Source organism: Schistosoma haematobium, chromosome 5 (assembly GCF_000699445.3).
Source record: "Schistosoma haematobium chromosome 5, whole genome shotgun sequence".
Taxonomy (NCBI): Eukaryota; Metazoa; Platyhelminthes; class Trematoda; order Strigeidida; family Schistosomatidae; genus Schistosoma; species Schistosoma haematobium.
This window is the reverse complement of record NC_067200.1, coordinates 11637751-11926108: the sequence shown is the minus strand read 5'-3', so window position 1 is coordinate 11926108 and position 288358 is coordinate 11637751. Positions and strand designations below refer to the sequence as shown.

The 288358-nt window shown below is 34.9% G+C and overlaps 5 protein-coding genes across 7 annotated transcripts; 2 read left to right on the top strand and 3 right to left on the bottom strand.

Annotated features, from left to right (window-relative positions):
• Positions 1 to 6699: 6699 nt before the first annotated feature.
• Positions 6700 to 9906, bottom strand: SLC9A3_1 (Sodium/hydrogen exchanger 3; the record flags this gene model as incomplete). Its single annotated transcript, XM_012943880.2, has 1 exon — positions 6700 to 9906. The coding sequence occupies one exon, from the start codon at positions 9904 to 9906 to the stop codon at positions 7465 to 7467; it is 2442 nt and encodes an 813-aa protein (XP_012799334.1). The 3' UTR covers positions 6700 to 7464.
• An 82847-nt stretch (positions 9907 to 92753) lies between these two features.
• On the top strand, positions 92754 to 134628 carry ADAMTS3_1 (A disintegrin and metalloproteinase with thrombospondin motifs 3). Of its 2 annotated transcripts, XM_051217490.1 has the most exons (16): positions 92754 to 93108; positions 98237 to 98346; positions 101065 to 101148; positions 107407 to 107542; positions 110380 to 110485; positions 112210 to 112353; positions 114595 to 114736; positions 115920 to 116033; positions 118890 to 119032; positions 120469 to 120538; positions 122333 to 122444; positions 125365 to 125492; positions 129219 to 129330; positions 132105 to 132197; positions 133391 to 133578; positions 134295 to 134628. In XM_051217490.1, exons 1-16 carry the CDS (start codon positions 92874 to 92876, stop codon positions 134376 to 134378), a joined length of 2001 nt encoding a protein of 666 aa, XP_051064902.1. In that variant the 5' UTR covers positions 92754 to 92873; the 3' UTR covers positions 134379 to 134628. The 2 variants fall into 2 exon arrangements, with proteins under 2 accessions (XP_051064902.1, XP_051064901.1); XM_051217491.1 differs by lacking the exons at positions 92754 to 93108; positions 98237 to 98346; positions 101065 to 101148; ... (3 more) ...; positions 114595 to 114736; positions 115920 to 116033 and adding an exon at positions 117461 to 118455 and having other exon boundaries at positions 118890 to 119265.
• Positions 134629 to 138645: 4017 nt separating this feature from the next.
• On the bottom strand, positions 138646 to 211484 carry MS3_00009155 (uncharacterized protein). 2 transcript variants are annotated; one of them, XM_051217488.1, is made up of 30 exons: positions 210817 to 211484; positions 203876 to 203949; positions 200019 to 200250; positions 193477 to 193704; positions 191554 to 192297; positions 187634 to 187906; positions 185420 to 185643; positions 184638 to 184755; positions 182841 to 183002; positions 181210 to 181425; positions 178784 to 178903; positions 178055 to 178111; positions 176726 to 176887; positions 174542 to 175081; positions 173653 to 173765; positions 171013 to 171181; positions 169353 to 169626; positions 168961 to 169169; positions 167788 to 167820; positions 165193 to 165645; positions 160229 to 160371; positions 156989 to 157502; positions 154214 to 154714; positions 150062 to 150255; positions 149071 to 149191; positions 146266 to 146465; positions 144170 to 144313; positions 142716 to 142817; positions 139851 to 139985; positions 138646 to 138970 (listed from the first exon to the last, which is right to left on the bottom strand). In XM_051217488.1, exons 1-30 carry the CDS (start codon positions 211187 to 211189, stop codon positions 138878 to 138880), a joined length of 6921 nt encoding a protein of 2306 aa, XP_051064900.1. In that variant the 5' UTR covers positions 211190 to 211484; the 3' UTR covers positions 138646 to 138877. The 2 variants fall into 2 exon arrangements, with proteins under 2 accessions (XP_051064900.1, XP_051064899.1); XM_051217489.1 differs by lacking the exons at positions 138646 to 138970; positions 139851 to 139985; positions 142716 to 142817; ... (24 more) ...; positions 200019 to 200250; positions 203876 to 203949 and adding an exon at positions 207231 to 209203.
• A 19938-nt stretch (positions 211485 to 231422) lies between these two features.
• On the top strand, positions 231423 to 242881 carry GAS8 (Dynein regulatory complex subunit 4). The gene is made up of 9 exons (XM_035730020.2): positions 231423 to 231460; positions 231501 to 231812; positions 231853 to 232074; positions 232112 to 232357; positions 233298 to 233465; positions 235105 to 235191; positions 236742 to 236951; positions 241283 to 241348; positions 242505 to 242881. The coding sequence occupies exons 1-9, from the start codon at positions 231458 to 231460 to the stop codon at positions 242652 to 242654; spliced, it is 1464 nt and encodes a 487-aa protein (XP_035589286.2). The 5' UTR covers positions 231423 to 231457; the 3' UTR covers positions 242655 to 242881.
• Positions 242882 to 251668: 8787 nt separating this feature from the next.
• MS3_00009153 (uncharacterized protein) lies at positions 251669 to 288138 on the bottom strand. The gene is made up of 8 exons (XM_051217487.1): positions 286676 to 288138; positions 278697 to 279179; positions 275330 to 275514; positions 273497 to 273670; positions 258928 to 259129; positions 257829 to 257966; positions 254688 to 256855; positions 251669 to 252755 (listed from the first exon to the last, which is right to left on the bottom strand). Exons 1-7 carry the CDS (start codon positions 287568 to 287570, stop codon positions 254808 to 254810), a joined length of 4125 nt encoding a protein of 1374 aa, XP_051064898.1. The 5' UTR covers positions 287571 to 288138; the 3' UTR covers positions 251669 to 252755; positions 254688 to 254807.
• Positions 288139 to 288358: the final 220 nt, after the last annotated feature.

Genomic DNA, 288358 nt, shown 5'->3' with positions numbered 1-288358 from the left:
GACCGTTTCGTGCTAATATGAGACTCTTCAGCACTGCTCATCCACGATCCTGAATATGGGGCTTGAACCCATACGCGGGCGCCTAACCTCATTTTGACAAACTTATTTATTCAGTTTAAACCACATAATATCACCTATAATAATGATAACGGTAATAAATTTTTACAACAGACAATAAGTAAATGCCATTTATCAACTTAAATTATAGTGAAAATGAACATATATCAACATATTTATTTATTAAGTACATTAAACACAACAACACTATCTCAACTATTTTCATTTTGGTACATAAAAACCCAATTTGATATACTCATTTCTTTACTTATAAATATTTATGTTGCAAGATCGTATAGAAGATTATTTCAATATGTGGTTGAATTAATTTCGTGCTCCAATAAAAACTATGAGTCATTGATGGGGATATGTCACCTTAGTACAAAGTCCGTCAGCAGTGCGTACCTAGGACTACATCATGGATTGAAACCATGAGTTTTAGATTCTACAGTGATTAATTATCTTCCAATGTTTCATATTTTTTTATTCGAACACTTAGTGATATCAGAATGGGTTTTGTGAAGATTTTAGAAATTTCACTGGTTGAAATCATGAGTCAGTTGAAGCTAGACCACCATGGAAAACCTGAAAGCACTGGACGGTTGTTTCGCCTCAATATGGGACTTCTCAACAGTGCGCATCCTCGATCCCGCCCCCCGCGAGATTCGAACCCAGTACCTATCAGTCTCGCGCCAGGCACTTAACCAACTAGACCACTGAGCCGGCGTCCGATGGTGTTAATGTCTAACTTCAACCAGTGCTTCCAGGTTTTCCATGGTAGTCTAACTTGAGGATATAACAAAGTTACACGTAATAAATCAAGATAAGTGAACAATCGTTAGTACTTTTTATAATGCATAATAGACAGTGATGCATACACATATTGAAACCTTCACTAACCTTCTGAAAATGACAGTTGATGTTACGATTTTGTAAAAAGCATTCTATTTAGCCTTAAACACACAGGCTCATAGTATCTATGAGACTAGACAATATTGAACTTTTAATAAATTTGATTGTCTCATTTACCAAATCATATAAACCATCTTATTTGTGTCGTAATGATTAGACATTTTTCTTTCATTGATATTTCAATTGATCATAAATAAACAACTTGACCATAATGTCTTATTATTAAGTGTCTACAATATGATTTAGGGTTACCTCAGTATAAACAGACTTGTAAAGAATTTTAATTATTCTCTATGACATTTTATTCTTTCTAGTTTCATTGTTTCATTGTCCTATTCTTTTCAACTTATTCAGTTTCTGGTCACTTGTTTATTTTCTAATCTTACGTAATATATAAACGTTATATTGATTAACAATTTATATATTATTGCATAACTGTGATTTATAATTTGTTGTTTGCCAGAATGAAATGTAAACATGATATTGATTTGTTACTTATTAGGGATGAATATCATACTTATTTAGTTAAGTTTATTGATGATTGAATTCAATCAATCAAGTTGGAATATGATCAATAGTCCAAGTGACTGAACTTTGAGTGCACTATACTGTGCAAAACCTAAACGGAATATCAATACTCTTTTTTTGGATTGGAGGAATATCTTACGGACAAGTGTCAAGTAACACAAAACATTAAGGCGAATTTCTGCTGCTGACTACCTCCAATAATGTATTTTTTTCATAAATAGAATCAAATGTTTGAATAATTTATAATCAGTTATGAGTGTAAGGTGGATAAAAGGTGATGACGTTGACAAAGGTATGGGATTCTTATTCTAAGAAACACTGAGCAGTTTCTTTCATGGTATTCATCTGATTAGCTTCTACTTCCTCAGGGTTCATCTAAGCTTAACTGAACGTGTTACTAAAGTGTTTATGAGTTGTTTAGGATAATTATCTATTGGAAAACCTGGTTTTCAAGAGTTTTGCGAATGATTTCAATAACAATGAAAATTATCTTTGAAGCACTAAATATTTTGTAAGATTAAAAACTATCAAATCCATTTACTGAAACTTCTTATTAATTGTTGACATTTTCTTAATAAACAATACTTCATCGTCAATTCTTCGTAGATCGTTTGGTTAGTGGTTTAAGCACTTTACATACAATCAACAGGTAACACGTTTAATCCGGACTCACATACTTTAAATTGGGCGGTTGAATTGTAGCAATACCCTCAATACATATAGAGATCATAAACTTGTACATTGATTGGTTACCGACTAGTAACCAATGTTCGTGTAGTCTGTTAGTACTGATCAAATTCTTTCTATCAGCCTACAATGTAACTACTGTTCAAAGTGACACGAAATCACGTAACATACATATTCTGTTGTCAGGTGGTTGGAGGTAGCCGGAAAGAAACTTGAATCTCAGTCCTATCCTATTTAAAACTCATCATCAAGAAACCTAGGTCCAGTGTCTTCTGATAAATACTTTTAACTACATAATCCCAAATTGAAAAATTAGTCCTACAAATTTATCTATACTTAAATATAAAATGACTTTGAAACAATTTTAATAGAATTTTATTTTAGGAGTTGAATTCAAAAGTCAACGTAAGCTAGACCATCACTGAAAACCAAGAGGCAGTGGATGGCCGTTTCGTCCTATTATGGAACGAAGTCTAGAGATTAAGCGTTCGCGCGTGATACTAAAGTCCATGGGTTCGAGTCCCACATGTAGGATCATGTATGCGCACTGCTGAATAATCTCATATTAGGACGAAACGGTTGTCCGGTGCTTCCAGGTTTTCAATGGTAATCTAGCTTAGATTGACTCATGAATTCAACCATTAAAATTTCTACCATCTCCACAAGCCATCATTCTGATCAGAATTTTATTCGGTATATCTATTCGCAAATTTAATACAATAATTACTTTTCCTATCTGAATTAATCTTGACGGTTTCCTTCTGAATAAAAACTGCTGAAGTAGTAAACTAGAGTTTTGTAGATCAATAATTATAGGTGTTACGTTACTTATAAACTAAGTTCCAAACTTTTAATGTGATAATCAACCAAAAATCAGAACAACACAAAAATTACTGTTTACTACTTGAGTCGAACTATATCACTATCAGTTTTGAATTTGTTTTAAATTTCAAGACAAGTTTATCATAGATGAAATCTTCATAATAGACAACTATCGAAAACCGGGAAGCAATATAAAATCACTTCATCCTAGAATCGGATTTATCAGGATATGGTATTTCTCAAGAGTATTCAGATTTCATAGTTTATATCATTTATCGATAGTCAAAAGGTCAGTAATCTAGAGGTTCATTTTTCGCTGCCAGATCATGATGAATCATTGGTGGATATTATTGACGAGTCCTTCATTTGAATGAGACAACTATTGAGTACATTGTGGTTTTTGAGTAGTTGATCAACTCAAATCAATCTATGATGTACACTATGAAAATTTAATAGTTTTTATACAAACTCTCCATCCTAACACATTAAATCACGAAATAATATATCGAAGATTCAATAAATCCGTTGAAAAAATGTTTAAGCTGACCAAACTAAGATATTCAATATGGCCGAATCATGAAAACTCACTTCACGAAATAAGATTCCATATATCATCAAAGGTTTCCGAAAACTTCGATGAAGTAGAATTTAAGAATGAGGTAATCCGAATCAACATTTAAACATAAATAAGTTATACCTCATTGTATTCAGAAGGCGACCTGCTTGAATATCTGGGCTACCTGTTCTTAACATCTAGATATTTCAACAAGGTACCTGTTTTTTGTTTGTTTTAACACATCATTATATCTATTAATCGCATAACGTATTTAGGCGCGTTTATCAAACGTTTACATCCTTTCTCTGTACAAGTTACAAAAAGGTACAGTCAGAGATATCGTGATGGATGGCAATATGCATTGAAAAGAATGATCATTAATTCGAATATTGATTCCTGAACTGTTAAATTCTGACTTGAGGCCACTCAATATTTATCATCAGGATTGATAAAAAAAAATAAGAAACACAAACTTGTTGAAATACTTTGTATTGAGAATTTGGCGAGACTATAATTTATGAACGAGCCAATCAGATTTAAGATAGCAGATCTTGGAATTGGACGCGAAATTCATTCACTCATATGGTTAAATACCATTTTGGCATTATAGCTTATGTCAGTTCGTGATGAAAACTTTAATTCTAATTCTTTACCCTAACATTCAACTGTAAATCCTAATTCCTTACATTAGTCTATAACTCTCAGTTAACTCGAATATGAAGGCGGACATTCCAAGGTCATTTTAGAGTTGCTTAAAAGTCATTAATAAATTATATTCTCACCAAGAATTCTATATTATACCAAAAATATAATATTAAATGAACCCATTGATGATAATAAGTGCTTTTGTGGAATCCTTTGGATATTTAAAATTATCAGAAGAGGTTAGTGAAGATTTTAGAAATTTCAGTAGTTGAAATCATTAGTCAATTGAAGCTAGACCACCATGGACAACTTGGAAGCACTGGACGGGCGTTTCGCCTCAATATGGGACCCATCAACAGTGCGCATCCCCGATCCCGCCCCCCGCGAGATTCGAACCCAGTACCTATCAGTCTCGCGTCAGGCACTTAACCAACTAGACCACTGAGTCAGCATCCAATGGTGTTAATGTCTAACTTCAACCAATCCACCAAGTTGCGCTACCGTATACCATTGTCTTCAGCGAGCTGATATCTCACAACAGACCTGGTTGAACTCCACTGGTAACGGCTTTTCCATGGTGGTCTAGCTTCAATTGACTCATGATTTCAATCTGTGATATTTAAAATTGTTAGGGACAATTGATTTTATCTGTCATTATAGTATAAAAATGATAATCTTAAAATGTATTAGGTGTTCCCGCTTTTATATTTGAATATTACATAACACTTAAGTTAGTCAGTTCTTCTTTTAAATTGACTTTGTTGATAGTAATCTCTTAAAGAATTCATTACATCACTGATTTACTGAATTAATAATTGGCGGCTTGCTTAAATATCTGGGCTGTCTATTCCTGTCATCTAGATATTTCAAAAAGTTATCTGTTTGTTTGTTTGTTTGTTATAACACATCATTATGTTTATTAGTTGCACAACTTATAAAGATACGTTTATGAAAATCTTACAACCTTCCACTGTACAAGTTATAAAAAAAGTACAACCAGCTACTCTATGGTGGCTATCAATATGAATTAAAAAGAGTGTACATTACTTAGATATCGATGCCTGAACGGCTAATATCTAACGGGTGATCACTAAATATTTATCGTCAGAATCGATCAAGAAATAAGAAACAGATACTTGTTGAAATACTTTGTGCTGGGGGATCTATATTGTACCAAATATATAATATTAACAGTATTATAAATAATAGTAATAGGTGAGCAGATGAAGTATGCATATTTCTTTCATATCAATATAACTGACAATAATGATTCTCCTATAATTTCATTTCTTTAATAAAGGCTTTTCTCAAAGTATGTATACATTTTCTATCAACCAATTGGTAGATCTAGGAAGTAACTATTAACCTGTATAAATTTATACTTAGATTATTCATATTATGTAATAATAATAAAATTTAAAATAATAATACCGCGAAGATTAAAATTAATTATCCTATTATTAGTTTATCAAATTACTATTATTATAATACATGATCCAGAGGATTTTAACTCGAAATATATAAACTATTCGAGTCCCATAGTGAATATCAACTCTCTGAGATGCAGGTACATCCAGCTGACCAGTCGCAAATAGGACGAAACGCGCGTCAAACTGGATTCCACTGCTAGCCACTATCCATCATTGCTTACAAATAGCTTGTGAATTAAGGTAATATCGAGGCATACGCACAGTATGCACATATGCTAATAACAGACTGATCAATTGCAGTCTTAAACCTCAATGGGAAGATACATGCCAAACAATACCAAGTGAATCCAAACAGTACCAAGTGTATTTCCTGTTCAGATTCTGTAAGATATTTTATGTATTATACCAATTTACTTTGTACTCATTGTATACTTGTTAATTATTCAAATAATCATCACTCAATTAACTGATTTACAGCATAGGCTTATATAAAAGATGGATGGTGGCTAGCAGTGGAGTCTAGGACGCACGTTTCGTCCTATTTGGGACTCGTCAGCTTAAAAAGTTAGTGACTTATGGTTATATCGAGGTAATCTACACAGGATGCACATAAGCCAATATGAGACTGATCAATTGCAGTCTTAAATAATAATGAGAAGATACAAGTTAAACAATACCAAATGAATTTATAAATTTATATCATTAAAACTTTTCAAATTTTACTATAATTTCAATAGTTGAATTCATGAATGGATCTAAGCTAGATCACTATTAAAATACCTGTAAGTATTGGACGTTTGATTCGTTTTTATATATGACTCCTCAGCAGTATATAATCACTACTACACACATGAGATTAAAACACTTAAACCCTTGAACCAGTTCCCAACAATATTCATGTCTAGCTTCAATCTGTCCATGATTTTATACAATCCGTTATTCATCTAATCATTGATTACCCTTAACACATTACAACTGAAATCTTTATCTATATTAAATGTTGCTAACGATTATTATATAAGAATAGAATGATTAAGGAAAAAAATAAGTACAATATTGAACTTTTAAGAATATTAATTATATATTATTTACATAGATAATATAAATTTTATAATAAAAAAATTTAATCGATATTCAATGTTTCAATAACATATTCTACTCACTAAATCAATATTCAATCAACAAATCACAGAATGATCAATTGATTAAAAGTGTAAATTTAAATAGTTTCTACGTAGAAACAATAAAATTAAAACAAAAAACAAAAAAAAGAAACTAACTGGAAAAAAAGAAGGTTTTCGAAAAAAAACGAGTAGTGTTCTCTTTTTTTAATTTTTTTCCTTTTTTTTTGAAAAGAGAAAAAAGTTACTTTGCTTTGTATTTTTAAAAAAAGTGTAAATTATTCAATTTATATACATAAATAAATAGAAACTAACCCAGTACAATAATATAGACTGTATATATGTATACATTTATATATATATTAGTAGGTTTGTCCTTTTTATGTTATAATGTTATATCTGATAAGTTTATCTGCATAGTAACTAATGATAATTAAGAATTTCGAATGTTTCCGTAACAACAACAACAACCACAAAAATAAAAATAATTTATTTAATCATTTGATTCATTTAAAGTAATAAATTAGTAAAAAATCAATAAGTTCACACATTACTATTGTGTTCCTTTTTGATATTCATAGAATATAATCAAATGGAAGCACTGAATAATTGATTAATTTAAGAAATTGATATCAATATGAGTAATTGTTTATTTGTTTTTATATTATTTAATAGAAAAAAAATCATAATTTTTTTTATTTTTAATTTATAAACGATGAATAGTCTCATTTAGATGATCATTATCATCAATAATGAATTTAACTGATTTCGCCATATTAATATCTTCTTCGTCTTTCTCTGCCTCTTTCTCCTTTACCTGATCATTATCTTCATGTTTTGATTTCATCTTTAATTCATTATTATCATAAATTTGTTTATTTTGTTCTGCTTTAATAAATGCTTTCAATTTATCAATATCATCATCTTGTCCTTCATTGTAGTTCTCTTCAATTTCTTCATCTTCTTCAGTTAAATAAGCTTTATTATGTGTTCCATTGAAATTAATTTTATCTTGATTATTATTATTATTCATATCGGAATCAATAGTTGATCGTTTTAAATGTTTTAAAGCAAGACTACGCGATCTCATGACATCTAATAATGCTTCATCAAAATCTAATTGTCTTTTCTCTTTTGGTGCTATACTTGGTCTACGTGAATAACGTAATGCTTGTTTAACATCTGGTGTTATATTTATATCATTTGTTAATGTAGATAAACGTCTACGTGTTACATTATTATTAGTAGTATTAGTAGTAGTAGTAGTAGGATTACCATTCGATTCAATATCTTTTATTGATTGTTTACTTAATTCTAATTTATTAATATTTGATAAATTTAACATGGATAAATTACCATTCATTAAACTAGGTATTGATAAAGTGGATAAATGTGATGTAATAAAACGAGTTTTTAATGTTTCTGGTAAATCTTTTAATATTAATTCTGTTTTACTAGGACGCATAGTAGCATGATGCATTTTTAATGCAATTTTTTCATAAATTTTTAACATTTTTTGATTATATATATCTGTATCACGTTGTAATAATTTACGTAAATATTGTTCATTAAAACGTTGTATTAAATCACGTATAGCATTACGTCCAATTGTACCAATAAGGCATTCAATACCAGCTAATGTTTCATCAATAATACTATCATTTAATGAATCAAATAAACTTAACATTTGTTTATTTTCCATACGTATACGTAATAGTTTTACTAATGGTTTCATTGTAATACCCATAAAACCAACAGTAAATAAGATAATAAATAATGTGGTTGTAATAATCAATTCTCTATTATATAAACCATTAGGACCAAGTTTATTTGGTAAAATTAATACAGATAATGAGAATGCAACAGCACCACGTAAACCACCATAAATTAATACAATTTGTTGAGTAAATGTAATTTGTGTATTCGATAATGATGTATAATTTACAATAGCAGTAATTAAAAATACAACTATAGAACGAGCTATTAAACACCATATTAAACCCCATAATATATAACCTGTATGCCATACTAATTTAATAGATACAACTTCAATGCCTAAGAATAAAAATATAACAGATTCACTCATTTCTGATACAACTTTAGTTAAATTTCTAACCATTGTAATAGAATGTTTATCTAAATTATGAAATGCATATGCAGCTTGTATTAAACCACAAGCAATCATTGAGATAATCCCAGACCAACCAACACAATCAGCCATAATATATGAAAAATATGCTAATAATAATAAACTAAAAGCATTTAAACGACTTTTAATCCGTGTTATTAAACAGGTTATAATACCAAATAATAAACCAATTAATAAACCACCAAAACTAACAGTAAAAAATGATGCAATCCCAATCCCAATCTCTTTACCAGTGACAATCTCTTTACCAGTAAATGCATCCATAATATCATATAATACCACAGTAACAGCATCATTTAATAAAGATTCACCAAATACAATATAATATAAACCTAATTCAACACCAATATCTTGAAAAATAGCTAAAACAGCCACAGGATCTACAGCAACAATTAATGAACTAAATAATAAAAAAGCTTTAATATCCATATCTAATTGTGGTTGACCAAAACCATTCATTTTATATATCCCGTACATAACAAAACCAATAATTAAAAAATTTAATATAGTACCTATGACAGCAAAGATTAATACAACTCCTAAATATTCACTAAATGTTCTATTATATAAACTATAAGCTGATTCTAATACAATTGGTGGTAATAAATAAGTAAAAAATAATACAGGGGTTAATTTCCATACAGTTTTATTATTAATCCCTTGATCAATACCATAACGTACAATTGCACCAAATATAATACCAATTATAATTAATACAAATGATTCTGGTATATAAATAGATATATATGGGATACGATGATAGGCCATTTTAATTAATATCATAATTAATAAAAATACCATAACAGCAATATGAATTTCAAATTCATGAAATTCCCATTTGACAACAACAATTTCACTTTCAATCTGTTCATTATTATGGTTACCTGGAATCGTATGAGTTTTATTTACATTTATAGATTGAATATGTTCTTGATTACCATTTGTTGTATATAATAGAATACAAATAAATAAACTAAGGGATAAATTAGAATAGATCATAATCATAGATCCCAATAAGAAATAGTTTTCTTTTTCTTCTATTCAATATAATTGATGACACATGAAAATGTTATTGTGATGTAATAATGATAATTGTAATAGAGATGTATTGAATGTAATTGGAATCTATTAAAATATACAATTAGTTAGTTACAAATGTTCTATTCACAATATATAAATGGTTCACAATAATCACATTGAGTTACATATACATATATATATGGTTGATTTTCTCTCGTTTTTTTTTTGTGTTTCTTTCATTCATTTCGTTTCGGTTGATTCTTTCTCTTATTTTTTTTCTTCTTTTTTTTCAAGTTCTTTATTGAAATTCTTTTTGACATAAACTAATTATTCTGTCTGTATGCATTCAGTAATATATTTCATAGGAATAAATTTTCTTTTATTTGAATATCTATTTTTTTGTATTTTTTCAAAAAAAAAAAGAAAGAAAAACAAAACAAATAAAAACTGATTTTAAACTGTGTTATTGTTGTTTGTTTATAAAATTGACCAATCAAATAATGAGAAGTTGTATGATGAAATGTATATACATACATGTACATTTTCTATGTGTATACCTATCATTGATAAAGTTTATATAATATTTCAATAGTTGAGATCAGGAGCCGATTAAAGCTATACAACCATGGACAACCTGTGAATACTGAATGGCTGTTTCGTTGTAGTACGGGACTTCTCAAAAGTGTGCCATCCACGATCTCGTCTCACAATATTCGAACCCAGGACCTACCAGCCTCGCGCACCAGCTTGAGCCGGCATCCAATGGTGTTAATGTCTAACTTCAACCAATCCACAAAATTCCTTCTGATAATAATTATCTGTTCACTAGTGACTGACTTCAAGAGACACTCTTAGAGTCCTAATGAGAAGCCATGACCAGTAGAGTTCAACCAGGTCTGTTGTGAGATAGTAACTCAGTGAAGACAATGGTGTACGGTGGATCAATTTCGTGCATTAGTTGAAGTTAGACATTTACACTGTTGGATGCCGACTCAGTGGTCTAATAGATTGAGCTTTCGCGTGCGAGACTGATAGGTCCCGGCTTCGAATATGCAGGGGCCGGATCGTGGGTGCGCACTGCTGAGGAGTCTCATAATAATACGAAACGGCCGTCCAGTGCTTCCAAGTTGTCCATGGTAGTCTAGCTTCAATTGACTCATGATTTCAACTATTAAAATTAATAAAATCTCCACAAAACCCCTACTTCTGTAATATTATCAAAATAAGGGTTTGTAGAAATTGTAATAATTTAATGGTTATGAATGTGTATCACTGAAGAGTCTTATAATAGGATGAGACGGTGATCCAGTGCTATCAGGTATATATATATATATATATATATATATATATATATATATATAGTGAGAAAGATAGATAGAGAAGGGGGAGAAATCGTTACATAAATAAATTTGACTATAATTTATGAACGACATTTAAGCGACGCTAGACTGATCTTGAGAGTGTCCACCTGATAACTAAAAGCAAATGAGGATTACAAATTAATGTGAGGAATTGAGGTTAAGCATTATATTTAGGGTTTTCATCACGAACTGACATCAGCTATCATGTGAAGACTTGATTTAGCCAAATGGATGAGTGAATTTCGCGTCAAAATCCGAGACTTGTTATCTTATACCTGATTGGTTCGTCCATAAATTATAGTTTTGCTAAAAAATCTTTTACTTTCTATAATGAACTGACTTCCATTGAAGAACATCACTGAAACCTTAAATTAAATAAGTTAAAATTGTTGTATTTAATAATTAACTAATAACTCTTATCAATGTTTCATTTATTTCCATAAACTGATATAAGGTGTTTTTGGAGATTAGTGAATTCTATAGAAAGCTATTGAAAATCAAGAAGTATTGAAAAGTTGTTTCGTTCTTCTATAGTACTGTTCAATAGTATTGTAGTGAACGAGAACACAAGTGGGGACAATCGAATATATTTGAATATAAAATTACAGAATGTGTTAGAAAAATCTGAGAACCATACAGTAAATACTGCATTTCCAAAATGTTCATTAATTGTCTCAGACTTCATTGTTCCTGCATTTACATATTAATTACTTTCTGTATCCCGTTATTTCCTCTTCGATCATCTTGACCTTCTGCCGACAGACATTCTATTCCTGACTAGCGTTATATACTAATTATGTCGACATAAGTAGCACACAACACAGTATGTATACACGACTTCGTTTGGATGGATGCCACTCAGTGGCTTAAAACTTAAGCAGTCACCGTTAATCCTGAGGATAATATATCCAATCCACGGTAGGGTATTAATTCAAGTCATTTAGAAACATTATAGCAGGACGAAATAGGCGACTGATGTTCACTGGTTTTCGGGATATGTTTAATTAAGGTCAACCAGTAGTGTAGACCATATTATAAATTGAATGAAGGTGTAAATATGAAATATTTATATCATGGATATGATCAGTTACACGATGATGATTGAGCACTTATGTAAAGTATCAAACTTAGATAAATTACTGATTTTTTTATTAAATAAACTCAAATTTATTTAGTCCTAAAAACTGTTAATCTACATTTTTTTTAACATGTACTCAAGGTAAAATTGTGGTGTATGTGCTACTGATGTCGACGGATATAAGTAGTATTTATCATCAATCGAAAGTGATATGTCTGGTGGCAGAAGGTTAAAAATATCGAAGAGAAGAGAACGAGAACAGAGAATGATTGATGTAGAAACGAAAGAACAATGAAGTCTGAGACGGTCGATTGATATTTTGCAAATGAAGTATTTTTCATATGGTTCTCAGATTTCACTAAGTGATTTTGTGATTTTGTGTTCAGATACATTCATTTGTCCCTACTTGTGTTCTCGTTCACTACAGTATGAGCGTGAATTTTTTTTCCAAAAAAGTAATAGTAAATATCTACTCAAACTAAAAACAAATGAATTCAATTACCTGTTCAAACTATTCTACCCAAATTGACATTTTTTAGAAATTTCCTCGCTTAATATTTGTTTAAAATAAATAATTATGTATGATAACTGTGTGTAGTTATACTTATTAAACTTATAAAGAAGAAAACTATCCATAGTTGTTGAAGAAACTTAAGGCGATTATTACAGCATTCATAAGTCAAATAGAGTGGATAATAATAAGCGATGTGATTAGAGTAGGACTGTCTGTATGCGTTTAAGGGAAAATATATGAGAAGCAACTATTGATGAAATCCAGGAAGCACATTCATTTGTCACTCGTTATGTCCAAAATCTGGTACTGATACATGGTACGCTACGCTCTAACCCTTCCCGCAACCGACTAATTGAGCGTGAACACAGGATTGAGAGAGAAAGTGTTTTGGAATACCGGATGAAATCCACAATTACTCATTCACTTATATACTATTCTATCCTTAGGGTATTGACCTATTGACTCCAATGTAATGCACTTGAACTTTGGGTCACTTCTAATTGTTATCGATTGATATTTTGTTACTTCTAATTGGCCGCACGTATCACATCCCTTCCTATTTATGATTCGTCAGTTGAATGCACTTGTATCCCAGTGTTGATTTTCACATTAGGACTTGAACTTAATACCTTGTGCTTTAAACTTCAAAACGTCATCTATTGAGCTACTGAGTTTAGACAACCATTTACTGATGCAAGTAATGTGAGATTTCGATTCAAATCATTAAAGTAACATAATCATCCAAATTATTACAAGCTGCAAAAGGTTTACGTATAAATATGACTACTACATAATTAATGTTTAAAAACGCTTTTCTACATTAGTTACAAGTTATATTCTTTTAAAAAAGAATTTTTACTGAAGCTAGACCACCACGGAAAACCTGGAAGTACTGGATGGCCTTTGCATCCTAATATGGGACTCCACAGTAGTACGCATCTACGATCCCGCCTTACGCGATTCGAACCCAGGATCGATCAATGTTGCACACTAACGCTTTACCTCTAGAACACTGAGCCGTCCGGCATCCAACAGTGTTAATGTCTAGCTTCAACTAATCCAAATATATTTGAGCTTTAATTCCACATATATATTTCTTTAATTTTACTATGCTGTAAAACCGACGACTTTACAGACTAATAGTTCAGAATCTTTACAAAAACTGTAAAACGTGATTTAAATTTTTTAATGTGATGCTTGTTAATTAAGTGCCGGATACATATTAAGTTTCAAATTAATATTAAATGACATATCTAACATTGTCTTCAGTAGGTTACTATCTCACAACAGACCCGGTTGAACTCCACTGTTCACTACTTCTCACTAGATCTCCAGGAAATACCTCTTGAAGTTAGTCACCAGTAAGCATATGTTGATTAGTGACAGAGAGGGCTGTACACTGCTGAGGAGACCCATAATAGGACTGAATGGTCGTCTAATGCTTCCAGGTTTTCCATGTTGGTCTAGCTTCAAATGGCTCATGATCTCAACTATTGAATTTACTATAATATCCACAAAACCCCTTATTACACCAAATATGGAATATTTAGAAATAATTTCGAAACAGTAGGTATCATTATCAAGGTTTGTCATGATAAGTTCGAATAAATTGAGCATTGAGTAGATTGTTATAAATGAGTGATATATTTTTTAATATCTCAATGAGTAGAAAAGTTAGATTTTCTGACGTTTCGTGACTTAGTGTAGGCCACTTCTTCAGAGAAAAAATAATCAACACTGTCCTGAACAATTCTTTCCAGTTTTTCCAGTTGCTATTCGTTCTTTTGATGTCCACTTTCAAACCCTAATGCAATGCGTTCTTTGGTTTTTCTATTTTCCCTTTCCCTTTGGGATTTCGAGTAAGCACTTGCTCCTGGACTCAGTCTGATGATTTCCACAATCCATGTTCAATCCACCTTCAGTATATTTTCCTGATTTCCTCTTCAGCTGGAAGTTGGTTTGTTCACTTTCATAGTGGTTCATTGCTGATGGTATCCGATCAATGAACGTTGAGTATTCTGAGTAGAAGATTGTTTATAAATATTTTTACTTTTTTAATGATGGTTGTTTTACTTTTCCAAGTTTCAGCTCCATACAATAGGACTGTCCTGACATTTGTATTGAAGATTCCGACTTTCATGATGGCTTGCAGACAGTTTTTTTGAATTGTAGAAATGCTGCTTTCGATTTCCTTAACCTTTCCTTAACATCAACTATAAAATAAGTACATTTACGATGGTTAAAGTTATGGTTTATCGAATTTTTGAATATTCAATGTTACGTTTATTGTTACATATACTTAGACGGAAGAAATGAAAGACTTTTAGGAAAAGAAATTCACTGAACAAATTCCAAAGTCTGATATTTGAAGAAAAAAGGAAATAACTTCAACTGAAGAGCTAAACATATCTAAAAAGGAAATATCAATTTAGTATGATGACGTACCAAAAAATACTTGTTTTTTCCTTCATGTTTTAACAGGACCAAACTATTCAATAGTTTTGTAGTGATAAAAACAATACAGTTGTCTCATAAAATTCAGTTTTATAATTCAAGAATTGCATACTTATAATAAGTAATAATGTAGTGTGTGCAACTGATGTCAACAGATATAAGTAGTATGTCACATCAATCGAAAGTGAAATGCCTGGTGGCAGAAGGTTAAGAAAATCAAAGAGAAGAGAACGAGAACAGAGAATGATTGGTATGGAAATGAAAGAATAATTAAGTGTGAGACAATTGATTGACATTTGGCAAATGAATTATTAACTGTATGGTTCTCAGATTTGACTATGACATTCTGTAAGGATGTTTTGTTAGTATAATTGAAGTATATGTCTCTCTGAACTCGAGAATCCTTCATATTAATATATAACGTGTTAAGTTTTAAAACCATAATAGGTTCAAACCTCTGTAATAATAGACTCAAAACAAATTTGTAATCGCTTACATAGAATAGATTGATTGTGACAAGTATTGGAATTTAGAACGTGTGTTTCACCTTGTCCGGGACTCGTCAGCCTGATATACCTTCATCTCAATGTTTGTCCCTAAGTTAAGAAATCTATAAATTTGTTCAACAAAGACTGATCTGAAATTCACACATTCATATTAACGAAATAGTTTAGAGCTATTATTAATAATAATATGATAATACTATGAATAAATGTCCATTATTTCCCGTTTATCAATAGGATATTTGTTTATCTGTCGTTTGATATAACCTATTCATCTTTACAGGCTTTCATCATGTTAGCTTCATTAGGGAAAACTAGTGAGTAGTTTTTACTTAATTATCTTATTTACTAGTAAGTTCCACCGAATAAATCTTGTATCACTAGATCAGATGACCCATTTTCCGTTGTATATTATAGTATCATTTATAAGCCCAAGATGTTAACCACTTCCTGTAACACTATTACAAGTCACTAGTTCGATGTAAATTGTGTTTAGGACTTTGTTTCAAAACAACCATCATTAACTATTATCGGCAGTAAATGTTTTAATCACAGTTCAAGGTGCATTTCCGACTTCCTAGTGGAAATTTGCAAGTAATGCTATTCATATCTTTGGTCAGGTACTTATTCACTAATACTATTGAACAATATTATTTTACATCACAAATCGATTAAAGCAAGAAATGACCTCCTAATGGTTTATAGTTAATGTTTTCATTGTAAAACCCAAAATTTCTTTATTCCAACTCTTATAAGTTTATGAATGAAGCAGAACTTCCATTGTAGGATGAAACATTTCTCCAATAACATTTGCTTTTTAAATCTGTATCAATTATATTTGATAATTAGTTGATGAATGATGCTACAACTTACGTATTCATCTCTCTTTCTCTTTCACTAATAAACTAAAACAAACTTTTAAGGTTCAATATCTTAATATTTTCTAATGTTTTCTTCTTTTTACACAAGTCGCGGATGAAATCGATTTAATTGACCGTTTGACCCTTTACTGTAGGTAGGTAAAAGTAAAATGGGTCAAATTTCAAAACTAAAAACTGAACAGTTTTGAATAAAAAATCAAACGTCCTTTTTAAGCTGTAAAATTAAAGAAATATATATGTGGAATTAAAGCTCAAATATATTTGGATTAGTTGAAGCTAGACATTAACACTGTTGGATGCCGGACGACTCAGTGTTCTAGAGGTAAAGCGTTAGTGTGCAACATTGATCGATCCTGGGTTCGAATCTCGCAAGTCGGGATCGTAGATGCGTACTACTGTGGAGTCCCATATTAGGATGCAAAGGCCATCCAGTACTTCCAGGTTTTCCGTGGTTGTCTAGCTTCAATTGACTCATGAATTCAACTACTAAATATTTATACATATTTCTTTATTTGAAAAAGACTACCGATCACATATAAACTTTAAAAATAAAATACATCTATTACTGTAAATAAGTAGCAAATGAAAGAATTAAGATATTGTTCGACATCTCTTCCCATCGATTAAATTCTTTTTGAATGAAAGATAAGAAGTAGCTTTTTGTTTGAATGATTAATGAAGTTTATTTCTATTTGAAAATGATACTTTTTTCTCACTGGACACATTGAACAACTAATTCATCTTCATTTGATACTAAAACTTTTGATCTGAATAGGATTCAACTAATGGATAAGATGATTTGATTAAGATAATCCATACAGGATGGAACATATACCAACAAAGATTGATCAAAATTCAGTCAAAAATATCAACATTGGATTAGTTTACATTCTTTTTAATAACAATATAAATAATATAGCCTTTTCACAAGTGGGTGACTACGTGAATTCACTAGCTCAATGGATAATATATTGGATTCTCAAGGTAAAACTTACTAGGTTTTAGTTCTTGTATAAATATTAACATAGATATGGCTGAAGAATCCTAAATAGGATGAAATGCGAGTCATGCATTCTACTGCTAGCCACAATTCATCCATTCTACTTATGGAATTCTAGGTCTAATAAAGAGCTTACGACATTATTGAACTACTCGACTTAAACTTTTCTTATTCCTCTGAATAGATAAATGACTGTTTTGTAGTTCGAAAATTACATTTAATAGCAGTCAGAGTTGTGTGCAAGAAATAATGACGCAAATTTATAGCCTAACTAGATAGCTCAAGTAATAAAGAATATTTCAGTAAGTAGAAGGTTTCGATTCCGTTTAAAATGACAATAAACGCTTTTTACTTTAACCAACCATTTCAAAATACAACACTACTAACTACACTTCTGAATCCAACATGGGATTTATCAGTTCCTACATGATTACATGTGTATCTTGTTAGTGAGTATTAACAACAACGAAACCCAGATTAAGATGCCGGTAACTACCTCAAATCACCAGACACCAAAGCATATTGTATGCAGTGTCGAATCCCAATGGTCACATTGTGACGTAATCGATGTAATTCAATCAGCATTGAAAAGTACTACACAAACATGATAGTGTTCACGACTTCGATATCAATCATCTGTACACCATAAGATATTACTTGACTAAATTCAATCAGCTTATATCACAAGCTCAGATAAGCGCAAATGGTAAACAGTCTAGCATGTCTATAGCTAAGCATATACTTGAAACAAGTTCAAACATATTGAACTTATCTGAGAGACATTTTTGGATTTAGAAGGACTCTGATCATTATAAAATGTAAGAATCTTTTAAGTATTTAAAAAAGTTATTCTCATATTAAACCCTCCCTGATAATTTTTAATCTAGTTCCATGTCAACTGTGGTGTAATTACTACTTATTCTCACCATAATAATATAACCTCTCCGTTATATCCGAGCGAAGATTAAATCACGAGTAACTTCTGAGATCTATTAATGGACTAATATTATCTATATATTCTTATGGTATAACTATTCAGTAGTCAGATTATGTGTATTTATATTCATCTTATTATAAGCTTCATTTTGAACTATAATTTATTATTATACGACTTACTGTCCCTAAATTATGCTCAGTTTATTAACTACTGCCTCCCACGTTCACAGCCACTTTTCTGGCTTTATTGTGTATGAATGTTATTTCCTATTTTATGATGCGATGCGGTCTGTTTGATTGATATATAGACCCAGTATGTCTGAAGTAAATGATTCGATTCAATTCGATTCCCATATTGGAAGCTGGTATTTGGTGTTCTGGACTCCAGTGGACGGGCTAGGCGGACATAGGACTAATAAGGACGCTAGGCTGCCCATACCGGTCGAACGTCATTGATTTGGCGCAGTGCGAAGATTGTATAAGTCGTATTTTGATTGGTGGATAAATCATGTGATAAAAGCCGGACACAACACTCTCTTTCATAGATTTGATTACTATTTCCCATTAAGTTAGTTTATTCTAAAAATTGATCTTTCCTAGGCTTTCATATAATATATCTCTTTAAAAGTACACATGTGTGACCAGATTGCTAGAAACGTGGCATACAAATATATCTTATATTTTACCAGATCACTTTCGCCTTCTCATCACGTTTTCGGTACTGAATTAAATAAATAAAATTTAGCTTAAGTTTTCATAAGATGGATCATTGAATTTTGACTTGTTTGTTCAAAGATTAATGGTAGTGATCATGTAGTCTAAATGTTCAACTTCAAGCATACACAATAAAGTTATAGATATATTCTGCTGAAAAGGTCCAGGCTGGAGCAAAAACGAATTCTAATCCTTGATGAAAAAACATTCATAAACTGAATGGAGCACTATAAACTACTGAATTAAAAGTCAAGTTATATTGCCTGGGATTGACTATCGAAAAAGGTCATATTCTGAAATGTTGAAAGATAAGGAAGTATGAAGTAGTTTGTTCAGTAGAGAACCGCATCAGTATAGTAGGTTTTTGGAGATTGTTGAAACAGTAGGTGAGATAACTGAGCAACTAGATCTTTAATGCTTCTTGATTTTTAATGATTGTTTAATTAAGCTTGATCCTTGATGCAAATTTTAAAAAAAACATCGTTTGGCATTGTAATGACATTTATTTTAAGTCTGTAAAAGAGTTTAAGCCTAATAGGTTGTTGTAAGTGTTATGACTTTATGTCCAGATTGTTATCACGTGATTTATCCGCCAATCGAAATACGACTTATTCGCTCCTATATTGTACTAAACCAATGAAGTCCGAGCGGTATGATCAACCTAGCGTCTTTATTAATCCAATGTTCGCCCAGCCTGTCCACTTGAGTCCAGAACACCAAATACCAGCTTCCACTATGCGAAACATTAATACACAATAAAGCTAAAAAGTGACTGTGAACGTGGGAGACAGTAATTAATAAGCTGCGTATAACTTGAGAACAGTAAATCGTACAATAATAATTCACAGATCAAAACGAAGCTTATAATAAGAGGAATATGGATATACACAATCTAATTACTGAATAGTTATACCATAAGGATTTATAGATAATATTAGTCCATTAATAGGTCTCAGAAGTTTCTCGTGATTTAATCTTCGCTAAGATATAACAGTAAGGAATTGCCCATGATGTGCATCACTTAAAAAAAGGTCACTATCTATTGTAACTTAATTAATTGACCTTCTATGATATTCAAGGAATAGATAAACATGATATTGATTGCTATTCAATGAAGTATCATTTTAATTCTGATATAATGGACGGCTTAAAATATGTTTCCCATGCTTTGATTTACTATGATAATACGTTAATACAACAATGCTCCGAGACATGTCTTATCAGGTAAACTATTCACGAGCCGGAATAGAGGACCAAAGTAAAGATTTAACAATATTTTATTTCCTATTAAATATGACGTCTGAAAAAATTGTAGGGTCAGTAAAATGTCACTGAGTCATAGCCAAATCATTCGACATTTGGGTCATCGATCCGTGTCAAAGTAAAGGATAGCAAACGTGCATCAGTTAATCGTATGTCATGGTCTGGCCCATGCGGTGGTGTTCTCGTTCACTATACTTCTTAATTGAAAATTGTTATTTCTAAGCTATTCTTGATTTTCCTTTATATAATTATATTTCATCTATAATTCAATTTCTTCCTCAAATGACAAAACAAAACAAAATGATTCTCATGAAAACGTATACAATTATGTATAAATTAAATAAGGTTGACTAATTAAAAATGAAAGAGATGAAGAGGATGATGAACTAAATCGTATTAATTAAAACAAGAACAAAATACTTATAGAAGATTCAATTATCAATTTTTCTTTTATTAAATTAATGATAATACTGAACTGTGTTTTTTTTGGATAATTTAATAGTTGAATTCATGAGTTAATTAAATCTAGGCTACCATTGAAAACTTGGAAGTATTGGACGGCCGTTTTGTCCTAGTCTGATACTCCTCAGTAGTACGCATCCACGATCTTGCCCGTGGAATTCGGAACCAGGACATATCAGCGTCGCGCGCAAACGCTCAATCACTAGACCACTGTCTAATTTCAATCAATCAATGACTGTACATGATTCTGGCATGAGTTTATCTCTACACAACAGAACATTGAATTAACTTAGATTACTAATTATTTTATTAATTAAATCATATCTTAAGGAGATAGATATTAAGTAATGATACTTATGTTGATTATTGGTTGAAGATACTTTATTATAATGTTTAATGTATATTAATAGATGACTTAGAAAGGATTTTTAAAAGACTCACCACTAATAGTTAATGGTAAAAATAATTAATGATTAAAACATTTGGTTTTTGGCTAAAAATGGTATCTAAGATATGGGTTTATATCCTATTTATCACTCGATAGTTGAATGTATTCATAAACCAACTCTACGAAAAAGATACGCCTGTTTGACGAGTTTTGAAATGAGTGAAACACGAGTCTTGGAATATACTTCTATCCACATACCAAATATACTAAACCACAAAATTTGTTTTCTGTCTGGAAGCAGACAGTAGGCCGACCACCAGCATTCTTCGTCCAACACTGTCCTGATCAAAACTTTCCAATTCCTTCCAGTTGCTATTCATTCTATTCATATCTGCTTCCAATTGGTCTTCCTCTTTTATGTTTCACTTCAATATTCCCGGTAGGCACTTGCCTCATGACGTAGTTTGATGATCTTTACAATGTATATGTCCTATCCACTTCCAATTTCTTTTCTTAATTTCGTCTTCAACTGGAACCTGGTTTGTTCTCTCCCACAATAAGCTTTGGCTGATGGTATCCGGCCAACGGACATTCAGTATCTTACGTAGACAATTGTTTATAAATATCCGTACTCTCTTGATGATGGTTGTTTTACTTTTCCAAGTTTCAGCTCCGTACAGTAGAACTGTCTTGATGTTCGTATCGAAAATTCTGATTATGATAATGGTTGACAGTTGTTTTGATTTCCGTATGTTCTTCAACTGTAGGAATGCTGCTCTTACTTTTCCAATCCTCTCCTTTACGTCTGCATCAGTTCCTCCACGTTCATCGACGATGCTACCCAGATACCATTTTTGAATCCAATAAAAATGCTATCAGAAGCATAGGATTTTATATTCAGTAAAAAAATAAGATAATTAGTGCATCCGATTAATTAAAATATGTTTAATTGTACACTGAAATCATTTATCAAGCTTTGCGATGTGTGGGAGAGAATGATAATGATTGATTGTCTGCTTAGTCACACATACAGATAGTCTGACAGGTGTCAGATGAGTTACATATGCCCCTATCCTTACTATTACTTGTTATTGAATGTTCATTATTGTTGGATTGTGTCGGGTTTTGGTGTGGAAATATATTTATGTTTTGGTCAGGCTAATAATGTGTTCTCGATCTGAGTTGTTTTGAAGTCCTGTAGAATAGACAATGGGAGGAAGTCTAGTGTAGATATTCGTCTAAGGTAAATTAACGTTCCATACGTGTAAACGTGGAACACCAACCGTTATAGCACTTGGTAAAAACAAAGAGTTATTGATGATAAGTACATTAAAAATCTGGGATATTTCCCGTTTTATTTCATTTTCAAATACTCGGAACTATTCACTTAACTATTAACTCATAGTTTAATAGATTATATAAACAATAATGATAAATGATTGTAAACGATGAATTAAAATCCATGTATAAGATACTATGTATATCCCGATAAGAATAATGAATGGGAACTTTTAGGATCCATTTACGGACCAAAACTATGCGTATATTTTTATCCTATAGTTGTTAAGTAACTAAGCTATTTATATTTATGTTCATCTTATTGTGACCTTTATTTTGACCTATAAACTATTATTATACGACTCACCATTCTTGAGTTATGGCCTGTCTATTAATTACTACCTCCCTCATTCACAGCCACATTTGGCTAGTTCTCGTGCAAATGTTGTTTCCTATTTTATGGTACGATGTGGTCTGTCTGGTTGGTATATGAACCCAGTATGCTTGAAATAAATGATTCACATTGTAGAGGCTCAGACTGGTATTCTGTACTTAACTGGATGGGCTAGGACCAACTAGGACTCTTGACTGCCCGCATGTGTTTTGCGCGTCATTGGTCCGATCGACAATTCACTACTCTCTGATTGGCGGTATCGTTACGTTATACGTTTACATGGCACACAGGTCACAAGTTATAACAGTATATCAGTGGCTGATATTAAAGTGACTGTGTTTTCCACCAGTATGATCATAAATATTGAAGAAATAGTGATGGGTTTAATTGTTATTGAGATTTGTGTTCAACTGGTTTTTTCCAGTAAAATAATTATTCAATGGGTTGTGAACAATTCCTGTGTAAGATTTGATTAGTTTGTAGGATCGGTTACTATGTTAAGGTCACATATTCTATCTTCTGGGCAGGCCAATTTATCCATTCTTCTTGAGTCACGTGTTGACCTTGTTAATTATTTGCATGGAGACCTTGATTGTTTCTATATGAGTGTATGTTTATGAACACTTCTTATTCTCTTCATCACATGACTGTAACTTATTTTTATCCGACTATGAATATTGATTAACGCTTAATTAAATCGCGTTGGCCTTCTCCACTGCGCGTCCTTTTGTTTCGTCTTGCTCTCTCTTCTTCGCTTCTTTCGCTATGTCTCTCTGATTATCTGTTCCGATCGACGATTGTACAAAGTATACGTACTTATGCTTATTTAATTCCGTTATTCACTAATGCGAGTTAAGTCGATAATTTTAGACGAGAAGAGACGATTATCTACAGTCTTTCGCATTCAAAACTATTTTTGGTTTGATCTCGTATAACTGATATTTCCTAGTTGATATGATGCAGTCTGATTTGCTTGTACATAAACTGCGTATATTGGAAATACATGATTCATACAGTGGAAGCTAGGACTTGTGTTCTGAGCGCGAAAGGTCAGGGCTAGACTAGAAAAATCAATAGGGACTCAGAGTTGACTCTAGGTTACTCGTACTGGATAACGTGTCATTGGTTTGACATAGTGCCAAGGTCGTATAAGTTGGTGTTCTTATCGGCGATTTAGTCGCGTGATATTTGACAGGGCTTAGGACAAAACATCAACAATGCTGTGAAAACCAAACAATACATTCAGCTCAATCATCATGAAACCTTGCATATTTGCGTCGGGGCTTATTTATTTATTATTCTATGATATAAGTAATATTTGTTATCATAGTAGATATGATAATATCAATCTTCAAACACATAAAATGATCATCATCCTCTTTATCAGTGACTGATCGCTCTGTTTATACTTATTAGAAAATGCAAATTATTAGTCAGGTCAACTTCATCTATTTTATACAGTAGATGAAAAGAATTTTCTAAGCAAGGCGAAGTCCTGAGCGATTGAGATGTACAATCCATCGTTGCCAGTTAGTTGTTGTTGGTCATGGATGTACATTGTTGACAGATGCCATACTAGGACGAAACAGCCGTCCAAAGCTTCTAGGTTTTCAGTGGTGGTTTAACATTGGTCGGCTCATGATTTCACTGAAATTTAACAATCTCTACAATCCCAAACTGAAAATCAATTTAATTATTATTGAAAGTGGTTATAAATTAATAGGTATATTCATTTGATGCGAAAGTTGAACTGTCTGATCACTATCTTGAATAGAAAATTTGGTCTAAGTTTCAATATTTTACAAAATGATGTGAATTCAGGAAATCATATCAAGTGATGAATGTGCATTGTGGCAAATCACAATTTAGTAGACACAATTTAAACCACCTAGATACCATTATGTCATAATAAGTGCCAACTGAATAATAGTAATCATCGGTAACCTTAGGTTCATAAACATAATTCAGAGACTTAGATACTATAATTTTAGAACTGAATTAAATGGAAATTTATATATTAATAAACACAACCATAAGGCTACGTCATTATGTAGTTGAGTAGTATTCATCACAAGGTAATTATTGTTAAGACCGTTACAAAATCATTTGAATAAACTATTCAAAGTAATAATTTTGTTTTGGTTAAAATCGTGAATCAATCAATGTTAGACTACCATTGAAAACCTAGAAACACTAGACGACGGCTGCGTCCAGGTATAGGAATGGTGAGCAGCGCACACCCACGATCCCGAACGCCAGATTCAAGCCCAGGATTTGCCTTCTCGCTCACTAATTAATAACCTCTAAATAACTGAGCCAATATTCAAGGGGGTTAATGTCTAACTTCAACCTACCGACGATCGTCCAGTGCTTGCATGTTTTCAATAATGGTCCGATATTGATTGATTCATGATCTAAGTAAAAATAAACAATCTCTACACATCTGTAAACTACCGTAAAAATACAATGGATTGCATACATTGTTGTAGTGTACTTTTCTACAAATTAAAGTCTTGTTTCCACCTATCTCATAGGAAATTATGAATGCTCGACAATTGCATTTTGATGAGGCGGAAAGCGAAATAGCCTTTAATAATTATTATAAATACTTCCTTCTTCGGAAAAGATTGGGACTATTTCTGGAAACTGTACGACCAATTCTAAGGTATAAAAGCTTGAATTGACGTTTCTCACCAAAATAAGATAACAAATCACGACTGACAAAATGTTCACTGGAACAATAAACTTGATGTATTATTGAGCGCCTCCATCGAGGTACACATTACGAGAAATAACACGATCAGAAATAAACCGACCACGAAAATAAATAATGACAAAAAATGATTCAGAGAAGGAAACAAAGGCAAATAACTCCCAAAATAATTAACAAAGCCATCGCAATTACGTAAAATATATGTTAAAAATAAAAAAGAACAACAACGAACACGCGGATAATATTCTTCAAAACCAACGTTATTAACCCTAAGGTGTACATGCAAATAAGTCAACAATCGGATTGCGTAATACAGCTTACCCACTCTCCGTGAAAAAACAACCAAATCACACAAACCTCAATACAGTTCATTTCTCTATTCTATTTGAAGTTGAAACAGTAGGTAATCAAGATTCTGCTAAAAATAATCAATCACAATTCAATTATTCACCTTCACTATTGTTGTGCAATTTTAAATTAGGACTAAGTAGTTGTCCAATGTCTGTTTGATAGGCTGAGTGATGCAAATATATTGTGCCTGTGCTCAGCTCATATGATGTTATCTGAAAATCAACAGTGACTGTGAAATTAACAACAGTGAACACTTCTGACAGAAGTTGTTCATATAGCTAATCAAGGTCTCCGACAGCATGTCGTTACCTGAATCAGAGGGAAAAATCATATAAATAGTTAAGACTCGTATGCATCATTATCCGGTTTAGTAATTGATCTTTTGCATAGTGTTTGTTCGACATAACTCCTCCACCTGGAACCCTTCTAGGGTTTCTGTCGATCCCAAGTTCGGATAAAGAAGGATGGTTGGGTATGCAGTTAGCAACTCCATACGCCATGTAGAAGAGAACCTTGCTAAAAACAAACACTCATCAAAATAATTATTAAAACTGTTTCAACTTCTCCATCTTCAGTCTTCAGTCTACAGTCTCCAGTTGCAAGGTTGAGATATCGATCAATCTATATTAATCCTTACTACTTGTAGAAAGTTACAGGTGGCAACGAGATAGTAGGTGCTGGTAGATGAGTGCGCTAGTTCAGTTGTATGTGTGTTGTATGAAATCAGGTATTTGATGGAATGGTCAAGAGAATTTTCTTCTATCACATTCTCTGCCTACTGAATTAGAGATATTTCAATAGTGCATGAAGTGCATGTCGTAGTGATGAAGACGAACTGGTGAATCATGCTCGTATGCCTCAATATTGTTTGTTTAGATATGTTTGTGCATATATTCAGATTGGATTTGTGGCTGTCAGTGGTATGATGGATGTAAGAAGGGGGTTTGTGTATGTTTGTGTAGTAGATTGCAAATGGTGATATTGTGGTATGGTGTTGTGTATTTTGGTGGTTTGTGATGTGGTTGAGCATTGTTGGGTTATGGTTAGTGATTCTTCTGGTAACAGAAGGTTCATTAACAATATGATGATAGGCATATCGTGTTGCTTGCACGACAGGTGAGGCCAAGTGGACTAGCCTGAGCCATCTGAAACCCCATGTTGTGTTTGTTATATTAAAATAGGAAATGAAACGAAAGGAAGGAAAGTCGTTAATTCTATTTGCTCATTCTGTCCTTTCTGTTATTCCTGTTCTTTCTGTTTCTTCTCAAATACACTACTCACGATTGTACTTCGCATGGCATGGCATGGCATGCATATTAGTCCGTGTATTCTGGTCGGCTAAACTCATAATCTTATCCGTCCTTTCACCTCATCATCAAGCATAATAGACCAAACACACAACCTACTCACCTCACTTACTTCACTAAATTATCTTACTATTAACAATAAACTACATGCATGTCAACTAATCTGCTACGAAATGACACAGCAATTAGTAACAGGCATCCGTTCCCTTCTATAATCTACCATTCCATACTGTTCCATTCGGTCCCACAAACAAACAACAGTCATAACATAATCCATCATTATTGATCTTACAATAGAGAATAAGCTGCTTGTCATATTCGTCTTCTGATTGACGTGGCTTGTGGCTCAATCAGTATCCACCATATCCTGACAATTATTTATGGTCACTGAAACATTGGTCAACAGGAGATCGTTGTGTGATTGTTTAAAATGAAGGTGACTAGTCCCCTAGGGAGTACAGGCCAATAAGTCAACAATCGGATTGCGTAATACAGCTTACCCACTCTCCGTGAAAAAACAACCAAATCACACAAACCTCAATACAGTTCATTTCTCTATTCTATTTGAAGTTGAAACAGTAGGTAATCAAGATTCTGCTAAAAATAATCAATCACAATTCAATTATTCACCTTCACTATTGTTGTGCAATTTTAAATTAGGACTAAGTAGTTGTCCAATGTCTGTTTGATAGGCTGAGTGATGCAAATATATTGTGCCTGTGCTCAGCTCATATGATGTTATCTGAAAATCAACAGTGACTGTGAAATTAACAACAGTGAACACTTCTGACAGAAGTTGTTCATATAGCTAATCAAGGTCTCCGACAGCATGTCGTTACCTGAATCAGAGGGAAAAATCATATAAATAGTTAAGACTCGTATGCATCATTATCCGGTTTAGTAATTGATCTTTTGCATAGTGTTTGTTCGACATAACTCCTCCACCTGGAACCCTTCTAGGGTTTCTGTCGATCCCAAGTTCGGATAAAGAAGGATGGTTGGGTATGCAGTTAGCAACTCCATACGCCATGTAGAAGAGAACCTTGCTAAAAACAAACACTCATCAAAATAATTATTAAAACTGTTTCAACTTCTCCATCTTCAGTCTTCAGTCTACAGTCTCCAGTTGCAAGGTTGAGATATCGATCAATCTATATTAATCCTTACTACTTGTAGAAAGTTACAGGTGGCAACGAGATAGTAGGTGCTGGTAGATGAGTGCGCTAGTTCAGTTGTATGTGTGTTGTATGAAATCAGGTATTTGATGGAATGGTCAAGAGAATTTTCTTCTATCACATTCTCTGCCTACTGAATTAGAGATATTTCAATAGTGCATGAAGTGCATGTCGTAGTGATGAAGACGAACTGGTGAATCATGCTCGTATGCCTCAATATTGTTTGTTTAGATATGTTTGTGCATATATTCAGATTGGATTTGTGGCTGTCAGTGGTATGATGGATGTAAGAAGGGGGTTTGTGTATGTTTGTGTAGTAGATTGCAAATGGTGATATTGTGGTATGGTGTTGTGTATTTTGGTGGTTTGTGATGTGGTTGAGCATTGTTGGGTTATGGTTAGTGATTCTTCTGGTAACAGAAGGTTCATTAACAATATGATGATAGGCATATCGTGTTGCTTGCACGACAGGTGAGGCCAAGTGGACTAGCCTGAGCCATCTGAAACCCCATGTTGTGTTTGTTATATTAAAATAGGAAATGAAACGAAAGGAAGGAAAGTCGTTAATTCTATTTGCTCATTCTGTCCTTTCTGTTATTCCTGTTCTTTCTGTTTCTTCTCAAATACACTACTCACGATTGTACTTCGCATGGCATGGCATGCATATTAGTCCGTGTATTCTGGTCGGCTAAACTCATAATCTTATCCGTCCTTTCACCTCATCATCAAGCATAATAGACCAAACACACAACCTACTCACCTCACTTACTTCACTAAATTATCTTACTATTAACAATAAACTACATGCATGTCAACTAATCTGCTACGAAATGACACAGCAATTAGTAACAGGCATCCGTTCCCTTCTATAATCTACCATTCCATACTGTTCCATTCGGTCCCACAAACAAACAACAGTCATAACATAATCCATCATTATTGATCTTACAATAGAGAATAAGCTGCTTGTCATATTCGTCTTCTGATTGACGTGGCTTGTGGCTCAATCAGTATCCACCATATCCTGACAATTATTTATGGTCACTGAAACATTGGTCAACAGGAGATCGTTGTGTGATTGTTTAAAATGAAGGTGACTAGTCCCCTAGGGAGTACAGGCCAATAAGTCAACAATCGGATTGCGTAATACAGCTTACCCACTCTCCGTGAAAAAACAACCAAATCACACAAACCTCAATACAGTTCATTTCTCTATTCTATTTGAAGTTGAAACAGTAGGTAATCAAGATTCTGCTAAAAATAATCAATCACAATTCAATTATTCACCTTCACTATTGTTGTGCAATTTTAAATTAGGACTAAGTAGTTGTCCAATGTCTGTTTGATAGGCTGAGTGATGCAAATATATTGTGCCTGTGCTCAGCTCATATGATGTTATCTGAAAATCAACAGTGACTGTGAAATTAACAACAGTGAACACTTCTGACAGAAGTTGTTCATATAGCTAATCAAGGTCTCCGACAGCATGTCGTTACCTGAATCAGAGGGAAAAATCATATAAATAGTTAAGACTCGTATGCATCATTATCCGGTTTAGTAATTGATCTTTTGCATAGTGTTTGTTCGACATAACTCCTCCACCTGGAACCCTTCTAGGGTTTCTGTCGATCCCAAGTTCGGATAAAGAAGGATGGTTGGGTATGCAGTTAGCAACTCCATACGCCATGTAGAAGAGAACCTTGCTAAAAACAAACACTCATCAAAATAATTATTAAAACTGTTTCAACTTCTCCATCTTCAGTCTTCAGTCTACAGTCTCCAGTTGCAAGGTTGAGATATCGATCAATCTATATTAATCCTTACTACTTGTAGAAAGTTACAGGTGGCAACGAGATAGTAGGTGCTGGTAGATGAGTGCGCTAGTTCAGTTGTATGTGTGTTGTATGAAATCAGGTATTTGATGGAATGGTCAAGAGAATTTTCTTCTATCACATTCTCTGCCTACTGAATTAGAGATATTTCAATAGTGCATGAAGTGCATGTCGTAGTGATGAAGACGAACTGGTGAATCATGCTCGTATGCCTCAATATTGTTTGTTTAGATATGTTTGTGCATATATTCAGATTGGATTTGTGGCTGTCAGTGGTATGATGGATGTAAGAAGGGGGTTTGTGTATGTTTGTGTAGTAGATTGCAAATGGTGATATTGTGGTATGGTGTTGTGTATTTTGGTGGTTTGTGATGTGGTTGAGCATTGTTGGGTTATGGTTAGTGATTCTTCTGGTAACAGAAGGTTCATTAACAATATGATGATAGGCATATCGTGTTGCTTGCACGACAGGTGAGGCCAAGTGGACTAGCCTGAGCCATCTGAAACCCCATGTTGTGTTTGTTATATTAAAATAGGAAATGAAACGAAAGGAAGGAAAGTCGTTAATTCTATTTGCTCATTCTGTCCTTTCTGTTATTCCTGTTCTTTCTGTTTCTTCTCAAATACACTACTCACGATTGTACTTCGCATGGCATGGCATGGCATGCATATTAGTCCGTGTATTCTGGTCGGCTAAACTCATAATCTTATCCGTCCTTTCACCTCATCATCAAGCATAATAGACCAAACACACAACCTACTCACCTCACTTACTTCACTAAATTATCTTACTATTAACAATAAACTACATGCATGTCAACTAATCTGCTACGAAATGACACAGCAATTAGTAACAGGCATCCGTTCCCTTCTATAATCTACCATTCCATACTGTTCCATTCGGTCCCACAAACAAACAACAGTCATAACATAATCCATCATTATTGATCTTACAATAGAGAATAAGCTGCTTGTCATATTCGTCTTCTGATTGACGTGGCTTGTGGCTCAATCAGTATCCACCATATCCTGACAATTATTTATGGTCACTGAAACATTGGTCAACAGGAGATCGTTGTGTGATTGTTTAAAATGAAGGTGACTAGTCCCCTAGGGAGTACAGGCCAATAAGTCAACAATCGGATTGCGTAATACAGCTTACCCACTCTCCGTGAAAAAACAACCAAATCACACAAACCTCAATACAGTTCATTTCTCTATTCTATTTGAAGTTGAAACAGTAGGTAATCAAGATTCTGCTAAAAATAATCAATCACAATTCAATTATTCACCTTCACTATTGTTGTGCAATTTTAAATTAGGACTAAGTAGTTGTCCAATGTCTGTTTGATAGGCTGAGTGATGCAAATATATTGTGCCTGTGCTCAGCTCATATGATGTTATCTGAAAATCAACAGTGACTGTGAAATTAACAACAGTGAACACTTCTGACAGAAGTTGTTCATATAGCTAATCAAGGTCTCCGACAGCATGTCGTTACCTGAATCAGAGGGAAAAATCATATAAATAGTTAAGACTCGTATGCATCATTATCCGGTTTAGTAATTGATCTTTTGCATAGTGTTTGTTCGACATAACTCCTCCACCTGGAACCCTTCTAGGGTTTCTGTCGATCCCAAGTTCGGATAAAGAAGGATGGTTGGGTATGCAGTTAGCAACTCCATACGCCATGTAGAAGAGAACCTTGCTAAAAACAAACACTCATCAAAATAATTATTAAAACTGTTTCAACTTCTCCATCTTCAGTCTTCAGTCTACAGTCTCCAGTTGCAAGGTTGAGATATCGATCAATCTATATTAATCCTTACTACTTGTAGAAAGTTACAGGTGGCAACGAGATAGTAGGTGCTGGTAGATGAGTGCGCTAGTTCAGTTGTATGTGTGTTGTATGAAATCAGGTATTTGATGGAATGGTCAAGAGAATTTTCTTCTATCACATTCTCTGCCTACTGAATTAGAGATATTTCAATAGTGCATGAAGTGCATGTCGTAGTGATGAAGACGAACTGGTGAATCATGCTCGTATGCCTCAATATTGTTTGTTTAGATATGTTTGTGCATATATTCAGATTGGATTTGTGGCTGTCAGTGGTATGATGGATGTAAGAAGGGGGTTTGTGTATGTTTGTGTAGTAGATTGCAAATGGTGATATTGTGGTATGGTGTTGTGTATTTTGGTGGTTTGTGATGTGGTTGAGCATTGTTGGGTTATGGTTAGTGATTCTTCTGGTAACAGAAGGTTCATTAACAATATGATGATAGGCATATCGTGTTGCTTGCACGACAGGTGAGGCCAAGTGGACTAGCCTGAGCCATCTGAAACCCCATGTTGTGTTTGTTATATTAAAATAGGAAATGAAACGAAAGGAAGGAAAGTCGTTAATTCTATTTGCTCATTCTGTCCTTTCTGTTATTCCTGTTCTTTCTGTTTCTTCTCAAATACACTACTCACGATTGTACTTCGCATGGCATGGCATGCATATTAGTCCGTGTATTCTGGTCGGCTAAACTCATAATCTTATCCGTCCTTTCACCTCATCATCAAGCATAATAGACCAAACACACAACCTACTCACCTCACTTACTTCACTAAATTATCTTACTATTAACAATAAACTACATGCATGTCAACTAATCTGCTACGAAATGACACAGCAATTAGTAACAGGCATCCGTTCCCTTCTATAATCTACCATTCCATACTGTTCCATTCGGTCCCACAAACAAACAACAGTCATAACATAATCCATCATTATTGATCTTACAATAGAGAATAAGCTGCTTGTCATATTCGTCTTCTGATTGACGTGGCTTGTGGCTCAATCAGTATCCACCATATCCTGACAATTATTTATGGTCACTGAAACATTGGTCAACAGGAGATCGTTGTGTGATTGTTTAAAATGAAGGTGACTAGTCCCCTAGGGAGTACAGGCCAATAAGTCAACAATCGGATTGCGTAATACAGCTTACCCACTCTCCGTGAAAAAACAACCAAATCACACAAACCTCAATACAGTTCATTTCTCTATTCTATTTGAAGTTGAAACAGTAGGTAATCAAGATTCTGCTAAAAATAATCAATCACAATTCAATTATTCACCTTCACTATTGTTGTGCAATTTTAAATTAGGACTAAGTAGTTGTCCAATGTCTGTTTGATAGGCTGAGTGATGCAAATATATTGTGCCTGTGCTCAGCTCATATGATGTTATCTGAAAATCAACAGTGACTGTGAAATTAACAACAGTGAACACTTCTGACAGAAGTTGTTCATATAGCTAATCAAGGTCTCCGACAGCATGTCGTTACCTGAATCAGAGGGAAAAATCATATAAATAGTTAAGACTCGTATGCATCATTATCCGGTTTAGTAATTGATCTTTTGCATAGTGTTTGTTCGACATAACTCCTCCACCTGGAACCCTTCTAGGGTTTCTGTCGATCCCAAGTTCGGATAAAGAAGGATGGTTGGGTATGCAGTTAGCAACTCCATACGCCATGTAGAAGAGAACCTTGCTAAAAACAAACACTCATCAAAATAATTATTAAAACTGTTTCAACTTCTCCATCTTCAGTCTTCAGTCTACAGTCTCCAGTTGCAAGGTTGAGATATCGATCAATCTATATTAATCCTTACTACTTGTAGAAAGTTACAGGTGGCAACGAGATAGTAGGTGCTGGTAGATGAGTGCGCTAGTTCAGTTGTATGTGTGTTGTATGAAATCAGGTATTTGATGGAATGGTCAAGAGAATTTTCTTCTATCACATTCTCTGCCTACTGAATTAGAGATATTTCAATAGTGCATGAAGTGCATGTCGTAGTGATGAAGACGAACTGGTGAATCATGCTCGTATGCCTCAATATTGTTTGTTTAGATATGTTTGTGCATATATTCAGATTGGATTTGTGGCTGTCAGTGGTATGATGGATGTAAGAAGGGGGTTTGTGTATGTTTGTGTAGTAGATTGCAAATGGTGATATTGTGGTATGGTGTTGTGTATTTTGGTGGTTTGTGATGTGGTTGAGCATTGTTGGGTTATGGTTAGTGATTCTTCTGGTAACAGAAGGTTCATTAACAATATGATGATAGGCATATCGTGTTGCTTGCACGACAGGTGAGGCCAAGTGGACTAGCCTGAGCCATCTGAAACCCCATGTTGTGTTTGTTATATTAAAATAGGAAATGAAACGAAAGGAAGGAAAGTCGTTAATTCTATTTGCTCATTCTGTCCTTTCTGTTATTCCTGTTCTTTCTGTTTCTTCTCAAATACACTACTCACGATTGTACTTCGCATGGCATGGCATGGCATGCATATTAGTCCGTGTATTCTGGTCGGCTAAACTCATAATCTTATCCGTCCTTTCACCTCATCATCAAGCATAATAGACCAAACACACAACCTACTCACCTCACTTACTTCACTAAATTATCTTACTATTAACAATAAACTACATGCATGTCAACTAATCTGCTACGAAATGACACAGCAATTAGTAACAGGCATCCGTTCCCTTCTATAATCTACCATTCCATACTGTTCCATTCGGTCCCACAAACAAACAACAGTCATAACATAATCCATCATTATTGATCTTACAATAGAGAATAAGCTGCTTGTCATATTCGTCTTCTGATTGACGTGGCTTGTGGCTCAATCAGTATCCACCATATCCTGACAATTATTTATGGTCACTGAAACATTGGTCAACAGGAGATCGTTGTGTGATTGTTTAAAATGAAGGTGACTAGTCCCCTAGGGAGTACAGGCCAATAAGTCAACAATCGGATTGCGTAATACAGCTTACCCACTCTCCGTGAAAAAACAACCAAATCACACAAACCTCAATACAGTTCATTTCTCTATTCTATTTGAAGTTGAAACAGTAGGTAATCAAGATTCTGCTAAAAATAATCAATCACAATTCAATTATTCACCTTCACTATTGTTGTGCAATTTTAAATTAGGACTAAGTAGTTGTCCAATGTCTGTTTGATAGGCTGAGTGATGCAAATATATTGTGCCTGTGCTCAGCTCATATGATGTTATCTGAAAATCAACAGTGACTGTGAAATTAACAACAGTGAACACTTCTGACAGAAGTTGTTCATATAGCTAATCAAGGTCTCCGACAGCATGTCGTTACCTGAATCAGAGGGAAAAATCATATAAATAGTTAAGACTCGTATGCATCATTATCCGGTTTAGTAATTGATCTTTTGCATAGTGTTTGTTCGACATAACTCCTCCACCTGGAACCCTTCTAGGGTTTCTGTCGATCCCAAGTTCGGATAAAGAAGGATGGTTGGGTATGCAGTTAGCAACTCCATACGCCATGTAGAAGAGAACCTTGCTAAAAACAAACACTCATCAAAATAATTATTAAAACTGTTTCAACTTCTCCATCTTCAGTCTTCAGTCTACAGTCTCCAGTTGCAAGGTTGAGATATCGATCAATCTATATTAATCCTTACTACTTGTAGAAAGTTACAGGTGGCAACGAGATAGTAGGTGCTGGTAGATGAGTGCGCTAGTTCAGTTGTATGTGTGTTGTATGAAATCAGGTATTTGATGGAATGGTCAAGAGAATTTTCTTCTATCACATTCTCTGCCTACTGAATTAGAGATATTTCAATAGTGCATGAAGTGCATGTCGTAGTGATGAAGACGAACTGGTGAATCATGCTCGTATGCCTCAATATTGTTTGTTTAGATATGTTTGTGCATATATTCAGATTGGATTTGTGGCTGTCAGTGGTATGATGGATGTAAGAAGGGGGTTTGTGTATGTTTGTGTAGTAGATTGCAAATGGTGATATTGTGGTATGGTGTTGTGTATTTTGGTGGTTTGTGATGTGGTTGAGCATTGTTGGGTTATGGTTAGTGATTCTTCTGGTAACAGAAGGTTCATTAACAATATGATGATAGGCATATCGTGTTGCTTGCACGACAGGTGAGGCCAAGTGGACTAGCCTGAGCCATCTGAAACCCCATGTTGTGTTTGTTATATTAAAATAGGAAATGAAACGAAAGGAAGGAAAGTCGTTAATTCTATTTGCTCATTCTGTCCTTTCTGTTATTCCTGTTCTTTCTGTTTCTTCTCAAATACACTACTCACGATTGTACTTCGCATGGCATGGCATGCATATTAGTCCGTGTATTCTGGTCGGCTAAACTCATAATCTTATCCGTCCTTTCACCTCATCATCAAGCATAATAGACCAAACACACAACCTACTCACCTCACTTACTTCACTAAATTATCTTACTATTAACAATAAACTACATGCATGTCAACTAATCTGCTACGAAATGACACAGCAATTAGTAACAGGCATCCGTTCCCTTCTATAATCTACCATTCCATACTGTTCCATTCGGTCCCACAAACAAACAACAGTCATAACATAATCCATCATTATTGATCTTACAATAGAGAATAAGCTGCTTGTCATATTCGTCTTCTGATTGACGTGGCTTGTGGCTCAATCAGTATCCACCATATCCTGACAATTATTTATGGTCACTGAAACATTGGTCAACAGGAGATCGTTGTGTGATTGTTTAAAATGAAGGTGACTAGTCCCCTAGGGAGTACAGGCCAATAAGTCAACAATCGGATTGCGTAATACAGCTTACCCACTCTCCGTGAAAAAACAACCAAATCACACAAACCTCAATACAGTTCATTTCTCTATTCTATTTGAAGTTGAAACAGTAGGTAATCAAGATTCTGCTAAAAATAATCAATCACAATTCAATTATTCACCTTCACTATTGTTGTGCAATTTTAAATTAGGACTAAGTAGTTGTCCAATGTCTGTTTGATAGGCTGAGTGATGCAAATATATTGTGCCTGTGCTCAGCTCATATGATGTTATCTGAAAATCAACAGTGACTGTGAAATTAACAACAGTGAACACTTCTGACAGAAGTTGTTCATATAGCTAATCAAGGTCTCCGACAGCATGTCGTTACCTGAATCAGAGGGAAAAATCATATAAATAGTTAAGACTCGTATGCATCATTATCCGGTTTAGTAATTGATCTTTTGCATAGTGTTTGTTCGACATAACTCCTCCACCTGGAACCCTTCTAGGGTTTCTGTCGATCCCAAGTTCGGATAAAGAAGGATGGTTGGGTATGCAGTTAGCAACTCCATACGCCATGTAGAAGAGAACCTTGCTAAAAACAAACACTCATCAAAATAATTATTAAAACTGTTTCAACTTCTCCATCTTCAGTCTTCAGTCTACAGTCTCCAGTTGCAAGGTTGAGATATCGATCAATCTATATTAATCCTTACTACTTGTAGAAAGTTACAGGTGGCAACGAGATAGTAGGTGCTGGTAGATGAGTGCGCTAGTTCAGTTGTATGTGTGTTGTATGAAATCAGGTATTTGATGGAATGGTCAAGAGAATTTTCTTCTATCACATTCTCTGCCTACTGAATTAGAGATATTTCAATAGTGCATGAAGTGCATGTCGTAGTGATGAAGACGAACTGGTGAATCATGCTCGTATGCCTCAATATTGTTTGTTTAGATATGTTTGTGCATATATTCAGATTGGATTTGTGGCTGTCAGTGGTATGATGGATGTAAGAAGGGGGTTTGTGTATGTTTGTGTAGTAGATTGCAAATGGTGATATTGTGGTATGGTGTTGTGTATTTTGGTGGTTTGTGATGTGGTTGAGCATTGTTGGGTTATGGTTAGTGATTCTTCTGGTAACAGAAGGTTCATTAACAATATGATGATAGGCATATCGTGTTGCTTGCACGACAGGTGAGGCCAAGTGGACTAGCCTGAGCCATCTGAAACCCCATGTTGTGTTTGTTATATTAAAATAGGAAATGAAACGAAAGGAAGGAAAGTCGTTAATTCTATTTGCTCATTCTGTCCTTTCTGTTATTCCTGTTCTTTCTGTTTCTTCTCAAATACACTACTCACGATTGTACTTCGCATGGCATGGCATGCATATTAGTCCGTGTATTCTGGTCGGCTAAACTCATAATCTTATCCGTCCTTTCACCTCATCATCAAGCATAATAGACCAAACACACAACCTACTCACCTCACTTACTTCACTAAATTATCTTACTATTAACAATAAACTACATGCATGTCAACTAATCTGCTACGAAATGACACAGCAATTAGTAACAGGCATCCGTTCCCTTCTATAATCTACCATTCCATACTGTTCCATTCGGTCCCACAAACAAACAACAGTCATAACATAATCCATCATTATTGATCTTACAATAGAGAATAAGCTGCTTGTCATATTCGTCTTCTGATTGACGTGGCTTGTGGCTCAATCAGTATCCACCATATCCTGACAATTATTTATGGTCACTGAAACATTGGTCAACAGGAGATCGTTGTGTGATTGTTTAAAATGAAGGTGACTAGTCCCCTAGGGAGTACAGGCCAATAAGTCAACAATCGGATTGCGTAATACAGCTTACCCACTCTCCGTGAAAAAACAACCAAATCACACAAACCTCAATACAGTTCATTTCTCTATTCTATTTGAAGTTGAAACAGTAGGTAATCAAGATTCTGCTAAAAATAATCAATCACAATTCAATTATTCACCTTCACTATTGTTGTGCAATTTTAAATTAGGACTAAGTAGTTGTCCAATGTCTGTTTGATAGGCTGAGTGATGCAAATATATTGTGCCTGTGCTCAGCTCATATGATGTTATCTGAAAATCAACAGTGACTGTGAAATTAACAACAGTGAACACTTCTGACAGAAGTTGTTCATATAGCTAATCAAGGTCTCCGACAGCATGTCGTTACCTGAATCAGAGGGAAAAATCATATAAATAGTTAAGACTCGTATGCATCATTATCCGGTTTAGTAATTGATCTTTTGCATAGTGTTTGTTCGACATAACTCCTCCACCTGGAACCCTTCTAGGGTTTCTGTCGATCCCAAGTTCGGATAAAGAAGGATGGTTGGGTATGCAGTTAGCAACTCCATACGCCATGTAGAAGAGAACCTTGCTAAAAACAAACACTCATCAAAATAATTATTAAAACTGTTTCAACTTCTCCATCTTCAGTCTTCAGTCTACAGTCTCCAGTTGCAAGGTTGAGATATCGATCAATCTATATTAATCCTTACTACTTGTAGAAAGTTACAGGTGGCAACGAGATAGTAGGTGCTGGTAGATGAGTGCGCTAGTTCAGTTGTATGTGTGTTGTATGAAATCAGGTATTTGATGGAATGGTCAAGAGAATTTTCTTCTATCACATTCTCTGCCTACTGAATTAGAGATATTTCAATAGTGCATGAAGTGCATGTCGTAGTGATGAAGACGAACTGGTGAATCATGCTCGTATGCCTCAATATTGTTTGTTTAGATATGTTTGTGCATATATTCAGATTGGATTTGTGGCTGTCAGTGGTATGATGGATGTAAGAAGGGGGTTTGTGTATGTTTGTGTAGTAGATTGCAAATGGTGATATTGTGGTATGGTGTTGTGTATTTTGGTGGTTTGTGATGTGGTTGAGCATTGTTGGGTTATGGTTAGTGATTCTTCTGGTAACAGAAGGTTCATTAACAATATGATGATAGGCATATCGTGTTGCTTGCACGACAGGTGAGGCCAAGTGGACTAGCCTGAGCCATCTGAAACCCCATGTTGTGTTTGTTATATTAAAATAGGAAATGAAACGAAAGGAAGGAAAGTCGTTAATTCTATTTGCTCATTCTGTCCTTTCTGTTATTCCTGTTCTTTCTGTTTCTTCTCAAATACACTACTCACGATTGTACTTCGCATGGCATGGCATGCATATTAGTCCGTGTATTCTGGTCGGCTAAACTCATAATCTTATCCGTCCTTTCACCTCATCATCAAGCATAATAGACCAAACACACAACCTACTCACCTCACTTACTTCACTAAATTATCTTACTATTAACAATAAACTACATGCATGTCAACTAATCTGCTACGAAATGACACAGCAATTAGTAACAGGCATCCGTTCCCTTCTATAATCTACCATTCCATACTGTTCCATTCGGTCCCACAAACAAACAACAGTCATAACATAATCCATCATTATTGATCTTACAATAGAGAATAAGCTGCTTGTCATATTCGTCTTCTGATTGACGTGGCTTGTGGCTCAATCAGTATCCACCATATCCTGACAATTATTTATGGTCACTGAAACATTGGTCAACAGGAGATCGTTGTGTGATTGTTTAAAATGAAGGTGACTAGTCCCCTAGGGAGTACAGGCCAATAAGTCAACAATCGGATTGCGTAATACAGCTTACCCACTCTCCGTGAAAAAACAACCAAATCACACAAACCTCAATACAGTTCATTTCTCTATTCTATTTGAAGTTGAAACAGTAGGTAATCAAGATTCTGCTAAAAATAATCAATCACAATTCAATTATTCACCTTCACTATTGTTGTGCAATTTTAAATTAGGACTAAGTAGTTGTCCAATGTCTGTTTGATAGGCTGAGTGATGCAAATATATTGTGCCTGTGCTCAGCTCATATGATGTTATCTGAAAATCAACAGTGACTGTGAAATTAACAACAGTGAACACTTCTGACAGAAGTTGTTCATATAGCTAATCAAGGTCTCCGACAGCATGTCGTTACCTGAATCAGAGGGAAAAATCATATAAATAGTTAAGACTCGTATGCATCATTATCCGGTTTAGTAATTGATCTTTTGCATAGTGTTTGTTCGACATAACTCCTCCACCTGGAACCCTTCTAGGGTTTCTGTCGATCCCAAGTTCGGATAAAGAAGGATGGTTGGGTATGCAGTTAGCAACTCCATACGCCATGTAGAAGAGAACCTTGCTAAAAACAAACACTCATCAAAATAATTATTAAAACTGTTTCAACTTCTCCATCTTCAGTCTTCAGTCTACAGTCTCCAGTTGCAAGGTTGAGATATCGATCAATCTATATTAATCCTTACTACTTGTAGAAAGTTACAGGTGGCAACGAGATAGTAGGTGCTGGTAGATGAGTGCGCTAGTTCAGTTGTATGTGTGTTGTATGAAATCAGGTATTTGATGGAATGGTCAAGAGAATTTTCTTCTATCACATTCTCTGCCTACTGAATTAGAGATATTTCAGTAGTGCATGAAGTGCATGTCGTAGTGATGAAGACGAACTGGTGAATCATGCTCGTATGCCTCAATATTGTTTGTTTAGATATGTTTGTGCATATATTCAGATTGGATTTGTGGCTGTCAGTGGTATGATGGATGTAAGAAGGGGGTTTGTGTATGTTTGTGTAGTAGATTGCAAATGGTGATATTGTGGTATGGTGTTGTGTATTTTGGTGGTTTGTGATGTGGTTGAGCATTGTTGGGTTATGGTTAGTGATTCTTCTGGTAACAGAAGGTTCATTAACAATATGATGATAGGCATATCGTGTTGCTTGCACGACAGGTGAGGCCAAGTGGACTAGCCTGAGCCATCTGAAACCCCATGTTGTGTTTGTTATATTAAAATAGGAAATGAAACGAAAGGAAGGAAAGTCGTTAATTCTATTTGCTCATTCTGTCCTTTCTGTTATTCCTGTTCTTTCTGTTTCTTCTCAAATACACTACTCACGATTGTACTTCGCATGGCATGGCATGCATATTAGTCCGTGTATTCTGGTCGGCTAAACTCATAATCTTATCCGTCCTTTCACCTCATCATCAAGCATAATAGACCAAACACACAACCTACTCACCTCACTTACTTCACTAAATTATCTTACTATTAACAATAAACTACATGCATGTCAACTAATCTGCTACGAAATGACACAGCAATTAGTAACAGGCATCCGTTCCCTTCTATAATCTACCATTCCATACTGTTCCATTCGGTCCCACAAACAAACAACAGTCATAACATAATCCATCATTATTGATCTTACAATAGAGAATAAGCTGCTTGTCATATTCGTCTTCTGATTGACGTGGCTTGTGGCTCAATCAGTATCCACCATATCCTGACAATTATTTATGGTCACTGAAACATTGGTCAACAGGAGATCGTTGTGTGATTGTTTAAAATGAAGGTGACTAGTCCCCTAGGGAGTACAGGCCAATAAGTCAACAATCGGATTGCGTAATACAGCTTACCCACTCTCCGTGAAAAAACAACCAAATCACACAAACCTCAATACAGTTCATTTCTCTATTCTATTTGAAGTTGAAACAGTAGGTAATCAAGATTCTGCTAAAAATAATCAATCACAATTCAATTATTCACCTTCACTATTGTTGTGCAATTTTAAATTAGGACTAAGTAGTTGTCCAATGTCTGTTTGATAGGCTGAGTGATGCAAATATATTGTGCCTGTGCTCAGCTCATATGATGTTATCTGAAAATCAACAGTGACTGTGAAATTAACAACAGTGAACACTTCTGACAGAAGTTGTTCATATAGCTAATCAAGGTCTCCGACAGCATGTCGTTACCTGAATCAGAGGGAAAAATCATATAAATAGTTAAGACTCGTATGCATCATTATCCGGTTTAGTAATTGATCTTTTGCATAGTGTTTGTTCGACATAACTCCTCCACCTGGAACCCTTCTAGGGTTTCTGTCGATCCCAAGTTCGGATAAAGAAGGATGGTTGGGTATGCAGTTAGCAACTCCATACGCCATGTAGAAGAGAACCTTGCTAAAAACAAACACTCATCAAAATAATTATTAAAACTGTTTCAACTTCTCCATCTTCAGTCTTCAGTCTACAGTCTCCAGTTGCAAGGTTGGGATATCGATCAATCTATATTAATCCTTACTACTTGTAGAAAGTTACAGGTGGCAACGAGATAGTAGGTGCTGGTAGATGAGTGCGCTAGTTCAGTTGTATGTGTGTTGTATGAAATCAGGTATTTGATGGAATGGTCAAGAGAATTTTCTTCTATCACATTCTCTGCCTACTGAATTAGAGATATTTCAATAGTGCATGAAGTGCATGTCGTAGTGATGAAGACGAACTGGTGAATCATGCTCGTATGCCTCAATATTGTTTGTTTAGATATGTTTGTGCATATATTCAGATTGGATTTGTGGCTGTCAGTGGTATGATGGATGTAAGAAGGGGGTTTGTGTATGTTTGTGTAGTAGATTGCAAATGGTGATATTGTGGTATGGTGTTGTGTATTTTGGTGGTTTGTGATGTGGTTGAGCATTGTTGGGTTATGGTTAGTGATTCTTCTGGTAACAGAAGGTTCATTAACAATATGATGATAGGCATATCGTGTTGCTTGCACGACAGGTGAGGCCAAGTGGACTAGCCTGAGCCATCTGAAACCCCATGTTGTGTTTGTTATATTAAAATAGGAAATGAAACGAAAGGAAGGAAAGTCGTTAATTCTATTTGCTCATTCTGTCCTTTCTGTTATTCCTGTTCTTTCTGTTTCTTCTCAAATACACTACTCACGATTGTACTTCGCATGGCATGGCATGGCATGCATATTAGTCCGTGTATTCTGGTCGGCTAAACTCATAATCTTATCCGTCCTTTCACCTCATCATCAAGCATAATAGACCAAACACACAACCTACTCACCTCACTTACTTCACTAAATTATCTTACTATTAACAATAAACTACATGCATGTCAACTAATCTGCTACGAAATGACACAGCAATTAGTAACAGGCATCCGTTCCCTTCTATAATCTACCATTCCATACTGTTCCATTCGGTCCCACAAACAAACAACAGTCATAACATAATCCATCATTATTGATCTTACAATAGAGAATAAGCTGCTTGTCATATTCGTCTTCTGATTGACGTGGCTTGTGGCTCAATCAGTATCCACCATATCCTGACAATTATTTATGGTCACTGAAACATTGGTCAACAGGAGATCGTTGTGTGATTGTTTAAAATGAAGGTGACTAGTCCCCTAGGGAGTACAGGCCAATAAGTCAACAATCCGATTGCGTAATACAGCTTACCCACTCTCCGTGAAAAAACAACCAAATCACACAAACCTCAATACAGTTCATTTCTCTATTCTATTTGAAGTTGAAACAGTAGGTAATCAAGATTCTGCTAAAAATAATCAATCACAATTCAATTATTCACCTTCACTATTGTTGTGCAATTTTAAATTAGGACTAAGTAGTTGTCCAATGTCTGTTTGATAGGCTGAGTGATGCAAATATATTGTGCCTGTGCTCAGCTCATATGATGTTATCTGAAAATCAACAGTGACTGTGAAATTAACAACAGTGAACACTTCTGACAGAAGTTGTTCATATAGCTAATCAAGGTCTCCGACAGCATGTCGTTACCTGAATCAGAGGGAAAAATCATATAAATAGTTAAGACTCGTATGCATCATTATCCGGTTTAGTAATTGATCTTTTGCATAGTGTTTGTTCGACATAACTCCTCCACCTGGAACCCTTCTAGGGTTTCTGTCGATCCCAAGTTCGGATAAAGAAGGATGGTTGGGTATGCAGTTAGCAACTCCATACGCCATGTAGAAGAGAACCTTGCTAAAAACAAACACTCATCAAAATAATTATTAAAACTGTTTCAACTTCTCCATCTTCAGTCTTCAGTCTACAGTCTCCAGTTGCAAGGTTGAGATATCGATCAATCTATATTAATCCTTACTACTTGTAGAAAGTTACAGGTGGCAACGAGATAGTAGGTGCTGGTAGATGAGTGCGCTAGTTCAGTTGTATGTGTGTTGTATGAAATCAGGTATTTGATGGAATGGTCAAGAGAATTTTCTTCTATCACATTCTCTGCCTACTGAATTAGAGATATTTCAGTAGTGCATGAAGTGCATGTCGTAGTGATGAAGACGAACTGGTGAATCATGCTCGTATGCCTCAATATTGTTTGTTTAGATATGTTTGTGCATATATTCAGATTGGATTTGTGGCTGTCAGTGGTATGATGGATGTAAGAAGGGGGTTTGTGTATGTTTGTGTAGTAGATTGCAAATGGTGATATTGTGGTATGGTGTTGTGTATTTTGGTGGTTTGTGATGTGGTTGAGCATTGTTGGGTTATGGTTAGTGATTCTTCTGGTAACAGAAGGTTCATTAACAATATGATGATAGGCATATCGTGTTGCTTGCACGACAGGTGAGGCCAAGTGGACTAGCCTGAGCCATCTGAAACCCCATGTTGTGTTTGTTATATTAAAATAGGAAATGAAACGAAAGGAAGGAAAGTCGTTAATTCTATTTGCTCATTCTGTCCTTTCTGTTATTCCTGTTCTTTCTGTTTCTTCTCAAATACACTACTCACGATTGTACTTCGCATGGCATGGCATGCATATTAGTCCGTGTATTCTGGTCGGCTAAACTCATAATCTTATCCGTCCTTTCACCTCATCATCAAGCATAATAGACCAAACACACAACCTACTCACCTCACTTACTTCACTAAATTATCTTACTATTAACAATAAACTACATGCATGTCAACTAATCTGCTACGAAATGACACAGCAATTAGTAACAGGCATCCGTTCCCTTCTATAATCTACCATTCCATACTGTTCCATTCGGTCCCACAAACAAACAACAGTCATAACATAATCCATCATTATTGATCTTACAATAGAGAATAAGCTGCTTGTCATATTCGTCTTCTGATTGACGTGGCTTGTGGCTCAATCAGTATCCACCATATCCTGACAATTATTTATGGTCACTGAAACATTGGTCAACAGGAGATCGTTGTGTGATTGTTTAAAATGAAGGTGACTAGTCCCCTAGGGAGTACAGGCCAATAAGTCAACAATCGGATTGCGTAATACAGCTTACCCACTCTCCGTGAAAAAACAACCAAATCACACAAACCTCAATACAGTTCATTTCTCTATTCTATTTGAAGTTGAAACAGTAGGTAATCAAGATTCTGCTAAAAATAATCAATCACAATTCAATTATTCACCTTCACTATTGTTGTGCAATTTTAAATTAGGACTAAGTAGTTGTCCAATGTCTGTTTGATAGGCTGAGTGATGCAAATATATTGTGCCTGTGCTCAGCTCATATGATGTTATCTGAAAATCAACAGTGACTGTGAAATTAACAACAGTGAACACTTCTGACAGAAGTTGTTCATATAGCTAATCAAGGTCTCCGACAGCATGTCGTTACCTGAATCAGAGGGAAAAATCATATAAATAGTTAAGACTCGTATGCATCATTATCCGGTTTAGTAATTGATCTTTTGCATAGTGTTTGTTCGACATAACTCCTCCACCTGGAACCCTTCTAGGGTTTCTGTCGATCCCAAGTTCGGATAAAGAAGGATGGTTGGGTATGCAGTTAGCAACTCCATACGCCATGTAGAAGAGAACCTTGCTAAAAACAAACACTCATCAAAATAATTATTAAAACTGTTTCAACTTCTCCATCTTCAGTCTTCAGTCTACAGTCTCCAGTTGCAAGGTTGAGATATCGATCAATCTATATTAATCCTTACTACTTGTAGAAAGTTACAGGTGGCAACGAGATAGTAGGTGCTGGTAGATGAGTGCGCTAGTTCAGTTGTATGTGTGTTGTATGAAATCAGGTATTTGATGGAATGGTCAAGAGAATTTTCTTCTATCACATTCTCTGCCTACTGAATTAGAGATATTTCAGTAGTGCATGAAGTGCATGTCGTAGTGATGAAGACGAACTGGTGAATCATGCTCGTATGCCTCAATATTGTTTGTTTAGATATGTTTGTGCATATATTCAGATTGGATTTGTGGCTGTCAGTGGTATGATGGATGTAAGAAGGGGGTTTGTGTATGTTTGTGTAGTAGATTGCAAATGGTGATATTGTGGTATGGTGTTGTGTATTTTGGTGGTTTGTGATGTGGTTGAGCATTGTTGGGTTATGGTTAGTGATTCTTCTGGTAACAGAAGGTTCATTAACAATATGATGATAGGCATATCGTGTTGCTTGCACGACAGGTGAGGCCAAGTGGACTAGCCTGAGCCATCTGAAACCCCATGTTGTGTTTGTTATATTAAAATAGGAAATGAAACGAAAGGAAGGAAAGTCGTTAATTCTATTTGCTCATTCTGTCCTTTCTGTTATTCCTGTTCTTTCTGTTTCTTCTCAAATACACTACTCACGATTGTACTTCGCATGGCATGGCATGGCATGCATATTAGTCCGTGTATTCTGGTCGGCTAAACTCATAATCTTATCCGTCCTTTCACCTCATCATCAAGCATAATAGACCAAACACACAACCTACTCACCTCACTTACTTCACTAAATTATCTTACTATTAACAATAAACTACATGCATGTCAACTAATCTGCTACGAAATGACACAGCAATTAGTAACAGGCATCCGTTCCCTTCTATAATCTACCATTCCATACTGTTCCATTCGGTCCCACAAACAAACAACAGTCATAACATAATCCATCATTATTGATCTTACAATAGAGAATAAGCTGCTTGTCATATTCGTCTTCTGATTGACGTGGCTTGTGGCTCAATCAGTATCCACCATATCCTGACAATTATTTATGGTCACTGAAACATTGGTCAACAGGAGATCGTTGTGTGATTGTTTAAAATGAAGGTGACTAGTCCCCTAGGGAGTACAGGCCAATAAGTCAACAATCGGATTGCGTAATACAGCTTACCCACTCTCCGTGAAAAAACAACCAAATCACACAAACCTCAATACAGTTCATTTCTCTATTCTATTTGAAGTTGAAACAGTAGGTAATCAAGATTCTGCTAAAAATAATCAATCACAATTCAATTATTCACCTTCACTATTGTTGTGCAATTTTAAATTAGGACTAAGTAGTTGTCCAATGTCTGTTTGATAGGCTGAGTGATGCAAATATATTGTGCCTGTGCTCAGCTCATATGATGTTATCTGAAAATCAACAGTGACTGTGAAATTAACAACAGTGAACACTTCTGACAGAAGTTGTTCATATAGCTAATCAAGGTCTCCGACAGCATGTCGTTACCTGAATCAGAGGGAAAAATCATATAAATAGTTAAGACTCGTATGCATCATTATCCGGTTTAGTAATTGATCTTTTGCATAGTGTTTGTTCGACATAACTCCTCCACCTGGAACCCTTCTAGGGTTTCTGTCGATCCCAAGTTCGGATAAAGAAGGATGGTTGGGTATGCAGTTAGCAACTCCATACGCCATGTAGAAGAGAACCTTGCTAAAAACAAACACTCATCAAAATAATTATTAAAACTGTTTCAACTTCTCCATCTTCAGTCTTCAGTCTACAGTCTCCAGTTGCAAGGTTGAGATATCGATCAATCTATATTAATCCTTACTACTTGTAGAAAGTTACAGGTGGCAACGAGATAGTAGGTGCTGGTAGATGAGTGCGCTAGTTCAGTTGTATGTGTGTTGTATGAAATCAGGTATTTGATGGAATGGTCAAGAGAATTTTCTTCTATCACATTCTCTGCCTACTGAATTAGAGATATTTCAATAGTGCATGAAGTGCATGTCGTAGTGATGAAGACGAACTGGTGAATCATGCTCGTATGCCTCAATATTGTTTGTTTAGATATGTTTGTGCATATATTCAGATTGGATTTGTGGCTGTCAGTGGTATGATGGATGTAAGAAGGGGGTTTGTGTATGTTTGTGTAGTAGATTGCAAATGGTGATATTGTGGTATGGTGTTGTGTATTTTGGTGGTTTGTGATGTGGTTGAGCATTGTTGGGTTATGGTTAGTGATTCTTCTGGTAACAGAAGGTTCATTAACAATATGATGATAGGCATATCGTGTTGCTTGCACGACAGGTGAGGCCAAGTGGACTAGCCTGAGCCATCTGAAACCCCATGTTGTGTTTGTTATATTAAAATAGGAAATGAAACGAAAGGAAGGAAAGTCGTTAATTCTATTTGCTCATTCTGTCCTTTCTGTTATTCCTGTTCTTTCTGTTTCTTCTCAAATACACTACTCACGATTGTACTTCGCATGGCATGGCATGGCATGCATATTAGTCCGTGTATTCTGGTCGGCTAAACTCATAATCTTATCCGTCCTTTCACCTCATCATCAAGCATAATAGACCAAACACACAACCTACTCACCTCACTTACTTCACTAAATTATCTTACTATTAACAATAAACTACATGCATGTCAACTAATCTGCTACGAAATGACACAGCAATTAGTAACAGGCATCCGTTCCCTTCTATAATCTACCATTCCATACTGTTCCATTCGGTCCCACAAACAAACAACAGTCATAACATAATCCATCATTATTGATCTTACAATAGAGAATAAGCTGCTTGTCATATTCGTCTTCTGATTGACGTGGCTTGTGGCTCAATCAGTATCCACCATATCCTGACAATTATTTATGGTCACTGAAACATTGGTCAACAGGAGATCGTTGTGTGATTGTTTAAAATGAAGGTGACTAGTCCCCTAGGGAGTACAGGCCAATAAGTCAACAATCGGATTGCGTAATACAGCTTACCCACTCTCCGTGAAAAAACAACCAAATCACACAAACCTCAATACAGTTCATTTCTCTATTCTATTTGAAGTTGAAACAGTAGGTAATCAAGATTCTGCTAAAAATAATCAATCACAATTCAATTATTCACCTTCACTATTGTTGTGCAATTTTAAATTAGGACTAAGTAGTTGTCCAATGTCTGTTTGATAGGCTGAGTGATGCAAATATATTGTGCCTGTGCTCAGCTCATATGATGTTATCTGAAAATCAACAGTGACTGTGAAATTAACAACAGTGAACACTTCTGACAGAAGTTGTTCATATAGCTAATCAAGGTCTCCGACAGCATGTCGTTACCTGAATCAGAGGGAAAAATCATATAAATAGTTAAGACTCGTATGCATCATTATCCGGTTTAGTAATTGATCTTTTGCATAGTGTTTGTTCGACATAACTCCTCCACCTGGAACCCTTCTAGGGTTTCTGTCGATCCCAAGTTCGGATAAAGAAGGATGGTTGGGTATGCAGTTAGCAACTCCATACGCCATGTAGAAGAGAACCTTGCTAAAAACAAACACTCATCAAAATAATTATTAAAACTGTTTCAACTTCTCCATCTTCAGTCTTCAGTCTACAGTCTCCAGTTGCAAGGTTGGGATATCGATCAATCTATATTAATCCTTACTATTTGTAGAAAGTTACAGGTGGCAACGAGATAGTAGGTGCTGGTAGATGAGTGCGCTAGTTCAGTTGTATGTGTGTTGTATGAAATCAGGTATTTGATGGAATGGTCAAGAGAATTTTCTTCTATCACATTCTCTGCCTACTGAATTAGAGATATTTCAATAGTGCATGAAGTGCATGTCGTAGTGATGAAGACGAACTGGTGAATCATGCTCGTATGCCTCAATATTGTTTGTTTAGATATGTTTGTGCATATATTCAGATTGGATTTGTGGCTGTCAGTGGTATGATGGATGTAAGAAGGGGGTTTGTGTATGTTTGTGTAGTAGATTGCAAATGGTGATATTGTGGTATGGTGTTGTGTATTTTGGTGGTTTGTGATGTGGTTGAGCATTGTTGGGTTATGGTTAGTGATTCTTCTGGTAACAGAAGGTTCATTAACAATATGATGATAGGCATATCGTGTTGCTTGCACGACAGGTGAGGCCAAGTGGACTAGCCTGAGCCATCTGAAACCCCATGTTGTGTTTGTTATATTAAAATAGGAAATGAAACGAAAGGAAGGAAAGTCGTTAATTCTATTTGCTCATTCTGTCCTTTCTGTTATTCCTGTTCTTTCTGTTTCTTCTCAAATACACTACTCACGATTGTACTTCGCATGGCATGGCATGGCATGCATATTAGTCCGTGTATTCTGGTCGGCTAAACTCATAATCTTATCCGTCCTTTCACCTCATCATCAAGCATAATAGACCAAACACACAACCTACTCACCTCACTTACTTCACTAAATTATCTTACTATTAACAATAAACTACATGCATGTCAACTAATCTGCTACGAAATGACACAGCAATTAGTAACAGGCATCCGTTCCCTTCTATAATCTACCATTCCATACTGTTCCATTCGGTCCCACAAACAAACAACAGTCATAACATAATCCATCATTATTGATCTTACAATAGAGAATAAGCTGCTTGTCATATTCGTCTTCTGATTGACGTGGCTTGTGGCTCAATCAGTATCCACCATATCCTGACAATTATTTATGGTCACTGAAACATTGGTCAACAGGAGATCGTTGTGTGATTGTTTAAAATGAAGGTGACTAGTCCCCTAGGGAGTACAGGCCAATAAGTCAACAATCGGATTGCGTAATACAGCTTACCCACTCTCCGTGAAAAAACAACCAAATCACACAAACCTCAATACAGTTCATTTCTCTATTCTATTTGAAGTTGAAACAGTAGGTAATCAAGATTCTGCTAAAAATAATCAATCACAATTCAATTATTCACCTTCACTATTGTTGTGCAATTTTAAATTAGGACTAAGTAGTTGTCCAATGTCTGTTTGATAGGCTGAGTGATGCAAATATATTGTGCCTGTGCTCAGCTCATATGATGTTATCTGAAAATCAACAGTGACTGTGAAATTAACAACAGTGAACACTTCTGACAGAAGTTGTTCATATAGCTAATCAAGGTCTCCGACAGCATGTCGTTACCTGAATCAGAGGGAAAAATCATATAAATAGTTAAGACTCGTATGCATCATTATCCGGTTTAGTAATTGATCTTTTGCATAGTGTTTGTTCGACATAACTCCTCCACCTGGAACCCTTCTAGGGTTTCTGTCGATCCCAAGTTCGGATAAAGAAGGATGGTTGGGTATGCAGTTAGCAACTCCATACGCCATGTAGAAGAGAACCTTGCTAAAAACAAACACTCATCAAAATAATTATTAAAACTGTTTCAACTTCTCCATCTTCAGTCTTCAGTCTACAGTCTCCAGTTGCAAGGTTGGGATATCGATCAATCTATATTAATCCTTACTATTTGTAGAAAGTTACAGGTGGCAACGAGATAGTAGGTGCTGGTAGATGAGTGCGCTAGTTCAGTTGTATGTGTGTTGTATGAAATCAGGTATTTGATGGAATGGTCAAGAGAATTTTCTTCTATCACATTCTCTGCCTACTGAATTAGAGATATTTCAGTAGTGCATGAAGTGCATGTCGTAGTGATGAAGACGAACTGGTGAATCATGCTCGTATGCCTCAATATTGTTTGTTTAGATATGTTTGTGCATATATTCAGATTGGATTTGTGGCTGTCAGTGGTATGATGGATGTAAGAAGGGGGTTTGTGTATGTTTGTGTAGTAGATTGCAAATGGTGATATTGTGGTATGGTGTTGTGTATTTTGGTGGTTTGTGATGTGGTTGAGCATTGTTGGGTTATGGTTAGTGATTCTTCTGGTAACAGAAGGTTCATTAACAATATGATGATAGGCATATCGTGTTGCTTGCACGACAGGTGAGGCCAAGTGGACTAGCCTGAGCCATCTGAAACCCCATGTTGTGTTTGTTATATTAAAATAGGAAATGAAACGAAAGGAAGGAAAGTCGTTAATTCTATTTGCTCATTCTGTCCTTTCTGTTATTCCTGTTCTTTCTGTTTCTTCTCAAATACACTACTCACGATTGTACTTCGCATGGCATGGCATGGCATGCATATTAGTCCGTGTATTCTGGTCGGCTAAACTCATAATCTTATCCGTCCTTTCACCTCATCATCAAGCATAATAGACCAAACACACAACCTACTCACCTCACTTACTTCACTAAATTATCTTACTATTAACAATAAACTACATGCATGTCAACTAATCTGCTACGAAATGACACAGCAATTAGTAACAGGCATCCGTTCCCTTCTATAATCTACCATTCCATACTGTTCCATTCGGTCCCACAAACAAACAACAGTCATAACATAATCCATCATTATTGATCTTACAATAGAGAATAAGCTGCTTGTCATATTCGTCTTCTGATTGACGTGGCTTGTGGCTCAATCAGTATCCACCATATCCTGACAATTATTTATGGTCACTGAAACATTGGTCAACAGGAGATCGTTGTGTGATTGTTTAAAATGAAGGTGACTAGTCCCCTAGGGAGTACAGGCCAATAAGTCAACAATCGGATTGCGTAATACAGCTTACCCACTCTCCGTGAAAAAACAACCAAATCACACAAACCTCAATACAGTTCATTTCTCTATTCTATTTGAAGTTGAAACAGTAGGTAATCAAGATTCTGCTAAAAATAATCAATCACAATTCAATTATTCACCTTCACTATTGTTGTGCAATTTTAAATTAGGACTAAGTAGTTGTCCAATGTCTGTTTGATAGGCTGAGTGATGCAAATATATTGTGCCTGTGCTCAGCTCATATGATGTTATCTGAAAATCAACAGTGACTGTGAAATTAACAACAGTGAACACTTCTGACAGAAGTTGTTCATATAGCTAATCAAGGTCTCCGACAGCATGTCGTTACCTGAATCAGAGGGAAAAATCATATAAATAGTTAAGACTCGTATGCATCATTATCCGGTTTAGTAATTGATCTTTTGCATAGTGTTTGTTCGACATAACTCCTCCACCTGGAACCCTTCTAGGGTTTCTGTCGATCCCAAGTTCGGATAAAGAAGGATGGTTGGGTATGCAGTTAGCAACTCCATACGCCATGTAGAAGAGAACCTTGCTAAAAACAAACACTCATCAAAATAATTATTAAAACTGTTTCAACTTCTCCATCTTCAGTCTTCAGTCTACAGTCTCCAGTTGCAAGGTTGGGATATCGATCAATCTATATTAATCCTTACTATTTGTAGAAAGTTACAGGTGGCAACGAGATAGTAGGTGCTGGTAGATGAGTGCGCTAGTTCAGTTGTATGTGTGTTGTATGAAATCAGGTATTTGATGGAATGGTCAAGAGAATTTTCTTCTATCACATTCTCTGCCTACTGAATTAGAGATATTTCAATAGTGCATGAAGTGCATGTCGTAGTGATGAAGACGAACTGGTGAATCATGCTCGTATGCCTCAATATTGTTTGTTTAGATATGTTTGTGCATATATTCAGATTGGATTTGTGGCTGTCAGTGGTATGATGGATGTAAGAAGGGGGTTTGTGTATGTTTGTGTAGTAGATTGCAAATGGTGATATTGTGGTATGGTGTTGTGTATTTTGGTGGTTTGTGATGTGGTTGAGCATTGTTGGGTTATGGTTAGTGATTCTTCTGGTAACAGAAGGTTCATTAACAATATGATGATAGGCATATCGTGTTGCTTGCACGACAGGTGAGGCCAAGTGGACTAGCCTGAGCCATCTGAAACCCCATGTTGTGTTTGTTATATTAAAATAGGAAATGAAACGAAAGGAAGGAAAGTCGTTAATTCTATTTGCTCATTCTGTCCTTTCTGTTATTCCTGTTCTTTCTGTTTCTTCTCAAATACACTACTCACGATTGTACTTCGCATGGCATGGCATGGCATGCATATTAGTCCGTGTATTCTGGTCGGCTAAACTCATAATCTTATCCGTCCTTTCACCTCATCATCAAGCATAATAGACCAAACACACAACCTACTCACCTCACTTACTTCACTAAATTATCTTACTATTAACAATAAACTACATGCATGTCAACTAATCTGCTACGAAATGACACAGCAATTAGTAACAGGCATCCGTTCCCTTCTATAATCTACCATTCCATACTGTTCCATTCGGTCCCACAAACAAACAACAGTCATAACATAATCCATCATTATTGATCTTACAATAGAGAATAAGCTGCTTGTCATATTCGTCTTCTGATTGACGTGGCTTGTGGCTCAATCAGTATCCACCATATCCTGACAATTATTTATGGTCACTGAAACATTGGTCAACAGGAGATCGTTGTGTGATTGTTTAAAATGAAGGTGACTAGTCCCCTAGGGAGTACAGGCCAATAAGTCAACAATCGGATTGCGTAATACAGCTTACCCACTCTCCGTGAAAAAACAACCAAATCACACAAACCTCAATACAGTTCATTTCTCTATTCTATTTGAAGTTGAAACAGTAGGTAATCAAGATTCTGCTAAAAATAATCAATCACAATTCAATTATTCACCTTCACTATTGTTGTGCAATTTTAAATTAGGACTAAGTAGTTGTCCAATGTCTGTTTGATAGGCTGAGTGATGCAAATATATTGTGCCTGTGCTCAGCTCATATGATGTTATCTGAAAATCAACAGTGACTGTGAAATTAACAACAGTGAACACTTCTGACAGAAGTTGTTCATATAGCTAATCAAGGTCTCCGACAGCATGTCGTTACCTGAATCAGAGGGAAAAATCATATAAATAGTTAAGACTCGTATGCATCATTATCCGGTTTAGTAATTGATCTTTTGCATAGTGTTTGTTCGACATAACTCCTCCACCTGGAACCCTTCTAGGGTTTCTGTCGATCCCAAGTTCGGATAAAGAAGGATGGTTGGGTATGCAGTTAGCAACTCCATACGCCATGTAGAAGAGAACCTTGCTAAAAACAAACACTCATCAAAATAATTATTAAAACTGTTTCAACTTCTCCATCTTCAGTCTTCAGTCTACAGTCTCCAGTTGCAAGGTTGGGATATCGATCAATCTATATTAATCCTTACTATTTGTAGAAAGTTACAGGTGGCAACGAGATAGTAGGTGCTGGTAGATGAGTGCGCTAGTTCAGTTGTATGTGTGTTGTATGAAATCAGGTATTTGATGGAATGGTCAAGAGAATTTTCTTCTATCACATTCTCTGCCTACTGAATTAGAGATATTTCAATAGTGCATGAAGTGCATGTCGTAGTGATGAAGACGAACTGGTGAATCATGCTCGTATGCCTCAATATTGTTTGTTTAGATATGTTTGTGCATATATTCAGATTGGATTTGTGGCTGTCAGTGGTATGATGGATGTAAGAAGGGGGTTTGTGTATGTTTGTGTAGTAGATTGCAAATGGTGATATTGTGGTATGGTGTTGTGTATTTTGGTGGTTTGTGATGTGGTTGAGCATTGTTGGGTTATGGTTAGTGATTCTTCTGGTAACAGAAGGTTCATTAACAATATGATGATAGGCATATCGTGTTGCTTGCACGACAGGTGAGGCCAAGTGGACTAGCCTGAGCCATCTGAAACCCCATGTTGTGTTTGTTATATTAAAATAGGAAATGAAACGAAAGGAAGGAAAGTCGTTAATTCTATTTGCTCATTCTGTCCTTTCTGTTATTCCTGTTCTTTCTGTTTCTTCTCAAATACACTACTCACGATTGTACTTCGCATGGCATGGCATGGCATGCATATTAGTCCGTGTATTCTGGTCGGCTAAACTCATAATCTTATCCGTCCTTTCACCTCATCATCAAGCATAATAGACCAAACACACAACCTACTCACCTCACTTACTTCACTAAATTATCTTACTATTAACAATAAACTACATGCATGTCAACTAATCTGCTACGAAATGACACAGCAATTAGTAACAGGCATCCGTTCCCTTCTATAATCTACCATTCCATACTGTTCCATTCGGTCCCACAAACAAACAACAGTCATAACATAATCCATCATTATTGATCTTACAATAGAGAATAAGCTGCTTGTCATATTCGTCTTCTGATTGACGTGGCTTGTGGCTCAATCAGTATCCACCATATCCTGACAATTATTTATGGTCACTGAAACATTGGTCAACAGGAGATCGTTGTGTGATTGTTTAAAATGAAGGTGACTAGTCCCCTAGGGAGTACAGGCCAATAAGTCAACAATCGGATTGCGTAATACAGCTTACCCACTCTCCGTGAAAAAACAACCAAATCACACAAACCTCAATACAGTTCATTTCTCTATTCTATTTGAAGTTGAAACAGTAGGTAATCAAGATTCTGCTAAAAATAATCAATCACAATTCAATTATTCACCTTCACTATTGTTGTGCAATTTTAAATTAGGACTAAGTAGTTGTCCAATGTCTGTTTGATAGGCTGAGTGATGCAAATATATTGTGCCTGTGCTCAGCTCATATGATGTTATCTGAAAATCAACAGTGACTGTGAAATTAACAACAGTGAACACTTCTGACAGAAGTTGTTCATATAGCTAATCAAGGTCTCCGACAGCATGTCGTTACCTGAATCAGAGGGAAAAATCATATAAATAGTTAAGACTCGTATGCATCATTATCCGGTTTAGTAATTGATCTTTTGCATAGTGTTTGTTCGACATAACTCCTCCACCTGGAACCCTTCTAGGGTTTCTGTCGATCCCAAGTTCGGATAAAGAAGGATGGTTGGGTATGCAGTTAGCAACTCCATACGCCATGTAGAAGAGAACCTTGCTAAAAACAAACACTCATCAAAATAATTATTAAAACTGTTTCAACTTCTCCATCTTCAGTCTTCAGTCTACAGTCTCCAGTTGCAAGGTTGGGATATCGATCAATCTATATTAATCCTTACTATTTGTAGAAAGTTACAGGTGGCAACGAGATAGTAGGTGCTGGTAGATGAGTGCGCTAGTTCAGTTGTATGTGTGTTGTATGAAATCAGGTATTTGATGGAATGGTCAAGAGAATTTTCTTCTATCACATTCTCTGCCTACTGAATTAGAGATATTTCAATAGTGCATGAAGTGCATGTCGTAGTGATGAAGACGAACTGGTGAATCATGCTCGTATGCCTCAATATTGTTTGTTTAGATATGTTTGTGCATATATTCAGATTGGATTTGTGGCTGTCAGTGGTATGATGGATGTAAGAAGGGGGTTTGTGTATGTTTGTGTAGTAGATTGCAAATGGTGATATTGTGGTATGGTGTTGTGTATTTTGGTGGTTTGTGATGTGGTTGAGCATTGTTGGGTTATGGTTAGTGATTCTTCTGGTAACAGAAGGTTCATTAACAATATGATGATAGGCATATCGTGTTGCTTGCACGACAGGTGAGGCCAAGTGGACTAGCCTGAGCCATCTGAAACCCCATGTTGTGTTTGTTATATTAAAATAGGAAATGAAACGAAAGGAAGGAAAGTCGTTAATTCTATTTGCTCATTCTGTCCTTTCTGTTATTCCTGTTCTTTCTGTTTCTTCTCAAATACACTACTCACGATTGTACTTCGCATGGCATGGCATGGCATGCATATTAGTCCGTGTATTCTGGTCGGCTAAACTCATAATCTTATCCGTCCTTTCACCTCATCATCAAGCATAATAGACCAAACACACAACCTACTCACCTCACTTACTTCACTAAATTATCTTACTATTAACAATAAACTACATGCATGTCAACTAATCTGCTACGAAATGACACAGCAATTAGTAACAGGCATCCGTTCCCTTCTATAATCTACCATTCCATACTGTTCCATTCGGTCCCACAAACAAACAACAGTCATAACATAATCCATCATTATTGATCTTACAATAGAGAATAAGCTGCTTGTCATATTCGTCTTCTGATTGACGTGGCTTGTGGCTCAATCAGTATCCACCATATCCTGACAATTATTTATGGTCACTGAAACATTGGTCAACAGGAGATCGTTGTGTGATTGTTTAAAATGAAGGTGACTAGTCCCCTAGGGAGTACAGGCCAATAAGTCAACAATCGGATTGCGTAATACAGCTTACCCACTCTCCGTGAAAAAACAACCAAATCACACAAACCTCAATACAGTTCATTTCTCTATTCTATTTGAAGTTGAAACAGTAGGTAATCAAGATTCTGCTAAAAATAATCAATCACAATTCAATTATTCACCTTCACTATTGTTGTGCAATTTTAAATTAGGACTAAGTAGTTGTCCAATGTCTGTTTGATAGGCTGAGTGATGCAAATATATTGTGCCTGTGCTCAGCTCATATGATGTTATCTGAAAATCAACAGTGACTGTGAAATTAACAACAGTGAACACTTCTGACAGAAGTTGTTCATATAGCTAATCAAGGTCTCCGACAGCATGTCGTTACCTGAATCAGAGGGAAAAATCATATAAATAGTTAAGACTCGTATGCATCATTATCCGGTTTAGTAATTGATCTTTTGCATAGTGTTTGTTCGACATAACTCCTCCACCTGGAACCCTTCTAGGGTTTCTGTCGATCCCAAGTTCGGATAAAGAAGGATGGTTGGGTATGCAGTTAGCAACTCCATACGCCATGTAGAAGAGAACCTTGCTAAAAACAAACACTCATCAAAATAATTATTAAAACTGTTTCAACTTCTCCATCTTCAGTCTTCAGTCTACAGTCTCCAGTTGCAAGGTTGGGATATCGATCAATCTATATTAATCCTTACTATTTGTAGAAAGTTACAGGTGGCAACGAGATAGTAGGTGCTGGTAGATGAGTGCGCTAGTTCAGTTGTATGTGTGTTGTATGAAATCAGGTATTTGATGGAATGGTCAAGAGAATTTTCTTCTATCACATTCTCTGCCTACTGAATTAGAGATATTTCAATAGTGCATGAAGTGCATGTCGTAGTGATGAAGACGAACTGGTGAATCATGCTCGTATGCCTCAATATTGTTTGTTTAGATATGTTTGTGCATATATTCAGATTGGATTTGTGGCTGTCAGTGGTATGATGGATGTAAGAAGGGGGTTTGTGTATGTTTGTGTAGTAGATTGCAAATGGTGATATTGTGGTATGGTGTTGTGTATTTTGGTGGTTTGTGATGTGGTTGAGCATTGTTGGGTTATGGTTAGTGATTCTTCTGGTAACAGAAGGTTCATTAACAATATGATGATAGGCATATCGTGTTGCTTGCACGACAGGTGAGGCCAAGTGGACTAGCCTGAGCCATCTGAAACCCCATGTTGTGTTTGTTATATTAAAATAGGAAATGAAACGAAAGGAAGGAAAGTCGTTAATTCTATTTGCTCATTCTGTCCTTTCTGTTATTCCTGTTCTTTCTGTTTCTTCTCAAATACACTACTCACGATTGTACTTCGCATGGCATGGCATGGCATGCATATTAGTCCGTGTATTCTGGTCGGCTAAACTCATAATCTTATCCGTCCTTTCACCTCATCATCAAGCATAATAGACCAAACACACAACCTACTCACCTCACTTACTTCACTAAATTATCTTACTATTAACAATAAACTACATGCATGTCAACTAATCTGCTACGAAATGACACAGCAATTAGTAACAGGCATCCGTTCCCTTCTATAATCTACCATTCCATACTGTTCCATTCGGTCCCACAAACAAACAACAGTCATAACATAATCCATCATTATTGATCTTACAATAGAGAATAAGCTGCTTGTCATATTCGTCTTCTGATTGACGTGGCTTGTGGCTCAATCAGTATCCACCATATCCTGACAATTATTTATGGTCACTGAAACATTGGTCAACAGGAGATCGTTGTGTGATTGTTTAAAATGAAGGTGACTAGTCCCCTAGGGAGTACAGGCCAATAAGTCAACAATCGGATTGCGTAATACAGCTTACCCACTCTCCGTGAAAAAACAACCAAATCACACAAACCTCAATACAGTTCATTTCTCTATTCTATTTGAAGTTGAAACAGTAGGTAATCAAGATTCTGCTAAAAATAATCAATCACAATTCAATTATTCACCTTCACTATTGTTGTGCAATTTTAAATTAGGACTAAGTAGTTGTCCAATGTCTGTTTGATAGGCTGAGTGATGCAAATATATTGTGCCTGTGCTCAGCTCATATGATGTTATCTGAAAATCAACAGTGACTGTGAAATTAACAACAGTGAACACTTCTGACAGAAGTTGTTCATATAGCTAATCAAGGTCTCCGACAGCATGTCGTTACCTGAATCAGAGGGAAAAATCATATAAATAGTTAAGACTCGTATGCATCATTATCCGGTTTAGTAATTGATCTTTTGCATAGTGTTTGTTCGACATAACTCCTCCACCTGGAACCCTTCTAGGGTTTCTGTCGATCCCAAGTTCGGATAAAGAAGGATGGTTGGGTATGCAGTTAGCAACTCCATACGCCATGTAGAAGAGAACCTTGCTAAAAACAAACACTCATCAAAATAATTATTAAAACTGTTTCAACTTCTCCATCTTCAGTCTTCAGTCTACAGTCTCCAGTTGCAAGGTTGGGATATCGATCAATCTATATTAATCCTTACTATTTGTAGAAAGTTACAGGTGGCAACGAGATAGTAGGTGCTGGTAGATGAGTGCGCTAGTTCAGTTGTATGTGTGTTGTATGAAATCAGGTATTTGATGGAATGGTCAAGAGAATTTTCTTCTATCACATTCTCTGCCTACTGAATTAGAGATATTTCAGTAGTGCATGAAGTGCATGTCGTAGTGATGAAGACGAACTGGTGAATCATGCTCGTATGCCTCAATATTGTTTGTTTAGATATGTTTGTGCATATATTCAGATTGGATTTGTGGCTGTCAGTGGTATGATGGATGTAAGAAGGGGGTTTGTGTATGTTTGTGTAGTAGATTGCAAATGGTGATATTGTGGTATGGTGTTGTGTATTTTGGTGGTTTGTGATGTGGTTGAGCATTGTTGGGTTATGGTTAGTGATTCTTCTGGTAACAGAAGGTTCATTAACAATATGATGATAGGCATATCGTGTTGCTTGCACGACAGGTGAGGCCAAGTGGACTAGCCTGAGCCATCTGAAACCCCATGTTGTGTTTGTTATATTAAAATAGGAAATGAAACGAAAGGAAGGAAAGTCGTTAATTCTATTTGCTCATTCTGTCCTTTCTGTTATTCCTGTTCTTTCTGTTTCTTCTCAAATACACTACTCACGATTGTACTTCGCATGGCATGGCATGGCATGCATATTAGTCCGTGTATTCTGGTCGGCTAAACTCATAATCTTATCCGTCCTTTCACCTCATCATCAAGCATAATAGACCAAACACACAACCTACTCACCTCACTTACTTCACTAAATTATCTTACTATTAACAATAAACTACATGCATGTCAACTAATCTGCTACGAAATGACACAGCAATTAGTAACAGGCATCCGTTCCCTTCTATAATCTACCATTCCATACTGTTCCATTCGGTCCCACAAACAAACAACAGTCATAACATAATCCATCATTATTGATCTTACAATAGAGAATAAGCTGCTTGTCATATTCGTCTTCTGATTGACGTGGCTTGTGGCTCAATCAGTATCCACCATATCCTGACAATTATTTATGGTCACTGAAACATTGGTCAACAGGAGATCGTTGTGTGATTGTTTAAAATGAAGGTGACTAGTCCCCTAGGGAGTACAGGCCAATAAGTCAACAATCGGATTGCGTAATACAGCTTACCCACTCTCCGTGAAAAAACAACCAAATCACACAAACCTCAATACAGTTCATTTCTCTATTCTATTTGAAGTTGAAACAGTAGGTAATCAAGATTCTGCTAAAAATAATCAATCACAATTCAATTATTCACCTTCACTATTGTTGTGCAATTTTAAATTAGGACTAAGTAGTTGTCCAATGTCTGTTTGATAGGCTGAGTGATGCAAATATATTGTGCCTGTGCTCAGCTCATATGATGTTATCTGAAAATCAACAGTGACTGTGAAATTAACAACAGTGAACACTTCTGACAGAAGTTGTTCATATAGCTAATCAAGGTCTCCGACAGCATGTCGTTACCTGAATCAGAGGGAAAAATCATATAAATAGTTAAGACTCGTATGCATCATTATCCGGTTTAGTAATTGATCTTTTGCATAGTGTTTGTTCGACATAACTCCTCCACCTGGAACCCTTCTAGGGTTTCTGTCGATCCCAAGTTCGGATAAAGAAGGATGGTTGGGTATGCAGTTAGCAACTCCATACGCCATGTAGAAGAGAACCTTGCTAAAAACAAACACTCATCAAAATAATTATTAAAACTGTTTCAACTTCTCCATCTTCAGTCTTCAGTCTACAGTCTCCAGTTGCAAGGTTGGGATATCGATCAATCTATATTAATCCTTACTATTTGTAGAAAGTTACAGGTGGCAACGAGATAGTAGGTGCTGGTAGATGAGTGCGCTAGTTCAGTTGTATGTGTGTTGTATGAAATCAGGTATTTGATGGAATGGTCAAGAGAATTTTCTTCTATCACATTCTCTGCCTACTGAATTAGAGATATTTCAGTAGTGCATGAAGTGCATGTCGTAGTGATGAAGACGAACTGGTGAATCATGCTCGTATGCCTCAATATTGTTTGTTTAGATATGTTTGTGCATATATTCAGATTGGATTTGTGGCTGTCAGTGGTATGATGGATGTAAGAAGGGGGTTTGTGTATGTTTGTGTAGTAGATTGCAAATGGTGATATTGTGGTATGGTGTTGTGTATTTTGGTGGTTTGTGATGTGGTTGAGCATTGTTGGGTTATGGTTAGTGATTCTTCTGGTAACAGAAGGTTCATTAACAATATGATGATAGGCATATCGTGTTGCTTGCACGACAGGTGAGGCCAAGTGGACTAGCCTGAGCCATCTGAAACCCCATGTTGTGTTTGTTATATTAAAATAGGAAATGAAACGAAAGGAAGGAAAGTCGTTAATTCTATTTGCTCATTCTGTCCTTTCTGTTATTCCTGTTCTTTCTGTTTCTTCTCAAATACACTACTCACGATTGTACTTCGCATGGCATGGCATGGCATGCATATTAGTCCGTGTATTCTGGTCGGCTAAACTCATAATCTTATCCGTCCTTTCACCTCATCATCAAGCATAATAGACCAAACACACAACCTACTCACCTCACTTACTTCACTAAATTATCTTACTATTAACAATAAACTACATGCATGTCAACTAATCTGCTACGAAATGACACAGCAATTAGTAACAGGCATCCGTTCCCTTCTATAATCTACCATTCCATACTGTTCCATTCGGTCCCACAAACAAACAACAGTCATAACATAATCCATCATTATTGATCTTACAATAGAGAATAAGCTGCTTGTCATATTCGTCTTCTGATTGACGTGGCTTGTGGCTCAATCAGTATCCACCATATCCTGACAATTATTTATGGTCACTGAAACATTGGTCAACAGGAGATCGTTGTGTGATTGTTTAAAATGAAGGTGACTAGTCCCCTAGGGAGTACAGGCCAATAAGTCAACAATCGGATTGCGTAATACAGCTTACCCACTCTCCGTGAAAAAACAACCAAATCACACAAACCTCAATACAGTTCATTTCTCTATTCTATTTGAAGTTGAAACAGTAGGTAATCAAGATTCTGCTAAAAATAATCAATCACAATTCAATTATTCACCTTCACTATTGTTGTGCAATTTTAAATTAGGACTAAGTAGTTGTCCAATGTCTGTTTGATAGGCTGAGTGATGCAAATATATTGTGCCTGTGCTCAGCTCATATGATGTTATCTGAAAATCAACAGTGACTGTGAAATTAACAACAGTGAACACTTCTGACAGAAGTTGTTCATATAGCTAATCAAGGTCTCCGACAGCATGTCGTTACCTGAATCAGAGGGAAAAATCATATAAATAGTTAAGACTCGTATGCATCATTATCCGGTTTAGTAATTGATCTTTTGCATAGTGTTTGTTCGACATAACTCCTCCACCTGGAACCCTTCTAGGGTTTCTGTCGATCCCAAGTTCGGATAAAGAAGGATGGTTGGGTATGCAGTTAGCAACTCCATACGCCATGTAGAAGAGAACCTTGCTAAAAACAAACACTCATCAAAATAATTATTAAAACTGTTTCAACTTCTCCATCTTCAGTCTTCAGTCTACAGTCTCCAGTTGCAAGGTTGGGATATCGATCAATCTATATTAATCCTTACTATTTGTAGAAAGTTACAGGTGGCAACGAGATAGTAGGTGCTGGTAGATGAGTGCGCTAGTTCAGTTGTATGTGTGTTGTATGAAATCAGGTATTTGATGGAATGGTCAAGAGAATTTTCTTCTATCACATTCTCTGCCTACTGAATTAGAGATATTTCAATAGTGCATGAAGTGCATGTCGTAGTGATGAAGACGAACTGGTGAATCATGCTCGTATGCCTCAATATTGTTTGTTTAGATATGTTTGTGCATATATTCAGATTGGATTTGTGGCTGTCAGTGGTATGATGGATGTAAGAAGGGGGTTTGTGTATGTTTGTGTAGTAGATTGCAAATGGTGATATTGTGGTATGGTGTTGTGTATTTTGGTGGTTTGTGATGTGGTTGAGCATTGTTGGGTTATGGTTAGTGATTCTTCTGGTAACAGAAGGTTCATTAACAATATGATGATAGGCATATCGTGTTGCTTGCACGACAGGTGAGGCCAAGTGGACTAGCCTGAGCCATCTGAAACCCCATGTTGTGTTTGTTATATTAAAATAGGAAATGAAACGAAAGGAAGGAAAGTCGTTAATTCTATTTGCTCATTCTGTCCTTTCTGTTATTCCTGTTCTTTCTGTTTCTTCTCAAATACACTACTCACGATTGTACTTCGCATGGCATGGCATGGCATGCATATTAGTCCGTGTATTCTGGTCGGCTAAACTCATAATCTTATCCGTCCTTTCACCTCATCATCAAGCATAATAGACCAAACACACAACCTACTCACCTCACTTACTTCACTAAATTATCTTACTATTAACAATAAACTACATGCATGTCAACTAATCTGCTACGAAATGACACAGCAATTAGTAACAGGCATCCGTTCCCTTCTATAATCTACCATTCCATACTGTTCCATTCGGTCCCACAAACAAACAACAGTCATAACATAATCCATCATTATTGATCTTACAATAGAGAATAAGCTGCTTGTCATATTCGTCTTCTGATTGACGTGGCTTGTGGCTCAATCAGTATCCACCATATCCTGACAATTATTTATGGTCACTGAAACATTGGTCAACAGGAGATCGTTGTGTGATTGTTTAAAATGAAGGTGACTAGTCCCCTAGGGAGTACAGGCCAATAAGTCAACAATCGGATTGCGTAATACAGCTTACCCACTCTCCGTGAAAAAACAACCAAATCACACAAACCTCAATACAGTTCATTTCTCTATTCTATTTGAAGTTGAAACAGTAGGTAATCAAGATTCTGCTAAAAATAATCAATCACAATTCAATTATTCACCTTCACTATTGTTGTGCAATTTTAAATTAGGACTAAGTAGTTGTCCAATGTCTGTTTGATAGGCTGAGTGATGCAAATATATTGTGCCTGTGCTCAGCTCATATGATGTTATCTGAAAATCAACAGTGACTGTGAAATTAACAACAGTGAACACTTCTGACAGAAGTTGTTCATATAGCTAATCAAGGTCTCCGACAGCATGTCGTTACCTGAATCAGAGGGAAAAATCATATAAATAGTTAAGACTCGTATGCATCATTATCCGGTTTAGTAATTGATCTTTTGCATAGTGTTTGTTCGACATAACTCCTCCACCTGGAACCCTTCTAGGGTTTCTGTCGATCCCAAGTTCGGATAAAGAAGGATGGTTGGGTATGCAGTTAGCAACTCCATACGCCATGTAGAAGAGAACCTTGCTAAAAACAAACACTCATCAAAATAATTATTAAAACTGTTTCAACTTCTCCATCTTCAGTCTTCAGTCTACAGTCTCCAGTTGCAAGGTTGGGATATCGATCAATCTATATTAATCCTTACTATTTGTAGAAAGTTACAGGTGGCAACGAGATAGTAGGTGCTGGTAGATGAGTGCGCTAGTTCAGTTGTATGTGTGTTGTATGAAATCAGGTATTTGATGGAATGGTCAAGAGAATTTTCTTCTATCACATTCTCTGCCTACTGAATTAGAGATATTTCAATAGTGCATGAAGTGCATGTCGTAGTGATGAAGACGAACTGGTGAATCATGCTCGTATGCCTCAATATTGTTTGTTTAGATATGTTTGTGCATATATTCAGATTGGATTTGTGGCTGTCAGTGGTATGATGGATGTAAGAAGGGGGTTTGTGTATGTTTGTGTAGTAGATTGCAAATGGTGATATTGTGGTATGGTGTTGTGTATTTTGGTGGTTTGTGATGTGGTTGAGCATTGTTGGGTTATGGTTAGTGATTCTTCTGGTAACAGAAGGTTCATTAACAATATGATGATAGGCATATCGTGTTGCTTGCACGACAGGTGAGGCCAAGTGGACTAGCCTGAGCCATCTGAAACCCCATGTTGTGTTTGTTATATTAAAATAGGAAATGAAACGAAAGGAAGGAAAGTCGTTAATTCTATTTGCTCATTCTGTCCTTTCTGTTATTCCTGTTCTTTCTGTTTCTTCTCAAATACACTACTCACGATTGTACTTCGCATGGCATGGCATGGCATGCATATTAGTCCGTGTATTCTGGTCGGCTAAACTCATAATCTTATCCGTCCTTTCACCTCATCATCAAGCATAATAGACCAAACACACAACCTACTCACCTCACTTACTTCACTAAATTATCTTACTATTAACAATAAACTACATGCATGTCAACTAATCTGCTACGAAATGACACAGCAATTAGTAACAGGCATCCGTTCCCTTCTATAATCTACCATTCCATACTGTTCCATTCGGTCCCACAAACAAACAACAGTCATAACATAATCCATCATTATTGATCTTACAATAGAGAATAAGCTGCTTGTCATATTCGTCTTCTGATTGACGTGGCTTGTGGCTCAATCAGTATCCACCATATCCTGACAATTATTTATGGTCACTGAAACATTGGTCAACAGGAGATCGTTGTGTGATTGTTTAAAATGAAGGTGACTAGTCCCCTAGGGAGTACAGGCCAATAAGTCAACAATCGGATTGCGTAATACAGCTTACCCACTCTCCGTGAAAAAACAACCAAATCACACAAACCTCAATACAGTTCATTTCTCTATTCTATTTGAAGTTGAAACAGTAGGTAATCAAGATTCTGCTAAAAATAATCAATCACAATTCAATTATTCACCTTCACTATTGTTGTGCAATTTTAAATTAGGACTAAGTAGTTGTCCAATGTCTGTTTGATAGGCTGAGTGATGCAAATATATTGTGCCTGTGCTCAGCTCATATGATGTTATCTGAAAATCAACAGTGACTGTGAAATTAACAACAGTGAACACTTCTGACAGAAGTTGTTCATATAGCTAATCAAGGTCTCCGACAGCATGTCGTTACCTGAATCAGAGGGAAAAATCATATAAATAGTTAAGACTCGTATGCATCATTATCCGGTTTAGTAATTGATCTTTTGCATAGTGTTTGTTCGACATAACTCCTCCACCTGGAACCCTTCTAGGGTTTCTGTCGATCCCAAGTTCGGATAAAGAAGGATGGTTGGGTATGCAGTTAGCAACTCCATACGCCATGTAGAAGAGAACCTTGCTAAAAACAAACACTCATCAAAATAATTATTAAAACTGTTTCAACTTCTCCATCTTCAGTCTTCAGTCTACAGTCTCCAGTTGCAAGGTTGGGATATCGATCAATCTATATTAATCCTTACTATTTGTAGAAAGTTACAGGTGGCAACGAGATAGTAGGTGCTGGTAGATGAGTGCGCTAGTTCAGTTGTATGTGTGTTGTATGAAATCAGGTATTTGATGGAATGGTCAAGAGAATTTTCTTCTATCACATTCTCTGCCTACTGAATTAGAGATATTTCAGTAGTGCATGAAGTGCATGTCGTAGTGATGAAGACGAACTGGTGAATCATGCTCGTATGCCTCAATATTGTTTGTTTAGATATGTTTGTGCATATATTCAGATTGGATTTGTGGCTGTCAGTGGTATGATGGATGTAAGAAGGGGGTTTGTGTATGTTTGTGTAGTAGATTGCAAATGGTGATATTGTGGTATGGTGTTGTGTATTTTGGTGGTTTGTGATGTGGTTGAGCATTGTTGGGTTATGGTTAGTGATTCTTCTGGTAACAGAAGGTTCATTAACAATATGATGATAGGCATATCGTGTTGCTTGCACGACAGGTGAGGCCAAGTGGACTAGCCTGAGCCATCTGAAACCCCATGTTGTGTTTGTTATATTAAAATAGGAAATGAAACGAAAGGAAGGAAAGTCGTTAATTCTATTTGCTCATTCTGTCCTTTCTGTTATTCCTGTTCTTTCTGTTTCTTCTCAAATACACTACTCACGATTGTACTTCGCATGGCATGGCATGGCATGCATATTAGTCCGTGTATTCTGGTCGGCTAAACTCATAATCTTATCCGTCCTTTCACCTCATCATCAAGCATAATAGACCAAACACACAACCTACTCACCTCACTTACTTCACTAAATTATCTTACTATTAACAATAAACTACATGCATGTCAACTAATCTGCTACGAAATGACACAGCAATTAGTAACAGGCATCCGTTCCCTTCTATAATCTACCATTCCATACTGTTCCATTCGGTCCCACAAACAAACAACAGTCATAACATAATCCATCATTATTGATCTTACAATAGAGAATAAGCTGCTTGTCATATTCGTCTTCTGATTGACGTGGCTTGTGGCTCAATCAGTATCCACCATATCCTGACAATTATTTATGGTCACTGAAACATTGGTCAACAGGAGATCGTTGTGTGATTGTTTAAAATGAAGGTGACTAGTCCCCTAGGGAGTACAGGCCAATAAGTCAACAATCGGATTGCGTAATACAGCTTACCCACTCTCCGTGAAAAAACAACCAAATCACACAAACCTCAATACAGTTCATTTCTCTATTCTATTTGAAGTTGAAACAGTAGGTAATCAAGATTCTGCTAAAAATAATCAATCACAATTCAATTATTCACCTTCACTATTGTTGTGCAATTTTAAATTAGGACTAAGTAGTTGTCCAATGTCTGTTTGATAGGCTGAGTGATGCAAATATATTGTGCCTGTGCTCAGCTCATATGATGTTATCTGAAAATCAACAGTGACTGTGAAATTAACAACAGTGAACACTTCTGACAGAAGTTGTTCATATAGCTAATCAAGGTCTCCGACAGCATGTCGTTACCTGAATCAGAGGGAAAAATCATATAAATAGTTAAGACTCGTATGCATCATTATCCGGTTTAGTAATTGATCTTTTGCATAGTGTTTGTTCGACATAACTCCTCCACCTGGAACCCTTCTAGGGTTTCTGTCGATCCCAAGTTCGGATAAAGAAGGATGGTTGGGTATGCAGTTAGCAACTCCATACGCCATGTAGAAGAGAACCTTGCTAAAAACAAACACTCATCAAAATAATTATTAAAACTGTTTCAACTTCTCCATCTTCAGTCTTCAGTCTACAGTCTCCAGTTGCAAGGTTGGGATATCGATCAATCTATATTAATCCTTACTATTTGTAGAAAGTTACAGGTGGCAACGAGATAGTAGGTGCTGGTAGATGAGTGCGCTAGTTCAGTTGTATGTGTGTTGTATGAAATCAGGTATTTGATGGAATGGTCAAGAGAATTTTCTTCTATCACATTCTCTGCCTACTGAATTAGAGATATTTCAATAGTGCATGAAGTGCATGTCGTAGTGATGAAGACGAACTGGTGAATCATGCTCGTATGCCTCAATATTGTTTGTTTAGATATGTTTGTGCATATATTCAGATTGGATTTGTGGCTGTCAGTGGTATGATGGATGTAAGAAGGGGGTTTGTGTATGTTTGTGTAGTAGATTGCAAATGGTGATATTGTGGTATGGTGTTGTGTATTTTGGTGGTTTGTGATGTGGTTGAGCATTGTTGGGTTATGGTTAGTGATTCTTCTGGTAACAGAAGGTTCATTAACAATATGATGATAGGCATATCGTGTTGCTTGCACGACAGGTGAGGCCAAGTGGACTAGCCTGAGCCATCTGAAACCCCATGTTGTGTTTGTTATATTAAAATAGGAAATGAAACGAAAGGAAGGAAAGTCGTTAATTCTATTTGCTCATTCTGTCCTTTCTGTTATTCCTGTTCTTTCTGTTTCTTCTCAAATACACTACTCACGATTGTACTTCGCATGGCATGGCATGGCATGCATATTAGTCCGTGTATTCTGGTCGGCTAAACTCATAATCTTATCCGTCCTTTCACCTCATCATCAAGCATAATAGACCAAACACACAACCTACTCACCTCACTTACTTCACTAAATTATCTTACTATTAACAATAAACTACATGCATGTCAACTAATCTGCTACGAAATGACACAGCAATTAGTAACAGGCATCCGTTCCCTTCTATAATCTACCATTCCATACTGTTCCATTCGGTCCCACAAACAAACAACAGTCATAACATAATCCATCATTATTGATCTTACAATAGAGAATAAGCTGCTTGTCATATTCGTCTTCTGATTGACGTGGCTTGTGGCTCAATCAGTATCCACCATATCCTGACAATTATTTATGGTCACTGAAACATTGGTCAACAGGAGATCGTTGTGTGATTGTTTAAAATGAAGGTGACTAGTCCCCTAGGGAGTACAGGCCAATAAGTCAACAATCGGATTGCGTAATACAGCTTACCCACTCTCCGTGAAAAAACAACCAAATCACACAAACCTCAATACAGTTCATTTCTCTATTCTATTTGAAGTTGAAACAGTAGGTAATCAAGATTCTGCTAAAAATAATCAATCACAATTCAATTATTCACCTTCACTATTGTTGTGCAATTTTAAATTAGGACTAAGTAGTTGTCCAATGTCTGTTTGATAGGCTGAGTGATGCAAATATATTGTGCCTGTGCTCAGCTCATATGATGTTATCTGAAAATCAACAGTGACTGTGAAATTAACAACAGTGAACACTTCTGACAGAAGTTGTTCATATAGCTAATCAAGGTCTCCGACAGCATGTCGTTACCTGAATCAGAGGGAAAAATCATATAAATAGTTAAGACTCGTATGCATCATTATCCGGTTTAGTAATTGATCTTTTGCATAGTGTTTGTTCGACATAACTCCTCCACCTGGAACCCTTCTAGGGTTTCTGTCGATCCCAAGTTCGGATAAAGAAGGATGGTTGGGTATGCAGTTAGCAACTCCATACGCCATGTAGAAGAGAACCTTGCTAAAAACAAACACTCATCAAAATAATTATTAAAACTGTTTCAACTTCTCCATCTTCAGTCTTCAGTCTACAGTCTCCAGTTGCAAGGTTGGGATATCGATCAATCTATATTAATCCTTACTATTTGTAGAAAGTTACAGGTGGCAACGAGATAGTAGGTGCTGGTAGATGAGTGCGCTAGTTCAGTTGTATGTGTGTTGTATGAAATCAGGTATTTGATGGAATGGTCAAGAGAATTTTCTTCTATCACATTCTCTGCCTACTGAATTAGAGATATTTCAGTAGTGCATGAAGTGCATGTCGTAGTGATGAAGACGAACTGGTGAATCATGCTCGTATGCCTCAATATTGTTTGTTTAGATATGTTTGTGCATATATTCAGATTGGATTTGTGGCTGTCAGTGGTATGATGGATGTAAGAAGGGGGTTTGTGTATGTTTGTGTAGTAGATTGCAAATGGTGATATTGTGGTATGGTGTTGTGTATTTTGGTGGTTTGTGATGTGGTTGAGCATTGTTGGGTTATGGTTAGTGATTCTTCTGGTAACAGAAGGTTCATTAACAATATGATGATAGGCATATCGTGTTGCTTGCACGACAGGTGAGGCCAAGTGGACTAGCCTGAGCCATCTGAAACCCCATGTTGTGTTTGTTATATTAAAATAGGAAATGAAACGAAAGGAAGGAAAGTCGTTAATTCTATTTGCTCATTCTGTCCTTTCTGTTATTCCTGTTCTTTCTGTTTCTTCTCAAATACACTACTCACGATTGTACTTCGCATGGCATGGCATGGCATGCATATTAGTCCGTGTATTCTGGTCGGCTAAACTCATAATCTTATCCGTCCTTTCACCTCATCATCAAGCATAATAGACCAAACACACAACCTACTCACCTCACTTACTTCACTAAATTATCTTACTATTAACAATAAACTACATGCATGTCAACTAATCTGCTACGAAATGACACAGCAATTAGTAACAGGCATCCGTTCCCTTCTATAATCTACCATTCCATACTGTTCCATTCGGTCCCACAAACAAACAACAGTCATAACATAATCCATCATTATTGATCTTACAATAGAGAATAAGCTGCTTGTCATATTCGTCTTCTGATTGACGTGGCTTGTGGCTCAATCAGTATCCACCATATCCTGACAATTATTTATGGTCACTGAAACATTGGTCAACAGGAGATCGTTGTGTGATTGTTTAAAATGAAGGTGACTAGTCCCCTAGGGAGTACAGGCCAATAAGTCAACAATCGGATTGCGTAATACAGCTTACCCACTCTCCGTGAAAAAACAACCAAATCACACAAACCTCAATACAGTTCATTTCTCTATTCTATTTGAAGTTGAAACAGTAGGTAATCAAGATTCTGCTAAAAATAATCAATCACAATTCAATTATTCACCTTCACTATTGTTGTGCAATTTTAAATTAGGACTAAGTAGTTGTCCAATGTCTGTTTGATAGGCTGAGTGATGCAAATATATTGTGCCTGTGCTCAGCTCATATGATGTTATCTGAAAATCAACAGTGACTGTGAAATTAACAACAGTGAACACTTCTGACAGAAGTTGTTCATATAGCTAATCAAGGTCTCCGACAGCATGTCGTTACCTGAATCAGAGGGAAAAATCATATAAATAGTTAAGACTCGTATGCATCATTATCCGGTTTAGTAATTGATCTTTTGCATAGTGTTTGTTCGACATAACTCCTCCACCTGGAACCCTTCTAGGGTTTCTGTCGATCCCAAGTTCGGATAAAGAAGGATGGTTGGGTATGCAGTTAGCAACTCCATACGCCATGTAGAAGAGAACCTTGCTAAAAACAAACACTCATCAAAATAATTATTAAAACTGTTTCAACTTCTCCATCTTCAGTCTTCAGTCTACAGTCTCCAGTTGCAAGGTTGGGATATCGATCAATCTATATTAATCCTTACTATTTGTAGAAAGTTACAGGTGGCAACGAGATAGTAGGTGCTGGTAGATGAGTGCGCTAGTTCAGTTGTATGTGTGTTGTATGAAATCAGGTATTTGATGGAATGGTCAAGAGAATTTTCTTCTATCACATTCTCTGCCTACTGAATTAGAGATATTTCAGTAGTGCATGAAGTGCATGTCGTAGTGATGAAGACGAACTGGTGAATCATGCTCGTATGCCTCAATATTGTTTGTTTAGATATGTTTGTGCATATATTCAGATTGGATTTGTGGCTGTCAGTGGTATGATGGATGTAAGAAGGGGGTTTGTGTATGTTTGTGTAGTAGATTGCAAATGGTGATATTGTGGTATGGTGTTGTGTATTTTGGTGGTTTGTGATGTGGTTGAGCATTGTTGGGTTATGGTTAGTGATTCTTCTGGTAACAGAAGGTTCATTAACAATATGATGATAGGCATATCGTGTTGCTTGCACGACAGGTGAGGCCAAGTGGACTAGCCTGAGCCATCTGAAACCCCATGTTGTGTTTGTTATATTAAAATAGGAAATGAAACGAAAGGAAGGAAAGTCGTTAATTCTATTTGCTCATTCTGTCCTTTCTGTTATTCCTGTTCTTTCTGTTTCTTCTCAAATACACTACTCACGATTGTACTTCGCATGGCATGGCATGGCATGCATATTAGTCCGTGTATTCTGGTCGGCTAAACTCATAATCTTATCCGTCCTTTCACCTCATCATCAAGCATAATAGACCAAACACACAACCTACTCACCTCACTTACTTCACTAAATTATCTTACTATTAACAATAAACTACATGCATGTCAACTAATCTGCTACGAAATGACACAGCAATTAGTAACAGGCATCCGTTCCCTTCTATAATCTACCATTCCATACTGTTCCATTCGGTCCCACAAACAAACAACAGTCATAACATAATCCATCATTATTGATCTTACAATAGAGAATAAGCTGCTTGTCATATTCGTCTTCTGATTGACGTGGCTTGTGGCTCAATCAGTATCCACCATATCCTGACAATTATTTATGGTCACTGAAACATTGGTCAACAGGAGATCGTTGTGTGATTGTTTAAAATGAAGGTGACTAGTCCCCTAGGGAGTACAGGCCAATAAGTCAACAATCGGATTGCGTAATACAGCTTACCCACTCTCCGTGAAAAAACAACCAAATCACACAAACCTCAATACAGTTCATTTCTCTATTCTATTTGAAGTTGAAACAGTAGGTAATCAAGATTCTGCTAAAAATAATCAATCACAATTCAATTATTCACCTTCACTATTGTTGTGCAATTTTAAATTAGGACTAAGTAGTTGTCCAATGTCTGTTTGATAGGCTGAGTGATGCAAATATATTGTGCCTGTGCTCAGCTCATATGATGTTATCTGAAAATCAACAGTGACTGTGAAATTAACAACAGTGAACACTTCTGACAGAAGTTGTTCATATAGCTAATCAAGGTCTCCGACAGCATGTCGTTACCTGAATCAGAGGGAAAAATCATATAAATAGTTAAGACTCGTATGCATCATTATCCGGTTTAGTAATTGATCTTTTGCATAGTGTTTGTTCGACATAACTCCTCCACCTGGAACCCTTCTAGGGTTTCTGTCGATCCCAAGTTCGGATAAAGAAGGATGGTTGGGTATGCAGTTAGCAACTCCATACGCCATGTAGAAGAGAACCTTGCTAAAAACAAACACTCATCAAAATAATTATTAAAACTGTTTCAACTTCTCCATCTTCAGTCTTCAGTCTACAGTCTCCAGTTGCAAGGTTGGGATATCGATCAATCTATATTAATCCTTACTATTTGTAGAAAGTTACAGGTGGCAACGAGATAGTAGGTGCTGGTAGATGAGTGCGCTAGTTCAGTTGTATGTGTGTTGTATGAAATCAGGTATTTGATGGAATGGTCAAGAGAATTTTCTTCTATCACATTCTCTGCCTACTGAATTAGAGATATTTCAGTAGTGCATGAAGTGCATGTCGTAGTGATGAAGACGAACTGGTGAATCATGCTCGTATGCCTCAATATTGTTTGTTTAGATATGTTTGTGCATATATTCAGATTGGATTTGTGGCTGTCAGTGGTATGATGGATGTAAGAAGGGGGTTTGTGTATGTTTGTGTAGTAGATTGCAAATGGTGATATTGTGGTATGGTGTTGTGTATTTTGGTGGTTTGTGATGTGGTTGAGCATTGTTGGGTTATGGTTAGTGATTCTTCTGGTAACAGAAGGTTCATTAACAATATGATGATAGGCATATCGTGTTGCTTGCACGACAGGTGAGGCCAAGTGGACTAGCCTGAGCCATCTGAAACCCCATGTTGTGTTTGTTATATTAAAATAGGAAATGAAACGAAAGGAAGGAAAGTCGTTAATTCTATTTGCTCATTCTGTCCTTTCTGTTATTCCTGTTCTTTCTGTTTCTTCTCAAATACACTACTCACGATTGTACTTCGCATGGCATGGCATGGCATGCATATTAGTCCGTGTATTCTGGTCGGCTAAACTCATAATCTTATCCGTCCTTTCACCTCATCATCAAGCATAATAGACCAAACACACAACCTACTCACCTCACTTACTTCACTAAATTATCTTACTATTAACAATAAACTACATGCATGTCAACTAATCTGCTACGAAATGACACAGCAATTAGTAACAGGCATCCGTTCCCTTCTATAATCTACCATTCCATACTGTTCCATTCGGTCCCACAAACAAACAACAGTCATAACATAATCCATCATTATTGATCTTACAATAGAGAATAAGCTGCTTGTCATATTCGTCTTCTGATTGACGTGGCTTGTGGCTCAATCAGTATCCACCATATCCTGACAATTATTTATGGTCACTGAAACATTGGTCAACAGGAGATCGTTGTGTGATTGTTTAAAATGAAGGTGACTAGTCCCCTAGGGAGTACAGGCCAATAAGTCAACAATCGGATTGCGTAATACAGCTTACCCACTCTCCGTGAAAAAACAACCAAATCACACAAACCTCAATACAGTTCATTTCTCTATTCTATTTGAAGTTGAAACAGTAGGTAATCAAGATTCTGCTAAAAATAATCAATCACAATTCAATTATTCACCTTCACTATTGTTGTGCAATTTTAAATTAGGACTAAGTAGTTGTCCAATGTCTGTTTGATAGGCTGAGTGATGCAAATATATTGTGCCTGTGCTCAGCTCATATGATGTTATCTGAAAATCAACAGTGACTGTGAAATTAACAACAGTGAACACTTCTGACAGAAGTTGTTCATATAGCTAATCAAGGTCTCCGACAGCATGTCGTTACCTGAATCAGAGGGAAAAATCATATAAATAGTTAAGACTCGTATGCATCATTATCCGGTTTAGTAATTGATCTTTTGCATAGTGTTTGTTCGACATAACTCCTCCACCTGGAACCCTTCTAGGGTTTCTGTCGATCCCAAGTTCGGATAAAGAAGGATGGTTGGGTATGCAGTTAGCAACTCCATACGCCATGTAGAAGAGAACCTTGCTAAAAACAAACACTCATCAAAATAATTATTAAAACTGTTTCAACTTCTCCATCTTCAGTCTTCAGTCTACAGTCTCCAGTTGCAAGGTTGGGATATCGATCAATCTATATTAATCCTTACTATTTGTAGAAAGTTACAGGTGGCAACGAGATAGTAGGTGCTGGTAGATGAGTGCGCTAGTTCAGTTGTATGTGTGTTGTATGAAATCAGGTATTTGATGGAATGGTCAAGAGAATTTTCTTCTATCACATTCTCTGCCTACTGAATTAGAGATATTTCAATAGTGCATGAAGTGCATGTCGTAGTGATGAAGACGAACTGGTGAATCATGCTCGTATGCCTCAATATTGTTTGTTTAGATATGTTTGTGCATATATTCAGATTGGATTTGTGGCTGTCAGTGGTATGATGGATGTAAGAAGGGGGTTTGTGTATGTTTGTGTAGTAGATTGCAAATGGTGATATTGTGGTATGGTGTTGTGTATTTTGGTGGTTTGTGATGTGGTTGAGCATTGTTGGGTTATGGTTAGTGATTCTTCTGGTAACAGAAGGTTCATTAACAATATGATGATAGGCATATCGTGTTGCTTGCACGACAGGTGAGGCCAAGTGGACTAGCCTGAGCCATCTGAAACCCCATGTTGTGTTTGTTATATTAAAATAGGAAATGAAACGAAAGGAAGGAAAGTCGTTAATTCTATTTGCTCATTCTGTCCTTTCTGTTATTCCTGTTCTTTCTGTTTCTTCTCAAATACACTACTCACGATTGTACTTCGCATGGCATGGCATGGCATGCATATTAGTCCGTGTATTCTGGTCGGCTAAACTCATAATCTTATCCGTCCTTTCACCTCATCATCAAGCATAATAGACCAAACACACAACCTACTCACCTCACTTACTTCACTAAATTATCTTACTATTAACAATAAACTACATGCATGTCAACTAATCTGCTACGAAATGACACAGCAATTAGTAACAGGCATCCGTTCCCTTCTATAATCTACCATTCCATACTGTTCCATTCGGTCCCACAAACAAACAACAGTCATAACATAATCCATCATTATTGATCTTACAATAGAGAATAAGCTGCTTGTCATATTCGTCTTCTGATTGACGTGGCTTGTGGCTCAATCAGTATCCACCATATCCTGACAATTATTTATGGTCACTGAAACATTGGTCAACAGGAGATCGTTGTGTGATTGTTTAAAATGAAGGTGACTAGTCCCCTAGGGAGTACAGGCCAATAAGTCAACAATCGGATTGCGTAATACAGCTTACCCACTCTCCGTGAAAAACAACCAAATCACACAAACCTCAATACAGTTCATTTCTCTATTCTATTTGAAGTTGAAACAGTAGGTAATCAAGATTCTGCTAAAAATAATCAATCACAATTCAATTATTCACCTTCACTATTGTTGTGCAATTTTAAATTAGGACTAAGTAGTTGTCCAATGTCTGTTTGATAGGCTGAGTGATGCAAATATATTGTGCCTGTGCTCAGCTCATATGATGTTATCTGAAAATCAACAGTGACTGTGAAATTAACAACAGTGAACACTTCTGACAGAAGTTGTTCATATAGCTAATCAAGGTCTCCGACAGCATGTCGTTACCTGAATCAGAGGGAAAAATCATATAAATAGTTAAGACTCGTATGCATCATTATCCGGTTTAGTAATTGATCTTTTGCATAGTGTTTGTTCGACATAACTCCTCCACCTGGAACCCTTCTAGGGTTTCTGTCGATCCCAAGTTCGGATAAAGAAGGATGGTTGGGTATGCAGTTAGCAACTCCATACGCCATGTAGAAGAGAACCTTGCTAAAAACAAACACTCATCAAAATAATTATTAAAACTGTTTCAACTTCTCCATCTTCAGTCTTCAGTCTACAGTCTCCAGTTGCAAGGTTGGGATATCGATCAATCTATATTAATCCTTACTATTTGTAGAAAGTTACAGGTGGCAACGAGATAGTAGGTGCTGGTAGATGAGTGCGCTAGTTCAGTTGTATGTGTGTTGTATGAAATCAGGTATTTGATGGAATGGTCAAGAGAATTTTCTTCTATCACATTCTCTGCCTACTGAATTAGAGATATTTCAATAGTGCATGAAGTGCATGTCGTAGTGATGAAGACGAACTGGTGAATCATGCTCGTATGCCTCAATATTGTTTGTTTAGATATGTTTGTGCATATATTCAGATTGGATTTGTGGCTGTCAGTGGTATGATGGATGTAAGAAGGGGGTTTGTGTATGTTTGTGTAGTAGATTGCAAATGGTGATATTGTGGTATGGTGTTGTGTATTTTGGTGGTTTGTGATGTGGTTGAGCATTGTTGGGTTATGGTTAGTGATTCTTCTGGTAACAGAAGGTTCATTAACAATATGATGATAGGCATATCGTGTTGCTTGCACGACAGGTGAGGCCAAGTGGACTAGCCTGAGCCATCTGAAACCCCATGTTGTGTTTGTTATATTAAAATAGGAAATGAAACGAAAGGAAGGAAAGTCGTTAATTCTATTTGCTCATTCTGTCCTTTCTGTTATTCCTGTTCTTTCTGTTTCTTCTCAAATACACTACTCACGATTGTACTTCGCATGGCATGGCATGGCATGCATATTAGTCCGTGTATTCTGGTCGGCTAAACTCATAATCTTATCCGTCCTTTCACCTCATCATCAAGCATAATAGACCAAACACACAACCTACTCACCTCACTTACTTCACTAAATTATCTTACTATTAACAATAAACTACATGCATGTCAACTAATCTGCTACGAAATGACACAGCAATTAGTAACAGGCATCCGTTCCCTTCTATAATCTACCATTCCATACTGTTCCATTCGGTCCCACAAACAAACAACAGTCATAACATAATCCATCATTATTGATCTTACAATAGAGAATAAGCTGCTTGTCATATTCGTCTTCTGATTGACGTGGCTTGTGGCTCAATCAGTATCCACCATATCCTGACAATTATTTATGGTCACTGAAACATTGGTCAACAGGAGATCGTTGTGTGATTGTTTAAAATGAAGGTGACTAGTCCCCTAGGGAGTACAGGCCAATAAGTCAACAATCGGATTGCGTAATACAGCTTACCCACTCTCCGTGAAAAAACAACCAAATCACACAAACCTCAATACAGTTCATTTCTCTATTCTATTTGAAGTTGAAACAGTAGGTAATCAAGATTCTGCTAAAAATAATCAATCACAATTCAATTATTCACCTTCACTATTGTTGTGCAATTTTAAATTAGGACTAAGTAGTTGTCCAATGTCTGTTTGATAGGCTGAGTGATGCAAATATATTGTGCCTGTGCTCAGCTCATATGATGTTATCTGAAAATCAACAGTGACTGTGAAATTAACAACAGTGAACACTTCTGACAGAAGTTGTTCATATAGCTAATCAAGGTCTCCGACAGCATGTCGTTACCTGAATCAGAGGGAAAAATCATATAAATAGTTAAGACTCGTATGCATCATTATCCGGTTTAGTAATTGATCTTTTGCATAGTGTTTGTTCGACATAACTCCTCCACCTGGAACCCTTCTAGGGTTTCTGTCGATCCCAAGTTCGGATAAAGAAGGATGGTTGGGTATGCAGTTAGCAACTCCATACGCCATGTAGAAGAGAACCTTGCTAAAAACAAACACTCATCAAAATAATTATTAAAACTGTTTCAACTTCTCCATCTTCAGTCTTCAGTCTACAGTCTCCAGTTGCAAGGTTGGGATATCGATCAATCTATATTAATCCTTACTATTTGTAGAAAGTTACAGGTGGCAACGAGATAGTAGGTGCTGGTAGATGAGTGCGCTAGTTCAGTTGTATGTGTGTTGTATGAAATCAGGTATTTGATGGAATGGTCAAGAGAATTTTCTTCTATCACATTCTCTGCCTACTGAATTAGAGATATTTCAATAGTGCATGAAGTGCATGTCGTAGTGATGAAGACGAACTGGTGAATCATGCTCGTATGCCTCAATATTGTTTGTTTAGATATGTTTGTGCATATATTCAGATTGGATTTGTGGCTGTCAGTGGTATGATGGATGTAAGAAGGGGGTTTGTGTATGTTTGTGTAGTAGATTGCAAATGGTGATATTGTGGTATGGTGTTGTGTATTTTGGTGGTTTGTGATGTGGTTGAGCATTGTTGGGTTATGGTTAGTGATTCTTCTGGTAACAGAAGGTTCATTAACAATATGATGATAGGCATATCGTGTTGCTTGCACGACAGGTGAGGCCAAGTGGACTAGCCTGAGCCATCTGAAACCCCATGTTGTGTTTGTTATATTAAAATAGGAAATGAAACGAAAGGAAGGAAAGTCGTTAATTCTATTTGCTCATTCTGTCCTTTCTGTTATTCCTGTTCTTTCTGTTTCTTCTCAAATACACTACTCACGATTGTACTTCGCATGGCATGGCATGGCATGCATATTAGTCCGTGTATTCTGGTCGGCTAAACTCATAATCTTATCCGTCCTTTCACCTCATCATCAAGCATAATAGACCAAACACACAACCTACTCACCTCACTTACTTCACTAAATTATCTTACTATTAACAATAAACTACATGCATGTCAACTAATCTGCTACGAAATGACACAGCAATTAGTAACAGGCATCCGTTCCCTTCTATAATCTACCATTCCATACTGTTCCATTCGGTCCCACAAACAAACAACAGTCATAACATAATCCATCATTATTGATCTTACAATAGAGAATAAGCTGCTTGTCATATTCGTCTTCTGATTGACGTGGCTTGTGGCTCAATCAGTATCCACCATATCCTGACAATTATTTATGGTCACTGAAACATTGGTCAACAGGAGATCGTTGTGTGATTGTTTAAAATGAAGGTGACTAGTCCCCTAGGGAGTACAGGCCAATAAGTCAACAATCGGATTGCGTAATACAGCTTACCCACTCTCCGTGAAAAAACAACCAAATCACACAAACCTCAATACAGTTCATTTCTCTATTCTATTTGAAGTTGAAACAGTAGGTAATCAAGATTCTGCTAAAAATAATCAATCACAATTCAATTATTCACCTTCACTATTGTTGTGCAATTTTAAATTAGGACTAAGTAGTTGTCCAATGTCTGTTTGATAGGCTGAGTGATGCAAATATATTGTGCCTGTGCTCAGCTCATATGATGTTATCTGAAAATCAACAGTGACTGTGAAATTAACAACAGTGAACACTTCTGACAGAAGTTGTTCATATAGCTAATCAAGGTCTCCGACAGCATGTCGTTACCTGAATCAGAGGGAAAAATCATATAAATAGTTAAGACTCGTATGCATCATTATCCGGTTTAGTAATTGATCTTTTGCATAGTGTTTGTTCGACATAACTCCTCCACCTGGAACCCTTCTAGGGTTTCTGTCGATCCCAAGTTCGGATAAAGAAGGATGGTTGGGTATGCAGTTAGCAACTCCATACGCCATGTAGAAGAGAACCTTGCTAAAAACAAACACTCATCAAAATAATTATTAAAACTGTTTCAACTTCTCCATCTTCAGTCTTCAGTCTACAGTCTCCAGTTGCAAGGTTGGGATATCGATCAATCTATATTAATCCTTACTATTTGTAGAAAGTTACAGGTGGCAACGAGATAGTAGGTGCTGGTAGATGAGTGCGCTAGTTCAGTTGTATGTGTGTTGTATGAAATCAGGTATTTGATGGAATGGTCAAGAGAATTTTCTTCTATCACATTCTCTGCCTACTGAATTAGAGATATTTCAATAGTGCATGAAGTGCATGTCGTAGTGATGAAGACGAACTGGTGAATCATGCTCGTATGCCTCAATATTGTTTGTTTAGATATGTTTGTGCATATATTCAGATTGGATTTGTGGCTGTCAGTGGTATGATGGATGTAAGAAGGGGGTTTGTGTATGTTTGTGTAGTAGATTGCAAATGGTGATATTGTGGTATGGTGTTGTGTATTTTGGTGGTTTGTGATGTGGTTGAGCATTGTTGGGTTATGGTTAGTGATTCTTCTGGTAACAGAAGGTTCATTAACAATATGATGATAGGCATATCGTGTTGCTTGCACGACAGGTGAGGCCAAGTGGACTAGCCTGAGCCATCTGAAACCCCATGTTGTGTTTGTTATATTAAAATAGGAAATGAAACGAAAGGAAGGAAAGTCGTTAATTCTATTTGCTCATTCTGTCCTTTCTGTTATTCCTGTTCTTTCTGTTTCTTCTCAAATACACTACTCACGATTGTACTTCGCATGGCATGGCATGGCATGCATATTAGTCCGTGTATTCTGGTCGGCTAAACTCATAATCTTATCCGTCCTTTCACCTCATCATCAAGCATAATAGACCAAACACACAACCTACTCACCTCACTTACTTCACTAAATTATCTTACTATTAACAATAAACTACATGCATGTCAACTAATCTGCTACGAAATGACACAGCAATTAGTAACAGGCATCCGTTCCCTTCTATAATCTACCATTCCATACTGTTCCATTCGGTCCCACAAACAAACAACAGTCATAACATAATCCATCATTATTGATCTTACAATAGAGAATAAGCTGCTTGTCATATTCGTCTTCTGATTGACGTGGCTTGTGGCTCAATCAGTATCCACCATATCCTGACAATTATTTATGGTCACTGAAACATTGGTCAACAGGAGATCGTTGTGTGATTGTTTAAAATGAAGGTGACTAGTCCCCTAGGGAGTACAGGCCAATAAGTCAACAATCGGATTGCGTAATACAGCTTACCCACTCTCCGTGAAAAAACAACCAAATCACACAAACCTCAATACAGTTCATTTCTCTATTCTATTTGAAGTTGAAACAGTAGGTAATCAAGATTCTGCTAAAAATAATCAATCACAATTCAATTATTCACCTTCACTATTGTTGTGCAATTTTAAATTAGGACTAAGTAGTTGTCCAATGTCTGTTTGATAGGCTGAGTGATGCAAATATATTGTGCCTGTGCTCAGCTCATATGATGTTATCTGAAAATCAACAGTGACTGTGAAATTAACAACAGTGAACACTTCTGACAGAAGTTGTTCATATAGCTAATCAAGGTCTCCGACAGCATGTCGTTACCTGAATCAGAGGGAAAAATCATATAAATAGTTAAGACTCGTATGCATCATTATCCGGTTTAGTAATTGATCTTTTGCATAGTGTTTGTTCGACATAACTCCTCCACCTGGAACCCTTCTAGGGTTTCTGTCGATCCCAAGTTCGGATAAAGAAGGATGGTTGGGTATGCAGTTAGCAACTCCATACGCCATGTAGAAGAGAACCTTGCTAAAAACAAACACTCATCAAAATAATTATTAAAACTGTTTCAACTTCTCCATCTTCAGTCTTCAGTCTACAGTCTCCAGTTGCAAGGTTGGGATATCGATCAATCTATATTAATCCTTACTATTTGTAGAAAGTTACAGGTGGCAACGAGATAGTAGGTGCTGGTAGATGAGTGCGCTAGTTCAGTTGTATGTGTGTTGTATGAAATCAGGTATTTGATGGAATGGTCAAGAGAATTTTCTTCTATCACATTCTCTGCCTACTGAATTAGAGATATTTCAATAGTGCATGAAGTGCATGTCGTAGTGATGAAGACGAACTGGTGAATCATGCTCGTATGCCTCAATATTGTTTGTTTAGATATGTTTGTGCATATATTCAGATTGGATTTGTGGCTGTCAGTGGTATGATGGATGTAAGAAGGGGGTTTGTGTATGTTTGTGTAGTAGATTGCAAATGGTGATATTGTGGTATGGTGTTGTGTATTTTGGTGGTTTGTGATGTGGTTGAGCATTGTTGGGTTATGGTTAGTGATTCTTCTGGTAACAGAAGGTTCATTAACAATATGATGATAGGCATATCGTGTTGCTTGCACGACAGGTGAGGCCAAGTGGACTAGCCTGAGCCATCTGAAACCCCATGTTGTGTTTGTTATATTAAAATAGGAAATGAAACGAAAGGAAGGAAAGTCGTTAATTCTATTTGCTCATTCTGTCCTTTCTGTTATTCCTGTTCTTTCTGTTTCTTCTCAAATACACTACTCACGATTGTACTTCGCATGGCATGGCATGGCATGCATATTAGTCCGTGTATTCTGGTCGGCTAAACTCATAATCTTATCCGTCCTTTCACCTCATCATCAAGCATAATAGACCAAACACACAACCTACTCACCTCACTTACTTCACTAAATTATCTTACTATTAACAATAAACTACATGCATGTCAACTAATCTGCTACGAAATGACACAGCAATTAGTAACAGGCATCCGTTCCCTTCTATAATCTACCATTCCATACTGTTCCATTCGGTCCCACAAACAAACAACAGTCATAACATAATCCATCATTATTGATCTTACAATAGAGAATAAGCTGCTTGTCATATTCGTCTTCTGATTGACGTGGCTTGTGGCTCAATCAGTATCCACCATATCCTGACAATTATTTATGGTCACTGAAACATTGGTCAACAGGAGATCGTTGTGTGATTGTTTAAAATGAAGGTGACTAGTCCCCTAGGGAGTACAGGCCAATAAGTCAACAATCGGATTGCGTAATACAGCTTACCCACTCTCCGTGAAAAAACAACCAAATCACACAAACCTCAATACAGTTCATTTCTCTATTCTATTTGAAGTTGAAACAGTAGGTAATCAAGATTCTGCTAAAAATAATCAATCACAATTCAATTATTCACCTTCACTATTGTTGTGCAATTTTAAATTAGGACTAAGTAGTTGTCCAATGTCTGTTTGATAGGCTGAGTGATGCAAATATATTGTGCCTGTGCTCAGCTCATATGATGTTATCTGAAAATCAACAGTGACTGTGAAATTAACAACAGTGAACACTTCTGACAGAAGTTGTTCATATAGCTAATCAAGGTCTCCGACAGCATGTCGTTACCTGAATCAGAGGGAAAAATCATATAAATAGTTAAGACTCGTATGCATCATTATCCGGTTTAGTAATTGATCTTTTGCATAGTGTTTGTTCGACATAACTCCTCCACCTGGAACCCTTCTAGGGTTTCTGTCGATCCCAAGTTCGGATAAAGAAGGATGGTTGGGTATGCAGTTAGCAACTCCATACGCCATGTAGAAGAGAACCTTGCTAAAAACAAACACTCATCAAAATAATTATTAAAACTGTTTCAACTTCTCCATCTTCAGTCTTCAGTCTACAGTCTCCAGTTGCAAGGTTGGGATATCGATCAATCTATATTAATCCTTACTATTTGTAGAAAGTTACAGGTGGCAACGAGATAGTAGGTGCTGGTAGATGAGTGCGCTAGTTCAGTTGTATGTGTGTTGTATGAAATCAGGTATTTGATGGAATGGTCAAGAGAATTTTCTTCTATCACATTCTCTGCCTACTGAATTAGAGATATTTCAATAGTGCATGAAGTGCATGTCGTAGTGATGAAGACGAACTGGTGAATCATGCTCGTATGCCTCAATATTGTTTGTTTAGATATGTTTGTGCATATATTCAGATTGGATTTGTGGCTGTCAGTGGTATGATGGATGTAAGAAGGGGGTTTGTGTATGTTTGTGTAGTAGATTGCAAATGGTGATATTGTGGTATGGTGTTGTGTATTTTGGTGGTTTGTGATGTGGTTGAGCATTGTTGGGTTATGGTTAGTGATTCTTCTGGTAACAGAAGGTTCATTAACAATATGATGATAGGCATATCGTGTTGCTTGCACGACAGGTGAGGCCAAGTGGACTAGCCTGAGCCATCTGAAACCCCATGTTGTGTTTGTTATATTAAAATAGGAAATGAAACGAAAGGAAGGAAAGTCGTTAATTCTATTTGCTCATTCTGTCCTTTCTGTTATTCCTGTTCTTTCTGTTTCTTCTCAAATACACTACTCACGATTGTACTTCGCATGGCATGGCATGGCATGCATATTAGTCCGTGTATTCTGGTCGGCTAAACTCATAATCTTATCCGTCCTTTCACCTCATCATCAAGCATAATAGACCAAACACACAACCTACTCACCTCACTTACTTCACTAAATTATCTTACTATTAACAATAAACTACATGCATGTCAACTAATCTGCTACGAAATGACACAGCAATTAGTAACAGGCATCCGTTCCCTTCTATAATCTACCATTCCATACTGTTCCATTCGGTCCCACAAACAAACAACAGTCATAACATAATCCATCATTATTGATCTTACAATAGAGAATAAGCTGCTTGTCATATTCGTCTTCTGATTGACGTGGCTTGTGGCTCAATCAGTATCCACCATATCCTGACAATTATTTATGGTCACTGAAACATTGGTCAACAGGAGATCGTTGTGTGATTGTTTAAAATGAAGGTGACTAGTCCCCTAGGGAGTACAGGCCAATAAGTCAACAATCGGATTGCGTAATACAGCTTACCCACTCTCCGTGAAAAAACAACCAAATCACACAAACCTCAATACAGTTCATTTCTCTATTCTATTTGAAGTTGAAACAGTAGGTAATCAAGATTCTGCTAAAAATAATCAATCACAATTCAATTATTCACCTTCACTATTGTTGTGCAATTTTAAATTAGGACTAAGTAGTTGTCCAATGTCTGTTTGATAGGCTGAGTGATGCAAATATATTGTGCCTGTGCTCAGCTCATATGATGTTATCTGAAAATCAACAGTGACTGTGAAATTAACAACAGTGAACACTTCTGACAGAAGTTGTTCATATAGCTAATCAAGGTCTCCGACAGCATGTCGTTACCTGAATCAGAGGGAAAAATCATATAAATAGTTAAGACTCGTATGCATCATTATCCGGTTTAGTAATTGATCTTTTGCATAGTGTTTGTTCGACATAACTCCTCCACCTGGAACCCTTCTAGGGTTTCTGTCGATCCCAAGTTCGGATAAAGAAGGATGGTTGGGTATGCAGTTAGCAACTCCATACGCCATGTAGAAGAGAACCTTGCTAAAAACAAACACTCATCAAAATAATTATTAAAACTGTTTCAACTTCTCCATCTTCAGTCTTCAGTCTACAGTCTCCAGTTGCAAGGTTGGGATATCGATCAATCTATATTAATCCTTACTATTTGTAGAAAGTTACAGGTGGCAACGAGATAGTAGGTGCTGGTAGATGAGTGCGCTAGTTCAGTTGTATGTGTGTTGTATGAAATCAGGTATTTGATGGAATGGTCAAGAGAATTTTCTTCTATCACATTCTCTGCCTACTGAATTAGAGATATTTCAATAGTGCATGAAGTGCATGTCGTAGTGATGAAGACGAACTGGTGAATCATGCTCGTATGCCTCAATATTGTTTGTTTAGATATGTTTGTGCATATATTCAGATTGGATTTGTGGCTGTCAGTGGTATGATGGATGTAAGAAGGGGGTTTGTGTATGTTTGTGTAGTAGATTGCAAATGGTGATATTGTGGTATGGTGTTGTGTATTTTGGTGGTTTGTGATGTGGTTGAGCATTGTTGGGTTATGGTTAGTGATTCTTCTGGTAACAGAAGGTTCATTAACAATATGATGATAGGCATATCGTGTTGCTTGCACGACAGGTGAGGCCAAGTGGACTAGCCTGAGCCATCTGAAACCCCATGTTGTGTTTGTTATATTAAAATAGGAAATGAAACGAAAGGAAGGAAAGTCGTTAATTCTATTTGCTCATTCTGTCCTTTCTGTTATTCCTGTTCTTTCTGTTTCTTCTCAAATACACTACTCACGATTGTACTTCGCATGGCATGGCATGGCATGCATATTAGTCCGTGTATTCTGGTCGGCTAAACTCATAATCTTATCCGTCCTTTCACCTCATCATCAAGCATAATAGACCAAACACACAACCTACTCACCTCACTTACTTCACTAAATTATCTTACTATTAACAATAAACTACATGCATGTCAACTAATCTGCTACGAAATGACACAGCAATTAGTAACAGGCATCCGTTCCCTTCTATAATCTACCATTCCATACTGTTCCATTCGGTCCCACAAACAAACAACAGTCATAACATAATCCATCATTATTGATCTTACAATAGAGAATAAGCTGCTTGTCATATTCGTCTTCTGATTGACGTGGCTTGTGGCTCAATCAGTATCCACCATATCCTGACAATTATTTATGGTCACTGAAACATTGGTCAACAGGAGATCGTTGTGTGATTGTTTAAAATGAAGGTGACTAGTCCCCTAGGGAGTACAGGCCAATAAGTCAACAATCGGATTGCGTAATACAGCTTACCCACTCTCCGTGAAAAAACAACCAAATCACACAAACCTCAATACAGTTCATTTCTCTATTCTATTTGAAGTTGAAACAGTAGGTAATCAAGATTCTGCTAAAAATAATCAATCACAATTCAATTATTCACCTTCACTATTGTTGTGCAATTTTAAATTAGGACTAAGTAGTTGTCCAATGTCTGTTTGATAGGCTGAGTGATGCAAATATATTGTGCCTGTGCTCAGCTCATATGATGTTATCTGAAAATCAACAGTGACTGTGAAATTAACAACAGTGAACACTTCTGACAGAAGTTGTTCATATAGCTAATCAAGGTCTCCGACAGCATGTCGTTACCTGAATCAGAGGGAAAAATCATATAAATAGTTAAGACTCGTATGCATCATTATCCGGTTTAGTAATTGATCTTTTGCATAGTGTTTGTTCGACATAACTCCTCCACCTGGAACCCTTCTAGGGTTTCTGTCGATCCCAAGTTCGGATAAAGAAGGATGGTTGGGTATGCAGTTAGCAACTCCATACGCCATGTAGAAGAGAACCTTGCTAAAAACAAACACTCATCAAAATAATTATTAAAACTGTTTCAACTTCTCCATCTTCAGTCTTCAGTCTACAGTCTCCAGTTGCAAGGTTGGGATATCGATCAATCTATATTAATCCTTACTATTTGTAGAAAGTTACAGGTGGCAACGAGATAGTAGGTGCTGGTAGATGAGTGCGCTAGTTCAGTTGTATGTGTGTTGTATGAAATCAGGTATTTGATGGAATGGTCAAGAGAATTTTCTTCTATCACATTCTCTGCCTACTGAATTAGAGATATTTCAATAGTGCATGAAGTGCATGTCGTAGTGATGAAGACGAACTGGTGAATCATGCTCGTATGCCTCAATATTGTTTGTTTAGATATGTTTGTGCATATATTCAGATTGGATTTGTGGCTGTCAGTGGTATGATGGATGTAAGAAGGGGGTTTGTGTATGTTTGTGTAGTAGATTGCAAATGGTGATATTGTGGTATGGTGTTGTGTATTTTGGTGGTTTGTGATGTGGTTGAGCATTGTTGGGTTATGGTTAGTGATTCTTCTGGTAACAGAAGGTTCATTAACAATATGATGATAGGCATATCGTGTTGCTTGCACGACAGGTGAGGCCAAGTGGACTAGCCTGAGCCATCTGAAACCCCATGTTGTGTTTGTTATATTAAAATAGGAAATGAAACGAAAGGAAGGAAAGTCGTTAATTCTATTTGCTCATTCTGTCCTTTCTGTTATTCCTGTTCTTTCTGTTTCTTCTCAAATACACTACTCACGATTGTACTTCGCATGGCATGGCATGGCATGCATATTAGTCCGTGTATTCTGGTCGGCTAAACTCATAATCTTATCCGTCCTTTCACCTCATCATCAAGCATAATAGACCAAACACACAACCTACTCACCTCACTTACTTCACTAAATTATCTTACTATTAACAATAAACTACATGCATGTCAACTAATCTGCTACGAAATGACACAGCAATTAGTAACAGGCATCCGTTCCCTTCTATAATCTACCATTCCATACTGTTCCATTCGGTCCCACAAACAAACAACAGTCATAACATAATCCATCATTATTGATCTTACAATAGAGAATAAGCTGCTTGTCATATTCGTCTTCTGATTGACGTGGCTTGTTGTTTAATCATTATTCATGAAAGCTTGTCATTTTTATTTTTGTCACGGTTACAATCAAACGATATATGTGGTTTTCGAAATGTTTATTTCCTGATCATTTTCTATGTATAACGACTTGGCCTCTCATTCGTCATTATCGCTTATTTCAAGTTGCTTTAACTTTCTTTTTTTTGTTTCACTTTTCTGATTTTCGTCATCATTGTTTTTCAACATGTTTTTCTTCTATTTATTTTGGTTGCTTTCTCTTTGCTCATTCCTCTTACTTTATACTGCCTTTCAACTGTCACTATCCCTTGAAATAATACAAATTGTGAACTGGCATTTAAATATTTCTTCCTTATTTCAATACACGAATAATTTAATCAAGTTTAATATAACCGATGAAACTATACTATTCACTTTCATGTCTGAATAAATCTAATAATTAGAGAATATCGAGATAAATAAAACTGATTATGAGAATATCGGTCAAATTGACTATGACAATTATGTTGATTACTGTAAACATAACATTTTACAGACATGTTCTATATCAGCACAATATTTATTGTATATATATATATGGACATTTAAACGAATGAAATACCCTTTCGGGTTAAACTAATAAAAAATATCACTAAATGGTCCATTCTATTGATCGACACTTTGACTTTAATGATACATAAATATATAATTCGTGTGAAGTTTTATCAATAATCAATAATTGTCTATATCTTTCATTTTGATCACTTAACAACTAATGAGATAATGATGGGACTATTCATGAATTTATTGATTACATTAAATAGCATTATTCCTATTCATATAATATCATGGAGATTAACAATATATCAAAAATTAATAATAATTCTATTGTTCATAACAATTTTATGCATGAATAATACAAATGAATTACATTTATCTACAAATAATACACTTGGAAGTTGGTCAAATTATAAGAAACCAATATTACAGAAAGTTAATTCTCAAATGAATAATTACGGTAAGATTATAATAAACTATCCATTATCATACAAATCGTAATAATAATAATAATAACGTCACACTTATTGAACACGTTGATGGTTGTCTGAACTCAATAGTTGATTAGATAATGTGTTGGATATCTGAAATGAAAGATACTCGATTCAAATCTTAGTATGAGCAACGACACCGAGATGAAAGTACATCCTATTGATAAGTTTTAAATAAGACAAAACGCGTTCTCTCGACGTTACATTCAGTCAGTCAGTCAATCATTTACAACATGGGACTATGTGCATAAATGCATCGGTCCAAGTTGCCACACCTCGCTGGAACAACAATATCAATGCCAAATTCATGGGAGTAGTTAATTCAATGGTAGTAATATATTAAAAAAAATGCATATAACGATACGATACAGCGAAAAAGCTTTACATCAGATGGGTTTTCTGGATATTACAGTAATTTCAATGGTTAAGATCATGAGTCAGTTGGAGCTAGACCACCATGGAAAACCTGGAAGCACTGGACGACCGTTTCGTCCTATTGTGGTTAGGTGCTCACACGCGAAACCAGTACGTCCTGGGTTCGAATCTCGCAGGGAGCGAGGTCGTGACTGTGCACCGCTGAGGAGTCCCACAGTAGGATGAGACGGCCGTCCAGTGCTTCCAGGTTTTCCATGGTGGTCTAGCTCCAACTGACTCATGTTCTTAACCATTGAAAAAGATTTAGCTTGCAGAAAGATAGGTATAAAGCAGTTTTAATTTCACGGTTTAAAAGAAGACAAAGAGTGTATACACCAATGTCATTGTGGTCGATCCTGAGCCACGTCACCCACAGTCTCCAACCATTGGTTACGATAGTTGCGCGGACCCCAACCAATTAGTCAGCATCTACCGAAATGGCTAAGATCTGAAGTTAGTGACTTCAAGGACCGATGCCACGTTTTGGTTTGGCCGCTACTAGCTTTCTTCCATCCATCACCAACACTAGTCAGCTTTGCGCGTCGTGGTAATCGGTGGTTGGGTATGAGTAATACGTGACCCAACCTCTTCAACTGATTTACCATCATTCCCTATTACCCTGAGTTAAACCTCACTATTGCTTACCCGGTGATCCCAGCAATCAAATACTAGTAGCTTACGAGTGTCTTCTACTCTTAATGGCCATATTTCGCGGCCGTAAACTAAAACAGAACGAACTATCGCGCAGTATACTCGTCCTTCAATTGATAGACGAGTATCTCGCCTTCTCCATAGGTGATGTAAGTTGGTAAAAGCCGAATGAGCCTTTTGAATTTGTGACGAAATTTCGTAAAACACCAACCCATTAGGGTTGATCAGACTTCCAAGATAAGTGAAGTTGTTGACGCTTTCGACCAATTTGCTCCCTTTCCATAGCTCATGTGTTGGCATAGGCCAGTCCTGAAGCAATAATTTGCATTTAAAGGAGGAAAAGAGCATCCCAAACATTTTGAGTGCTGCCAAAAGACTCTGCATTTTATCAGCATCTTCGCCAAACAGGAATATGTCATCTGTGTATTCTGAGTCAAAAGGTGGACCTCATAGTAGGAGATCAATTTCCGAGAATTCAAACTACAAGAACCTTGTTTCCTGAAATAGGTCTACGATGAAATTAAACGAAAATGGAGATAGTGAACGTCTTTGCGGGATATCACTTGAGGTTGCACAATCAGTTTCCATCGACTGACAGTGTTCGAGTAAAGAGCCCTCACAAGGTTTATGTATTTCTGAGGCACACCTTTCAATGACAGACACTACCACAGAACCTCTCGATCAACAGAGTCAAATGCTACTTTTAAGTCAAGAATGACCACCACTGTCGGACGCCGATAAGCATGCCTGTTTTCTAGGACGAATGCTGAATATACAAACATGACCAGATCTGAAGCCAGCCTGATTTTCTCGTGTTTGCAGTTCACGAGTCTTAGTTAGTCGTCCGATAATTATTGAGGCTATATTTTAGATGCTATATTAGTCAAACTAATCGCTCTATGGTTATCAGAGGATGATTTTGACACCTTCTTATATATTGGGACAATCAGTGATTGCGACCAGTCAGATGAAAATACGTCCAGTTCTCAGATTTTAGCTAGAATATTAGTCAGCCTAATCTCTAAAACTGGACCATTATCCTTAAAGATCTCTGGAGCCAATCCATCTGGACCAGTTGCTCTTCCCTATTTCAGAATAGCTATGGATTTTCTAACATCAATTAGGGTCGGGGAGCCACTTCAATGTTCCATTCAGGTTGTTTGGGATTAGTGGGTGGGGTAGCCATGTTAGACGATTTCTCTCCTTACGATTAAAATTAGTATTTGTTAGAAATAAACGATTTTCCGGGCAAAGTTGTAGCAGACGATCACAATTATCTGTTCGTTGAACCGAAATACCAAAACACCCGTCTAAATGTCTTTCTGTTTGGTTTAAGCTACCTAACTGGGTATTAAAGTCATCTGCTGCGAGTATTATGTCTGAGTGTTTAGCTTTTTGAAGAAGCTCAGAAAACTTTCCGTAAAATTCATCTTTCACTTCATCCGGGCTAAAGTCAAAGGGAGCGTAGGCAGAAATAATGGAAAGGCAACGACAAGTGTCCCTATGCTCTCGAGTTCTTACGAAGCCATTTAGCCGTACAGCACATAGGTGACTGTTAACAGGGATCCATTTTAAAAGTGTTTGTTAGGTCCTCATGCTTAGTTCTATGCCTACACCCACCAGTCCACGAGAATTTGCCGCCAATTCACTAGATAAACGGAGAGTATATCTCGTTGGCTCCCCGTTTTGGTTAGGTAAGGCCAAGTGAATGGCCACACTAGAACCCTGTATGCATGTTTCGGTGACACAGCATACATCATTGGTACGAGATTCTAGGATTATAGCTAAGGAGGCCTACTAGCTGGTTTGGCATAAGCTACTTACGTTGGAAGCTCCAATGTATAGATTGAAGCGAGGGTTCAGTATACTTGGGACAATATTTCGCTCAATAGAATCGGTGGACATGTTGACACTTGATGAGGAGGTTTAGAGTTGATAGTTGAGGTAATCGAAATAATAGGAATTGAAGAAGTGAATTGGTTATAGATACAGTGGTCTTAAGAGTTGTTAGAGTAACGAAATAAGTCACAATTATTTATATTAACTGCAGAGTTCGTAAGTTAATTCGATGCACATAATTCTCAACTTTTTTTCAAATATATTGAGTAAAATTATATGATTCAAGTACCCTTTGATACGATAAAGTTGCATGAAATGTCTAATATTGAGTAATTAAATCTCATACCTGATATTATTCCATAATAAAGCCGATTAACAACTATGAAGAAATGTATTCATCCTTATAGATTATGATTTACATTTGGTAGCTTTGAACTTTAAACTGTTATCACTGGGTTGTTGACTTAAATAACCGAACTAGTGGTGATTGGTTTACTGTCTTTTAAACCATAACCGGATAAGCTTTTTCTGGAAATAAAGTCATTAGCCAACGATAAGGTTATAGTAAAGAGACGAGTTTAAATCAACTTTGACCTATTGCGGCTACTTGTTAATCAGTCAGAAAACAGCTTTCGTACATGAATAGTTTGTAAAGAATAATAGCTAAGTTAATAACGCAATGGGGTTTGAAGCGAACAGTACTAGGTTTGAGTTCGGGAGTGAACATCAACTCTGGAATGCAGGCACATCCAGCTGACGAGTCCCAAATAGAACGAAACGCACGTCCTGGATTCCACTGGTAAGTACTATCCATCTCTACGAATACTCTTTGTATAAGTTCAGAACATATTAGAGCGAACAACCGTGTCCAGTGACTTCATCATCATTTTCTAAAGTTGTAAGTCTATGACTAGTGTATTGGGTTACTAAGGTCAAAATAAGTCATGTATATGTAATCTAGACATTGTGATGAGTAAAACATGATGAACTTATCCATCGACTTCGGCATAAAGGCTTTAAAATTGTATCATTTATAAATAAGAAAGATCATCTACAAAGGGTCAGAATGATTCGTTGTAAGGTGTCAAATAATACGAACCATGTGAATAAAATGAAAATTTTAGAAATTTTGTTAGTTCACGGGGATAATAATAATCATGTTAGCAGTAATAATAATTATTATTATGGTGATAATAATGATAATAATAAAGTTGCGTGATTATAATATGTAATACGCGATGCGTTGCTAAGATAAGTGTGATAAGACGTTTATGCAGATTGTAAAAGATGAGTGTGTAAAGTAAGAATGGGAGAGAGCGGATATAAGCATAAATGAAACTGGCGAGGGTTAGTGGTTTACAACGTCCACTCCAGGTATATGGTGGTTCAACTGTGGACCAAGGTAAACACAGAGGATGAACATACCTCTTTTGGAGGTATCATCACCATGGTTTGATTTGATAATTTCGAATAAATTGAGCATTGGATAGGTTGTTATAAATAAATAATATATTTGTAATATCCCAGTGAGTAGGAAAATTAGATTTCCTGACGTTTCGTGACTTAGTGTAAGTCACTTCTTCAGAGAATAAATAACCAAATTAAAATTAATCAAAGTTTAAATAGTACAACGGAAGAATAAGAATAATGTATATATGTATATATATACCTCTTTTGGATACATAAGCTTAGTCTTCAGAAGTCGATCCCTACGACTTCAGCTACACAGTTGTAATCTTTCGCTTTTCGGTAGATAGCTTGGAACATGACATAAAACAGAGAAAACTTAATCGATTTTAGTATAACGTTCACTGCACACTAATTGAAAAGGAATGGGTTGTGAATAAATTTCATAACTTTATTTCCCAACCGCGCTGGTAAATATTTACAAGCGGTCAAAAATAAAACCTTCTGAGTATTGTATATGTAACTGACTTCACAGAAACAGTTAAAGTGATTTACACCCATGGAGGAACCCGTCATCAACAGTCCATCCTTGATTTATTGTATAAGTACTCATTTAGTTGAGAGGATAGTATCGAGTTGGCAGCGTTAAATTTCCTTCCAATAGGTCTTTATAATTGATTTATTTTACAAACAATTTCCACCTACTTATGAAGTTATTAGAAGAAATTTAAAAACAATCTTCATCAGATATTCATTTCAATCAAATGTGGTTGCCATGTTTTTTAGGTGAACAAAATTATTGGATTGAAACATTGGTATTTGCTGATCATACAGTAATGAATCGTTTCTCGAATAAAACAATAGCAGAAAATTATGTGAAAACATTAATGAGAATGGTTCGTTATGATGTATTTAATTTGTAGCTTAATTTTATAGTTTCTAAGTCGTTAGCTTAAATCATTTTAATCATTGTGTTATAACTTTTGAAATATTCCGATTCAAAGAGAGGGTAGTAGGAAACTGGTTCAATACAAACTTTGATCCAACTTGATTATGTAGATTGACAATGAACAAATAACGACACTTCAACAATTATAATACCATATCAGGAAGAAGGGTGAAAAGGAGACTATGAGGACACATCACCCTACCATACATACAAGGAATATCAAAGACCGCAACGAGACTTCTGAAAACCTTCGGGATAGTTGTGGCACACAAACCGACAAAATCACTACAATCAATCCTATGCAAACCAAAGGATGAAATAACAAAGGAAAACAAATCAAACATCATCTGCAAAATAAATTGTGCCAACTGAGAAAAACACTACATCGGACAAAGCGAACGCCCCCTCCACCTTCGCCTACACGAACATCAATTAGCAGTCAAACGCCATGATATCTCCTCACCTATATCAATACACGTGGATAACTGCGGACACTCATTCGATTGGAAAAATGTAGAAATCTTAGACAGAGGGAACTCCAAAAACACCAGAGAATTTTTAGAAGCTTGGCACTCAGGTCAATCAGCAATCAACAAACATATTGAAATCAATCCAATTTATCAACCAATCAGGAAAATCATGCATAAATATAGGAACAAAAATCAAACCAATGGGAGACACAACCAAAACAAAGAAGTAAACAATGACAAATTTAAGGTCAACAAGAACCAATCAACATCGAGGTGCACAGAACAAGCTGTGAAACACATATGGAGAAATTCGAACACTTCACTTCTACCTGAAGTTTGTGCTGATGATGTCGTTCAGAAGAACGATGAAAGCTCCGTGACCAAACCATCCAGCTCAGAGAACAAAACTCCACCAAAATCACCCACCTGAGCTACAAATCTTCTCCACCATCTCAACACTTAAATCGATTAAATAAGCATATAAACACTTGATGTATATTATCACATTTCAATGGTCAGTGAAGTGTGAAATGTCATAATAATACTTGTTATTTCGGCAACACTAACAGGCCATAATATGTCTGATGATGTTTAACCCTAATAAATTGTAAAAATATATGTATAATTAGGATGTCAATGATCTAATTATCTTTCCTTGTTCATATGCTCGAATAATGTGCATTCTCCGTGTACCGATAATAATTGAATATCTAGTCTTAACGTCCCCTAGATAGTATGAAAACTCTTCATTTCAACAAGTTTCAATCTAATGGGTGGTACTTTTTAAATATACGCGGTAGTCATCATCCATTATAACTGTTTGACTTCAGAGATTATTGCTTCACACAAAGATGTTAAGATTATCAATCATATTAAAACAGAGGGATTATTGATGACTTGAATTAGCAAACAACAGATCTATTCAACGTGTTATAAAATATATAAGTTTCCGTGTATTTCTATATCTGTTGAGTGACTGGAGGTAGTCGATATATAACTCACGATATAGGTTTTATGCTGGCTGTCACTTTCAAACATAATGTAACTGTAATATTAAGGGAAATGATACTCTCGGTAGAATATGAGCCAATATCACTCAGCTTCAGAGTCCGGAGCGTCAACACTATGCCATTTGAACAGCGGTTGACCTCTTGTGTGACTGAGATTCTTGCAGTCGATTGATCTTCGGTCTCGCGTGTGAACACCCAACCTTTAGACCACTGGAACAACATCCGACGGTGTTAACGTCTCACTCCAACCAATCCACCAAATTGCGCGGCCATGTTCCATTGTCTTCGGTAGGTAACTGCCACACATTCGATATAGTTTAACTCCACTGGCCTAAGCTGCTGAGGAGTCCCATACTAGGACGAAACAGCCGTCCAGTGCTTTCAAGTTTCCACTGGTCAATTCATGAGTTTAATTAAAAATTTCACAATCTCCACAACCCCATACTGATAAGTGGAATTCCTTTCACCTTTAAAACAATAAAATGATGGATAAGCATTTACGAAGTGCACGAACACGAATAAAATCATACACAGTTTGTATAATTGTTTCTCCTAATTTATAAGTCCCTCATTAATGAGTAAGAGACACTTATATATTCATCTCAGGTAAGTATATGTAGATGTAACAAACTGTAATTTAATACGTTATTTTGTAAGATTGCTTAACTTGAATTGAATTTGTTGAAAATGGAATTTTCTTCACTAGATTATTATACCACTGTATATAACATATGGAAACTAGAAGACAGTAGATTAAAAACATTATATGGTATAATATCTAGGTTAAAGTGATCCTCCACGTTTCCAATGTTCAATTAAAATGTTAAATACAACACTATGGCTAATTCCTGTTCATTTAGTGAATCACTCATATACGAGATTTTATGACAAGACTTAATTTTTACCATACTTTCGGTTTTCATCTGCCTTGTCGAGATTCACTACCCTGACGTGCTCACAACAGTCAGCTGCAGATAACGCTAAATGTTTAAACTAAATTCTTCAATAACAGTCACACTTCAGTATGCAGTATTTATACGCGAAATGGGTAGGAAAGATTCCCACAAGTTCTGAATACTGCACGTATCTTGAGTATTGAAAACATGGCGGATAACTTCAGCCATCGATAACTGAACAATTAACAAGTGACCTACTTTACTTTTGTGTTTTGTTCTATTTTTTTAGACTGATGAATTATTTCATCATCCATCTTTAGGTGTGAATATGAGTCTAGTTGTACAAGATATAATATGGGTTAGTGAAGCTGAAGTAAGTTGATCGTTCTTCTTTTAGTAAATAAAGATTTATTAATACTGAACGAATGAATAAATTGAAGAGAAAAAACTGAAGGCAAATCATTAGAGAAAAGCTTTTTCTATAATAAACTTTTCTGAAACTATACCACTGTATTTATAGTTGACTAACAGAAATATTAGTCTACTGAAAAATGCTGTAAACTGGGTCTGACTAAATCAGCTGATACACTAGTATTCAAATTCCAGCAACTCATTTCGAACTAGATATTCATAATATAGCAACGTACACAAACACGACCATAGAGTCGAAAGACGGGTAAAATGGAAGTTGACAACAAAAACTATTTCATTTTGTATGTGACACAACCGCATTTCTCTCTACACTTGCTAGACAATCACGGATTATCTTAACGAAACGGCCGTCCAGTGCTTCCAGGTTTTCAATGGTGGTCTAGCTTCAACTGACTCATGATTTCAATCTGTGAAAATTTCTAAAAATCTCCACAAACCCCTTCTGATAATTGATACAAAGACAAATACAAAGGAAGTATGAAAAAATATAGATATCATAATAATATATAAAAAAATTAAGGAAAAATTGGAAGACGGTAATAACAACTGGTGATTGATAACAAAAAACTAGACGGAAATGCGAAAGGTTATGTGATAATAAATACACTAACAAATAATATATTTAAATGAAAACCATAGGGATAAGAAATAGGAGTAGATAAATGCACATAGATGATAATAAATGCGATGTAGGAAGTGTTGCTGATTTTAGTGAGAAGTGTTGATTTAGAACCTCTAGCATAATAATAATAGTAATAATAATAATAATAATAATAATAATAATAATAATAATAGATGTAAAGCACAACCTCATCAACAACATGAACGGAAATACAGATGGGTTCCGGTCAGTTAAGTGTTCTGATGAAAGTGTGGAAGTGGTGGCAACGACATGACTGGTGCTCGTAGATGAGTGCGCTAGTTCAGTTGTATGTGTGTTGTATGAAATCAGGTATTTGATGGAATGGTCAAGAGAATTTTCTTCTATCACATTCTCTGCCTACTGAATTAGAGATATTTCAATAGTGCATGAAGTGCATGTCGTAGTGATGAAGACGAACTGGTGAATCATGCTCGTATGCCTCAATATTGTTTGTTTAGATATGTTTGTGCATATATTCAGATTGGATTTGTGGCTGTCAGTGGTATGATGGATGTAAGAAGGGGGTTTGTGTATGTTTGTGTAGTAGATTGCAAATGGTGATATTGTGGTATGGTGTTGTGTATTTTGGTGGTTTGTGATGTGGTTGAGCATTGTTGGGTTATGGTTAGTGATTCTTCTGGTAACAGAAGGTTCATTAACAATATGATGATAGGCATATCGTGTTGCTTGCACGACAGGTGAGGCCAAGTGGACTAGCCTGAGCCATCTGAAACCCCATGTTGTGTTTGTTATATTAAAATAGGAAATGAAACGAAAGGAAGGAAAGTCGTTAATTCTATTTGCTCATTCTGTCCTTTCTGTTATTCCTGTTCTTTCTGTTTCTTCTCAAATACACTACTCACGATTGTACTTCGCATGGCATGGCATGGCATGCATATTAGTCCGTGTATTCTGGTCGGCTAAACTCATAATCTTATCCGTCCTTTCACCTCATCATCAAGCATAATAGACCAAACACACAACCTAATCACCTCACTTACTTTACTAAATCATCTTACTATTAGCAACAAACTACATAAATGTCTATTAGAATTAGCTTATATTTACCACCTATAGATCAATGTAACCAGTGAGTTTAGGTCATCCCACAATATTATCTCAACTAATATCAAGTTAAATTGTTTCCAAGTCTTTAAAGATTGTAACAGATGACTTTGTTACAGTTAATGAATCGTTTACATAAAACAAGGTAAGAGGACAAAAAATTATACTCTGGGGTCCCCACTTCCTATAGATAAAGTGCCGTATACCCATACCCACTGTCTCCTATCACTAAGAAATTCACCTTCCCAGTTCCTGGTTTCGTTATAGATTATAAAACTACCCAGTTTCAATTTAAGTCCCAGATAATAGACCTTGTCAAAGGCCTTACTCAGATGTTTGAAAATATCATCTACCGGAATCATCATGTCTTTCTCTCTAGTTCAACCACCACTTCCAATAAGAAAATTTGTCAAATATGAAACGCCTTTCCTAAAACCATGCTGCTCCCTGATTAGAGGATTGCTCTCTTTCACACAGTTTAGAATAGCCATCCGAATAATCTTTTCCATTAGTTTGACGACTATACTAGTCAGCAGTTACTATGTCTCTACTCACCGACGTTACTGATAACTGCATCCCTGAAGTCTCTTGACAGCTTAGACTGCCTAAAAGACACATCACACATGATTACCAGATATTCAGCAATCATATTCTCCAGAGCTTTCAAAATCCTAGAATGAATATCGTCAGAATCACTAGATTCATATGCCTTAAGATGTTGGAGTAATCGTAAGACAGTTCCTTTCTCAATAACCACAGAATTCATCAACAAGCTACCATTAGTAAAATCAATCTTTGGTTTTTTCACCATCGTCGGCAGGGAACACTTAACTGATAAAGCTTCAGCTATTTTAACATCATTTCTTGCTAATATCAATGAACCTTCTCTGATCAAACGAAGCGGGATCCCATCACTTCTCTGAGATCGCCTCTTCGTATACGATAACAGCCTTTTCAAACTACTCTCACAATCCCTAAGCAAATTTATTTCAAATGGAAATCTAGCCCTACTTATCAACGCTTTACATGCGTTCTTAGTCTTACAATAAGTGTATATTTACTGCTCAGAATCTGCAGCGATAGACATATTTCAATGCGTTTTCCTACGACTAAACAGTTCTTTGACCTCTTTAGTTATTCGTTGTAGACAGTTATTAGGCCTATGTGGTACTGAGCAAATTTTGGGGATGCTCGATCCCCAGAAATCACTTGATGAATGTCTTATTCCTGTAATTTTTTTGGAAAATTTGTATTTCATGTTTTTGGACCAAAAGTGCTCATTTTTAATTTCAGACTGTACTTCCCACTTGAAAGGACCCTAAATATCATTGGTTGGTTGCCTCTTTTAGTATGCTATTTTGTGACGTTTCCCAAGGACACTTTTATGTTGTATATATACGCTTGACTTTTGTGCTTGTTGTTGTTCGTGTTTCCGGTTGCTTACAGAATATACCTTTCCCTCATCTGAACCAGATCTCTCTCTAGTTAGCGAGGTTGGGACGCATCACTAAACAATTCAGAAGATTCAAGGAAGACGTGAGAACAAAGAGAGGAGCTGACATAACTTCAGATCACCACCTGATGGTTGCCAAGAAGAAACTGAAGTTAAAGAAGCAATGGACAACTGGACAAATAGCATTAAAAGATTCAACACAGCCTACCCTCCAGATGCTGACAGATTCAACGAATTCAAGACAGCTGGCAGTCAACAACAAGTTTGAAGCCTTACAAGATCTACTCGAAGAAGAAGAAACCACTATGGAGAGCACCTGGAAGAGAATCAATGAAGCACTAACTTCAACGTGTCAGGAGATTTTGTACCGCAATGAGCATCATCACAAGGAATGGATCTCCATCGAAACCCTGAACAAGTATCAAGAAAGCAAGACAAAAAGACGGAAATTAACAACAGCCTAACAAGAATAGAGAAAGTCAAGGCACATACTGAATGCACAAGAAGTAAACAAGCAAGTGAAGAAGAACATTAGAACCAACAAGCAGAAATACGTGAAAGATCTAGCAGAGACAGCGGAAAAAGCCTCAACAGAAGGAAATATGAAACAATTATGTGACATAACGAAGAAAGTGATAGGGAAATATAGTAAACCAGAGCGACCAGTCAAAAACAAAGAAAGTAAGCCAATCACTGAGATTGAAGAACGTTGGGATATGTGGGTAAAACATATTGAAGAACTATTGAATGAACAAGCCACACTGAACCCACTGGACATCGAAGCAGCACACATAGACCATCATCTAGATGTTGCCGCTTAAAGATTAGAAGAAATTAGCATCACTATTAGACAAATCAAGAATGAGAAAGCAGAAGGATCTGAAAACGCAATAGCTGAAGCACTGAAGTCAGACATAACAGTAACTGGAAAGATCCTGAATGTTCTGTTTAAAGGATTTGGGAGGAGGGACAAGTTTTGACAGACTGGAGAGAAAGATACTTCATCAATATACTGAAGAAAGATCTGAGCAAATATGAGAACTACAGAGGGATCACACTACTTTCGGTACCAGGAAAGGTTGTCAACTGAGTGTTGTCGAACCGATTGGAAGATTCAAAAGACGTCCAACTTCGAAAGCAAAAGGTCGGATTCCACAAGGACCGGTTGTGCACAGATAAAATCTTGACACTACAGATTAATACTGAACAATTAACTGAACGGAACTCGTTACTATACAACAATATCCTTGAATTAGTGCTAGTGTATACGTGGAGAAGACTCTAAAGTCTTCTTGTGTAAGATCTACAAATATACTAATGTTTTTCTTATTGTATGAAATTCATTGTACAGCCTTGATGCAGCTAGACAATTTGAATGTCTTAAATGACCTAGCTCTTCTATCCTAGTCACACCAACAAATACAGGTGAAGACATTCAGTGTGGCAGCAGCCTCCACAGCACTAGGCCTCAATATATACAGTCAAAAAAGAAAGATCCTGATAATAAACGCTGAGAGCACCAATAAAATCACGCTTGATGAAGAAGCTCTGAAAGAAGTGGAAACTTTTACATATCTGAGATGTATCATTGATGAACGAGAGGGATTTGACGCAGGTCGGAAGGAGCGTCTTGGAGAAGAATGGACAGCATCCCTACAGCTGAAAAACATATGTGACTCGAAACGACTGTCAACCAACATCAAAGTCAGAATCCTCAATACAAATGTCAAAACAGTTCTGTTGTGTGGAACGGAGATTTGGAGAACTACTACAACCATCATCAGAGAGGTACAAGTGAGGGAAATTTGTAAACCACGTTGGAGGTGTATAAGATAAAGTCTGAGGACATCATCAAACTACATCACAAGGTAAATCCTAACTTGAAATCCTCAAGTCGAAAAAAGAAGAGAAAGACTAAATAACACAGTATTGGGAACTGGTGGCAGACATCGAAAGCATTCGCAGCACTTGGAAACAACTATAAAGAGGAGTCCAGTAGAGGTGTGGTTGGATAATCCTGCTACACTAGGGGTAACAAGCGCAAGTACGTAGATAAGTAAGTGTTCGATATATTGAAGGAAGCGAAATAAACCACAAAACACATTTTTTCTCTTTTCTATAGTTATCTCCATAACATTGGATTAACTTCAAATTCTTTCGCTGAGATTTTACAAATACATCCTTTCTCTTTAATGTTTCACATTAACTCGGCGCCCAAATATTGTGAAACTATTAGTTCAAATTTAGACGAAAGTTCCTATTTAACATTAGTTCAGTTTGAAAACTATCTCTGGAGAAATGAAGCTGAGTTCTCATGAAACATCAAGTGTATTTTATGCTTTACATGTAAGGTGTATGGTTCAATACGAATGAGTAAAATCTTATGAGTAGAATATTTATTATTCAGTTCTTATTTGAATGGAAAGAAGCATTTGCTAAACAAAGAAAAAATATTCATAATTATAACTGTATCTTGCTGATTAATAGTTTGCACATAAAAGAAGGTTAAACAGATTCCAATGTGATTATTGAATTCTTTATTGGAAAATATAACACATTGAAATCAGTTGAAAAACCACTTTAGACTGAAAATTTCGTATTCTTCCAATTTAAACATCAATGGACATCCCCATCTTAACTTGTAACAGTTAAGATTCTTCAAGTCACTAAACTAATTCATTAGTAAAGTGAAGATTATAAGTTCAATCTTATAGAAGATCCAAGTGGATGTCGTTTGATTTGGTGTTTTATTGATTCACAAGCTAAGATAAATTAATAATTGAAATCATGAGTCAATTGAATCTAGGCCGCCATGGAAAACCTGGAAGTACTGAACGGCCGTGAGCTGATATCTCACAACAGACCTGGTTGAACTCCACTAGTAACGGCTTCTCACTAGAACGGCAGGAAATGCCTCTTGAAGTCAGTCATTAGTTAGCAGACGATTATTATCAGAATAAATTAAGAAGTTGAAAAAATTTATAAATTTCTTATGAGTTTTAAAATTTGGTTACATTGTATTCTGTCCAAAATTTTAGTCAAATGAACTTCTATGGGGTGCATCGCTAATTCGTTCTGTTCACAGATTTTGCAATTGGGCTTTAACTCATCATTATGTTCGTTATAACTATGATCATGCTTTGTTTTTATCAGGAAATATTGTACAAGCAGCTGGTATGTAAAGTAAACTCGTCATATTTTTGATTATGTGTATGAAAATTTAATTGTAAATTGATTATTAGATGATGATGATGATGAGATGCATATTATATTAAATGTTAACATTGATTTGTTTCGATGGCGTTTCGTTTTCTGAGCTGGATGGTTTAATCGTGGAGCTTTCATTGTTCTCTCGAACAACATCGTCAGAATAAAGAGATAAAAGTTGGATATTTGTATTTCTCCACGTATGACTAGTGGTTTGTCTTGTCGATCTTGATCTTCATTGGTTATTGTTGACCTTTAATATGTCATTGTCTGCAAACCTTTTTAAAACTCCCTCTCCCTTTAACTTGATTCTTGCTCCACAATAGTGGAGATACATTGGATTGGAAAAATGTTGAAATCTTGGATGCAGGAAATATTAGAATCTTGGTACTCAGTTCAATCAGCAAATAGCAAATACATAGAAACCAATACAACCTATTAACCAATCAGAAAAATCATGAGCAAATACAGGACCAAGAATCAGATTCGAACATATGCTCTAATATGTTAAAATTATATTTTACATAATCTCAGAGATTGAGATATAAATAGTTCTAACGTTTCGTCCAACTAACTTATCTGGACATCTTCAGGGTGACAATCAAAATCAAGACGGTGTTAATGTCTAGAACTACACTGTGTTAAACCAATCACATTTGAATGTTGATTTTCGTGAAATAGGATAAAATGAGTCAGTTAACTACAAATCATGTGAAAAATTCAACTACATGGAAATAATTAACTGAAACAACAAACTGTATGTGTGTGAGTGTGTAGGTATGTATGTACGTATGTGTGAGAATTATTATTGATGTTCTGTGTTGATATGTGATATATGAAGGAATAAATAAATAAAAGTTCAAGTTCAAGGTTGAAACAATTTGTTAATGAATCATCGATGTACATGTCAAACAAATACACTGTTGGATGCCGGCTCAGTGGTCTAGTTGGTTAAGCGGCCTGGCGCGAAACTGATAGGTCCTGAATACCTAGTTGTATTGCTAAAATCTCATTGAAGTCAGTCAAAAATAACGATGAATCTGAAATAAACAGGTTGAAGAAAGAGAGGGTTCAAATTACTTGTCATAACTAAATTTGCCAGGTAGTCGCCAGTTGAATACCATCTTTTCGGTTTAGGCTGTTCTTGTTCGCCCATATATACAGCGCTTCTACTGTCAATCTTTCTTTATAGGTGTTAAAACCTTTCTGAAGTATTTTGGTCCCTTCAAAATTAATCTTGTGTCCTGTTTCTAATGCATGTAACGCTATTGCAGACTTTTCTCAAATTTCTTCAAATCAACCGAGGATTTGGGAACATTTTTCAAACATTGTTTGTGTTCCTTCAATCTTACATGCAATTGTCTGGATGTTTCTCCAACATAGGCTGCATTACAATCATCACAGTTGATCTCATACACAATGTTCTGTTGTTCTTCCCTTGGTAACCTGTCCTTAACTTTTACTAATGCCGATCTTAAGTTGTTACTCGTCCTAAAATACTCTTATATCATGTTTGTTTAGAATCCGCTTGATTTCTTCCAATGTTTCACTACGGTATGGGATGACTACTGTGTACTTCCACACTTTTCGTATACATTCTAGTCTAGTTTCTCTCTCATTTTTAACAATCTTCTTTAAAAACTCTTTTGGGTAGTTATTATCCCTAAAAGTAGAAAATACTTTATTCAATTCAGTTCGTTGGTCTTCCTTATCTATAACAAGCTTGGTACTTCTGTTCATTAGATTTTTTACTACATTAATTTTCGTGCTCTGTGAATGGGCTGAATTAAAATCCGAGTATCTCTCAGAATGTGTTGAGTTTCTGTAAACATTTATTTTTAACTTCTTATTATTGTGTCGACGTTCAACCAAACAATCGAGAAATTCTAATTTGTGGTCAACTGATTCTAATTCCTTCGTTAACTTAATGTTTTCGGAAATGCTGTTTACATTTTTAAATAATTCTTCTAAACCATCCCGTTTATTGATAATAAAAATATCGTCTACATACCGTAACCATATCTTGGATGGACATACACGTCTTGCGATTGCACTAGTTTCTAGGGAATGCATAAATGCATGAGTTCTTATGCAAGATAATTAAGACAATTGATTCATTTTACTTACATCAATCGACATTAGTATTAGATAATATCATAACAAGTTCATGGAAACTAATTATTAGTCTATAAAATTGATATGTAAATAAACAGAGAAATACTTTAGGTACACTGATGTATAATCGCTGGAAAAATCACAGGATTGTGATAAATATTGAATTTTCACTGATCAACTCATGATTTCAATCAGTGAAATTTCTAAAATCTTCACAAAACCCCTTTTGAAAATATTGAATTACCTAACAGTTAAACTGTGATATATGCTGTTGAAGTTGACAGATATAAGTAGTATGTAGCACCAATCGAAAGTGGAATGCCTGACGGCAGAGGGTTGAGGAAATCGAAGAGAAAAGAGTAATTGGTATGGAAACGAATGAACAATCAAGTCTGAGACAATTGATAGATATTCTGCAAATGAAGTATTACTGTATGATTCTCAGATTTTACCAAGATATTCTGTAATGTCGTAATAGAATACATTTGCTTGTCCCCATTTGTATTTTCGTTCATCACAAAAGTACTATTTCGTAGATAGAATTTATTTCTAAATAGGGATCTGTTGAGGTACAAATCAGTCCAGTTGTTAAACCTAAACAGGATATTGTATAATATTTCACTATTAGATCATATATCATCAATTAATTATAAATTGTATTATTTGTTGATACTATTATTTTCAATTAGGCATATCTCCACTAAGTCAAATGTGTCGTATGCAGTATTCCTGTACATTAGCAGAGGATAGTGGATTTTTTTCAGCTTATCCGATTGCACATGAAATTATGCACAGGTAATTTGAAGTGGAAAAAAATACAATGCAATTATGAAACATTTATCTTCATAAATTTAGTTTTAAAATTACTTCATTCCTATTACTGAAAGTCTTGAGTTCGATCCCCGATAGGGAGAATATGGATGTTCACTGATGATCAGTTCCGTGCTAATATGAAACTGATTTCTAGTACTTCCAGGTTTTTCAATGGCTGTCTAACTTAAGTCAATCTGTGCTCTGAATGAAACTAAATAATATCCGAAACCTTCATGTTGATATAATTGTTTTATTGAATCTTGACTAAAGTGTAAATCAGAATCTCTAATGCACGTTTAAGAAAAACGTTATGTACAGTTCAAGAGGTTCAGTGAATGTTAGTGTTGCTAGTCATGCGTTATATGGCTGAAAGTTATTCTATAGGAAACCCAAGAACAAGGTTTCGTGTTGGCCGACACTTATCACTAAAGTGTACTTGTAATCTTGAGAAAGATAATGCCCCTGAAGAGATTTAGACCAATGCCGCCCAAATTCGCAGTCTGAGGCTATTTGAACCACAATTGACCTCAAGTAGAACTGAGACTGTTGAGAAGTGATCACTACTATGTTTGTCTAGTGAATTAACCATTGATTGAATTTCTTTGATCAAGTTGGAATGTTGCCATTAGTCCAAGCAACTGCCGGAGGTCGCTCGCCGTTCGAATGGCCTAGTGACAACGTCTCAGACTTTGAAGCTGTGTGATGTGGATTCTAGTCCCATAGAAAGCATTATTTTTCCTGAGATTACGGATATACCTCAATGATCAGTACCAGCTAGTATAAAACCTATGTCCAGAGTTTCCTGTCAACAACTTACAACCGTTCAGTATTTCAATTAGTTTACTAAATGTCATGCCGCTTAGAGTAGTCACCACGTTGAAAATTGATGCACAAAATGAAATCATTACTTGGAAACTAGACAGTCAAGTTATATTTACAGCTAGGCGATAGACCAGTTGTATTTTGTTTTGAACATCACTATTAACTCAATATGATCTTAATACAGTCTATCTTCATTTGATCAATTTTGGGTGAATATTATAATTACTTTATTATTTTTAATCTCACTTATAATTCATTAGTTTATTTTATCTTCCATGGCTGTTCGAATCCGATCAAGTATTGAAGATCATGATGTACCTTCGTCTACTATTGCTTTTAGTGAACTGTGACTAGACAGCATTTTATGCAAAATGCTAAAATAAGATATATTTGGACAAAATAATTCCTACAAGTATCTTCTAACCAGCCATGTAAATATTCCAGAAGTTTTGTAATGAATCGACTCTCCAAAATTGTTAACATTATGAATTTTCGAGTCTTCTGATAAGTACATGGGAATAGGAGAGAACACTGCTTGGATTAACGATTAGTTTGGAAAATAGAACTAAAAAATCCGTCTAATGATGTAATTTTCCATTTAAGGCAAAACACTGGGTTTTATTTATTTTAATGGTTGAGGTCATCAAACAATATAAGCTGGACCACCATGGAAAACCTGGAAGGACTAGACGGCTGTTTCGTCTTTTTGTGGGACTCCTCAGCAGTTCACATCCACGATCCCACCATGATCTCAATCATTAAAAAAATTACTATCATATCGACAAAACCCCTTCTGATTGCATTTTATCTTAAAAATTAAGAAAATAAATTGTTGAACACTCAACTTACACAAGATATTTGTTTGTTTGAAATCACTTTTTTAGTCTTGGTGTTGAACATGATGGTGAAGGAAATAGTTGTGATCGTTCAGGATCCACAGGAAATATAATGGCTCCATTAATTTTATCCGCAGGCCATAACCATCATTGGAGTGATTGTACACGATTAGTACTTCAAAATGGTCTTGAGTAAGCTATTTTTAGTAATATAACACATTTTCTATTGAAATATTGTCGAGTTTCATTAATCAGAGAAATTTAATACAAAGAAGGATAAATTTTCTTTTTGATAGTGAGCAGCATGTATCGGCGTTCACTTATAATAGGGAGATAATACGATTAGAACATTCTAGGGAAGATTTTTCTGATTAGGGAAATGAACACACCATAAAGATATGTATGTTGTAGATCACCAACGTAGATGATCTATGTCGAAATGATTGGAGGCCTACTCGAGTTAGACGTGAATGGTGTGACAAACTAGCTAATATCGAAGTCACACCTAATGGTCAGTACCTTACGTGGACTACCCCATTGACGTATCAAGGTACCATAGATGCTTTGAAGACTGTACAACGCAGAGGACGTTATTACAGAAATATATTAGTTAAAGTAGATACAAGCGAAAGTGAGACCACTACCACATGGGGCCAGTCCATGGCATACGACTAACTGATGCGCGTTGGTTGTCGCTGACCTTGATGAGGATCGATGATCTACTCGATATTCAATGACCCAACTGCCGGATGACTTGGCTAGGGCTTAGTGACATTTTGCTGGCCCTACAATGTAAAGGATCAGAATTAGGCAATAACTACATTTCACCAACCCAAATAGACAAAATAATAAGGAAAAGCCGATGGGTAGTTCTCTTCACTGAAAAATGTCACTTATATCTTATATTTAATTGAATAAAATAACAGAGATAACGAAAAAGTAGAAAATAATTTTTTTAGATAGACGAACAATTCAGAGTATGCCACATAAATTTGTCATGCATGATGTAAAATGATTTGGCCTATTTGTTTTCTTCAGTTTAGCATAACGATAAAATATAGAGCCATCTGATATACGATATATTTCAGTATATTAGTCTGAACACATGAGATTAATAAACTCTAACATGGAATACTTATTAAATGATGGTAATACAATTACATTTTTTACTAAACAATTACATATGAAGATTACATTCGTATAATTGTTTCCTTTATTGGGGAGTTACAAAGTATTCATTGGAAAAGTTCATAGAGACCTAGAAAACGCTTGGCAACACCTTATTCATCAATCAGTGCTGAGTAAAATCTTCTCAGAAACATCTAGAAAATGTAGAAGCCCAAAATCCTGTGTAACTCTATAAATAACCGTGTTTTTTTTCTATACATAAACTAATCTTGAAGTAAATCATTCTTTTCGTAGATCGTTCCTTTTCTCTTGTGGATTTAACCTGAGGTTATTAGAAGCGGTTAAGAAATCGAAATGAGCGTTCATTTAGAAGACTTATTAAACTTAAGCTGTTTGAATTTAATTTTTACTTGAATAATGACATCATATGAAGCACTACATCCTATTAAAATTGTGAATTTACTTATACAGAGAAAATGGATGGTGGTTGATTAACTTCACGATTTTCATGAGACCCGATAGTTCCAAGTTCAGCCCTCAGCATAAACTGTGTGTATTATATTTGATTTATTCCTCATTTTCATGTGTTTAGCAAACAACACAGATCCATGCATATAACGAAACTTATCCAGTATTATTAAAATTGTTTGTCTGGTATTCCATATGCATAAATGTTCCTTCAAGTTGTATAACTATAGAATTATAAATAATCAAATCAAAGTATTCAGTGTCAAATTAATGTACAAGTGTAATAATATGACGACTTGACTTTCTACTTTTTCACTTTTCAGTAGACTTATATTACTTGTCAATACATTATACGAAATGGCTTCATTGATGAAATGTTCCGAAAAGTAATTTTCGGAGTTCTAGCTAGGAGCTATGACTAATCACGTTTAGATGCGTCAGGCGTCAGGCAATTACCCACCAGTTATATTAGATGGTGGTTACGTAATGCCACAAACGGATTAGAGACAGAAATATACACAATTAGATACTGACATATTAGTTTAAAAAATTATGCACTTGTCATAAGACTCAAAGTGGAGTCAATGGACGCGCACTGTTGAGAAGTCCCATACTATGATGAAATAGCTTTATACAGCTTCCTGGTTATCACTGACTATCTAAGGTCAGTTTTTAATCTAAACTGTGAAACTGAATAATATCCATTAACAACTTACTCACTAATAAAGTTATATAAGTTTAGTTTCCGGTTACTAACACCTATGAATATGACTTTCTCACATTGTGGGATTTCAGTTGATCATATATATTGTTCATTTCTTTCCTCTTCACTTTAAGAACACAGAAATTTACTTGTCTTCAAGATTTTCCAATATTTAAACAGGAATATATGAATTTTGATTTGCCTGGCTGGCAATGGTCACTTGATCAACAATGTTTTGTTATATCTGGATCCAATATAAGTCAACATTGTCCTGGAGTAAGTTTCGTTGGAAGTGTCAAATGTAATAGTCGTATAAGTGTAAATATTTCGATGATATGCACAACAGGTTGATGATTACCTCAGGGTTATATATTTCTTTTTAAACCTACATATTGTGTTCTACTGTCCTATTCACTTACAATAAACACTTCTTACGGTATGCAGAACCCACTGTATAAATAAAGACTGAAACGAATATGAAAGAAAAAACATCTGACAGTAGGTGAATTTGGAACTGGAGTCGTCTTCCATAACTTCTACGCTGCAATTAATAAGGTTTTACTCCAACGACCAATTATTTGTTTGGTATTATACTAACACAGTACTGTTTGTCGTGTTTCTTATCAAAAAGAATACACTGGTTGAACTGACTTTTCAAAATTCACGGGTATTAATGAAATTGCTAAATTTAAGCATAAAGCTGAGAAATATCAACTCCAAGATATACACGATAACACGTTGCACGTTTAAAAACATTCAAAATTACTTTTCTACCAAGCCCTATATATCCATATGGATAAATGATACTCGCACTGAAATTCAATACACGATCCTAAATCTCATTGATTCGTCCATAAGTTGTAGTGTTGCCATGATACCATTTGTATTGGTTGTTTGAATCTTCTCGTTGATGTTTAGAACCGCAATAGGACAAAATATGCATCCTGGATTCTATTATTAGCCCCCATTCATCTCTGCTTAAAATGCTTGTGACTTTATGGCAGTATCAACGCAATCTTCACAGAATGCCCATTTACGAAAAAGAGACTGATGAATCACAGTCCTAAATATTAATGGGAAGATTCAAACAACCGATACAAATGAATTATGTAAATCTCATCATATTTTCAAAAGCAGTACAAAACTCAAATAATAAAAACAACCCCTTGAATATATAATATAATTGACAAATTAATATAATTGTGAGCTGAGCTGAATCTATGAACACTCTGAGGCAATATGTTGTATAGGGGTCGAGCTGACTATTGTCACATAGAAGATATAATTGAGCACCATTTAATTACATAGATTTTATGTCTTTCACATCTTCTTGGTTCAGAAATTCCGGGAAATTGTCTACAAACAACAACCATCTAATTATTTAAACTGGATGGTGATTTTCTATTTAAATATTATAACCTCACTTTCTAATACTTTTATAATTATACCAATTAAATAGGTAGGAGAATACGCCTGTCAAGAGTTATGGTGTTCAATGAGTGGTTCGAAAGATCATTGTGATAAAATGTTAAATCATGGACTATTAGATGGTACTCCATGTGGTGAGAAAAAAGTAAGAAAACTAATTTTTACACAGCAAATCAATTTGATTCTGACTGATTTCAAAGATTATATTTTGTTTTTTTATTACTTAAATGATAGTGAATAAATCTTTTAAAATTGTACCTACTTCTAGCTATCTCTTCTGGTCAACTACCCAAACGTATATCATTGTTACTTCAGTACTTCTAAAATAACTGCACAAAAGATTGTAATAAAAGTATACTTTAGGTACGAACTAATCAGAATCGAGAATGTGACTTTTCGGATTTTGAGCGAAATTCAAATATCATGAATAACAAGAAGTAAAAATACCTCTGTACATTGTTCAAAACGTTTAAAATAATAGTGAAATGCTTTTCGCTAACATAGAGTAAAAACAATAGTGGTAAATGTTTTGATTGAGATCATGAACCGATTGGTGTTAGACCACCATTGAAAACCTGGGAGCACTGGACGGCTGTTTCGTCCTATTGTGGGACTCCTCAGCAGTGCGCATCCACAATCCCGCTCGCCAAATTCGAACCCAGGGCCTTCAGTCTCGAGCGCGAACGCTTAACCTACTGGATCACTGAGCCGGCATTCAATGGTCTTAATGTCTAACCTCAACCAATCCACGAAGTTGCGCAACCATCTTCCATTGTACTGAGGTAGACACCTGTTTCTGCCCGACATGGATTAGCTCCACTGGTCACGGCTTCTCACCAGAACTTCGAATACTTAATTCTGTATCTTTAGATTTCATACAACAAGCGAATCAATACTATTCCTAAATCTAAATCCTAGACCCCCTATTCTGAAACAAACTGTAACCTAGTGGTAGTACATTTTCTGAATGAATTAATCAAGTATCCTCAGGCGTATTTGTGAGCGAAATTTATTCACCCAAATGGACACAGAACATTTTAGCACTATAGATGACGTTACAAAATGTATATTTGTAACTAAATTATTAAGTTTCATATTTCGTCTCATCATAAAATTCATATGAATATGGTGATGGCAAAGTGTACGGCTGATCTTTACACACTGATGATTGGAAACGCTGATTCATATTGATAAAAACTTAATGAGACGAATATAAGTATTTAAAGACAGGCGATTGGTTAACCTGGATATTAAAATGTTTCCTTATGCATCTACAAATACACGTTCCGTTGGCTGTATAGGCGACACTATAATTTATGGACGAACCAATCAGATATAAGATAATACGTCTCGGATGTTGGCTCGAAATTCACTCATCCATTTGGCTAGAGTTTTGGCATTATAGTTTATGTCAGTTCGTGATGAAAATCCGAAATCTAATCTTTAACCCTAACCACCAACTGTAAATGACAATTCTAACTACTTAATAACCTTCATTTAGTTCTAATCAGTAGGTGTCCAACCTCAAGGTCACTTCAGCGTCGCTCAAAGGTCGTCCATAAATTACAGTTTCACCGCTGTTGTATAAATTATTTAATTAGCTATAAATTGTGCATTAATTAACCTGATAATTTGCGATTAATGAAGTATAAACCATTTTGACTCGATGTTCAAAACTACGCTTTTACGTTTGAATTTCCTTTTACGATGTAGTGCATAGTTAGCCATATTACTTTGGTAGAAATTAACTGATTGAAACTCTTTTCAGTTATACTAGTCTTTCATCTTCTGATTTTGCGTCTTAAAAATTGAACTGGTTCCCAATCCTAAGGTATAAGCAGTAAGGAATTAGACAAAGGTGCGATAGCATTGATACAACAAAGAATTTGTTGAACTACTGAAATTCTTGAAGTACTCATAGTGTACGAAAAATAAAATGCTTAAAGCCTTCACATCGGTATGAATTGTTTAGGAAGTCTTTAAATTTTACTTAGTGTATTAAGTGTGTTTATTGTTACTAGAATTGGCATAGAACTCATCATTCAAAAGCGATGGTATTTTCCGAAATGTTTTGGCTAAAGTTGACAGGCTGTGAATTTGTACCACACACCCGACACTTTGTGTGGACGAATAAAGTGTATTGGATAAGTTCAAGTTGAAGAATCGTTAGAAGTTATTTTATACACTTGATTCATCTACAAAACGGACAGAAAGTGTTGAACCCGTTGCAAGATTATGGCCGGATAACTTCCATAAGTATTTGTGATCATACCTTACAATCATGCTTTGACGTGTCTGTCTTTCATACATTGATTTAGGTGAGAAAATCGACTCCACAAATTAATATTTCGATGAATGACCTTGAGCAAAACTTTTAGTAAGACAGACATGTGTGTGGAACTTATTAGTCTAAAATTCAATCGATAAAATCCAAATCACATGTTTTGGTTCTTTATCATTACAAGTTAGAATTCTGACCACGTGATTACATCAGGATGGTAACGGGGTTGATTTTTAGTCCACTCATATGATAAACTTGTTGGGAAGGCACAAGCATATAAAACTCGGTAATTTAATTTCAATTTATTTGTTACGGTGGTTGCAAATCGTAAACATGGGTTAAGATATTTATTGATTAGTGTTAATAGCTCCCCGCTCCAATGATACACAGATTTCACAACTAACCAAATAAGTAAATGATTGTTTGAGTCTTCACATTGATGTTTAGGACTGCAATTGATCAGTCTCTTATTGGCATCTGTGCATACTGTGCGTATTGCCTCGATATAGTCTTAATTCACAAGCATTATATGTAAAGATGGATAGTGACTAGCAGTGGATGTATACTAAGTATACTAACCTTCAATCATACCGAAGTTTGATTTTATTTTATTGTTTGGATCTGACGTGAAGTTTTGAATTGATTCCATGTGATAAAGCGTAAAAGCTTTGTACAAGCAATATTAGAGTAATTAGCTTTAATATCATTTTCTCCCTTTAGGAATGTTTTCATGGTGAATGTATCGACTTGAAACCTCAGAAAATAGAAACCAATCAAAGATCACACCAATATACATCCTGGTCCGCTTGTTCACGAACGAATGGGATTGGTACACGTTATCGTACACGAAAATGCTCTAATAGGTTAGTGACATTGAATAACTTCCTATATAGACAAATGTATACTTTGAAGAAAGTATAGTATGGAAGTTTTTCCCAACAAATACGTATTATCAGTATGGGGTTGTGGAGATTACTAAGTTTTTGATTGAGATCATGAATCTATTGATGTTAGACCACCATTGAAAACTTGGGAGCTCTGGACGACCGTTTCATCCTATTATGGGACCTTTCAACAGTGCAAATACGTATTATATGTATGTTTTTTTGTTTGAACCTTCTCTGTGATGTTTACGACTGTAATACATTAGTCTTTTACATATTACTGTTAATACTTTGAAAATCTTCGGTTTTCGCTGTTATGCAGTTGATAATAAATAATATGATTTGACGCACTAAATAATTAGACTCTAACGACTCGACACTCGATAGATCACTACGCCATACTCACGAGACACACACGGTTTCACAATATCTGAAAACTGATTAAGAAACAGATTAGATGAACAACGGTTTACTAATACAAACACAAAGATTGAGCACACCGTAAAAACCAGAGTACACATCTCGAAAATATTCCCTTTTATTTCCACAGCCATGTATGTCTATTTTCGCTCATTGACGAATCACGAGTCACTCGAAGAACTAATTATATAGGGTAAACGGCAAAGGGCATTCTAAACTGTGAATAACGGTAACATAATATCACAAACTGTCTTCAGTTGAAAAAAATCAAAGCGATTGATTCTGATCCAGTGACTTTAGATGGTACTTTAATTTTCATGAAATCTAAATATCTGAGTTTTGTGGTGGAAACTTGTTCTTGAAGCAACTGTCAAGTGTGTTGTTGTTCTCAGTTGATTAGGTTAGAATTATTTTCTTTTGTTACATACTGAATAATCCGTTTTTAAGAAGTATAATACTTAATCAACATACTCAACATCGTATTTAAATGATAAATCAAATCTACCAGATAGTATCAGTCTAATTGCGACTATGGGCGTCAAGTATTTGTTGGGACATATATATTGATTCGATGAATTGATCATTTCTCTCTATACTCTCCTTATCTGGCGAAAAGTTTTGAATCTTCACATATTTGCTTAATACATTGGCTTACTGAAATTTGTTTAAATATGTCAATGTTTGTTTTCAATCTGCGTGTGTAATCGTAAAAGTTTCGGGAAGTATTTTTAACTGAAGTTGCCCATAATGTTTTCAATGTGCAATAATTGTGTTATGCCTAGCATGTTTAGCTATTATTTCAGTCCATTTTGGTGGGTGAATACAGATTCTATCCAGTAATCTTCATTAGATAAACGCTGAAAGTGCAGGATACAACACACTTATTGACCATTGAAAAAGCTATGAACAATCTTACTTGTTTAGTTCTTTTGAGAAGAAAAGAATTCACTTTAACATGTGATTTTTGTTATGCTTAATCTATTGAACTATGGAAGAAATCAAAACAAATGTGAATTCAATGATAACGAGAGTATGATTGAATATGAACTGTGCGGTAAAAACACAGTAAGTTGTTATCTTTACTTTGATATCAATATGAATAAAAAACATATAATTCTTATCACATTTTTAATCCAAAGTGAGATCATCGATTATCGATATCAAACACTTAGGACAGTAACGGATAGACAGAGAGTCAGTGAAGATAATCAATTTAATTGAAGCAATTTTATAGAGATTAATTCAATTCGTAGATTTCATTCATCGTAGGTCCATCTCAATGAAGATATCACTGGAAATCAGGAAGCATTGGATAGATGTTTCATTCTGGCATGAAAATCCTCAACCGTGTGCATCCACTTGTTCATCAGGAGTCAAACATTAGACCTTCAGGTCTCTTAGTGAGCATACTTATTTACAAACTTGACCCTGTCACTCCTGGTGAGGCATAAGCCACCAATCAGGATTCTTCAACCTACTCTATCGTGTCTTTTCCAAATGTTTCCAAGTGTTATTCGTTCTTTTGATGTCTGCATCCAATTCCTGACAGAGTGTATTCTTTGGTCTGTTTCTCTTCACGGCTAATATGAATAACATTATGACAACTGTGGTTTAAATTTATTCTTACATTTGCCCCCACATTGGTGAATAGTTTTTCACGACTTATTCTTTATCCACTCCTCAAACCTATCTCATGCTCAATTGGGAGTAACAGCCGTAATTAAGAGTAAGAGCGAACCTCTCGTCCATTAATGTAAATAATTTTAAAAATAATATAGTCGGTTATTATTGTTTTAAGATTGATAATGAAAACCAATAATTTGTTCAGTGATTATCTTTTTAATAAAATTATGCCCTGGTTATCACTCAATCAGTAATTTAGATCCAAGTTCGATCATCGTTACAACCAGAAATGATTTGTTTCTCAGTATGTTATGTCTTTATTTAATTGAGTGAGAAAAACTGTACACTTGAACTTATCGGGCACACATTTCCATGACACTTAAACTGATCACTATCACTTTTTTTAATATTTATGGCTATTTCCTCAAAATCTACCATGAAAGATAAAAAAAAACCCAACTTACAGTCGTTTAACTGTCACTTGACAAACGTTTTAAAATTAGGACCACTTGGTCTTCCGCCTTTTTAGTAAAGATCATTTCTAATGGTCATCGTCTTCTAATGATTTATTCATTAGTATGGACCTCAGAAAAAACTTTCTATGGTCATAATTAACGTAAACGGTAACCCTATTTAAATAAACTGATTTCTACGTTATATAGAATACACACAAATTATAATTAATGGAACATTGTATAGAATATCACATTCCTATTCTCTATTCAGTTTTACTGATTACAATGGCTTGGATTAACTGTTCACTGAATTTCAAGTTATTTCATTGGCAACATTTAATTATTGTTACTTACTTACGCCTGTTACTCCCAATGGAGCATAGGCCGCTGACCAGCATTCTCCAACCCACTCTGTCCTGGGCCTTCTTTTCTAGTTCCATCCAATTCTTGTTCATTTTTCTCATGTCTATTTCCATTTCTCGGCGTAATGTGTTCTTTGGTCTTCTTCTTTTCCTTTGGCCTTGAGGATTCCATGTGAGAGCTTGTCTTGTGACGCAGTTGGGTGCTTTCCTCAATGTGTGTCCTATCCACTTCCAGCGCTTCTTACTAATTTCTTCCTCCGCTGGGATCTGGTTTGTTCTCTCCCACAGTACGTTGTTGCTAATAGTGTCCGGCCAATGGATCTGAAGTATTTTGCTTAGACAATTGTTAATAAACACCTGTATTTTCTGGATGATGGCTTTTAATCATTGTTGCTATGTATATAATTACTTTTTTTTAGAACGAAGATCATTTAAAATCTATAGATTATCGAGAAGAACAATGTTCACGATTTGATCAATTTAAGTTAAGAGGAATATATCATAAGTGGTTACCTTATATTTATTCTCAAAGTAAGTCATTTCAATTGCTGAAAAATTCCCATTATATTAAAAACATAATTGTATGAACGAAGAATATTCTTTTCAATGAATTTCTCATCAGGTTCTACAATTATAAATCCAGATTAATAATCCATAAAATTGGTCATATTTAAGGCAAAATAGATCATTTGGAAATTGTAATATGTGAATCAGGAATTGTTTGTTATATAAATAAAATCGTTAATGTTGGGGCTGACTAATATGAAGTGTTAAGATTTAGATGGTAGTTGGAGGTAATCAACTACCACCTAAATCTCAATACATAGTGCCCGCAGTGTCGAGTCACCTAGACTGGTGGCCACATTGCAACATAATCGATAGCATTCGATCTGCACTAATAAGGACTAGACAAGCATGACATTGATCACCACCCAGTGATCAATCAATTGTGATGAAGTGTTAACTTGAATCAGTTTATAAGCGAAATGAAATTGTGAGATAAATTATCAGAATAAATATGGTCAACATGGGTAAGAGAGAGAGAAAGAGAGAGAATATTTTGATTACAAATCGGAAATTGCGTAATATGTAAAATAATTAGGTCAAATATAGTAGATTCAGGGGTGGATATTGAATAAATTCCTCAAGAAGGGGTTATCAAGTGTGAAGACAATAATAATAATAATAATAATAATAATAATAATAATAATAATAATAATAATAAGTTTGGGATATAAAATGAACATTAATCAGATTACGTCACCACATTATAAGATTAATTATTAGCTAGCTGGCCAGGGTAAAAGGGGTGGCTGAACATACTTCTTTTTGGATACAAAGCTCTGGCTTTTTGATCCGAATAGCAATTGCTTCAGCCGTCTGTAGGATTCGCAGTCTGACGGAATTAGGTAGACTGCTGTTGACACGATAGACTATTGCAAAACATTGCTCCATGTTGGCTGTATGTCCTGTTTGGACTAAATGGTCTAAGATGGAGTTGTTAACAGTTTTGACAACACCTTTGCTTAACCACACGGGTAGGTGCTCACGAGCCCGAATGTACAAATTCCTAGAACATCTGCCAATATAACTTGCTCCACAGGAGCAGTTGAATTGATAGATACAGAAGGAGGTGGCTAGTCTAGGTAATTTATCTTTCAACCTCGGAGTGATTATTGGTCGTGTGGAGAATACTAGTTGTAGTTTAGCTGCATTAAAAGCCCTTTGAATTGATCTACTTAACTTAAGTCTTAACATTTCACTTGGCGCGTCGCCTCTGAATTGTAAGCGTATATATAGAGGCTTTTTATTTACCGTTGGGCATTTCTACAATAATGTTGTATGAAATAATATGACATTCTACATGTTGTTTGAAATTTCACTTCACTGAATAATTGAAGTTAGACAATTAGAGAACACTTGACAAATGTATTCTCTCAGTATAGAACTCTTCAGAAGAGCACATCAAAGACCTCACTAGGAATTGAATAAACTACTTCAGGTATGACCTTTAAAGATAGGGTCAGTTTTCAATCTCGACTTTTTAAATACCAAAAAGATTAATTATTTAAAAGCATACATTATAATGAGTTAATACACAAGATTCAAATTTACACCTGACAATCTTTTCAGGTACTCCGTGATGTCAAACAAGGTCCTATAATGTTCTCCCATCTACACTTTCAAACGCTTTCTCATAGTCACGGAAGTTGATGAATAGTGTAGAATTTCATTCAATTGATTGTTCAGTCGTAATTCGTAGTGTTGTTGTTTGGTTGGTACACAACTTATTCTTACAGAATCCAACCTGTTGATCTTGAAGTTGGATGTTTACCGGATCTTCCAATCGGTTCAACAACACTCGGTTAAAAGCCTTTCTTGGTACTCATAGTAGTGTGATGCCTCTACAGCTGAGTTCTCACACTTCCTCTGATCTTCTCCGAATCCATCAGGACTTGTTCCTCTTCTCAAATCCTTCTGAACAGAACGTGCAGGATCTTTCCATTTACTGTTATGTCTGACTTCGGTGCTTCAGTTGGTGTGTTGTCAGGTCTTGGTGTTTTACCACTCTTCATTTGTCTGATGGTCATTCTGATTTATTCGACTATTGTTGGAGTGATGGCTATAGGAAGTTCTGAGTGTGCTGCTTTGATGTACAGTAGGTTTAATGTAGCTGGTCTATTCAATAGTTCTTAAAAGTGCTCTACACACACATTCCTATGTTCTTGAATTTCAGTATTTGGTTATACTTCCTTGTTCTTGACTGGTCGCTCCAGTTTACTATATTTTCCTGCTCATTTGTTCGTTGTATCACATAATTGTTTCACATTTCTTTCTGTTGCTGTTTTTCCCACTGTCCTTGCTAGGTTTTCCACATATTATCCGCTCGTCCGTTCTAATTCTCTTGTTTGTATGCATTCAGTTAGTAAATATTAGTATGGGATATAATCGAATATGATTTGATCGTGTAACAACTGATCATGAATCGTTTCTATTGCATTTCAGTATCTAGGCACACACACACATACACACATGTGCACACACGGGCATGTATAAGCTACTCTAATTACAACACAGATAAATGAACAATGAATATTCTTTCCAATAGATTCTCTTCAGGTTCTACAATTACATATCCAAATCAATATTCCGAAAAGTGACCAGTTTTAAGACAAAGTATACCATTTAAAGTTATAGACTGTAAATTTACCCATATAATTGTAGAATCTGAAGAGAATTTATTGGAAAGAATATTCTATGTTCATATTCTAATTAAATTTACCACGATTAATTCACTATAGGTAAACTAGTGCATTGGAAGGTGATCAATTTTTTGAACTCACCACAAAACCAGTAATAATTCATCGTAATTTTTATTTTGTATTCAAAAACATAGATCGTTTTGTTTGTTTGTTGTTATTTCTTTGTATTCTCTTTTCACATTTCCAAGGACCATGTAGTTTAAGTTGTTATTCATTACAAAATGGTCAAATTCTTGATGCATCAATGTCAGTTAGAGATTCAACACCATGTACATATGATAATCCTGATGCACGTTGTATACAATCAGTTTGTATTGTAAGTGATGATAATTCGTTACTATCTTTCAAATTTAGAATATATTGCAAACTTATTACATTGATAAATGAAATTTGAAAGCAGTTTTTGTCGTGACTTTAAAGGCCGGCTCGTTATCATGTGATTTATTCGCTAATTGAAATACGACTTATTCAATCTTAGTACTGAGCTAAACCAATAACGTTCTACCGGTACGAGCAGCCTAGCGTTCTTTATTGGTCCTTTGCTCGCCTAGCCCGTCTAGTTGGATCCAGAACACCAATACCAGCTTCCACTATGCGAATCATTTATTGTTTCGAACATACTTGGTTTATACACCAGACAAACAGATCACATCACACCACAAAATAGGAAATAACATTTATACAAGATCATGCCAAAAAGTGTCTGTGAACGTGGAAGACGATTATCAATAAACTGAATAATAACAATTTAAGAACCGTAAATCGTACAATAATAATCTATAGATCAAAATTAAGCTTATAAGAAGATTAATATAGATATACAAAATCTAATTACTGAATAATTATACCATAAGAATATATAGATAGTCAGTCAGTCAGTAACAACGTAGAACTTCGTACGTACGTACGTACATCAGTTCGAGTTGCCACACCACATTAGCACGGAGATGCAGTGGTCGATTGAAACCCCGTAGTGCTAGATGTAGTAAAATTATAAGCTGCAATCAGAAAAATTAGGGTTTGAAGATGTTATTCAAGGAGTATAATCCAATGAAATAAACTTGGAAAGAGAAAAAGAAAGGGACATGAAGAATTCAGAAGATTAGAATTTGGGAGAACACAAAGAGTGGATGCACCTGCGCCATTGTAAACGATTTTGAGTCATGTCATTAAGGGTCTCTAACCATCGGTTGCTATCACCTCGCGGTCCCCAACCAGGTAGTCTACACCTACCAATATGACTCAGTCTACTTTTCAGTGACTTCATGGATTTGTGCCATGTTTTGGTCTGGCCGCCCCTAGCTTTCATCCAATCTACTCCTATACAACAAAACATCGCACATCGAGGCAGTCGATGGTTGGGCATACGTAACACGTGTCCCAGCCATCAATTGATTTGCCATCCTTACCTAGTACCCGTTTCCTAACAACTGTGTTACTTATTCGATGGTACCAGGATATACGAGCAATGTTTCGAAGACACCTATGATTGAATACTAGTAACCTATGGATATCCTCTACTCTTACCGGCCATGTTTCACTACCATAAAGTAGGACGGAACGAACTGCTGCTCAGTAAACACGTCCTTTGGTTGATAGACGGATATCTCGCCTACTCCATAAATGATGGAAGTTGGTAAAAGCTAGTCGAGCCTTCTGTATCTGTGCTGAGATTTCGTCACACACCAGACCACAAGGGCTGATGAGACTTCCAAGATAAGTGAAGCGGTCGACACACTCAACTACTTCACTCCCTATCATTAGTTCATGTGTCGACGCAACCCAATCCTGAAGCAACATTTTGCATTTCGAGGGGGAGAATCGCATCCCAAACATGCTTGCATTGTCGCTTAGAGTGGTCAGAAGACTGCATTTTGTCAGCGTCTTCACCAAATAAAACTATGTCATCAGCATATTCTAAGTCAACAAGTGAACCTCACGGTAGAATTTCAACCCCTGGAAATCTAGACGAGGAAAGTGTTATCTCTAAAAGTACGTCGACGACAAAGTTGAACAAGAATGGAGAGAGTGGACAGCCCTGACGAACACCACTTGAGGTAATCAATTCTGATAATATTAGTTCGTTAATAGTTCTCAGAAGTTACTCGTAATTTAGTCTTAACTAGAATATGACAGTTTTGTCTGTTGTAAATTTCTAACATGATTGATATAAGAACTTATTTATGTAACTAGAACATTTTATCTTTGACATTATGATAAAGTTGTAATTTCTCGTTATTGATATTAATGACTAAACTCAGGATACTTGGGCCGATATGCACCATTGGTTTAGATTTAGTGTTTTCCAGCTCCCCAAGGTGGATCCTGAATATCCACCAGCCCCGTTAAAGCGCCGGATATTCGCTTTTCGTCCTCTCAATATAGTAAACAACGGTAATGCCGCGAGAAGGCAGTGAGTAGGACTTTTCTGGTTGTGGCTGTATACGTGTGACCGTATGAGAGCATTTCGAGAGAGAGTGTATATACACTCTCCTCACCCTCGGCCTTATCAAGGCATTTGGGGACGACAACATCGTCAGAATGAACTTCAGAAAAAAGTTGGATATTTGAATTTCTCTACATATGACTAATGGATTGCTCCGTTAACCTTGTTCTTGATTGGTTATTTTTGACCTTTAATATGTTATTGTCTGCAACCTTTTTTGATCTGGTCTGATTCTTGCTCCCATATTTATTCATGATTTTTCTGATTGGGTAATAAATTGGATCGATATCAATTTGTTCACTCTTTGTTACTTGGACTGAGTACCAAGATTCCAAAAATTCTCTGGTATTCTTAATATTCGCTGTATCCAATATTCAACACTTTTTCAGTCAAATATATATCCACAGTTGTCCGCATGGATTAATATAAGTAAAAATACACAGAGACATTTGACAGTTAAGTGAGCGATTATGAAAATGAAGATGAAGAAAGTATCCACTTTGTCTGATATAATGCTTATAGCAATTGTAGTAAAAACAACTAATCAAATTCTTGATCAATGAAACGAGCTACTAGACGCTTGTGGAAAAATTCTTAAGGATCACTTTTGTTTGGAGGTTGTGTTAAAGACATTGTTCAGATGGATGATGAAAGTTTTATTATTAAACCGCTAATTCTAAAGAGCGGAACTTCATCAAAACCTTCAAGATTAATTTAATGTACTTTTAATCGATGTATAGATAACTTCAAATAATATTTCCAATTATATATATATCGGCTAATATTATCTCCAACGTTTTTATTGTCCAATAATTATATTACACCCATCTGTCTCTGTCATGTTTACATTTATTCAGTTAGGAAATGTTAAATATTGGAGTGTAATTTTTACCAAAGATTTCATTTGAAGTATCTTTAGTTGTTCACGCCATTCATCTATAAATATTTCAGTATATTGTAGCACAGTCTAAAATGTATAATAGAAAATACAAATAATAATATAGTTTAAAGTTTGAAATGGAATTCATGATGAAGATATGTTACAGTGTGTACTAGGCACTCATTAAATGAACGGAACAGTGACCTTCAGGATCAGATGAAGTACATTTATTGATCATTGAAAATAGTACGAATAACCGAAATCCTACTTCTTTTTCTGTGATAACAAGGTTTTCCATCAACTTCTTTAGTATATATGATATTCTATTTTTGAATAAAGTTTTTGAAATAAATATATAAACATTCTAAGAACATTTATTAAGTCTAGACGTAGCATTTACATGGAATGAATAAAATTCCCATATCAGTGATACAAATCAATTGGTACTGAACTTAAAGTTGAAGTACTTTTCCTCGAAAATTTCAGCAATACAAGACCGAAGATCCTGGGTTTGATCCCCGATAGCCTGGTCGTGAATATGCATTATCGATAATTCTCCTACTAGGGTGTAATAGCCATCCAGTGGTTCTCGGTTTTCGATGATCGTCTAGCTAAGATGGATTCATGATTTAAACTCTAAAATGTAGTGTTTCGTAACTGAACAGTTATTTAAATTTCAGGGTAACCTTATGGGTTTTTTAATATTTTTTGTATAGAATTTCGATTGCCTTGGTCAGGTGAATGGCACAGCTAGAAGAGATCAATGTGGAGTTTGTCAGGGGAATAATTCAACTTGTAGTTTTATACAACATAGAATTCAACGAGTTCGTAAGTATTTTTTTATGTGTTACGGACGATTGATATTCTTCTAATACAAAGAGGAACTAATGTGAACTCTATGAATCAAGTGATAGATACATGACGTTTTAACAGTTATCCCAATGTCATGGAATCTAGGGAAAATATAGGAGTTTAGAAAACTCTTTGTATTTAAAAAGGTTAGAGAAATCCGAACTAAGAAGGTGCAGCTTCATGTATATGGTTACTAATATACATTGACCTTGAGATACAACAAAATTAACAGACTAAAAGTGATAACAACCAATCAGATAAGAGCGAAATTACCATGGAAGTATAAATTTAAAAAGTGCTATCATGGCACACCTTACTGATTAGAACTATTATTTATTAATATGGAAACTAGATAATCTGAGCTCTCCTTATCAGAAACATTGTGTACATTGTTTTTCTAAATATGATCATCATTTTCAATGAAAACAGGGGAACTGAAATTGATTGATTTCAGTACACATATTGAACATTGAGAACTTTCACATAGCACGTATTGAAAACTTCCGATAATGATGGAATTTTAGTGAAAATATTTGATCAGATGCATCATCTTACCAATCCGTTAAATTTAAAACGTTTCTTTTATTTGGGTGACACTTTTAACGTTGCATCGTGAGAAAAATTCAAAGGGTGATAAATTAAAAGTCTTGTCAGTGTTAACGTTTCCCACCAATTTCAACTAATATCCCAGTATTGTGACATCGGTTTATCTAATGTTCATTTTATTCTCGTTTAACTGATAAAAGCTTATCTCTAAGGTGTACAAGCAGTGGTAATGAAATTCCCGTGAGGTATATCAGGTACATAATATATGTAGTGTCAGTTATTATTTTAAGCCCATAATATATCTTATTCTAGTTTTCGGACAAACCAATCTATTCATTCTACTTGAGTCATACTTTGACCTTGTTAATTATTCGCTTATCACAGTCTTGACTGTTTTTATGTGAGCGTATATGTGTGTACACTTCATATCCATGTCTCATCACGTGTCTGTAGTTTATTTTGTCTGCCTATAAATATTGCGTAACGCCTGGCTAGAAATGGAGTTGGCTTACCAGCCATCTCCACTACGCGTCATTTCGCTTTGTTCTATCGCATTCACTTTACGTACAAAATATGTGTATTCAAGGTCCATTCTCGTTAATTGACTTATCTAAATTCCGTTATTGACTAACGTGATTTAAGTCGATAATTGTATACGAGGGTAGGTGATAACGAACATTCGTACGATCTAAATAGAGTCAGATTCACGAGCCACTAAAGATATCTATACTTTGGATCTATCTTACACTTTTGACGCTGCTGAAAATAAACATATTTTCTTGTTCAGTTATCTAAGGCTCGTGGGATTGAAGCGTAAGACAGGAGAGCAGTTGTTTAAATTTATTCCGAGTATTGATTAGCTCGTCTAGACCATATATCTAGTAACAATGTATTTTGGCAAACCAATGACATGACAAATATGAGATAACAGCCAGGAGTAACACTACATCACTATCGGTCCAGAATACAATTTCTGACATTTACTCGTCTGACCGCCAGGATAGAGAACAACCCAGAAAGCAGATAACTTCTAATTATGCAGTTCAAATTTATGGACTATTCATAAAATAATATAGAACGAAATCCTGAACATAACTGCGACATAAGTGGAAGAAAGCCGATTGATAGGTCTGTAATGAATCAACGATAATTTTGGAAGTGTAGAACATATCAGTGATTTCTGTGTTTAAAAAGATCCTACAAGTAGGAGAGTACAATATTTAATAATTATACGGCAAAAATATAAACAATAAATTCAGATAGGGCTTTTCCGAATGTTCAACTTTGTCGAATATTTATCTCCCTAGTAAGATGTACATAAAATGTATTGAGAAATATTGACTACTCTATTTTTCTGTTGGAGGGCATGTAGTTAGTCTGTTTGATAGTAAAAAACGTTCCCCGGATGATGAAAACTCTTCAAAATCTTTGAGACCATGTACAATCCCGACTGATAACAAGACTGGCAGATAGCAAATGATTGAGGTAATTAATTAATTGACAATGACTTAGTAAAAATAAGCTGTATAGCAACAGATTGTATCAAAGAGGAAGTTTACCATACGAGGAAAATATTTTCTTTAGAAAATACAGTAGACCAGTTACTTAATAGTCATACAATTCAAAATACAATTTATTATTCTATGTAGGTAGTCCTACAAGTTCAGTTTCCGTCGTCTCCAATATATATAAACTCGTATTTAATAATTTCATTACCCTAACCGTTTCGATTAGATAGACTTTTACGCGTAAATTAATTGACTTTTATATCAGTAATTTTGGATGATGTTAGATCTTCTTCGAGAAATAAATCTGCTAACTAGAATGTTTCTTAACTTCGATAACTGGTTATTATCTCCAGTTATTAGTCAGTAACACGTATGATAGATCTTGTTCATCACTCTAGATGACTTAAGCTATTATTCTGAAAGCTTTTAGTCACATCGCAAAATAGTTGGTAACCGGATAATGTTAAGATGTTCTATAATACATTGAGAAAACTATTGTTATTAAGTGAAATAATTCAGACTGATACTGATACTAAAACTATAATCAGGAAATTTTTGATTGAGACAACATGGCCTTTTCATTTGTAAACTTTTGAACCGCCCTACTTCATCAGCTATTTCCTTTGTAAGCATTTCCATTATTCATTCATTAAATAGGGGAAGTTCTAATTAGTTTCTTTTTGTAATCCATCTTAGTTCCAATGAATGAAGAATATCGTATGTTATACGTGATTCCACGATATGCAAGACATTTAAAAATTTCAAAGAATTATGGTAATCATGTATTAGGTAAGTTGTGAATTTCCTTCATTCATTCATTGATTCATTCATTTTGTAATCGGTAGGATCAATTTTTCGAATAGCGAATGTGTTGTATTTTATGGTTCGATTCAGTTATGATAAACACTTCCTACGGTAAATCAAACCCAATATGTAGTAGAGTAACCTTAAATGAATAGGAAATTTCAATGACCCTAGTAAATAACACTGTATTCAAATCATAGGCATACATACTATTTTTATTTCTAACTCAGTCAAGAACATGTTGGATGAGATGTTGAGAACGCGCTTAATAAACTTCAACAAATAGTATAACTCGTTTTTAAAATCTTATCTATCATTTGATCTTGAAATAAAATGGCACAGGCACGCGATTTGCCTATACTCACCTTAGGTCATCAGAATGAATTGCTTATTAAAGGCTACCGAAGACAATGGAATCTTTAGATTATTAGACTTGAACTGATGAAATAAAAAAATTCAATAGTATATCCTGCCGGACAATCCATCAAATGTATAACATGAGTACAAGATACATTAGCCAAAATACGGCTAAGTGAAAAGAGTGACCAGATTGATAAATCACTACATTCAATAAAAAAAGTAGTTAATCAACCAATGTCATTGAGGTCTAGGCAAATAGTTGGAAGTAGTCTCCACGGTTTATGAACCGTTATAACTCAATAATCACTAGAGAACAAACTAACATGACATTGGTCAACACTCAGTCAAACAGGAACTCAGTTATGACTAGACAACCTCAGTGGTAATATCAAAAGCTGTGAAACTGACTGAATTGGATTAGAAATCCACAGTATATATCGGTCCCCTTCAGAGTACAAGTACACCTAATTGATCACTACCAATTAGCATGAAACAGTTTTGGCGTTTCTTGTCCGTACTTCCAGTTACACAAAAACTCAGTATTTCCCCATGAACCGCATAATCCTATCAGTGCGAAAAACAAGCATGATGTCAGCCATTACCTAGTATTCAATCATTTGTAAAAGAGGAAGAAACACCATAGTACATCAACTAGGGGGCCGATCCTAAAATGACCATGCTTTAATTTGAGACCGCTCATTTTCATACCATCTTCATTACATACAAGTTAATACACTGAAGACCGAACCCCATGAATATCAAGTCACTAATTAATTATTCTACTGAACATTGTAAATGTTTATTTTGTCATTCTTTAGGCCTATTCGACATGCAACATTTCCAATTCTTTCTAAAAGGTGATGAATTAGAACTGGGTACGAAATTAAGACGTGTTTATTTTGCAACAGAGTTTGTATTTGATCCAGGGAATCCAATGAGTAATTCACCCGACAGTTTTGTTCAAATTCACACAAAAGGAACAATTTATGGGGATGTTGCTATTCAAGTATGTTGATTATCAATTATAACCATCATTTTTACAACGTATGTTATTAAAACGATTTTACTCAATTGCTTGCAAATGATAAAGTATCTTAGTAATGATCTATTTGTAAAAATCATAGTACACCACCGACCTTAAGGAAATTTAATTACAGACATCAAATGATGTCATCAAATCTCTTATTAAAACCCAATTACTCTTATTGCTTAGTATTCCTGGGCACTACTTCACTCGACAAGTCCACAAATCAGAACACAGATCAACAGGAACTTAATCACATCCGAAATAAACAAGGTTGAATGGAAGTAGGAATTAAAATAAGAAGAATGGTACTTAATTTATAGATACATATCCACTTTACCGTTATAAGTATTATCAGAAAGGGGTTTTGTGGAGATTGTAGTAATTTAGTAGTTGGATTCATGAGTCACTTAAAGCTAGACCACCGTGGAAAACCTGAAAGCACTGGACGACTGTTTCGTCCTATTGTGGGATCCCTTAGCAGTGCGCATCCGACAATAAAAGCATCTTACATGGTATTGATTAATTCAACGGTGATAATGTACTTTTATCAATTCATTGTTTGTTTGTTCAAATTAGTACTGAAGACTATTTTTGTCATTCAGCTTATTTTCATGCCATCATTCAATAAACAATTTTAATTTTAAATGGTCTATTCCCGAATACCTTATTATTTTCTTGTTTGCTTCTTTTTTTAGGCCAGAAATCTAAATATTAATGAAGATCTCGATCCCTTAGATGTGGAAATAAGCTATGTCCTACCATTAAGTAATGATCTCTAACTCCTGGAAATTGTTAACAAAGCTGCAAATATACTTAAATATTATTTCAGAAGTAGAAAAATATAACAAAATATCTTTTGGTCATTTGTAGACCAACGTTTGATACATTACAATTATTATTGCGATATGTACAACGTGGATAATCTAGTCTTTTAAAGTACACATTATTCAAATAAACTTTTCCATACTGGTATCAGAAGGGGTTTTGTGGAGATTGTAGTAGTTTCAATAGTTGAGATCATGAGTCGATTGAAGCTAGACAACCATGGGCAACCTGGAAGCACTGGACGGCCGATTTGTCCTATTATGGGACTCCTCAGCAGTGCACACTCACGACCCCGCCCCGCGAGATCCGAACCCAGGACCTGTCGGTCTCGCGCGTGAGCGCTTAACCACTAGACCACTGAACCGGCATCCAACAGTGTTAATGTTTAACTTCAACTAATCCACGGAATTGAGCGACACATCCACCACTGTCATCAGTGAGTTACTATCTCACAACTGACCCGGTTGCTTAGATAACCTCTGAGAATCTTAAGTACAATCGTAAATTCCTTCGCATACTATGGTAGACCTTAAAAATCTATGGGACATGTTCATTGCTTCAATAAGCGTTATCACAGAATAGATTTCAATACACATTTCCAACAAACACTAAATTTTCTAGAATGAATGAGTATTTAACAACTTTCTATATTTATTTATCGATTTTCCTTATAGCTCATACTAACCACACCTCATAACATAAAATCAGTTAAGTATACAGGGGGTAAGGATGTTTTAGAATCAGTACATTCGAATCTGCATACATAAGTAGAATAAATTGTAAGTGTTATAACTTGTGGCTTTGTGCCCCAATCAATGCACAACGTATTGATCTCACCGATTGGAGAACAGGGAATTATCGACCGAACCAATGACGCATAAAACAAGTACGAGCAGCCTGGAGTCCTTATCGGTCCTGCTTCCCTGCTAGCTCTGCCTGTTAATTCCAGAACACCAATCTCAGCCTCGGGATATGAATCACGTATTTCAGACATACTGGGTTTATATACAAACCAAACGTACCACTTCGTACCATAAAATAGAAAGTAACATTTGTACAAGATCTAGCCAAAAAGTGGCTATGAATGTGGGAGACGGTAATTCATAGTCTGGGCATAACTCAAGAATGGTAAATCGTATAATAGTAGTTCATAGGTCAAAATAAAGCTTATAAGAAGAACACGAAAATGAATAGTTGATTTATTTAACAACTATACGTTAAAAATATACGTACAGTATTAGTCCAGAAAGAGATCCCAACAGTCACCATTTATTATTCTCATCGGGATATAACAGTACGCTTTGGTATGTAGACACCGTTAGGTGTGATCGATAAACGAACACACCAATGACAACATTAGACGCCCCCCACCACACTAACTCTCTTTGACCTTGCATGACAATGCCTTGTTTATTAATCAATCATAAGTTTTGTTTGTCATAAACGATACTAGGTTTGTTAACTCATTATTCTTACCTCTAGTGGATGTTCAGTATGTTAATTATGCCTCTTCATCCCTGTTTATTAAACTGAAATAATTATTTTCTGTACACTAACAGTGTTAATTTACATTTTAGAAACAGATAAAGTTTATCAAGCCAAATAGCGTACTTATTCTAACTTTGGTTAAGTAAGACTCTGTGCTCAACAGTCTGGGAGTAGTTTAGAATTTCGTCTTGGGAAATTACTTCCTAGAAAATTTCAAACGGTAAAATCGATATACCTAATGAAATGACTTTCAATAAGTACTATGATTCTGATGGGATTCTGTAGTTGTCACCTCATCATCTGGGAGATTATAACGAGGACCAATTTGGAAGACATGAACTCAGAACCAAATGCCTGACAGGATTAGTGTTAGCCAAGTTACGTGTAACCCAGTTGCAAAAAGAAATTGAACTAGAAAGTTACGTCTCTAGAGAACCGAACGTCCCGGTCAATCAGTAAACGACAGTGAGAATGCAATACTAGAAATTTTGTATTTACCAAAGAGAGAAGATGCGATGGTACACTAATAACTTACTGGGATTTTATTAGAAACTTCGAAACATATATTGGATTTATAGCTAAGTTGAATTACTTAATCTAGTATTGTGACGGAGGATCGCTACGTGTCTTCATTGTACTATGCTGGAACCGGAGGTAGGTTATCGCCAAGTTTTAAAGTCTTTGGAGGAATCGTTTGATTAAAGACACGTCGCGCGCACATTTATTGACAACTACTGAAATTACCAACTGATGTTCAATAAGAGTGGCTAAAGGTGCTCATGAGATTATTAAGAGAGGTTGAGAGCCTTTGTTTGGCTATCTTACTGAGTTTGCTAAGGAACAGGTTGATATGACTAATACCAGATCTGGCCTACATGATAACCGTGGTAGTAATGGTGACCATAGAGATGTTGGTATCGTAAAGGGAAAATCTAGTGCACATTACAACACAGTAAGGATATCCCATACAAGTACTGGTGATAACAATGTTCCCTTACATGACGGCTATGGTTACCGTAGTTCATCTTGTTTGAAGTGCTCAGAGAATCATTCTTTAGACCAGGGCTAGAAGTTTGAAGATAAGGATGTTAGTGAAAAGAAAGGATTTGTTCTTAAGCAGAAGTTGTGTAAAGTTTGTTCAAAGGCGAACCATGTAGCGGAAAAATGTCAGTCACCAAGACCATACTTGGTTTAAGGGTGCGGTTGGCGGTACCATACTCTGCTTCATATGAAGTGGGGGGCGGACGAACGCTTCAGGACGTTCATGTCATCGCTTATCAGTGTAGAGAAACAGAAGACGGAGCTGAAAAGCACAAAAATTACGCTCGGGAAGGAGTCGCGTTAGCTATAATTCTTATACTATTAAATCATGGCAAGGAGGTCATTCGGATCCGCGCCTTTTTAGATAGTGGATCAGACACTTCTCTCATTGTAGATGACCTGGCCAATGAGCTAGGCCTCGATGAAAAGCCTGAAATAGTGTACTTGAAGACTCGTGATAATAAATCGTCGTCGGTACGCAATGAGGTCGATATAGAATTGCACTCGTTAGATTTTTCGTCGTCTGTTTAGATCCAGGAAGTGTTGACGGCTGAAAGACTACTGTCAGTATACAGAACTGTACCAACGGGATATCAGATAGCGTCTTGGTCCAACTTAAAGGACACAAATTTTCCAGGAGTAGAAAATGAGAATGTCAAGCTGTTAATTGGGTGTAACGCACCAGGCGTACACGAGACGAAAAAGATAGGGATTGGAAAGGCGAATGAGCCGTTCATTACATAAGCCTACTCAGAGGGCATTATCCTTGTGTGATCGTGAAAAGGAGTCATTAAATCGATTAACAGCTCCGTTCTTTCTCACTTGGTTGATAGTGAACATCAAGTTAAAATAGATGAAGGCTTCTCTGTTTTATATCAAGTTCCAGACGATCTACCTAAAGGAACTAGATTACGGCTCCTCTATATATCTGAAGCCATCTGGATCAATTCCAGAAAATTAGACTTATGTATCCAGGAGAGATATATCCAACCTCTATGTTTACTTTGGTCCACGACTGGAGCACCAGATACCTAAACTGTGTATAACAGACTTATTGTTATTACCTCGTATTATTACATATTATATACACACAACGCTATTGTAATTACAATTGTTACCTCGATTAAGAAGGCGAAATTCTCCTACTATGCATTTTATTCACATGGCATACTATGTTACTATCATAGTGATGATAATTTAACACTTTACTATGAATCATTCTGACCTTTGTTAAATAACTTTTCTAATTTACAAGTAACACTTTTTCGAAGTGTTTATGACGTAACAGATGCAAACGTTCACCATTTTCAACACAACATTGTCAAATTCATCATGAGGCGTCATAACTCTTCTAAATGAAGATCTTCTAACTCCCAGGGCAGAGTTTAAATAGCTTGAATTATTTTCCTGGTTGGCGTTTTTTTAGCGGGTTAATTTTCTAAGGGATGGGGTTGCTAACCCCATGCCGAACCCTCCTCATTTATCGCCTGGGACCGACAGTGGCCCCAAAGGGGCTCCAGATCGTTAAACTTCATGGTTAACGTCGCGTGCTGATCTTATGTCCAACAGACTGAACACAGTATAATTAGTATTGTATTGTAGTGTCGACTTTAAAATTTGTTTTCACTCAGATATATTACCCATGCTAATAGATTAGATTTAGTCAGCCTACTAATTTTGAAAACTCTAAAAGTCATTTGAAATTTATTTATGAAAACAAAAGGGAATAGGAGTTGGATAATAATAATAATAATGATTTTTGGTGATACGTGACAAAGAAACAATGAAAATATATATTAAGAAGTTTTCGAGGAACCGACGACTTATGCTGTTATTCACTTTATATAATACTGATTATAGCTGTTAGTATTATTAGAAGTAGTGATGGTGTGTTCATGATTCCTCGTGTAATTTTGTGCACATTTTACGAACTGGCATGATCTTCAGTTTCTTCTACAAGGATATCATCAGTTTGTTGTTTCCAAAATGCTCGATGTATAAAAACTTGTCTAGGTAGCTGAGGAAAATCAAAATATGGGGATGGGGAAGGAAATGGGAATAAAACATGCCAGTAGGTTATTAAAGTCATTGACTATTTTATAACTTACGCTTCAGAGTATTTTTGATGAGAAAATGTAGGTAGTATTACTAGACGTCACTCAAAACATGTATAGCTCCAAGATAAGTCAGTGAATACATATGTGCTTAGTTGGTAAGTATACTGACACAGACACGTAAAATATTCCTCTTCTTAATAGTCTAAAATTGATAATCAGCTCTAAACATTGATCTAAATAGTTTCATTATGTACTAACCATCTGCATAGATAAGTAACAACGTTTATAAAGAGTTAGCTTGAAGGAGTTTTGTGTGGTTTGATTCTTAAATTGTATCGGTTACCGATTGACCTCAGTTGGGCTACTATTGAAACTCAAGGAGCAATAAGTGCCTGTTTTGGCCTACTACGAGAATCTTGAGCAGCGTATATCAATGAGTCCTTCAGAAAAGTTGAAAATAGGATCCTCAAATTTCTCGGCAAACACTTAGCTTTTAGAAATAATGGTTCAGCATCCAAAGGTGTAATTCTCAATTCAACCAATTCGTGGTAAATGTTTGAACTATATCGGTCACGACTTCTACTAGATCTTCAGAAACACGGTTAGTAAGCTGGTTATTACAATCTTGTTGAAGGAACCTAAATACTCTTGGTTCAATCCTAGGAGCAGTCATGAATATTCACTATCATAGGGTCCCGTACAAGGACGAAACAAATGTTCAGTGATTGTTAATTTTCAATGATACTCTAAATCAGATCAATTACAAACAAATTAAACCCGTATTACACTTTATTGTTATAATTACTACTAATGATAATGACATTGTTGATAAAAACTTACACGATGGAATTGTCTCATACTTGCAGTTCTATACCATTGTATGCCTTTATATAAAACCAATGATATAAATCCACATATAATTAGAATGGATATAGTTATCAATATAAAAATGTAACTGTTCAGTTTGTAAATATGCTGAAACAAGAATATCAAGGATAGAACGAAAGAAAGAAAGAATGGTGTTAGTAATTATATTGAAGAGTTTTAATTCTGTTCCCTATTCAAATTGCTATAACTATTTTTATGATTAATATTTAACAGAATACAGGATTCAGTAGATAGAACCATAGATTATAACTATTAGTGTAATTGACGACGCTCATTTAATCGTACTTGTGGTTCGTAAGCTGAATGTATATGCGTAAAAAGTGACGAGTCTCAAATAGCACTAAACGGAAATCCTGAATTCCTTTGATAGCCATAATTCATTTATTCTAAAGTCTTAAGATAAAATGACAATATCAAAACAATCCGTACATGATGAACGCATATCAAGAGTGATTGATCAAAATTCAGTTCCATATATGATCCGTAGGATTATTCAAACATTAACTGCTGTTGATATAAATAGGCACACGTTTAGCAGTATGTACACAACAGATTTCGACGTATGAAAACTAGATCTTATTTGGTTCAGTTTGATCAATAGAAAGTCTTGGATCTAGGTTTTGCGTTATTTTACAATTATCTAGTTAGTTTATTTGTATTATTTTTGGAAAATTTTATCTCCGTGATATTCGCTTTCATATCATTCACTGCCTCAGTCTTCGAAATTATTTTCTCATGTAGGGCTGAGGTATTTACGGTGATTAATTTACATTCTCGTTATTATCTTGATGATTGTAATCATATCTAGTTAGCATGAAACTTAGATCAAAGATTTCTTCCTCTGATCAAATCCAAACAGTTGTACATAAAAAATGGGCTGTGATCATTTTGATTTGATCAATAAAAGTCGATCAGTATTAAAGACTAGAAAATATTGTATTTAATACTACTCTGTTGTTAATCAGCGTGAACTAGATCCTCTCAGGAATATTTTGCCTGAAAATATTTGTCTAAAACTAATCGTAGTACAGGGTATGAGAATAACTTATTTCAACTATTTCATAAGGAAACATGATAAAATTATATTAAACTGACGGGATTGAGCTCACCAATCGCAATTAAGATGGTACCTTGCGGATTTTCATGTGACAAGAACAACACAATGCAACGTTACTTGTAGGCTATTGTTAATGAAGTGAAAACTGGTGATATTTAGTTTCCAAACTGTTTGAAATTGGTTTCTTTAATTATATACTACGCAACCAAACGGTGAATATGACATGGTGCTCGAGTCAAATTACATGAAATATCTACTGTTGATGTAGACTCTGTCAAAGTTTATATTCATTTATTTAAACACATAAACATTGGTACAAAGGGACACCAAAATATACATGCACCACGCAAAATTTTCGTGAGGGTTGGGATAATCCCCGGCTGCCTGAGCTAAAGCAAGTGGTTTCATTAGGAGACCACTACCCGAGCCTTTGACCCAGAGATCTAATCCAAAAAAGGTGGGGAAACGTTTTTGAGATGTGCTCTCATGGTAGCCAGTGAGCAACAATAAGCTCATACACCGTTTTTTTCCTCAGGATCCAGGAGCTTATATGCACCAGTGGTTTTCAAGAATCCTAAGTAGATGTTCAGTAATCACCAACCTGGTTCAAGTTCCAGAAATTCGGTTTTTGTCATCTTGAGTTTATAAACAACACTCCCACTGTGAGGGGACAGTAAGACATTCCTGACCGTTGTTATATATGCCTGGCTGTACCATAGCATTTGTGAATCAATGTATTATGAACTTTGTATTCTCTCACTCTAACTCTTGACCCGAAATAATTATCCTAAGTAAATAAAAATGTGGCATGGCATCACTGCCTTATAGTTAACATCAATTCATGATGAAAACTTCAACCTTAATTTATAATTCCAACACATAATTCTAACTTCTATTATTTAACCCAGACATTTAAGCAATATAGCTGATATCAACTAGTGATGAGAACCTTAACTCTAACTCATAACACTAGTCCAACTCCTAATATGTAACTATAATATATTTAACATGTATTAGTTCATTATTAATCATAACAATATCAGCATTCCACAGTAGTTTTCATTGCATTTTATCATTGATTGCTTTATAACTAAACAGTGTTTCTTGACTGATGACTGACTGACTGATTGATTGATTACGGTGAAAATTTTTTGTAAGCTTATATTCTTTTAATATACATTTCATTATTTGAATAGACTGCTACTCTAGATTCTAAGTTATGTCGAAGTCAAACAGTCATGTTTGATAAATCTATTCTATGTAAATACTGATGTCTTAAATTGAATATAATGTGTGTTCAGTCAATCAATTGCGGTCTGCTTGAACATACGGGCTATCTGTTCGTACCATATAGATATTTCAACATGTTATTTAATTATGTTTGTTTTAATATATTATTATGACTATTAATCGTATAATCTATTCAGGTACGTTTCTGAAAACTGTACAACCTTTCGTTGTACAAGTTAAAAAAATGCTCAATCATAGGTATCGTGGTTGTTGACAATATGCATCGAAAAGAATGTATATTATTTAGATGTCGATTTAACTGGACTGCTCACTTCTAACTGGCGACTACTCAATATGTTATCGTCAGGATCGACCAAGAAGTAAGAAACGGAAAAATTTTGAATTACTTCGTGCTGAGAAAATCAAACGTCTTCGTTATATTTAATCAAAACCAGAAGTCATTCCATTTTTCAAATCAATTCAGTCTTTTTTTAACATCCACTATTCAAAATTCAACATTTTGAACTTACCACAGTACGTTTTAATGGATTGGATAAATAGTATAGTTCACCATTGACAAATTTCACAGTTTCAAATTGAGCTAGGTGACCATCGATCATAAGTGTACCATTCTGTTATAAAAAAAAAACACAAGCATCACAGATATTTTTACTCAATCAATTTAACTACTTACGAGTAGTTTCATAAAATAGACAAGTTTTTAGACATTTGGTTGGTTCACAAAATAAAAAATATTCGTAACATAGTGAATGTATTTATCTAACTGACCTATAAAAGAATTGGGGTTAATAAAAACATAGTTTCATAGGAGTCATAAAAGAAATTTGTGCCAATGAGTTAACCAACTCAACTCTTTACTAATAAAGAACTAATTAACACGTTGATACTCACAACTTGGACAAAATCAGTGATATATCTTACCACGATATTTGAATTTTATTCAATCATTCAAAGCTATCTTATAGTCTAATAGGTTAGCAAAAGCGATTCATTCTTATTAACCAGTAGCATCCGGAATACGGATTAGGCTAAAAGGTGCTTCCAAAATAGATGGATTATAATATTATTTCATTGAGTTTTACTTAACAGTGTTCTAGTGTTGATGATATATAGTTCAATCAGTATGTGTGTGTAACACTGAGTCTATGAAACTAAATGTCGATATTAAATAGTTTACATGAGATCATTTTGCCCCAAGTTTCTTTTGATATACATCAATTTCAGTAAATAAATAGAATGAAGTGTAATTATTTGTGATTCATATTGAATGAATTACTGGAAATCAAACAAAAACTAAACAATTTATAGAAAATTTGATAGTTGTGATCATGAGTCAGTTAGAGCTAGACCACCACAAAAAACCTGGAAGCACTAGACGACCGTTTCGTCCTACTGTGGGGCTCCTCAACAGTGCACATCCACGGTCCCGCCTCGCGAGATTCGAGCCCAGCACCGTTCGCTCCAAGCTCCATCGCATCAACCGCTGAGTTACTGGGTCCAGGTAGCCATTGGCTTGTGCAATGAGATGAACTTTATATTCATTCTCGTATTGTTTGTTTGAATCTTCCGGTTGATGTTCAGGTCTGTAATTGATAAGTACAGTGTAGTCATTGGATTAAATGACTTGTTCTAACTGTTCAGTGTATGTGATAATGAAATATTCAACTACCGTATAATAACTGTGAACGATTTTAATGCTCAGTAATCACCATCTATTAGAAATTTCAACCAAAAGATACAGAGAGAAATAGTTCTTTCAAAGTTATGAATAATTCTAGTTTAATAAATACTGTATAGAATACTCCAAGGATTAATTCTATTCAAATCAGTTGTATATAAAATTAGTCAGTAGATTAAATGGTCCCTTTCAATCAATAAACCTTACTTGTGTTATATAGATAACTATTATTTGGAATATAAATCAGATTTACTTTGTATATATCAAATCTATTACGTCACTTACCATGGGATATACTTCAATCACAGTATTATTTTCAGTGATTAACTTAATCGGTGCCTGAACTGTAGCATATTTAAGTTCATTTATAGTCAAGGGTTTTGATCGTACAACTATGTGCTCTTTAACATCTGTGCAACTTCGAATTATCTGTAAAATAATAAACAATAATGAAATACAAGTATGTTATTTTCATTTGTGCTATCAAACCTATAATGCCATGCCTTGTGTTTCACTTTTTGTTCAATATATATATTACTATTTATTATTAGTCAATAGTTTAAGTTGTATTTAGTCATTTATATTTCTCTGAACTATACCGAATGGCATCAACTTTGTTGTCATTTAGCATTTTATTTTGCTTTGTTGTTTCTCTCTTAGTTTAACCCCTTTAAGTGTGCTAACCTTTACAAATTCTTTTTCCATAACTAAGGCTTTTACCTTCTTTAAACTTATTATCTAATCGGTTAGCTGATAACTTGAGTTTCGCGAATTCTTAGTAATTCGTTCTATCATAGTTTTTAAAGCGGATTTCATGTAAAATTAAAATCAGAAGTAAGGATAAAGTGCTATAAACTATAAATTCTTGTGCAATACATTTCGTGCTAGATTTAGAAAATTCAGTTGTCCTCAGCATGAACTCGATTTTAGATTGAATGGAAGATCTTCCTATTATGATGGGATAGATATAATACTAACAATCATCCAGTCAGTTTAAGTCGAGCTGACTCATGATCTTAACCATTGGAATTACTATAATATCCACAAAACCCATCTGATATTATTCAACATATGCTCACTAGTGACTGGCTTCATGAGGTATATCCTGGAGTTCTAGTAAGAAGTAGTGACCAGTGGAGTTCAACCACGTCTGTTGTGAGATAGTAACTCACTGAAGACAATGGTGGTGTTATGGATGCAGAATAATGTGCCAATCATTATCATGTTAAGCCTAGTGATGTCCTTGGACGTTAAATGAACATTTCCTATTGGCCATTATTTACTTCATCCGTTAAATATTGTACAAATGTTGTTTTCTATTTTTATGGTACGATGTGCTATGTTTGGTTAGTATATAAATAGAGTATGTCTGAAATACAATGATTCATATCTCAGAGGTTGTGACTTGTGTTCTGGACTCAACTGACTGGGCTAGACAGGGGAGCGAGACCAATCGAGACTCTAGGCCGTCCGTACGTGTTTACATGTCATTGAATCGATCGATAAGTACGCTGCTCTCTAATTTTTCCAGTCAAGGACACAACAATTAGCACAGGGTAAAAATCGACCCAATTTAAAGTCATAACAGGTGGATATGTCGCTCAGTTTCGTGGTTAAGTTGAAGTTAAACATTAACACCATTGGATGCCGGCTCAGTGGTCTAGTGGTTAAGTGCTCGCGCGCGAAACCAGTAGGTCCTGGGTTGGAATCTCGCAGGGGGCGAGGTCGTGGATGCTCACTGCTGAGGAGTCCCACAATAGGACTAAACGGCCGTCCAGTGCTTCCAGGTTGTCTATGGTGGTCTAGCTCCAACTGACTCATGATCTCAACCATTGAGATTACGATAATATCCACAAAACTCATCTGATATGTTTCAATATATGATAATTTGTGTTAATCACTTAATGGTTATCATGTGATATGTCACAATTAAGAAATCAATGTATTAATACAACGATATGGTTAATTAATCATTCATCTGTTATTCGGTTTGGTATCACATTCATCAATCAGTTATGTAGAAATTATAATTTCTTATTTATAGTGATGTGTGGTTAAGTAATCAACGTGTATATTTCAATAAGATTTTGAGTTTTAATGTTTGGTTTTTTAGCCTGATTTATTCGTTTCCCGACTGGAATATTGAGGATGGAAGGAGGAGGTCATGAGACCAATAGGATTTAAGACGTTGATATCATAGTTATGAGCTAAGAAGAAGGTCATTTGTCTGACAGACATGAGATTTACTCGTAATTAATGAACTGTATATCTCATGATTCAGTTAATTGAACGTGTGTAAGGATGAGAATCACAATTGATGTGAATAATAAATATTAATAATGATAATAATAACAAGAATGGTATCAATGAACATTACTTACATTGGATGGGACAAATATGTAAAAGTATTTTGGTGGATTCAATGTTCTCAAAGCTAATTGTGTTTCTGATGAGAGACAATGATCATGATCTACAATAAATTGAGGTAAATCTTTTTCTTGTTCCAATGTTTTATATACATCCAAGTGACAACGTGTACCAGATAGTATTGTCCCTTCAATACAAACACATTCAGTGATACCTAAAATGAATATTGTAATGTTAGAATTTTGTGGCGTAGGAATGCATAAATAAATAATTATATACACTTATTGATCAAACATCTTTTTAAGATATGATAAAGAAGACTAGGCTAGTCAAATGAAACTTAAGTATTTATCTATTATCTGCTGAATTACTTTTAACCATTTATAGATTGCAAGTTAATTAATTAAAGTCTGTTACTGAGCTTTGAGTGTTGGTAGGCGGCCTATGCTCCTCCACGAGGAGTAACAGGTGTAAGTAAGTAAGTGAATGAGCTTTGATACGGATTTTCATACTAAAAACAGGTAAATACAACGTTGTATTCCTGAATATCACCCTGATGAGGCAGTTAAAGATAGTCTTGTTCTAATCTTTAATTCTAATAGATATTTTGAATGGTACAATACGATGTGGTTATTGACTCAAATGATAACATCATGTGCCGATGTTGTTCAAGTTAGATATTTGGAAAGTTAGAAGAAATAAGCTGACAAGAAATCTTATCACACAGAATAAAACACAATCTGTATGATATGTGGAACCTATTCAAGGTATTCGAATTTGGTATCTTATCAAGCAGAATTAGTTAGGTGCATAAACCACTAGGTGACAAGTTAGATGTTGTTAAGTTTGTCTTACATTGTTCCTACTCGTTCCCTTTCTACTCTTTTACATATTGTCTTAAACTACTTATTTACATTTAGTAAGCAGTTTATTCCCAACGATTTTCACACTTATGTTGTAACTCAAGTTGTACTGTAATATTCTGAAATGTTCACATATACTTATAACGTTTATTGTACTTATCATTGTATTTATCATTATAATTACTGTATCTTAATCGCTGTAGCCGTTATCCACAGTTTTGTGCACTTGTTTAAACGCAATGGTTTCCATATTGTTTGCTCTAGGTTCGGGTTTCGGTTGTTCGTAAACTGTTATCAAATTTAGACACAGCTATCAGATGTCCTTTGTACTATCGTATGTTATAATTATTCTTTATGTTACTGTTACAGGAAGCCTTTTTATTTTCATACTTGAAGGACGCGTTTAAACGCCCCAGACACCTAACAAGTTGAAGTTTGTAACTAAATTTTTTTTATTATTCAATAAAGAACCGCTATTGTAGACAAATCGTTGTTTTGGAAACTTCGGTTTTGCGCGTATCTCAATCGGGTGACTTGGACGCTTCGATAGATTTAACAGATGTTATAGCAAGAAGAATTAAAGAGAGATTAAAAATCATGTAATCTACTTTTTTCAGGACATTGTTATTAACAGTTTGGTCATTTGCTTCCATGATTTTGTTTGGTCAATAGACTATTTTCATATATTTTTCCGTCGACAAGTTACGTAATTTTAATAACGAATTCATTACTCTGACGACTGTTATTTTAAATGCCCAACTTTTGGCAATATATTGTATGTAAAGATGGGTAGTGGTTAGTAGTGGAATCCAGGGCGTGCGTTTTGTCCTACCTGTGACTCGTCAACTGGATGCACCTGAATGTACCACTGCTAGCTACCATCCAACTTTATTTATAATGCTTGTGACTTAAGACAATATCGAGGCAGTTTACACAGGATACACATATGCCAATATGACACTGATCAATTGTAGTTCTAAACATCAATAAGAAGATTCACGAAAAAATGCAAAGTGAATTTAACATATTGTAAGTTTTAAATTATTGTGCTTCATAGTTTGTCTGTCTATGTATCTGATCATGCAGCTTTTGGAATATGCCATGTCTTTGGTTTTCGAGGTTTGTCGTACTATCTTCTTCTTATCTCTTTGTCATTGGTTCGTGCAGAAACAGATGTCTGAGAAATCAATCGGTGCTTTAATATCAGATTATTTAGTCATCTATTAGGAGAGTCAGACCACAAGATCAAATCATTTATAATTGGGTTCAGGAGTACTGTCACAAGTTTATATTAGACGGCCCATTGTATCAAGGATGCCAACAAGTTACGAGTCAATTTCTCTTGAACATGTAAAACCAGGATTAGTAAGCATCTCAAATCATCACACAAGATAATGTTTTGTATGTGCTAGGATCCAAAGGGCTTAGAGGTCAACATTCAGACTGAAATATTGAATCTGTTCAGGACAGTGGTATTTTTAATCAAGTTTACTGGAGTCACTTATTGACAGGTGTAAATAACTGTTAGATTTAGCTGGTCTCTCCAAGTTTGTTTCATTTTAATCTTAACAGGAGAACACCACTATCATACAAACTCGTTTAACACTAAGAAACCTATTACTTAAGGTTGATTAAATCACGTGAACTTAGATACCTAAAGTCGTACTGTTTAGTCAAGAACTAAATAGCAATAATATCATTCATTGACATGCTATTATTATTGACACAAATATCAAGTGGGAACCGGTGGAGAAGTAGTGTAAGATGTAAAATAGTCTGTTGTATATGTAATACACACTTACTAGCCAGTTATGACTTGCTTTAGTCGGATATATCAGTTAAAAAGTAACAGTGTAATCTACAATATCACAGATTTACCTCTAAATTTTATACAGTTTTACTAACAATGAAAAAGACGAACTAAAAACATGCTAAAATGCAACTATAATAATTTACCTCTTGGGATATTATGTATACATCTACTGAATGGTTGACATTCTCGTGCAACGCAATCTGATTTACATGAGAAACCGTCACCAACAAATCCTGGACGACAAATACACATATGACTGAGTAACTAGACGAGAAAAAATAAAACAAGGTGATCAAAAACAATATTGAACTGAATAGTTTTAATGTAAGTATTAACTACAGAGTTATTTTCAGGGAATGAGTTGCACTTAGCCATGTTATTTGGAATCTGATTAAAACGGTATTATTATTCATGCTTGATACTTGAACACTTGATAACGACTTTCTAACCGTTTCACAATCTCTCAAAAAACTACAGTTGTGTTCCAGTCAGCGGTATCTTTAAAGAGAAACTTTTTTTCTTGGTTAATTTTGAGATAGTAAACATGGAAGTTTTTAGGTTCCTGTTTCACTTCAACATTTTAGAAGCTTCTGGAAACATATTAAAATCAGTAACAAGGTAGGTAGTTATCCAATAAAGTGATATGTAACCCATTGTTTTTCTCAAGCTCTTAATTGTATTGACTATAACTTGAAAACTTAGAGAAAAAAATTTCTTGTACACTCTCTCAAATGACCTTTCAAATTTACAAATGACATGTTTTAGATATGCCTAAGGATTAATCGATGTGGATGTTCACTATTTTGACATATAACATTGTCTAATTCACCTGTTTTAGTCACTTTAGTACAAAAATTATACATACAGACGTTAGAAGGTGGTCGCACACTACTAGATTCCGGCTAAATGGTCTAGAGGTTAGGAGCTCGATTGTGAGACCTGAAGATTCAAGATTTGATTACCGATAGGGTTTCGGATGCACTCTGCCGAGGTGGTTCATACTAGGACCAAATAGATGTTCAGTGCTTCCTGGTTTTCAGTGGTTGTCTAACTAACGTCAGTACGTGATGTAATCTATGAAAATCTAACAATCACCACAGTTTTAATATACTAAAATAATGATGATAACATTACCTGCTTTTTCTTTAAACTAACACCCAAATGTTCAGCGCATACAGCTGACGGGTCACATAAGTCAGCACATTCATCCGTTAGCGGAGTTATTGGTGCACATACGTAACGTCCATCACCGAAATAACCTGGTTTACAAATACATTCTGCTTGTTTATTTAGTAAACAAAATGCATTCGGTGCACAACCACATAGTCCTGTTCACAATTGAATAACACACATAAATTGACGAAAAAATGAAAAAAGAATCAGTGTATGTAGAATGGCATGTACAATACAATAACTGAAATGAAATATGCAAAATACAACAATCTATATATTTTTAAGGATTACATTAACTAGTGTGAATAAAGTGATGATGTACCCTCATGTAACTCATGGAGTTGTACCTCATGGATAGGACATGTTTTCAGAAAGGGGGGGGTGATAGTCTGGTGAGTATGGATATATTATATGCCTATCCTCATATTTATTCTGAAGCTCAGGCGGTAAGCGAGATATCACGAGCTGGGCAATCTATTAGAAGCCGATAATGCACCTAATCAAAGTTACCCAACCAGCCAAATCGTATGTATACCAATAATTGGTGCAAATAATAAGTTAGTGTGCCAATTAAACTTTTATGCTCATTTCAGTTTTCTGAGTTGCATAGTGAGTTTGTTATACTCTAGGTAATACATTTTGTAAATGAATCTTACAGCAGAACACAATAGTTTACTTTCTATCGAAATATTTATTATTGTTGTAAGTTATGTAGAGTTGTTAACTATCAATATCCATAAACTACCTAAATAATAAATAAACCCATTAGCTAAGTGGATAACGCGATGGTATTTGAAACGAACAGTACTGAGTTCGATCCCCAGAGTGAACATCAACTCTGAGGTGCAGGTACATCCAGCTGAAGAGTCCCAAATATAACGAAACGCACGTCCTGAATTCCACTGCTAGTCACTATCCATCTTTACATACAAATTTAATAGTTGATTTCATGAGTAAATTAAAGCTAGACCACCATGGGAAACCTGGATCTGGTGTGCAGGATCGTGGATGCTCACTAGTGACGAGTCCCATACTAGGACGAAATGGCGTTTAAGTTTATTATTCACGTTTACATAAACATAATATTTCACTGTCAGATCTACACTATAATGTAACTAATCGTAAAGTTTTTCTAGTTCGCTTTCAATTTTTATTTGTAATAACAAAAAGCTTAACTTTCTGTTGAATAGCTATGCTTCAAGTTAGATAAAATAACAGTTCAATGCTTTCTGGTTTCATCGTAACATTTCAATAATGCAATGCGAAGACGAAGGATATCAAAATTCTGTGATATATTTGCACAATACATTACATCATAACAGTTGTCCAATCGCAACTAGTACTTAATGTGAAATTTCAAGGTTAACATTTTATAATAGGTTGATTCAGCCAATCAAGTTATGAAGATTTGAGCGAAGAAATTTCTTTTCAATTAACTTTTCATCATGGCTCTACACTAATATATATACGTTTTACAATAATAATATAATACTCATCGAGTGGATACGTTACGTAATAATTACATAATGACATTTAAATTAACATTGATTAATTGGAAGAAAGAGGATTATTAATATTCAAAGTGATCAAGAAGTTGCTAAGTTGCGTAATGTAAGAAACAAAGAAGGAACAGAATTTTAACGGATGGTCAATAGGATGGTAGTTACGTAAGAATCAAGAGATGAATGTTGAGAAGTTATTAAGTTCAAAAGCAACAGAAATAAAATTACAAAAGTTAAAAAAAAAATTGGAAGAAGTATGAAAAATAGTTCTTTTGAAGGAAATCTTAAACTGATGGCCAGGGCAGGGAAAGTGGTTGTACGAATCTCTTTTGAATGCAAAGGTCAGGTTTGTGAACATGGATTGCGATGGCTTCCGCAATGTGCAAGAGGCGCACTCGTAAACCATGTGGCAAATTAGATGGGATATTGTAGATAACCTTAAAAGCTTTATTCAATTCGACTTGATGACCTGTGTCAACCAAGTGAGAGAGAATAGAACTTTTAATCACTTTTACCTGTCCTTTGTTTAACCACGACGGATGATGTTCAGTAATGCGATGACGGACTTGCCGAATTGTACGCCCAATATAACTGGCTCCACAAGAGCAGTTGAAACGATAGATACACATAGATTTGGCGAATTCAGGCAGTCTGTCTTTGTTGGCTGTTCTTATCTTGGGATAGTTGTAGAAGATTGCATTTAATCTGGCAGCATTAAATGTTTTTTGTACGGCTCTTCTTAGTTTCTGAGTCAAGGTTTCTTCAATGGTGTCATTTATGAATTGTAGTTTTATGAATAGTACCTTCTTATGGATGGTGGGTATCTTTGTCCTTGTTTTCTTCTCCATCATATGTTTGTCGATGAATTTCATGGGATACCCATTCATGCTAAGTAGGTTCCGAATATTATTCAATTCTTCTTCGATGGTGTCTTCAGAGCAAATCATTCTAGCCCGATGTGTCAATGAATACTATAGACAGCTAGATGGAGTTGCCATGGGATCACCATTGGGCCCTCTACTGGCTGATATTTTCCTTGCAGAACTGGAAAACGGACCACTTAAAAACATAATTAGCCGTTTACCAACTTATTATCGCTATATAGACGACACCTTCATAGTACTAGAAAAAGAGAATGATAAGGACAATTTACTTAATACATTTAATAACGTTCATCCATCAATTAATTTTACATCAGAAGATGAACAGAACGACAGCATATCATTTCTAGATGTCCAACTAAAAAGAAGAGCAGATGGAACTTTAAAAAGAGGGGTACACAGAAAATCTGCAGCAGGACAATACACTCATTTCTATAGTGCAGTTCCAATCAGATACAAAAGGAACTTAATAAAAATCTTGACACATCGGGCTAGAATGATTTGCTCTGAAGACACCATCGAAGAAGAATTGAATAATATTCGGAACCTACTTAGCATGAATGGGTATCCCATGAAATTCATCGACAAACATATGATGGAGAAGAAAACAAGGACAAAGATACCCACCATCCATAAGAAGGTACTATTCATAAAACTACAATTCATAAATGACACCATTGAAGAAACCTTGACTCAGAAACTAAGAAGAGCCGTACAAAAACATTTAATGCTGCCAGATTAAATGCAATCTTCTACAACTATCCCAAGATAAGAACAGCCAACAAAGACAGACTGCCTGAATTCGCCAAATCTATGTGTATCTATCGTTTCAACTGCTCTTGTGGAGCCAGTTATATTGGGCGTACAATTCGGCAAGTCCGTCATCGCATTACTGAACATCATCCGTCGTGGTTAAACAAAGGACAGGTAAAAGTGATTAAAAGTTCTATTCTCTCTCACTTGGTTGACAGAGGTCATCAAGTCGAATTGAATAAAGCTTTTAAGGTTATCTACAATATCCCATCTAATTTGCCACATGGTTTACGAGTGCGCCTCTTGCACATTGCGGAAGCCATCGCAATCCATGTTCACAAACCTGACCTTTGCATTCAAAAGAGATTCGTACAACCACTTTCCCTGCCCTGGCCATCAGTTTAAGATTTCCTTCAAAAGAACTATTTTTCATACTTCTTCCAATTTTTTTTTTAACTTTTGTAATTTTATTTCTGTTGCTTTTGAACTTAATAACTTCTCAACATTCATCTCTTGATTCTTACGTAACTACCATCCTATTGACCATCCGTTAAAATTCTGTTCCTTCTTTGTTTCTTACATTACGCAACTTAGCAACTTCTTGATCACTTTGAATATTAATAATCCTCTTTCTTCCAATTAATCAATGTTAATTTAAATGTCATTATGTAATTATTACGTAACGTATCCACTCGATGAGTATTATATTATTATTGTAAAACGTATATATATTAGTGTAGAGCCATGATGAAAAGTTAATTGAAAAGAAATTTCTTCGCTCAATTCGTTCCTTCTTTATTTACCAAATGGCAAAATGGGAATTTTCACTATTATGAAGATTTTCCCATCATCTTATTGGTTGAATTTAATAGTCTAATGAACCAATCCACACATAGTCCGTATTCTACCCTATTTATAACTGAATAATTGACAAAAGAAGTAAATCAAATCAAAACTGACACAATATCACTACTTACTTGCTATTTCATCAATATCTTTTTCAGAAATATTTTGACTTATAGAATAACGTGTACCAAGTATTGATGTAGTATAATCAATTCCTTTGGCTGGATGATAATAGCATAAATAGAGGAGACCTTCACGTTGAGCAAGTGTTTCACGATATAATAGCATATCTTTTTCACTTAATACAGTTGATTTACGATTATTAATCATAGTATTACTATTACTATGTAATGGTGATGTAAGATAGGTGGTAATTTTCTCTCTATCCAATACAGTTCCCGGTACACTAGAACATAAACCGGAACTACTAGCTAAATAAAAACCATCTTTTGATGGTGGTACACGTAACAGTAGAGTTTTATCTTCACGACAACATTGCATAAAATAAACAACATGATTTTCAATATCTTCATGCCAATGACTATTAGGAATTATTTCACCATCTGGTGATATGGAATGTATACTTTTTAGAATGAAACGTGGAATTTTCAATGGAAATTCTCTGGAAGCTTCTAGGAGATAAATCAAATACAAGATCAAATGTTTATTTATTATAGATATTTAAAAGAAGAAATGGTCTAAAAATGAAAATAAAAGTATTCACATTTGTTTAAATGTAGTTAAGGTTATCCCCGACAACTTCTTGGTGTCGTATATGTGTTGTATGGAGAATTTTCGGCCATTTTTTCTTTCGTTTATTTACTGAGTAAGTACTACTTATTGAAGTTGAATTTTCATTAAAACTTTCACTTTAAGAATCTGGAGTTATTTGAAACATCTCAATATAGGATGATAGTTCAATAGTGTTATATCCCAGAGTAGATTAAATCACGAGTAACTTCTGAGAAATATTAATCGACTAACATTATCTATACCTTCTCATGGTATAGATATTCAATAATTAGATTATGTATATTTATATTCCTCTTATTATAAGCTTCATTTTGACCTATAACTTATTATTGTACGATTTAAGGTTCTTAAGCTATGTTCAGTTTATTGACTACTGCCTCCCACGTTCACAGTCACTTTTTGCCTTTATTGTGTACAAATGTTATTTCCTCTTTTATGGTGCGTTGCGGTCTGTTTGATTGATATATAAACTCAGTATGTCTGAAACAAAAGATTCAGTTCGATTCGATTCGCATATTGGAAGTTGGTATTGTGTTCTGGACTCAAGTGGACGGGTTAGGCAGACATAGGACCAAATAAGACACTAGGCTGCTCATACCGGTCGAACATCATTGGTTTTCGCACAGTGCTAAGATTGTATAAGCCGTATTTTGATTGGTGGATAAATCACGTGATAACTAGCCTGACATAAAGTCACAACAAATAGATCGGATGACGAATACAAATATACTGAAAGTTAGTACTTGAAATGAATTCTTAGATGAAAACTACACTTCAATATGTAGTACTTATTCGCGAGATAAACGGAAGAATGATCAAAATTGATGAATACAAAACACTTATAGAACATTAAAAATGATGAGAAAAATGTCAACCCTTAAAGCTATCAGTAAGATGAAATATTTGAGACTATAGCCTGTTTGTTGCTTTTTATTGGGTTTTCACTTTTTCGATGTCCTTTATCATAAAACCCGAAATTTATATGTGATTATCAGTACAAAGGTTTGAGAAGATTATTAAATGTTATTGAGACAGTTACTCACCGAAGAAAGTAGAAAATGATAGCGTAGTATTATGATACCATTGTTAAACAATTCACTTTATTCTTAAACTTAATAGAATAAATTTTGAATGAATTAAAAACAGATAGCTTAGCATTGTACTTTGATGGTGTAATATTTCAGTGTATTATGATAAACAAATTAACTTATAATATTCAGATTTGCGATTGTTAAGATATTATGCACGTTGGTGATTAATTTTGAGAGGAAATTTCTAGAGTTCTAGTGAGAGGCCATGACTTGCAGAGTTCGGCTTTATCGTGTGTGAAGAAGATGGACACTGAAGACAATGGAAGATGGTCACTCAATATAACAGATTAATGGATGTAATACTTATATACCAATGGATTCCGGTCTAGTGATCTAAAGATTAAGTGTTTATGCATGAGACATGAAAATCCTGTGTTCTATCTTCGGTAGGGTCGTGAATGCTTAACCTTAAGGAGTCTCATACTGGGCCGAAACAGCTGTCCAGTGCTTTCTGGTTCTTGACGGTTTATTTTATTAACTTATATCAGTTAGCGATTTTGATAAATTTTGATTCCCTGGCAAAAGATTATCATGTTTTACCATCTTATTATTATCCCACTGGATGGATATGTACACATAGTGAATTATATAAAAGCTGACCTATCATTTATATAGTACGATTTTAACTCATGATCTGTACAATTAATTTTTTTCTGGTTAACGTTTTTTAGCGAGGTAGTTTTTTACGAGATGGGGTCGCTAACCCCATGTCCAACCTTCCTCTTTTATCCGGGCTTGGGACCGACAGTAGCCCCCGGAGGGACTCCAGGTGCAGTTCTGTACAATTAATGTCATATATAACTTCAACAATCACATAAGTTTGCTTATGATTCCTTGAAAAACCAAGTTCTAACATATTTTTTAAAAAAAGTTTGTTAACCATTTAGGTTAAATTTATAGGTTAGCTGATTATAAACGGGATCGTCAGTTTGTAGACAGCGAAATTCAAACAGGATTTGGCTTAAGTGATCTCTAAAAGTCAAATAAATCTTATTTTTAAATTGAACAGTGACAGTGAAAATTGTTTAGGGAGAAAACGGACGTAAATTACTTATCACATACTCATTCCAAACGGGCAATGTGTGTTCATGGTAAATATACAGTAATCGCCAGCAGGCCATGTTGAAAATTTACTTGTAGTACCACTACTACTATTCTGTTCATTAGTATGTATACAAAATTCCATGGTCACGTAGGCGGTTATGTTGAATATAGTCTCTGTATTGGTATTCGGATTGCTCATTAATTGTTGTTCAGTTTCACTGCTTGCAAATATAAAACGTTTACGTTCAAATGTTTCTGGACATTGATATTTACTGCCACTGATAAAATTTTTACCATCTTGAACATTTGTAGATGATGCTGTTGTATTAGTCTGTTCATTATCTGCAGCAATTGTTGTCACATATGATGTACGCAAGCCACTACGTCTTCCTATAGGAAGCATATATTCACCAGATGGCCATTCTATAGTGTCATTCATCCATGATATCGGTAAATAATGACATAGAACATCCCACTGAGGTTCATGCTTACCTTCTGAACCAGAAACCAGTCGTACAAGATAACGTTCCACCTGAGAGTATTTTATTATTAAAAATACATATTAACAAAAAATACAAGTGAATTCAGTGAATTATTAAAAAGTGTACATTATACAACTTCATTTACTGGTTATTTTCAGTATAAAGGTGTGTGGAGATTGTTGGATTTCATTGAAATCATGAACCAATCTAAGTCAGAACACCATTGGAAATATGGAAGGACTGAAAGGCCATTTTGTCCTAGTATGGGAATCCTTAACAGTGTGCATTCACGATCCCACACGCGGTGACCAGTGGAGTTAATCCGTGTCGGGTATGAAGCAGTTACCCAACGAAGACAATGGAGGATGAATGAGCAAAACCATAGATTGAATAAAGTTAGGCGTTAACACCACCAGATGTCAGCTCAGTCATCTGGAGACTAAGCGTTTACACAGGAGATCGAAAGATTTGGTTTAGATCCTGGTTTGCAGCGGGTCGTTATGAGTACTGCTGAGCAGTCCCATACTAGGACGTAAATAGCAGTCCAGTGCTTCCGAGTTTTAAATGGTGGTCTAACTTAGATCGATTATTCGTTTCAAAAAGTTTTTTCATCGAATTTTCCTTATTGCATTGAGGAAACGGTACGTTAGAGTTTAAATAAGTTGTCAATCATAATTAAAATGCTGTTTTGGTTACTTGGAGAAATTCATGTTTCATTCGTTACTGTTTACTAAAATAAAGTGAAATCCACTAAATCCCAACTTAATGATCTGAAGGTTAAACACTCTCCTCAAAGCTTCAAGGTTTTGACCTTAACATTTTGTGCGGATATGGTAATTTCCATACTAGCAAGAAACAAATGTCCAGCGGTTCTTGATTACGACAGCTGTCTAGCTAAAGTCAGTTTGTGATATGAAACTTCAAAATATACTAACGTTGAATTGATTAGGTTATGGGTAATTCATTTTGCATTTAGATTTATAAACTGTACAGATTGTTTTGCAACTGATAATCGAATTTCATTTCATATTAATAAACCTTTTGTCTGGGTAACTATGTTTCTGCATGAATTTTTATGTGGTTCAGCTTTGCGAAACAAACTAGTAACATATTTTTCAGTAATAAAATATGCTATTCATGTCCAATGTTCGTTAGAAATATTGAATATCGATAAAACTATTTATAAGAATTGGTTACATGTGTTATTCAGCAACCCCTTTACGAAGCTGTATGTTCAGAAAGGGTTTTGTGGAGATTATAGTAATTTAATAGTTGAATTCATGAGTTGTGAGTTGGGTGATGCTAGACACTAACACCGTTAGATGCCGGCTCAGCGGTCTAGAGGTTAAGCGTTCGCGTGCGATATCGAAGGTCCTGGGTTCTAGTCCAGCGTGCGGGATCGTGGATGCGCACCGCTGATGAGTCCCATTCTAGGGTAGAACGGCAGTTCAGTGCTTCCAGGTTTTCCAAAGAAGCTGTATGTACTTAAAAAACTCAGGGTCTATTTAGCTGTCAATAATCTGTATAATTTGAAAATGCTATTCACTGTAAAGTTTTCTATGTTCGTTTATTGACTTCAATGGAATTAAATGATTTATGTGTGTAAACATATATTTCCGATGTGAATACCTTGATTGTAAACTTATTGTGGTGCTTGTATTAAATAATAAGTTTTTCATACATAACTTCTTGGTTTATTGATATTTCAATAGATTACGATCATATACACAATATTGTGAATTGATTAAAGTTAGAAATGTAAACAATTGGATACCATGTTAGTGGTTTGGAGGTTAGGAGATCATCTTGAAATCTGAAGGTCCTAGACTCAACTCCGCCTTGGTAAGATTACTAGAGAGCACCACTAAGGGAGTTTCATACAGTGACGAAACATCTGTACAGTGATTTCCGATTTCCAATGGTTGTCTTACCAAGATTAGTTTGTGAAATGAACTATGAAAGTCAACAGTCTCTAAAACCCTATCACATCAATAATTTCTATTCTATTAATGTGACATAAGGCTGGATTTGTCCATTAGGTAATTCATTAGACCAGCCGTAAATCACTGTTTTAGTTTCGTAAAAACCATGTAGATAGCAATGAGATTTGTAAACATTTATTCACTTGTCTTAATTCAGCTATATATAATCATGTGGTTTTATTGTGTTTTTTCAATCTTGTTCTGTGTTACTTTGATTATTTATCAGCAATTTTCGGTCATTTCGATTCATTCTGAATCAAATCTGTTCAATGTGGTTCATAACGACAAACATCTTATTTGTCTGTCGGTAATTAACTGCCCCAGTTATATCTATATATACAGCACCTTGACATTAGACTTTTTTTGAAAGCAATTATGTTGTGCCCGACGGCTTGATACAGCCGTGATATGCACTTCCTATGGTATACTAAACTCACTATAGAAAGGAGAAGATTGAGAAATAACTGAGAATCATACCAAATTATAATGTACTTTAACTATAAGTATACATACAATCATCCTTTCAACCCAGAAAAGGACATGTAGGCTAAGATCTAGAGTATATACCATATTGATCCCTCTAAAAGCGTATTTCATTTATAATTGTTCACTTATCATTTGACACTGAGACATAATGGGAGGACAGATCATAATTTCTATATACTCATCCAGCCTATCACTTAACCATCCTTAAGATTTATCTTTAACGTCAGTTGAAGTAACAATGATCAATTGAATTATTTACAAGAATTCGATTGTAATAAATATTGGCTCGTTACACTGAGAATACTTACATGAGTATCTTTTATTGGTAAACATTTTTCACCACCAAATAAGAAGAAATCTTCGATAAATGGCCAGTTGACGGGTTTAGGATCTTTAATATTATCAGTTCGACAACAAAGTTCAGAGAATGCTCGGGCATGTCTATGAAGACCTGGAAATATATATACATATATGTTATAAATGTATGTCATTTGAGAATGCTGTACAATCGTATTTATGGATTAATACGTCTGTTAAAAATAGTAGTCTATAGTAAAACGTTTGCACTGTACAAAGAAAGCTCTCTTGAAGCATACCTTCAAACGTTACCCTGCCTGGCTGTTTAAAATACCACAAAAGTCAACCAAAAGCTCAATCTTGAAACATCTAATTAATTCTGGTTACTACTCTACCAAAATTCTCATTCAAAATCATCCATACAATCAGAGGAATCGGTTCAAAAAGAGTATAAATGAAAAACTGATATACAATAGAGGCATTAACTATCCACTAATTAAGGTCTAACCTTTGCATATAAAAACAGTATGTTCAATCTCTCATTCTAACACAGTCTTGTCCATCCTTTCTATCTTCGATCGACTATTGCAATTTTTTAACCTCCTATCAAATAATTTTTCACAAATATTAGTTAGCTATTATTATGATTTTTAAGTATTCTTAGTATAAGGGAATTTGTAGAGATTGTAGAATGTTCACGATTTAAATCACAAACTGATCTTAGCTAGAGCACCACCGAAAACCTGAAAGGACTGGACGGTTATTTCGCCTTCTCAGTGGTCTAAAGGTTTGCGTTTGCGAGCGAGATTGAAGATCGTGGGTTTTATTCCTGGATGCGGGATCGTGAATTCTGTGGAATCACATACTAGGACGAAACGGCCATACGGTGCTTCCAGGTTTTTAATGCTAGTTGAATAAATGAAATCGTCGAAATAAAACGCTTTTTCACTGAATGACCTTTGTTTTTCCTTAATGACGCAATGAGTCTACTTCGTTATTTGTTGTTTATTGAATATTTGAATGTTCACTTAGATGTTATCGTGACGAGACTATAATTTATGGACGAGCCAAGTAAAAGCGAGTGAGCGATTTCAGGGTCACGGAGCCTATTTAAATATTTAATGCCCTCGCACGATTGGTTTATAGCAGATTTCAGGGAGGACGTTATAGTTGAGTGGCTACAACCGATGGGATTATTGAGAAGTTCCTTTATTTGTGATTGAAAGGTTCAACTGGCTACTGGACAGTGTGAAGACTATCGTGACGATGTTGCATTTCGGTGCAATATATGTTAGAGGGGAAAGTCTGCTAGAACAGGAACTTTTTTCGGTTGATCCCGATTGAAACTAAAACAGATTATGACAAGTGTTGTAAAATGAATAATAAAAGCACCAGTAACCATGACTGCAACCTTTGTAGATGTTACTGAAGCTTTGGCAGTTCAATGGTATAAGTACTGTCAAGATACATGTGCAATTATAATGACAATCTGCATGATTCTCCCGACTGACAATTCCTTTCCAATTCCATCTCCGTTTTCTTCAAACCGACCTTCACAACCTCCTGCTGCTAGGTTTTCCATTTCCAATTGGTGTTACATTGTGTTTATGTCTGTCGATAAGGGTAGCATACACCACAGGGAAAATCGTAGAAATGGACGAAACAGTCGTTAAAAAACACAGACTCAATAGAGTAAGAAGTAATAAGGAAGACTGGGGAGGTAGCACTTCCTTAAGTATGCTTAGCCGATCTTTGATATATATGATAGATCATCTCAAAAGAGACACTTCCAGAGAGTGAGAAATTGACAGGCTAAAGCGATGATGCCAATTATAGGAGAGTATATGTATCCGGTTACCAAAATATACACGGATGACTAGAGAGAATATCGATGTCTATGTAGACTTGTATATATGCATCGTATCATCGTTCACAAGCGACATTTTGTAGACCACACCGCGGAAGTACACACCAATACTATAGAAGCAATGTGGTCGACGCTAAACAAATTTTTACCATCTTATCATTGCTCCAGAGATGCACTATTATGAAGTCAAGTGGATGAGTTCTTATACCGTATGCATTACGATTTCAGAACTGCAGATTTTCTTCCTAACCTTGAAAAGTTTCTAAATCATTTCAAAGAAGTGTATTCATTGTATTTTTTTGGTTTTGTATAGCATACTCTCACTCCATACCAACTGTTTTCTGATTGACTGAAATTTCTTAAGGTCATTCAAGGTTCATCCAAAGGTCGTCTATAAATTATAGTCACGTCTGTTGAATTGTTTTTCCCCTTGGACTACTGTTTATTTTATGTGTTTATCAATTTTCGCTAGTTTATTTTGAATTATCTTGGATATATTATATGTTCGAAAAGAAAATTTATATCAGTGAATATCAATAGTTGAAAGCTTTATTTATTTATTTAAACACAAAAATATTGGTACAAAGAAGCACCGAATACATATGCGCCACACAAGTCACTTGATTCGTGTGTGGGCTGTGATACTGTCGGGGTGCCCAGACCAAAACAGGTGGTTTTCTTAGGAATCCACACCCGGAGCCTTTGACTTAAAGGTCTGATTCATAAGGCAATGGAGCAACGTTAGGAGATGCAGTCCCATGGTAGCCGATGACCAACAATTGGTTCATACGACATTTTTTCCTTCAGGATACTGGAGCTCATGTATACCATTGGTTTGAACTCAGAGTTTCCAACTTTCCTAGGTGGACTCTCTTTGTCGACCGACCCGGTTAAAATACCGGACATTTGCTTTTCGTCCTCTCGATTTCGTAAACAACACCCTCGCCTCGGGAAGGCAGTGAGTAGGACTTCCCTGGGAGTGGTTGTATATGCATGGACATGTGAGAACATTTGGAGAGAGAGAGAGCTGACTCTCCTCACCCTCAGCCATACTAGGGCATTTGGCGGTCAACTGAAAGCTAATTATTTATATTTACAATTATACTATCAAATTTTATGGGTATTGAAAGGCACATGTGGGCTTTAGTGGTTTTACTGAAATAAATATAATTATTTACTACATTCTGAGATTCTGATATATCACTTCAATGGGTGTAAATGAATTCTAACACGTTCAACACTGGGATCTTAGTATCCATAATAATAAAATTTGTTAGTTGATAAAAGACATAAATTATCCAATGTATTTCAAACATCTTAAGTTTTTGGGATAATTTTGAAAATAAAGTTCGGAACTATTGAGATGGTTGAGAAGATTTGTAGCTCAGGTGGATGATTTTGGTGGAGTTTTGTTCTCTGAGCTGGATGGTTTGGTCGTAGAGCTTTCATCGTTCTTCTGAACGAGATTATCAGCACAAACTTCAGGTAGAAGTCCGGAACTATTACAATAGAATGAATTTAAATAAAAAAAAGTTTGGTTCAGCGAAGAGTTCTCTTTTTCAAAGTTGTACAATCGAACACATTGCTGAAACAATAGCCATATATCTAGGAAAACCAGAATTGTGTGTCCTAAAGAGATTGGTACAACCTCTTATTCTACCATGGTCTTAATATTTTTTCTCATCATATTCGTTTTCCTTTGCAGCCATTTACTTTCCCTTCCATTTTCTCCTTGAATCTTCTACTCTCAATTGGTTTAATTCTGTTTCTATGATCTTCTCGATTACATTTTATCTCCATTTCAACATTCTACCTTACCATGATAAGCCATCCTTTCCCAATGATAATTTCCCTATCTATTTTTATGATAAATATTTGAGCACTTAACAATCATTTACTTGGTGTTGCTTACTTATATCTTCCCACTGTTATTTATGACTGGTATATGTACATCCTGTGCGAACTTCCTCGATATTGCCATAGGTCTCAAGCTTTATAGGCAAAGATGGATAGCGGTTAGCAGTGGAATTGAGGACGCGCGTTTCGCCCTACTTAGGATTCGCCAGCTGGGTGTACCTGCATCTCAGATTTGGTATTCAATCTGGTACTCTAACCCAGTACAATTCGCTTCGAACACCATCGCGTTATCTACTTAGCTACTGAGTCCTGATAGCCACCTACTTGTGCCATTATTATTATTATTACTATTATAAGTTTCCCTGGTTAAAATATTTCTTATATCTTTGTTTATTCTACTTCACTGTTACCATGTCTAACAGAAGTTTATTATCATTATCACTATAATTATTATCACGAAAAAAATAGGTATATATATTTGCGATTGTACAGCTTTGAAAATGAATTCGTCGAAAAGAGAACTGTTCGCTGAATCAATCTTTGTTACTTATTGTCTCAATGGGTGTATTTCGTTCACTGAAGAATGGATTTACTCTGTTTCACTGTTGCTGCCTAATTACAAACATACTAAAATCATAAAAGTGTGTAGTAGGTTAATATGTATGTATGTATGTACATACCTCATTCTTCTTTTAATTATGACATTATTTTGATTCCTCTCCATTTTCCTTCCCGTTTTCTTTATTCCACTTTATATTCCTACTACATGCTACTTATATCTGCATAAGTCACGCACACCATACTATTACATTAGAAGTATGATATCATTGAATCTGTTTACCATAGTTTAGTGATCAATATTTTGGTTTTATCAACCTACTAATCATGATTAATCACTTTTGTATGTTACGGGTGGTATATATTGTTCTTCATTTTACATATTTATCTTCTTATCTAAGGCTTTTCATCAGTTAACTTCAAGTATTCGATAGAGATGAATCACGACTGAATTAATTTGTAATCGGTCTAAACTTAGCTAATCAATATCCTGTTATAAGTTGATTAAAACATTTTATGAATGTAATATGCTAATTGAAGTCTTACTATTAGAGTAGTTCCTTCAGAACAACCAGCTTCATAAGAACTTCTTTTTGATACATATATATGAGATACTACAAAACGCATTAAAAAATAGAACAAAATAAACATTCTAAACGAAAAACACCAATCTGTCTAACACAGTTGACTAACCTGGTGGACATTGATGATTTTCAGCTGTAGATATTACACAGTAATCACCTTTAGGCCATTGAAACTCAGGAAGTTTTTTATCATCTCCTAATAATCCCGTTATTATTGATGATGAAGATGAGGAAGAAGAAGAAGTAGTAGTGACTGTTTCCTCTTCATTATTTGCTTCAATTATAACTTCTCCTGTTTCATTAACTAATTCATCATTTATATTTGGATTATTTCTTTCACAATAATGTACATTTAATGCACTATAATTATGTCCCATTAATTCTAAAAAATATGGTCCTAAACTCATTGGCATTAATTCTAATTCAAAAAATGCTGCTTGATTATTAATTAATGAATAATAATGTTGTGTAAATCCTGGTGGACATGCTTTATCTAAATCATTTCTATGTACATTCGGTAATGCATATTGACCTAATGGCCATTCAGTTTGAAAATAATAACCTATATAGTAAATATTTTAAGAAAAAAGTATAAAGAAATATTGTCTTAATAATAATAATAGGATAATCAAAATAATTAAGGCCAAGGTAACGATAACGATAAGACGTACTTCTTTTGTACGCATAGCTCCTGAATGGTAAGAGCTCCGGCTATTTTTAAGAATTGGATCTATTCGCTTTCAACTCGGATACGGGAACATATCCTAGCTTGGTTCTATAAGGGTGAAAGGAAAGCGGTTAGGAGTTCTATACTTGAACACCTAATCGACTGTAACCATTCTACAAATCCACAATCTGATTTTAAGGTTGTTTATATGATTCGTTCAAATATACCCAGATTTCTTCGTATCCAACTCTTAAAAATAGCCGAAGCTCTTACCATCCAGGAGCTTAAACGAGAAATATTGTATTGTTCATTGAACATATCAAAGGTATTTATATTTACATATATACATGTCGGGTGTATGAAGATTGTCGGTAAGGAATCTTACTTCATTGAGGTTTTGTGTTATTTTGTACTGGTTAACAAGATATATTTAAAGTGTTAAGAGAACTGGTGCTTCGTATGAGATTCGAATCCAGGTCATTTATCTTTAATCTCTGGTATTATCATTGAATTTTTCAAGATACGATTAACCTTCTGTAGTATCGATTTATTTACAAGTGTTGTTTCACTAATTAGTACTGACTAACTTTAAGCCGGTATAATAGTGTTTTAAAATAGAAGACTTTGATCTTTTATTATATCTCGATGAGAATAATGAATGGTAACTGTTGAAATCTATTTATGGACAAATACTATACACATATTTTTATTGCATAATTGTTAAGTAACTAAACTACGCATATTCGTGTTCCTCTTATCATAAGTTTTATTTTGATCTATGAACTATTATTATACGATTTACCATTCTTGAGTTATGCCCAGTCTATCAATTACTATCTCCCTTATTCACAGCCACATTTGGCTAAATATTGTACAAATGTTGTTTCCTATTTTGTAATACGATGTGGTCTGTCTGGTTGGTATATAAACCCAGTATGTTTGAAATAAATGATTCATATCGCAGAGGTTGAGCTTGGTGTTCTGGACTTAACAGGTAGGGCTAGCAGGGAAGCAGGACCGATGAGGACTCCAGGCTGCTCGTACTTGTTTTATGCGTCATTGGTCCGGTCGATAAGTCACTGTTCTCCAATTGGCGGTATCATTACGTTATACATTAACAGGACACAGGGCACAAGTTATAACATCTTTGAAATCTGTTACTTATATCTTCTTCATTTTATCTTGTCGTTTTTTGTTTTATTGTGGTAAAATTATCTTTCTTTGTGTATTCTACTCTTTAAATATGTTTATAATAATAATAATAATAATAATAATAATAATAATAATAATATGCAATGAGAAGGGACTAGTTGTTTTAAATAATAATACGGTTATTTTTGAAATCTAGCATCTGATTTCAGTACATTTCGTATGAGCAATATAATTTACGACAAACGTTTCATCCTATCTGAAACTCATCAAGTGCATGTACTCTCATCTCAATATTGATATTTCCACTGAAACTTAAACCAAATACCTTTAACTTCAAATCCTAACATCTTATCCTTTGAGTTAACGAGTTCGTACAATGAATAACTTGCTTATTATCATGAAGGTATAAGTCACGGTGCTTAATTGTCTAATCGATGACATTATATCTTTGAGCAAAAACACACAGCAAAATCAACAGTTTTAAATAAGGGTAGAGGGAGAGTTAGATGGCAGATACAGTTTAATTCTAATTGGTTAAAAAATAGTACTTTTCTATTCCATAATTATTGGTTTCAAACCTGATGATCTTGGTGAGAATATTGACTGAACATTTATACATAATTCAATTGGTATTGTTTGGCTTGTATCTTCCCATTGAGGGTAAGACTGTAATTGATCAATAACAGTCTTACCGTCAATGGGAAGATACAAGCCAAACCATACCAAATTTATTTAAATTTACCCCATTGCACAAGCAGGTGGCAGGTGATGAACTTAGGGTTATCCAGTCAATTAAAGTTGGATTACATAATCAGTGTAAGCATATTTTGAATTACCAAGTAATTATCAATATGTTAACTGATAGTAGAATATCTCATTACTTACTTTCTGTCACTTCATTTTCCGAGACAGGAGCAGCTGAAACATAAAATTAATGTAAATGTATAATGACTGTGAAAAAATTACTAATTATTAGATCTATGAATAACTAATATTCTACTCAACAAGTCTCAAATAACTTAATTCTTTTCCGTCAAGAAAAACGTTGATAGTTCTGAAGTATAAATGAAGCCTGGGGTAACTACTTTTCAAGACCAATTTGTCCTATTGTGGGACTCCTCAGTAGTGCGCATCCACGATCCCGCCTCACGAGATTTGAAGCCAGGACCTATCGGTCTCCCATGCGAACACTTGATCTCTAGACCACTGAGCTGACCGGCATCCAATGGCGTTAATGTCTAACTTCAACTAATTCACGGAATTGAGCGATACATCCACTATTGTCTTCAGTGTGTCACTATCGCACAATAGACCAGGTGGAACAATTTCTATTTCTGTTGTGCTTCAAGGTCATATATATTAACATATATAAACTGAACTGTCCAATTATAATTTTGATTTTTCGAAGATTTCTCTGAGTATATTTCGATAGTAATCATATGACCAATTTACTATTCAGACACTTCCTTTTAATGATTTTGTATAATTAGCATTCTAATATTTTTATAAAATTTCAGGTAATGAATATTTTTACAAAGTATAGTGATGTGTGAATGTTTCAGCATACAAATTCAATGTACTAAAATTACCATAAAAAAGTGATTAATGACCCTTTCTGATAATATTCATCATGTGCTCATTAGTGACTAACTTCAAGAGGTATTTCCTGGAGTTCTAATGAGAAGCAGTGACCAGTGAAGTTTAATCGTGTATATTGTGAGGCAGCGACTCACTGAAGACAATGGTGATCGGTGGCGCAATTTCGCATATTGGTTTAAGTTAGACATTAACACCACTGAATACCGGCCAGCTCAGTGGTTTAGAGGTTAGGTGTTCGTGTGCAAGACCGATAGGTCCTGGGTTTAAGTCCCGCGTGTGGGGTCATAGGTGAGGATTGCTGAATAGATCCATACTACGGTGAAACGGCAATCCAGTGCTACCACGTTTTCCACAGTGGTCTACCTTTGATTAAATCATGAATTTAACTACTTAAAATTACTACAATCTCCACAAAACTCCCTTTCTAATAAAAATTAAATTGTTGTTAATATTACTTACCCTGTTCATAATAGCATAAATTGATTTCAACATCACAAAAATCATGATATGGTACACGTGCTGGTGTTAAACCTTTCACATTATATGGTGACCAAGTATGATTCTGATCAATTGACCACCAGTTTGGATCACCTCGATTAGGTGCATCTACACAAATATATTCTTCAGTAACATGCATTCCAGTAATTTGTTGACATTTATCTCCAACCCTAAGTATATAATAATAATAACAATAATGATAATAGTTTTCATGCAAGTTGTTTCAAATTTAAAACGTCCTTATAATGACAACTTGATCGAATCACTTAGTTATACCACAGACGTATTGAACTTTAAAAACGTGATACATCACATTAACCGTTGGCAGAGAAACAAACGCTTATATAAATTACCTGTACAAATAAAAAGGACCAGTTTCAGCAGGGAAACCATCAATTGGACTGTCAACACTTGGTGAATCAGTTCGACAACAGAAATGATAATTGAGTCGGTCAATTTTTGATGTACTCTCTTTCATATGTGCTCTTATACGAATAATATCTGGTGTAGATGTTATTGTTTGTTGTAGTAAATCTATGTTTCGATTTATTTGTGAATCTGAGGTATCTTTGGAACGTGTCAGCTTTTCCGGTCCTTCAAGTATACTTAACAATCCTTCACTGAAATCTGGAAAATAGTGTAAAAAATGTGTATAAAAACAATGAATGAGTTTTGAACATGAATATATATATTCTAGTCTGTCTAATAAATGCGCTTACTGAGCTATAAATAGCTATTTTACAACATCTAAGGTACTTTGATTTTATCCGTTCCAAACTATTATAAATGCTTTCGTTCCATCTCTATTTTCATTGTTCAAATTCTCCCTAGAAGTCTTAACATACCAGGCTTCTTGGTTGCTTTTCGTTTTATGTTTTAGTGTCTTCAAATCGTCCCACTACTACGCTATTATGACCATTTTGTAATTGAAGAATGAAAAACGTCTAAGGGTAGTAGATTCAATGAGTAGAAAGTGAGATCAAGAGTGACGATCCAGTTACCCTAAGTTTTGTAAAACGACGTTTTTGTGACCTTCGTTTGTATATTAATTGGATAGCACACATCTATATCTTTGATCCATAAATCTAGATTCAACTATTTCAGGATGTCGTGTGATGATTACCCATAATCATTAGTGATAACTGTCTGCATTCATTCACAGTTAAACTTTACCGGTAACAGGTTCCTGGGTTCGAGACCTCTAGGAGTCATGAATTTTTACTGATAAGAAGTTTTATAGTAGTGTCAAATAGCTGTTTTCTGATGCCTGATCTTCAATGGTAAAAACAATTTGTTTTCGAACGTAAACGAATTAAGTTCTTGGAATATGAAGTAGGCTTAGGCGCAAACTTGACGGCAGTTTGCTCAAATTTTTGAGTCACCATTTTTCAAAACACATTTATTTCCAAGGACGTTTTTGTTAAAGATTTATTTCAATTAACCATTTATGTCCGTCAACCATGAGTATTCAATGTGAATCTAATTACCGAAGAATTCGTCAAATAACACACTGAAAGGTTGATAAATACAGAATTCATACATCAGATATATTCAGTGATGTACAGAGATATCGTGGGAGCTAGCTCGATTGTAAACATATGCAATTGACTATGAATGACAGATAGTCACGGTCTAAAATATTTTTCATGCCAATGTTTTTGTAATATTCATAAGCCAAATACTTATAGTATAGTAATTTAATTGAGATTTTTTGCTGAGAATTGTTGGGTGGTCGTTAGAGTTTAATATCGACAATGTGCGCTTCTTATATAAGATCCCAACTGGCTACTTTAGTCAATAAACTAAGTGTAAAGTGTTAGCTTTTATTGGCTAAGCTGAACCAAGTTAAATGAACAAAATCATTCATTAATATATATCTGTTTTTCGTAAAAAGTCAAATCCAATTCTTAACTAACAGGGTATATCTGTCTCTTCAGAAAGTTAAGTCATATCATGACCAGTGGCATATATCCATCAGCATTCCACCTATTATTTAACCATTAAACAACTTACCTACTGGACAGTTACCATTGACGCGTAGCACACAGTAATGACCAGCTGGAAGAGATTCTTCACCTCCATAGTTTCCTGTACGATGTGCCGTTTGATCATCAGTGAATACACAATAGTCCAAAAGTATATCTTTTTTACGCTTAAAATAAACTCCATCTAGATGAATTGGCTATTTAATGGTATTTTAAACAAAAGGAAATGATCGGTAGAAAGGAAATGTTACATTTACATTAGAAGTATTCTAAGGTTTTTGTAGCTTTTTATTAGTTCAAATGTTAATTATATTAGTTAGGTGGTTGTTGGCAGTCAATAGGAAATCCTACTCGATCTAAGGTGTGCACTAGTTGTTAGCTATCAGCAAGGCTTACCTGCAATCTTGAGGAGAATGGCATTCCTTATAGGTTTTGAAACCCTTATCACTTAATTTCACGGTGTCAGGCATTTCATGCTGATTACCTCAAACTACCTAACATCTTAATTAGTGCAAATATTACCGAATCACTTAAAATAGTGGTAATATCGTAACTTGGTCGATAAAATAACTTGATCAACACTGAATGCCTTAACAAATAAGCCAATAGCCATTACTAAGTGATCAATTAATCATAAACTTTATTTGATCATCAGCTGTCAACTACACAATTAATGAGTTATGTTATCTAATGTTTTATATAAGGGAGAAGTTTTTGATTACATTCGTTCAGATTATATTATTTATAAAGATAATTAAGAATTCATGATAAAATGATCTAGTTGAAAGGGGTTGTTGGGGATTTTAGATCCCCAAAACTCACTTGGTAAATACCTTATTTTTGTAATTATATTTTGAAAATTTGAATTCCTTTGTTTTCGCGCCAAAAGCACTCTTTTCACCTTCATGTTCTATTTCCCACTTGGGAGAATCTTAAACGTTATTGGTTCGTTTTATCTCTCAGTATGTTATTTTGTAATGCTTTCCAAGGACAGTTTTATGCTGTATATATATGTTTGATTTGTGCCTGTTGTTATCCCTCGTGCTTCTGACTGTTTGAGAAATATATTTCCTCGTTTCGAACTTGGAATTCTCTAGCTAGTTAGCGGGGCTGGGACGCATCAGAATAGCTAGTTTATTGGTCTTTGGTCACAGAGTCTTTGTTCCATTAACAGACTAGGTGAATTCATGATCGCTTCAAATATAGCAGGGGTAGAATTCATTTTTTTGGGTTATAAATATTTTCAATCATATAATGGTGATCTTATGTGGTAACAAACAGTACACACAACCTCTTCACGAGTTTAAAGAATTTTAACCAAAGTTTCTGTTTATCAAGATTATGAAGAGCATAAGATTTTACACTTAAAGTAAATACTTTCGTGCATTAACATATATAGGTCATAAAACCCGGTATAATCCATTATATCAAACATAGATTTACCGTTACTGGCTGACGGGAACCACTGAACCACATAGGGAATGTTTCTCTACTCGGAAATCTGATAGTTGTATTTTTAAAATGACGATCTAGTTTAGTTTGATGAAGTCCGATCGTTTTGAAAATTAAGAATTAAGTTTTTTTACATTGAAAAGTGATAATCCCTTCATGAGCAAAGATGGATGGTGGCTAGCAGTGGGATTTAGGATGCGCACTTCATCCTCTATGGGACTCGTCAGTTGTACAAAATAGGTGTCCTGGATTCCACTATTAGCCACCATCCATTTTTGCTTATAATGCTTGTGACTCAAGGCAATATTGAGGCAATCCAAAGAGGATGCACATATGTCAATAAGAAACTGATCCATTGTAGTCCTTTACACCAATGAAAAGATTCAAACAAACAATACAAAATGGATTTATCCCTGTCTCTGCTGGTAGTCAGTTCTTTACTCAGACCTCCAAACGAAGCACTTTTTTATTTATTTCCCTTTAAAAGATGAATCTCAAAATTTGACTTATATTTGTGATATGTCCAACTAGAATGAATGGTGATTAGTCAGTGAATGAAGACAAATGTGAGCAGTTACATCAAATATGAGGTTGTCTTATATTATGAAATGTATCTCATTTTAATCCAAATAATAACCTGCTCCGTACTTGCGCTAATATGCTCTTATTCCAATCATATCCGATTCTTGATCGTTGGTTGGATAACTGAATGTCGTTATCCAGTGTTTATTGTTAGTAATCGAAACAATTCAATTAATTCAGGCTGCTCTAAACATTTCTTATTCTCAAACATATAACCATCCTCTGTTGCTTGCGTATACTTAGGCATGAATCATTCAACTGTTTGCATAGAGGGTTTGTGGAGATTTTTGAATTTGAGATTTCATATAACGGATTGACTTTACCTGGAAAACTATCTAAAAACTGAAAGTACGAAAGAGCTACTTTGTCCTTATGTGATACTCGTCAATTGTGTACATTCATGACTTCACAATAGATTGAATCCAGGATCTTTAGAACTCATGACGAGTGTTTAGCCTTCAGATCAATGTCAGCATTATATGGTTGACATTTTTATTTTCAATCATTTCTAAGTAAGTTTTAGGTTGACAAGATTGTCAAGATTGAATTGATAACTGTAAGCTTATTAAAGTCAATGACTAATCAGCTAATAAATAATGATTTTAAAACAAACTAATATATCAGCAACACTAACTTGTGAATAATGAAATCCATATCTGTCTTGTTGATGTCGCATTGTTGCTTTTACGGAACCTTTTGGACAATCATTTAATGATTTTGGTATAGCATAGTTTGCTACAGGCCAATCTGCGTAATACGAAGAAAAGAACATATGCTGAAATAATTACTAAATTATCATATCAGAATAGAATGCAAAGTTTATAGAAGTGGTTCTATTCTAATCTACTTTTTCTTTTTCACCAAAAACTCTATTCACTAATGGCTGTGTAATAAGAAGTGGTTATTGTCGAAGCTCTCCATTATTTTGAGTGAGTTCTCGAAATTTTAGAAGGAAATCAGTACTGAATGACTTCGTACACATCTGGATTGAAAAAAAGGTAGTCAACAGGAAACCTCTGACCTAGGTTTCGTGCTATTTGGCACTCGTCAGCAAGGTGTACCTGTAATTTTGATTGAAATAGTCGTTACAAATCATATTGGATGATCTTAACTCTATATCCTAAATCGATTAAAGTCGGAAATGTGAACCAGTGAATTTTAATCAAGGAGTCTAATGGCTGAACGCCCTCCAAGAGATTTAAAGATTTTGTGTTCAGTCTTTGACGAGATCGTGGATGCTCATTGCTGATCAGTTCCAAACTAAGATCAAACAGTTATCCATTATTAACACATTTTCACTGAAATCCCAAATGAAATCATCGCATGAAAAATTGCCCCCAAATCTTATTCATTTTATTCATTTCAAAATCTTGATCAAATTTTCATATTTCTAAACTTGATGATTTTACTATCCTTCAGGACTTAAGGTATTTTCATGCTTATAATTTTAGCTCATTTTCTTAAACTGTTCAAATTCATTATAAGTAGAATAAACGATTATAAAAAAATAATTCCAAACTTACTTCGATGATCATCTGTACCGGGTGTTTTACCTGTACCATATTCACAATATATCACATGTACAATATCATTTTCCGACCATATACCAGTTTGAATATCAAAATGTAAACTGTTCGATTTGGAGACATTGAATAATGTAAGTAAATTTTTATACTGTCCAAACAATTGCTTATTTTGAGGACGTGATGATAATGAGACATTCTCTGGTATATACATACTTTCAACAATACGTCGTTTCAATTGTATATCACGAAATTGAGGGCAGTAATTTAAGTCTTTTAAATATCTTTGTGAATTAGTTTGTTCATACGTAGTTAATACTTTGGTGCCGGTGAAATTTTTCAATTCCTTCTTGTCATCTTTTGTTGGCCAACCCAAAGTCACAAATGAATGAACTGTTGGTGTGTTTATTGATGTTGTTGTTGAGGTTGATGATGATGATGATGATGTCTGATTAAGTTTATCCACTTCTGGAATATATTCTTTAATAAGGCAACAAATAACCGTATTCATATATGGTGCAGCACCGACTTCTCTAAAGACTGCAGCAGAAAAATCAAGAACAAAGTAACACTAAAATTCTCTGGATAACAAAGTAATTGCTTGTATAATTTACGTCATGAACTGACCTTAGTTAAATAGCCATTTGAAATCAAGAAGCATTGAACAACTGTTTCGGCCCCAAAACGGACTACTTAGAAGTGCACATGCGCAATCGTATTGGTGATGTTGCCCAAAATTTTCAGGTTTCTTGATGAGTGCTTAATCAAACTTACCTAAGTGAATTAACTGAATACTGAGGTTTCTTCAAAAATTATTTGGGTAATGATCTTTATTAGTATCGTATTTCATGCTGAGCTAATCAATGAATGGAGCAGATATCTACAGATGGCATTTGATGATGGTTGTACAACATCGCAAATTATTTAAATTGAGCAGTATGAAACACTGGACATTTACTAAGTAATCTAATGTTTAAGCTATCACAGTAAGATCAAAAATTCATGGATTCTATCACTGGTTTGATTTTAGACATACATCGATGAAATATCATTTTCGAAGGAGAACTAGAGGTCCAGTGCTTCGAATTTATTACTCAAAGTAAGCTTGCTAGTTAACTATATATGGATTATATCTTCATATTTTCTTCAACAAATTCACTAATTATCAGAAGGGGTATTGTGGAGATTTTATCAATTTAATAGTTGAATTCACGAGTCAGTTAAAGCTAGACCTCAATGAAAAACCTGAAAGCAAAAGAGAGCCATTTCGTCCCAGAATGAGACTTCTCAGCAGTGCCCATCCACGATCCCGCCCGCGGGATTCGAACCCAGGACCTATCGTTCCAGCGCGAGACCGATAGGTTTTGAAAGATAACATTTATTAAAATGTCCACTACAATTTCCACTTTATCATTACTTCACACTGAGAAAGTCTTGACGTCATCTCTAGTCTCTGTTGTTTCATGAATACTTTTGTATTAGGTAATAGTTTATGCAAAATCTAGTTTTCATTTACGAAGTTAACTATGAATAATCAGTAAATTCTCAAAAAAAATTTTAAACTATTTATGACTAAAAACTGATCAACTTAGAAAACAAATTTATATTTCGGTGCATAATTTAATCATAAACAAATGTCACCTAATAAATTAGTGAGGGCTCAGTCCTACAGGAGGACAGTCGTGACTCGCATAGCCCGGTGGTAACGTCTCTGACTGTGAAAATGAGTAATACGGGATAGAATCCGATAGGGAGCGTCAATTCCCTCAAGATTACAGGCACATCTTGCTGACGAGTGACAAGCAGCATGAAACCTAGTTTTAGGGTTTCCTGTCAATTACCTCCAACCACCATCTCATCTCAACATAGTGCACGTAATGTCGAGTCACCTAGACTAGTGATCACATTACAACTTGGTCGATAGGATTTTTGTTCTTTCGTTTCCATATCAATCATTTTTTGTTCTCGTTTTCTTTTATTTGATGTTCTGCCTCTAGGCATTTTACTTTTGATTGATGATACATACTACTTATATTTAACGACACCAGTAGTACACATCACAATACCAGAATGAAACAAATATCCATTGCTATTTAACTTTTAGCAACACTCTAAACAAAGTTTATCTATGATAAATACAATATAGAAAAATGTTATTATTAATTTAATACAAAGCTTTCTTACATTTATATGGACAATTACCAAATACTGATATACAATATCCAGTTGATGGATGAATTAATGTAGGAATATTTTCCAAATTTAATTCATTGAAGCATATATCACTTGAATCACTTGTACGTGTTGTCCAACGTGGTCGTTTATATGTTAACCATTGATCTTGCACTGAAATTAAGCATAAATTACAAATTATAAAACGAGATTAGTAGTAATGTTTATGGTTAGAACATTCGGTTAGTGGAAGTTGAAATAATCTGTAAGAAATGCCATATGTATATATCATGATTTGAGTTTTTCTACTGACGATCTTGTGGAATGAATGTGATCAGTCTGTTGATATATCTAGATCTTTAGTGCAATACCTAGAGAGTACCTTCAGTTAAAAACGTATTCCTACCCGTTGAAAACGTTGGCAGCTATCTGAATTCAGTAGATCAGTGGTTAATATGTTGCTGTTTGGAGTTCTAGATTTGAGTTTCGCCATAACCATAAACACAATGATCCAGTAGATATAGCTGCGGAGTCCTAAACATGATGAACCGTGACTCTTAGATTTCAATCCTAGCCACAATATAACTTCATCAAAAAAACAGAGCATTAGTCATCCCTAAGTTGTAGATACTTTTGAATGATGAGTTCCAACTAACAAGTTACTTAAATACAAGGCTTTCTATTAACTAGTCATCAAGAAATATCATTAATCATCCCATTCTTTCTTTGGACATGTTTTAACATAGCGAGATTCGAAATAACAAATGAACCGTAACGTTTAACAAAATTACGGTGTAATCGAGAATAGTGATTTTGTCATAAACATTTATGTAGCTCAATGGACGCTTCATCACCTTTTAAAATTCTGATACCTCATATAAAAGAACACATTATTATGGCACATACTACTACTACTACTACTACTACTACTACTACTACTACTACTACTACTACTACCACTACTACTACTACTACTACTACTACCACTTCTGTGTTGTGTGCTACTGATGTTGATAGATATAAGTAGTATGTATCACCAGTCGAAAGTAGAGTGCCCTTTTGGCAGAAGGTTGAGAAAATCAAAGAGAAGAGAACAAGAACAGAGAGTGATTGGTGTAAATACGAAAGAACAATGAAGTCTGAGATGATTGATTGACATTTTGCAAATGAAGTATTCACTGTATGGTTCTCAAATTTGACTAGGGCATTCTGTAATTTTATATTTAAATACATTTGATTGTCTCCACTAATGTTCTCGTTCACTACAATAGCTTTTGTTATTCATTCAAATTATTCAATTCAATCTCTTTGTTACACTTGATCATATTTGAATTAACTCACTTATATTAAAGAATAATGCAGATAAACGACCCAATTGGCTTCTTCTAAATCCGACCCCTTTAATTTGATCATAAAAAGTACAGTACAGTAATACATTAAAGAATGATTTTAACAATTCTAAAATTGATTTCATCACAAGTCAAGATATTAAGATTATACTTGAATTGAATTTAGTTTATTGTTATGTTATCGGATAGTCCGGTTTAAATTCACGCTTCTTATACGTTTGATTAAACACAAACGAAAGCAGGAATGTTGAGAAATGATTAGGAAACCTTCAGTGGTAAACTTAATCAATTAGCACACAAAAACACAAATATACATACATTGATGAGTCGACTTTCTCGAATAGCGTACCTTGTTTATCATCACCTACATATTGTTTGACCTTAATGTGATATGTGAGTAGCGGTAGGTGGAATGCCTGGACTTGTCTGGCATATCATTTATCATAACTTAGTATAACGATCAGCTTAAGGTTAACGTGTTTTAAATCAGCCGATCAAAAACGTTAGATCTATGCACTATTGGATCCCGGCTTAATGGTTTAGAAGTTAAGTGTTAGCGAGCGGGACTACAGGTCATAGGTTCGACTCACAATTGAAGGGTCATGGGTCCCATACTAGGATGAAATAGCCGTCAAATACTTCCAAGTTTTCAGCGGTTGTTTAACTTTGTTCGGTACGTGATTTCAGTGAAAAGAATTACTGTTATGACGATTGAACCTACTTTTTCCAGGTAATTTTGAACAGTATTTTGGCACAGAAGTTTTATTATTATCACTCCCGTTTACAGTGTCATTTAAACTGGAAACAACACGTGGCCATACCAGCATTATATGTGATCTATCTATTTAAGAAAAAAAAGTACCAAGAAGACAAAATGTGATTAATAATTATTATAAAAAATGAAGAAAAAAGCTGACAAGTCGAAATGATTTGAAATAAACAGCTGTATTTCACAAGATCTTAATTTCATTCTCTAACAATTTGATTTCGATGACTAGATCAGTCAGTCAGATACAATGTAGGACCTGGCCTGACAGTGTTACTGGGCTTTATGCATAAACTGTCATGTGAAAATGAATATTAGAGTTAGTGATACGTTTATCTGCCTAATCCATAAATTAACTGAAAGGAGTAAACAAAATTACTGCCAAGATAGAATTCTCTGAAGTGGAGTGGTATAATTCCGGAGCTTTCATTGTTTATTGTCTGAAGTGAACGATACTCACAGTTCATTCTGTTTTGGAACGAAATATTGCACATGAATCAGTTAAAAGTAGATGTTGTTCGCTGACTGAAACGTTTTTGTCAAGAAACTCAGTATTTATTATATTACTATTTACTACGTAAGTGAGATGTAGAAGTGGCTACGATGCTGTAATTGACAGAAGCAAAGAAATAAGTATACAGATTGTTGGTGTATAAACTTTTCTTGCTTTTGATTTAGACAAGGACATGTAGATTGAAACATTATTTAAGGGACTAGTGGAAATCTTCGAATAGCGTGTTTTAAGACGATATATGAACACAAATACGTGATATGTTTAAACATACCCAGTCTATCAGCTGATAGGGCTCCATGCTTATGTTTGAGAGTTTATCACCATATTTCAAACTTTGTCAAATGTGGATTTTTTAAATTGAAGTTGTCGATAATACCTGCATTTCTAAATAACCATATTACATAACTCTTTCACTTCTTTCGAATCTGTTGCCAGTTGGCTATTCAAATCGTAGTTTACATTCATCACCGATTGATACCAAGTTTCTGATAATAAAGACTTCAGTCCGAGACTGCTAGGTTTGAAGCTATTACGAGTTCACTTAGTATGCGAACGAAACAAAGACTTGTGACCGTAGACCAATAAGCTAGCTATTTGATGCGTCCCAGCCCCGCTAACTAGAGGAAGAAGTCCAAGCTTGGAACGGGAAAGTATGTTCCGTAAGCCAGAAGCATGAGTGAATAATAACAGACACAAATCAAACGTATATATACAGCATAAAACTGTCCTTGGAAAGCGTTGCGAAATAGCATACTAAAAATACACAACGGACCATTAGCATTAAAGATTCTCCCGAGTGAGAAATACGACATGAAGGTGAAAAGAGCGCTTTTGGCGCGAAGGCAAGGAAATTTAAATTTCCAAAATAAAATTACAAAATTAAGACATTCACTAAGTGAGTTCTGGGGATCTAACATCCTCAACAGAGATCTATGTGGTTTGGATCTAATTGCTAGTGGGGTTGTGGATAACCGCCACTCAAGAATCCCATACTAGAACGAAATAGGTTTTCAATGATCTCTAGTTTTCAATTCTATCCCAAATGAGATCATTCTGTGACAAATTAAAGTAATCTTCAGTAGACTCTATCAACTAGTGCACTTGGTGTTAGGCAAATAAATAAACAAACTATTTTTACCATCGAACCACATAAAAAAGATGGATGAGGACAAACTCCGTTCTCATTCACAATTTTGACCTTGCATCTTGTAACCAACCAAAATGAAGCGGGAATTGTTATTTACACTATTGTAATCCGTTATTGAGGTGATATATCGTTCTCTGTAGTTTCTGATGTAAAGTTTTCTACGACAAAAATACCACTCCATCATGCTATAAACGTGTCAAGTGTAGCGCACTCAGTCATGATGGACGAAAATTACAACATAGTCAAAGTCATACTTCGAATTATTTCTCTCAGGTAAATTATTCCAAAATATCTACAATTGAGTGATTCAATAAACGAAAACATAACCGTATTTGCTGACTACGATACACCTAGATGACTTGACAACGCGAAGTTTTACCAGAGACGAAAAAGGACACTTTAATGAATGTAAAATGTGTAACCAAATTCGATTTAAGGCATCCACGTGTCGCCGCTGAATAAATGTGGTAACCTCATTATCTAACCTCACCTAAAATGATCCAAGACAGTCTACTCTATCTTAAAAACGAGGCTCAACCCAAAATAAAAACATGCCTTAAAAAACTAACTTTCTGCTATGAAATCCCCTAAGGTCCACTAAATGAGGTTTCACCAAACCCAAATGTCTGGTTCACTGTGACAAGTAAAATAGTTACTTGTAAATGAATTGCTTGGTCTCTAGCTTTCCCTGTTCACCTTATTAAAAAAATATAAACTTACTTCCTTTTGGGTAATAAACACATTGATGTAATTCAGCATCAACACTGAAATTCTCTATTGCTTGACATGGTTGATAAACTGCAGGCAGTTTAAACGGGGCTTCTAAATTAATTGGCAATTTAATTGCTCCAATTGATTCTTCAGTACGACAACATGTACTACCAAGACTTTGTAAACTGAAACCGAATCGATCGACACCACTTCTTGATATGAATCCTAGATTTTAAAAAAAATGTTTTCGTCTGTATGAATGATGAATAGTTGTTAAGTAAAAATAATTTTTAAAAGCCTTTCACTCTAATAGTAATTATGCATTCACTAGCTTCTGGCCTCAAGAAAATATTTAACTCGAGAAAGAAGACGTTAGTGACGAAGTTCAAAGATGTTAATTGTATGGTGTCAATAAGTGATAATCACTCAATATTACTGTTTGTATGAAGTTTGACGGTTCAATAAGGTCCAACAATGATCGAAAACTCAATGGTAGTCGTTCATTTATTCAAATCAAACATCGTTTTCATATTATTTTATCCATTTACATCAGGATGAAATAACTATTAACCATTTAGACCAAGAAACACACTCTCAAACTTCATGAACAGCGCTAGGCATTCAACATTAGTTAACTGTTTGAATATTGGTAGCCTAAAAATACATTTTGAATGACCTTCCAACTTGATAAAAGTTTCAATAACGTTGTACAACACTTAAATCATCCTAAAAATCCCCAGGCTTCATTCAAAAGTATATTCTATTGAAAAGCCAGTTATGTACATATACCAATTAACCAATTGATTTAATCTTAATGACTATCACTACTAATACCAGTACTTATACTGATACCACCACTACTAATACTAATACTAATACCATTACTTTTTCCGTCATAATTAACAGTGTTTTCTGTTATATCCGGACGAAGAATAGGCGAATAGTAACTGCTAGGATCTGTTTATGGACTTTTATTATATATGTTCTTATTATATAACTATTAAGTAACTATGTTATATGTATATTTATATTCCTTTTATTGTAAGCTTCCATTTAGCTTATTGACAACTATTATACGGTTTACTATTATGGACTTATTCTCAGTTTATTAGTTACAGTCTCTCACAATCACAGCCACTTTTTGGTCTGATCTTATATAATTGTTATTTTCTGTTTTGTAGTATGATGAGGTCTGATTTGTTTGTATATAAACTGCGTATGCCTGAAATACACCATTCATATAGCCGAAGCTGGTATTGGTTTTCTGAACTGAACCGACTGGGTTAGGCTAGAAGCTACTATATCAGAGGAACAATAAGAACTCAGAGTTGACTCTAGGCTGCTCGTATTGGTTAACACGTCATTGGTTCGGCACAGCGCCAAGGTCATATAAGTCGGCGTTCTGAATGGCGATCTAGTCACGTGATAATCAACAGGCCATAAGGACGTAACATTTTCCATCTGTGAAATTTACCAATTAATGCTGAAATTTAGTCGCCAAGTTAGATAGTTGTTTGCTGCAGAAATCCCAAACTATCCTATTGAATAAGAGGTAAATATTGCTCGAATCGAGTTCATGACTAAATATTTTGATACAGCATAATTAAATAAATCAGATAAACAAATAAAACTAAGATTACCTGTAGGGCATGTAGAGGATAATTGTAAGAAACAATATTTCCCAGGTGGGAAAACTACCGTAGAGTTCGCTTCAAATCCACAAGTGGCTCCACCATAGCTCATAACTTCTCGATGTCCCAAACCATCACAATCATAACGAAGTGATTTCACCCCTAATTTAACTACATATTAATAATCAAACAGAAAAAAAATTAAGCAAGGAGTTATTTACTACTAACAAAAACATTCAGTAAATAAAATTTTGTTGTTCAATAGGGGTGAAACAGGTTGAAGAGGTAGATTTCGTTTCATTCATCACCAAGATGGATTTGAACATGTTCTTCTACTGTAGTATGGTAGAGAACCAAGGGATGAATGGTCAGAGATTCAACGAAAATTGACTAAGACAACTGTGTTTTAAGACAAAATGTTTGAGATAATCAGTTGCTTTATTAACTCACGTTCGTGATTAAGGTATTTGTACACACTGATTATCAGCTGTTAAGTACTATGTAGAAATACGCTTAAGTTGGTGGAGTAGTGTTTAGTATTTCTCAAAATCTAACAAAGTAGTACGTGGAGGTTAGTGTGAACACAAATATATCAAGTTTCTATGCTCACATACCATCTAAAGGCCAAAGGGTGGATGAGAGTTTGTAGAAATTTGTTCCCAATTATGTAATCTCAGTCAATGAATGTATTTATTTACCAAAAAAGTTAAATCCCCTTTGTTTTCTCAACTGAATTGTAGCTAGGATCAATCCATAGTGAGATTCTTGATACATATAGTTGAAAGAGTTCCATACTGGAACGAAACATATATTCAGTGTTTCCCAGATTTCAATAGTTTTTTAGGGAAAGTCACGGTCCATGATGTGAAATGAATTTAAGTTAAACATCCAAACTAATGTCTCGTGTCAGTAAATGAAATTTTATTTACTAAAACATCGTTTCATTGAAATCATGAACCAATACAAGTTAGACCACCACTGGAACCCTAGAAGCACTGGTCGGCCATTTCGTCGCAGTATGGGACTCCTCAGCAATACGCATACACAACCCCTCACATGGGAATCAAACCCAGGACCTTTATTGCCGCTCGTGAACATATAATCTCTAAACTAATGAGTCGAGATCCAATGGTGTTGATGTCTAACCTCATATTTGATGAGGCTGGTCATTTCTGTTTCCATTTATTAACCAATAGCAAGTTATCCCATCTTGATGCATCAAAACTATTGAGACTCAGGCATCAAAGAGCAAAACTTTTTTTGAACATCCATTCACAAAACCAGTACACTCCCACTAGTGATTATTTTCAATACTTTAACTCATGGTTAAGTACTAATAATCAGGCTCATACAACGAAAAAACATTTGTTTACTGCTTCCAATTTCGATATTTTTTTCTGGTTAGCGTTTTTTAGCGAGTTGGTTTTCTACGGGATGTGGTCGCTAGTCCCATGCCCAACCCTCCCCCTCCATACGGGCTTGGAACCGGCAGTAGCCCCAGAGGGGCTCCAGGCGGAGGAAAGCACCTAACTGCGTCACAAGGCAAGTCCTCACATGGAGTCCTGAAGGCCAAAGGAAAGTAAGTAAGTCCAAGTTCTAAAACTCAGGACAAGGGTTCTAGAGGTCCTGAGTTCAATTCTAAGTGGGACTTAAGATAATATTTGTTGATTAATTCCATGCTAAGGTGTAAAATTTTACTAGTTTTCAACGGTTGTCTAACTTGACTCAGTTTTTGATACAAAGCAATGAAATTCAATAAAGCTAAAATCGATAACTTAACGAAACGATGATTTCGGGATAACTTACTTTCTTGATTTAAATATTGACAGATGATTATGTTTGGTATTCCATCTAACTTAACTGGATTATCTGGTCCAATTAATTCAATTTGATCACCATATGGACGAGGAATTGGACGATTATACTATAATTTGGAATAAATTGTAAAAGTATTTTATTCAGTAATCAAAGGAAATCAAGCAAACCTGAGACCTTTTTCAAACCGTAAAGTGTTTTATTGAATGATTCTCGGTAAAAGCATGTGAAAATACTAACAATTTTGCATTGACCACTGTGAAGACATTCAAAATTTTAAAGATCTTTATAGTCCTCAGTAAATGAAAGTGAGTACTTTTGTAGATCTATTCGAAAAAAAGGTCGAATCAACTCACAAATGTCATTTCCAAGTAATTACACAGAATCTTTATCCTTTTCGTCATAGACCAGTTGAATTCAACCGTGTCTGTTGTGAGGCAGTGACTCACAGAAGAAATATTGAACGGTGACTCAATTTTATGGATTGGTTGAAGTTAGACATTACCACAATTGGATGCCAGCCGGCTCAGCGGTTCAGAGGTTAAACGTTCGTGTGCGAGATCGAACGTCCTGGGTTCGCTGTCCAGCTTGTGGGACCGTGAATGTGCACTGCTGAGCAGTCTCGTACAAAGGTGAAATGGCCACTCGATCCTTCTAAGTTTTCCACAGTGGTCTTGTTTGAATAAACTCATAAATTCAACTATTAAATTACTGCAATCTACACAAAACCCATTTTCTAATAATAGATTAATAATTCACTTCATTTCACTTACCTGTACTACTGTTAATTTAACATTGCCTGAATAAAATGTTGGACATGTTGGACCATTTTGTATTATAGCAAATGGTGATGTAATTCCTAATGGGGCTTGATAATTAATTTTATCTAATTTAGTATCATCTTCATAATCAGTAAAATTTGCTAGTGAATTTACAGAACAACACAATTTTAAACGATAACCAACTTGTACAAAATTGATTTCATTTTGTCGTAAACCTAACGAAAGTAAATAATAATGAAATGGGTATATTAACTAAAGAGAATTTAGATTATGATAATATATAAAACAGAATTAAAGCGACCTCCAAAATGCCCTGGTACAGTCGAACGTGAAGAGAGTTCACTCCATGTCGCGAAATTCTCTCACATAACCACGCGTATACAGCTACTGTTTGGGTAGTCCTACTTAATGCCTTCTCGCAGCATTACTGTTTTTTACGAAATTGAGAGGACGAAAAGCGAATGTCCGGCTCTTTAACCGGGTTGGTGGACATGGAGAGCCCACCTAGGGGAGTTGGAAAACCCTCATTTCAAACCAATGGTGCACATGGGCTCCAGGATCCTGAGGGAACAAATGGCGTATGAACCTATTGTTGGTTACCGGCTACCATGGAACTGCATGTCCTTACGTTGCTTCACTGCCTATGGAGTAGACCTTTAGGTTAAAGGCTCGAGGTGTGGCCCCCTAAGAAAACCGTCTGCTTTAGGTTAGGCACCCAGACAGTACCAGAGCCAATACACAAATCGATTATACGTATTACTGGCCTCATTGTAATTGTGTGGCGCATATATATTTGATACCCCTTTGTACCAATGTTTATGTGTTAAAATACACAAAATAAACCTGATAGTTTCTGATTCTGTCGGCTTAAGAGAATTTCATGCACACTTCTACTATTCAAATAATCGTATTCTTGTTTATTCTCAAACATTATTCAGACAACTTAAACTATTATTTTAAAAAACACTTAAACAAATCGGGCGTTTCTAACAAAATAAACCTCTACCCTCATATGTTAAATTTGTTTTGTCAATGTATCTTTTCATTATAATGATGAAGAAGCATTTATTTAATGATTATTATCAACATTTGACTTTCATTAACTACCTGCAAGTTACATGAAGCCTATTATTATTATTTTATTTTCGTTTGTATCAATGATCACTCATCCAGTTATAGTGCAAATTAGAGGTTAAACGTTCGCGCGCGAGACCGAAGGTCCTGGGTTTCAATCTCGCGAATGGACTCGTGTATGAACACTGCTGAAGAGTCCAATACTAGGACGAAACGGCCGTCTAGTGCTTCCAGGTTGTATATATATATATATATATATATATATATATATATATATATATAAGGTTTTGTATTGTTGAAATTCAAGACTGAAATTTGATCAGTCTCTGTTGATATGCAAAAATATTAAATAACTGCTTTAATACCACTTACAAACTTGAGTTTTGATTATTTTGTAAACTGCAGCTAGCAATGGTATTGAAGATGCACGTTTCTTCTTATATAAGATTTATCAGCTAAAATACACCTGAATCTCAAATTTGATGTTCATACTAAAACGCAAACCCTAAAAACTTGAATCCGTTGCTGTGGAAAGCTTAAACAAGTACCACAATTTTCATTTACAAACATGATATAGGCATTCTCTCTAAATGTATGTATGGTTAGTTTAAGTCACAAATAATAGTAGAGGGATAAATACAGATCGTTTTACAAATAAACATCGTACTGGTAGACAATGTTTGTGTCGGTCTTGTAAAATATCAAAACTAAGCAGTTTATGTTCACTTGTTTACTTTTATCTTCCGATTGTTATCTAGGACTGCAATTGATCAGTCTCTTGTTGGCATATATGCATCCTGTGCAAACTGCCTCAATATTACCTGAAGTCACAAGCTTTATAAGCAAAGATTTATAGTGAATACAACTTCACCCCGTTGCACAAGCAGATGGCTATCAGAACCCAGTAGCTAAGTGAATAACGTGATGGCATTTGAAGTGAACGGTACTGAGTTCGAGTCCCAGAGTGAACATCAACTCTGAGATGCAGGTACATCCAGCTGACGAGTGCCAAATAGAACAGAACGCGCGTCCTTGATTCCACTATCCATCTTAGCTTATAAACAGTTTATGGTTAATTGTGCATATTTTCTTAAAGATAAAGACATTTAATGTTAATATTTGTAATATTACCTTGTGGACATTTATAGTTGTAACGTTTATCTTTATCAGTTTCTTGTAAATAATTCGATTTTACATTATCCAATGAATGATCTGTTACTAAACAATAATTTCCAATCGGTAATTGATTTCTATTTGTTGTTGTGTCTAATTTGTAACGATTTGAAACTGACCAACATAAACTAATACTTGTACCAAGAATAAATACAACTCGTCGAGAGATTTGTGTTTTAACAAAACCAACTGGACATGTTGGTTCATTAATAAGAAGAGCTAATTGACTGACTAAAAATATAATAAATAGTAAGATATAATTTGTTAGCTAACAATGATAGATTAATACATTTATACTGAATATTTATTTTTCAATGGTTGAGATCATAAGTCAATTGAAGCTAGACCACCATGGAAAGCCTGGAAGCACTTTACGAAACGGCCATCGAGTGTTTCCAGGTTTTCCACGGTGGTCTAGTTTCAATTGACTCATGATCTCAGACATTAAAGTTACTATAATATTCACAAAAACCCTTCTGATATATTTATTTGTAAAACCTATTTCACTTCGTTTGTTAAGCTTGTTGTACTGTTTATTAATATGCACTGATTGTGATCCATTATTATTTCTTGATCATTCGTCGACAAATTAGATCGAGCAAATCATGTGATCAAGTAATATGATCCAGCAATCCTAGGGGTTAGTCTATTGCTCAGCTATAATGATTTATAATGCTATCCATCTCCTACTTCATTACTATTTCTGTTCTACATCTAATCGAAATCATAATTTGTACTAGGTAACTAAAGTATTAACAATTTTAAGCATTCTAGATTAATTTTCATCATGAAATGATGATAACTGGAAAAGCATTGAAGTTAAGAAGCTGTTCAATAGTAGTATTCACTTATGAGAGTCATACAGGATACAATAATAGAAATTACGTAAAAGTATAATATACTGACGGCCTTGAGTTAATCAATAAGGACTATGATAACGTCTTATGTGTTTTTGGGAGAAATTTGAAGCCGAATGATAGATAGCTTTCATATTATTATTAACGAAGTAAACCTTGGCAATATTTGGTTCTTGAAACGCTTTAAATCAATAAAAAAACATGTTAAGGAACTGAAAAGTAAGTTTAAGATGGTACTTAAGCAAAATTGTCAAACAAACCTGCTTCTTAGGTGTTTGTTAAAGTACTTGGTACAGTTCACTGCATTATCAAGAGTGTTTATTGAGGCTAGACAATATTCTTGCGATAGTGAAGGGAGTCAGCTCTCCCTCTCGAAATGCTCTCATATGGCCACGTGCATACAACAACTGACAGAGAAGTCCTACTCTCTGCCTTCTCGAGGCGGGGATGTTGTTCACGAAAGTGAGAGGACGGAAAGCGAACGTCTGGAGCTTTAACCGGGTTGATGGATATGGAGGATCTTCGTAAAGTAGTTGGAAGACCCTGATCCAAACCAGTGGTGCACATGGGCTCGAGGGTCCTGAAGGAACAAATGGCATATGAACCAATTATTGGTCAACGGCTATCATGGGACTGCATCTCCATTGCCTTGTGGATCAGATCTTTAAGTCGAAGGCTGTGTGTTGAAAACACTGGCCTTAATATGTAAACCCAACTCAAAACATCAACTTAACTTATTAATACCTAGCACAAACCATTTTGCATGATAACTGATGTTGATTAGTGACGAAAACTCTATGAGCTAGTAATTTGATATTTGACGATTAATTATTCAGATTAAAGCTGTTATTCAACTGTTGTTTCATTGGTTTGTATTGTTACTTGTTTTTTCTTAAACTGAGCAGTGTCCTCTGATTGACTGATAAGTCGCTCAAGGTCTTTAGTTCACTATACTTCGACCAAAGTTATATGTTTACTGACGAGCACGAAATGTCAATGAGTCACTGATTCAATAACCAATAGCTAGCAATATTACTCTTCAGTTAGATTTTGCTGAAGCGTAAGTTTCATCTAGTATCAAGGATGAGGATTCTTTCGAATTACAAGAAATCTCTGTAAAAACATCCAAGGTAATTCACATCACTGATTGGCCTATGTTACACCTAAATAAACATAAATATGTGTCCTAATTCAACTCCTATCCTTCCTTATCAAAGAAGTCCTCGATAAATATACTACTATTGCAATTTTTTATTATTTTCGAATTATTCAGTAGTTGAAGAAGTGGATCCAACTTTTTATTGATTGAATATCGATCAGTGGTTGATCGCATTTTTGTTTTATCATTTTATGTTAACAGGATTCTTTAAATCAAGTTTCAGTGTATCTTGATATCGAGTGCATTGTGTTGAAATTTTAGCCGTTTGGAGATTGTATTCAATGAACTGCATGTATGGAGTGACCTGAACAAAACAAAACAGACTTTATAAAATTCCACTTACCGTATTTCATGTAATACGTCATAGTATGAGTGTTCGAGTTTATTACTGGAAAGATAGTTTCCACTATTATTATTATTATTGTTATCATTACTATTATTACTGATCAGTTTTTCAGTACACTCAACGCACACGCAACAACAAATGCAGGAGAAGATGACCAGAATAGTAGCAGCCTAAGCAGCAATAGGTCTCAATATACACAAAGGGAAAAGCAAGATTCTCCAATACAACACAACATGCACTAGTCAAATCACACTTGATAGAGAAGCTTTGGAGAATGTAAAAACAATTACATATCTAGGCAGAATCATTGATGAGCACTATGGATCTGATGCAGATGTGAAGGCGCGGATCGGCAAAGCAAGAACAGAATATCTGCAGTTGAAGAACATCTGGAACTCGAAGCAACTATCAACCAATACCAAAGTCAGAATATTCAACAAAAATATCAAGACAGTTCTACTGTATGAGGCAGAAACCTCGGGAACTATGAAAACCGTCATTCAGAAGATACAAGTGTTTATCAACAGTTGTCTATGCAAAATACTCCGGATCCGTTGGTCAGACACTATGAGCAACAACCTACTGTGGGAGAGAACAAAGCAGATTCGAGTGGAGGAAGAAATGAGTAAGAAGTGCTGTATGTGGATAGGACACACATTGAGGAAAGCATCCAACTACATGACAAGACAAGCCCTGATTTGGAATCCTCAATACCAAAGGAGAAGAGGAAGACCCAAGAACACATGACGTGGAAAAATGAAGAGAGACATTAAACGAATGAACGAGAATTGGATAGAATCAGGAAGGAAGGCTCATGACAGAGTGGGTTGAAGAACGCCGGTCGGCAGCCTATGCTCTATTGGAAGTAACAGGCGTAAGTAAGTAAGTAAGTAAGTAAGTAAGTAAGTAAGTTCTCAGTACTTTGGTGTCATACTGACCTATCCCTATTTTATTGATCATTTCTACGTATAACTCGACTTAATGTTAATTTGATGTTGGTTTACAGTACGGTAACAAACACTAGAACATATAATCAATTTAACCATTACATTTTGATCATTAATAAATGTCATTGTGACGACGAACCACGGGTGAACGCTAGGAAGCTGTAGGAGGCTCAGAAGGAGCCGAAGATATTCCATCCAATCACCTTTTGGAAGAATATTCTAGAATCCCTACGTGTAGCTTCCCGATTAGAAAATGCTAATAACCCCCTGTATGCGGACTGGAGGACTGCAATAATGATTTCGTTCTTACTAAAAACTATAAATACCTGACAACTTTGTACTATAATTGATACTGACTGGGAATAACATTTCTTTCATTAGTCTTCTGTCTTCTCATTGCGACTAGGAAGGGTTCTGGCGTTCTGATGCTCACGTTATACGCGGTATATCAAGAACAACCTTCTAGATATAACAGTCATTCAATCAATTCAATGTGAAAAAAACGTTATGTTGAATCCGACGAGAAATAAAATTAATGTGATAATAGAAATAATGGTAATAATACTCACTTCGAGTTTCAGCGTTTGGTATAAATTCAGATTTAGCTTCACGATATTCACAACTTATTTCAGGAAATAAATTTTGTAGTACATCACTAAGTGTTTCATCAGGAAGAACATTACGAAACAATGGTGCAACAAGTCGATTTGTTCCTTTAACTGGTGGACATTGATAAATAGAAACAAATAACGGTGGGTCCAGTACTGTAGATTGTGGAATATATGAAGTTTCTGGATTGTACAATGATGTTATAGATGACGATGTTAAGGAAGAAGAAGAAGAAGATGATGATGATGATGATAAAGAATCAGAATTTGTTATTTCTGATGCAACATTATCATCTGTATAATTTTCAAAAATAGAACGTTTCCATCTTGTTATCCATTTACGACGACGTAATGGAAAGAAATCACCAACTGTTATTCTACGCCGTGGTTTTAAATAAAACCAATCTTCATCTTCAGTTGTAAAAGGTGATATAGTCGTTTCTATATTACGTAACTCTTGTGCTTCTTTACCATTATTATTATTATTATTATTGTTACTGGTACTAGCGCCATAGTCTCCTTTATATTGTGAAACTTTTTCAATAGATATATATGGAGTTCGTGTAGAATTAGTCCAAAATTCAGGTTTTACACAACAAGTAATTATTTGTAAGATATTATCAAATGTTGGTCTCCATGCCGTTGGACCAGAGAGATGACCAATAAATTCTAAACTTGGTTGAAATCGTCTAGTACGCATAAAACCTGTTAATGTAATCAATTCAATAATTTTAATATATATGATAACAAACTATGATTTACGAATTAAATTTGAATGAATTATCAGAAAGGGGGGGGAAGTTGTGGAGACTATAGTAATTTAATGATTGAATTCATCAATCAATCGAAGCTAAACCATCAAGTACTAAACGGCCGTTTCGTCCTAATATATGGGTCTCCTCAGTAGTGCGCATCCACAATCCCGTTCACGGGAAATTAATTAAGATGATAACTTTTAAAAAACGAATTTTCCTTAAATAATTCTAATAGAAAAGTGAATGTATGGTTTTGTAAATCGTATGTATCTAACAATTAGTTGTATTATAATAACTAATGTCACAACACAATTGAAAGTACACTACTGATCATTAGTGTTATAACTTATCAATTTGTTACCAAAATGAAAAAAAATTTATTTAGAACCATGGATCTCAGAAGGTATTTGACCTATATATTACTTACTTACTCACTTACTTTCTTACTTACTTACGCTTGTTACTCTCAATGGAGCATAGGCCGCTCACCAGCATTCTCCATCCAACTGTAACCTGGGCAATCCTTTCCAACTCTTCCCAGTCGTTATATATATATATCTTGTGCGGGGTTGTGGACGTGCACTGTTGGGGGGTCTCATATTTATCGTTAATAATTTATATCAATCACATTAAACGTATCACCATAAGACTATAGCAACTCTCCTACAACCAATTTCGATTATGGTCAATTTTGTTTAATCCCCTTTTACTAACTTACTTAATAGACAATGTTGATAGCTTTGAAATCGCTTGATAAATTATTATCTTTTCTCTGTACATATGTACTCGAGTCCTATTATTCACCTCTGCTTTGACAAGCTGCGCCTTATTAAATTTGACTATAAATTTGCCACTGTATCTGCTCTCGAACACACATTCGTCTCTCTGCTTCAAACTTACTCGAGGTGCTTGTAGCTTTGTGATCTGTGCTATCCGCTGATTAACTGTAGTGGCCCCTACTTATTCCCTTCTGATTTTAAACACCGTTAGGTTTTATATAATAACGGTTATCAAAGTAATTGATCAACAAATCTAAGCCAATACTAGTCTTATGAATTTTATTCGTAACATGAGTCGATTTTATCAAGTTAGTTTCAAATAAACAAATGTGTACATGTGATTCTCTTACCTGCTGGGCAATACATTGTTTTACCAACAAGAAATAAACAGAATTGTTTGAATTTATTATATTTAACATTATTATGCCTTTGATAAATAAAACCATGCGGAGCTACACAATAGTCAACGACAACAACAGTAGATGATTCCAATTTGACAAATTGTTTTTGAAGAACAAAATTTGGCATACATTGACTACCATTAATAAATAATGGATAACCAAGCGTCCCTGGATCAGCTATATTGTAGAAATACAAAAATAAAAATCCTTGTATATAGGTAATGTCCATAACATTCTTAACAGTGGTTGTGCAACTACTTGTTAGTAGTTTGGAAAAAATAACGTAAATTTTGAACTGGGAAGAATATCTAGATACAGTTTGGTGATAGTTTAAATTGAGATGTGAACAAAATGTTACCAATGAAATTTCACAATAAGGGTGTATAATCGTTTAGTAAGTAAAGGAATTTTTATCATCGAACAGGTTCAAGGCACAGTATTTCATTCAAAACCACAGCATGTGAATTAGAGATTGTTTGTAATAAAATAAAATCGTTCATGTTGAAATGAGTAATACGAAATGTTAACTTTAATCAGCTTATATGCTAAGTGAAATTCGTGGGATTCATGTTTAGAATAAATATAGACCAGATGGAATAAGAGAAATTACAATGCGATTACAAGTTTGATCCAATGTCCACTGGAAGACTATTTTGTATAAATTCATTTTTGTATTGGTTGTTTGGATGTTATAATTGATGTTTAGGACAACAATTGATCAATCTCTTATTGGCATGTGTGTATCATGTTCAGATTGCCTCAATATTGCTCGAAGTCATAAGCATTATAAGGAGAAATGGATGGTGGATAGTAGTGGAATCTAGGACGCGCGTGGATAACGCAATGGCGTTTGAAGAGAACGGTACTGAGTTCGAGTTACAGAGTGGACATCGACTCGGATTCAGGTACATCCAGTTGACGAGTTCTAAATAGAGCGCAACATGAATCCTGATAACCACCATCCATCTCTGCTTATGTTGTGTAAAGTTATATGAAATTAGCAAGAAGTAATAAAGTGGAGTGAATGGTAATTAGGTTAATCACGTATTCGTGAGATCAATAACCATATTAAATCAATAATAATAATAATGATAAAAATAATACAGAGATATGTGAATAAAAACAGCAAAGACAATAATAGTTTTCTTCGAAAGTCTGTAAGTACATTAGTCAAATTAACTCATTCAGTAATTAAGACTACCATTGTATTGTCGTGTATTATCTTAAGCTCATATACCTTATTCTAGCTTTCAGACAGCCCATTCTATTCATTCTACTTGAGTCATATTTTGACCTTGTTAATTATCCGCTTTTCGATCTTCATTGTTTTTATATGAGCGCATATATGTGTGTACACATCTTATCCTATTCATCATATATCTGTAACTTATTTTTGTGTGACTACAAATATTGATTAACGCTTGACTAAATGGAATTGGCTTACCCGCCATCTCCACTGCGCGTCGTTCTATTTCGTCCTATTCCATTCGCTTCGTATACAAAATATACGTATTCAAAGGTCCATTCTCGCTATTTGACTTATTTAATTCCGCTATACACTGAACGCGGATTAAGTCTATAAAGACATACGAGGATAGGCGACATATACAAACCGATAACAATCATTCATGCGATCTACTTGGAGTCAGATCCCGGGCCACTAAAGTGGAGAGCCCGTCAACAAACATCATTCGATCTAAATGACGACAAAATAAAGGGCCCCACACTATTAGTCAAGATAAGAGAAGCAATTGATGGTATTACTTTTGTACACATAGTTCCAATTTTATAATCCAAATGGCTATTATTTCTTCTATTTGAAAAACTTTGAGTCTAACAGATTTTATTCAGTCAGTCAGCTACAACGTAGGACCAGGCACATATATGCATCGGTCTAAGTTGCCATACCTCATTAACACAACAAGATGGACACCGGACTCATAAAAGTAGTTAATTCAGAGGTGGTAATATATAAAAGAAAGATTGTGTATAAGGATATAGTACAGGAAGAAAGAATTAGTTCGTAGAAAGAAAGATATGAAGCGATTTGAATCTTTTAGTTTAATGGAAGACAGAGAGTGTATACACCGACGCCATTGTGATCGATTCTGAGTCATGTCACCAAGAGTCTCCAACCATTGGTTACGATAGTCACGCGGACCCAAACCAAGTAGTCTGCATCTACCAACAAGTAAGTAACCGATTTTAGCAAACAATTCAATGATTTCATGAATTTACTGTCGATAGAATTATTCATTTTCAACTAGTTTATTGTATTCTACTTATGATGAACTAATACAAATAGTATATATCATGAATTGAATGTAGAATTCTAACTAACGGAATGGAAACATAACTATAAGAAAAAGCGAAAAAATATAACAAATTCAAGTAATCATAACAACAACAATTTCAGAATGATATAGTTTCATAAGAGCCAGTTCATAGAAGATATACAAATGGTATATTCAATGGTGTATATATATATATACATGACTTTACCTAATCCAATCCATTGAATTACCCTATTGTAGCCTTCATTCATTACACTAGAATAATGATATGGTATTTCTATATTGATCAATGAAATTTCACTTGTATTGTTTACATTGGACAAAGCTTAATTAATCAACAACATACTTAATGTTTACTTAATAATAATAATAATAATAATAATAATATGAAGGCCTATAGTAATGTATTTATAATATAAACGTTTATAAAAAGGATTTTAAGTGAAAACCTTCAATTATTTACTTCATTCCATTTCAATATGAAAAACTAACTCTATACGAATAGGCTAATATGTGTTAATTGACTTGAATAGTTTCATTTAAGGTTAAATCTATTCTACTAATTTCAGTCAACTAGTAAGTAGTTCAAATGATTGAATAAAATATTGAATTGATTTATTAAAGATTTGGCCAATTTTCATCTCATTTAAAGTATATTATAAGTAAAGTTAAATGGTGGTCAGCGATGGAATCCAAGATGAGAACTTGTCAGCTCGATGTACAACTGACGAGTCCCATGTAGGATGAAACATGGGTCCTGGATTCCACTGCTAACCAATATCCATCTTTGCTTAAAATGCTTGTGAATTAGGGCATTATCGAGGTAATACTCATAGAATGTACATATACCAATAAGGGACTGATCGATTGTAGTTCTAAACAACAATGAAGAAATACAAGCAAGTAATATCAACTGAATTTAAAACTTCACCCCATTGCACAAGCAGGTGGCCATCAGCGCTTAGTAGCTGAATGGATGAAACGATGGCGTTTGAAGTGGACGGTATTAGGTCCGAGTCCCGGGATGAATATCAACTCTGGGCTGCAAGCACATCCAGCTGACGAGTCCCAAATTGGACGAAACACGCGTCCTAGATCCCACTGCTAGCCACCATCCATCTTTATTTATAAAGCTTGTGAATTAAGGCAATATCAAGGCAATACGCACAGAATGTACATATGTCAATAAGAGACTGATCAGTTGTAGTTCTAAACAACAATGGGAAGATATAAGTAAACAATATCAAGTATGGTGTTGTTTATGGCTAAATATTTTTATTATATGTAAAATAACATGATGAAGTTTGATGGAGTCTAATCTATGTCAGACGGAGATAGTTATTCATCTCAGATAATGAATGAAGGGTTAAGTAAGAACATAGATAAATTCAGCAAAGTCAGTTAGAAAGAAAAGAACGATTTGATTGAGATCATGAACCGACTGATTTTAGACCACCATTGAAAACCTGGGAGCGCTGAACGACCGTTTCGTCCTGCTGTGGCACTCCTCAGTCGTGCGTATTCACGATCCCGCGCGCGAACGCTTAACCCACTGGACCACTGAGCCGGTATCCAATGGATGTTAATGTCTAACCTCAACAAATCCACGAACAATTGTCATTTTAATCGTTTAAAGATGCCCATCATATTAAAAGACTAGTATTTGAACGACTAGTGAAATATTAACCCAGAGATCACGGAGGACAATACAAAAAAACACCGGAGAACTGCGATTAGTGTTTTCTACGCGCCCAATGGTGACTCCGAGGTTAAAAGATAAATTCTCTAGAATGACCACCTTATTTTGTATTTACTAGTTCGACTGCTCCTGTGGAGCGAGTTATATTAGTCGAAGTTCTAGGAATTTACATTTTCGTGCTCGTGAACACCTCCCAGCGTAGCTAAACAAAGGTTTGATGAAGAAAGTGAACAGCTCGATACTGGCCCATTTATTACAAACTGGTCATTGTGCCAGTATAAACAAATCATTTTCAATTATTTATAAGGTCAGTAATTTTTTACCAAAAATTTTGGAAGACTTAAAGTCCTTCAAACGGCTCAAGCAGTAGCCATCAGGATGAAGAAACCGGAGCTATGCGTACAAAAGAAATATCTTCAAACACTCTCCCTCTCCTGGCCAACAGCAAGGCCAATTAATCAATAGTAATCTTAGTTATTAAATGACCCAATTTGACCACGACCTTTCGTAGTCAATCGTAAGTGTCTCTGTTATCTTTATTCACAAATCTTTGTCTTACTATTATTATTATTACTATTACTATTGGTTAAATATCATTATTAATCTCCCCTATACATGTAGGTATCATTACCAAGGTTTGATTTGATAATTTCGAATAAATTGAGCATTGGGTTGATTGTTATAAATAAAAATATATTATTTTTATTTATCCCCTATACATGATTCATTCACTCCTCATTTATCCCTCCTTATTACGTCTTACTAATTTTTCCCACAATATAGCCTTCCACTAAACTTTTGACCAAATTGTAATTGCACTATTATTTCCCTCATCCTATCTAACCCATATTTAATTCTGATCATGGATCTTAAATTTCACTTAACATATACGCAGATTCAAGTTGACATTCTATCTGAGTCATATCAACATTAACAATTTTATTGTATTTTGATTGAGATCATGAACCGATTGATGTTAGACCACCGTTGCTCACTAGTGACTTGCTTCATGAGGGCATTCTCGGAGTTCTAGTGAGAAGCCGTGACCAGTGGAGCTAATCCGTGTCGGCTAGAGACAGGTATCTACCTCAGTACAATGGAAGATGGCCATGAAATTCCGTGAATTGGTTGATGTTAGACACTAACACCATTGGATGCCGGCTCAGTGGTCCATTAGCTTAAGCGTCTGCATTGGAAGCTGAAGGCCCTGGGTTCGAATTCCGCGGACGGGTTCGTGGATGCGCGGGGCTGAGGAGTCCCACAATGGGATGAAACGGCCGTCCAGTGCCTCCAGGTTTCCAGCGGTGGTCTATCATCAATCGGTTCATGATCTTAATCAAAAACTTAATAATCTCCACAACCCCTATACTGTTTATTGTATTTTGTTTAACAATCCTAAATTTTAATTTTCTAAACAAATTGTTAGTTACTATATGAATTAGTCCTAATTAAATGAGAAACCATTAACAAGAAATTAGATCTTTAAACTCCTTGTTTACTTAAGGTTTATTAGGGAAACACCTGAATTCTATTGAAAAAAAGATTAATAGTGAGACTGCAGCGAAGGAGAACACAGGTGAGGACAACGGAATTGTATTTAGCTTAAAATTACAGAGTTACTTGGTAAAATAGAAAAACCATATAGCAAATCGTTAATTTGCAAAATATTAATCCTTCATATCAACCTGGACTGTTCCTGTTGCAAACATTGTCTCACATTTCATTGTTCATGCGTTTTCTTACAAATTGTAATGTGTTCCTTCTCTTCATTTCTTGATCTTCTCCCATCTTCTGAAGCCAGACATTACGTGTTTAACTCGCGTCATATACTACTTATGTCAATGTAAGTAGCACACATCACAAAACTTTTATCATTTTATGATGTAATCAGTAGTCTGAGGTGTTGTAATATATAAATTCAACATAATAATAATTATTATTATTAATCATTGACCAATTTGTGTTAATATTGTTACGTTGTGACTCGAGAAAGTCATCAGAAAACTTGACTTATATCTCGTGTTATTTGGAAATTTTCGGAAAGACATACTTGTATTCTTGGGAGAGCTGATGCTTTCTAATGGATTTGAAACAGAGTTATCTAGCTTCTTAAACTTAATCCTTATTAGTAGGATTTTTGGACCTAATATGAACTTCTTTAAGAGTGGGAAGTTTATATGACTTGATTACTGAGTGGTAATCAATCAATCTTATATTTGTCTTGTTTTTTGGTATTGATTGAATTCTGTCGGTTGACGGTTCGAGTACCATACAGGAAGTACCAATTCACTTAAGAATTCAGGTAGGTTTTGCTTGTGAGTACCAGCTAGCACATCACCTAGATTTGTAATTACCTTTAAACTACCTCCAATCATCTATTATCAAAACATGATGAATATGACCAAACTCTCTTGTTTAATGGAGTGAAGTTCAATTTTTGGAGTCAGTCAATAAAAATTAATGTTTAGAAAAGAGAAAAAAAAGAAGAAGTAACTTACAACATTTTGGTATGTCACAATGTTGTATACCAGAAGAAACACCACGAACTTTAATTGGATAACACCATGGTTGGGATTTTACACCGCCTGGATTTCGACATGAACGAAAATTGTCAAGTTGATAATCGGAGGTGCTTAGTAATTTACTAGTTGTCTCATTATATTGTAGACGATATCGATAAATTGGTCCAATTTCTTTACGTGAATTACTAATTCTCCATTTTGCACAAGGCTAAAATGTAAACAGTATACAATATATATATATATATATATATATATATATATATATATATATATATATATATATATATATATCAAGTTGGATATGTTTAGAAAATAAATTCAAGTCTTGTCTGTGATATAATATCTTGGATTAAGTTGGGTTTTTCGGTGAGACTATAATTTATGGACGACCTTTAAGCGATGCTAGACGGACCTTGGGAGTGTCCACCTAATAACTAAGATCAAATGAAGGTTATAAACCAATGTGAGGAATTAGAATCATTATTTACAGTTGATGGTTAGGATTAACAATTAGATTTACAACAACATATATAAGCGAACAATATTGTTTTCGATTAGATCCTCATCAGGCTTTACTCTAATATACAGTAATATTTATATGCATATACGAAATAATTAAACCAATCAAGGTAGTTTATAAGTCAATGATAACAATGAAAACGATTACATAATAAGTAAAATGTGAAAAGTACAAATTGATGGTGTGACAACTGGGAACAAAACTAATTCAGTCACTGGAACCTCATAAACCTGAAAGAAAATTTCCTATGGACCCTGAGCGGTACGTTCATAATTTCTCTAGTGTTACGTTAGACGTATTGCAAGTAGAGGCATTGTCACTCGGCCCTAGGTTTTGCGACTATAGTAATAAAATAAACCAACTAGATACAGATGTACAGTTTGAAAATTTATTTACACAAACAACAGATTTGCTGCCTACTTCTCCTGATGAATTAACCAGGTTTAAGACCACGTTGGTAGACATCTGCCAACAATACAAAAATAGTAAATGTACGGTGAAAACTCCACTTACCAAACAGCACCGAGATGCTTTACATGTACTTAGAAACGACAATACTCTAATCATAAGCAAGCCGGACAAAGGAGGGGGGCTAGTTCTTATGAACAAAGCTGATTACATTCATAAAATGAACGTGATTTTGAATGATCCGACAAAATTTCAGAAACTCAACGACGTTAAGGACTTAAATATGAAGGCAGAAAAATTGCTGACTATCTCACTGAAGGAATTAGAAAATAAAGGTATTCTTACTCCTGACTTACATGACTCACTCAAGCCTACTGGATCGAACACATCGCGACTATATGGTTTACCTAAAGTTCACAAGACAGGTCTTCCTCTTCGCCCAGTTTTAGATATGTATAATTCACCTTATCATAAAACTGCAAAGTGGCTAGTTCGTATCCTAAACCCCTTACACAAACTAGTCGTCAATAGAAGCGTGAAAGACGTCTTCGATTTCATATCTAAAGTGGAACATATAAATTTAAATGGGAAACGAATGATATCTTTAGATGTTGCTTCCCTGTTCACCAATGTACCGTTAACAGAGACTATCGATTTTGTGTGCCAACAACTGCAGGAAAAACAAATCAATATTGGAATTCCTGGGGTTAGTCTTAAAGAATTACTTTTAAAATGCACAATGAATGTCCATTTTGTCTTTAATAACACATATTATAGACAAATAGATGGTATAGCGATGGGTTCGCCACTAGGTCCCATCCTTGCGGATTTTTTTCTTGCGAAACTAGAAAACGGACCTCTCAAGGAGGTTATCAATAAACTGGATTTCTACTGTCGTTACGTTGATGATACCTTCATCATTGCCGATCAGAACATTAGAAAAGAACAACTACTGGAACTATTTAATAACAAACATCCTGCTATTAAATTTACATGTGAGGAGGAAATAGATAACAAACTAAATTTTATGGACGTTTTGTTAAGTAGAAAAGAAAATGGTTCTATCAGCAGGGGTGTGTATAGAAAAAGTTCTTCGCCAAGCCAATACACACATTTTTTAAGCTTTGTGCCTCTTCATTATAAGAGAAACTTAGTCAAATGTCTTGCAAATAGAGTTCTTAAGATATGCTCAGTCGACACTATTGATAGAGAATTACAACACATTCATAATATTTTGATTGAATTGGGATATCCACTGGGTTTCCTGAAGCACTGCTGAGGAGTTCCATACTAGGACGAAACGGCCGTCCACTGCTTCCAGGTTTTCCATGATGGTCTAGCTTCATTTGACTCATGATTTCAATCAGTGAAATTGCCAAAATATTTAAAAATAATATTAGCCAGCAACAAAATTTCACACAGATAATCGATTAGATTCAGATGAAAATTATTGATATGGGTAAACTGTAGTTTGAATTGATCTAAGGTTACAGCATATCAAGATGATTATTATTGAGGCTATAGATTTCCGAATGAAATTATCGTATAGTATACATATATAGTGTCATTAACAAATAAGAAATCTCTCAATGCCTATTTAATTTCAAATGAATTTTTAAAGATTCATAGTTTATATCATGAAATTAACTAATGGTGCTAACTCCCTGGTCTAAAGAATAAACTGTTATCATGAACGCTTATGGTTCAGAGCTAGATTGTTGGAGTGATCATAATTGTGAACATGGGAAAATATTCAAAGTTTGCGTTTCGCTAAATGAAAGCGAGATTGATTGTGGGTGTGTGCGTGTGTGTATTATTTGTAATATTATTCAAATCAATTGAGTGAGTCGATGCGTACGAATCACGTTTTTCAGTGAACGAGATGAACTCCTAACTGGATATTAAAATGCTGTTTGTTAAACACAAATGTAAAGAATTCAGTGTTTTATGGAGTTGAATTAAGCCAATTCGAGTAGACATCTTTCAATTATTATTTTGTTGTTTAAATTTGACCCATCTAGGTTGGGTTAATGAAGTTGAATAATAAAACAAGCTGTTAATTGAAATTAATGTCTCAGAGATATATTTATTAAACCAAACTTGGTTGTTTAAAAATTATTGATTAGTGGGTAGTGACCATTGTCATGTATGTCAAGTCCTTTCTCGTTCCAATGTGGTTACTAGTTTAATTGACTCGATATCGCATGCACTATGTTGAGATGTGAGGTGATGTTTGGAGATAGCTGACTGAAAACCCTGAATTTAGGTTTTCATACTATATGGCACTCGTCAGCAAAGTATACCTGTGATCTTGAGGAAACTGATTCTCCCTGTTGAATTTAATCTCGTAAAACTCAACTTCACAGTCAATCGAATTACCAATGAGTCGTGAAATAGGTCACTACTTAATGATCAATCGATTGTAAGTAGGTCTTAGTCCTATAGGATAGCGAAAATTCCAAGATTGTTCAGAATCTAATTCAAAGTCATTCATAGAATGTTGTTAAATTGTTACAGATATTCGTATATTTCTGGATTTTATTAGTTCTCTGTTATCTGTTTAATATAACCTTTAGTATTTCATTATTTGGACGCATAGCATTCTAAGTTTTGCACTAAATACAGACTTTATTTAATTAGATATCCACTGAAAACCAGGAGCCATAGAGTACCGGATTTTTTATTCTAGCATATAACTCCTAACTATTGAACATCGACAACTCCACCATAGATCTGACCTAAAACCTTCAGCTCTCGTAACTAATGTTTTAAATCCAGATCACTGGTTGATACTTATTTGCAATAAAAACCTAACTCGAATATTATAAAATGTCAAATATCCAATGTTATTATCCTTTAGTAACCCCAAAAACAAATGTCATATGAAATATCATTTTCAACTTACTTGTCCATCAGATGTTTGATCTTGATCTCCATTATAATCTGCTCCATTCCCTTCATAACAACCAATATGTTCAGCTAAAATTGAATAAGGGAACAAAATCAATAAACTGATATTTCTCACCAGCATTAACATATAAGAGTATAATAGTTAGTCTATGTATTTTGTTGAAAAAACAACTCAATAATTCAAGTGTGATACAAATATCACTCCTGCTGTAAGCCATGAAGGTCCTAAGTTCGATCCTTGATAAGATCTTGAGAGGATAATGTAGCTGATTCTCATGAAAGGACGAAATAGACAAATGACTGGTTCCTGCTTTTTAATGATTGTCTAACTAAATCGACTCAGTGATTTGATTCATGAAATCTACTTATTTGATGGTACAAATCTTGTTTGATTCTTGCAGATATATCTAACGACTGATCAACTAATTGGTTAATTGATTTAATTCTTCAATGAAAATAAGGCGAGGATTTATTGCTGTATGATGGCCTGGTATTCATAATTTGATGGTTGAGCGGTCGGACATATCACCAGGAAGAATAGACATAAAGTTTTGCTTCAATTAATCCCAATTCATCACAGTATAATCTATTGATAGGCGAGTTTATCGCATTTTCGTCAGAATAAATTTGCATTGATAAATATACCAAAAATGAATACGTAAAAGTACTTTTATCCAACAAAAAAGGCTAATGGAAACTGGATTGAGATATCATATTACTATAGTCGATTATTTCATTGACTGTTAGTCTGAGCTGTACGTAAATGTTTAGACCTACTGTTTGGTACCTTTTAGATAATCATAATAAATTATTAAAAACTTTGGAATGACGTTAAAATTAATCGTCTTATTGTAGATCCTTTTATTGTATGTACTGTCACATAATTCCTATTATTTGCCCCCGGAAACCTTCGAGGGTTACTGCAGGTCCCAAACCGAGATAAAGGAGGAGGGTTGGTCATGAAGTTACCTAACCCATCTCTTAAAAAGGTCTGCTAAAAACACTAAGCGGAGAAATCTTCCTAACAACTTAAACTTTGCCTCGGGAGTTGAACGGTCTTTACTTAGAAGAGTCATGAAGCCCCATGATAAAAGGTGAGATTATTCAAAAATCATGAGGCTGATGCCCGTTGTGACAACCAGAGCAACAATTAGATACATGGAATGTCTGGACAATGTGTGAGATCAGAAAGGTCATTCGATTGTTGGTGGTAATGAAAGAATACAGCCTGATCGCGCTTGAAATTAGTGAAACCCGTTGAACACGAGCTGGACAGAAAAAACTAGCTTTGGTAGGGATTATTCTGTTTTTCGGTCGCAAAGAAGGAAATCCCTCATACATACAAGACATTTCCCTGATGCTGTCAAAACGAATACTGAAAGCGCCTACAGGATAGAAAAAGCTTGGTCCTAGGGTCATCAAAGCATCCGTCAAAAAAGAAGGAAGGAGTTGTATCGAACGTAATAGACTACTGGTTAAAAATTCGTTCAACGTATAGACCAGCAGCCTTATAAAAGCCTAATACAGAACTATCATTCAAGATCAAAATCAGAGTTTTAACACCAACGTCAAAATGTTTCTTTTGTAAGGATCTGAAATTTGGAGGACTTCTATAGCTAACACGAAAAAAAATACAGGTATTTATAAACAGTTATCTACATAAGGTACTCAATGTCTGTTAACCGGATACCATCAACAACAAACTACTGTGGCAGAGAACAGACCAGTTTCCAACTGAAGAGTAAATTATGAATAGACTTTGAAGGTGGATAGGATGCACGTTGCGGAAATCGTCAAATTACATTACGATACAAGCACTAACTTGGAATCGGTGGTGGTAGACAACGAAAGAATGAATATCAATTGGAAACAACTGAAAAGGAGAGCTTAGATCAGAGTTGCCTGGAGATCCCTCGTCGATGGTTTATGCACCATGAGGAGTCCCAGACTTTAGTAAGTGACTGAGCCCTAATGCACTATTGTAAAGTGTGGCAACTTGGGCAGATGAAGATAGATGCCAATGGCTATATTGTATATCACTGACTGATGATGAACTTCATGGCTGAAAATCAGTTAAGTTTTTTATTCTAACCTGACCAGCAATGTTACGTTTACATTTTAAAACAATGGATCAGCCAAAAATCGGCCAGATGGTAGGTTCATGTGACTGACCAAAATGTGGCCCACTTTTCTAAGGAAGGAAATACATTATTGACTGGGAAATATATATATATATATATATATGAATGGATATAGAGTTACTTCGGGATCCGATTGACCAATAAAACTATCTTTTCATTCTTATTCTTTTTACCAAGTATCTTGTTTAGGCTCAAGAATAGTAAGCTTGTTTATCAGCACAACAAAACACATGTTTTTATTTGGCTTCAAATGTAACCTGTTATTTCTTTTCATTTGAAGAGTAAATATATAATTAACAATAAAGAACATGGTTTGATTGTCTTTTATTTCTCAATGAGCCAACGCTTTTATTCCTTAAATATCATCTTCAACAATTCAGAATGTCCCTCGTGATATTCATGAAACTGACGTAACTTGAATATAAGCCCTATAGACTAGGGATTAACAAATAAACCGTTATGGATAATCAGATATAACTCATCAAATGTGATAATGCTATTGTTGAGTTGATCACTCAGAAATGAAGGAGATATTAAGCAGCTTTTTTAACTCTGACTTAGAAGATGTTTTAAACTTATTGTGTAATAAAGCCTATGTTTGATAACAATTTTAATTAAGGAAATAATAGATCACATAGAATTACTCTTTTAATTGATACGTACTTAGTAACCAATACGATATTTTCAGGGATCATAAACTGATTTAAGTAAGACAACCATTGGAAAGCCGAAAGCATCCCTAGAACGAAATAGATGTTCAGTGCTTCAAGGCTTTCAATGGTTGTTTAGATTCATTCCGTTAGATGATAATAAAAATAACTACTAGGCATAATTTATAAATTTAGACTGTAATTGATTGGCAGTTTAGGTGTTGTGGAGATTGTTAAGTTTTTGATTGAAATCATGAGTCAATTGAAGCTAGACCACCATGGAAAACCTGTAAGCACTGGACGGCCGTTTCGTCCTAGTATGGGACTCCTCAGCAGTGCGCATCCACCATCCCGCACTGCTGAGGAGTCCCATACTAGGACGAAACGGCCGTCCAGTGCTTCCAGGTTTTCTATGATTGATTGGCTTGAGTAACTCATAATATTTTGCCTTGAACGTTTAAACCTATTCCGGAATCCATGAATTTATAGGTAATACTAATTAACACTATACTATAACATTAAAGTAACACTTAGAAATAGATATAATTGTTCGAAGTTAAGCGATATATGTCGAACATGATCTGTACAAGTTGTAGATAATGTTAGTAGGTACATGGGACGTTCGGACAATGTGAGTGACCGGGAGGACCAGTCAAATAGTTACGAAAGTGAGGAGATGCAACTTGACGGTGCTTGGAATAAGTGAAATACTTTGCATCCAAGCTGAACAGAAAAGGATATATTCTGGAAAGATGCTGCTGTACTCTGGTCGCGAAGAAGAAAGTGCTTCACACATTCAAGAAGTTGCTCTGAATCTGTCTAAAGAAGCATATAATGCATTCATACGATGGGAATCTCACAGATACAGGATCATCAAGGTATCCTTCAAAACAAAAAAGGAGGGGAACACAATGAATATTATACAGTGTTATGCATCCACCAATGATAGCAATAAAGACGATAAAGATCAGTTTTACGAGTGGCTGCAGTCAACCATAACTATTGTGCTAAGAGAACTAAACGCCAAAGTCGGAATGGAAAACACCGGATATGAAGATATCATGGGATGACATGAACTGGAAGAAAGGAACGAAAATAACGAGAGATTTGCAAATCTATGTCCATTCAACAAAATGGTTATAGGCGGTACAATATTCCCACGCAAACGCATACACAAAGCTACATGAATCTCATCAGACCACTCTACAGAGAACCAGATCGATCATATTTGCAATTGAAGAAGAGATTCGGAATAGACGTTGAGAGTGGATAGGACGAACCTGTAAGCACTGGACGGCCGTTTTATCCTACTGTGGGACTCCTCAGCAGTGCAAATTCACGATCCCCCACAAGTAATTCGAAATTAGGACCTTCGGTCTTGCGCCAGCACTCGACCTCTAGACCACTGGGTTGGCATTCAGTCGTTTAACTTCAATTAATCAACGAGTTTGTGCGACCATCTTCCATTGTCTTTGGTGGGTACCTATCCCATACTTGGACGAAACAGCCGTCCACTGCTTCAGGGTTTTCAACGATGGTCTAACATTAATCAATCAAAAGGTACTTTTTTGGAAATGTATGGTTTTCATTCCTTACCCTATCAGTCTGTACATTATTGATTCATACATAGAGAATGTTTTTCTAATGTGTGACTTACTTAAATGTATCAAATTTCTAAGATTTTTATGAGTTTCCTAATCTATTTTGGTCAATGACTTTTCTACTGGTATTGATTGAGGGCAGTCCTATATGACAGATCGTTAATTCCCAGTTGTTAAGTTAGGAAAACTGTCAATTTTTGACGACTTTAAATGAAAACCTTTTAGAACCTCATTCATAGTCCTACCCACATTATCAATATTGACTTTTTATAATTGCTTTAAGGATTCAACTGAGTATACCAGTTCATCATTGACCGGTACTCAGTGTCATTTACAATATTCTTCTGATGATTAACTGACTTTTATTGATGTCTAAAATGTAGATATTAGGCCATTATTAAGCTCTAGTTATTCGACTAGAAGGTGCTGGGTCAAATACTTGATGAAATAGTAACTTTCCACCGTTAATTTGTCCCATACTGGGAAGTTACAACTGTCCATCGCTTCCTGATTTTCGGCGAGTGTCGAAATAAAATTAATTTCAATTCAGTCATAAATTCAAAAACGGAGAAAAATGAAATTTAACATCATTTATAAATAAATTGACACTACATGTGATATCGTTTCATAAAGGTTAACATTCTAAATTAAGCAAATTCCTTTCAACATCAGTAATATGTTTCTAGGTAGATGTTTCGAATTCCTGGTTGGAGTTAAACATTAATACAGTTGGATGCCGACCGGCTCAGTGGTCTAGAGGTTGAGCGTTTGCGCGCGAAACCGATAGGTCCTGGGTTCGAATCATAAGTTGTAAAATCATGGATGTGCATTGCTGAGGAGTCCCATACTAAGATGAAAAGGCCATCTAGTACTTCCAGGTTTCCCATGACGACCGAGCTTCAATTGACTCATGAATTCAACTATGAAATTCCTAGAATGTTTGTGAATTATTGAGTTCAAACTTAGTTACAAATATGAAGGATAATTGTATTTTATTTCATAAATTTAGTAAATGATCAAAGTAAGAATTAGTCAATATTATGTATACATAGTTCTTGAAGATCTTCAAAATTTCACTGATTACTCAAAAACATTCTATTCAGATTTTGAGATTTCCTACTTTATTTATCTACAGCTCATGTTTGTCTAGTATAGAAATACATAGTCATGGACTGATCTTATTTAGGATCTCATTAAAAGGCAGACGGCATTAGATAGTTGTTTCGTTCAAGTATGAAGATCTTCAGCAGTAGATACAATTGTTACAAATTCCATTAGATGATCATCTTACTATAAATCTTAAATTAATTGAAGCTAAAAATATATGTCATTGAACAAATAACCTAGTAATTTTAATAGTTCAACAATTGATGTGAGATCTTTGTGTCGTGACCAGTTTTAAAAATGGATTATACGGAGAGACTATAATTTATAGACAAACCAATCCCGTATAAGATATCAGGTCTCGGATTTTGGCGCGAAATTCACTCATTCATTTGGCTAAATAGAGTTTTGACATTATAGCTTTTTGTGGGGCCCGTTATTTAATCGTCATTTAGATCGGACGATGTTGTCGAAAGGGCTCTCCATTTTAGTGGTCCAGAATCTGACACCAAGTAGATCGCATGAATGATTGTTATTGGTTTGTATATGTCGCCTATCCTCGTATGTCTTTATCGACTTAATCCACGTTCAGTGTATAACGGAATTAAATAAGTCAAATAGCGAGAATGGACCTTTGAATACAAATGTTTTTTATACGAAGCGAATGGAATAGGACGAAATAGAACGACGCGCAGTGGAGATGGCGGGTAAGCCAATTCCATTTAGTCAAGCGTTAATCAATATTTATAGTCACACAAAAATAAGTTACAGATATATGATGAATAGGATAAGATGTGTACACACATATATGCGCTCATATAAAAACAATGAAGATCGAAAAGCGGATAATTAACAAGGTCAAAATATGACTCAAGTAGAATGAATAGAATGGGCTGTCTGAAAGCTAGAATAAGGTATATGGGCTTAACACTACAAGCTTATGTCAATTTGTGATGAAAACCGTAAATCTAATTCCTAACCCTTAACCATCAACTGCAAATCATAATTTCAATTTATAACCCTCATTTGATCCTAGTTATTCGGTGGACACTCTCAAGGTCACTTTAGTGTCTCTCAAATGTCGTCCATAAATTATAGTCTCACTACGATAGTTATTTGAACATTTACATTAACGACTATCTCAGGGAAAAAATACATCGAGATGAATGTCAAATTTAATAGCTACCTAGTTGATGAAATCCTATATCCCCCCCCCTAAAATAAAGAACTTCCATTGATAAACATGAACATTTGAACTGTTGAATTCAAACATTTCAAAAATGGGTTAGCAAAAGCTTCATATTGTCGACATTATTATATATACAGAAATATGGTTCCATATATTCATAATACTAAGGAAACTTATCAGCATAAACATAGAGATCTATATATTTTTTTATTTATTTTAAAAGAAAAACAAAAGTATAACAAATCACTAACCACATCTTGGTACATCACAATATTTAAATCTTCCTATACCAACAACACACCATGGACCAGAAGAATCATTTCCTGGATTACGACAATAATTTTTATGTTTTCTAGCTTCATCATCAGACCAATATGGTTTATAAAATGATTTATGATCTATCCAATCTAAACATTCTGTTCCATCAAATGCTATATTCACTTTGCCACGATAATTCCCAGAACGACATTTCATTGGATCATATATATTTAATTCATTTAATTCTGTTCTATCAATTGTTTGAATGAATTTAATACATAAAAAGCAATACAGAATAATGAACAATGAATAAAAGCAATTGTAATAATAATAATAATAATAATGATAATGATAATGACTAGTCATTCTGTGATCGGGAAACTTTAAAGGAGCGATAAGTAGTTCCTCGTGTTTCTTGGATATATATATGCAATGGTATGCGAATATTTATGTGTATACACTTACCACAAAGATGATAGATGCTTGATGAATTCACCCTATTTGAAAAGTTTACAATTCTATATGAGCACACACATTTATTTGTATACATATGTGTATAGGTATATAGATATTAAATATATTTATCTCTCAAGGTTCATTATGATTCCAAGTGAATAATTGAATGTTCAAGTGGTACATCCGGTTTTCATTTGAAATGGTGAAGTATAGATATGTTTGTACAAACAAGTTTGTAAACACAGTGTATATATATATATATATATATATATATATATATATATATGGATTGACAGTGGAAGTATGGTTTGGGCCTATTAATTATCACTATTATTACTACTACTTAAATGACTGTCAGAAGTAGTAAAATACATATAATCTATAATTTAGTGCAATTTTTATGATCAAATTGTGTAATTTATAAATAAATTACTTTTTATATATTTATTATTAAATGATTGGCAGACATTCAATTATAGTCTATTGTCTATGCCAAAATCACATGAATTCAGTAATATATTTATGTATAAATCTATAAATGAAATTGTGGATAGAATGTATTTCTTTTGTCAGACAAATTAATATTTTATGTTAATAGTTGAATTTATGAGTCAATTGAAACTAGACCACCATGGAGAACCTGGAAGCATTGGACGACTTTTTCATCCCAGTATAGGACTTCTCATTAGTGTACATTCACAATCTTGACCTGTAAGATCCAAACCCAGGATCTATTGTTCACTTGATATTGTTTGGCTTGTATCTTTCCATTGAGGTTTAAGACTGCGATTGATCAATCTGTTATTGTTATATGTGCATACTGTGCGTATGCCTCGATATCGCCTTAATTCACAAGCTTTTTGTAAGCAATAATGGATAGTGGACAGCAGTGGAATCCAGGAGGCGCGTTTCGTCCTATTGGGCCCCATCAGCTGAATGTCCCTTCAACTATCGGTTTCGCAGTAATGTTTAACCTCTAGACCACTGAGCCAGCCAGTATCCAACGGCCGTCCAGTACTTCCAGGCTTTTTATGGTGGTCTAACTTCAATTGACTTATGAATTCAATTATTAAATTGTTATAATATCCACAAAACCCTTCTCCGATTATCATATTTTAATGTCTGTTCATTTAAAAGACCAGGTAGTTTTTAATGCTTTTGTTGATATTGATGGATTTTTTGTGTTCTCTGAGTTGAATATTTTGATTTTTGGAGCTTTCAACGTTCTTATAGATGACATCATTAGCTCAAACTTCAGGTAGATGTAAAATGTTCTCCACATATATATATATGGCTTATAGCTTATCCTGTAGACCTCTATATTGATTAGTTATTGTTGATCATAAACCTGTTATTGTTTACTTCTTTTTTTGGTTTTTATCTCATTACTTTGATTATTTTTTGAGGGGGGAGGGGGTGATAATTTAACAGTAAAAAAATGTGAAAATATTGTTATTGTATTCACTTTTGAACATATTTACTAAGTGTTGCAGTAATTTTGTAGATAAAAGGGGGTATATTATATAGGACAGTGAGATTTTGACTAGATTGTCCTTGAATATCCTTTTGTAAATCCTTCAAATTGTATACTTGGTTTTCATTATAAGTGACAACTTCAACCTTACCTATATTATCTGATAAATGATTGCGAATTAATTTCACCATCGACTAGATGTGTTATTGTGGTGTTTGACTGAACTAATGATTCATTTGTACTTCTTGAATGCTTGATTCCGAACTCCAAATACAGTAATCCGTTCGTGCTTATCTAGTACTTCTTGATCCAATTGCGTTATTTCTGTGATTCTTAGTTTATACTATAATTCAAATACTTTTAATCATCACATTGGCGTCGCGATTGAGCCTATAATGGAAGTGTTGGATGTACATTCAGATTTTTATGCTTTTGAGGATTACTTTGAAAGGTTCGAAATTTGGGCTATGACTAAGGAAGATGATGAGGATGTTAATATTGTGGCACATTTTCTCACGTTCATCGGAAAAGAAGCATATAGCTTATTAAAAACTCTGGCTTTACCGGAAAAGCCCATTTCGCTTCCTTATACAGCTCTCAATGATCTACTGCTAGACTATGTTAAGTATACAAATTTCGAATGTGGTAAAGGAGGAAGATTTCGTAAAATGATTCATGAGGATATAAAAAATTCCACTACATTACGTCACCCCAACCCAGTTCATACTCAAAGTTATGCAGATAATTCATTGAGGAGTTGCGATGCAGTTCACGAAGATGGGCATAAGTTTGGTCAATGTTTGTCCTGTGGCAAGTTTCACTCTTTTAATTCATGTAAATTTCGTGATTCTAAATGCTTTAAATGTGGTGATGTTGGACATATTCAGTCAGTTTGTAATACTACTGTTCATCTTGCTGCAACTAATATTAAGTCTTGTAATCCTGATTCTATTAAGTTGAGTATTTATAATGATCACTTATCTTTATCAACGATTTCAAAAAACAGTGTAGAGTCACATAGCATTTCGGAGTTAAATGAAACTCAGAATTCCTGTGAGACAACAGATTCTAATCAATCAACTTATCAGATTTCTCATGTTATTGTACCAAATATGGTTTTTCCTAATGACTCACTTATTTCTGACGAAATTCCTTGCAAATCTGAGGAAAATATGTTGAATGAACCTAGTCATGATCGAAAACCTGATGTAGTTTTGATAGATGCTGATTTTTCTAATGATCTTTTACTCTGCAATGACATTCTTAATAAATGCGAGTAAACTATTTTAGAAGAATCAAATCTTGATGTTCTATTAAATACTATTTGTCCTGATAATGCATTTGTTGCTTGTGGGAAACTTGTTCAGCGCGAAGCACAAGTACTAAGTGAGCTCGAGTTTGTTTACAATTCGGATGATTTAATATCAACTGCTGTTTATCCTTGTCACGAAGTTACTTCTAATGCTTAATCTAGTCAATGTGGGAAATATGTTTTAAATGAAGCCACATCATTCATAACTTGGGGATATAAAGATCCAACATTATTTCGTAGGGGAGGATAGTGTTGGGAAATCTGTGCTTTAAACTCTAGATAGTGATTTCGGTACACAACCGACATGGCGATTGTATACAATCCCAGGACCCAGATGAGTCTGTTCCGATTTCGGTTTTTAATTTCAATACTAATGAGCATATTCTAGATAATACAGAGTTTTTATCCAATACAATGTCGGACAGACACAGGATGAACTTAAGAAGTCGTACAATCGATTACAGACACTTAGACTCTAAGTTAAGCTGTGGCGGATGTAGTGTTTGGATGAACTAATGCTTTCTTTGTACTTGTTGAATGCTTGATTTCGAATTCTGAATACAGTACATTCGTTTGTTGTTATCTAGTACTTCTTGATCCGATTACGTTATTTCTGGGATTCTTAGTTCGTACTATAATTCAAGTACTCCTAATCATCATAGTTATCCGTTTATGGTATCAATGATTTGTATATCAGTCTTTAAGCCATAATTCTTGTGTAAGAATTAGATATACTTTCCAGTCACCTGATATAATTTGAGTAGAGAATTTGATATGAACATGTAACTGAGTGATTGAGAGTTGGATACTTTAACCAGCATAGTAGCTCTACAATTATGGTATATTTATAGATATTAGTAGAATGTTCCAAGCCAATTTCCACTTACAACATAGTTTATTCTCAGCATGATCTAACAATCATATTTACTGTAATTATATTCTACAGTTAGAATTATTCTTTACAATCCAAAATGTTTTAATGTACTAAGTGAATAAATAAATGTTCGATGTTAATCATTATAAACTTGTATATATGACCAGATTTCATAAACCATCAATTGATTTGGTAACATGACTAATCAATGGGTCACATAAGTCATCAATACATCATACCATTGAAATTCTAAATTGACCATCAGTTTATTAGAATTTTTGTATCTTGTTAGAAATCAGTCTAAAGTCATAGTTTCCATGGTACATGTTTTTCTGAAACAAACAGTAAGTTAATAACAACAAATGAGAATGATACAAATACAAGTAGGTTTCATAATGAATTCAGTAATAAAATTATGATTGGAATATAATTGTGTCTTCTGAAAAGAAATACTTTTTACCATTGTAGTGAATGAGAACACAATTGGGGGACAATTGAATGTTAGATAATGGTTGGAGGTAGTCGACAGAAAACCCTGGACCCGGGTTTCGTGCTGCTTGGCACTCGTCAGCAAGGTGTACCAGTAGTCTTGCGGGAACTAATGCTCCCTGACGGATTCGATCTCGTGTCACCCAGCATTCGACCTGCACTAATAATAAGCATTAGACACGCATGACATTGATCGGCACCCAGTGATCAATCAATTGTGACAATTGAATGTATTTGAACACAACATTACAGCATCTCTTAGTAAAATCTGAGAATCATACAGTAAATAGTTCATTTGTAAAATGTTTATTGATTGTCTCAAACGTGACTGTTCCTTTTGTGAAATATCAGTAAATCGTCTCCGACTTTATTGTTCCTGCATTGTCATACTTATTGCTTTTTGGTCCCGTTCTTTTCTTCCCGATCATCTGATTCCAGACATTCTAATCCTGACTATTGTTATACACTATTCATGTCGATATAAGTAGCATACATCACACCATGACCAGAATGATATAACGGAAAAAGCAAAAAATCAGTTGGATTACATCAGAGCTCATGTGATTAGCCCGTTAGATTATCAATTATTTAGTTTATACTGCTAGAAGAATCGATGATCCTCATTTACGAACCATTGAATAACAAACAAATTCCTAAACCTCAGTGCTTCGCAAGCTCCTTCTAACTCATGTTCTAGATAGAAGATGAAGATACTAAGCTGATTCGTACTCTATGGCACTATTCAATTATAACATGAAACTTATATAATAATAGGTCTGAAATGTTTTATAGCAGCTCACGTGCAACCGAGTTTGTTCACATTTAATTTGGTTAAGCCCTTTTGTTGAAATACTTAACGGTCCTAATCATTCTTACAATGACAACTTATCTATATCATTGTACCTTTATTATTGTTGCACTTGTATTAATATGTATGCTTGAGCATTGCTTACTGCCTACGCATATATTCATTCTGCTAGCCTTCATGTTAGTCGCTTAATTGATTCGATGATTTATTCATTTCACTATGTATATATATGTACATTTTAATCATGTTCACCCGCTCGCTCATTCGACTTGCACTCTCACTCACTTGCCAGCTTGATTTTCGGTGCTACTCTTTCATGCTTGCTTAGCGTACATGTAACTTTGGTGATCTGTACGTAGTGCATTAATAAATCTAAGCAACACTTCGTATTCTCCTTCTGATTAATACACCGTTGGGGATTTATCTAGTGACAGTTATCAGGATGAACTGTATACTAAGTTTTACAATTATATTAAATACCGACCAAAACAGTTTGCTTACAAAAAATACAATTAGAGAATTTCTAAGTATATTTAACTTGATCAGAACTGGTACGAAACCGGAGTCATATAGAAATCATCCATTCATAAAATATGACAATGATTTATGGGTTAAATAAGAGCATAGAAATAGGAAAATATAAAAAGAGAAATGGTTCAATCTGTGTTGATTCTCCAACTAAATGATAAGTCACCTGTTTCTGCCACTTCTATGTGTATCTACGAATTCAAATGCTTCTGTGTAGGAAGCCATATTGGGCGCACTACTAGACAATTGAACCAAAGAATTAGTGAACAACTCCCTTCGTGGTTAAGTAAGCGTACTGTCAAGTCAATATGCAACTGAGTTCTATCACACTTGATCGATAGCGGTCATGTGTTAGACAGAAATAAGTCACTTAAAGTTATTTGTCGTATTCCTACCAGTTTTCCTTATGATATTCGATCTCATCTCTTACACATAGCAAAAACTATAGGTATTCGAGTCAACAATCCAATTAGTTGAAGTGTCAACTGACTATGCAACAAAAATGTAAACTGTATTCCTTCGTATGGTAGTTACAATTTATTTATTTATTTATTTTAACACATAGATATTGGTACAAGGAGGCACCAAATACATATGCGCTATATAAATCTCATTTGATGTATGTGAGGGCTGTGATACTGTCCGGGTGCCCGAACCTAAACGGGTGGTTTTCTTAGGGGGCCACTCCCCGAGCCTTCGACCTACAGGTCTGATCCACAAGGCAGTGAAGCATCGTGAGGAGATACAGTCCCAAAGTTGGTTCATACGCCATTTGTTCACTCAGGATACTGGAGCCCATGTGCACCATTGGTTTGGAATGAGGGTTTTCCAACTCTCCTAGATGAACTCTCCATGTCCACCAACCCGGTTAAAGTGCCGGACATTCGGTTTTCCTCCTCTCAACTTCGTAAACAACACCCCTGCCACGAGAAAGCAGTGATTAGGACTTCCCTGGCAGAGACTATATACACGTGGCCATGTGAGAGCATTTCGAGAGGGAGAGTGGACTCTCCCCACTCTTGGTCGTACCAAGGTATTTGGGGGCATGATATTTACAAAAGTTGTATTTTCACACTACTCGACTGATTTTACAAAAAAGCTCAATAATGATTAATTGTCTTTTGTGCCTTGTGTGATTTTCATCTTTAATTATTTATTCATTAACTTTTAAATAACTCAAATTCATAATTATTCTGCTTAAATGTCTTTTTCTTCATAAAACTCACTGTTATATCCCGACGAGAATTATGAATGGTAACTGTTGAGAACTATTTATGGATCAATACGATGCATATATTTTTATTGTATAACTGTTAAGTAGCTAAGCTATGAATATTCGTGTTCCTCTTATTATAAGCTTTACATTGACCTATAAACTATTATTATACGTTTTACCATTCTTAAGTTATATTCAGTCTATCAATTACAGTCTCCTACATTAACAGCTACATTTGGCTAGATCTTGCACATATGTTATTTTTCATTTTGTAGTACGATGTGGTCTGTTTGGTTTGTATATAAACTCAGTGTGTTTGACGTACATGATTCATATCACAGAGGCCGCGATTGGTGTTCAGGACTTAACAGGAAGGGCTAAGTTGGAAGAAGGACGGATGAAGACTCTATACTGCTGGTGAAGATTTTATGCGTCATTGGTTCGGTCGATAAATCACTGTCCTCTAATTGGCGATATCATTACGTTATATATATTAATAGGGCACAAAGCCACAAGTTATAATACTCACTCTAATTAATATGAGTATACTCAACAAGTATATTATGAGTACGTTACTTCAGAGCATTACAACTTGTTCAGTGAAAAATGATGCTCTTTTATGGAGCAGTCACTCACTAAATTAATGAAAAGTTGCCTGGAGATATTTCATACCGCAAAAATGCATTGAACATTGAATAATTGATGCGTTACACATTTATGGATACCTATTCTACCTGAAGAAAAGTATCCCGAACATTTCAGTAGAATGATGTATAATATGTATAAAGCTTAGATCATATCATTTATATTCATTATGTATACTAAATTTTTTAACTATCGATGTTAAGTTATTAAGTAATTTATCCGTGATAAAATCATCACAATAAAGGCGCATAGCTATTAAGTTTTACATGATATGCATAATTAATTATCTTAATTCAAATCCTCAAAGTGGATGGAATAAGTGATGTTTCCTATAACTCATTTATTTGTTTATTTATTTAAACATACATATTGGTACAAAGGGGCATCGAATACATATGCGCCACACAAGTCACTTGCTTTGTGTGTGTGTGTGTGTGTTATGATACAGTCCGGGTGCCCAGATCAAAACATGTGGTTTTCTTAAGGGTCACATCTCTAGCCTTTCACCTAAAGGTCTAATCCACAAGGCAGTGGAGCAACGTTGGGAGATACAGTTCCATGACAGCCAGTGACCAACACTCTGTTCATATGGCTTCATGATACTGCAGTCCATGTGCACCATCGGTTTAAAATCAGGGTTTTCCAACTCTCCTAGGTGAATCCTCCATATCCACCAGCACGGTTAAAGTGATGAATATTCGCCTTTCGTCCCCTCAGTTTAGTAAACAACACCCCCTTTACGAGAAGGAAGTGAGTAGGACTACCCAAACTGTGGCTGTATAAGCGTGGCCATGTGAAAGCATTTCAAGAAGGAGAGCTCACTTTTCCTACCCTTGGTCGTACCAGTTCATTTGGGGGCATATAAGATGAATAACTGCTAACTCATATAATCATTCGAATAATTGAACTTGAGTCCAGTTTTCTTATGTTTCTAAGATTTAGGAAGTCTTTATTTGATAATGTATTCATTAGTTTGGAAACAAATATATTTTATTTGTTATTTTAAAGGGGTTTTAAATTTTGTAGTTTTACGTTACAGGTTGATCAAGAAGGATCGAGCAATTATTTGGTTTTAGTATAAAACTACTTTGTAGTGCTAATCCATAACCTCCACAGGAGATTGGAATCAAGACCTTTAGGCATTTAATGTTAAGTACTGACAAGATTTTCTTAAGTTGCATTAGTTAGTGGCTAATGAAAGTAATATGAGATTGACCATTGAGCGTTGACTAACAGATATTCAACTTACTAACTATTTATTATATGAACTTATTTCTACTATTCATTCTTACTTTGGACTCATTCTGTTCATGGGCTGCTTATGTTAAGTCAAATAAGTCTATTGTCTGGTTTATAATCTACTTCATTATATTTAGTTGCGAGTCACCTATCTTGTATAGTGCATTCATAAAGTATATAGTCTGGTGGTAGTACAATCTCAGAAGTAGGTTATATTATCATATTTTACCAGCATGTTGTGATAAACGGAAAACAATTTTATTATCCCATTATATCATACAATTTGATGTCTATTCTTTTTAGAGTAGTTAGAACTTTATCTTAAATGCCATTATTTGATATGAATCAATTAGCGTTAATTGTCTAACTTTGGTCAGGTAACTTAAATTTAATTCATTGTTACAAGACTTATTCCCATTACATTATGGGATACTAAAAAAAATTCTGGAAACCGAGATCAGATGAATTTTTAATGCTTATTATTTGTCAACAATAAACAATATTTTGTACAACTAAATAAGGTAGATGTCAATAAAATCAAAACTAGACATAAACACTATCAAGATATAAGCAAACAATATCAAGTGAATCTAAAACTTCACCCCATTGCACAAGTGGGTGGCTATTGGAACTCAGTAGCTAAGTGGATATTACCATGGCCTTATAAGCGAACGGTACTGGGTTAGAGCGCCAGATTGACCATCAACCTTGGGATGCAGGCATATGCAGCTGATGAGTCCCGAATAGGATGAAACACGCGTTCTGGATTTTACTGATAGCCACTATCCATCTTGGCTTATAATGATTGTGATTTCAGGAAGTATCGAGGCAGTACGTACAGGATGTACAGTTGCCATCAAGAGACTGATCAACTGCAGCAAACAATACCAAGGGAATATAAACACTGTAAGATAATTTTCTAAAACAAATTCATTACATTATAAGATGATTATATTATTACTTTAATGAGTGAACCAGAACGCTGTGTATTTTTTTTACCTATCAGTTCCTAGTATTGTTACATTCCAGTCTAACTCATCTCGTTGGCGGCCTGCTTGAACATCTGGACTGCCTATTCCTGACATCTAGATATTTCAACAAGTTATCTAATTTTCTTTGTTTTAATACATCATCATGGCTATTTATAGCATGTAGTGACCTACTTTTATCAACAGACCGCGATTGGTTTAATGGAAACAATTACTAGTATAACCAATTGTACCAGTGATTGTTTTACTGTACTTGTTTGCTTAACTGTACTTAAAACATCCATTATTCTTCCATTATCCTTCCGTTGATTGTGACCTTGTACGCTCTTACGTTCGCCCACTGATTCCAGTTGTATTTCTTTGGCACGATCTCGGTATTCTTTCGATACCACGAGATCGCCAACGAATAAATCTGGTTATAATCTCCTTTCGCCTTCTGATTTTCTGGTACGCGCTCATCTTGTAGTGGTGATCATAGTCAAACGCGACTCGACGCCATGCTATAAGCATAACCTATTTCAGGCGCGTCTATAAACAGTTTACGATATTTCTTTGTACAAGTTACAAAAGAGCCCAATCAGAAATATCGTGGTTGCTGGCAATATGTAGCGAAAAGAATGTACATTATTTCGATGTCAATTTACTGGACTGCTAATATCTAACTGACAACCACTCAATATGTTATCATCTGGATTGACCAAGAAGTAAGAAACGTAAACTGGTTGAAATACTTTGTGCTGGGAATTTGATATTGTACCAAAACAATATAATATTGAATAAAGCTAATAATAATATATAACAATAATAAATAATAATAACGGTTGAATTTTCAATAGAATGAGTTGCTTTTAGAAACAAACATATTTAAAACATTAAAGAGGAAGAATGTATTTGTAAAGTCTCAGCGAATGAATTTGAAGTAAACCCAACATTTTGCTTCGCAATCTGGTCCAAGCTTTCTTTGAAAAAGTTCGGCGCCCAAATACTGTTGAAGATGGCACAGGTATTCAGTGTTTGACAACGCTTTAACCAGTAACACCTTCTAATATAACTAGTACCCACCAAGAGAAATCAAAAGACAGAATCGAGGAAATTGGAAGATATATTTGATGACTATCAATATATCGAGAATCGTCTGATCTGATCTGGCTAGCGATTGCAGGAGATGTTGAGCACGGCGTTCTCACTCGTGATCTGGTGCGGATGCGTGACCGAGCGCCTTCAGCTAGGTGAGTCCATTAAAACATGTGATCAGCATCCAATGTCGAAAACTTTGGGGATTTATTTACCGTTACACTGTAAAACTATTCGATCAAATTCAGACGAATGTTCTTATGAACGTACTTGATTTTCATTCACAGATAGTTTGTAACCATCCAGTTAAATGATGTACAATGAATGATTAATTTAGTCTAGGTAATAATTTTTATGATCATAAGAAAATATCAATTAATGGCTTATTACAAATAATTGAAGTGCAAGCATCACAAGTATGTAAGTATTGTCTAGAGACATTTATGTTCAATCTTGTGTAATTTTATTGATGTGTACTGTTAAGAGTTGTCGAGCTCAAAAGGAAATAGATCTTTTGTTCTCCATGATATTGATCAAGATCAAATAAATTTTACTGTGATTCATTTAAGTGCAATGATAAAATTGCTGCTAGTGTAGTGATCAACATTTCAAGTACTGTGTGATGCAAAATTAAGCAGTAGCTTTGTTAAATATGAAACTCATACGTTTTCTAAATCTTCCCTCAGTTGCTCAGTTGTTGTACTTTATCATTCTTCTAACCCTGTTGTTGATTCGATTGCTCTTCCTTTTCCTTGCCTTTCTCTTTGTTTCACTCTTCTAGTTAGCATTCAGCTTCAAATTCTTTCTGAACACTACCTACATCTGTCCGCATAGGTTGTACATATCACACTATGTCACATTAGTTCATAGACATTAAACATTGAAAATTTAAATACTAAACATAAATTAGCGTAAGGTTACATAAATTATTGTCTATAGTGAAGAAGTTAGATAGTAAGCTATCTGAATTAAATAATAGGTGAATTACAACACAAATGCTGGTTACAAATATATTGAAAATCAGACAGTAATGATCATTTCCTGTCTTACTACTTTTAACTGAAACGCAATGATGAGATTAAGGTGAACAGAGATCAAGGAGCCTTTGTCTACTTTAAATGAATAGTTAGATAATGGATCATTGAATCAGTGTTTAATTGCCTGATATGTTTCCTGCGTTCATTCCTCTTATACATGTTAGTACATGGAATGTTGTTGTACAAAAACACGATTAACACATGTGAAGCTGTAATGTACAACGCAAAGTTGGCGAGCCATACAGATGCTGAGTCACAATGAAGAACTAATGGTTTAGAATAATATAAATAAGATACACTGCCATTTTGCAGTTAAAAAGAGGGGTATTGTTAACATATATTTTAGTAGTATAGGGGTTGTGGAGATTGTTAAGTTTTTGATTGAGATCATGAACCAATTGATGTTAGACCACCACCGGGATCGTGGATGCGCACTTCTGAGGAGTCCCACAATGGGACGAAACGGCCGTCCAGTGCTTCCAGGTTTTCAATTGTGGTGGTCTAACATCAATCGGTTCATGGTCTCAATCAAAAACTTAACAAACTCCACAACCCCTATACTAATAATCAACATGTGCTCACTAGGGACTAGCTTCGTGAGGGAATTCTCGGAGTTCTAGTGAGAAGCCGTGACCAGTGGAGCTAATCCTTGTCGGGTAGAGACAGGTATCTACCTCAATACAACGGAAGTTGGTCGCGCAATTTCGTGAATTGGTTGATGCTAGAAACTATCACCATTGGATGCCGGCTCAGTGGTCCAGTTGGTTAAGCGTTCGCGCGTGAGACCGAAAGCCCTCGGCTCGAATCCCACGAGCAGGATTCTGGATTCGCACTGCTGAGGAGTCCCACAATAGGACGAAACGGCCGTCCAGTGCTCCCAGGTTTTCAATTGTGGTGGTCTAACATCAATCGGTTCATGACCTCAATCAAAAAATATATTTTAGTGTTTGTTCTCCAGATAACCGCCATAATGAGCTTCTACTAGAAAGAACTTATATCAGAAGTATAAAGTAAGGTGTCATTATTCATAACCTAGATAAGCCTACCAAAATATCCTGTTATCCTCCAAGAAGACAACTTCTTTGGTTGGATAAAATCAGCAGAATGTAAAGATAGTATATGGGAGAGACCAAGGAAATAGTAAACGTCAAAATGGCCGTCACAGAATGTTCGGAACCAACTCCAAGTGCCTACAGCTCATAACATGTTCTTAACCGTTTATTTGTCATTATCGAAAGGTACAAATAAAAAAACTTAATAACTTTGGAAAATAATACAGGTAAGTCACTTTTCCAATACCAGATGTAGTGATGATTGCAGCTCATACGATATATAGGTCATTGTTAGGGAGATCGCAGATGCTACCATCCTGCAAATTACCGCACGATGACAGTAGATCCCAAACTATTCTGAAGCATTCGGACATATAGATAAAGTGTTATATCTAGAGCTCATATTCTTGATATACCGCGTATAAATTGAGCACTAGAACGCTAGATCCCTTCCAAGTCAGAAAACTAGTGAAAGAAATGTTATTCCAGACAGTGTCGACGACCCTAGTCGAAAATATACTCGTTTATATTTTGAATGTACACACACTTTGATTAATAATAAGGATGAAATCACATACATAAAAAATACTCAGTTGTAACAAACCACATACAGAGCATACTTCATGTCAATTGAATACAAGAATATCGTATATTATACAGAATAAAAGAAGCAAAAGAACAAAAGAAAGCAGATACTGCATTAAATGATCATCACATTAAATCAGAACGGAAGTAATGTTGAACAAAATTCATAATTAGTAAATCAATTGAATTTTGATTTTTCTTCTCGTCATATCATATGGTTACTCCATTCACTTCAGCAGCCTATACTTCCTGGAGTGCTATCAGAGCCTCATAAACAGAAAAATTTAAGACCGGACTAGATAGCCACGTGAATACCAACAGACTGCTGTCCTTTAGCTAACGAACTGAATAAGTGGAAGCGACAAGTGTTCTCATGTTAAGCGTTCACTTTTTTCATGCCGTTTATTGCTATTACATCCTCTCTAGTAGTTCACCATATAATACAGTTAACTTATAAATGATTTCTTCATTACATTTGTTAATTACATACTATGAACAAAGCCAGTGTTATGTGCCATTAAAACAACTGACTGAAGCAGATTTATCATGAATAAACTCACGCACTTGCATCGAGTTACAGACACTCAAACCTTGTGATCCAGTTCACATTCCGACTGGTTACACTGACCTATCCAATTCTGTTTTTATCCACTTTCCATAACGATAATGGATCTACTTGTGTCTTAAAACCAAGCAGCTGAAATCAGTGCACTAAACATTGTCTAAAGTCTAGAACTGTTTGTTGACATGTAAATATTTGTATAAAGTAATTAGATGGCTTATGATTCGCCGCTCATAGTTAAATAATGGAAGTACTACCTTCGCCTTTTGTAGGATTTTCACCTAAATTGAAAGCATTTCAGATTCAGGTTGACCATATCCGTCATTCACTTGAAAATATTTCTTCTTTAAGGTTTGAAAACCGTCATTTATGCAGTGCATAAACGTGGGGGATCTTCAGTCAAGTTTTCATAGGTTTTGTTTAAACAAATCATGTGTTACATTAATTCCCCATTGTTCAAGCTTCTTCTGGAAACAGTAGATGTTAAAATTCATAAACTTTACTCGACAGAATAAAACCTGGATTTTGTAGCCTTACAGTAAGGTCGCCTTTCAATTCATCATCTACTCCACTAAGGAAAGAAGTTTATTATCGAAAACCCATGCACGTTCCGTAGACCTGAAATATATGTCTGTGTTTATCTCAACTTTTGTGACCGTGTTAGAGGTAAGTCTTTAGAAACTGAAGTGAACTAACTCACATAAAACGAAGTAAAAGCCCGATTTCAGGGTCTTTTGTATATACGAATTATGGAGACTACTTAGCTAGAGATCAGATACTGTAGAAGAGAGCTGACTGTTTGGTGTGATATTGCTTTCAACCTGCCGTGTGAAAGTGGAGAGTTGAGTAACATACTTAACATAGAAGATCTAAATGTCACCTTCGGAAACATGACAAACAGCGAAAAAAGGCAGCGGTATAATCCAACTGATGGAGTTTTCGTCCTTTACAACGACATGCTAAGTCGTAAGAACGGTGTTCTTTTTCTGCGATTGGCATATACTAGCTTTTACAGTAACTGAGATAGGATGGAAATGAACTAAAGAACTTTCATTCTGACCATAAAGGCAAGCCCATTTTAGGTGATAGAGGATGGCTGGATAAAAATAAGTCTATGGTTAATCACTTTTGAGAGATCCTCACTTACTAAATGATTGCCAGTGACGAACCAGCTTCCGAGATAACAACAAAAAACACCAAAAACAGTTTATTTTGAACAAAGAAATAATATTTCATTGATAATGGATGATTACTAGTACACAGCGCGGGTTTGTAATAGCTTAAGTTGGCTAGTGAAGAGTCAACCTCGAACAAACAAGCATATTTCAAAACAATAGAGTATTCATTCACTTCTTTGTTTTGTATAGACATTATATTTCTTATCATCTTATATTGAATGTTGAAAAACTTTGTGTGGTTCAACCGATCATCCCCCCTCCTCTGTGACTGCCCCACTATCTAAATAAAGACCTTGTAACGGAAAGAGAACAGTGAAAATCCCTCTGCAGCTTCTTTGTTGAACAGTATTTTCATTTATTTGTTCCTTCTCCCTTTTGTGTATTCCAACCTTTGTTTCGATCTCGTTTAACCATGTCTTTTGTTCTTCAGTCTTCCCCGTTTGAGCCTTTATTATGTGATTTTGATGAAAGACTTATTTTTGTTGCCTAATTTTCTATTGCATGTTGCCGGACAGTAAGGTTGTGTTTGACTAAGCTCAAGGTCATGGCGTGGTTCAGTTTGTGACTGTTAAACTTCTGACTGTCTGCTTGGGAGAATTGCTGCAATCCCTGCTGATAGATATTTGATCCCATCTTATTGGGAATATTTGTGTTGATTCTCAGGTATCAAACCCTTTAGTATTAACTGTCTCTTTCATTGTTTAGCGCGCTACTTTGCGTTAGAGAAACTTCTGACTGTATAGCACAGGCTGTACCGTTTGAGGTATTTTGTATTTTTGATGTAATTTGTTCTGTTTTCTTAATTAGAACCGTTTATATTGAGCACAGAATTTGTGTTTTGATATAATATAATACGAGTATCTCAAAGACGCGTTGTGAGCTATACAGAGGAACTTGGTCTGGTTTAATCGAATAAATTTAGGGTTCGTCAGTCCGTTGTTCCAACCGAATATTGGTTGTTCGGTCGCTACAGACCTATTCACTGCTAGTCTAGTTTCTTCTGTCGACAGAACGACGGTTACCTACAGCCAAAAAAAGTTTACGGATAGGATACAGACACAGTAGAGTCGTTGAATCGCGACACCAGTAAATCAGGAAAGATTCACAGTGGAATATTCATGGGAGTTAATAGCGAAATATTTATGTAGTCGAATAGTTTAGCAAGTTTATCGTTGTTATGAAGTAATGAGTGTAAGGAGCTTGGTATAAGCTTTGACCCCGACAAACGCACAATTTAGGTTTGTGTTCCAGAATTAGCTCTATGGCTCTATGGCCCCCAAATGCCCTGGTACGGCCGAGAGTGAGCCCGCCCTCCCTCTCGAAATGCTCTCACATGGCCACGCGTATACAACCTCTCCCGGCGAAGTCCTACTCACTGCCTTCTCGTGGCAGGGGTGTCGTTCACGAAATTGAGAAGACGAAAAGCGAATAAGAGCCGCTTTAACCGGATCCCAAACCAAATCAATGGTGCACATGGGCTCCAGTATCCTGGGGGAACAAATGGCGCATGAACCAATTTTTGGTTACCGGCTACCATGGGACTACATCTCCTTACGATGCTCTACTGCCTTGTGGGTCAGACCTTTAGGTCAAAGGCTCGGGGAGTGACCCCCTAAGATAACCACCTGGTTTGGTCTGGGCGCCCGGGCAGTAGCATACCCCACGCACAAATATAGTGCTAGTGAAAATGTCTGGCGCATACATATTTGGTGCCCTCCTGTACCAATATTTATGTGTTCAAATAAAATTAATAAAAGTACTACAAATATGATGATTAATATGGTGTTAAAAGTGTTTTGTCCTACTTGAGTCAGGTGGTGGTTTGCAGGCTCAAAAAATGAAAACTATAAGGTTCGCGCGATGACTAGTTGGGATAGTGGTGTGAGTTTCTTGAGACTGACCATAGCTGCGCAGTAGCAATAGGTTCAATGAATTACCTGTTTACTCTAAATAAAAACTAAGATGGGACATGAAGTCATGAGGGAGAGTCTAATACAACTCCGACAAAGAGGGAAAAGCGGAAATTCATATTCCGACGTGAATTGGGCTTATAGAGAGCCCATTGTATGTTAGTAAGGCTATGATGTTTTCTAATGTATCTGTAAACTAACACAGTTGAAGGATTCATCAAGAAGTATTATAAGCCCATGTAACTCATCCGCCACGAATATATCTAAGGCAAAATTGTTGCGTATTGGTGTATACTTGATGATGATGATTTCTTGAGCTTTTGTCGTTCGTTTGAATTTTGACCGTGGATATTTTATCTCGATTGTTGTATATATGCGGGCTTTGGGTAAAGACTATCTTATCATCGCCTTTGTGAAACTTATTGCCGACCACTACGGATGTCGGCGTGACATTGTGACAGAATATTGAGTTGAGAAAAGCATAGTATCGCGTAGGCAGGTGCATTAGTTGGTGCCAACCATGTATGTCTAAGGATCTAAGTATGTTTTCAAATCACTATGGACTAGAGTGTTTCTGCCAGTTGACGCTTGATAGGTTGAAATCATAGTAAATAATTTCTCATGAGAAATCTAGTGGGGGCTGTCTTGGCAAATGGTTCACATAAGTAGTACCAGCTGAACTGTGTGTGTTTGGAGTACAACACATGCATCTAATTGGTATTTTATAGCCAAAAGTGTGTACAGTAACCATATCGAGTCAAGTACCTTATTGAGTTTAGTATCGCCTTAGATTTCATCTCTCATGTTTCCAGATGCACATATGGGAACATCGTCTTCCACTTTAGAGCTTTATTCATGGAGGAAGAGTTTACACAAGTATGTCAGAAGCTATGAGCCTAAAACATTTGAGGACAATTAAACTTCCGTTATTTGAACAAGTGAAGAGTTGCTTGAAAGCACCAGAGTGCATAGATGAGCCGTTTTATCTAGTAAAAAATCAGGCAGTGATCAGCAGGTATGTTGAATATTATTTAGCAAGGGAGTGTGGTTTTAAATTCAGGTTCGTTCGACTTTTTAGTAATATAGTAAATTGGAGAGATGTGATTTAGCGATTTTTCTGATGGAAAAAAGAAGCTTGTTCTGGGATAATAGGTGATGTAGAGTGAGTTGAATGGATATGCGGTACATATATCTGTGGTTATGAGAGTCAGTTAATGAGCTATTGTAGTTGTGAACAGTTGTAATCATGGAGAAAATTTTCACCCTCCATTAGGCCAGAGTATACAGACGGTAACCTTAACCAGTAAGAAATATATCCATCCACGGTTAGAGACCTCATAGCAACACTGTTAAGAGGAAGAGAGCCAAAATGGACGAAGCGATTTGTGTGACAAAGCGGTGGGGTAACCAAGAGTTGTATGAGGTGGTTTGAACTGGGTAGTGTCTAGAATCACTAGGCAAGTTCTCAAGTAGGCCAACACTGTAGTTTTCGTCTGCTACGGCTCATTCTAGACTATTGTATATCGTTAAGAGGGATGTGTGGAAATGGTTACTGCTAACTATACTTCTGTTAGGATATGAAATCATAAGGAATTAAGTGACACCTGTCTAGATGTACCAAATAACTCCTGGTTAGTTAATAACAAAGAGTGAGAATAATAACTTAATTTCTGTCCTGAAAGCCGGTACCTTGACGTGTGTAGGGCAAAAAACGACTATTATTTATTTCAGATGACCATGACCCTTGGAATATCTTCAAATATTCAATAGCATTTTACGTCAAAAGTAATAAATTATGGTGGGAAGTAATTAATGATGACAATGGTTGAACATCCATCAGTGTCTAGGCACCTTTCAATTCAACCATTTGGGCTACACTGCACATAAGGTATACGACAGCAGTAACCACATAACTCATTGGACGTCTCTGGCATAATTCCTCCCTGAAAAAATCTTAGGAGTCAAAATAACTCATGACCTGAATACAATGGATCAACGATATGCTGTTAGATCTAAAGATTCTAACACATTGTAGGCATTATGAAGGACTTTCTCGCAATTAGGCGTAAATATATTCATCATTCCTCAAAAACTCTTAGTAAGAACAAGACTATAAAATGGTACGACTTTTTCGCACCTATTTAAAAGGCTACTTATATCTGCCTGAAATAGTTCAATGATCCACTCCTGGTAGGCATCCGTGAATGCTTTAGTCATCGTGTATGTAACGACCTCAAAGGTAAACCTCCAAACATTGATCTGCCCTGAGTAAGAGGTGATTTACGCCTTGCGAGATGCAAAGAAATAATATTAGACCTGATGGAGTATTCCCCTCTTGTTACATCTTGTGACCGCCAAGTGGGGAGCAGTGACTTATCGATCGGACCAAAGACGCGTAAAACACGTGAGAGCAATCTAAAGTTCTGATCCCGCCTAGCCCAGCCAGATAATTCCAAAACACAAGCCTCAGCCTCAGCGATATGAATCATTTATTTCAAACATACTCGGTTTATATATCAACTAGACAGACCACAACTTACCAAAAAATATGGAACAACGTTTGTACAATATTTAGCCAAAAGTGGCTGTGAATGAGGGAGATAGTAATTAATAGACAGGCCACGACTCAAGAATGGTAAATCGTATAGTAATAGTCCATGGGTCAAATTAAAGCTTATAATAAGAGTGACATGAATATGAACAGTTAAGTTACATAACAATTATACGATAAAAATATACTCATAGTATTGGTCCATAAATGGATCCCAAAAATTACCATTCATTATTCTTATCGGGATATAACACCCCTCAACAAGGTTAGGGAAGCTCGAAACCAAAAGGTGAATGAAAAAGCCAAGAAAGATCAATATCCTCGTGAAATATGAACTTTCCTAATGCGCAATAAACTCCGAGGATCTGTCACCCAAGAATCTCCAGCCGATTTCTCAATCTACTCATTCAAGAGATGACGGAACGCAAGCAACCTGGAAGAAGAGAACTAAATTAAGTCATCTGGACTCTGTCAACGGATAATAAATATCCAAAAAACCTGAACATTTGTTACTTTTAGACTTTTGATATCAAAAATTGGGCACGAAGAAATCTTTGGGTTTCCACTCACCTATTATGAAAAATTAAATATTGGATGTTGTTTGAACTATTAACTGTATTGACTACGGTTACGAAACGTTTTCAAGACTCAGAACATGGTTAGAATAAAATAAGGAAAATGATTTTATTTATGTTTAGCCACCCAAAAAGAAGCCTGGAAAGAAGAAGGGGAAAAAGTCTTCAACTTCCTCTAAGTCCAAAACGCCAACTGTCGTAGATGGTGTTTCAACAACAGAGATGACAAAGGAAGAGTTAGAAGAACACATCATCCGACTTCGAGAAGAGCTAGAAAGAGAAAGAGAAGAGAGAAATTACTTTCAGCTAGAAAGAGACAAAGTGAACACGTTCTGGGAAATATCCAAACAGCAACTAGAAGATCGGTCAGCCGAACTAAGAAATAAAGAACGTGAGATGGAAGAATCTGAAGAAAGGCATCAGTTAGAACTGAAAGTAAAGAACATTTTGACATAAATATATCGAACCTTTGTAGGTTTACAAACAAAAGGTCAAACATCTACTATATGAGCACCAAAATAATATTTCTGAATTGAAAGCGGAGACTGCAACTGCTATTCGAATCAACCAAGAAGAACATTTGAAAGTTCAGGGACTTTTAAGACAAGACGAACAAAACCTGAAGATCAAGCTGAGGGAAACTCAGCTTTCTAGTGAAGACAATGTCAGAACCCTGAAGAAAGAACACGAACATGAAGTAAAAAAATGAATTGGATCAAATAGAGACTTTTTAGATGCACGAAATAAGAAAAGATTTTGAAAGAAAGATGGAGGAACAAAAAAAGATATACATGAAAAATACAAAAGAACTGAAGGAAAAGCTTGATCTTCAAAGGAAAAATGAACTGCATGAGACAGAGGAGAGAAAAAATAATCATATAAATGCTCTTATGCGTAGTCATGAGAAATCATATGCGGAGATGAAGAACTATTACAATGATATTACTTTAAATAACCTAGCTTTAATAAACACACTAAAGGTAAGTATGAAGGGTCCTACTTGTTGATAATAATCTCTTCAATATAAAATGGCGACGGCAAAAATATCACTAGTAGATTTATCTAGTAAACAATTTCGGATGTCTTCAACAATTATTGAAGATGAATTTGGCGTTAAGCATCGCTCGAATCTTTTCTCAGTTAACCGTATCGTCTGAAATGTTTCAGACAGTGCGCTAGTTAACTTTAAGGACATAATACTTTTTGCAATCGATTTCGTTATCTTTTTTTAAATTACGATTAAATTATTTCTGGAAAATATTGCCATAGTATGGTGAATTTTGAACCCCCAGGTTACCAGATTTTACTTTCTGGTATACAAAATCCTCATTACCATAATATAAAGTATTCTAACTCGCGAACTTTATAGTTTATTTTTTTAAGGCATTTTCGGAATAATATATCAAAGATATATACACAAGCATATGAAAACGCAAACTAAGATGCATTCGGTGACAGAAGCTATCACTTTTCATGAACGTAAAGGCGCTGTTTCATTTTTATTGCTAAACGTTATTCAGAACCACCTCACTTACTTCAAAAAAGCTAGGAGTTGAAAAGTACTGTTCAAACATTTTATGCTTTATCCATATTTCTAGCCATTATTGATATGCTTTTAGCATTCTTCGGAAATCTGGTTTAGTAGTGATAACACTTAAATAAAAGCTTGCTAATGGAAGAGAATTTTGCATTATTAGCATTTATAAGTAGTAATAATGCTCATCTCACTGTCACAAGTAATATTTCTGGAAGGCAAAACATTTATTAAATTTGTATTCGATTATGACCTCTGGGGAAATTTAAGTTCAACTAGCTACCGACACCTAATAACTTTATTTCTTTCCTTTTCTTTAATTGTACTTTTATTCAGTAGTTTAGCTGTGTAATTACCATTGCATGCTTGTTCTATTATAAATACAGGAACAACTAGAAGAACGAAAAAAGAATGAGGAACGCTTAGAGCGTCGAGCAAATGAGATAGCAGCTGAAAACCGCCGACTAGTAGAGCCTTTAAATAAAGCTAAAGAAGAAAACACCGAGATGAAAAGGCAAATGGCTAACTATGAAAAAGACAAGACTGTTTTAAAAGCAAGTGATTTTAATAATTTCTAAAATAAAAAAGTGGAGGGATTTTGAATGTGCAGGGAGATTTTCGATAATGTGAGCAATTAAGTTCGACCTATATTCCCTCGATACAAGGGAAAGCTCATCTAGAATTTATGTAATCTGAAATATATTCGCATATTTAGTCTAGTACTCGATATATTGTTGTGCTACCTGATGCGCCTAAAAGAAAAAACTACAGTGTATGTAAATGATGTAAGCATTTTTAAAAATAAGCTTAAACGGGACTTTAACTATTCTATATTGACTGTCAGAAGGCATTAGTTTGCACTTTTGGTTTAAATGCCTGTCAGTGAATTCATGCTCTTTGATTAGCTTTCATATGTCAGTCTTTTGCTCTTGCTCTGGTTGGATTTAAACAATTGCCTTTTAATTGTCAAAAAATACGCACTCTTCTGGGTTAAGATATCTTGTTAGAATTGTCATAAAACGTTTTTGATAGGCGAAGTTTCATTCTCTATCTGTGGGTTTCTTACCTAAGTGTTCGACAACAAACAACTGCTGTTGCTAAGCAATGCGTTTACACTATTTTTGTTTTTGCTGGCTATGACTTTCAGACGCACAGCAGAACGAGTTTCCTTGATATGATGCGTTCTTGAACTACCATTGACCATTAAATTTACAAAGTGCAGGAGAAGTAACATAACTTTGTTTCACATAATAATCTCGTTTGTTTTATCAATTATTTATAATGATCAATTCAAAGAAAGCATGAGGCTTTTATCACAACAACGAAATGAAGCAAATAATTACCAATAATATCATTAGCATGATTTATTGAAAAGTAATGTGGTGTTCTGCGGAACTCAAAGGTCATTTGTGGGAATTTCAATAAAAACTGACAATTTTTACACCATATGCAACAATAATTTCTAACATTTTAGCACCTAACACCGACAACTTTACACATAATCGGATACAATTTTCAGATTTTGCGTGGATCGTGATACCTTTCAACCAATGAGTTAAAACCCAATGATTACAGCCTCCAAAATGTACGAACGTCGTAAACTTTGCCTTTGAGAACTTATCACACAATTTGCTTTGACACAAAGTTCATAACTTTCCACTAGAAGTGCAAAATCAGTTTTTGGGCTAGTTATTAGTGGAAACATAATGATGATAATGGTAATGATAATAATTAATAGTAGTAGTAGCAGTAATAGTAGCGGTAGCAGCAGTAGTATAGTAGTAATAATAGTACGAAAGATTGTTTCATCAATAGTATTGTGGCAGTTCTACCGTTATCCTGGAAAAGCTTTAGATATATAGGGGATTATGAAAAGCAAAGTACGTAAATTAGCTGGAAAGGAAGAGAAAGAGTGAGCCAACCACTCAGTAAGTACTCAGGATGTGGTTGAACTTATTAATAGAGTCAACCGATAACACTTAGTAATAGTGTCAGACACTCCAACGACCACAACTAGGAGTGCTAGCATGATATTTTGAACCTGTTACAAGCGATTTAATTTGAATATAACAATTACCCCATAGAAAACGAATTAGCTAAAGAAACGCTAACCAGAATCCTTTTGGTGAGAACTATTCCCAGGTTTAAAAACTATTAATATGGATGATTTTTCTTTCCCATTTCTTATATTAGCAAACTAAAGCTTTATTAAAAACTTGTGAAAAAGAAAAGAAACGTACTGAATGGAAATATGATATTTTGGAACAACAATTTAAACACGTAAGTATATATATGACGAATTCCCACAAACCGTCATTTCAAAGATGCCTACCTGGAATTCTCCATCTACCAAATCGACTCAGATTAACAGTTAGTGACATTGTAGACAGCTGCGATATCTTTGTTTATCCCTCCTTTTAATTTTATCCCAAGTTTACCAGCATCGGCCTTATATGTAAGCAGTAACTTGGAATACAGCCATCTAAGAAAATGAATGTTTATAATTTCATCCATTGATATTCATTGATATCTGATTGACAAACTCTTGATCCACATATGACCCAAGTTGGTAAAAGCCAACCATTCTCTCGGTATCTTCACAAGTATCTCATGGGTCACTAACTTAACAGAAGTTGATTGATTATTCAACTAAGAATGACGTCTGATAAGAGTCACTTTTGTAACTTGTGTCAAAACTCACTTTAGGATTTCATCGATCTAGTTCAGTCAGTCAGTCATATGCAACGTAGAGTTTGGCATGTATGTCCACCCTAGCAAATACGAATTAATGTTATCAGCGCTAACAGCAGCTCGTAGTAGGCTCATACTCAGTCAGTAGTGTTCGAGTAGAAAGCCTGTATATGATTAGCATACTTCTTCGGTATGTCTCTTAGTGACAGACACTATCACAAGACTTGACGATCGACAAAATCTAACACTACTCTAAGGCCAAGAAATAAAGCTACGGCCAGATTTATCAGGTGAGTCTATGTTCCAGAACCTGACAGAAGACGAACTTTTGCTTGGTACACCCATAGCCCGGTCTGAAACCAGCCTGATTTCACCGAGTTTCCTCTTCGTCAGTCCTAGTTAAGCATCAGGTGGCTATTGGGGCCAATATTGTGGACATTATGTTAGTCAAACAGGTCTCTATGCAACTTTTACAAGAGAATTTCTGGACGATCAGCAATAGAAGCCCTTCAGGTGCGATTACGTGCGGTTCACAGATTCTAGTATCTCAGTTAATCTAACTACTAAAACTGAACTATCATCGCTAAAGATCTCTAGGAACAACTGATCAAAGCCTGTTATCTTTTCATGCTTTAGATTAGCTATGAATTTTCTACTTCATTAAGACTCAAGGAGCTTATGCTGTATGGTAACAGTAAGGAATTGAAAGGCAACTCGAGACAGGTTAAACTGTCTTCCAAAATGTTTCGCCTGTTGTCCCAATCTCATAAATATTCCCACTAACTCGAAAGTTCTTAACACCTATTTCTTTGACTAATGTGATAGGCTGTCTATTGTTGGCTGTTGCTATTACCTTTTCCATCTCTTTTGCTTTCTCTGTCCACCACTACTTACGAACAGTACGTAGACTTGTCAGTCTGTGTTTAAGATATCCTTACTCCTCATAGTGCTTCTAGCTTGACTGGATGAATTACAAGCATCTGTTATTTCAGTAGACACCATCAAAATTCAGCCTTGTAGCTAAAGTCACTGATATGACAATACTACTATTTTCATAGTTGTTTGGATATTATGAATTTTTAACGTGTATTTCAAAAAAATATTCTGACTATGCTAATTACAAATATTTCTTGATTCAGATTGAAGCTGAACGTAATGATTTATATGAGAAATTTGTACTAGCTATTCAAGAAGTTCAACAGAAATGTGGATTAAAGAATATATTGTTAGAGAAACGTTTAACTGCACTAACGGAAACAATTGAAAAGAAAGAAGCACAATTAAGTGAAGTTTTATCAGCAAGTAATTTAGATCCTATCTCTATGGCAACAGTATCAAGGAAATTAGGCGTAAGTTTTTTTCATATGTTACAATCCTTCTACTCTAGGATTAAATTAACCTCAAAGTTTTGGCTAAAATTATTGAAATCTCAAGTTTTAACTTGATTATCCACTCTCAATTTTACAAAAGTCAAACTACTTATAGTTTGTCAATAGCTTGACAAGTTAACCTCAACAATTGGTAGTGTACTAGTCCTTTAATAAGTACTCGAATTAGGGTCAAAAATCACTCTTGTCACAAAGTTAGAGTACATCATTCTAGGCTTTTTCAATGTGATCTTAGTTTGTATTAATGCGCTTGTCTAATCTGTGTTTTCGTCGTTCTGAGCACCATTGGAACCTCACAGAAGTGAGGCTCTTCATCTGCATTGTTTCACGTTTTATGGTCTTTACATTTCTATGACTCCCATCCTATTATCATTTTGCATTTCTGGGATAAAACAAAATCTCAGGAGGCTGTGTTCGGCGATTTAGTAAGTAATGTATCCTAGTGTAGTAATTGACTTATAGTCCTAAAACTTCTAGATGATCATTCCTGAGTGTATGGGCTCACTGTCATAATGAAACAAACCATCAGCATTATATAAATTTTGTTACTTACGACAAAAGATTTCTCAAGAGACTGTGAGCCACTACGCACAAGATAGAATCCATGGTTCTTCCTTCAGGAGGAAACTTATGGTGTTATAAACCATGAGTATATTCTATTTGATGTCATTACCAAAGCTGTCATTACAGACTTCTAATTTGTCTTTCAAAAAAAGGTCAAATCTAGTAGTCTAGACATTTCGTGTGTATACATTGTCATCATTCAATCATTGGAAAAATTACAAAATACAAACTTCTATGATCTGTTTTCACACAATCAAGACCTTCAACATTCTAGAAGTGAACTAACTTGATAAGTATGAAGATGATTTCCAATATGCAATTGTGATAATAACCAGACGTCGGTCAATGCAAGTTTTAGTATTCATATGAATAATCACCAGTGTACAATATTTAGTATCTAATTACTGAGTGAAAACCTAAATATAGACGTTTTTCAAGTCATCTCACTATATAACTTACTACTTTCATTCTTTACTTTTATTTATTATCAATCTGGACATTGTTAACCCTACATTCCAAAGGATTTTAAGGAATGTTTGAAATTTTATCAGTGATTTAAATCGCTTTTATCTTTTAAGTTGTTATTCCTCCTAAAGGTCTAAGCTGAACAATAAAAACTATCCGATTAAGAGAAAGTAATTAAACAGAGGTTTGATTTATACGTATCCGAAGTTTGACTGTGTGGATACTCGCTGGTTTTTAGAGATGTTTCAACTACTTTGATTGTTTATTGGTAGATTTTTTGAATTATTTAAGTCATGAAATCAGATCAAGATTATGCTACATTGTTATTTTCTAGAACATCAACAAAGAGAGTCCCTGTTATGATGTTAAGTGTTCAACAAATGATTTGTATTTCACTTAAATCATGACCCGATCTAAATTGGACTGAAGGTCCAGTGTTCGACTCTCACTTACTGTGTTGTGAATGCATACTGCTGATGAGTTCCGTACTATGGTTAAACGGTTATTCAGTGCTCCTATGTTTTCAGTGATGGTCTAACATAGATCGGTTCATCATTTCAATGAAATTCAATAATCCTGTGTTGAAGTCTCAAGATTCTGCGTCTGATATTCAAGAGGGTCCTGGGTGCGTATAGTCAAGGAATTCCATACTAAGATAAAATAGCTATTGAGTTCCTTTCAATTTTTAGTGATTATCCATACCAGTCAAACTCATAATATCAACCATTTATAGAAAAAAATAGATCATAATCTACACTTGCCATTTCGATCACTTTTTTAAGAAAATTTAATTCCCGTGATCTGGAAGAGAAAAAAGATTCAGAGAGGGAATAAATGAGCAGATCATTTGATTACATAAAGGTTTAGTGTTGATCTAATTTATTAAACATGTACTGGATTACTATGATATTATTATTGGATTTTTAATGAATGGTTAACAGTTAGTGAGGATAAGCACCGTACCCAAAATAGATGAAAATTAATCATTCCTTTCTCAACAGCTATGGTGTATTAACTTTATGAAATTATGCTATCAGTAACAAGAATTTAGAAGTGATCAACAGGAAGTCATGGATTGAGAGTTTTTTTACAAGATTTCTAATCTGAATCTGTGCTTCATTTTACTTAAGACTATAGAAATACCATTCGTGACAACTGTTAACTCGTACGAAACCTAGATTTAATGCTTCTTGTTTACCATCTTTGTTCACAAAATATTAAACAAAGTTGAATACTGTTATTTCAAATCGTCTTAATGGGGGGAATCCCATCAAAAATTATGATGATAAAGCACATATGTTAGGTCTATCGAATCGTCCAGGTCATCCAATTAAGGTACGCGCAAAACCGAAGTTCTCAAAACAACGATTTGTCTACAATAGCGGTTCTTTATTGAATAATACACAAAAATTAGTTACGAACCTCAAATTGTGAGGTGTCTGTGGTGTTTAACGCGTCCTTTTGTATGAAATAAAAACGGTTCCTGTAACGGTAACATAAAGAATCATTACAACGTACGATAGTACAAAAGACAGCTGATAGCTGTGTCTAAATTTGGTAACAGTTTATCAACGACCGAAACCCGAACCCAGAGCAAAACAATATAGAAACTGATGCGTTTAAACAAATGCAAAAAACCGTAGATAACTGCTATAGTGATTAAGGTAAGGTAATTATAATAATAAATACAATAAACTTTATAAGTATATGTAAATATTTCAGACGACAACTTGCACTACAGCATAAGTTTATAAATTGCTGGGAATACAACTGTTTACTGAATGCAAATAAATAGTATAAAACAATACGCAAAAGAGTGGAAGAGAAGTGAATAAGAACAATGTAAAACAAACTTAACAACATCATTGGTCGTGGTTAATTGATCAGTTAGTGCAAAAAAATATGGGCAATTTAGAGTTACACACAAATATTGGGTTCACCAGTGTCACTATGGTCGACTGAAGAGAAATGATTTTCAAAATTCATAGTCTGACGAAATTTGTTTATAAAGTTAAGAAACAAATAATTTGATATTGACTTCAACTGTTTTACATAAGGTGAATGTCAAACTGGCAAATCCAATGAAATACTTGGAAGTTAAGACGGTTAGAAGTCAATACTGATTGAAGTATACCAATCCAGTTGTATAATATAGCTTATAAATGTCTTTGGATAACCTACATGCTTTTGAATCATTGAAATACAATTAGAATTCACTTGAACTACAATCTAGACCCTTAACTTAATACAGTTAAGTAGTCTAGCCACATATGTGTTTTGTTCTGATGTCCTATTCAGTTGCAATACATACTTCCTATGGTACATCAACCTGATTACACAAATGAAGGGACTGAATTGAGTAGAAAAATTTAGTTGTTACGCAGAAGTATAATATACACAAATTATTGGTATACATACGATTGTCCTTCTGACGTGGATATGAACATTTAAGCCGAAACTTTGAGTAGGGGCATAATCGACGTTCTTCAGGAGGACGCTTTGTTTTAATCTCTAACTAGTCTTTTGACCTTGGAATACTATGTCAGCACGAACATAAGTTATGTCTATACTAACATTCCCTATAAATTTGTTTTGAACATACTCTATGGTTCTAAATACACTAAATGAATTCCAATAAAGCATGAAACTTCAATTTCAGATTTATCTCTCCTCCTGTAATGAGTTTCAAACGAATTTCTAAACCTTGTGATAATGGTTTGTAAAACAAATTGGTCAGATTCTCAAGAGAATTTCTTCTTTAAGATCATGGAGCAATTGTGTAAATATCTAAATTCACTTGGTGTTGTTTTACTTGTATTTTCCCATTATTATTTAGGACTGCAACTGATCAGTCTCATGTTGGCATATGTGCATCCTGTGTAGATTGCCTCGATATAGCCTTAAGTCACAAGTTTTTTAAGCAAAGATGTATGGTGGCTAACAGTGGAATCCAGGACGGGCGTGGATAACGCCATGACGTTTGAAGCGAGTGGTACTGGGTTCGAGTCCACCAGTGAATATCAACTCTGGGATGCAGGTATATCCAGCTAACGAGTCCCAAAGAGGGCGGAACGCGCGTCCTGGATTCCACTGCTAGCCACTATCCATCTTTGTGTAAATATCTGTTGTTATTAAAAACATAAGAAAATTAAATTTCGATGGTATGTTTCATACTACTTATAAAAATGAATATTTATAAAATTTAAAGTGTTAAAGTTTTATAGATATATGAACCTATATTTCTGTTTAAATCTTTTTACTAGGATATTCTAGATTCTAGAAATGGTACCATTAAAGAACTTCAGTATGAATTGGCAAGAGTTTGTAAGGTAAATATTCAATGACTACTTAAGTATTATATTATTTAAAGAGTAACTTTTTCGCGTTTAAAGACTGAATAGTCTTATGAAGATACTCCGTTTATGACGATATGAAAACAGAAACGAGGTCACATTGAATCTAAACTATAATTTATACAATCGACACTGTATGATTGAAGAGAGGGATTAATGAATGGATTTGTAGCTCTTTATAAGATCTCTTGAATACGAGTTATTTTGTTGAAAAATATTCAGCATAGGGTGAATGAAAATCCTCTCATTTGCTTGAACCAATGTACATAAATGTCAGGTTCTACGATGCACATGACTGAGCGACTGACTCAAACACTACAAAGTCAGTGAGTCCTCATTTTCACTTAATCCAAACCATAGAATTGCGGCCCAATGACTTGAATGCATCTTACTCTCTTTGAGATATGATTGTTCTGAGTTTGAGCCTGCATGAGATTCTATGTTTGTTTCCTTACTGCTCAGAAGGGCTAAAATGAAAAGAAATAGCTACCCAATGTTGTCTAGCAAGTGACGCATTCCTACAGTTGAAGAACATATAAAACTCAAAACAACTCTCAACCAATATTAAACACATCTTCAATATGAACATCAACACAGTCCTACTGTGTGAAGCTGAAACGTGCAGAACTACTACAACCATCATCAAAACAGTACAAGTATTTACAAATAATTGTCTACACAAGATACTCAATGTTTGTTGACTAGATATCATCAACAACAACCTTCTGTGGGAGATGACAAACCAGCTTCCAGATGAAAAGGAAATTAAGAAAAGACATTGGAGGTGGATAGAACATACATTGTGGAGATCACCAAACTGCATCACGAGCCAAACCCTAACTTGGAATCGTGAAGGGTAGCGGAAAAGAGGAAGGCCAAAGAACACATTACGTCAGGAAATGGAAGTAGATATGGAAAGGATGAATAATAACTGTAAAGATCTGGGAAGGATTGCTCAGGATAGGGTTGAATGAAGAGTGCTGATGGGTGGCCTATTCTCTTCCATGACGAATAACAGATGTAAGTAATTACCGTTGTCTAACTTTTTATTGACATCAATTCTTTAATGAATATTATTTACATACATTCAAATTAGTTTAAACTCAATTATTTATTTTAAAAAATCATTTAGGCGCATAATGATCTTTTATTGGCATGTGAATCAAAACTTCAACAATTTGGTATACCTTTTCAAGAACTTGGTTTCCGTCCATTAAAAACTACATTAAATACACAAAAATTAGGTCATGGACCAGCTGGTCTAGTATCTGTACCACCATAATCCTGATGATAATAATAATATGAAAGAAGAAAAATTTGAAAAGAAGAAAAAAAAAGGAAATTAACTAACAGATTCTAGTCAAATAATAAAATGACTATTGATTTTAAAAATTAAAAAAATATTGACATTTGAACAAGTGAACTCATTGAATTATTCCAAGAGAACAATCTCAATATTATGTAATAACATTACAGATGATACAATCAATACAGTTTATTGATAAATTGATCTTTTATTGTTTGTTTGTTTGTTTAACTAAACAATTTTGTAGTTGAATTCGTCCTAGTATGGGACTCCTCAGCAGTGTGTATCTACGATCCCACTTCGCGAGATTTGAACTCAGGATTCTGGCTTATTGATCTAGAGGTTGAGCGTTCGTATGCAAGACTGATAGGTATTGGAGTTTGAATCTCTCGAGGTGGGATCGTGAATGTGAACTGCTTAAGAGTCCTATATTAGGACAAAACGGCCATCTAGTACTTCCAGGTTTTCTCATGGTGATCTAGCCTTAATTGACTCATGAATTAAATTATAAAATCACCAAAAAAAATCTGCACAAAAAAACCCTTCTGATAATAAACAATTTTGATTGAGGTTTTTTGGGCGAGACTTTAATTTATGGACGAGCCAATCAAAAGCGTTTTAGAGATTTCAAGGTTACGGCGCCAACTTCAGTGCTTAATGCTAACGTACGATCGGTTCACAGGGGTTTCTATATAAAACGTGATAAGTGAGCGGCTATAACAAATAAAACAGCGAGACTATAATTTGTGGACGAATCAATCAGGTATAAGATAATAGATCTCGGATTTTGGCGTGAAATTCACTCACCCATTTGGCTAAACAGAGTTTTGGCATTATATCTGATGTCAGTTCGTGATGGAAACCCCATATATAATTTCTGACTAAGGCAGATTACGACAATTATCGCGAACTGGATAATAAAAGCACCAGTAACACTGGAGGCAGCCAGGTACTACAATATATACGGATGTTTGGAGAGCGTACAGACTCCTACATAGGCTTGGTTATGTGCATCGTGTCGTTATGCACAAGTGGCATTTTGTGCACTCAACAACCGGAGTGCACATAAACAATATTGAAGCTATATGGTCGAGGTTGAAAGAGTTTTTGATACTTTATCATGGCTCCAGAGGCCAACTTCTGTAGCCGTATGGATGATTTCCTCTACTGCATGCATTAGGATTTTAGAACCTCTGAACCTCTTTCTAACGTTGACAAGTTTTTGAACCACGTATAAGAAGTGTATCCACTTTATTTCCTTGGTTTTGTATAATATATTTTTACTCTGTGCTGACTGTTTGTTGATTGGCCAAATCTTTCTAAAGGTCACTGAAGTTTCGTTCAAAGGTCATCCATAAATTAGTGTCTCACCGTTTTTTGAATAAAGTTATGTTGTTATTTGTTTTGTTGGATAATTTTCATTTTGAATTAGTTCCTATCTACATTATATATCCTAGTAGTATGTATGATATAATGGCAGAAATGTAATTTTTTCGTTTGCCACGTTGTACTACTATGATACGATTCGATAGCCAATGTTTCAGTTTATACTAGAAAAATATCAGAAACTCGATTGATACGCTTTACAAAAACTGGATCAAATTATCCAAGATAATCGACGTATGACTAGTAATAGAGAACCAGAGTATATACCAGACGATTCTTTGTTCAACGCATTTACAAGCGCTCATACTTAGTAAACCCAGAGTGGAAATCAATAACGTGAAAGAAATTAGAAATTAAGTAACTAATAGGATGTGTCTGTGTTTTTGAGAGTCTTTTAATTATGATTAAGTATAATACTTAGGTTCAACTGACGGCAAACCTATACCATACTGATTGTTATAAAGATTAAGTAAGCCCTATTTTTTAAAGAGATACAATAGTAGATTCATTTCAGAGTTATGTAACATATTGCATTTTTAGTTTTCTGACCATGACTTCGACTTGACTCTTGGAAAAAAAACAAATGTTTGTTGTCTGGATGAAGTATTTTGTATCAGTTTGATGTTCAGTGTTCTCTCTAGAATTTTATTTAACTAAGTTAGTTAATACTCACTGATTAAGGAATATAGAACGGTGCCGTCGAAATCAGCAGTGTCTAGTGTGTGCTTCTGATGTCGACAGATATAGATGGTATGCATCATCAGTCGAAAGTGAAATATCTGGCGGCAGAAGGTTAAGAAGATTTAAGAAAAGAGAATAATTTGTGTGGAAACGAAGGAACAACCGAGTATGAGACAATTGATGGACACTTTACAAATGAGTTATTTACTGTATGATTCTCAGATTTCACTGGAAGATTCTGTGATTTTGTGTCCCAATATGTTTGGTTTTCCCCGCTTGTATTCTCGTTCACTACAAGAGTAGTAAGGTCACTAGAACGGTTGTAGAAGTGATATTTCCAAAATCTCTATTTCTCTCAGTGATCTGTAACGAAAGTACCAGTAAACCTAGAGATACTGTAAGATGACAAAAATCCCGTAATAATAAGCAGGGAATTTCTCGAAGATACTCTATTTTCATCACATTTTGCGAGGTAAATTTACCTCAATTTGACATTTCATTGGGACGTTGATAGCGAATCCAAAATCAGTTCTCGTTATCCAGTCTACAAACAGAAAGTTTTAATTATTTATCCAAATTAATCTTTGTATTCAGATCTCCCCTACTTGAATGTTGAAGTCCTCAACAGGGCCCCTTAATATCTATAGATCACGTTTGGTTAAGCAAGTTGAACAATAAATGGTTTGTCTCTGCCTTGGTTAAATCTAAACTGTTAAATGTTTAGGTCTAAATGTCTATGAAATGGAAACTTAATTGTACTTGCCAAATAATTCTTATTATAAATAAATCTTTTAGGATAATAACATAAGCAATTGTTAGTGAGATTACAGTATGCTAACATTGCTTTGGTTCTGTCAGTACAAAACTGATATATGAAAGGGAGGTTAAATATCTATATGATAGGTTTCCATATTAAAGGAATATGAAATGTTCTTTCTGAATTAAAAGTATATCACTGAAATCTTGAATAAAACTTTCAGAAATGCTAAACAGATCAATGAATATATATTCTGTGGTCCTAATCAAACATCGTTTGTTAAGTATACATTAAGGTGTCAATTTTATAATAGTTAAGTCAGATACTCTATCAAGCCTCAGCTTTCAAGAGGTATTCATTTGATGACTTAAGATATTTCAGACAGTTTTTCACCGATGTTATGAAGAACAAATAATGTTATTTTGCGTTCACAATGTCATACATAATCAGTAGACTAAGTAATTAGATCATAATATACATCAAGCTAATCCAGATACTCTAAGTCTGATTAAAAACTGGGAACTGAATATGTCCTGGAGCAATAGTTTATTGATACGAAGTGTTAGCAGTCGACACCGAGTGAAACCAAAGTTATATATAAAAAGTTTCTTATATTTACTATAGCCTGATATGTTTATCTTTGCCTATTGGCTAGTCACACCTTACTTTCTCTGACACATTAAAAATTTCTAGTAAGGAATATATATTGGGTTCTTATCATTGATTCACTATTGACTAGGTTTAAGAAGTACTCTTGAATTTCTAGTAAAAATTCATGATCGGTGGAGTTTAATTATACTAGAAGTGAGACAGACATTTCTGGAGGACTTAGATAGTGGCCATACATTATCGTCGATTAACTGTGATTTGATGCTTGTAAGCTACTTAATTTTCAAATAGTAATAAGTGTAGGGCTGGTGAATGTTTGAAAATTAAAACGTAATCTTCATCCAACTATTCATTATTTTTATTGATACTCCACTTGATTTATTACTGTATGATAAAATCTGATTTTAAATCGAACGATTTCTGCAAACATCAAGTCTTGATTAAATAATCAACGAAATCTTATGAGAATGGATAAATTTCTATTTCTAGTATAGGGAATTTGTGGAGATTGTGAAATTTTCACAGTTTAAAACACTAACTGGGCTTAGCTAAACCACCACTGATAACCTGAAAGCACTAGATGGCAGTCCGATCGTAGTATGGGACTTGTCAACAGAGTACATTCACGACCCTTCACCTAGGGGTCGAACCAAGAACTTTCGGTCTCGTAACTTCTAGACCACTGAGCTATTACCCACTAGTGTTGATGAATAGCTTCAACATGTAATTGCAGTAGTTCTAATGAGTAGTAGCCTTAACCAGTGGAGTTCGACCTTGTCGGGTGTGAGATAGTTATTTATCTTAGGCAATGGATGAAAATTGAGCACTATTGTGAAGTAACTAAGGTTAGACATAGACACCGTTGGATGATGGCTCATTGATCTAAACGTTAAGCACCTAATATTCTAGGTTCAATCCCCTGGTGTTACGTGGCGTATGCATACTACTGAGGAGTCTCACACCAGAACGAGAAGGCAGTCCAGTCGTTCCAGGTTTCTGATAGTCGTCATATAAGATCAGTTGGTTTTTTAAACTGTGAAGATTTCTACTTCTAAAGTGGTAAGCCTCGCTATTAGTTACTTGCTTACGTCTGTTACTCCTCGTGGAGGAGAATAGGCAGCCTATCAGTACTCTTTATCCAACCCTATCCTGAACAATTCTTAACAGATCTTTCCAGTTGTTATTCATCCTTCCTCTTTTCCGCTTCCCTTCACGATGCCAAGTTATGGTTTGGCTCGTGATACAGTTTGATGACTTCCTCAATGTATGTTCTATCCACCTCCAATGTCTTTTCTTAATTTCCTTTTCATCTGGAAGCTGGTTTGTCATCTCCCACAGAAGGTTGTTGTTGATGATATCTAGTCAACAAACATTGAGTATCTTGTGTAGACAATTATTTGTAAATACTTGTACTGTTTTGATGATGGTTGTAGTAGTTCTGCACGTTTCAGCTTCACACAGTAGGACTGTGTTGATGTTCATATTGAAGATGTGTTTAATATTGGTTGAGAGTTGTTTTGAGTTGTATATATTCTTCAACTGTAGGAATGCGGCCCTTTATTTATAGCAACTCACGTGCAATTGAGTTTGTTCTCATTTAACTTGGTTAAGTCATTTTGTTAACTTATTTAGCGGACAAAGTCATCCGTACTATAACAACTTATTGTACCTTTATTATTGTTGTGCTTATATGAAATATGTATGCTTGAACATTGCTTACCGCCTACGTGTATATTCATTCTGCTAGCTTTATTATTAACTGCTTAATTGATTCGATGATCCATTCATTTCCCTATACATATACATGTACATTTAACACTCTACAATCTCGGTTCGTTGACTCATTCATTTGCCTCTCAGCTCTGTGGTCTGAGTTATCTGTTAATAAAACTGTAGTCGCTGCTTCTGTTTACCTTCTGATTTCAAATACCGTTAAGGATTATATGATAACGGTTACGCGGGTGATTGGTCAACGAAGCACAGCCACTACATACCAATCCTCGCCTTTACGTCTGCATCTGATCCTTCTTGTTCATCAATGATGCTTTCTAGGTAAGTCAAAGATTCCATATTCTGTAAAGTTTCTATAGAAATATATCATTCAACGATCTCACATTATCAGGTATTATTCCATGTATACACATATGTAAAATTAAAATGATCAATGTAGACAGGGGAAAAAGAAAGAAACATCTTGTTTTGTTATGTATTCAATAACCAAAATCTTGGAAAGTGTACTTGGAACAAGTAATTCAGAATTTTATATTATTTTTTTTAAAAAATTTGTACATTCTTTAATGCAATGATAATTAATGAGAAGTGTTTCTTGTATAATAAACTGATTGACAGTAAAGTTTGTTTATTTACCCAGATTTCTAACCATAGCAACAACAACAACACCAACGACAATCACAACAAAAAATAATCAATAAATTGTGATGAAAAAATAACACAAGTGAAATTGTATTCTTTCTTGTACTTTTCAAAGTACTTCTATGATTTAGTTGTTTTTTTCTTCCTCTTTATACATGTTCAGCTTTGTTCTTCTTTATTATTATTATTGTTCTTTCAAATAGTTTCATATGGTTACCATGCTGTGTATTAGTGATTTTGTTCTTTAGGTTCTATGGAAAGAATACATAATTATTCAGTGTATAGATTGTAACAGCATGATGAAATAGTGTATCCAATTGTCTTCATATGTCTAGTTATATTATTTATGTAGATAATTGTTTTAAACAATCGCATGGTTTGTTTTGTTTGTTTTTTCTTTTGGAAAGATATAAGTTTTGTATTAGTAAAAAAACAAGAAAGTATCCATGTGTAATTCAATGACTTTCAAAGTGATCTAGAAAGATATTTCATTTATTTTCAAGTGATCAATAAGCAGCTAGTAAATTGAAGAAATAATCGGTAATAGGTAGAATTAAAGGACAGCTCATATACTTGTTCAGAGTATAGACTAGTGTCGTGCAAGGTTGGTTACTCACACCTTTTCTCTTTCTTCTGGTTATCGACTGGATTATGAAGAGGTTAACATTTGGAAGGCAAGCATGGGATACAGTAGACAGCTAGCATGCAGCTGGACAATCTAAACTTCGCAGATGATCTGACTCTTCTGTCACACACGTAACAACAAATACAACAGAAGACGTCCTGTCTAGCAGCAGCCTCAATAGCAGTAGGTCTCAATATACACAAAGGGAAAAGCGAGATTCTTCGATACGACACAACATGCACTAGTCAAATCACACTTGACGGAGAAGCTTTGGAGGATGTAGAAAACTTTACATATTTGGGCAGCATCATTGATGAACATGGTGGATCTGATGCAGATGTGAATGCGTTGATTGGCAAGGGAAGAGCAGAATATCTATATTTGGATAACATCTGAAACTTGAAGCGACTATCAACCAACACCAAAGTCAGAATATCCAATACAAATATCAAGACAGTTCTACTCTATGGGGCGGAAACTTGGAGAACTATGAAAATCACCATCCAGAAGATACAAGTGTTTATCAACGGTTGTCTATACAAAATACTTCAGATTCGTTGGCTAGACACTACGAGTAACAACCTACTGTGGGAGAGAACAAAGCAGATTGCAGTGGATGAAGAAATGAATAAGAAGTGTTGGATGTGGATAGGACACACATTGAGGAAAGCACGGAACTACGTGACCAGACAATCGCTGATTTGGAATCCTCAATGCTAAAGGAGGTGATGAAGTTCAATGAACATATTACGTTGGGAAATGGATACAGATATGAGAAGAATGAACGAGAATTTGATAGAACTAGGAAGGTAGCCCGAGGACAGAGTGGGTTGGAGAACGTCGGTCGGCAGCCTATGTGCCTGACAAACAAGCTATACTTTTAGTGGAATTTCTAGTTTAACAAAATTTACAATGATTTGATTACTCTGGTTTTATTTTACATAAGCATTGAATATACTACCTCAATAACGGCCATTCAATACATTTTTTTATTTGTTTAACAATCTCCCTTTCGTCGGATTTATTCATTATCTTGTTTTTATTTATGCGTGTTATAGAAGAGGACCAGTCGTTGAAAGACTGTATATGCTTTTCTTATCAAATTCAGGTCATTCACTGGTGATAAGCATATCTTAATTCTGTTAATTAACAATCTTCATGGTACCATTATAGTGTTCGAGAACACAAGTGGGGACAATCGAATGTAATTGAGCATAAAATTACAGGACAACTTAGTAAAATCTGAGAACTATACAGTAAATAATTCATTTGCAAAATGTCAGTCATTCGTGTCAGACTTCATTGTTTCTTCGTTTTCATACCAATTATTTTCTGTTCTCATTCTCTTTTCTTCGATCTTCTTCACCTTCTACCTGTAGATATTTCATTTTCAATTGATGATACATACTATTTATATCTGTCGACATCAGTAGCACACGTCGCAACCTCACATACATTTAAGTCTGTATTCGTTTGATTTTGTTAAGCTCTTCAATTGACTTATTTGACAGACGATGTCCCTAGTTCAGAAACAATTTATCTATTTCAAAGTGGCTTATTCACTCTACTGTGTGCTTTTTTTTTAATTATATACTTATTTCAGTTTGTACTCAATTCGTGTGTTTGTGGAATTGTGATCTGCGCTATACAACAATAAACCATAGTCAGCTCTTCGTATTATTTTCTGAAATTTATATACCGTTGGGAGTTACACAATAACAGTTATCAGGGTAATTTATATGGGAATCATATGAATTATTTCAAAGGTATTCTGTTATATATTGATTCCAATCTTAAAACTAAACCTATACTCCATATCCTAAACCCTCATTCTAAATCCTAATTATAACTCATAACTAACCCCTAAATTATTTCTTAACTGTAGTTGTCATTATTAACTGTAATAAATATTACTTCAATCTCCTTATCTTTTACACTCATTCACAATTATTTCATTCCTACAATCATATGTGAGTGATTTCTAGTCGACAGTTAACATCTTGGTTTTACGATGTCTGATTAACGTCATTCCAGATTGATCTGTGTGTAATAACTTTGAAGTTACTTTCTAATTCATGATTTGTTTGACATTTGACTTAAATATTGACATTTTCCCACATAAATTCACTTGGTATTGTTTACTTGTATCTTTTCATTGTTGTTTAGGACTACAATAGGTCAATCTCTAATTGACATATGTAAATCCTGTGCGTGTTGCCTTGATACTGCCTTAATTCACAAGCTTTAAAAGCGACTTCACTCCATTGAACAAGCAGGTAACGCGATGGCGTTTGAATCGGACGATACTAAGTTCGAGTTCTGGGGTTAACATCAACTCTAGGATACAGGTACATCCAACTGACGAGTCCCAAACAGGAGGAATCGCGCATTCTGAATTCCACTGCTAGCTACTACCCACCTTAGCTTATAAATTTTTCCACATAATTAATCTAATTTATTCACATTAAACTATACAAATAAAGAAAAACACTTGACAGTTTGTTTACATATAAAAGGTGTCATATTTAAAAGGTATCACCAAGATTTTTAATTATCATCGGAGGATATTTATTTTGTATATTTTATAGAAAAGATAAGAAGATAAAAATCATTGTAAACAAGGTAATGAATAAAAAACGAAGTAGTAACTAAGGCAACAACAACAACAACAAAAGTCGAATTACTTTAGAATGAACATGAACAATGGACATTTTTAAAGAGGAATAAAAAAGAAACGAAATTGATTTTATGAACAATTCAAAAGTCTTATATTGAATAATTCCCCTCATTGTTCTCAGAGTGATTATGTTAAGATAATAATTATTCTTTTTTATAATATGTAAAATAAATAGTTGCACAGGTCTCAGTTATCTCCATTGATCGATAAGGCAACTGTTTGGTAGAGATGGTCAGTAAATAAAGTATATATATAAATATATATAAAGGCAGATCGGTAAATGTAATACTAGGTGAAAAAAGAGGGTTTTAACGCCATTATACTTTCACAATTTAAAGGCTTCTGATGAATACTACTATTTAATTAATAAGTAGTAAGTAGATGTTGAAGAAAATTTGGGGATAAATAATACTATGGATCAATAATTAAATGAAAAGTTGAACATTGTGATTATTGTATACAAAACAGACAATTTTTCATGTTTGTCTTTGAAAAGATTGGCAAAAATTCGAAAGAAAAAAGTAACAGTTCGCCAGTGAATCAGTAAAAACATGTTCACAATAGAAAAAAGGATAGAATAAGGCTTCTTTAATGAAATATCTTTAGTATGAACCGGTGGATACAAATAAAATTATGAATAATGAAAGTATTCTTTTATTATGATAAATACATCACTTGTAAATACACACCCTATATGCATATAATACTACTTAAAATGAAATTAGTAGTCATAATAATACTGATTAAAAGATGGTTAGTTATTGTTTAGCTAGTAAACATTAATAACCATTTAAAAGCAAAAATAATTTATGAAATAAATGAAGAATGAATTATCATTGAGTCATGAACATATTTCATTCATGTGCCACAAATGTGTATGTAATACACGGATAGACATTCATTGGGCGCAACAAAAGAATAATTTATTATTGACTGAGAGTAGTGGGAGTTATTCTACCGGAGTTAATTCTGAAAAATAAAACAAAATGAATATAGAAAAAGCGGTTGTAATTATAAGATAGTGATTAGTGAATACGATTTGTGAGATCTTGCTAACTTTTCTAGTTTGCATCATGGAATGACCCTAGTTAGACAAAGATTGGAAACTAGGAAGAGTTGGATAATTGTTTCTTTGTAACCTGTGACTCCACAACAGTGCGCATCCATGATCTCGAGCGTAGGATTCGAATCCACCACATTCAGTTTCGCGCGCGAATGGGGAGTTAAAGGTCTAGAGGTCAAGCTTTTCTACGCAATAACGAATGTGCTGGGTTCGAGGCCCGTGTGCACGATAGTGGGTACGTAATGTTGAGCACTCCAATACTAGGACGAAACAGCCGTTCAGTGCCTTTAAGTTATCACTGGTGGTCTAGAGTAGATTGACTCGTGATTTCAACCTCGAAAATACCAAAATCTCCACAAACATTGTCGATATATTTAAAGCTGAGAAGATAAGCTAGCGAAGCTAGACAATATGATTCTAAAGATTGTATACATTGATTTTGCTATTGAGAAAAATCTGATAATAACACACTACTTTGGTGGAGGTCTATGTATTTTCTTTCCATCATAAGATATATAAAAGTCAAAAGTGCCTGATTTGACCCATCATAACTCAGTATAAAAATGTATCTACCTACCTGAAAGCTCTATATAAACCTTAAGCATTTCTAACTCAACAATTCTATCACACCATGGTTTTATTCTTAAAATATGATTTAACAACCATTTATCGCAGAGTCACATGAATGCTTCATTTGTATATTCATTGGTGACACCTGATGAATATCTATCATAGATATTGTGTGTATAATGAAACAACTTTAGTGTTCCACAATACATTGAGTACAATCATTGTTTTTAGAATATAAATTAGCTTCTCTTGAATAAAAGATAAATCATCTCTAGGACATTGGAAAACGTGTGTATTTTTATTTAGATTTCATCTTACATGCAACTGGAAGATCTAGACTTCGCAGATGATCTGACTCTTCTGTCACACACGTAACAACAAATACAACAGAAGACGTCCTGTCTAGCAGCAGCCTCAATAGCAGTAGGTCTCAATATACACAAAGGGAAAAGCAAGATTCTTCGATACGACACAACATGCACTAGTCAAATCACACTTGACGGAGAAGCTTTGGAGGATGTAGAAAACTTTACACATTTGGGCAGCATCATTGATGAACATGGTGGATCTGATGCAGATGTGAATGCGTTGATTGGCAAGGGAAGAGCAGAATATCTATATTTGGATAACATCTGAAACTTGAAGCGACTATCAACCAACACCAAAGTCAGAATATCCAATACAAATATCAAGACAGTTCTACTCTATGGGGCGGAAACTTGGAGAACTATGAAAATCACCATCCAGAAGATACAAGTGTTTATCAACGGTTGTCTATACAAAATACTTCAGATTCGTTGGCTAGACACTACGAGTAACAACCTACTGTGGGAGAGAACAAAGCAGATTGCAGTGGATGAAGAAATGAATAAGAAGTGTTGGATGTGGATAGGACACACATTGAGGAAAGCACGGAACTACGTGACCAGACAATCGCTGATTTGGAATCCTCAATGCTAAAGGAGGTGATGAAGTTCAATGAACATATTACGTTGGGAAATGGATACAGATATGAGAAGAATGAACGAGAATTTGATAGAACTAGGAAGGTAGCCCGAGGACAGAGTGGGTTTGGAGAATGCTTGTCGGCAGCCTATGCTCGATTGGGGGTAATAAGCCTAAGTAAGTAAGTAAGTATATACTGTAATTATTATTTCTATAAATCAAACAGAATAATATTTTTACTCGATTATAAACAACTACAATATTGAAAATTGATTAGTATTGGTATAAGTTTTAAAATTATTTATACAGTATCCTCTACATACCTATTTTTAATGCTTTGATTATAGGTAGTTAATTCTTGGACAAGATTTTATTCTATACTAACTAACATATGAATTGACTCCTTGAAGATATATATATATATATATATACATTTTTATTAATTATAAACATTCATTTGTACATTCAGATGAACAATCTATTTTCACTGGTGAACTCATCGTTCCCATTGTCACATCATTAACATTTGTAACCATTGCAGCAGTCCAATTAGGTTGTAAATTAGGTAATGATGAATCTTCTGTACAATCCTTCTTTGTCATATTATTATTATTATCATCATTATTAGCATTATTCATTTGATGATTACATAATGGAATAGATAATAATTGTTCTGAATGTATATCAATTGGATGTAATGAATTCATTGATTGTATATTATTTGAATGATTACACTTTGTATTATTATTATTATTCATTATATTAATATCTATACTTGATGATGTATTTGTTGCCATAGCAACAATTGATTGATTGATATGTTGTGTTTTATTGATTATATTTTGTTTCGTTTTTAAATTTTCTGTATGTTTTTTTAAATGTTGTTGCATTGTACTAGAACGTATAAATGTATAATCACAATTTGGATAAATACAATGAAAATGTTTATTGATTTTATTATTATGACATAATGGACGACGACAATCAATACTAATATCATAATATTCAAAACCTTTTTCTATTATAGTATGTTGATGAAATTCACGACGATGTATATTAATTAAATCTAATTTATTAGTAGACATATAACATCTTGGTTTAACACAATGATAATGTTGTTCATGGGTTATATAATAAGGACAATTCATATCTGGACATATTTCATTAGGTAAAAATAATTTTATAGCATATTTTATATGTTTAAATTGATTTTGTTCTTTCTCATTATTATTATTATTATTATTATTACGTAATAACATGGTGTTATAGTTGCTAACGTGATTATGTAATACATTTTGATCAATATTATTATCGATCGGATCAAAAAACATTGAATATGTTAAATCAATAGTATATTGATTATCTATACATAAATATTCAGGTGGATTAATATGTGGTACATAAATATGTTTAGCATATTTTGGTGGTCTACCTCTACGTTTTGGATTCATTAAATTATTATATGTTGTATCCATAGTAACATGATATTGATTTTGATTTTGATTATCATTTAATGAATTAGTCATTAAATATTCATTATGTGAAAGAAAATGTTTATATAATATTTGAAAATTTAATTGATTTGATAAATTAATAAAATTACATTTTGGCCAAAAACGACAATGAATATGATCATTATTATTATTATCATTATTATTGGATTGAATTGGGCAATTTGATTGATTACATTCTGTATAAGCATAAAATGATAAACATGCTTCCCATAAATGAGATAACCAATATTTACACCATGTTTTAGAAGAGTCTCTATATTGTTTTACATCATTATCGTCATTATTATTGCCATTACTACCATTATTATCATTATTATTAGTAGTAGTGGTGGTCGTGGTGATGGTGGTGGTGGTGGTGGTGGTGGAGGAAGTGGTGGTGGTAGTATCAATCATATTACTATTAATATTTGAATGACATCCTGGCCAAAAACATTTATTTAAATATTGATTATATGATTGATAGATAGAGATAAGAATTTTATCAATTTTTTTATATAATAATAAATGTTCATAATTTAAATGATCATCAAAATTATTGATTTTTAATAATATATGTTCCCAATTTTCACGTCGATATATACACATAGCAACAAATTTTGATAGTTTATTTAATAAATTATTTGTAGTCATTAAATTATTGAAATTATTATTGAAATCATTTTGTAATAATTGAAATTCATTATAAAATGATTGTTTTAAATGACTCATCGATGTATTTGTTTCTAATAAATCAATTGTATGGATATCAATATTGAAATCAATTTTATTGATTTTATTTTCATTAATATTGATTAAATCTTCATTATCATTATTATTATTATTGTTGTTGTTGTTTTGATTAGATGGAGAAAATGTTTGATTGATATCATCATGATATAACATATTTATGTATTTCGGTGAAAATGATGCAAATCGTCTATCATGTTTTCGTTTATGTGACATGAGTTGACTAGATGAATGGATTACATAATCACATCCTGATAAGATGATTTTCAAAACAAACAAACAAAAAAGCAATAATAAGCTATAACAATCAGTTTGATTAAGGATTAATAATGAAATGTGATTTTGATGAAGTTATGTTCTCTGAGCTGGGTGGTTTCGTGATGGAGCTTACATCGTTCTTATGAACGATGGCATCAGCACAAACTTCAGGTAGAAGTTCCACGACCAAACTATACATCTCGGAGAACAAAACTCGTAGATGGGGGAGGGGAGGTTGATTATGAATACAGTGGCCTTGAATGCTGTTAGAGGTATGAGGGCTGTTATCACTTCCTGGTCGCCCACACCGTGAAAGGGTTCTTCTGGAGGTATCTGAAAAGGAAATCGGATTAGAGGTGGTCTTAGTGACCTGAGGGCGTGACCGCAGTGCCCAAGAGACAACTACTTGAGGTCGGTCACACACAACCTTTTTACGTGTAATTTTTGTGTTAGCTCCGTACTTGTTGAGACCTTACCGCCGGAGACGGATATCCATGGGATAGGGCGAGGTGTGCATTTTTAGGGTCAACCTTTTCTAACCCCACCCCTCTTTGTGAGAAGGCAGCATCGCTGTCATGCTGGTTGTCTGAAAGAAACACCTTACTGCTGTCACACCTCTGTACAGTCAGCAGTACGACTTCGCCTTCGGACCTTAGGTTTGTTGCTTTTAGTCTTACTGCTCTTCAACCGACCTGTATGACATGGTAGGACCTTGAGGAATGTTTGTTCCAGTCAGTATAGCTCGGTTGCTTCATCACGATGGACAAACCCGACCACCACGTCAAGGTAGCAACAACGGTCGGGCGTAGATGGGCACTGATCAAGATTATTATACTAGGACAAAACAATTGTCCAGTACTTCCAGGTTTTCAATAATTGTATAATTTTTTTACAAAAAAACAACGAATGCTTATTGTGTAGTTTGCTAAGTGCACATTAAAAAAAATAATAAAATCCTAAACTTACCTGGTCGAATACAATGAATATGGTTTATTACGCCAGAATATTGACAATCGGGAAAATCACAATTTTCACATTTTATATAACGACGAAATCCATCTTGTGCAAATCTATCATTTTTCTGATGATGTACTTTATGTTTTTCTAGTGTGGAAAAGAGATAAGAATAGAGGTTAACGTAGTTTTTTCTCATAGTGGTCAGATGTAAATGATTACATGTTTTAATTTTCATTTCATTATACACTTATTCTACTCACTATTAATAAGTAGTATATCTCTATACAGAAAAGTATGTGTGGAAGAAATGGTACGTTTTGGCGTTTCGCTGAGAATTTTATTTTAAACTAATGACTGATACATATACCTCTGCTAATTCACTCACCATTAGATGATGATACCAAGCTACGAGGTTTTAGCCCATATAGACAGTCTTGATACATTCATTCTATCCCGAAATCAAAGCTTATTATATTTCGCCTTAATGACAACTGAATACGATAGGTCCACTGATTTGAATGGCTAAACTTTGTGTGTAATTTTGATGTTCGGTTTAGTTGGAAGTGATTGCCTAGAAGCGATACAGAATGAAGGGCTGATCGACAGAATTTATTCAACACTTAACATTTTAAAAAATATGATATTGGTTACTGTTAAAGAGCCAATTGAGGCCGACATAACTTACTAAAACCTCTCTGACTATGACTAGGTTAAAAATAGTTCAAACCTATAAGTAGTATACATACTACATACTGATGAATGATTCCAACCACTGGATATCAAACTTGTATGACTCATCATTGTGATCGAGTGATTATGATCTTACCTGAGTAATATGTGATATTACTATCAGGTATTTACGTGACAAGTTATTTTATGTTGTGAATATTTTGCTTACCAGCTAAATTAGTCAACTTTGGAAATGTTAACCATTATGGTTAATAATGTAACCATAATGGTTGAAGTACATTGGTTATCAGTAGACACTTCTAGGTAGGTTGCTAAGACTTGATTCACTATTACCTAATTGTCGATCGTTCCTACGAACATACATTTGTGTAGAATTTATAATATAAAATATTGTTTACCGAATAAAAAACCCACTTACCCATATCAGCTTTATTTTTAAATGTAAAGTGACAATTATTACGTCGACAATGAAAATGTGTAGTACATTCTTTATAGAATGGACATTTGGTAATACCACAATTTTCTGTTGCACGAAATCGTTGAAAACCCTCTTGTATAATAACAGCATCTTTACGATGATAATTTGCATGCATTTGTACATCTGATGTACTGACATATACCTATAGATATATTTTTTGGATGAGGAAAGGAGAATGGAGATGACATTATTAGACAATGCCCAAAAATATCTGTCTAAGACAAATGTGAACGCAAATATACCACTGAGATCCAGAGATCCTATATATTAGGTAGTTACCCAGCAAAAGCATTGGAAGATGGTTATATAATATAGGGAACTGATTGAGGTTAGATATACAAATTGTTGGACATCAACTTAATAGTCTAAAAGATGAGTGCTTTATACAAAATCTGAAAGTTCTGGATTCGATTCCTAGTGGGTTCGTCTCAAACACCATATTGATATCCGCTTAATTACTGAGTCCGGATAGTCGCTTACTTGTGCAATGGGTGTGAGTTTCAATTCAATTTGAAATGGATTGTTGTAGACGTTCATAACTAATCATTTATGAATCAATATGAAAATCTCAATCATGAACATAAGAGTAAATAACTCAGCTGGATGTAACACCGGATGACGAAGTTCTAAACCTCCCAAAACTGCCTACAAACACGAAACATTATGACTATTATGCAAAAACTTTTAATCATACATTTTTAAAAACAGTAACATGTCTTCCTTACTGTTAAATATGACATAGTGGACGACTTCATAACACGTTAAATTAGAACTTTTGAAACGGTGTTTAATGCTGCTTAGTTTCCTATTACTTTGTCAATGAAACCAGTACTTACACAATGAATCAGAGATTAAATATCACTAATGAGCTATTGGATGATGGCTTTACCTTTGGATGGCCTTGAAAGTGTACCGATATAGTCACTAAAAGAATGTATGAAATTCTTTCATCATTTCTTCAGTTGGTATATTTTACAATTATGAAAGAGAATGGATTTTTATGAAATTAACTAATTAGTAATAATCTATTTTGTAGTGATGAAGAGATTTTCAAATAGGTTAAATAAGTGTTTATTAACTGTGATAATCCATTTGAGTAAGATTATCTAATGATGAATACTTCTAATTCATTTTGTATTGATTGTTTGAATCTTCCCATTGATGTTTAGGACTGTAATTGATTAATCTCTTATTGGCATATGTGCATCCTGTACAGATTGCCTCGATATTGCCTTAAATCACAAGCGTTACAAAAGATATGATGGTGGCTAGCAGTTTCATCCAGAACGTGAACAGCGGTTGGGTCGAGTCTTGATATGAATATCAACTCTGGGATGCAGGTACATTCAACTAAGTCACGAATAAGACGAAACGCGTGTCTTGTGTGTCACTGCTAGGCACCATCCATCTATGTCTATGGTGAATATTTTATTGTCAAACTAGAAATTGTGAACAGAAAACAGTGATTCACTGGTTAAACCATTCACGACTCAACTAACAAGACTACAGTTCGAAATCAGCTTTACCGATGAATAGATTCAATAGTAAGATAACACTATTAGTCCCTAGGTAATATTGCTCAAAAAATATTATAATTACATCTATATTGTGTAATTAACAGTTAATTAATCACCGGGCAATGATCATTTTCCTGTTTATCTAGTCTATTTAATGTTGATCAAATTCTATCGATCCAGTTGCGAACTATCTTGAGACTGATGTTTACAATTACTTATTGACTAGTTTCGTCAAACTGATTAACATTTTATAAGTAGTATGAGAACGGGTTTTTGTGGTTATTATAACAATTTAATAGTTGAGTTCATGAGTCAATTGAAGCTAGATCACCGTGGAAAACCTGTAAGCACTGAACGGTCTACTTTTGAACTGCTCAGCAGTGGGCATCCACGATCCCATAATATCGTTAAAATTAAATTCTGTATGAATAGGCTAAAATAGCATGTCGGATAAAAAAACCAAGTACATATTAGTTATGTCGTTTCATTTGAATGATTTTCCTCAACTTATGCTTTTTTATTGATAGTTTCTCGTTCTCTATCAGGATACAAATGTCTATAAATGAAGCTAATAATAGTCTAATCACAAGTTTTTTTTCTTTCTCATAACATTATCATAATCAAAAGCACATAACTACATTGAATAATTGTTCAACGTCAATATCACAACTTTATAGAAGGTCTGGTAATATCCGAATAGTATATTAGTAATATTTCACATTGTAAAACTAAATGGCCTAGATCCTAATTCATCAATAAAACATCAATGAACTCAAGATTATAGATAGGTCTTGTTGACGTGTGAAAAGTAACATGAAATCTGTCTCTAGGACTTCTGTATAGTTACATTCAAACAGCTAGTGATTTTATAGAGACGTTAAAAAATAATTGATTTTCATTAATACCTGATATCAGCTGAGAACGCTTCACAATGAACAATGTTTAATCTACAACTCTATCATATCTAACTATTTACACTATTTTGTAATTTTTGAAAGATCTCCAGATGATCTCATTTCATCATCGAACCTATGAAATTCATTTATTTGTTTATATCAATGACTTTTCTGGTGAGTGAAAGAAAAATAATACAATTTTCCTTTTTTTTCTCTCTCTCTAAAATAAGAGAAATCGATCCACACAATAGTTTAAAGAAATAATTTCCTGATATTATTTACATGTACATTTAAACAAATCATTATTTTAATAGTTGAGATCATGAGTCAATTGAAGCTAGACCACCATGGGAAACCTGGAAGCATTGGACAGTCGTTTCGTCCCAGTATGGGGCTCCTCAGTAATGTGCATCCATGACCCCCCCGCGAAACTCGAACCCGGGGTCTATCACTCTCACGCGCGAACGCTTAACCATTAGACTACTGAGTCGCCATCCAACGGTGTTAATGTCTGACTTCAACCATTCCACAAAATTGCGCAACCGTCCACCATTGTCTTCAGTGAGCTGATATCTCACAACAGACTTGATTGCACTCCACTGGTAACTGCTTCTCACTACGACTCCAGGAAATGCCTCTTGAAGTCAGTCACTAGTGAGTTGATGATCATTATCAGAAGGGGTTTTGTGGAGATTTTAGAAATTTCAATAGTTGAAATTATGAGTCAACTGAGGATTACCATACTAGGATGAAACGACCGTTCAGTGCTTCTAGGTTTTCCACGGTATCTAGCTTCAATGGACTCATGATTCCAACTATAGAAAATACTAAAATCTCCACAAGACCCCTTTTGATAATAATCATTGTTTCTTTTTTTTTAGAAAAAAGTAAGTGATTACAATTCACATTTTTAATTTTCTATTCTAAAAACTAAATACTGTAGTGTATGCTACTGATGTCGACAGATATAAGTAGTATGTAACATTAATCGAAAGTGAAATACTTGGCAGCAGAAGATTAAGAAGATTAAAGAAAAGAGAATGAAAATAAATTATGATCTGTGTGGAAATGAAGGAACAATCAAGTCTGAAATGATGGACTAAATGAACTATTTACTGTATGGTTCTCATATCTTACTAATGTTATGTCTGAATGAAGATTAAATTACGAGTAACTTCTGGGACTTATCAATGGACCTATATTATCTATATATTCTTATGGTATAACTATTCAGTATTTAGATTATATATATATATATATATATATATATTCCTCTTATTATAAGCTTCATTTTGACTTATAGATTATTATTGTACGATTTACTGTCCATATGTTATACTCAGTTTATTCATTACTATCTCCCACGTTCACAGCCACTTTTTGGCTTATTTGTGTATGAATGTTATTTCCTATTTTATGGTGCGATGCGGTCTGTTTGACTGATATATAAACCCAGTATGTCTGAAACAAGTGAGTCGCATAGTGGAATCTGTTATCAACATTCTAGACTCAACTGGATGGGCTAAACAAGCAACAAACCAATAGGACGCTAAACTGATCAAACCAGTTGGACGTTATCGTTTTAGTACAGTACAAGAACAAATAAGTCATATTTTGATTGACGAATAAATTACGTAATAACTAACAGGCCATAAAGTCATAACAACTAAGTGATTCTTTCATTTTATATCCATATACATTCGATTATCACCACTTATATATATTTTCATTCACTAAAATACCTCTTGTGTTTATTCAATTCATATCATACACTGATTTTCAAATATTTATAAAACGAGACTAAAACAAAAGGATCAATTGTAATATCAGTTAAATGATCTATTGAATTATCCATTGTTTTAAATCTGTCATCAGTTTAGGCGGACTATTCAAATGATAATTTTACTCAGACAGAATATAATAATGTTCCTTTTATTGTTTTTTATAACAATAATAATAATAATAACGAAGAAAACACACTCCTCAGTTATAATCGATTCTACTAAAGGGTCGTGTGTGTGTGTGTGTTTCTTCTCATTACAAAACTTAAGTGGTTTTTTCTCTTTATTCTTTTCTATTCTACAAACCTGGCTTATTAAACTTTTCTTTCTTTTTTTTAATAATTTTTTTTATGAAAAAAACTTTCTTTTCTTTTCTTTTATGAAATATTTCATAGAAACAATATTTTTTTTTGTATTTTTGTTTTAAGTCAGTTAAACCATTAAAAATGAAAAGAATAAAATTTAACGAAAAAAATATGTGAAAAAATTCTTTTTCATAAAATTTTTTTGTAGGTATTTGTTGTTTTTTACTGTGTGTGTGTGTGTAGCGTAGAGAAAAAAAGAGAGAAAATGTCTAAATAAGTTAATGTTTACTTTGTGCATGTCAGTAAATCGATCTATACGGATGTAGGTGTGTAGGTGTATTTATTTATTTTATAGTTGTATTCATGAGTTGATCTAATCTAGATAATTATGGAAAACTTGGAAGCACTGAATGGCTATTTCATTTTAGTACGGAAATCATCAGTATTGTGTATTCATGATATTGTATGCGGACCTAGGACTTTTTAGTCTTGTGTCTGTGAACATTTAACCTCTAGATTGGTATCTAATAGTGTTAGTGTTTAACATTAATCAATCTATGATCTTGTACAACCCTTTCAGTTTTTCGATGGTGGTCAAGCTTTGATCGACTCATGAATTCAACTATTAAAATCTTTACTCGTATAGGGGTTGTGAAGATCATTAAGTTTTTGATTGAGATCATGAACCGATTGATGTTAGACCACCTTTGGAAATCTGGAAGCACTGAACGGCCGTTTCATCTTATTGGAGGAACTCCTCAGCAGTGCGCATCCACGATCTCGCCCACGGGATTCGAACTCAGGGCCTTCAGTCTCGTGCGCGAACGGTTAACCTACTGGACCACTGAGCCGGCATCCAATGGTGTTAATGTCTAACATCAAACAATCCACGAAATTTGCGCGACCATCTTCCATTGCACTGAGGTAGATACCTGTCTCTACGCGACATGGATTAGCTCCACTGGTCTTTTTTTTCATTTATCTAACAGTTTATATGAAATTTTATATCATGAATTGATTTCCGTTAAACAACTAATAAAAAATAGAGTGTATTGAACAACCATTTCATCTTGTAATATGGGATTCTCTATTCATATAACAATCTGTCTGGCTTTCAGTGATTATTTAACGAAAAGTCACTTAGTAATATGAAACTCTAGATTCAAAAGTCATCATAACACATAAAGTCATTTCTTATCAAGATAATTATCTTTAGTTATATATTTATTTATTTGAACACATAAATATTAGTACCAAGTGGCACCGAGTACATTTGCGACACACAAGTTACTTGATTTGTGTGGTGGCTGTGATATTATCCGGGTGCCCAAACCGAAGCAGATAGGTTTCTTAGGGGGTCACTCCCCGAGCACTTGAACTAAATGTCTAATCCACAAGGCAGTGAAGAAACGGTAGGAGATAGTCTCATGGTAGCCTGTGACCAATAATTGGTTTATACACCATTTGTTCCTTCAGGATCCTAGAGCCCATGTGGGCCATTGGTTTTGTATTACTGTTTTTCAACTCCCCTAGGTGGACTCTCCTTGTCCACTGACCCGGTTAAAGCGTTGGGCATTCGCTTTTCGTCCTCTCAATTTCGTAATCAGAAAAAAGGATCACGCAGAACAATCAATTCTCTTTCTCAATAAATTCACTTTCAACAATCTTATCTTATGTAAATTAATGAACAGTTTACAGAAGTCATTATTTTGACGATAAAAAATTAAACATTAAGTCAGGTATATCGTAGTTGTTATTCAAATTGAAAATAGGTTTTTTTGATAACGATTGATAACAACTAGAAAATTGATTGAATTAAGAAATGTCAATGATTGTTTACTAACTCAACAGTTTAGGAGCTATGCTTCTGCTCTCACATCTGAAGATTCTGAGTTTGATACCTGTTTCTTTCATAGATGTCTATTGCTTAAGGGATTCATACTAGGATGAAATAGTCATCCAGTGCTTCCTATTTTTTTGATTGATTTAATTAGGGTCAGCTAGTGACATAAACAATAAAATTTAAAAGTTGCCATAACGTTTTTAGATCAATTTAATAGTTCAGTTAATGAGTCAATTAAAGCTAGACCACCATTAAAAAACCTGGGATCACTGAATGATTATTTCGTTCTAGTATGCGGAGTCAGTTTAAACTTTCAAACAATGAGAACATATGTTTCAGCTTAGTTTTAAACTGTTCAGCAATGCATATGTATTACACTCGAGGACCTACATGTATCATAGAGAGCACACTGCCTCCACGGAAGTGATATTAAGCAACTTAATAAATAATGCTGTTAAGAAATATCAATTCGAATTGTTATATCCAAACGAAGAATAAATGGATGATAACTGCTAGGGACTATTTATGGACTGTTATATATATATATATATATATATATATATATATAACTGTTAAGTAGCTAGATTATCTAAATTTATATTTCGTTTATCATAAGCTTTCATTTGACCTGCTGACCACTATCATACAATTCACTATTCTTAACTTATTCCCAATTTATTAATTACAGTCTCTCACATTCACATAGGGAAGTAGAAGCAGATGTGAAAAAGATGAATAACAACTGGAAAGACCTGGAAAGGATTATCCAGGACAGGGTTGGATGGAGAGTATTGATGGGCGGTCTATGCTCCTCCATGAGGAGTAACAAGCGTAAGTGAGTAAGTAACATGCATAGCCACTTCTTGGCTTGGTCCTGCATAATAATTTTTTTCCTATTTCGTGATATGATTTGGTTTGTTTGTATATAAACTGCGTATGCCTGAAATACATGATTCACGTAACGGAGAATGATATTGATGTTCTAGACTGAACCGGTTGGGTTAGACGAGAAATACTAATAAGGACTCTAGGCTATTCATACCAGTCAACGCATCACTGCTTTAGCACAGTGCTAACATTGTGTAAATCATATTCTGATTGGCAGTCATATCGCGTAGTCTATTAACATGGCTACTATTCCTGTTATAAATGAACTCTAACGGCTTCTTATTGAATGTATTTAAACAAGAAACTGTTATTTATCTTTCTTTGTATTCATCATAATCAAATATATTTGACTTCATTCATTGAAATTACCAAGAATGTAACCAATCAATCTTTCAAACAGTTATCTACATGCTGACCGATAAATTTCTATGGATGTTCTATTGTTTTATCACATTGATTGTGTGAGGACGGACCACGTGTGAACTCGAGGAAGCTTTAAGAGGCTCAGAAGGAGCCGAAGATATTCCATCCAATCACCTTTCGGAAGAATATTCTGGAATTCCTGCGTGTAGCTTCCCGGTTGGACAATGCTAATAACCCCTTGTATGTGGATTGGAGGATTGTAATGATGATTTTGTTCTGACTAAAAACTATAAATACCTGACAATTTTGTACTATGAGTGACGCTGTCTGGAATAACATTCCTTTCACTAGTCTTCTGTCTTCTCATTGCAACTTGGGAGGGTTCTGGTGTTCTAGTGCTTAAGTTATATTCGGTATACCAAGAAAAAAGCCATCTAGATATAACAGATTGATAGATCTTTTTGCAATAAATTTATAACTAAAACATGATATTTTGATTATATAATTAGATTATGACCTAGAATGAGAATTTAAGGTCATATCGGTTTAATGTCCAGTGAAAACACCAGACAATTTTAATTACATAATTAATGCATTTTAAGAAGTTTTAAGAAGTTCATATTAATGAAGTTTTATTCTTTGAGCTAAATGGTTTGATGATGAAACTTTCATATGGTTATTCTAAACAATATCATTTCAGCATAAACTTTAGGTAGAAGTTTATTGTAAAATAGAATTTATACTAAATTCATTTGGTATTGTTAAGCTTGTATCTTCCCATTGAGGTTTAAGAGTGCAATTGATCGAGGCATACGCACAGTATGCACATATGCCAATAACAGACTGATCAATTGCAGTCTTAAACCTCAATCGGAAGATAAAAGCCTAACAATACTGAATGAATTTAAATTCACCCCATTGCACAAGCAAGTGGCTATCAGGACTCGGTAGCTGAATGGATAACCCGATGGCGTTTGAAACGAATGGTACTGGGTTCGAGTCCCTGAGTGAACATCAACTCTGAGATGCAGGTACATCCAGCTGACGAGTCCCAAATAGGACGAAACGCACGTTCTGGATTCCAGTGCTAGCCACTATCCATCATTGCTTACAAAAAGAATTTATTCTAGTTATAGATTGATTTTAGGGAGTGTATCAATGAAAACTAAAGAGTATTGAACGGCTATTTCATTGTAATATGGCTCACCTCAGTTCTATCTACTCAAAAGCCACTAAGGATCGAACCTAAGACTTTAATTATCACAACGAATAAGTAGTTATCCAAACATAAAATTTCAACTTTCATCATTTTGTATTACCAGTAAATAACTAGTTAACTTTAATGTTTAAATATTTTCTCCAAGAGCTGAAGTTTTTTTAGTTTGATCTTTAGTAAATCATCAGTGAGAAGTATTGACAAGGGCCATACAAAAATGAAGTAGCTGTTCATCACTCCCTGGTATTCGTTGATACTGTTAATGAGATTAATCTGTGACAATTACAACTTACAAATCACCTCACTAGCCTACATTTTCCAAGTTCAATAAATTTGTTAAGTAATACAGCCATTATATTACTGTCATCGTTAGATATTTATATTCACTAATACATTAAAAGACAGATAGTTTTACACATCAAAGCCAGGTATTATTAGGCTCTAGATTACTGTTTGTTCAAGTGATTGATAATGAAAAGTATATTCTAATTTAAATTAAAGAATATCAAACTTAAAAATGGTAATATCTGAGATGAATATTAGAAGGATTAGTAAGAGATGATCGATAGAGTTCAGTCACTGAGTTATTGATGACGGCTTTTCATCAACGGATCTAGATAATTGTTCGGATCAATTGTAACTCAATTGATTTTGAGAAATCTGGACCATCCAACTTACTTACGCTTGTTACTCTTCGTGGAGGAGCGTAGGCCGCCCATCAGCACTCTTCATCCAACCTATCCTAGGGAATCCTTTCCAGCTCCTTCTAGTTGTTATTCATCCTTTCCATATCTACTTCCATTTCCTGACGTAATGTGTTCTTTGGCCTTCCTCTTTTCCGTTTCCCTTCAGGATTTCAAGTTGGGGCTTGCCTCATGATGCAGTTTGGTGATCTCCACAATGTATGTTCTATCCACCTCCAATGTCATTTCGTAATTTCCTTTTCATCTGGAATCTGTTTCTGTCATCTCCCACAGAAGGCTGTTGCTGATGATATCTGGTCAACAAACATTGAATATCTTGTGTAGACAATTATTTGTAAATATGTGTACTGTTTTGATGACGGTTCTAGTAGTTCTCCACGTTTCAGATCCGTACAGTAGGACTGTCTTGACGTTCGTATTGAAGATTGTGATTTTGATATTTGTTGACAAATGTTTCGAGTTCCATATGTCCTTTAATTGTAGGAATGTTGCCCTTACTTTGCCAGTCCTCACCTTCACGTCTGCATTCGATCCTTCTTGTTCATCAATGATGCTTCCCATGTACGTGAATGATTCCACATCTTCCAAAGTTTCGCCAGTAAGTGTGAATGAATTAGTGTTCTCCGTGTTGCATATGAGGATCTTGTTTTTTTTTCCTTTGCGGATGTTGTGGCCTACTGATGCAAAGATTGTTGAGCCATTCAACTTACATATCAGTAATCTGAATAATATTATTCTTATCATAAAACTCCTATAAAATACAATCGGACAACTTTTCTTCTAATACCCTAATGAAAATTACCTACCTACCTACCTACCTAAATTGAATTTATGTTTACAAAATGTTTACTACACAACCTTTGACCTAAGTTGATTTTTTCTTCTTTGAAAATCATGTAAGGAGCATGGTAACATAACGTAAAAGAAGAAAAAAGTTGACGGACACATTATGTAACAAATCTATATCTCTATTTTATTCACTTCCTGATTGGCTTAGAATATTCTGTAAACACTAAAAAAAGAAAACCATAAGTTGTTTACCTCTTTTTTTCTCCTCTAAATTTTTCATTTATATAACACCGATGATATCACAGTAGTTTTTTGTTTTTTTTTGATAACAAATATACCTAAATCGAAAGTGTAAACTCTCGGCACAACAAGAATATTAAAGAAAGGAAATAAAGAAACACCGGGCATGCACACACACACACATATACATACATACATACAGAGGCGCAGGTTAACTTTACTGTAATATGACTCATAATTGCTATATTTTTTTAATGAATTGTTTATTTGTTACTACAAATTAGTGATTGTAGTGTAAGTTGAAAGATTTGTAACGTATTGATTATAGTTGGGGGGGAAAAAGAAGGAAATCAAACGAAAAAAAAAACAATTCACCATTGTTAGTATAGGAGGATTTGTGAAAATTGTACAATATCTGTAGTTTTATCTTAAGTAGGTCATCGAGAAAAGACTTGAAAGCATTAAACATGTATACCATGGGTCAATGGTCTAGAGTTTAAGTGTTCGCTTGCAAGACTGAACGTTCTCGGTTTGGTTCGTGAATACTGGAGAATTGTATACTAGAAAGAGATTGGTGCTTTCAAGTGTCAATGGTGGTCTAACTAACATCAACATTTGATTTATACTATAAAAATTAAACGTTAGTTAAATGAAGTTTTGGTGTTCGTGAATGTGTACTAATTAGTTGTTCCATATTAGGACAAGATAATTGTGCATGGCTTTCCGATTTTCAATGTTTTTTTTACGTAAAGTTTGTTGGAGATGTAGACCATAGAATTCAACGATTTCCACCAAACTCTTTTTTTAGTGAATGTGATTTAAGCGTTCGCCCGTGAGACCGAATGTCCTGGGTTCGAGTCCCACGTGCAGGATCGTGGATGCGCACTGTTGAGGAGTCTCACACTTGGATGAAACGGCCGTCCAGTGCTTCCAGGCTTTCATTAGTGTTTTAACATTCATCCATTTGTGATGTCAATTGAAAACCAACAATCTTCACGACCGTATACTGATAGTTAATATAATATTGGTTGAAATAAGAAAAAAATTGCTTGAAACATAATGTAATTCGAAATGACTTTTTCCTTTCCAAGTTATCATCTAAAATAACCCTACTTCCTAAGATATGAATTGTAATATAGTATACAATAGCTTATTCTTCTCATTTTAAGATTGATAGTCTGAATGCTTACACAAGTTATATTGAACAAGGCTAGTTGAAGTTAGAAGTTTAAGAAGTCTAAGCGTTCATTGCGAAGGCTGAAGGTTGAGAGTTCTGTTCTTATTAAGTTCATGTTATGTACTATTAAAGTCCTATACTAGGGTGAAACAGATAACAAGTACTTTATAGCTTTTATTGATACTCTATATGATGTTCATCTATGATTAACTTTGCTCCAAAATGCCCAGGTACTGCCGAGAATGCTCTCACATGGCCACTTTCATACAGCTACTACCACAGAAGTCCTATTCACTGCCTTCTCGCCGCACGGGTGTTATTTGCGAAATCGAGAGGAAGAAAAGCGAATGTCCGGCGCCTTAACTGGGTTGGTGGACACGGACAGTCCACCTAGGGGGAGTTGGAAAGCCCTGATTCCAAATCAATGGTGCACATGGGCTCCAGGGTCCTGAGGGGACAAATAGTGTGTGAAATAATCGTTACTGACCGGCTACCATGAGACTCCATCTGCTGACTTTTCTCCACTGCCTTGTGGATTAGACCTTTAGTCCATGTGCTCGGTGAGTGACCCCCTAAGAAAACTATTTACTATGGTTTTGGCACCCGGTCAGTATCCCGGTCCTCACACAAATCGAATGATTGATGTGGTGCATATCTATTTGGTGCCGCCTTGTACCAATATTTATGTGTTTAAATAAATAATAAAAATAATAATAATTAACTTTCACAAATATCATTAATCCAATTATAATACTGTGCATATTAGAGACTGGTTTTGTGTTGTACTTACGAAATTCTAGTAGGAAGTTATGACCACTAGATTTCACTCATGTGAGTGACATCTCAATGTTTTAAGTATAAATCAATTACTACAAAGTCCTTGAGTTCCATATTTTTTTGTTATCATCCTTAAACACCACTATTAAAGAATTATACATGATACATTAAGACATGAATATTATCCATTATATTTCTGTATTTAACGATTATATAGTTACATTCAGTCTCTGATGTTATTCATGAGTAAATAGGTTGAAGTTTCAGTTTGAACATAAACACTGGGATTCATGTACATCTATCTGTCCATTCCTAAATGATATAAAGTGTATCTTGTCGATTTTATTCATAGTCATATATCAAATTTACTAAAGCTTGTTGCATAATGCTTTATGAGGCTAATTCGTATAGAATAGATATTATAACAGAAGAGACTGTTTAACTTCAAGGAAATTACAAACCCTTATGAATATCAAGTTGACGATTATTTAAATTCAATTACTTAGTGAATAATGCGTTACACCTTTGAAGTTAAAGATATTAAGTTCAGGTTCCATTGTGAAGATCAACATTGAACTGTAAGAGGTATATTCAGTTAATACATCTTAAAATAAGACAAAAAACCTACGTCCTAAACTCTCTACTGGTAACCACATATTAAATATGTTGTCATATATTTATCCGAAATTTATTGCTAGCACTATATGAATTGAAATCAGACACAAATTTCATCATTATTAACAATATCATTATTATCACTAATACCAGCAACAGGAACCGACTGACAGACGCACAGATGAATGTACACACACACACACGAAAAAACAAACATATATACACTAGACATAAGGAATTTGTGTTTATTTTAGATAAAATAGTAATAATAATGCACATTATTATTATTATTATTATCAAAATTTTAGGTGTAAAACATGTGAATCTGTTAATATGTGTGTGTGTGTGGTAGTAGAAGACAGGATTAGAAAAAGAAAAGAATGGTATACATGAAAGCACCAAGAAAAACAAGGAGAGAAGGAAAGAATATGTGAAACTACAAGCAGAGAGAATAATAATAATAACAGAAAGATGAAGCCAGAAATAGAAAACACATTCTATTCGACTAGCTAATCATCATCATCAACAACATTGTCGTTAGAATTTTGACTGTTATCGTCAGTCAAAACGATCGAAGAGAATGTTGGTTAAACAATAAGAGGGGAATATTAAGATAATAACAAGAAATAACTTATAGGGGAAAACGAGAATTCAAAACAACCAACAACAAAAAAGAAAACAATGTTAAATTTCGAAGGTCTACAATTATTGATACGAGTATTGTATCCCATAGTCAATAGCTCGTTTTGTTTGTTTCAAACCAACAAATAAGTAATTTTAAAGTAAGGTAAGAGGATATTATTGAAGATTGTTGAATTTTATAGTTCTACATTACAGACTAATTTCAGATGGACAGTTGTTGAAAATTAGGAAATACTGGGACCCTTTGTCAACCTATATCCATGATCCTATCAGGCATTCAATACAGGATCAAGGATCTCATGGCGAGTACATAACTTTTAGACTATCGAGTATCGGTATACAGTGGTTTATACGTCTAATTCTAATTAATAACTACTAGTGGGTAATTAACCTACTCTCAACAAAGCTGAATATCACTAGTCAAGGCCTAACACTCGAAATTCTGTAGTCACCTTTCGAAATTAGCTATTAGCGAGCATAAGTTTGTTATTAGTGTAAAAGGATCGTGGAAATTGTTGAACTCAGTAAATTTATATCATAGAATTAGTTTAGTTAGACAAACATAAAAAATTGGAAAGTACTAGGTAGTTGTTTCGTTGTAATATGAAACTCTTTATCATTGTGCATACGTAACCGAACCGGGGATCTAACCTAGAGTGTTAAGATCTTGCCCCCCTCCCCCCCAAAAATTATTAGAACTATCAATTGTATCACTTTTTTACATAAAAAACCAGTAATAATAATGATAATTCTTACCTTGTCACAATTTGATTGCATACAATGATAATGTGTTTGACGTCCATTATGTGGACAAGAAATAACAGTACAATCATCACATGGACTATAACGCATAAATCCATATTGCATACTTTCTTCACGTTTTCTATGCCATTTAGCATGTCTTATCATTTCTTCACGTCGTAGAATAATCTAAAGTGTTTTTTTTTAATTATTATACAAAGTAATTGTTAAAGGTCAGAAGGTATCATTAAACATTTTTTAAATAATAATAATAATTTAATAATTTGGAAACCGTTTGGTTACAATACAGTATGATGATAACCCTAGAATGTAAATGGTTTACTGCATGAATTGATATCATTAAGGGTACCACTAGAAATTAAGAAGCATGAAACATATGATCGATTTTAGTATGGGACTCCTTAGCAATATACTGTCATGAACACACTAAATATTGATTCCGTGACTATCAGGATTTGTAACAAACTCAACATCTTTAGACTACTAAGTTGGAATCTAGTGATTAATATTCATTCAATTCATGATCTAGTTAGGTCGTTATTTGGATTTATTGATAGTTAATTTGATCACTATCAAAATGGTTGGATTTTAAAAGATCACAATTTCTCATTATAATCTAGGGAACAAAGCTGGATTTCATCTCCTGATTCGTATGTCATTCTACTTTAATTTAGAGGTTAATCTAACTTGTTGATAGCTTGTTTCTTCGTAGACGAACATCGTTTTAAACATTTGATGGTTGTTTCGTCCTAGTATCGGACACATTATCAGTCTACAATAACTATCCTACCAAGGAAAGAAAGTTGAGTAATTTCGAGACAAACAAGTGTAAATATGCTTAAAACCCATGATTACAAGTCGAAACTGTTTAATAAACATTCAATCTGAAGTCATGTACAAATTTATGTTGGAAAACGTATGGTACAACTATCTTTTTTTCTTCGTCTTCAAGATAATCCACATTTGTAGCATCCTACTTGCCTCAGTTACATTTTCATTGTTTTGACGGAACCAAAATTGAAACATTCCAGCTACCTTATTGTTTCGCGATTCTTGAATTACCATTTTTTTGGAATATAAATGTGTCACTAGAAACATGTACACATACGATTTTCCAAAATTTATTTTATTAACATTCATCCGAACAATCGGTCAGCTTTTTCAACTTTCAAGAGACTTGGTATGTTCCACATTTTTATCAATATACAAAACGTCAACTATATGGTGTTGGACTTGCATCACCATTTCACTATTCACTATAGACAATGAAAAACTTGAAAAGAGAACTGTTTCCTTCAAAGTATTATCTGTGTAAACCGCCTTTAATCTTCTGGGAATTTCTCGACATTTTTTTCTAACTTCTGTCCAAGAATTAAACAACTTAGTATTCCTTTTTTTTTCTGAACAGATTACGTTTTTCATTACGAATAAATATGCAAATCAATGTTAAAACCAACCTAATAGTTGAATTCATGAGTGGATTAAATCTGAACCATCATAGAAAACCTGGAAGTACTCAACGGTCGTTTCGCCCTAGTATGGGACCCTTCAGCAGTGCGCATCTACGATCCCACACATCGCACTCAATCCCGAGACCTTAGGTCTCGCGCGCAAACGCCTGATCTCTAGGCCACTGAGTCGTCATCCAACAGTGCTAATGTCCAACTTCAACCAGTCCACGAAGTTGCGCCACTGTTCAACATTGCCTACAGTAAGTTACTACCTATATCGTAGTCTAGCTTTAATCGACTCATGAACTCAACCAGTAAATTACTACAATCTCCACACAACTTCCTTTCTGATATTAAAACTAACTATTAAATTTACCTTATTACATATACTACAATGATAATGTTCTCTCAGTTTAGATGATCGACATACATCAAAACCACATTCATCATTTGAATGGTATTTTTTAATGGATTCAACTAGATTTGGTATAGAATGTATATCGGACTCTGTAAACCATAATGAAGTTGTTTTTAAGTCTAATTGTTCCATGTCAGATGAATCTGAAATAGAAAAAATAATAAATGAAAATAAGTATTTTTTAAGGCATTAAACGAAAATTAGTGGAGTTACCATTAAAAGTATGTAAGTGGATAACACAATGACGTTTGAAGCAAATAGTACTGGGTTCGAGTCCCATAATGAACATCAATTCTGAGATGAAGGTACATTCAACTGACGAGTCTCAAATAAAACGAAACACGCGTCCTGAATTCCACTGCTAGCCACTATCCATTTTTGCTCATAATACTTGTGACTTCAGGCAATATCGAGGCGATACGCACAGTATGCATATATGCCAATAACAGACTGATCAATTGCAGTGCTAAACATCAGTGGGGAGATACAAGTAAACAATACCAAGTGAATTTAATTCCCTTATTTATTTCAAGGGGGAATAGCATATTCCAGAAGTTTAGACAAATAGCTGAATTAAACTAAATAAAGATAGAATATTAATACAGTGTAATTGTGTAGATTGTTGAATATTTAAGTTATAACATAAACTTGCAAAATCAAAGGTGATAAGAAAAATATTTCTGAAGTCTTCTACACGATGAAGAATAGGTTTGATTGTTTGAATATTCACAAAAGTTAGTTGTAATCTAACAATCGATTATAATTTTATGTACTTTGAGGTAAGGTACACTTGTTTTATGAGGGGATGTTTAAATCGAAGACGATGAGAAGAGATTTGTCTATGGTGTTGTTACGTCCTGAGGTCATTTGAATCTGCTACTGGTAAATCCACTTCTTATACACAATTTAAACTTACTACTTGAGTGAGGAAACTAATAATTAGTAGGAAGCTTTTATTAACTGACCCGAAACAAAAAAATGCGCATATACTCATTTAGAAATAAAGATTTACGCCCCTTAAATAAACTAAGCTACATTTCCAAATAATAGAATATAGATGTCACCTCAGAAAGTTAAGCAAAATCTTGAGCAATAGCGTGTACTCGTCAGCATCTCTTATATTTGACTGGCTCAGTTAACAGGTATCTAATGATTGAAAGTAAGTAACACGCTAAATCATAAGCTTTAATGTCCTATTCTTTTTTAGAGATAAATTTGGAATAAATTCGAATATACAAGCTCGAACATGGTTCATAAAAATGTCACAATACCATATATCTGTCTATAGAAAGTCAGGGAGTAGAATTGTTGTGATGAGCGGTGTCCGAAATGCTACGCTCTAACTCTCCCCTTACTTACTAATTGAGCGATAACACAAAAGTGAGCCAGAAAGTATGTTGTTTTATCGAATAAAATGCACAAATACTCATTCATATATATACTACTTTAATCATTAGGAAATTCATCCATTTCTTAGACAATGAAGCGCTCTAATCTTTTAGGTCACTTCTGATTGTCATCGACTGGTCTTCTCATTAGGCCACTTCTGGTTGGCTCTCCACATCAAAAATATGTTATTACTTTATCAAACTCGTTCATTTATACTTAATTTCAAACATTTGTACTGTACACTTTCTCTATTCTATTCTTATATATCAACCCTGTAAAATTATGTAACAAACAACTCTGAGATTCTTAGCTGTTTTCCGAATTATAAGTCATTTTGTTGTTTACATTAAACTCTTGACACTTAACTTCTACATATAAGAATAAGCCAAAAGTGATATTGAATTGATCTTATGATCTTGAAGATGATTTTCAATCAAAATGTAATGAAACCTATTGGAATATAATCGTTTCAGGTGATTTATTAGTTAGACAAGGTTTATTGATAATATTCTAATATAAACATTGTGGAAATATTGCCACACAACATAATCTAAAACAAAAGGCTTTTCTTTCTAAATACATCCCAGTGCTATAATGTTTCTACGGTAAATCATTCACATTAATCATCTACAGAATCTTCATGAATAAATTCATTGTACAGTAAGTGAAATGGGTTGATAAGATAGAAATGATATGAGACCTGTTTGAATATATGGGCTACCTATTCCTGACATCTAGATAGTTCAATAAGTTTTCTGTTTATTTTGTTTATTTTAACGCATCATTATATCTGTTAATCTCATAATCTATTTCAAGCGCTTATGAAAAGTTTATGACCTTTCTCTGTAAAAGTTGCTAAACAGTACAACTCTATGGTGGCTGTCAATATTAAATTGAAAAGAATGAACCTCATTCAGATGTTGATTCCTGATACAATTTAAATTTTAAAAAGTCTGTAGTTGACATGTTTAACACTTTGATTTTCCTTGTAAAACAAACAAAGGAAACCCAGATTTTTGCCCATGATTTTAGACATATTGAAAACTATACGAAGATATTTCAAATACGCTGCTTATGTGATGTAACACATATGTCATTATTATTACTATTATCATTTTATTTTGCTAACCATCATCCATCTCTGCTTAAAATACTTGTGACTTAATAATAATATCGAGTTAATCCTCACAGGATACATATATACCAAAGACAGGCTGATCAATTGTAGTCCTAAACGTCAATACGGAGATTCAAACAACTAACATAAAAATGATTTAAAATTAACAGACCATCTATGTTAGGTTGTTGTAGATGGTTGTAAGAAAAGAGTAAGCTTATGTTTCATGTCACTTGACACTTCTTACTTAAATATATCTGTAATCCTGACGGAACTGATGCCTTTCATCAAATCTGAATCCTACTTCATTCAATCAAACAGCTTTTTGTTACGTTATTAATTACTTACTTACGCCTGTTACTCCTCGACAAGCATAGACCGTTGTTATGTTACACAACCATAATATACTTTAAGAAAAATTCCCCTATACTAGTAATTAACATGTGCTCACTAGTGACTAGCTTCGTGAGGGAATTCTCGGAGTTCTAGTGAGAAGCCGTGACCAGTGGAGCTAATCCATGTCGCGTAGAGACAGGTATCTACCTCAGTACAATGGAAGATGGTCGCGCAATTTCGTGGATTGGTTGATGTTAGACATTAACACCATTGGATGCCGGCTCAGTGGTCCAGTAGGTTAACCGTTCGCGCACGAGACTGAAGGCCCTGAGTTCGAATCCCGTGGGCGAGATCGTGGATGCGCACTTCTGAGGAGTTCCTCCAATAAGATGAAACGGCCGTTCAGTGCTTCCAGATTTCCAAAGGTGGTCTAACATCAATCGGTTCATGATTTCAATCAAAAAATTCCAATTACTCACTTACCAATACGTTTTGAAGATAGTTCATTATCGAATTCTTTTAATATTGTTTCATCAGGACTAGTACATGTAGAAATTTCATCTTTTTTCATATCCTCCCCTTCTTCTCCTTCAATAATATCTTCTTCTGTTAAACATTTATTATTGAATGATTGATGATTTCCATGTAAATAATAATTTGTTGCATAATTCAAAATTAATTCAGTTGGATTTAATATGTTATTTATAATAGCCGGTGGATTATTATTAATATTACTATTATTAGTAGTATTATTATTAGTAGTATTATTACTCAATTCATTTTGATGTAAATAAATTGATTTAGTAATCTTTGTAAAAAGTTCTTCTTTTATTTCGTCTTGTTCACCTTTTTCATTGATTAATTGATCCGTTACTGATTTTATTGGTGTTAATGTATTTGTACAAGTTAAACACGGAGGTAAATTAAAAATTGTTGGAGTTAGGCCAGGAAATAATAATGTTTGAGCTAAATATATAAGGAAAAAGAATAGCATTAATGATTATTAATATCATTAGTTTTAACCAAAAAAAATGAAACATATCGAAGAAAAAAGGGAAGTAGTGACGGTAAGCCCCCAAATGCCCTGGTATAGCTGAAAGTGGGGTGGGCCCGCCCTCTCTCTCGAAATGCTCTCACACGGCCACGTGTATACAGCCTCTGCCAGGGAAGTCCTACTCACTGCCTTCTCGTGGTGGGGGTTTTGTTTACGAAAATGAGAGGACGAAAAGCGAATGTCCGGCGCTTTAACCGGATCCCAAATTAAATCAATGGTGCCCATGGGATCCAGTATCCTGAGAGAACAAATGGCGTATGAACCAATTTTCGGTCACCAGCTACCATGGGACTGCATCTCCTTACGATGCTCCACTGCCTTGTGGGTTAGACCTTTAGGTCAAAGGCTCTGGGTGTAGCCCCCTAAGAAAACCACCTGCTTCGGTTTGGACACCCGGGCAGTATCACAGCCCTCACACAAAATTGTGGCGCATATATATTTGATGCCCTCTCGTACCAATATTTATGTGTTCAAATAAATAAATGAATAAACTGAAATATTTATATTTGATTGATTGCTGAGTAGTCCCACGTACTGTATTTACCTAGTCCTGATTAATTTCTATTTTGTGTCTCTTAGATAAGTGGTCACAAAGAAACTTAATCGATTAGATGAACATGATAATGGTTACTACCTAGTGATTTATCAGTTGGGGAGATTTTATTCGTTTTAAACTGGAGTTTTCATGTTGAACTTCAAATAGTCATACATAATCATATAAAATTAACATTTTATAATTAAAGATTTATGTGTACGTACCATGAAAGTTCTATGTATAATTGGCAACGTAACTCATATGCAATTCCTTTCCTTAAGAAAAATATACCCATCGGTCAAAATAATTATCAGCCAGTTAATGAGTTTCAATATTTAAAATGTTTTATGTTAGCTAAAACACAATGTTTCATTGATATTTTATCCATCAATATTATTCGCTGTACATTTATTATTACTTAATTGGCGGTAACCAATTATTTTGTTGGCAGAATGTTGTGGAGATTGTTGAATTTCACTGAAATCATAAACTGACCACTATTGAAAATCTGGGAACATTGAAAAGTCGTTTCGTTTTAATAGGAGGCTCTGCAGTAGTGTACATCCACGACCTCTCACGTGAGAGAAGAACCTGGGACCCTCAGTCTCGTGAACAAACGCCTAACTTCTAGACCACTGGTCAGACATCCAACAGTGTTAATTTCTAATTCCGATCGATTCATGACATCACTCAACCATCTTCCAGTGTCCTTGGTAGGTGTTTACTTGTGACTAGCTTCGAGAGGTAAGTTCCAGAATCCTTACAAAAAGCCGTGAACAGTGGAGTTAAACCATATCGGGTGTGAAGCAGTTACCCACCAGAAGCAATGGAAGATAGTTGTACAGTTTCATGAACCAATCGAAGTTAAACATTAATACCGTTAGATCCCGACTCAGTAGTCGAGAGATTAAACGTTCACGCGCGATACCTAAGGTCCTAAGTTTGATTTCAACATGCGGGGTCGTGTATACTTATTTCTGGGGAGTCCCATACTAGGATGAAACAGCCGTTCAGTGCTTATATGATTTCAATAGTGGTCTAACATAGATCAGTTCATGATTTCATTAGATTATTTTGTAATCATTACAATAATTATAATGTAAACTTAAAGGGTATGTGAAAATGGTTGAGTTCCAAAGTTTACATCAAAAAATCGGTTTTGGTTAGAGCGACCAAATAATGATTGGATCGTCTAAGAATTAAACTCTCTACAAGACTTGAAGATCCTTATTTTGGTTCCTAGTCAGGTTATAGACGCACATTGTGGAGTAGTTCCACGCCAGAACGAAATAACTGTCGAATCTTTTCTGGTTTTCAGTAGTGATCTAAATGAAATCGGTTCGTGATGTAAAGCTATGAAATTATAGCGTTATTAAAGCCATGAATGGACAATATTTACCAATGAAATTTTAACACCCCTAGTGGTTAGAATTTGATAGACACTGAAAGTAAGGTCGAGCATTCCACTTTTAAAGTTAGTTATCGTCACTGATTGACTAACATTAATTGTAGAATTATTACGAAACTAAGAAAATGTGAATAACTACTTAGTAGGCAACCGATAGAATGCATTTTCTAACTTCAACTATCATATATGATATAATGTGAATGTGTTATCCATTTTACTCTTATTGAATAACTACTTAAGCTGAGACAATTAATCCCATAGATTGCGATCTTTCCTTAGAATTGTGTTACTCTTCAAGTAACAAGAAACTATTTTCCAACGCTTTTTAAAAAAATGATGCTCACATAATTATTAATAAGGGTTTAGATTAACCTATTATTGACATTTAAGACTGAGTTCTGATCGGTTTTCGTTGGAATTTGTGAATCCCATGCTGATACGTTTAATATCACCATTTCGTCATAAGGAATTGAAAATAGACTGTAACCATTAGTGGAATCCGGGACACATTTTTCATTCTATTTGTGACTCAATAATTGGATATACTTCCATCCCGAAGTTGATGTTTATGCTTAGATATGAACCTAGTACCTTTCACCTCAAACACCAATGTATTATCCGCCATTGAGCTATTGAGTCCAGATGCCAATAAATCCCATTACTTCAGGGTTATGAATACTATAGGGGTTTGTACAGGCTGCCATTCAACCGTGATGTGAACCAGTTATCCATTACAGTGAATGTAAGATGATCAAGCAATATCGCTAACTGATTAGAGTTAGACATGTACATCATCGGATACCGGTTCAATGATTCAAAGATTAGGCCTCGTCATGAGATATGGAAGTACTGAGCTTGCCTCTTAGTGAGGAACTGATTGTGCACTTATGGGAAGTCTCATACTAGGAGTAGATTGATCAAAAACAACAAAATTAATTGTAGAAACAATTTTTACGCCCATCTAGTTGTGTGATGCATTCAAGTACTATTCTTCTCCACAAGACCCTACTGGCTTCACCAGCTGATACAAAGAAGATACAGCCGTTTAATGCCCCTTGGTTTACAATGTTTGCCTAACTTAGATCAATCTGTGGGGTAAACTATGGAGAAAATAATCTTAGAACGATTATTTTCTATGGGTTTTTTAATTCTTTCACACAACCCTCACTTATTAACTAAGACGTGCTCGAGTCATAAGGTCAAATAAAAGATCGAATAAGAAGTAGGTTCTTTAAATATGCTTAATAAGACAAGAAGATTACGAATGCTTATATTGTTCCATTGTATCCACGTTTGTATATACATATGAATAGGTAAATATATTTCAAAAGACTATATGTGTATTTTATAGATAGTATTATTATTATTATTTAAACATATAAACACTGGTACGAGGGGCATCATATATATATATATATATATATATATATATATATATATATATATATATATGTCACATTTCATCATTCGATTTGTGTGAGGGCTGGAATACTGTCCGGGTGCCCAAACCGAAGTAATAATTTTTTGCTAGCAAATGATTTCATCACTGATACTAATCATGATGATGACAATACCAATGACATAAAAGTCATGAATAAAACTTAAGCTACAGTATCATTTGTATATCTTAGAATTGATTGAGTTATCTGAGCTAGACACTTTGGGTGTCGTTCTGAACAAAATCATAAGCACAATGTGTTATCTTATAGATATCAATGGAGGTAGGTCACCATGTTAGCAGTTATAATGTTAAACGTAAAGTAATAAGTAAGGATGGTAAATCGACTGATGATGTAGTGAACCTTCATCGACTGAGATAATTGGGACATATATTACATGTCCTTATCTACCATTTATCTCGACCCACGATTATGCCTAATTTAGGTGTACGCTGGAAGAGATCTAGAGGATGGTCAAACCAAGACGTAACATCAGTCCATGAAGATACCGAATGTTGGACTGAGTCATGTAGGTAGGTGCGGACTACTTGTTCAGAGCCCGAGTGATTATGTAAATTATTGGTATGTAGCAAGTTGAATCTTTGTATGTGTGTACCAGGTTCTATATTGCCTATAACTATAAATTCAACTGGGAAATCGTTACAATTCTAGATCATGTAGATTCTCGAAATACCAAAGACTTTCCGGATACATGGCATTCAAATCAATCAGTAATCAGTAGACATATTGAATTACACCTCATCTATCAAATTATTCGGGGGAAAAAATCAACAACACATTTTGAGGTCAAATGAACAAGGCAGTCAACTTGAATTCAAAGAAAATGTATGACAAGTGAGTCTACAGCAACCAATCGGAAACAAAGCCGTCAGAACATAACTGATATTTAAGAATCATTGAATAACTGAAAAGCTCACTTCCATATCAGGTGAGTTGTGATAATATGGTTCAGGACGACAAAAAAATAGCTTCACAATTATACTATTTAGCTTAGAGAGCTTAACAACACTAAAAGTGTTCATTTAATCTCTACATCTTCTCTATCACATTTTACTGTTGTAAGGTTATCACTTGAATATTCTACTAACTGAGGTCTACATTGTGTTTAGACGAAATGTGTCCACTAAAAAACATTGGCTAGAAACATTTTTTCGAAAAATAACCAAAAACCACTAAATGTTATTTCGTTCCGAGTGTTGAACTTCTTTTCAGCATATGGTATGGTACAAAATCATTCACAGTGGTTTAAATATATTCACTGTATGTCTTCCCTTAAATCTTGAGGTTTTTAATTATTCGTTTTATTCCACTAATCCAATATTCTGTCCTCTAAATTGTATCTTCAATATCCAATCTTTTCAATATCACTAATACTGTTCTCTCCCTCAAAGTATACCCCCAGATGTCCTGTTGCGACCGAGGGTTGAGAGAGTTAGCTCTCCTTCTCGAAATGCTCTCACATGGCCACGCGTATACGGCCAATGTCAGGAAAACCCTACCCACTACCCTCTTGTGGTGGGGACATTTTTACGGAATTGAGGAGACGAAAAGCGAATGTCCGGCGTTTTAACAGGGTTGGTGGACGTGAAGAATCCCCCTAAGGGTTGGAAAACCCTCATTCCAAACCAATGGTCCACATGGGCTCCAGTATTCAAGAGGAACGAATGGCGTATGAACCGATTGTTGGTGAGCGGCTACCATGGAACTGTATCTCCTGACGTTGCTCCACTGCCTTGTGGATTAGACGTTTAGGTTAAAGACTCCGTGTGTGGCCCCCTAAGAAAACTGCCTGCTTCGGTTTGGGCACTCGTGCAGTATTACAGCCCTCACATAAATTGAATGATTTATGTGGCGCATATGTATTTGGTGTCTCCTTGTACTAATGTTTATGTGTTTCAATAAATAATAAAAATAATTAATTCTACTAATCTTAGGTTTGTCCTGTCAGTTTCACCTTGTTGTGCTAATGGTATGTGGAAACTTTAATTAATGTACACGTACCAGATTCTACATTGCATATGACTAACTGACTGCATTCATTTTAAGAGGAAAAGAATTTGAGATTGTTTTTTATATTCAGAACTGAATTTCAATTTGTTTCTGTTGACAAATGTTTCATCTTATTCGAGATTATTATAGTGGGTGTACCTGCATCCGAGTGTTAATGTTTGCCCTTGGAATCAAAGTCATTCACCAATGAGTAGCAATTATGGGACATTTCAAATCCTAACCAATAATGATACACACAGCTATTTTTTAATCCCATGAAAAAAGATAATAAATTGAATGCGCATTGCTGATGAGTTTCACAATAGGATGAAACAACCGTTCAATGCTTTCAGGTTTTCCATGATGATTTGTCTTCAATTGGCTCATGATCTCAACTATTGAAATTATTAAAGATTTTCTGATATTAAATTGTAACTAGTCAGTTTTCAAATTAAAATGTAAATAGGTAATAATTTCTAGAAATATTATCAATTATTAAGAACCTATTTTATTTATTTATTTATTCATTTGAACACATAAATGTTGGTACAAAGAGGCATCGAATACATATGCTCCACACAAGTTACTTGATTTGTGTGTGGGCTGTGATGCTACCCGGGTGCCCAGACCAAAGCAGATGGTTCTCTTACGGGGCCACACACGGAGCCTTTAACCTAAGGGTCTTATCCACAAGGTGCAACATTAGAAGATGCAATCCCATGGTAGCCAGTGACCAATAGTTGGTTCACACACCAATTGTTCCTTCAAGATCCTGGAGTCCATGTGCATCACTCGTTTGGAATGAGGGTTTTCCAATTCCCACAGGTGGATCCTCCATGTTCACCAACCTGATTAAAGTGTCAAACATTTGCCTTTCTTCCTCTCAATTTCGTAAAAAAACCATAATGCCAAGAGAAGCTGGTGTGTAGGACATCACTGACAGTGGCCGTATACGCGTAGCTACTTGAGAGCATTTCGAGAAAGAGAGCTAACTCTCTCAATCCTCGGCCGTACCGGAGGATTTGGAGGCAACTATTTTACGGAGAATCGAGAATTTTAAAAAATATATATTAATGTTTGAACTTGGCATTATGTATGATGTTTAAATTCCCTTGAAGAATAAACCGCTCAATTTCAATTTAGTACTAAGTGAAAAAATTTCAAAACAACTCATTAGAACTATTGAATCGTGTGGTTTGTACAAGAATTTTGATATTTCCGGACAAGAATATCTTATGAAAAATATAAGTAAAATTAAATCTGAATTTATACATCAATTTCTAGTATGGACGTGATTAATAATGAATTCATCGTCTTTGCAGTATGAAATGCTTCTAGTTGAACGACTATCGGGAACCGGGAAATATTAAACAGTTCTTTCATCCTAGAGTAGGACTCCTCAGTAGTGTATATCCACAACAACTATTTAGATATTTAGCCAAAGACATTTAGGCATCGTTATCAGTAGTTGTCCCATATTAGAATGAAACAACTGTTAAATATTTTCCATTTTCCAGTAATTGTCTAAAGAAAATCGATCTGTCATGTAAAACCATCAAAATTCTTATCTATCTGCAGGAATCTGTATCAATGGAGCGGGACTCAAACCAGTTAACTAATGGTTGAAAACTTAACTCTTCGGCCACTAAGCTACCCTTTCAATTCAACCGGAATTATATACGGAATCAATTTAGATAAATTAAGATTTTAGTCATGTATGGAGATATTCACACAGTTCACCTCACTTCGGAAGCACGATGGAAGCATCCGAAATAAGCCACATAGCACACAGAACAAAACGCCACCAAAATAAACTATTTGTTCTTTTTATATAATAAAAAGTGATATGATGTTAGTGATAATAATAATAACAGTAATAATGGTGGAACTACTTACTAGTAATATTATCGTTTGGTCGAATGTTCAGTAATTTATTATTATTATTATTACCATTATCATTACTGTCCCTAAGACTATGAGTAGTTGCCAGTACATTTGAAATACCACAATACTTACCGTTATTGATAATATTCGGAGAATCGTAGTGAATAGTTTGTTGTTGACTGTGATCATCATTACTACTACTAACATTAGTATGAATATTATTAGAAGTGTCATAATTTAAACTAGTTATAAGTGAATCAGTGTGACTGGTGATATTTGTCAAACTAACTGTGTTTCTTTGTTGTTGTTGTTGTTGTTCTTGTTGTGGCATAGTATTATTTGAAAATGATGACATCAATGAAGTAGATGAATCAGAAGATGAGGAAGATAAGGTGAGTGCAATCAAGTTATTATTATTATTATTTAATGAATAGTATGAAGATAATGTTGGTGAAGGTGATAAACTCTTATTGAATGTATTAGTTATATTCAATGAATCATTGGTTATACATTCATTTAATGTAATATTCGATGTTATACTCAAGTCTAATGCTTGAGTTGGATACATTGAAACACTAGTATTAGTAGTATTGATATTAGTAGTAGGAATAGTGATAGGTGTAGTTATACAAGTTGAATAATCATTGTTCATTGAATTAATTGTATCAGTATTAAGTGATGTATTCATTGTAATTGGTAGAAAATGATTACTTTGTATTTCATTACATAAACGTTTTAAACATTCAGCTAAACTTCGATGTAGTACCGATTGATGTGTAATGACATCTTGTTCTTCATGATGTTGTTGTTGTATATTATTATTTGGAATATTAATCCTTTGATCTTCCATAGAATCATCATTATCATCATTGTCAATACGATTCATTTTCTTCAAATTCATTTCATTACACATTGGTCTAATCCGTTTATAACCAGTTTTCATTAGTCTTGAATTATATTGACTAAATTTATTAATATTAACAATAGATGGAGTAGATTGTAATGCAAATATTGTATTATGATCCATTATTATATCATGAATTCTTTTTTCATTATTAATCAGAATAGAATTAGTATCCCTATCAATTATATCATCATTGTAATCACTATGGTTTAGTAATATTAGTATGGTATATATATATAGATAGAGAGAGATAGATAGATAGGCAGAATATTTATCCCAGTTGTATTTAATCTGTGATTTTAATTTGTCGCCTCCAGCTAATAAGAAAAATTATTCTTTGAAAATAATGATATTTTATGTATGTGTATAAAACTTGCACCACTTTACACACATGGACACACGTGTACATATACAATACACACGAATAGACAACAAAATGTGTGTCATAAGTTGTTCAAGAACAATTTTTCACCCCTTGCACGTGTGTGTGTTATATGTAGGTGTATTTAAAATGACACATAAACGAATATGTGTATGTGCGTACGTACATACGTAGGTGTAATAGCTTGCATATCGTATCTTTCACAAGAACACACACAAAATGTTTTGTTATAACATGTATTTCTTCTTGTTCTTCTTCTTCTTCTTCTTCTTGTTATTCTTTCAAATATTGTTTTGATTTTGTTATTGTTTGTTCACATTTAAGTTTTTTTTCTTCAGAAAATAATTTTCTTTTTTATCATTTAGATTTTTCTTATCTTTAGTATTTACCCTCGTGTTTGTTTCTTTGAATTTCTTATCTTCTTTTGCTTTTTATATTTCATTCGGTTGTATTTCTTGATTCATCCTTTGTATGTGTAATAAGTTAGACGTTTTCCAGTTCATACTATAGTGAATGTGTTTAGAAAATG

What these genes read in the sequence shown, in the direction of transcription:
- GAS8 (XM_035730020.2), top strand. An exon ending in GGCATCAGTTAGAACTGAAA is followed by an intron (nt 231,813 to 231,852) that starts GTAAAGAACATT and finishes GAACCTTTGTAG; the next exon opens with GTTTACAAACAAAAGGTCAA. An exon ending in AATTGGCAAGAGTTTGTAAG is followed by an intron (nt 241,349 to 242,504) that starts GTAAATATTCAA and finishes AAAATCATTTAG; the next exon opens with GCGCATAATGATCTTTTATT.
- MS3_00009155 (XM_051217488.1), bottom strand. Translation starts at nt 211,189, where the DNA reads ATGACTAGTCATTATCATTATCATTATTATTATTATTATTATTACAAT. An exon ending in AAATCATCAATGTCCACCAG is followed by an intron (nt 160,372 to 165,192) that starts GTTAGTCAACTG and finishes ATATATTTCCAG; the next exon opens with GTCTTCATAGACATGCCCGA. An exon ending in TACCAATAAAAGATACTCAT is followed by an intron (nt 157,503 to 160,228) that starts GTAAGTATTCTC and finishes AAATACTCTCAG; the next exon opens with GTGGAACGTTATCTTGTACG.
- ADAMTS3_1 (XM_051217490.1), top strand. Translation starts at nt 92,874, where the DNA reads ATGATGGGACTATTCATGAATTTATTGATTACATTAAATAGCATTATT. An exon ending in GTACTTCAAAATGGTCTTGA is followed by an intron (nt 112,354 to 114,594) that starts GTAAGCTATTTT and finishes CTTCACTTTAAG; the next exon opens with AACACAGAAATTTACTTGTC. An exon ending in TTATGGTAATCATGTATTAG is followed by an intron (nt 132,198 to 133,390) that starts GTAAGTTGTGAA and finishes GTCATTCTTTAG; the next exon opens with GCCTATTCGACATGCAACAT.
- MS3_00009153 (XM_051217487.1), bottom strand. Translation starts at nt 287,570, where the DNA reads ATGGATCATAATACAATATTTGCATTACAATCTACTCCATCTATTGTT. An exon ending in TCCGAATATTATCAATAACG is followed by an intron (nt 279,180 to 286,675) that starts GTAAGTATTGTG and finishes TTATATATTTAG; the next exon opens with CTCAAACATTATTATTTCCT. An exon ending in ATTGTAGTATATGTAATAAG is followed by an intron (nt 273,671 to 275,329) that starts GTAAATTTAATA and finishes AAAACACTTTAG; the next exon opens with ATTATTCTACGACGTGAAGA.